The sequence below is a fragment of the Lepidochelys kempii genome, chromosome 10 (genome assembly GCF_965140285.1).
Source record: "Lepidochelys kempii isolate rLepKem1 chromosome 10, rLepKem1.hap1, whole genome shotgun sequence".
NCBI lineage: Eukaryota > Metazoa > Chordata > Testudines > Cheloniidae > Lepidochelys > Lepidochelys kempii.
The window spans coordinates 33,294,762-33,567,633 of NC_136389.1; the positions used below are offsets into that span (position 1 = coordinate 33,294,762).

Consider the following 272,872-nt stretch of genomic DNA (forward strand, 5'->3'; position numbering starts at 1 on the left):
AGGGAAAGTTGAAATGCCCATTGTGATCCTGGGAGACCCTGCCTACCCCTTAATGTTGTGGCTTATGAAGCCATACACGGGGCAACTTGACAGCAGCAAGGAGCTGTTCAACAACAGGCTGAGCAAGCGCAGAATGACTGTTGAGTGTGCTTTTGGCCGTTTAAAGGCTAGCTGGCGCTGCCTCTATGGGAAGCTGCACCTGGCCGAGGACAATATTCCTGTGCTTATAGCCACGTGCTGTACACTCCATAATATTTGTGAAGGCAATGGTGAAAGCTTCACTCAAGGCTGGACCACAGATGCTCAGCGCCTGGAGGCTGAGTTTGAATAGCCAGAGACCAGGGCTATTAGAGGGCGCAGCATGTGGCCATAAGGATCAGAGATACCTTGAAGCAGAAATTTGAAGCTGAAAGCCACTAATATTTGTTGCTATGCTCAGGAATGAAGTGCTTGTAAAGCTAGGAGATGACTGTGATTGGTGCAGACCGTGCTTTGTAGGGCTCTCTTTGCTTTCAATTAATAGAATAGAGATTGCTTTCAAACCCACACAATTCTTTTATTAAAAATCATCAACCAGAGGAGAGAGTCAAACAAACAAACAAAAAAATCAGCAGTGCGGGGGATGGGGGAAGGGAAGGTCCCAAGAGGAGGCGGGGTCCTGGGACGGCTAAAGATTTGTGCACAGCCTGGGATGATATCCAACCTTCTCCTTTGGAGTACAATGCAGCGGGTACTGTACTTCAGCAGGGCCCAATCGCAGAGGGATGGGGGTTGAATGCAGTGGGTAATGGGACTCCACAGTGCTGGACTGTGATGGGGGAGGAGTGGAATGCCACAGGTATAGACTGGAGCCAGGAGGTTGATAAGAGCGTGTTGATGGTGTCTGAGAGGGGGAGTGTGCATGGGAAAGAGTTTTGCGACAGCAGCTGCAGAAGAGGGCGGGTGCAGAACTGCTTACTTTGCAGAGCTAGTATCACCTGGAGCATGTCTGCTTGGCACCCCATAACCTTTAAAAGCATTTTTAACAGTGAGAGTAATTAACCCTTGGAACAATTTACCAAATGCCATGGTGGATTTGCCATCACTGATCATTTTAAAATTCAAGACTGGATGTTTTTCTAAAAGATTTACTCTAGGAGTTATGTTGGGGAAGTTCTATGGCCTATGTTATGTAGGAAATCACCCTAGATCAGGGGTTCCCAAACTTGGTTCTCAGCTTGTTCAGGGTAAGCTTTGTGTAACTGAACATCTGCAGCTGTGGCTGCTCGTGGCTCCCAGTGGCCGCGGTTCACCATTCCCAACCAATGGGAGCTGCGGGAAGCGACACGGGCTGGGCCACCACTTCCCGCAGCTCCCATTGGCCGGGAATGGGAAACCACGGCCACTGGGAGCCACGAGCAGCCGTACCTGCGGACGCTCAGGTAAATAAAGCATCTCGCGGCCCACCAGAGGCTTACCCTGAACATGCCATGAACCAAGTTTGGGAACCCCTACCCTAGATTATCACAATGGTCCCTTCCCGCCTTGGAGTGTGTGAATCCATTAAATGGGTCTGAGGTGTGAACTGCCTAGTATTGTGTCAACTTTGTTAATTACTTTACTGCTAATCAAAGCATATTAGGAAGAAGAAAGGGGATGATAGGGAAGATCTCCACAAAATAGTCAGTGACATTTTGTTTTGGTGCAAGAAGTGGCTGGTGTTTTGGAGAATAGTACCACAATCTACCCCTGACCCATCAATCCAATTGATGGAGCGAAAAGGCCTGACGGGTCAGCTGAGTATCCCCTGTCCAGACGAGGCTCCTCCAGCAGAAGAGACCTGGTCTGCTTTGGTAGTAGGGTGGGGCCAGATGACTTCCTCCCTGACTAGTGACTGCTGCTTCTGCACCTACTGGAGGCTGCCTGAAGACACTGCAATATAAGGGAGCTGCTGGGTTCCTAGTACATTTGAAAATCAGGTTATATATTGAGGAGTCTAGATGTTGACTTTGAAAATATTGGGTTAATATTTATAAGAAACAAACACTCATGCTTCAGGACATAAGGCAACCACTAACTGCCTGGGATGAGGAAACTGCTTCTCCCATAGGCATGTTATTGTATAATTGTCCATTATGCATAATTTACACCTCTCTCTAAAGCATTTGGTACTCACCACTATGGGAAACAGGATATTGGACAGCATAGACTATTGGTTTGATCCAGTACGCCAATTCCTGTGTTCACTAATCTTCATCTTTTATGTTCCCATTTCTGATTTTATTTATATATACACACACACACACACACCAGGTATCACAAGTTGCAGCACAAGCCTGGGGGGTAGCAGCTGGGCAGACATACTTTCTCATTTAGCATTAGGTGAACTGGTCCTTCTCTGAGGAGTGTGAAATGGCCACAGTGGTGAACCCAGAAAAAGATTGGAGGTCAGGATTATGTGGGCTAAGAAATCTCCAGGTGCTTAAATCAGATGTTTTCCCTGCTGGGTTATTTGCACCTGAAAGGAAAAACAACATATAAAAAAACGCTGTCCTGCATACTTTCTCTGCTGTCCTCCATTGTATTTGATTTTCTGCCCTTGGATCTGTGTGTGCAGAATGGCTGGATTTTTGTGTCAGTGAGTGAAGAAGCCCTGTAAATTTCTTAACAAGTATTTCAGATGCTGCAAAAATTGCATCAGCATCTAAAACCCACTTTGAAAGGTTTCTCTTGGATGTGTACTCTTCCTGCTGGGCTGAGATTGGCATTATTCATGGTAGAAATGCACTCCTCCTGCATTCAGAGGCCCCTTACATTTTTCTTACGCCCTCTTGAGTTTAACAGGAGCTATCAGCTGTGGAACGTTTATTGATGGGTCTGTCTGGCTCTCACCTCCTGAGCTATTTTTAACAGCACTTTTCTAATTGCACCTCTTGTGCTTCAGGAAATGATTTTATATCTGCAATCCAGAGCTTTGGAGAGGACGTGCTATAGATTTTGATCTGATGTCCAGACCTGTTAGTGATGTATATTCTGCCATTAGGAAACAGTTTTCATTAGCTCTGTATTAAAATTATATTTCTGTGGCTACTTCTTAGTTCTGCTACTGACTCTGAAGTATGCAGCATGCTCTCTGCCTTGGCTAGAGTGCCCAGTTTTTGGCAAGGAAGGGTTAGTAAGATGAAGTATATAACTGTTGAATCTCCACAGTGACTGAAACACTGTTCCATTAATCGCTTCTGTGGAATCATTAACACCTTCTGAGTCAGTTTTATTGCCAAAATTTGCTCTGCTTCCAAAAATATAATTAATCAGCAATTCTTATTCATCTATAAGTCACTTCTTTATTATTGGTAGACATAGAGCTGGTGTCTTGCTGAGGCCCCAGAGTCCTTGTTTTTTGTTAGACTTAAGTATTTGGCACATGGCTTGGCCAGGATTCTCCTTCAAAACATTCTAGTCACTCAATCACAACCATAGCTTTTAGCCCTTGCTCTTTGTTTCATGCTCAGTCAAATCCACCATAAATCCTGAGTATTTCTGTGGGAGCCAGACATTCATTTTTTGCCATCCAGGCTGGATTGTCAATGCCTTGCACCAGTTCTCCATTTGTTTATACCTGTTTGGTGTAAAATGAAAACTCTCAACTCACACCTGCAGCAGCATTTGACACCCATTTTGCACATGTATAAATGCTAAATCAGGTTTCAGGCAGCAAGGAATCAGGCTCTCAGACTTAATTCAAGGGTTGAGGGATGATGAATCTTTAGCAAAAGAGGTTTTCTTCCAGCTGTTTATTCAAACAATTGAGTCAAGTGGGTGTAAACAAAAAAGAAAATAAAAAAATAATTGTAAATAGCATGAATAAAAATGACCCTCTCTGCCAGGGTCAGATTCTTCTCTGGAATGGTGCAAATTCCTGTGCAGCCACTGAAGGGGGACAACTTACCTACACAAACATCATCGAACTGCTGGCATCAGCTCAGCCTCGATGCAGGCCAGAGTGTGTCCGGGCTGTCCCAAATTACATCCTGGCTGCATTGACCCATTAAGGTCATTGCAGCAATACATAATAGCCAGGGTGTTGGAATGCTCCACCTTCTATAGCGGTGTCAAGGTTCCTCCCCCACTCTGAACTCTAGGGTACAGATGTGGGGACCTGCATGAAAAACCTCCTAAGCTTATCTTTACCAGCTTAGGTCAAAACTTCCCCAAGGTACAAAATATTCCACCCGTTGTCCTTGGACTGGCCGCTACCACCACCAAACTAATACTGGTTACTGGGGAAGAGCTGTTTGGACGCGTCCTTCCCCCAAAAATACTTCCCAAAACCTTGCACCCCACTTCCTGGACAAGGTTTGGTAAAAAGCCTCACCAATTTGCCTAGTTGACTACAGACCCAGACCCTTGGATCTTAAGAACAATGAACAATCCTCCCAACACTTGCACCCCCCCTTTCCTGGGAAATGTTGGATAAAAAGCCTCACCAATTTGCATAGGTGACCACAGACCCAAACCCTTGGATCTGAGAACAATGAAAAAGCATTCAGTTTCTTACAAGAAGACTTTTAATAAAAATAGAAGTAAATAGAAATGAAGAAATCCCCCCTGTAAAATCAGGATGGTAGATATCTTACAGGGTAATTAGATTCAAAAACATAGAGAACCCCTCTAGGCAAAACCTTAAGTTACAAAAAAGATACACAGACAGAAATAGTTATTCTATTCAGCACAATTCTTTTCTCAGCCATTTAAATAAATCATAATCTAACACATACCTAGCTAGATTACTTACTAAAAGTTCTAACAGGTTTCAGAGTAACAGCCGTGTTAGTTTGTATTCGCAAAAAGAAAAGGAGTACTTGTGGCACCTTAGAGACTAACCAATTTATTTGAGCATGAGCTTTCGTGAGCTACAGCTCACTTCATCGGATGCATGCCGTGGAAACTGCAGCAGACTTTATTTATACACAGAGAATATGAAAAAATACGAAAAAAATGAAATATGAAAAAAATGGTAATAGCTATTACCAGCAGGACAGTGGGGTGGGAGGAGGTATTTTTTCATATTCTCTGTGTATAAATAAAGTCTGCTGCAGTTTCCACGGCATGCATCCGATGAAGTGAGCTGTAGCTCACGAAAGCTCATGCTCAAATAAATTGGTTAGTCTCTAAGGTGCCACAAGTACTCCTTTTCTTTTTAAAAGTTCTAAGACTCCATTCCTGGTCTATCCCCCACAAAGACCAGAATATAGACAGACACAGACCCTTTGTTTCTCTCCCTCCTCCCAGCTTTTGAAAGTATCTTGTCTCCTCATTGGTCATTTTGGTCAGGTGCCAGCGAGGTTACCTTTAGCTTCTTAACCCTTTACAGGTGAGAGGAGCTTTCCCCTGGCCAGGAGGGATTTCAAAGGGGTTTACCCTTCCCTTTATATTTATGACAAGCGGTCAATCACTTCCTTTGCCAGATGTCTTCTGAAGTCATTTGACTCTTTGCTTCAATCTCCTTCCTTGCTCGTCTGTCCCATGTACATACCCACCTCCCCATTTGCTTAATGTGAAGTTTTTCTACCAGAATTTCCTATTTACAAGGTGTTTTTAAACTTCCTACAAAGGTAAAAAGGCAAAAACGTTTATCTCCAAACTTGATCGATTGATTTCATTATTATAAAAAACATTAGGAACACGCTGAAGCCTCCTCTTCCCCACAAAAAATAAAAAATGCATTTTCTTAACCTTCCCTCATAAGCACTATTTTCATAAGGCACCACCTTTGTCTCTCCTAAGGTCACTTTGAAGATTTCCACCTATTTTGTTTTTTATTTCATAGCGAATTTAGCAATGGGGAAAGGTGACAGATTGACAGTCCTTGAGTCCTCTATCAACAGAGCAAGTTGAGCAGTAGCAATGCAAATCTTTCCCACATTGCCCCCTGCCACACTGTGCCTCTACACTGACCCAGAGAGGTCACTAGAGAGAGGGAAGGTCATTCTCCAGGGCCTATTTAGTCTTTATCTCTCTGCTGCAACTGCCATCAAATGTGCTGTCTGTGCTGATGGTCAGTTTATTATGTATTTTATGTATTTAGATTTGTAAGAACAGATGCAAAAGAGAACATCTCCCAGTCTGGTTTGTGCAGCACCAAATACCCAGCGAGCAATACCTGAGCCAAGACCAGGCCTGAAGACAGTGTCATCCCACCCCAAGTATTGATGTCCCCAGCATGCATTGTTCTTTCCTCGCAGCCACACACAATGCAGCTGGACACCGAAATAAGGACTCCAAGTTAGGCAACAAAAGTCATTTTCAGGGCAAAATCCCTATCAATCTCTATCCAATGGCTAACGCTAATCCCTCCACATCAACAAAAGGCAACTCACCCTAAACTTGAACTCCCTTTGTTTAAACCTTTCCTAAACTTATGAACTTCTCATGTGTCAAGGAATCCACACACAAGATACCTGCTCAGTGTACACATCCTCCCATAACACTCTTCCCACCTTCTTATGAAACCATTCCCCTCTGACAGGAGAGGAATATAACCCTGTAATTCATGGGGTTCTCATCTCCTACCACATATATTTCCCCTACTCCTCAGCCGCTCTAGTAAAAGACAAGCCCTTCCTTCTCTAATGAGTCTCTCAAATTCACCCTGGGAGCTATTGTCACCCGTCACCATCCAGCCTCCCGCTGTTGGGTCAACCAGGAGAGGGAGCCAGATTCTCTTGCTCTGTCTCATCCTCAGAGAGTAAGATGGCAGTATCACCCTCCCACCCCCCAGACTCTTCCCTTCCCATCCTTACAGCAACATTCTAAGTAAGTGCCCACTCATATCATCCACTCTCCTACTGTGGTGGTTGAGTGTGGGAGAGTTGGGCTCGGCCAGAGCCATTAGATAAAGCTGTTGCCACTGCTCGTCAAGGGCTTGCCCCCTCCACAGCTAGCAGAGCAGGTGCTAGGCATAAACAGACTAAGATTAAGCAATTGCTTAGGGATCCAAGCAGCTCAAGAGGCCCCCCCTATTAATTATTAGTATTTGTTGGCGGGGGGGTATTCCTGCTTAGGGCCACCAATGGGCTCGCACTAGCACTGATGGCTGGTAAGTCTTAGTGGAAGTGGGGCAGGCTGGGACTCTCCCCTCTCTTTCATACAGGCCACCAGTCACCATAGCCCACAATCAATCCCCTGAGATATCCACTGCTTCTGGCAGTATTTCTGTTGTCCTGTTCAGTCCCCTCTCTAACTTTCCAGTAGTTGCTTAACAATGGGAGCCATAGCCCACAGCCCTAACATCTTGTAACATTATTCAACATGGAACGGTTTATTCCAGGAGTTCTCAAACTTTGGCAACCCGAGGACCCATATTTTGATTTAAAATTTTTCATGGACCCCCCCAAATCCCTCGCTCAGCCCCAGCCCCCACCTCAAGGTCCCACCCCTGCTCTACCTCTTCCTGCCCCATCCCTGCACCTCCTCCTCTTCCCTCCCCCTCCCTCAAGCGAGCCCCATCCCCACTCCTTCTCCTCCTTCCCAGCACATCCCACACACCAGGGAAGAGCTGTTCCACAGTGTGCCTGATCAGCGGGCCTGCAGGGCCCCTGGAGTACCCTCGCAGACCCCCAGGCGCCACAGATCCCAGTTTGAGAAATGCTGGTTATTCAAACAAAAGGTATTGTACTGTGTCACTGATCTGCTCTTTATGGCCCCAGAGCATAGCTTTGTGTGAACTGAAGTTCAGTTGTCTCTCCTGCTCTAAACTGGGCACTGTGCTTTTCTGAGAGCCAGTTATGAGGCTCAGGTGATGGTAATAATGAGCAATAGAAAGCCGCCATCTAGTGATTCAGGAGCAAAGCTCTGGGCAATGCAGAAGGCACCAGGGAGTGGGGGTCAGAGCTGGGGTGAGAGATGTAACTCACGTGATGCTGTTCAGGGGGAGGAAGAAGAAAAGCAAGGGAGCATGGCGGCCTGTGAAGTAATGTGGCTGTTTCTGGGCCCTCTTTCTCAAGGGATTTCCTGGAGACTGATACCTGTGCCCAGCTGTTCCTCTGGGTGGGTGGAAAGAATCATGGCATTGGGAGCAGCATTCTTTAATGAGGGTGGGGCAGAAGTGGACAGTGAGTCTGTGTAATCTGCTGATGAAGCACAGTTGTTACAGTCGATTTAAAAAATGTGTGAGTCTCCACAAGGATTTGCACACAGTTGGGGCAATTTTGTCTAATGTAACTTCACTGAAATCAACCAAGTTATGCAAGGGATGAATTTCGCTCTGCCAGGAATTTGGCAGCAGGATGACATGAAATGCAGCTAATACACATCACCAAGAACAGTCTTTGTGTTTGCTGGAGGCACTGAGCTTTAAGGATGCTCTGAAGAAGTAGACTTAGAAGTTATGGTGGATACTCAGTGCAGATCTTCAAATGGTATAAATCATCTTCGCTCCATTGAAGTCAATAGAGCTAGGACAGTTTAAACCAGCAAAGGATCTGTGCCTCAGGAAAGATATGGCTAAAGGCGGAAGCAAAGGGGTAGGTGGGCTGTGATTGAGAATCACTTGGTGGTCGAGCAACATCGACACATCAAAAAGAAAAGGATGACTTGTGGCACCTTAGAGACTAACAAATTTATTTGAGCATAAGCTTTGGTGAGCTGTAGCTCACGAAAGCTTATGCTCAAATAAATTTGTTAGTCTCTAAGGTGCCACAAGTACTCCTTTTCTTTTTGCGGATACAGACTAACACGGCTGCTACTCTGAAACCTGTCAGACACATCAGTGGCCTGCTTTGATTCAAACACACTCTTGTACCCTTGGAAGCTGAAATGTGGATGATTTGGCTTCTGGACAATCTGTCAGGAAATGTAAAATGGAGTTTGCTGATACGGGTGTAACCCAGATGAATGGGTCTGACGAAAAAGGGAGACAAGCTTGTTGCTGGGTAGATGAGAGATAGGAAGACTGCAGTGTGCTCACCACACCAAGGGTGTTGAGCCTTGTGATTGCATGTCTTGCATGTGATGGGGGAGCAGCTCCCTGTACAGGGATCCCTCCCCCTGCAGCTGAGGAACGATGGGTGTAGGAAGCTAGGGAGGGAGAAGGGGCATGATCCCCCAACTCTCTCCCTCTGCCTGAAGGGGGAGCACCGGGTGGTCTATTTAATTTCCCCTGGAGGAGCAGCAGCAGATTCACTTTAGCTGCCCTTTAGGGCAAGGAGGAGCCAAGAGGTGTGTGCAAAATATGTCTCCTTTTTCATCAGGTTTTAGGACAAGAATCATTGCAACAAACAGTTCATCAGGACCTTGGTTCAGGGCTCCCAAACACACAGTCCAAACCCAAGTCTCTGAGCAGGGCCAGACCTAGGCCAAATAGCACCACAGGGTAGGAGCATCTTCGGGATCCCCTCCTCCCCTTTACACAATAAAACAAGATTCACAGTATCACAGCTGGCCATTCTCTCGCCCCCTCCCGCTTTCTCCTCCCCCCACAATATACCTGCAAGGACATAGCTGACTACATTCTAGGAGGTTCAAGGAAAATGTAGTTCTCAGAAAGTCTGGAAGGTTCCTTGAGATTCCACAAAGGTCCAGAACATTCTAGGAGGTTAATGAAAAATGAATCCACATACGGAATATCTGAAACATTTTATTTCAAACATTCTATTTTCCCTTTTGTCGCTAACAGCAAAAACAGCACCCCAAGCCTGGCACCCCCTCAAGCCTGGCACTCCAGGTGGTTGCTTGCCCCTGAATCCAGCCCTGTGTCTGAGTCAGGGTAGGCTTGCCTCCTGGTCCTTCAGAGAGAAACTGCCACACCACCCAGTGCAGCCTGCCTGGCTTGTATTTGCTTCCCCATCCTTGAATTCCTGGCTGTTCTTGTACGTATGGCCATACTTACACAGTGGGGGACTGTCTAGGGAAGCAGTGTCTCTGAAAGAAACTTGGGGTTTCTAGTGGATAATCAGCTGGACATGAGCGCCTGTGCAACACTGGGGCCACAAGGGCGAATGCAATCCTTGGATGCATAAATAGGGGATTATGGAGGAGGAGTAGAGAGGTGTAGAAGGGTGCACTCACCGCAGGCATGGTCCCCCGGGGCTGGGTGCGGCATAGCAGCTCTTTTCTCTCTAGAGCCTCTGGCCGATGGTTGCTCCAGTCCTAGGGTGGTCTGCCTCTTCTTGTGACTCAGTCCGCTGGCCAGATCACGTTTTAGTTTCACCCCTTCGGGGGATGGGGGAGGATAGTAAATCCAACAAATAATAATCTCAATCTTTACATCTGGTCTTTGCCCCAACGCTGAGCCCCATGGTCTTTACCCCCTCTTATGTGAGGGCTCTCAAAAGTCATTATCCCCTTATATGAGAGACCTAGCACCACCTGCCCCAGTAACTGGAAGGGAACCCAGGCCCTTCCATTACATTGGGTTCCAGTCCAGGGACCCTATAACCAGGAGCCAAGGTCTGCTCTATCAGCTACCTTGCTGCTGTCTCCCTGGACTTCTTCCTACCGTAGCTTGTCGGCAAGCCCCTCCCACAGCCACTCCAAGTTAACCTTTTCTTGGGGCTGAGACTTACTTACTTACCCAGGATCCCCCAATAAATCACAATCCAAAAGCATAACCTTAACCCAACTTCTGTCCTCCTCAAACGAGCTTATTTTCTGTCTGAATTTGTCCAGCTTCAGCTTCCAGTCATTGGCACATACCATATCTTTGTCTGCTAAACTGAAGAGCCCGCTATTATATTGTTGTTCCCCATGTAGGTATAGCTAGACTGTGATCAAGTCATCCCTTCACCTTTGTTAAGCTAAATAGATTGAGTTGCTTGAGTCTCTCACTATAGGCATGTTTTCCATTCCTTTAGTCATTCTCATGACTCTGCTCTGATTAGTCTGCAATTTCTCCACATCTTGAACCGTGGACACCAGAACTGGATGGTTTACAGGAGCAAGTGAGCTCAATCAAGGCACCTGGAAAGTGGGCCAGGCCCAATTAAAGATGAAGCCCAGCTGCAGAGGAGGTTGGTTGCTATAAAGAGAGGAAGTCTGGAGCAGAAGGGGGTTGCTGGAAAGAACTATACAGCCATTCTCTTTGTAGTAGAGAATCAAGAGTGAGCAACAGGAGCTGGTGCAAAGAAGGTTGTGATGGAATTAGCCAGAGCTGGGATACCCTGCTGGGTAGAAGGCTTGTGTGGGGCCCTGAGATAAAGGGGAAGAACTGTCTCAACCAGAAGAGAGACAGTGATCCTGAAAGAGCTTGGCAGGAGTAGGGCTTGCAGTGAGTTCGGAGGAGTGGAACACTGAAGGGAGCCTGCCTGTAGACTGTGATGGATTGGGAACACAGGGAAGGGAGGGCAAGATCTGAACTTCCAGGGAGAAAGCTCAGGAACTTGTTCAATAAACACAGAAAAGGAAACCTATGAGGGATGAAAGCCAGAGGTGGTGGTTGTTTTGTTTTGTTTTTTTTTTTAACAGCGAAGGTAATTAATTATTGGAATAACTTGGTGTAGGTGAATTCTGCATCACTGGCAATTTTAAAATCAGGATTGGATTTAAAAAAAAATCTGTTCTGGTTCAAACAGGAATACATTCAAGGAACTCCTGGACCCTTTGTTATGCAGGAAGTCAGACTAGATGATCATAGGAATGATCATGGTCCCTTCTTGCTTTAGATTACATTTGAAGAAATTGGGTTTCATGGACATTGTCACAGCCTGCAACAGCAAACCAGATGTATGTTAGCAAAAGAGAGATGAAAATGTTGATATACCACAGATTTTTTTCTTAAATATGCCATTTTAAAACAATAAATAAGCAAAATTTGAGCATTTTCAATTAAATCTTTACTCACTGATTTAAATGCTATAAAGTTGGTTAAGATACACTGCAGTCTTCAGGTGACACAAGAAGGTGAGATTCCTGGTTTACGTGAAAAACCAAACCTGGTCTTGTGAAGAGGCATTGGATTGGGAATCAGGAGATCAGGCTTCTAATTCTGTGTCTGCCACTAAGCTGCTGTGTGACCTTGGCTGAGTGCCTTCACCTCTCGGCCCCACCCTTTATCTATCTTGTTTGTTTAGAGTGAAAGTTCTCCGAGGTAGGGGCTGTGTGTATAAGCACCTAGCCCAATGGGTCTCTGATCTTGGTTGGGATCTCTAGCTACACCTACAATAGAAATAATGAATAACACAACTTTTTAGAGACAAACAGGCACTACTAGGCTTCATTGCACTGCTTGTCACTAGTCTAAATGGAGCCTTAAGTAGAAGCTAATGAGGTTGTGGACTGTTGCAAAGAATGCCAAGTTCCCATTATGACCTGGTGTGTATGTGTGGTGGTGGTGGTGGGCGGGGGACGACGCGGAGACAGGATTGTGCAACTGTTTGTTACCCAACTCCAAAGCTCTGAGAAATATGAATGTCCCTCATGCAGTAATGGACCACTGAAGTGTTAATACGTATCAGTGGTGATACAGTAATTCTTGCTGATGATTTTGATAGTACTTGTCTGGTGCCAACAATAAAGTTTGTGCGTTGGATTTGTCCCCATTTTTTAAAAGTTAATTTAGTGCTACTGAAAGGTGGCAGCCTATCTGACCTACGAGAGAGAGGTGGAGCCCATGGTGGAAGGTGCCTGACTGACAGACTCCAAGACCCAAGGCCTTTATTAAGTCCTAGAACAGACATTGTAGGTTTCCCCTAAATCAGCTCAGTGATTTACCTATACTGTGACCCAGAGGAGCTCTCTCGCAGGGGTTCAGTCTACGTGGTCCATACAATTTTGGCATCATGATGGAAGTTGCCCTTAGTTTCTCATTAGCCAGTTAATGACAGTTGTGGTGGTGATTTTTATGACAACCCTTTGTCCTCTGTGACAGGCGTCGGTCTTCCCTAGGGGCGATGGAGAGCAATGGTCTCCATGGCAGGCCTTGGCCCCACCTCCCGGGCGTTGGGGAATTAGCAGGAAGGTGTGCCGGCAAGAGTCAGGCGCGCGCGCCCCTCCGGCAGGGGAGCGCCGGCAAGAGTCAGGCGCGCGCGCCCCTCCGGCAGGGGAGCGCCGGCAAGAGTCAGGCGCGCGCGCCCCTCCGGCAGGGGAGCGCCGGCAAGAGTCAGGCGCGCGCGCCCCTCCGGCAGGGGAGCGCCGGGGTGGGGGAAGGCAGGCCCACCCAACTCCACTGCGTTCCAGCCCAGGGTCCTGACAGTGGCGCGAGGCGAAGGTCCCGCCGCTGGGTCAGTGGGGCAATCCGCACCCGCTAACCAAACACACCCACCCCACGGTGTAGTTGGGCCCCTGGGCTACTTCCTACCCCGCCTCTCTCAGGCAGGTCGCTCTGGTCCCTCCATCTCCTCCGGGTAATCCGCTGTGGGCCAGTCCCGCTCCACCCTTGGTATCGGACTCACGCTGGCCCGGGCTACAGTCAGGCCCCTCCAGGTCCTCTGGGTATTCAGCGGCCGGCAGCCCTGGTTGCCACAGGCCTTCCCCCCGGTCAGGCTCCTCCTTGCCCAGGGCTTCGCCTGGGTCAGCAGCAGGATCACGAGGGAGCAGCCAGCAGCCTGTGTCCGTCTCCCTCCCTGGTGCTCTCCTCACTGGGCAGAGGGCCCCACCCTTTGTACTTCCTGTCCCAACCTTCCCCTTCCGGGGATTGGCGGAAGCTTGGCCTGGCTCCGCCAACTCAGGCTCAGAGGGTGGCTCTTTACCCTCTGGTTTGGAGGGGAGCCACCCTGGCTCCCTACATCCTCACATCTATCCCCTTGAAACTGGACAAAGATCATAAGTTCATTTGGAGAGGTTTCAAAGTAAGCAGCCAGGTTTCTGCTGTGGACATTGTCTCCAGCCAGTTCCTGTTCCTCCCCTTTCTCAGAAGGGGTGCCCGATCCCACACCCCTGGTGTGGCTGAGTACCCAGTCCCATGTTTCCACTGTAGAATGCCTGACCTCTAACATTCCACTGAGAACATCAGTGGTGCCAGAGATTCCCACTTAGATTAGCCCTGAATCCTGATATCCCAGTCAGGAGGGAGCAGCTGTAAATAATGAACCATTCGCTGAGGATCTCCTCTTCTTTACATACAGGCAGTGGAAAGCACCAGGCTTTTGCCTTAAGGTCAGTGCATCTTGGCCTCCTTTACTGTGTATTTCACTTCACTATCTGCAATTTTCCACACATTTTTCTACACACACACAAACTCATTTTCCCCTCAGAGGCTGAGTGACTTACCACTGGAGCACTCCCATTCCTTTGATAGTAAGAGTTTTTCTAGTCTATATGGTTACAGGCTGGTTCCTAGAAAGAGGAATTGATGCCACAATTAATAATTACTTGCTTGTTCACTGCTGAATAATTGATATGAAAAATTAATCTCTTGTAAATTTTGCTCTACCAGGTATTTCCTTGCCACTTTGGGATTATCTAGCCATTGTTGATTTTATTAAAAACTGCTAGGATGTGTATGTGTCTTGCAGTTTTATAATTCAAATTAGAGAATCTAAAACTCTACACCTAATCAGATTGCTCAGCTACCCTGACATCTTTCTTAATGCAATGGCACTAGACCTGCTCTATTGTTTCTAGCTGGGTGGGGTTTATTGGGTTTTCAGATTTAATTAATAAAAACAAAACCCACCTCTGTTGGTATTTTGCACAGTTCCCCCCTGCCTGTGTCCCTATCACAGTGGTTTTCAATCTTTTCTTCATTTGTAGACCACTAACAATTTTCAAATGGAGGTGCAGACCCCTTTGGAAATCTTAGACATAGTCTGCAGACCCGCCCAGGAGTCTGCGAACCACAGCTTGAAAACCACTGCCCTATCATAAAGTACTCACTGTGTTTAGATGAAACCAAGAAACATTCCCCTGACCATCCATAATTAGTATCATCTAAACAGCTTGCAAATGCACCTGGTAATTCCAGAAAGAGATGACCAGGAAACAAGCCCTTTATAAATATATCTGAAAACTCATGGACAAGGGGTGAGGTCCCGGAAGACTGGAGCAGGGCAAACATAGTGTCTGTCTTTAAAAAGGTGAACACCAAGGACCTGAGGAATTATAGACCAGTCAGCCTAACTTTGATACCTGGAAAGATACTGGAACAAATTATTAAACAATCAGTTTGTAAGCATCTGGAGGATAAAAGGATTATGAGGAATAGCCAGCATGCATTTGTCAAGCATAACGCCAAACCAATCGAATTTCCTTCTTTGACAGGGTTACTAGCCTAGTAGATGGAGGAAGCAGTGGATGTGATATAACTTGGTTTGAGTAAGGCTTTTGACCCAGGCCCACATGAGATTCTCATAAGCAAACTAGGGAAATGTGGTCTGGATGAAATTACTCTACCGTCTTTCAACTAGTTTTGCACCCACCTTATTCAAAGAGTAGTTATCAATTGTTTGCTGTAAAACTGGGGGATCCATATCTAATAATCCCACAGGAGTCAGCCTGGCTCAAGTACTATTAAATATTTTCATTGATGTCTTGGATAAGGGAGTGGAGAGTACTCTTATAAAATTTGCAGGTGACACCAAATTTGGTGGGGTTGCAAGCAATGTTCCCTCTAATTTTTGACAGGCTGGGTGTGCAAAAAATTTCTTCTGTGCAAATTGTTGTGCGTGTGTTTCTCCATGTGCGCAGGGTTTGGGATCTGTGTGCGTGCACGCATGAGCACAACTTAGAGGGAACAGTGGTTGCAAGCACTTTGGAGGACAGGATTAGAATTCAAAACCACCTTAACAAATTGGCCTGAACTCAACAAGAGGAAATTTACTAAAGTACTAAATGTAGAAGGAAAAATGAAATGCACAACTACAAAATAGGGAATAACTCACTAGGTGGTAGTACTGCTGAAAAGGATTTAGGGCCGGGGTTTACAGTGGATCACAATTTAAATATGAATCAGTACTGTGATGCAGTTGCAAAAAAAGCTAAAATTCTAGGGTGTATGAACAGGAGAGTCATATGCAAGTCCGGGGAGTATAATTGTCTACTTGGCCCTGGTGAAGTCTCAGCTGGGCACTGTGTCTGGCTCTGGGCACCGCACTTTAAGAAAGATGTGGAAAAACTGGTGAGAGTCCAGGGAAAAACAATGAAAACGATAAAATGTTTAGGAACTAAATGACCTAAAAGGAAGGGTTAAAAAACCTGGGCATGCATAGGGGATGTCTCCCCTTTAAATGCTACCGCTGCAATGGCCCCACTGTAGTGCTTTAGTGTAGACATTCACCACAGCAACGGGATGGGGTCTTCCATTGCTGCAGTTAATCCATCTGTCTGAGAGGTGGGAGCTAGGTTGACAAAAGAATCCGGTTGGGATAGCTGCATCCCAAAGAGAGATGGATTTTTCACATCCCTGAGAAATGAGTTATGCCCATGTAAATTTTCAGTGTCGACTGGCCCTTAGTCTTGAGAAAAGACGACGGGGGGGGGGGAGGGGGGGGAGAACGCGCTGCTAAACTCTTCAAACATGTTAAGGGCTATTATAAGGAGGATGGTGATCAGTGGCTTTCTATGTCCACTGAAGGTAGGACAAAAAGTAATGAGCTTAATTTGCAGCAATGGAGATCTAGGTTAGATCCTAGGAAACCAGGAGGATAATTAAGTGGTGGAATAGGAAGGGAGGTTGTGGAATCCCATCACTAAAAGTTTTAAGAACAGGTTGGACAAAGAATTATTGGGGATGGTCCAGGTTTACTTAATCCTGTTTCAGCACATGGGGCTGGACAAGATGATCTCTTTAGGTCCCTTCCAGCCCTACGTTTCTATGATTCTGTGCTTAAACAGCTAGTTCTTTCCTTTCTCTTTACAAATCATCAGGAACTTTGCAACCATAGGGAGTTCAGTTACATTTCATGCACTAGGTACAAGGATTATGGGCTGTGCTCGTGCTCCGTTTGGTGCAGTTGAAGTGGAGGCCATGGCGGCTGCTTCTGCCAGTTTGTAGCTTGCTGCCTGGGGTTCATTAGAACAGCCTGGGATTAACAGAATCCAGCCTGGTCCAGCTGTGTCACCCTCCTGCTTGTGCCAGGTTCTCTACATGGAGAGCATAGCAAATAACTAGCTGTGCTATCACTATGGCAGCCAACATCTCCTCCAGGTCTGGGGGAATCCAGTCACACTGCTAGGGCAGTTTTCCAGCACTGGGATAGGAAGATTTCCCCTAGACAGGGTGGTAATTTCTGTAAAGCAAAGTACAGTGCTTTTTGTGGAACAAAGGCCAAAACCATAACGTAATGAAACTTCTAAACAATCCAGTGCATTGACGCTGCAAGAGGGGTGGGTAGGCCTTGGGTCACAGAGTGGCCTTCCTTTGCTTGGCAGGACAAGGGTTATTTTTCATTACCACCCCCCCAGATTAAGTGGTGAGCACAGCCCATGAGAAGGACCTCCCATTCCTTCCCAGCTAGTTTGCTGGTCTCACTGTTAAGGCTTGTGTGGCCATCTCTTCATTCTTTCCATGCTTTGTCACTTGCATCTAACTTGAATAACTTCACCCCATGAGATCTTCTGCCCCAGCCTGCCACTTGCATCACCTTTCCAGACTGCATATTAAGCGGGTCCCTCTCCGTGTCAGACCCTGTGACTCTGTTTAATGTCCTTTTTTGAATGTTTAAATATGCTTATTCTACAGGGACAGGAGCTGCTTCCATTGCACGGGCACCAAGCCCATACAGAGCAGCAGCACAACTTCCCTACTTTTATGTGAAACTTTCTATATTCCATTAACCTCATCCCCCATTTAAAGAACAGAATTGTAAAGTGAAGCAAGCAAAGGTTAAGAAACCCCAACACTGATGGTGCCCATGAAACCTTAGCCCTGCTCCTTTGAGCACATGCCGGAGATTGTGTTTAATTAGTTTTTTCTGCAGGTGCCCTTGTCTGTCACTTGCTGCGTCTATCAGCCAGGGTTGTGTAGTGAAAAGGGTCAGATCCAGAGCACCAATGCCTCACTCACTTCCAGAAGTTGGTGTTTATTGAATGAGGCTTGTCTTGTGCTTCATCCACTGGACTGAGGTTCATGAAACAGTGGTTTCTATTGTGACCTCAACCAGATTTTCCCTTCACGGCACTGGGAAAGTCACTTAATTCCTGACCTGACAGTGAGGATAAATCATTAATAGCTGTAGGGGGTTGATACACAACAATGCAGAGCATTATAGAAAAGCAACTGAAGGGAAAAACAAAAAAAGCCCATTCAGGGCTGAGCGTGGAAGGTGTGTGGCGGATGAACCATAAAGTCACTGAATTAACAATATGAATAAAGATAAATATTGAACAGTTGCCTCACTGAATACTAACTTGCACACAGAATGAAAAAAGGATTGTAAGGGGAAAAGTAGGATAGTGTAATTAAAGATGACACTATTCACGTGCACAAGGGGCAGACTTAATGGGAAATAAATTTGGAATTTCTTAACTTCTGCCTCCTTCACTTTGCAACCTTTATTTTCTTTGACTATAATGATTTTTATAAGGGATTTCCTTGCCTTTATTTTGTTAAGAAAAATGCCATCATATACAGCTGTAAAGCACCAGATACACAGTCCATGAAATGAAGGAGGTCTAGGCCTTTGCACCGTTTCAGACATTCATTCTATACTATGTGGAAAGGACTCTTGAGCAGATAACTTTTATCAAATATGCAGTTTCACAGATTACAGTGCATAAGCCTGTATGCATTAAACCTGACCTCCTTAACTTTCTTATGTACAGGGGTGTAATGCGAACGGACTACGGAGACGTCCGCGTAGCAGAAATGTCCACTCAATTTACACACTCTGCGTGGACAGGGCCAATGGAGCAGTGACTGGTCACGTACTCTGTTGGACGAAAGCAGTGCCTGTGCACATTTTTAAACACTTATAACTCGGGTAAATCAAACCCAACTCTTTACCAAGCCCACGGAAAGCATGTTTGTGTGGCCTAAGGACCACAGCTCGGCCAGATTTCAAGCATTCATCAGCAGTTCAGAGAGCAACTGCAAAACGTTTGTAGAACTACTTGTTTCCAGACTGCCAATGTTTGGGAATGGCTCAGGAGTTCTGGGTGAAGCTTGCAGAAAAATAAAGGGATTCCTAATGGAAAGCAAGTGCATCAAAAATTTCAAGCAAGGTGAAAATTCGGGAAAGTTAAAAACAAACTGAAGACTTCCTTTTAGAATAGAAATGCCTGGGCAAGCTACTGTAGTCATCACTACCTGCTTCATCTCTAAACCATCCCAGAACGGTATCTATGAGCTATGATTCTACAGCACTGCATTCCAAGTTCTTGTTTTCTATCACGTACAGATTTTTTCTCCCCTCGAGTACCTTCCCTTATCATATCCATCTTGATTATCTCTAGCACGTGATCATGAATATAATGTACACAAGTCACATCAGACAGAGTACAGCCCTCCATCCAGTGGCTGTTTCCAGCTCTGTGTATTTTATACTCTCTTGATTTTGGTACTACAGCTCCAGTTTGATCATTTGAGTGTACTGCCCTCAAACTAACATTGCTATTAGTACATTTCAGGGAAGGGGAAGGCAGAATTGAATCTCACTACTAAATTAGAACTTCCTTACTTCCTACCAGAGGATGGATTGCATGCTGCAGGGCTGCATCAGACCACACACAGGAAGCTATGGTGCAGAATCAGTTGCAGCTCCCATTAAAAGAACATTTCTAGCCCTTCAGATTGCCAAGAAAACCTTCCAAAACAAAGCGAACATGAACTAGTGCAGAGCAATCGTGAATCTGTAAACAGTTTGAAACAATATCTTTCCAAGGGATGAGAGATGCTCTCATTCATCTCAGATGTTGACTCAATCATAATGATGACACCTTAACTGTTAACGTTGCTACTTCTCTGCTGACTTTAGCTGAAACACACAGCACATGTGACTATCCATCCTTGATAGATGGCATGGTGGAGAGAGGGAGGCAAGTGGACCAAGCAGTTGCAAGAGGCGATTCAGAATTAAAGGCCCCTTTCCCTCAAAAATAATTAAGCAATTCCCGTCTGTGACAGGGAAGAAAGATACATCCCTTCTTTGGAGCTAAAAGACCTAACCATCTCAGTGCCAAAAGACTCAAACCTGCCTCCCATGCCCTAGATTTATCAAGGCTTCTACAATGCAATTGTTTATTGCCAGCACAAAACTCTGCAGCACATTCAAATCCAGGGCTTGACAAAACTGAAAAACATTCCAGAACTAAATTTATGCTGAACTTCATGTCAAAATAAGCTCGAGGAAGCCTATACTGACTCTCTTATTCACTTGCAATCAAAGCTCTCTAAAGTGAATAGTGTATAGCAAAGCAGCTGGTACCTTATGATCTAGGATCTATTCCTAGCTCTGCCACTGTCAAAGTGGGACAGCACCTGTTCCCACACCCGTAAAATTCACCCTTTTATCTAAAGCACTCCGAAGTCTCTCTCTAAGAAACACTAAGAACCACATCTAATTTCTGAATTTATTTGAACATGACAGAGAAATTATGTGCCACCGCATTCAGCATGGTTGCAAAGCACATGAGATCAAGAACAGTGACAGTGCGCATTCTAGACTCTCCCTCCCACCCCCACCCCATACGTACGGTATTAGCAGCACTCTCTCAACAGGGATATCAGAACTTAATTACGTTTCTGTTTTCTATCAGGACTTTCTTGCACGCTTTCCACAGCTGGAAGCCAGCTGAACTGCAAGATGAAAGCAGCCCCATCTCCCTCAGGGTTTCGCTTATGCAGCTTTCGAAATAGTGCTAATGAATTTTTAAAATAAAAATTTATATATGTATATACACACACACACTAGCGGAACTCAGTAGTCAGCTAAACCTTAGTTCAGACTCAGCTGATGCTAATGGGCACTAGCCAATTGGAACCATCCTTCAATCCAAGCAGTTTTACCAGCTTTTATTAGAAACACCAGCACATTTCAAGTTTCTTCTTTTTGATCACAAATATAGTATTTTTCTCCTTTTATGTATACAGCATGAGACACAGCATCAGGGCTTTCCATCCTTTTTACAACAATTTCCTTTGGACAAGCTCTGGGTTAGTGTTCAGTGACCTCACCCCAGCCCAGAATTTTGACATCTTGATTGCTGAAGACAGTTGCACGGGAAGGTGAGTCCAAAGATGGTGATGTTGGTACAATAGTTTAGATTTGCAGAAGACGTTAAGCAGAGACCCTCTACAGTTTAAAAAAGATTAAGCAGTGCTGTGGTGCACTACTATTTTCACAGTATGGGGCAAAAAGTTCTTCCACTTCCAGAAGTTAATACATTTGCTTTTTTTCCTTAAAACACTGTCCCAATTAAAAAAACAAAAAATGTAATACTGGAGGAAGTGCTAACTTCATGTAAAAAGCCAAGCAAGCCAGGTGCTCCCAACCAGAGCAACGTCAGACCATGGGTTAGGGGGTATTCTTCTGGATTTGCTGCAAATCCCCTTTGAAGTTCACATAAGCCACATGACTAAAATGTAAGGTGTTGTAATCCTAGGCTAACGGTGGATTTAACTTTCATATCCTAAACCTGGAGAGTTTCCTCAGTTTTCAATTCATAAACGAAGTAATTTATTGGGTGGTGGAGTGTGCCCATGAACATCAGGGCATGACGACAGGATATTAGATGGAACACGTACATGATTAGTTATTTTTATTCCACAGAAAACCCTCAAATCTAGACTTGGAGTTAACAGCAGAAAAATAGTGTTAAAGTCAATAGGTTTATATTATGTTCATCTTTTGCTATAGACTAAATAAATTAGCCTAGAATTAACTCAGTACTCTCTCTCTCCCAATGGTGATCCTTCTCTAAATTCAATGCATTTTAAAAAAGCAACGGCTATTAATAATTTATTCCAGTTAACCCTTTGGGATGAATGCCTGTAAGTATTAAATCTGTGGGAAACAGATTATCTTCCTCTCCCCTTCCCCAAAAGAAACAATCGATAAAGGGTGTGGTAAAACAGACATGCTACTGACAGTATTCCTTTTATCGTGCCTTGCCTATCAATGCCACTGGCTGCTTCTGTGTAATGAGTGAATATTCATAGCCATGTCTTACAAAGAACATGATCCAAAAAATATATAAATAAATAAAAACCTTAAACATTCTTACATGGATTTTAAAGAACAGAATACATGTTAAAAACTTCAGTAATTTATATCAATTTTAAGCAATACTTTATATACAATGGAAAAAAGACATGCATAGTCCAAATACAATGTTGAAAACAGCATTTTCATAACAAAAAACCCCAAACACTAAGTGTTAATACCATGTACATGAATTCAAGAAGGACCACCCTTTTTGTCTGTTGCACACAGTTTATTTAACAATATGATATATAAGTAAGAAATGAGGTTTTTTTTGTTTTTTTACCATTCTATACAGTGATTGAATCTTCGTGGATTTTCTTATTTATAGTAATTATAGAGCTTGCATGATTTACACTAGAATTGCTTTCCTCATTTCAAGTTTCACATAGAAGAAAGAATGAAAGAAAAGAATGTTTCTTCTCTACTGAAATCAGCATGGTCTAAGAGTGATCATCCCTATTTTTTTCCATCTAAAACCAGTTTTATCAGAGAAACAAAGCAACAATTTCTACATCTGCAAGACAAGGATTTTGGCATTAGCCAATGTTTGTGTGTGCAAGAGTCAATTCCTATTTTTTCCAGGGGTAATACTTCAAATGCCTGCAGAGTTCACTATAGAAAAAAATCTTCCCGCAACATGTCAAAGTTATCGGGATACATTATAATGTTGCATTTTTCAGGAAACAGTTTCTGAATATTATTTTTCTTCTCTTCTAAACACAAATGTTTAAAGTCTTGAAAATACAAATAAAAATATGAATATAATGAACTTGTTTTCCCATTAAAAAAAGGTATGAGTCAACAGGAACAAAAAAAATAAAAACCCCAAAAAAACAAAAACAAAAAACCCACAAAAAAAAGAGACCAGATATTTTAACCGCCTGGCTTTAACAAAAAATATATTCTTTGTATTGTTTTTTTAAACAGCAATTCATTCTTCCATGTGTAGGAAGTAGCAGTTCCATCTAGGATTCAAAACAACCTAGATGTCTGAATTCTCAGTACAAAACGTCCAAGAACATGAAAGGAAAAAAAGTGATGCTCCCATAATGCTACAAACCCTCCACAAATTTTTCTAGTGTGTCTCCTGTTGTATCACCAACCAAAGACAATTCGTTAGACAATGCACTCCTGTTAGGGGTGTTTAACTGTGGAAGCATTGCACTCTGTTCTGGGTTGCCCAAGTGTCCCTGATCCATGGAGCTAGCCATAGTAACTGCAAGTCCCGGGTGGGGGGAACCAGTCTGGGGAGAGACATGATGAGGTGACGGTTGGGGCTGTATCCTTGGTGATGGGCTGGAATGTGGTGGTTGGGATTGGGGCCGGGGAGATTGAACAGGTGCTGGAGATCGCACCTGGTTGCTGAGGGATGTGGCAATCTGCTGGCCGGGGAGATGAGATGCCTGTGGTTGTCCTGAGAGCATATGTTGCTGGGGGCTCATGGGATTAGGCTGGCCTGGGGACCCTAGCTGCTGTTTTATCTGTTGCTGTTGCAGAATCCTTTGCTGCAGTGCTTGCTGAATGTTGGAGGTGCCATCTGTCCCCAGGCCAGGTTGGCCCATCTGATTCAGCTGGCCCATCTGAGCCATCTGTCCCATGGACCCCCCTGGTATTGATATATGCTGCTGCATTCGTTGCTGTTGCATGGCTTGAGGATAACCTCCAGGTCCTTGAGGCTGCTGAAACTGATTATGCCCTGCCATCCCTCCTGCCATGCCAGCACCTCCTTGCTGTTGCTGCTGCTGCTGCTGCAGTAATTGCCGCCTCAATATCTCTCTATACTGTGGACTCATGTTTGCCATGCCAGGACTGTGTCCAGGGTTCATAATGTTTATCGCTTGCCCCTGGGGATTCATGCCACCGATTCCCTGCTGCTGAGGAGGAACACTCTGTCTCTGGCCTCCTGCTTGCATTGCACTTAGGGTCTGCAGGCTAGGCTGGGTGTGCATACCTTGCTGCTGCATCCCAGGCTGAGGCTGTATGCCTGCTTGTGGCTGCATCCCAGGCTGGTTTGCCACATATTTGGCTGTTCTCTGCTTTATAAAAGCTGCCATAAGCTGAGGGTTGGATTTGAGGATATTAAGAACCTGCTGTTGCTGCTGTGGAGAGCTGGGTGATTTCAGGGTCCGCAATAGGTCCTGAAGTGCATTCGGTGCAATGCTGCGTGGTGGCTGCTGCACCCCTGGCATTCTTGGCCCAGCTACAGTTTGCTGTGGCGGCATTGGCATAACAGGTCTCGGCATTCCCGGCTGCATTGTTTGCTGCGGTGGCATTGGAGTCGATTGCCATTGTCCAGGTTGCATGTTGGACATTACTGGACCACTTACGGGGCTGGGCCGGGGTACATTCATGCCAACCTGCTGCATCTGGTTCACTGAACCCACTGCTGGGTTTACTATTCCTGGACGGCCAGGGGGTAAACCATTGTTTAGGGGGTTGACCCTGTAGAGTTGCTGCTGCTGCTGGGCAGCTTCTCTCTCAATCTGCCGAGCTGCTTCCACAGCAGCTGGGGGAGGCTGGGCAGGAGGTGTAGGTGCCGCCACCTGGTTTGTAGGTTTTCCTGTTGGAACAGTAGTAGGGGGTTGAGTCCTTGTTGCACTGGGGAAGCCAGCTGGTGACATACTTACAGGGGAGGGCTGGGGCTGAGGAGGCGGCTGCGGTGTTTGTGGCGTACTTGGCTGCTGCGTGGGAGTACCAGGCGTTGCTGAGGTAGGAGAAGGCAAACTTTGCTGAGGCACGTTTCGGGTGTTCATGGTAGCCATCCTTCGGCGCATTAACTGAGCTTGTTGGAGGCGGTGCTGAATCTGCTGCTGCCGAAGCTTGTGTTTAATATTGAGACAGAATGGCACAGGGCATTTGTTCTCTTGGCAGTGTTTGGCATGGTAGCAGCAAAGCGCAATTAGCTGTTTGCACACAGGACAGCCACCGTTTGTCTTGCGCTTGCAGCCCTTGGTATGCTGAACAACCCGTTTCATTTTCTGGCAGGATGGTAATGAGCAGTTTGCATTGCGGCACTGACAGGCATGGACCAGGGACTGGATGCAGCGCTGGATGCTTAGTCGACGCGATTCCTGGGGGCTCTTTGACTGTTGCTCTCCTTGGCTGTTGCTCTCATCATCCAGACCCAGGCCCCATTTAACCATCTTGTGATCGTGGCTCTTAGTGTTGTAGCAGTTAATGCAAAGGTCGTAGTCCTAAAAATAAAGAAAAATCCACTCAGTTCAGCATCTTAATACAGCATAAAGCTCTTGACACTACAAGGGCTAAAAAGGTTATGCCAACGTATTCTTGATGTGAAACTAGGCTTTACTGTTCTGTGGGTTTTTTTTGCAGGGTGGGATCTGTCTTGCTCCACTCAGTGTCAACTAAGGCACATTCTGGAAGGGCCCAACACCCAGTGCTATGCCTGTAGGAACTGGGCCACCTCAAGAGAGGAGATGTTAGGCTCACCCAATATTTAGACGTAACAAATCCTGCATCATGGTAGCAGATTAGACTAGAGGACCCTTGCAGTCCCTTCTAAGCCTATGGTTCTATTTGTGAAAATATTCCAGTTAAGTCACTCAAGAGCAAGTAACCTCTTTAAAAGCTACTCAGATAATATCCCCAGCAACTAATTGCCCTGCCTGCTTCTGTCCTTTTCAGATGCTATTATGAGACAGTAAGTTTCCACCCCATCAGTTACAATTGCCTCACTGGGATAGGACATGACAGAGGAATATCCTTCTAGTAGACAGAGCTAATATTAAGCCCATTAATACTGCAGGAGCCAAAACTGCTCTAATGTGTCAGTGCTGAGCAAGAGGAACTCCAGAAATGGGTATTTTGAAACCCAAGAGGTGCTCCTCTTGAACCTTGACTTTTTCTTTGGGAAGAACAGTCTAACAACACTGCCTGAGAACAGAACTAACCAAAGCCAATACAAAACCAGTTGCTTTTTTTAAGTCTCCACAGATTGCAACCAACTCCATCAGCCTGGTAGGCACCGTTTAGAACAGTGGAACTCACAATACATTGTCTAAACTGTAACTTTAAAAATAATGTAGTAAAAACCTAAAACAACTAGAAAAAGAGAAGGCATTGCAGGGTAAGGAAAAAAAAAGAGTACAGCCAATGGTTTTAAGACTTGCCACTGCAGCAGCTGAACAGGAACGGAGGGGGCTGAGTTTGTAGCACCTTATATAATCTTCGAACTGATTGTTTGGACCTGTGAGGAAGTATGCACATAGCCCCTACTGTCTAAAAGGTTCCAACTTGGTACAGAGGACTCATGAATATTTCCACAAAGGAACATAAGAATTGCCTGAGGTTCATCTAGACCAGTATCCTGTTCAATCTCATGTCAACATAAGCTAACCTCTGGTATAAAAGCGTCCCCCTGGGAATTAATACCAGTGTAACTGCAGCAGTAAAATTATACTGCTAAAATTCCCCTGATAGGCAAGCCCAGAGCTGCTGCCTACTCTGTAGAGATAGCTATCCAGAACAAAAGCCAAAAGCCTTAGCTCCTCTCCTCTGCTTAATTACTAATTAGATCAGTCTCCTGAAGTCCAGCTTAAGAGACTAGCCCAATGAGTCTAAGCCCTGGTCTACACTAGGACTTTAGGTCGAATTTAGCAGCGTTAAATCGATGTAAACCGGCACTCGTCCACACGATGAAGCCCTTTATTTCGACTTACAGGGCTCTTAAAATCGATTTCCTTATTCCACCCCTAACAAGTGGATTAGCGCTTAAATCGGCCTTGCTGGGTCGAATTTGGGGTACTGTGGACACAATTCGACGGTATTGGCCTGCGGGAGCTATCCCAGAGTGCTCCATTGTGACCGCTCTGGACAGCACTCTCAACTCAGATGCACGATTGTCTGCCGTTGCTCTGACGCAGGGAGGGGCGACTGACGACATGGCTTACAGGGTTGGCTTACAGGGAGTTAAAATCAACAAAGGGGGTGGCTTTACCTCAAGGAGTATTTCAGGCAGGACTTCATGGAGGGTTCCAATAAGAAATGGTGCACCTAAGTTATTGTTCTTATTGGAACAAGCAGGTTGGTCTGGCCTCTGATTGATACGTGGCTAGATTTACCTCGCTGCACCTTCTCTGTGAGTGACTGCAGTATGACCTAGAGGAATGAGTCCTCTAGACGGGGGTTGCAAATGAGTACAAAACAAATCTGGTCTATTTCTTGTTTTGATACACTCCATCTATCTTTTACATCGTTGGCTGGCAGCTGACGGTGCAGAAGGACTGCACGCCATCCACATCTCATGGCTGCTCGGCAGAAGATGGTACAAGAGGACTGCTAGCAATCCGTATCGCCTGCCTGATCACCATAAGATGGTTCAATAGGACTGACTGCAGGACTAAAGAGAATGATCTGATCAAGTCACTCCAAATTTAGTCCCTGAGCCCATGTCTGCCCAGGCGCTCCTGATCGACCTCACAGAGGCGACCAGGAGCGTCTCGGACATGAAGATGATGGCTGCCAGTCCTACTGTACCGTCTGCTGCCACAAGGCAAGGGGTTGCTGCTGCTGTGTAGCAATGCAGTACCACGTCTGCCAGCACCCAGGAGACATACGGTGACAGTGAGCTGAGCGGGCTCCATGCTTGCCGTGGTATGGCGTCTGCACGGGTAACTTGGGAAAAAAGGCGCAAAATGATTGTCTGCCCTTTCTTTCACGGAGGGAGGGAGGGAAGGGGGGCCTGACGACATGTACCCAGAACCACCCATGACAATGTTTTAGCCCCATCAGGCATTGGGATCTCAACCCAGAATTCCAGTGGGCAGCGGAGACTGTGGGAACTGTGGGATAGCTACCCACAATGCAACACTCCGGAAGTCGACGCTTGCCTCAGTACTGTGGAAGCACTCTGCCGAGTTAATGCACTTAGAGCATTTTCTGTGGGGACACACACACTCGAATATATAAAACCGATTTCTAAAAAACCAACTTCTATAAATTAGACCTAATTTCGTAGTGTAGACATACCCTAAAGGGTCCTAGATCCTTTAATATCAAATTAAATCTAACTTAGAGTCAGAGTTTAACAGTAAGCCAAATTTACCTTAGATTCAGAAATTGACTGCTTGACTGCTGTATATTTAGCTGCTCCTATAGCAGTTAGACTAAAAATTCGTTACTACGCTAAATCAAAATTTTATCCCCAAAACAAACCTTCATATTGAGGAAGCTAAAGCATAGACTTTACCTGAGAGAACTGAAACTATATGCACACTACAGGGGCCACAGCGGCACAACTGTAGCACTGCAGCTACGCTGCTGTAGCTGGACACTTATCACAGCAACAGAAAGGGTTTTTCCATTGCAGCAATACTCGAGAGGCAACACCTCAACTGACAAAAGAATTCTTCTGTCGACTCTAGCTGCGTCTACAGCAGGGGTTAGGTCATCCTGTGTCATGCACAGCATGAATAATTACTCTGCTATGGCAATTAACCCATGTTGGCAATCCCGAAACCCAGCTCAGAATTAGTTTCTGGATCTATGGGCAGTTCTCAGGACAACATTTAACATGGGTGAGAAGGAGGCACATTTAGAAGGAGAAGAGTGGAAAGAGAAAAAAAGAAGGAGTCAGACACATATGCACATACCTCACAGACTGTACAGTGCCACCTTGTTTCCACATGGTGCTTGCACTCATTGCACGTATAGACAAAACGATCCTGCCCTTGAGTATGTAGTTCTACGAGCATGCACAATGTGGACCACTTGGATCGGCGTAATGAGGAGAACTCCCAGTGCTTATCTCTTGCTAAGGTAAGGAAGGCATCCCGCCCATCCATCAAATCACAGCTAAGTAATGGATCAGGGTCCACAATGGGAGGCAGGGTGTTTATTACAGGTCCAGCATGTAAGTGAATCACAAAGAAGACCTGCAAGTAAATGGGAAAAATGACTAGGGTTATAAAAATAACTCCAAAACATCTTTTAGAAATAAAAGCTTTTAAATAGAGAAACAAAGCCTATACCATACCAGAAATATGGTATGATCTAATTACTTTAGTTGAAGGTAACCTACTTCAATATGTATTGTAAAAGAAAAATAAAAGTCTTATTGCAATCACAAGCATTGCTCCTTCCTGTTTTGACTTAACTATTGTCAAGCCTCATTTTACAAAAATGTTATCTCCTATTTCAGCAGTATTTTTGACTGTACCTCTTTATGCTTTTCCATGGTGGCATAGAGTTTCTGGGACAGATCATTGGACACATTTGGCATGCTAGGTTTCTTTTTGTTAGCTCTACTGATGCTGCTCTTATTCTTGTTGGTTTTTTTATTGTTCTTTTTCTTAGCATTCTTGCTGTCACTCTGGCTCCCCTGCAATAAATATGTTGGAAGGATGTTAAACTTTGTAAAACTCTGTTCCATTTACTATTGTTTCACTCAAGCCCTTTGCTGTCAAGAGTTGAGTTGAGTTGAGACTTCGTTCCAAATTATGTAAACTAGCCACACTACTGCTGGCATATCAAGTCTTCCAGGGGAAATAGGAGGCATGAATTTAAAACTTGTCAGGCAAGGGAAGGAAAACAAATCAATTTTCAAACAATTTACGGTAACATAAATGTGTTTGTAATTTAAATATACATATATTCATTTAAGGATTTGGGATTTTATGTAGTTTTCTTTTCATTATAACTTGTGTGAAAGCTTTGCACACTTCACCTTTCACAGCTTGCCAGCAGTTCTTTACACAGCACCAATATTTTAGGAGTTTAACAAAACTGCCTTGCCCTTGGGATTTCAGATGCTCTTTTGAGCTCTGTCACTTCGAACAGCTTTGTTTCTCTGAAACTCTGTGCGCCCCGAGGCTCAATGTGCAGACAAGGATGAGTGTTCTGGGGGCTTTAAAATTAAGACGACTACATACTTCATTCAGAAAATTTGCTCCTGCGCATGTACAATTCTTTCCAATAGAAGTTTCCTAACAAGGGCATATGCCAGAGCTGCAGTGACACAACAGACCATAATGACTGTGTATTAAATGGTAGAGGCAAGCACATGGACAATAATTTCCTTTTAAAACCCATCAGTATGGATTTTCACAGCTCACTGAGGGATCAATTTACGTATGAACAATAATAATTTTTAAAGCACTTTCTATGCCCATTTACAGGTCAGATTATGATTAGATTGATAAGACCAGGAAAAAAGTTGCCTCTCTTTGGAACTAGATGCCCTTGACAATTATTTTAAAACATGAACACCAAGTCAAAAACCTCCCAAAACACCCCCTCCCCGAGTTGTGATTTCCACAATCCAAAAGCACTCGTGAAAATTCTATGAAATGAAATACACACACTTATATTCTTTGTAAGAAATTTATTCAAACACGAAGGCAAACACTATCTAAACGGAAAAGCTTGCAATTCAGTAAACATAATAAAGTCTCCAGTCTTCTAACAAGTTTAGATACCAATATTATTTTATCAATTCATTCATTTTTTCAGCATCTAACTTGTACTGAAATTTTGACCAAGCCCATGTGTGAATGTATTAAAAACACACACTAGTGCTGCTGAGGGGAGTCAGCCAGAAGTGTAGGTCTTTTCAAAACTGACCATGTTCTGAATTCAACTGTCCTGCATTTCTTTATTTTCCTTCCAAAATTTTAACGCAACAATGATGCAGCCTCCTTTGCAAACATATGCTCAGGGCAGAAATCTAGCCCTTCACTCTTAAATGCTAGGAGAGAAAGGAAAGTCAGGGTTACGTTCTATCAGCCACATTTCAGCCTCTTCTTCCTAGTCTGAGAACAACGTATGACCTCTGTGTATGGGATCAGTCATTAATTCCATAGCTTCCTTAAATAATTTTTTGGTTTTGTCCTTGTGCTGTTCCAGCTCTTTCCTGTCAATTAGACCAAACCAGATTTCCCTCTGAGATGGTGATGGTGTTACCAGTCTGTAATCTGACAAGGCCCTTCAAAACTTCCTTCGATTGCTTTTGTACATTTCATGCCTGTCTACACAGGCCCTTGTTAAGTAACATGCTAGTATTTTTTGATCCAAGTCCTCCTCCTCCTCCTCAGTGCAACTTAACATTTATGTTTGAGTGCAAAGGCATAAAAACAGGGCTTATCTTCAACAGCAACCAAGGACTTCAACAGCAACCAAGTGCAGCTTGGAGCAGAGGAGAAGGTAAAGGTGCCCTTTTGCACTCCCCTCTTTTTGCACCATCCAGGTTCTTCAAGGTGTGTCCCCGTATCAGTGCTCTGCTGTAGGTGTATCTGTGCCCCTGATTCAAGATTTTAGGTAGCAGTGTCTGTTCAGCCTGCACACATGCTCTCCCTCCCTTGTGCTCTGCCACGAGGCTACCTAGCGCTGTGTGGGCAAACCGCTCTCAGTTCCTTCTCTACAACAGAGCTCCCTTTTTGTAAACTCTGAAGTAGAGAGCAAGAGCATGGTTCATGGAGTACCTATAGGAACACACATCTTGAAGCACCATCATTACTGCACAAGGTGCATAACTTCCTCTTTGAGTAGCGTCCCTATGGGTGCTCCACTGTAGGTGAATTCACAGCAATGTCCTCCAAAGAGCGCTGGGGCTTTGGAATGGAGTCTATTATTGATGACGCCATCGAGCTGAAGTTGGCATCAGAAGCTGAGTCTGAAGTAATTACATAGTGGTCCGTGAAAGTATGAGCAGAGGCCCATGTTGCTGCCCTGCAGATTTCTGAGATGGAAATATCTTTAAACAAATGCAACAGAGGTGGAGATGGATCACGTGGAGTGTGTGCAAATTCCTGATGGAGGCAGCAGGTTACAGGCATGACAACAGTTAATGCAATTCGAGACCCATCTGGAAAGCCTTTGAGCTGATTTGAGGAGCCCTTGGATTGGTCTGCAATGGAGAGGAAGAGTTTAGGAGAGTTCCTAAAGCCCTTCGTCGTGTCAAAATAAAATGCTAAGGCTCTCCTAACGTCAAGCATATGTAGTATTGCCTCCCTGTTGTCACGGTGCGGTCTGAGGGGGAAAAAGGTGAGGAACGGGATGAGTTGGTTTATGTGGAAGGATCAGGCCACTGTGGCAAGGAACTTTGGGTGCAGCCTCAGTGATTTTGACTTTAAAGAAGACAGTGAAGGGTGGGTGCACCATCAACACCACTATTTCCCCTATTCGTCACGCCGAGAATAGGGGAATAGTGGCTGAGGCCACTTGAAATGCTGTCTTTATGGACAGGTGCAGAAGACAGCAAGTGGCCGTAAGTTCAAAGGGTGGTCTAGTTAGGGCCTTTAGAACTAGTCTGAGGTCCCAAGTTGGAGTGGAGCGCCTGGTGTGTGGGAAGGGGTTTCCCATGCCCTTGAAGAATCTTCATGTTGTTTGGATTGACAAATACCAAATATCCATCCACCTGCTGGTGGAAGGTTGTTATGGCCACAAGATGTACTTGGAGTTAGCTAAGGCCTGGGCTACACAGGAGGGGGTGGGGATGGTGTTTCAAGCTAAAATACGTTATTCGCGTAGCTGAAGTTGAAGTATCTTAGTTCGAGTTACCTGGCCGTCCTTACGGCAGCGAGTCTCCCCCGTCAACTCCACTGGCATCTCCTGCCGAGCTGGAGTACAGGCGTCAATTCGGGGATCGATTTATCACGTCTTGACGAGACACGATAAATCAATCCCCGATAGATCGATCACTACCCACCGAGCCGGGCCAAGCCGGTGGGTAGTGAAGGCATACCCTAAGAGAGAGACCAGCCCTTTTGAGATCTAGTATATAGTCTAGGATCAAAAGGAGGAAGATGTCAGAGCATCTTGTTTGGAATTGTACCAAATTAGGAATTGTTGCTACTTTGGAGGTACGTGCAACGAGTCATCAATTTCCTACTGTGTAGGATCACGTCCTTCACCTCCTTGGAGAAGCAGCTCTCTCTGTTGGAACCACGAAGGAGCCAAGGTCGGAGCCAGAGGATCTGTAAGTTGGGATTACAGATCTGTTGTTTTGGGAGAGTAGGTGAGGAATGGACTGAAGAGGAATTGGAGGACACATTGCTAGCTGCATCAGGTATGGGTACTATACTTGTCTCAGCCAGGTGGGGAAAATTAGTATAACTTACTTTTTCCTGCCTTATCTTTAATAGGACCTTCGATATAAAAGGGAACGAAGAAAAGGCATAAAACAACTCTCTGCCCCATTGAAGAAGGAAAGCCTCTCCTAGGGACTGCTTCCCCAGTCTGGCTCTGGAGCAGTAGCAGGGACATTTCTTGTTCCGGTCTACTGCTGGGGTTCCCCATCAACTGAATATGTTGTGGACCACTGTTGAGTTAATTTCCCATTTGTATTTGCGTGAGAAATTTTGTCTGAGACTGTCTGCTGTCATAATTTGTACCCCTGGCAGATAAGTGGCTGATATGAGTACATTGTGGGGAATGTACCAGTTCCAGAGTTTTAGTGCTTCCGTGCAAAAGAGAGGGTGACCTGGCGCCTCCCTGACAATTTATGTAAAACATGCATGCTGTGTTGTCTGCCATGATTTTTGTGAGAGTATCCCTGATGAATGGGAGAAAGTGTGCATAGGAATTTCTGACGACTCTTACCTCCAAAAGGTTGATGTGGAGTACAGCTTCCATGAGGGACCATTTGCCCTGAACTCTGCAGATGTTCAGGTGGGTCCCCAGCCTATCAGAGAGGTGTCTGTTGTTAGAATCAGTATTGTTGGGGGTTGCGCGAATAGGATCCGTGCACAGACCTTGGATAGGGCTTTCCACCATTCCAGGGAATGTTTAACCCTGGAGAGTATCACTAGCAGCTTGTTTAGTCTGTCTTTGTTTGGAGTGCAAACAGATCTGAATCATGCCTGTAGACATCTCCCGTGTAGTCGGGCATGAGATGTCACAAATGTGCATGCTGCCATGTGCCCGAGGCAATTTCTGGTTGACATTTGTTGGCTGTCTCTGAGACTGGTCAGGGTGTCGAAACTGTGCTGTGGGGAGAATACTCTCGCTTGCACTGTGTTGAGTTTGGCCCCTATAAACGCCAAACAATGTACTGGAGTCAAGGTCAAGGAGTATGAATGCGGAGTGCAGAGGACTTGTCAGCCAAGAATCTGGAGCTCTCAAAAAGGTGGTCCTCAACCATCATCTGTACTCCTTTGGCAGCCCTGAGAGGTGCAAATATGAAACCCACCTCATTACCACCACCATTAAAACTGAGCAGGCCACTGTATCTGCAACATTCAGTGTGGTCTGTAGTGCTGTTCTCACTACCAGCTGGCCCTCAGGGATGATGGCTTGAAACTGTGCTCGTGCTTCTGGCAAGTGGTAAATAAAGGCACTGAGTTTTCCATAATTCATATGGTCGTACTTTGCCATTAAGGTTTGGCAGTTTGAAATCCTGAATTGCAGAGTTGCTGAGGAGCATGCTTTCCTTCCAAATAAGTCGAGCCTCTTCCAGTCTCTATCCTGTGGCATTGATTTAGTGTGGCATGCTTTCCTCGTGAATTAATGGCATTCACAATAGAGTTAGGTTGATGATGTGTAAAAAAAAAAAAAGACTGCCTCTTTTGGGGGTACGTAGTACTTCTTGTTGGCCCTTTTGTATGTTGGCACAACAGAAATTGGTATCTGCCAGATAATCTTGGCAGGATCTAAAAGTGCCTTGTTACCTGAGAGAGCAATTCTTGAAGAGGAGGTGTGCAATATATCCGGGGGCATCACTGCCTCATCTGGTGAGGAAGAGGAGATATTTGTCATCTAGTTTCCTCTTCTAGTCTGGCCTCCTGGTCCTCGTAAGTGTCCTCCTAAGGTTCTGGGGCTCTGAATATGAGTACATTATGGGGGTGCACCAATTCCAGAGTTTTAATGCTTCTGTGCAAAAGAGGGTGACCTGGCGCCTCCCTATCAATTTATGTAAAACATGCATGCTATGTTTGTGACATTGCACTCCATATGCTTTATGAAAATATGCTTATGAATGTAAATATGATGTAACTGGAATATGCTTCATGCAAAAGGTCTCTTGTAAGGTATCATTACAAAGCTTATATCAGTGGTTCCCAAACTTTAACAACCTTTGAACCCCTTTCACTAAAATGTTGAGTCTTGTGAACCCCCTCCTAAAACTGAGTATTTCCAGGGATTTTCTCCTTTACCTGAGTATAAATTATAAAAGCAGTGATCTTGGAAATATAAAATTTGTTTTTAATAATAAATAGTGTGTAATCATATCATTAATTATTTATCATTACAGTATTTTTATTACATTATGAAAACGGCAACACACTTCCAAGATCTCACTTTCATAGCTTGTATCACTTTGAATAAGCCTGTTATCAGACAAGGCTCCTATGTTTCATCAAGGAGTATCAGATGTGAAACAACATGAAGGTATTTAAGAAGCCAACTGAAAGTGTTCCTCCTACACAAGCATTCAGGTCTTGAGCAGTCCAGGCAAACAACGCGTGATACAACAAAGCTTAAACTTGTTCTTCATAATAATTTTAAAACTATACTAGCTGCCTATTTAATTTTAAAAACAGCAAAAAATATCCACCTCCCTTTCCATTTCTTATAAGGAGTCTTGAAGTTTAAATCTGCTCAGTCTGATAGATATGCTTGCTTTGATCTGCTTAGCTCTTGGAAGTCCAGGGGCTCCATGCTGCCCGGGGTCCGTAGGGACAGCTCTGTCCGCCATTAGGGAATTTTTTCCTGAGAACCCCCTGTAACATTTTGTGAACCTCTAACCCCAGTTTGGGAACCACTGGCTTATAATCTACTGAGTGTGTTCATCCTATTTGTTTGCATGTATTATTTCTATGTCTGGAGTTAGGAGAATCAGATAAACTTGTATTACTGATGTAAACATATTAAGTGGAAGCCATTAAGGGTGCTTCAGAATCAACGAACTGTAAAGGGCTCTGTTTACTTACAAACCTTTCTGTGTATGTGTGGCCAGCCCAGGAAGAATGGAGGCTGGAGTCTCACGGGACATGTGACCATGTCACATGATGCTGGAATCTATCTTAAACCTGGTACTTTTCCATTTAGAAGGAGGGGTAGGGACCCACAGAGACAAAAGATTCCCGCCTTGTGCCAAAGCTATAAAAGGGGTTGGAGCAGGACAAAGGGGCAACCAGTCATGAGAAAACCCCTGCTTACCACCTGAGATGTCTGCTGGAACTAACAAGGACTGTACCGGGGAAAGGATTGGGCCCAGACTAGGAAGGAGTCTGGTCTGTGAAAGAAGCTTACTGAAACATCTCTGAGAGTGAGATATTACCTGTAATCAGTTCTTTGCTTTATTGTGCTTGGTGACTTACTTTGTTCTGTTCTTTATTACTTGAAACCACTTAAATCCTACTTTTTATACTTAATAAAATCACTTTTGTTTATTAATGAACCCAGAGTAAGTGATTAATACCTGGGGGAGCAAACAGCTGTGCATCTCTCTCTATCAGTGTTATAGAGGGAGGACAATTTATGAGTTTACCCTGTATAAGCTTTTACAGAGTAAAAGATTTATTTGGGGTTTGGATCCCATTGGGAACTGGGCATCTAGGTGCTGGAGAGGTAACCTGCTGAGCTGTTTTCGGTTAAAGTATGCAGCTTTGGGGGTGTGACGAGACCCTGAGTCTGTGCTGCAGCAGGCTAGCGTGTCTGTCTCAACAAGGCAGGGCTCGGGAGTCCCAAGCTGGCAGGGAAAACTGGCTCAGAGGTAATTTCAGCACATCACGTGACAGTCCCAAAGGGGTCTCTGTGACTGAACCTGTCACAATGTTGTCTGTCATGATTTTTGTGAGAGTAACCCTGATGAATGGGAGAAAGTGGTTGCACCCAAGGGTAGCCATACCAGGAGTGCTGGGGATCAGAAAGTGGCTGCGAGGGCCCAGTTGTTGTAATGATGGGCCATGGTGTGAGACCAGAAAGAGGTTGTCATCTTGGTCACTGACTCCTTGCTGGAATAGGGTGGGGCTGATAGGGAAGCTAGAGGTAAATGCCCCAGTGTCACTGATGATTCTGGGGACTGGAACACACTCGGTACTGGAGGAAACTACACCATCCAGAATCATGGGCTAAGTCAATGAAAAAAAACTTTAGTAATCTGCAGTACTAACATTTGCATTTCAGTCCCCTATCACTACAAATTGACATGCATAGGCTTGCTATAGAAAGAAGAATTCAGCCTTTAAATAGTGTCTTTCAAAATGCAGATATTTTAAGGTAGCTTGAATTTAGAAATTCAGCGAAGGGGCTGTAAAGCAAACCGGGCAGCCATTGTGCAATCCAAATTAGCTCACAGACATCCCTGGGTTTTAGAAAACATTTTAAAAGAAAGTAGGAATGTTGTCTGTGACCTGGAAGCTTTTACTACTCTATTTAAAAAGTGCCATAGAATTTTTCACTTTTATCTGGAAAGAAGCCAGAAATTTAGCTGATAGGAACTTTGGATTAAAAACTCAACTGAAAGACAAAAAGTATTTTTTTCTCCTAGTTCTGAATTGCAGTATCAATATCGGGTCTGAGCTCTAGCCGAGATTAGCAACTTGGACAACGTCTGATCTGGGGACAAATACTGTGTGCAAAGGTTCACTTACCTCTGTTGTTTCACTAGCTGCTGTACTTTCCTCCTTCTTCCTCTCCTCCTCTTCCTGTTCCAGCTCCTTAATGCTCTCCTCCAGCACATTTGGCCAGAAATCACCTTCAAAGTAAGGCAGCTCCTTGGCACTCGTCAGCCTATCCTCAGTTGCTTGTTTGAAGATGTCCTGTTAAATGTGTCACACAATAGTAAGATTGAATGAAGTACCAAAAAAAAAAAAAAAGCCTGAAGTCAATAGCAGAACCTGAGGCATACCTGCTGCACTCACATGGCTTACAGCTTTTTTTAGTACACTTGAAAAGGAACTGGTTCTACATGGAGGAGTTTACAGTGTATTCTAAAACACTGTCACAAATACAACTGCACAGCTAATGATTATAAAGTTACTAGCAATGTGTATATATGTTTAGTTTCTTGAAAACGAAGTATTTGTATGATCAGAAAAGAACAGATTCTCTAGCAGCCTTCTCTTTCTCCTTTGTAACCCTCAGTGGAATACAACAGGGACCATTACTCAAAGTAGAGTTTTTTGAAAGAAAAAAAGTAACTGGTTATTAGGCTAAACGTTAGCCAAGTGTCCTATACCCCTAGGAAAGAACATCTCTCCTACAAATTTACAAGCTGCACAGCTTTTCCGTTACAAGATAAGCAATGAATGTGACAAGGGCACTACAGAGCTTTTCATTCACTACTCAGCTAAGTTAGCTAATTAAGAGTGAACTGCATAACTTTCCTTAGCATCATACTTCATAAACTCAGTGAGAAAACTCCTTTCAAATGAACTGTGCACCTTTAGCCTGCGATTTTCAATGGATCATAACTGGGTCAAATCAAAACCAATTTTTGCCACCATCCTCCAAAGCACTTTTCCTTGACAAAGGCTATTTCCATGCCAAAATTCAGCTTTCAGCTCCAGGCATTTCAGGACCACTGCTGTTCAAATAGGCCTGATTAAAATATGTATCTATATACTGTACAGCTATCTATCTAGATATTTATTTAATTTTTCACTCTCTAGCCAAACCTGGCTGAATTAGTTTTGCTCAAATGCTCACAAAAAAATTTCCATTAAGGCAGAGACCCAGACTAAAAGGCTGTAACCTCAGAGGTGAAAGTTGCAGAAAACTGTAAGCAAAGGAAGATAGTAGCTAAGAATGTAAATGTTTATAAAACATTAAGCAGAACAGTCACTGCCTCTTCCCTTACATTGAAGAAGTGTAGTAAGTAGCCTAGATATAATGAACACTGTAAAATCAATCCAGCCAGTAAAAGGTATACAAACCTTGTAGTCATGAATGATCCTCTCAGCAAATGCCTTGTCCAACATCTTCTTATACCATTCTTGCAAGCGTTTGGGTTTTGGTATTTTCTGATCAGGGGGATGGCAATGGAAAATATAGTCATCTCCTTCACTTGGGGGACAAGCCCAAATATGACCTGTCACATACCTGCAGGTTACATGCAAAAGCCAATAACATCTCAATTAACACTCAGCATTATAATTAAATTCCTTTGCCTTTTCTATACATAAACCCAACCACATTTACAAATGGACTCAGACTTCTTGCTTCCTTATAAAGATGTTGGAGAGTTTTATGGCAGTAATAGCTTGTGTCTATACAAGGGCCCATGGTCTAATCATGGAACTTAGGCTTTGAATGGGCTATTTAGTACCCAACTCTCTCACCAGTTTAGTGGGTGGAGGGAATGAGATTCTCTCAGTCTAAAAAGGTAAAGAGAAATTAAGGAAAAACATTCCTACTATGGGGAAAACACCACTATACGCTCACTGGTGCAGAAATCCAAACAATTATCTCCACTGTGGGAGAAGAGGTGTCTGTTTCATAAGATTCTTGAGAAGATGGTGGAAGGAAGGTAAGAAATTGTCTTAAACAAATCAAAAGCCCTCCCCACACCCAAAGTAAGAGAGAAGTCTACTCTTTAATTAAAGTTACATAGAGTAACCATACTGTTCACATGACATTGAATTACAGCATCATTTTGCAAAGAATTCAGACAACTTTTGCTTACCCAAGTTTCTTCACATACTCCAGATATCCAATAAGGATTTCATGATAAACGGCAGTTCGGAGGCAGCGGGGTCGGAAGAAATGAATACTATCTAGATACGATATGTACACACGCCTGTGAGGACGAGGGAGAAAACAAAAAAAGAAAATGATTCAAATACAAACCACATTAGCTTTCATAGACTGGTGTTCAGCTTTTACAACAGCCACTGACTTGGTTGCTTTGGGCAGGGACCTGGAAAATAAAGACTGCAGCTGATTTCAAAGAGGAGCACTACTTTTCACTGACCAAAGAGACACGTTAAAGTACATGATGTAAAGTTGCTGAAATAAAAGTGAAATATTGCCAGTGTTTCACCTTTTGGACAACAGACAAAGATATTGAGAGACCAGGGAAAATGCTAGCATGGAAGTAGATAGATTTGAATTTTATGTATTTCCTAACATTTTGACTGTCAATTTTTTTTTTTTTGGTGTGGAAAAGTCTTCACACTTAACTTTATAGTAAGACTGCGTGTGCCACGAATATTTCAGTATGTGGAAGTATGGGTAGCTAGCCTGTATTTAAAGTATTAAAAGGCTCCATGTGCACCAGTCACTGCTGGAGAAATGAAAAAGTACCTGGTATTTGGAGGTGGGCAGTCAGAGCCATACTCCTGTACATGCATGCCAAAGAAGCACACATCCACTCCATCTATCTCCTCGAAAGCAAACAGAGCTTTAGTTCGGTAAGGGAAGGACTCTGACATTTCACCAGAATCCACAAACCTGCAGGAAAGAAAGAAATCTATCAATGGACTCTAAAATTCTATCAAAAAGGAAACAGATCTTTACAACATTTTTTAATTCTTCAGAAATATTTAAGTACCAGTTGTGGCAGAGTACAGAATCATATTAAAATGGCATCATGGCAATGCAAGGCCAGTTTCCATAAAGCTTTGAGACAAAAGTTTTTCCATACAATTAACTTATGATTGAATATGTAAACACAAAGTACAAAATTGTCCAAAGAAACTGCCAGCCTCTAAGTAAACGGTACATTAGTTATAACGCATTGAAGTTACTAACTGAAATGCAGTCAACACTCTGCCGTCTTTGGAGTAAAACTGAAGTACTTTTATGGATAAAGCCTTTCAAAAACTATCCCATTTGTCATGAAATAGCCCATTTACTATAAAAGCATTTCCAGAAGCCAATGTATACAGAAAGGCAACATCATTAATGAAATGTTACTAGAGTAGAACTTTATTAATCTGCACTGTACTAAATTGCACATCCTACAATCTGCACAAAAATAGTGATTTTTTCCTCACCTCTTCTAGATTTAATAGTAATAAAAGACCTCAATGTTGCATAATCTAAGGTCGCATTATTTTTATAAAATACACTACAGAATATAGCGGTGTCATAAGTAAGTTAAAACTTAAAATACAACTCCCAAAATAAATTAAAGTACATTTTATGGTGTATTGACTTCATTATGTTTGTTCACTTGCTTGCCAATTCCCAAACTCTGATAATTTACAAAGCATCTCCAAACCAGTGCAGACTAGTGAGGTTCTACTATACCTAGGTAGGCAAAAAGTTACACAAGAAATATACATCAAAATGCTACCATAATAAAAGAGAGGACTAACCTGGATTTCATTCCTGGTTTTACTTCGACTGTCTTATCTGAACTGGCTACGACTCTGACAAAGACTTCCCCAGCTTCAGGATGATTCTGTCGCCGCAAAAACTTGTTTACTCTATCTTCCAAATGATTTCCTAAACGGGTAGTTTGAAGCCCTAAGGGGGAAAAATATCAAAGACCAAGTAAGTAGTGATAAAAAGTTTGGGGAAACTGAACCATAGTTTAGATTGAATCACAGTGTCAGAAATCTTTCTGACTCACTGCTCCTAGGATGCAGTCATAGTGCTTTCAGTTTTCTTTACTATTGCATGAGAATTAGAGTTACCTTCTACAGCCAAAATAAAAAGTCACCTTCCTAGCGAAAGTTAAATTTACACAACTCTTATAGCCCTGGTCTACACTAGGACTTTAGGTCGAATTTAGCAGCGTTAAATCGATTTAAACCTGCACCCGTCCACACAGTGAAGCCCTTTATTTCGACTTAAAGGGCTCTTAAAATCGATTTCCTTACTCCACCCCTGACAAGTGGATTAGCGCTTAAATCGATGTTCCCGGCTCGAATTTGGGGTACTGTGGACACAATTCGATGGTATTGGCCTCCGGGAGCTATCCCAGAGTGCTCCATTCTGACCGCTCTGGACAGCACTCTCAACTCAGATGCACTGGCCAGGTAGACAGGAAAAGAACTGCAAACTTTTGAATCTCATTTCCTGTTTGGCCAGCGTGGCAAGCTGCAGGTGACCATGCAGAGCTCATCAGCACAGGTGACCATGATGGAGTCCCAGAATCGCAAAAGAGCTCCAGCATGGACCGAACGGGAGGTACGGGATCTGATCGCTGTTTGGGGAGAGGAATCTGTGCTATCAGAACTCCATTCCAGTTTTCGAAATGCCAAAACCTTTGTGAAAATCTCCCAGGGCATGAAGGACAGAGGCCATAACAGGGACCCGAAGCAGTGCCGCGTGAAACTGAAGGAGCTGAGGCAAGCCTACCAGAAAACCAGAGAGGCGAACAGCCGCTCTGGGTCAGAGCCCCAAACATGCCGCTTCTATGATGAGCTGCATGCCATTTTAGGGGGTTCAGCCACCACTACCCCAGCCGTGTTGTTTGACTCCTTCAATGGAGATGGAGGCAATACGGAAGCAGGTTTTGGGGACGAAGAAGATGATGAGGAGGAGGAGGTTGTAGATAGCTCACAGCAAGCAAGCGGAGAAACCGGTTTTCCCAACAGCCAGGAACTGTTTCTCACCCTAGACCTGGAGCCAGTACCCCCCGAACCCACCCAAGGCTGCCTCCTGGACCCAGCAGGCGGAGAAGGGACCTCTGGTGAGTGTACCTTTTAAAATGCTATACATGGTTTAAAAGCAAGCATGTGAAAGGATTACTTTGCCCTGGCATTTGCGGTTCTCCTAGATGTAGTCCTAAAGCCTTTGCAAAAGGTTTCTGGGGAGGGCAGCCTTATTTCGTCCTTCATGGTAGGACACTTTACCACTCCAGGCCAGTAACACGTACTCGGGAATCACTGTAGAACAAAGCATTGCAGTGTATGTTTGCTGGCATTCAACCAAAATCCGTTCTTTCTCTCTCTGTGTTAGCCTCAGGAGAGTGAGATATAATTCATGGTCACCTGGTTGAAATAGAGTGCTTTTCTTCAGGGACACTCAGAGGTGCCCGTTCCTGCTGGGCTGTTTGCCTGTGGCTGAACAGAAATGTTCCCCGCTGTTAGCCACAGGGAGGGGGGAAGGTTGAGGGGGTAGTCACGCGGTGGGAGGAGGCAAAATGCGACCTTGTAACGAAAGCACATGTGCTATGTATGTAATGTTAACAGCAAGGTTTACCCTGAAAGAGTGTAGCGACTGTTTTATAAAATGTGTCTTTTTAAATACCGCTGTCTGTCCCTTTTTTTTTCTCCACCAGCTGCATGTGTTTCAATGATCACAGGATCTTCTCCTTCCCAGAGGCTAGTGAAGCTTAGAAAGAAAAAAAAACGCACTCGCGATGAAATGTTCTCCGAGCTCATGCTGTCCTCCCACACTGACAGAGCACAGACGAATGCGTGGAGGCAAATAATGTCAGAGTGCAGGAAAGCACAAAATGACCGGGAGGAGAGGTGGCGGGCTGAAGAGAGTAAGTGGCGGGCTGAAGACAGGGCTGAAGCTTAAATGTGGCGGCAGCGTGATGAGAGGAGGCAGGATTCAATGCTGAGGCTGCTGCAGGACCAAACCAGTACGCTCCAGTGTATGGTTGAGCTGCAGCAAAGGCAGCTGGAGCACAGACTGCCACTGCTGCCCCTCTGTAACCAACCGCCCTCCTCCCCAAGTTCCATAGCCTCCACACCCAGACGCCCAAGAACGCTGTGGGGGGGCCTCCGGCCAACCAGCCACTCCACCACAGAGGATTGCCCAAAAAAAAGAAGGCTGTCATTCAATAAATTTTAAAGTTGTAAACTTTTAAAGTGCTGTGCTTAAAGTGCTGTGTGGCATTTTCCTTCCCTCCTCCACCACCCCTCCTGGGCTACCTTGGTAGTCATCTCCCTATTTGTGTGATGAATGAATAACGAATGCATGACTGTGAAGCAGCAATGACTTTATTGCCTCTGCAAGCGGTGATTAAAGGGAGGAGGGGAGGGTGGTTAGCTTACAGGGAAGTAGAGTGAACCAAGGGGCGGGGGGTTTCATCAAGGAGAAACAAACAGAACTTTCACACCGTAGCCTGGCCAGTCATGAAATTGGTTTTCAAAGCTTCTCTGATGCGTACCGCACCCTCCTGTGCTCTTCTAACCGCCCTGGTGTCTGGCTGCGCGTAACCAGCAGCTAGGCTGTTTGCCTCAGCCTCCCACCCCGCCATAAACGTCTCCCCCTTACTCTCACAGATATTGTGGAGCACACAGCAAGCAGTAATAACAGTGGGAATATTGGTTTCGCTGAGGTCTAAGCGAGTCAGTAAACTGCGCCAGCGCGCCTTTAAACGTCCAAATGCACATTCTACCACCATTCTGCACTTGCTCAGCCTGTAGTTGAACAGCTCCTGACTACTGTCCAGGCTGCCTGTGTACGGCTTCATGAACCATGGCATTAAGGGGTAGGCTGGGTCCCCAAGGATACATATAGGCATTTCAACATCCCCAACAGTTATTTTCTGGTCTGGGAATAAAGTCCCTTCCTGCAGCTTTTGAAACAGACCAGAGTTCCTGAAGATGCGAGCGTCATGGACCTTTCCCGGCCATCCCACGTTGATGTTGGTGAAACGTCCCTTGTGATCCACCAGAGCTTTCAGCACTATGAAAAAGTACCCCTTGCGGTTTATGTACTCGGCGGCTTGGTGCTCCGGTGCCAAGATAGGGATATGGGTTCCGTCTATAGCCCCACCACAGTTAGGGAATCCCATTGCAGCAAAGCCATCCACTATGACCTGCACATTTCCCAGGGTCACTACCCTTGATATCAGCAGATCTTTGATTGCGTGAGCTACTTGCATAACAGCAGCCCCCACAGTAGATTTGCCCACTCCAAATTGATTCCCAACTGACCGGTAGCTGTCTGGCGTTGCAAGCTTCCACAGGGCTATCGCCACTCGCTTCTCAACTGTGAGGGCTGCTCTCATCCTGGTATTCATGCGCTTCAGGGCAGGGGAAAGCAAGTCACAAAGTTCCATGAAAGTGCCCTTACGCATGCGAAAGTTTCGCAGCCACTGGGAATCGTCCCAGACCTGCAACACTATGCGGTCCCACCAGTCTGTGCTTGTTTCCCGAGCCCAGAATCGGCATTCCACAGCATGAACCTGCCCCATTAGCACCATGATGCATGCATTGTCAGGGCCCATGCTTTCAGAGAAATCTGTGTCCATGTCCTGATCACTCACGGGACCGCGCTGACGTCGCCTCCTCGCCCGGTATCGCGTTGCCATGTTCTGGTGCTGCATATACTGCTGGATAATGCGTGTGGTGTTTAATGTGCTCCTAATTGCCAAAATGAGCTCAGCGGCCTCCATGCTTGCCTTGGTATGGCGTCTGCACAGAAAAAAGGCGCGGAACAATTGTCTGCCGTTGCTCTGACGGAGGGAGGGGCGACTGACGACACGGCTTACAGGGTTGGCTTCAGGGAGCTAAAATCAACAAAGGGTGTGCCTGTACATCAAGGAGTATTTCAGGCAGGACTGCACGGAGGGTTCCAATAAGAAATGGTGCACCTAAGTTATCGTTGTTATTGGAACAAGGAGGTTAGCCTGGCCTCTGATTGATACATGGCTAGATTTACCTCGCTGCACCTTCTCTGTGAGTGACTGCAGTGTGATCTAGACAGGGGAGGAGGCAAATGAGTACAAAACAAATCTGGTCTATTTCTTGTTCTGACCCACTCCATCTATCTTTTACATCTTTGGCTGGCAGCAGACGGTGCAGAAGGACTGCATGCCATCCACATCTCATGGCTGCTTGGCAGAAGATGGTACAGTACGACTGCTAGCCATCTTCATCTCTTGCCTGCCTGGCAGAAGATGGTACAATACGACTGCTAGCAATCCTCATCTCTTGCCTGCCTGGCAGAAGATGGTACAGTACGACTGCTAGCAGTCCGTATCGCCTGCCCGCTCACCATAAGACGGTTCAATAGGACTGACTGCAGGACTAAAGAGAATGACCTGGTCAAGTCACTCCAAATTTAGTCCCTGCGCCCATGTCTGCCCAGGCGCTCCCAGCCGACGTGGCCAGGAGCACCTCGGACACGACGAGGACGACTACCAGTCGTATTGCACCGTCTGCTACCAGAAGGCAATGGGTTGCTGCTACTGTGCAGCAAAGCCGTACCGCGTCTGCCAGCACCCAGGAGACATAGGGTGACGGTTACCTGAGCGGGCTCCATGCTTGCCGTGGTATGGCGTCTGCACAGGTAACTCAGGAAAAAAGGCGCGAAATGATTGTCTGCCCTTGCTTTCACGGGGGGAGGGAGGGAGGGAACGGGGGCCTGACGATATGTACCCAGAACCACCCGCGACAATGTTTTAGCCCCATCAGGCATTGGGATATCAACCCAGAATTCCAATGGGCAGCGGAGACTGCGGGAACTGTGGGATAGCTACCCACAGTGCAACGCTCCGGAAGTCGACGCTTGCCTCGGTACTGTGGAAGCGCTCCGCCGAGTTAATGCACTTAATGCACTTAGAGCATTTTCTGTGGGGACACACACACTCGAATATATAAAACCGATTTCTAAAAAACCGACTTCTATAAATTCGACCTAATTTCGTAGTGTAGACATACCCATAGGCAGGCTAACCACACCACAGTGGAAAAAACACTTTGTAAATGCGCTAACAAAGGAGGCTTTTACGGTAATTTAAAATTTGTAGGAGATTTTTTAAATACTGCAAAATTTTTCTTGTAAGAAAAACACTCATTTGGCTGCTTGACAGAGATTACATCAGTTTATAAATCTGGCTCCCAGCCACACCTTTTGAAGCAAAGTAAGTCAACAGAAATGAAAAGCCTCCTGACTTCAGTGGAGATTTCACTGTTTTTAAAACAGAGGTTTCAGTCTGAGTAATCTACATAATTATAAAAATGTACATATTGAGCTTTAATCGTTATTTGCACAGGCAAAGAAGCCCCTAAAGGTTCAAGTCCACATCCTGTATATCCCTGCTCCACTAATCCCGTTTTTCTTTTTACATAACGTTTAAAAATTATTCATGAAAAAAGTACACTACAGACAAAAAGATACAATTTTTAATACATTCAAAATATAAAGTCTTTCAAAACTCTACTTTTAAAGAAAAATAACCCTTGTCATTTAAATTGTGAAAATGAAAGTACCTTATGTTGTAGGGCTTATTGCTACTGCTTTTTAAATCATTTATACAATTTTACATACAAATTACTACTTGGCAAAATATATTTAATTATTCTAGTCTTACCAGCATATTTCCTCCCTATCTAAAATCAAGGTGGTGGCATAATTCACTTATGCATTCTCATGGTCACCCATTTTACCCTGCTACATTTAATTTACAGTCCCCCGCAGCTACTATTCATCAGTCGTAGGGCTATGTGATTTGTCACAGAGGTCACGGAAATGTGAATTTAAATAAAGTCAGTGAAATCTTGGAAAAATGACTGTAAAAACACATTTGATTAGGCCCCCAGAACAAGTGGTGTTGTGACCTGGACACAAGGTCACAGTGCTACTCATGTTTGGCCTGTCCACCCTTCCATCTCCACCTACAGAGGGGTGGACAAGCCAAATCTGAGTGTACTGCAACCCCGTATGCCAGTTTGCAATGCCTGGAGCTGGGTCCAACTCTGAGGGACAGGTGTCTATGGGATGAGTACAGGGTGGGCTTACTCTCCAATCTCCCCCCACCCCACCTCCTGAAAGGGCCTCATCATTCAACACCCCTATGATACTCATTTATGTAGCAAAAATGACATTAACTGGTGACCCTTTCATTACTTATCTTCTTTTCCCCCCTCACCTCTGCAATGAAATGTACTAAAAATTTCCATGCCAAAACCTTAATCAGTTGCCATCTAGCCAGGAGGCAAGACTGTTGTCTCTTATAACTGACCACCTGGGGTGTTCACATAGTAGTGGAACTGAATACCCACCTGAAGATTACTTTAAAACCCAAGAGTGCACTGACAGTTGTAATGACGCAAAAGACAACACCATTCCTACCTACAGAGCTTACATTCTAAGATTTTATTTCGTATGACAATATATAAAAATATACAATGTATTAAAAATCTCAATATAAAAATTAACCCTAAGCATACCCCTTCCTTAACACCTCGATAATCTAACTCCACAACCTAGTGGAATTCTGTGGTTAGGACATCAGCACAGCACACTCTGGAGTGTCACTACATGGGAGACTGCGTGCTGACTGCAGAGGAACTTGATCAATGGAAAACTGTATCATTTCCACTTTTAACACTAATACGCTGAATGATGACGTGGGACATCCCACACTTCATATTACAGTAGATTGGGCTTTGAAGTTTACACCTGCAGATCATTGTTAAAAGTGGTATTTAATTTTGGCAATGTTTCTATCTTAAGAACATAGAAAAAGGAGCATAGTTCCATTATATGAAACTAGTAATTGCATCCAGCATATTTTTAGCTAGCAGCTGTAATGAATTCTAATGATTTTGTCCTCATTTTAACATCTTTCAGTGGGTAATTCTACCAAGTGATTCCCACTTCCCTTCAAAGTCATTTCATCACTCTGTGCTATTGCACAGTAAGTCATGGAAACTAAGGAGAAGGCCAAATGAACAGATGTATAGAGCAAGAATATAATTATGCTTGCAAGAGATTACCAACATCCATGCCAACCCAAGCATTAACCCTAAAATACAATCCTTAAGAGCCAAGCATTTTGACTGCTCTAAAAATATGTTAATATTCTCTCTTAACAAGCTACTATATTTTTGGCTCTCAGCTGCAGTTCATACAGTTACTATAAAAAGCTACAGAAGGAGTTTTAAACTTATTTTCAAGACAATCCTTACTAAAGCTTGAAAAACATATCTGGCACCTACTACCCTGAGAGCTTGGGCTACCTTTGGGCTAAGTTCCCTCTCAGTCATGTGGCCATGCAGCAGGCTATCACAGGCCAGTCAGGTGGGGAGAGGTGCCCCTCCCCAAGCCCAGCCGGAGCTCTAGGGCTGGGTCATATGCAGTGGAGAGGAATTAAAACCCCGAGCCAAGCAGGGGCGCCCCCTGCCCATTGTGCCGCAGCCAACTCACCTGGTGAGTTTAATGAGCGACTCAGTTAGCGGGAGAGGTGCTTGAGCCTCTGCCCCATGACCCTGCTACGCCCCACAGAATGGAGTGTCACGCTGCCCCAGGCCCCCTGGCACAGACCCCCCACACCACTGCGGGCACCTCCAGCTCCATGGACTGCTGGCAAAGTGGGAAACTTTGCATGGGAAAGGCTCTGTCTTCCGCTCCCTGTGCCCATGGGGGAGGCGCTTGCAGCTGTGTTTGAGCTCTCCAACCCCTTCCCCCAAACTTCGCTGGGCTGGAGGAGTGGAGCTGTGTGTGACCTAGAGCCCAAACCTCCAGCCGGAGCCTTCACTCCCCCCTCCAACTCTTTGCCACAGAGAAGCCAACCAGTCACTGGAAAAAAGCATGCACACTGCTGTTCGGGATCTCCATCTTTTCCTGCTAGTTAGTGTCTGACAAATCTGAAATGCTCAACCTAAAGCAGAAGTGGCACACTCTCTCTCTGGTCTCTTCCTCAGATCCTCCTGTTTGCTGTGATGATGGCACGGGATCTTCATTTCTCTACCTTCTACTAGCCAAATGCCTGCTGTGAGGGAAAGTTGGTCTCTGCTACACGGTCCTTCCCTTAAGTTTTCTAGGTGCTGAATGGGGAAGTGTCCACTCTTCCCTAGTCAGTTTACAAGTCTCCCCACTGCACAGTTCCAGATCCTTCCTCCCTTGCTGGTCATAATTCTCCCAAGTAGCAAACTAAAACTGACCTGAGTCTTGTCAGTTTTTCAGATGACCAAATGATTCTGAACAGGCATAGTGAACACTGACAAGATTGCCAAACTGCAGCAGAGTAAAAACTGACCAGAGCTCTGAGCAGCAACAGAGATACTGGAGCCATCTCTCTACATATTTAGGAAGACGACACTGTAACGGTTAAATTAGATTTATATTTGGAAGTTTATCTTTGCAAACCAGGAATGTTTGAAATTAAAGAAAGAAAAGAAGCTTGGATATTGGAGAAGTTGACAGCAATTGCCCAGAAAAGCTTTCTATGGGAAAATGCATTTTTAAAGCCCTTCTCTTTTACACTATTTGCAAATTTTGTTGTTGAAGCTAGTGGTTCTTAACCTGTGGTCTACCTAGAACTGACTTCTCATCCTTGTTTCTACATCTCTAGAAGGGGCCACTACTAAAACAAATTGGGGGAAGGAGGAGAAAGAAGGGAAGCTGAAGCTGCTCTTAGGAACTGAAGCCACCAGTGTGCTAGGATTGCCAGTCACCTCAGGGGAAGGGAAGGAGGAAACCAGATGGCCAGGCAATATTTACAAGAGAGCAGGGAAAGGAGAGAGGAACAAAACAGTGGGGTGGAGAAGATGAACTGAAGAACAAAATGAAACTGTAAAAATTATTCCCCCCCCCACAAAACTTATATTAAATTAAATGCAAAATAGCTATTAAAATATGATCCATACTCTAAAGGAGTTTGAAAACCTTTGGTTTAAGCAAATATTTGTCATGGAACCAATGCAAAAAACAGCCACAGAGAAGAGACATTATTAACTTAAAAATAAGATTAAATAAAAATTGTATTTTTATATAATAAACTACTACCATCACCGTACAAATTTAATTTGAAGTCTGATTTTACACAGGATTTGTCTTTCTTTACCTACTATTAAAATACCAGCAGTCAGACAATGCCACAAAAATCAAGTAAATCAGGCTGTTTAGGACACTGTGCCTTGGTAACGTAGCATACTATATAGCACATAAAATCAGACATTTATGAGATCTTTTCAGCATGTAGACATATGAAGCTCTGTTTAGGTCTGAGTGGTAAATATAACTTGTAATTCACTACTTTACAAGTTAATGTAGTTTAAATGGTGAACTATAAAGTGTCAAATATCTGTTTAGAAATTCCCAAACATAGGAGTATGTTCCAGATTGAAACCACAATAAAAACCTTTTGAACTGCTAGAACCTGTGACTTCTGAAGAACAAAATACATTCCCCTCTCAATTCCAATCTTTCTTGTTCATTTCTGGTTACTTAGAGCTTGCTTTTCCTTTAATATGTATTTCTTTTCATGCAATCTTTATGTAGTTAATATCCCCAGCCGAGAGACAGGAGAAAAAGTCTGGACCTCATATGTGCTAAGTAACTGTAGAAGTTAGTTATTTTTCACAGTTTAAATTATTCCTTTTTTACATTTTAAATCTAAAGAAATTATTTTCTTTTTCTATTTTAACTTTTTTAAACGGAAAATTCTTTTTAGTTTATTTTTAAGATAGTATTTTCGTTAGATATACTTCCGTGCTCTCTCCCTCTACACTTTTAAGTAATGCTATTGGGAACCCTGGGCCCAATAAAATATGAATGGAAGCATGATGTTTCTTCCTATGCCATCATTGCAGCTTTTGTAGGTATTCAAGGGTGCCAGAACAATTTTTACAGTTGGGGTGCTGATGATGGAAACCATGTATTTGGTGTTTGCTATTACTATTTCAAGCCATGGGGTGAGGCAGCATCCCTAGTTCCAGCCCCACTGGATTCCACACAATATTCTTGCTACTCATTATACTGGCCAGGACCTCTGAAAAGCCACCCACTTGCAGTTGGACTTTCTGTGACAATGCCTCGTATTAAGGACTTAAGTGATGCAAAGAACCTTGCAAGTGCCTCTGTGGTGGGGTTAATTTTATCCTAGTAACAATTCAATAATTAAGGTTTAATTTAGCCCTACTTTCAGTGTACTTCTAACTTTTTATTGGAGCAATAAAAATTTTTTTTTTTTTGCAAATTGGAATGCTTCAAATAGAGTAAAAAATTAAATCAGGAGGAATGTGCAGGATTAAAGATCTTTATATGCCACTTTATAAAAATACCTGTGTTTTATATTGTCCCCTAGCATCTTGCGCTTTTTTGGCCCATGTGTTTTAGGTTATGGTAGGTTTTAAGAATTCTAAACTTCACACACAGATGCAGCTCTTTGTGAATTCATGAATTAGGTATTTTTAATCCTTAGAACACCTTCTACAGACAAGTTATTTAGAAACCTTAACTCTTATGGAGAGTAAGAAGGGATCAAATAAGACAATCCAGTTTCATCTTGCTGGGAGGTGTCATACCTGTTTATTACTATTTTTGATGTCACTGGAGGGCTAAAGAAATCCTCTTGGATCAGAGAAGGAAAGAAAAGGGGCAAATGTGAGGAGGTGAGATGTGAGGACTGAAGAAGGCAATACAGGGAAATTAGGCACAACAAGTGGTAGGAATCAAAGAGAGGAACTTTGGCTTGTCAAAGATGATTAGCCTAACTGCACTTGTCAAACAGAAGAAGAGACTAGTAGAAGGCTTGCTGGGTTGGGGCAAAAGGAGAAGTGTGGGGGAGTCCTCTCACCACTTCAAGATGCACCCTCCCCCCGGAGGCATGCAGGGAGTCCCAGGGAATGAAGCAGTTCCCCTCCAGCGTGGTGCCCAGGAAACTTCAAAAATGTAACAAAAACCAAGGAAAATCCCACTTAAAAAGTTAAGCTGGTAGTAATGCATAGTAACCTAAGGGTAAAAAAACTTACAAGAATATAGTCTCTCACACACACACGTAAAACCCAGGAAACTCAAAGTTATGAATAAACTTAAAAGAAACCAAACATTTCCAAGTACAGAAATGCACTCAGACAATCTTAACTCTGCCTCTGTAGTGATGTCCTGAGGGAGGCGAACGGGAATAAACGCTAAAACAACCTTACCCACCCATAACAGGTTAGTCTCAACAGCAACCACAAACACCAGAATACATTATTCTTAATCTTATAATGGCTGGGGTTTGTACAGTCATAAAATGTCCAGAGACTAAAATTGTGCTTAATAAAATCCGGAGTACACAAACAGAATACTAAAGGCCATCATTCCAAAATAGTCATTATGCGTTGGATTTTCAAAAGCACGCAGCACTGGCTTAACAGCTCCCACTACTGTAAATGGTAAAACTTGCCATTGACTTCAATAAAAGCCGAGTTAGGCCAATGAAAATTTTGAAAATCCCACCCCAGAACTCCATGTGCCACCAATTATAAAAATATCAGTAAATAAGAATTATTGCATCTACTTACACACCTCCCCCAAGACTAGCTCATGAATGTATGGCACATACATGAAAAAAGCGAAAATGAGTGTGCTGACAAAGAACAGTTACAACTTATATACAAAAGTCTGTGCAAGCTGTACAAGTGCATGGTCTTCTCAATCTTTAACATTTCCGCTACCATGGACTGCCTCTACGAACAAAGATAACAGAGGGAAGATGGGAGTACAGTGAGTTGTGATCACCGGATCAATACGCTGGCTTTTACAAACTGAAGAGATGTTCGCTCCAGTCTGTGAATTTCTTAAACCTCTTCAAAAATGTCCTTGATCCAAAAATACCACTTCATACAACGTCGGGTGTTTGCTTACTCTGCAAACCCTTAATTACAAAACTACAGTGTTCAAAATAATGGCCTCAAATATGAAAAGAACAAAGGAGGAAAGTTTGGAGGCTGGCATCACCACAGTGGAATAAGTTAAGGTTGTCTGCATGCCTTTCCATACTTCCCAATGTTTGGATTTGTTTAAATTAACTCTGAATTTCCTAGGTGTCTAATGTTTAATTTGTTTTTCCTCTCTACACGATGAATGCCATATTCTGCAGTGCTGGTCCTTATTGTATATTCAGCACTTGTACTGTACATGGAACTTTTATTGACATCACTTGGTGTTCTGTGCAGTTAACGTGTACACAATCTGCAATAAAGATTAGCACAGCAGATTGAACATTTTGCCCTAAGTGCCTAAAAGCTTTCGTTTTTTAATTAATATTTCAACTACAGCTTGACAAAAATTTGAAATTAGAATGTATTTAAAAAGCTCTAGACATAAAACGTGACAACTAAATATGATGTCTATTAAAACTGAGAATTTCTATTACTTTATACTAATTCAAAAAGCAGAGAGAGCTGTAAAAGGAAACAACTGATCATTTAACATTCCTGAATTACACCGGAAGTGCATGGACTACCACAGTATGAGTCTCCACAACTTATATATTTTAAATCTTGTTGATTGCCAAGCACAGAAATGTCAGACATTTATTTCTGTTTTAAGGCTACATGGAAACTAGTTTAAGTTTAATCAGTCATCTATGTGTTTAGTTTTGAGTTTCTGCTTTATTTTATACCTCAGAATTAGAAATACATATATATGTTGCAAAAAAACCCAACTGCTCAAAATCAGACGTTCAGCTCTCAGCACCATCCAATATAATCACTTCCACTTAACAGTGAATTCTGTGCTGTTCATTGAATTCTGCATACACTAGCCTTTGAGAAATCTCTCACCACTGCACTATCCATGGTGCAACTCCAGGGCACAGGCACTGATGATCGAGACCTGTGAAAAGCAGGTCTACATGACACTGAGTAAAATAACGGCAGCCACTGTTGCACTAGTACTCCTAATATTGCTAGCATTAGTGAAGCTGCACCAGTGGTAGGGGAGATCTCCTCTGCAAGCCTAATATATACTGGGATTTGGAATGGAAGGTACTGGGGCAGGAGCACAGGCAAGATAAAGGTTGAAGAAATTCTAAAATGTATGAACAAAAAAACCACACAAACTTACTCTTAGCACTGAATTTGTTCTCTTTACGTGTTCTACCAGTTTTCTTCAGACAATTGTCACAGACAAAGCTGTAAAACAACAAATTTTTGCTGATAATTTAGTATAAACAGCCCCAGCTAGCTTAATCCACCATTAAACACTTTTAATAGTAGTAGTCAGAAAAAAAATGACTTGCATCCCAAACTACTGTCTCATCATTTAATATGGATTAGGAACAATTTAAGTACATCAAGTTCAGAAAATGTTAGATGCTTTAGAGTTGGTTTACTCATTCCACCAAATGAGTAACTAATACTGCACATTCATTTTATCTTTCTTTTAATATTTATCCCCTACCATTATCCAACTTTTACAAACAGTAAGTAATTCAGAAAGAGGAAACAATGTTTGTGGACAAGTTTCTCCCTACATATTTTAGCTTGAATATGCAAAGGAGCCACTAACAACCAAATTAAAAATTCATTTACAGGTGGTTTGTCTCTTTATATGTGGTCCCTGAAAGAGAATTATTGTGTGTAAATCAACAGCTCAACAGGATCTATACAGGTAAGAGTTTCATTATAATTGCAGAAGAAAGGCTAAAACCCATCTAAGGCTACTTACCCTGAAGGCCAAATAATATCATAATGTAGCACACAAATCTGGTGCATCTTCCGACCACATTCTTTGCAATCAACAAAGCTTGGAAGAAAAAGGGAAAAAAAAAAAAGCTACTTTAATTTCCTAAGAGATAAAGAGTATGAAACGACAAAAACCAGGTCAATGCTTGTTAGGCAGGTAATTCTCCACAGGGCTACCTTTCAACAATAAAACAAGATTATGTGGATGGGTATCAATTAAATATATTTATCTTGCCAGTAACCTCATTAAGGAAAATTTATAGACCAATGAAAAATACTTCCACACCAAAATGGAACTGGATATATTCTGCCATTATATTTAAGATCTAAAAATGTGTATAATACACTTAAGTTAACAAGGAACTGTCAAAATGTTGTGGGCCCAAAAGAGAACGAGAATGGTCCTTTGTCCAAACTCTTACTTTCTAGACCCTTTCCCTGGGTCCTACCGGTCATCCATATTTAAGCTAAATTTCCTATTGACTGCAGTACGGAATTCTGCTTGCAAAAAACAGGTATTCTATGACCTCCATCTATTTAAGTTTTCAACTAACTGTTGCAAACACAGGTTGAGCGAAGTTGCTCAAGCTTACTGTCAACCTAACACGCAGTTCTCAAACTGTGGGTCGGGACCCCAAAGTGGGTTGCAACCCCATTTTAATGAAAAGTTCTCTTGAAGTGCAAAATATTAAAGGCACATTTTACCCCAAATATAATATGTTTAAAAGTTGCCATACAAAGGGCTAAGAACTCTATGTAAAGATTTTGCTACCTATTTGGGTGGAGATGGGGAAGGGGACTGCTCTGGCTATATAGTTTCCCGTTTCTGAAATAATGGCCACAGAAGGAAGTAGTAGCTGTAACAACTACACAGTGATTATCAGAAAGTCATGTTAACTTTTTAATAAAAAAAGACGACCTAATACTTACGGCTCTGGATCTAGTGTATCATTTTTCTTCTTTTCAAACTGATCTTTTGAGATTGTTCTAAAGAGAAAGAGTAAAATGAAATTTTCCTATTGCCAGAATTACATCAGATGAAGCTAAGACCTTATCACGATTACTTGAATTGCAGCAAATGATTGAAATCTCAAGTCTGAAGAAGAAAGCACACCAGGGGAATTCAGTTTTGTTTAGACAAAGCAATTCCACTCATTTTTATTTTAACATGTATTTTTTTCACAGTTAGCAAAACTAGTTAATTGTGTAGTAAGCTAAAAGCACTATGATTACTACACAAATATACTCAATGTAAGATCCAATACAAGATGCAAAAAAACCTAGGAAAATTGCAGTAAGTAAAGAAGCCCTCTCCAAAAATAGCCGGTCTTGACTGTAAGCCTTGTTGCACCTCATTTCAAGCCAGTCTGTCAGGCTGAAAACAAGCTACAGCATTCATTCATGAAATGAGTGCTTCAAGAAGGTAACCGATCAGGCTTTCCAGCAGTATTGCCCTGTTTCACTAGCAGATGCAAATAATCAATGAATCATTAAAATTTGCTTTCTGTTTACACTTTTTAGTGTCTGCTATCTCTGAAATCAACAGTACATGGGCAGCTACCAAGGACTGTGGCAAATAGAAGAAATGAAAACAGAAAATATTGATAATCGTCTGACACTGTAACAACAGTAAGCCACCATATAAACCTTCTCCTAGTAAGAAACTATACACCTTCCCTTAATTTACCCTAAAAGCAGCAAATGGTCAATTTCAGACAACCAAAACAATTCTTTTCCATTATTTTAAATGTAGCATTAAGAAGAATCATGATTACTTACGTTTGTGGCTGGGAAGGGTCATCACCCAGGGTAACATTCTCCCCCTGGATTTCAGTGAAACACTTCTCACAGAAGTGATACCTGTCAGCAAGAAGGCCATATTTGGGTGAACTGGTCCATCATATTACACAGCCACCCAAGCAACGGAGCCATCAATCAGAGCAGGGCAGATCACCACGACGAAAGGGGGGGCGTTGTTGGTTGATTGATGGGTCAGTGTGGACAATGAAAAGGAACAGAGGGAAGGGAAGGGCAGGATTAGAGAACAGGGAAGGGAACAAACAGCACAGACATAAGAGGTAAGATGCAAACACCAAGACAACACAGAGCAGAAAGCCAAGGCAAAGCACAGATTAGCATTCGGTCTCATTTTATACACTACAGGCCATCTGTACTAACAAATAATAGGTTGTCAATCAAATTCAAAATTTTGGAATCATTTATAAGTAGCTGTTAAGTGCTACATTCGTATATCCTTCAAATTTAAGAATTTGGATTTGATTTTCATTTGTTAGAGAAAATGCTGTATAATTTCAGGCATAAGAATTACTGAGTTTCCTTGGAAAAGAACACACTGTCAAAAAGCCTGAAAAATATTTTCACAGAGAGTAACAAAAAAAATGGAAGATATGCCAAAAGCACTCAGTGATGTATTAGTAAAACTGCAAAGGCAGAAATAATCCTAATGTTGAAAAATCTATAAAAATATTACAGATTCAAAAGTTATTTGGTTTATAAAATGAAATGTGACCAACTGCTCAGCTAACTGTATATTACTGCAAATGAAACCAAATCCATACTCTAGACAAACATTTAACAGAAATGCACTTATGGGTCAGAGTTTCCAGCCATTTATACATAAATATAAGTAATATATGTATATATGTGAACAACTTTGTATATATTGCACATACATACAATATATTTAAAGTAGTACATTAAAGATCTGCAATGAAGCTTTGCAAACTGAATGTAAAGCAGGTTGCAATTTTGGGTCACTAGACCAACCGTCAGCCAATCCACGACACTCAGCAAAAACACTGCTGTGATTTAGTAAACCAAGTTGAGTAAATGAGAGGTCTACTTCTTAAAGATACAATCTGCATTTGAAAAAAAAAAATCTAGCTACACAGATTTTTTGTAGCAGATGAACTGGAACCAAAGTTGTCAGAATTGTAAAGAATACAACAGGAAAAAAAAAACAAAAAACCCTAAATGTTTGGAAAGGGTAAGACTTAAAACAGGAACAAAGTTAACAAATATAGGCCACAACCATAGGAAGTAAAACTGGCCACACGGGATCATCAAAGTAAAAAAAGCTGTATGAAGGTTTAAGAGCGAGAAGAGAGTATAAGCAGCAATGGCAGAACAGTGAAATGCAGTTTTAGTACTCAGCACCAGATCTATAGGTAAAAGTGATGAGCATAAAAGGCATCAGAATAGGACTCAGAATGCCACACTGAACCAACAATATATAGGATAGCAATAAATAGGGTTGCTTGCCCCTTCATTCATTCAAATACCTCCCCTCTCCCACTACTGTAATCCAGGTGACAGCTTCCTGATGCTGTATTTTCATGGAGATAGCAAAGTCATTTGCAGGCTCTTACTGAAATGTATTGAGCGGAACTTTCTTCTTGTGACTGGCACTAACCGTTATGTTACTAGTAAGATGTAAATTTTAAAGCATTTGTAAAACAACCCAAATTCAAACAAACTGAACTTAATTCCACAGTGGTGCCCAATAACCATTGGACGCAGCTGAGGAAGGGAGCTGCAAAAGAGCTATTTGAAGGTCCCAAATCTTGGAGCCTACACTTTCTCCCAGAGTTTACCTCAACTAGCTAACATGAGTTAAAACTGCAACTGTCTTGTCCTCACTAGGATTTTATGTGCATTAGTTAACATGAATTACTTTAACACAAGTTAAAAATATGCTTTTTCTCTAAATGAAGGCAGGACTTTGGAGCTGCCAGAATGATGCAGAGGGGGCAGAAGATCTAACTTGTTACCTTTTGGTTGTAGGGGATTGATAATAGACAATAGACATTTTATAAATTAAGCAGAAGAACATTTTGGCAGAGTACTAATTGCACATACCCTACTTCTACTAACTTTGTTTCTGAATTCTGCCTATTTCGGATACTTTGGCCAGAATAAATACTGGTGTGTGTGAGTGTACATATTAACATTTTCTCAGATACAGCAAACTACCTTCTTTTCTTTATAGTAAGGCTGCTCATTTTCAGAGTCAAATTGAACACCTAGGTCAAATAGGTACTGCTATAACTAGAGAAATCAATGGTCATGGCTCCACTGAATTTTTTTGCATTCAAACGGTTTTGGAAATTGTTAATTCTGATATACTTTCAGATTAAGTTTATAGTCTCTGAAAACACTTATGAGACTGAGCAATAAGTAATCATGATCGACCCCTAGATGGCATGTTACTTAAATCAAATAGTAAAGGCAATATTATACAAATTAGTCTCTAGGGCTAGTCGATCCATTATTCATACTGTGACCATTACAGATTCTACTTTGCAAGATGGTGAGCACTCCTGCCCCAATCTAGCAAAGCACTTATGTGCATATGCATGAAGAGAAGCACATGCTGCAGTGTTTTGCTGGATCAGGACCAGAGCTCACAGCCCCCTGCAGAATTAACAACTCACAGGGATTGAGTCCCATGAAATAATTAAAATGAGAAAACAAAAAAACTGAAATACAATACCACCTAAAGGCTCTGAAGGTCTATACAATCAGATCGCCCAGATGATACTCTATTTATAGATATATAATGATGAATACAGAATTGCACAGAAGAAATGAGACTTGCCTGTAGCTTTCAGAGTTTTTCATAACAATTTTGCATGCATGCAGTCAATATTATAAGATTAAAATCTACAGCAACACCACAATACTGTGGTTACTCCAGTCATACAAAAACAACCATGTGGTTCTTGTAACACATTGAAAATGAAAAGCTTTTCAAATGCAGACTGTTTAGATAACTGTGAATCCCTCTTAATAAAGATAGCACTATGTTTCAGTGGCTCAAATCAAGGAAAGGTTCAAACATCTTTGCATACACATCTCTAATGGTTCAAAGTTCCAGACTGAAATTAGATAATTTTCCTTCATATATACTTTAAGTAAATAATTGCCCATTGCAATTGATCGTGTATATAATATCAAGTTTCAAATCTGTATCCAAATATTAAGCATATTTTCCAGAACAATTAATGTATTTCCTTTAGTTTAAAGCTCAAGTTTGAACTAACTAGATGAAGACCAAATTCTCCTATTGATTTATTACTTTTTAGCCATTATTTAACTGAAATGCCTGAGTTTCACAATGCCTGAGCATTCTTTGTCAGGATTTAGTTAATCTGTGATATGCTGGCTTCAGATAACACTGTTATATAATCCCCAATAACGATGTCTACTACACAAGTTGAAAAACAAGGATATGTAGCCTATTGCGGATTTGCTAGACACATACAATTTGTTTCATGCTAATTTACTATTTGGTTAGGTAAAAGCTAGGATTTTGGTAAGGGAATTATACAAGGAAATTGTTTCGTGAATAAGCACAGCAGAATATAGGCTTTCCATAACTTGGTACATAGTTTCTTTTCCTAACAGAATACAAGTAACTGAACTGCTGTTCATTCAACCAGAACACAGTCCCCCGTGGACTGGGACTCTGCAGATCTGGGTTCAAAACACCCTGCTCCGTCACTGAGGGTATGTTTACACTACAATTAGACACCTGCAGCTGGTCTGTGCCAACTGACTAGGGCTTGTGGGGCTCAGGTAAAGGGGCAATTTAACGGCAGCGTAGACTTCCAGACTCCAGGACTCTGCAAGGTGGGAGGATCCCAGAGCTCGGGCGGCAGCCCGAACCCCGGGGCCCAAGTCAGCTGGCACAGAGCAGCCTCAGGTTTTTATTTGCAGTGTAGACCTACCCTGACCCACTGTGTGACTCTGGACAAGTCCCATTCCCTCCCTATGCCTGTTTCCTCTCCCACCGTGTCTTTTTTGTCTATTTAGATTGGAACTTCTTTGGAGGAGAGACCGTCGCTCACTATGCATCTGTTTAATTACTAGTGAAAAGAGACTGCACTATACTTCTTAGTCAACAAATAAAATCTTGCCACCCCACCCCAAATGAAGGTATCCATGCTCTATCAATCCCATATATCTGGCATTCTAACAACTGAATTTGCATTTAAAAGAACAATCCTAGTGATCTATCACCTCTTGAAAAAAAGAAACATTATTTAAAAAGGACATTCAAATATCTGGATGTTTAATCAGAAGGAAATGTCTGATCAGTTTGAAATTCTTATCCCAAGATCTTGTATTTACAGACGAGTTCTCTCCTCTCTTAGCAACTGTGGGAAAAAACACACACACTTTTTAAATCAGTGTGTGTCAGTGCAAAACACCACCAGTTGAGCTGCATGCCTTGCAGTACTTTTATATGTTTTTAAAATTTTGAAATAAAGTCAGAAGAAACAAATCCACATGACCTATCTACAAGGCAAGTCTTCAGGTAAAGTTGCTACACATGAATGATGACTGAACATCATAGGATCAGTAAGGCCCAATCCATAATCTACTTCCCTGTTTTACTAAATTAAAGCTTCTGTGAACAGCTCCTTCACCGTCATAAATCCTTGACATCTGAACCAAATAACTCTTTTATCCCTTATCTTTTTTAAGTGTTTCAGACACATAATCCATTTTTGTTAAAAAAGTAACAAAGTATTTAGTAATAAACTAGTGAATCATTACTGCACACATTTATAATGTGTCCATCATGGAAGGATCTTGTATAATATCATCACCATCTGATACACCTGAGGACATCATATAAACGACTAATACATAAAATGCCCCATAAAAAGATGCCACATTATCCACTCCTCCCTAAGAGTTACATGTCTACACAATGAAAAAAATCAACTGTATTGTATAACCAGGTTACTAAATGAAAGTGCCAGACAGTTAAATATGGTTTGGTGTTTTGAGTGTATTCCGAATTGTGCTACCCTGCAGACTATGAGACAGTAGTGCAATTTAGGAATAAAAATAAAACATAGTTTTGCCCCATCTAGTCTGTAAGACTGAACTGCTTCATCTGTATTGGATGCTACAGTTTTGTAAAGTGCCAACGTGATTTTCTTAGTGCAGAGAGATCAAATTTAAAAGTGGTAGCTGTCAACCTTTACTTCATAACTTAAGTTAAAAGGCAATGTGCAGTACACCTCCAAGTTGGCATGGCTCAAGCTTTGTCAAATCTCTGCCAAGAAAATGTTTCACACTGTAACTTGAAAAATGTCTCCTCCTATAGTTTTTTAGAGCCACAGCTAATTTACATTTAGTAGCCTTTTTTAAAAGAAGCTAAAAGCTAACTTTTCTTTCTTCTTTTAATGGATGTTACTCACTACAGCACTGATGAATTAAAGTACACTAAATAGAAGATGAACTTAATTGCTATAGATGCATTTTCTAAGAGTGGGGGGAGATAAAAATATCAGAAAAATGACAGAGCTGTGTCATTTTGATGTTTAAATTAATTCCAAACATTGTTTAATAAAACAGAACACCAACATGGATGGAATCATATATTCTTCCCTCTATTAACCAGAGGACTAAATTTTAAATAGTAACTTTATTTTTCCTCCCAGCTCCTCATGGGATCCTGGAAGTTATTATGGAAGTCAAACCTATCATGAACTCTCAAACAAAACCTTTTACGTTTCATTTGCATAGTTACTATGAATATGCAATACTACAGCCTCAATTTTGTTTAGATTACGAAGACTTCTTCATGAAACTGAGCTGAATTAAGAAGTTTTGTTTTACTAATAAGTTCTCCAGGTTCTAATTTTGTGCACCAACATATTAAAAATACCAGATGCAATTTAATTGGCGTGATCCACAAAGTCATTTTCTTTCCAACATAAACCTTTAAGTTGATATCTTTCTGACAGTGAGTTGAAGATACGTCTGCACATTTTTATTCAGAACTTTCTCAAGGCAAAAGATATGTTCTCCTGAGTTGCCTTTTTTTTTTTTTAAGTCATGCTTCAGATTTAATGGAAAAATACAAACAACTTTAGTTAAGTGGTGCCGTGTAGAATCTATAAACTGGCAAGCATATAAATACCATGAACTGTAAGCTGCAATGTAAAAAACCAAAGGGTTTATCTGCAAGAGGGTTGCACACAGAAGGACAATCAATAGGCTTATTTTCTGCTGATTTATTAGAGAAATAAAGGAAACGAGACGTTAATCATCATTCTGCTTAGTATGTGCTAGGCTACAAAAAGACAAACTTGTTTTGTCACTCACTGGATCTCGTTTCTTCGACTAATGCAGGAATTTGGGACTTACCTATTCTGGTAACTGTAATAGGCAGCATCACGGGGAATAGTACACAGCTGCTTCCCGTAGCAGCACAAGGTCTGCGGAGAAAACTCATACTGCAAAACAAAGGCGAAAAAACTTTAAAGAGTGTTTTACATTGTGAATATGCAACGTAGTGAACATGCTATAAAAGTATATTGTAATATACTGAGATGTGGTTCTTAGATTCAAGTGGATATGGATTGATGTGGATAGATCCTTAGCTGGAATAAAACAGCTCAGCTCCCTTGACTTCAATGGAGCCAAAATGGCTTACTCCAGCTCAGGATCTGACCCTGTATCTGGATAAGAAGGTGCAAGATATACGGGATTGTGTATAATAGCAAAATATTTCAACACTTCATATTGAAAATGATATCTCCGCCAGTGATAGAAAGAAATTTGGCTAGAATCCTTTAGATATTTTCCACTTCCTTACTATGTTGACATAACAGTCTAATTTTTTCTAACCATTCCAACTAGTAGTTTAATTTTATTCAAAATAAGTATCTAAAGGAGACTTTTTTTTAACCTCCTTTGTCAAACTACTTAGTTTTTCAGCAATAATAAACTTGAAAAATATACCTTGCGTCCACAACAGTATCCAAGTGACTGCATGACAGGGTCAATCTCTTGTTCAAAGACCTCTGCGAGTTTAGTACAAAACTTATAGACCCTGGAAGTCTTGCGATTGTAAAGCCAGGCATTGTTAAACATTAGCCAGACGTCATCCACATACTGCCACGGCTCTTGGTATTGCCCAGTATCCAATTTACGTTTAATGGTGGAAAGGTCCATAGGATTCTTCACAATGTCAAAGTAATCCTTCAAAATACAAGAAATAGCATCCATTATTTTTAAGATGCACTTCTAGTGCCTACTATTTTGAACACATCCAAAAGGATTTAACGTCTCCACGAATGTGTGCAAAACAGTCTATTTTGAGGCTTACCTGGAGTTTAAATGGGGTTTGGGCCTTGTGCAGAATGACCCCCTACACAGAGATGAACCGAACCCATAATGGACATTGGGTAAAATTTTCAAAATTGCCCAAATGACTTCGCATCCAAAGTTTCATTGTAAGACAACAGAACTTGGCTCCTAAGTTACTTAGGTGCTTTTGAAAATTTTATCCATGATCTATAACATTTCTATTGCTTCTTTCAAATGTCTTTACTTGAGTCTTTAAAATTGGAATCCATAGGCCAAGTTAAAGGATGCTTTAAGGAGTTCAAAACAGACCAAGTTTGAGAGAAACTGCTGTGCTTGTTTTGTTAAAGTTGTTCAAACTTTTAATAGCTCTCAAAGGAACTTCGAATTTTGGGAAACAGATTTAAAAACAAAAATATAAAAACCAAGATCCAAAGAAGATCAGTAAGTCACCAAGTTTCACTGTCATAAAAAGCTCAAACTACACTATGGACAAATTCACAAGTCAAGTTCTGTGATGGGTGCTCAGAGTAGCAATATTTGAAGTTATTTTGCTAGTCTTGAACTGATGGGAACCTGCACGCATTCAACACACTGTTTAGTTTCCACCACAGAACCTAAGGCAGCAGAGGATCACATTTTTCCTGTGTTGGTTTACTGTGCAAAACTTGCTCCCCCATGAAATACCCTTATGCCGGCTCCACTTAAACAGAAAACAGAACACTTTGAAGCTTCATCCACCCACATTCAAAGGTGTTTGTTGAATGACCATTATTGACCCTATACTTATTACCTCTTCTTTCAAACATGGCCCTTTCACTTGTTTCTGCGTGGCTGTACTCTAAGAAGTTGATTTTTTATTATATTGCATGAGTTCTTATTTTGTTGTAAGGCATTCTGCAAAGCGTGTAGAGTTACTGGAGGATGCGGAGAAAGTATGTTATTAAAAATCATCATCAGCCTTGTAACAACTGGTCTACATTCCAGATGGCCATCCGATCAGGCCATCATCTACTTAGGCTATGTTTACACTTTAACTGCTACAGGAACACAATTGCACTGATGTAACACTTAATTCTAGACACTCACTAGAGCAACGAGATGGCTCTCCCGTCGCTGCAGTTAATCCACTTACCCGAGAGGCAGTAGCTAGGTCAACAGAAGAATTATTCTGTCGACCTAGCACTGTCTACAACAGGGGTCATATCAGCTTAACTATGTCGCTCAGGGTCTGGATTTTTCACACCACTGAGTGGCATAGCTGGGTCAACCTAACTTTTTAGTGTAGACCTGGCCTCACTCTACAGTACTGGACGGATGCAAAATGCATCTTTTAAGACATGATTTTATGCTACAGTCTTATTCTGTGACTATAAAACACCAAAAATCTTACTGTGCTATAAAATCTGAACACATTCCTAAAATTACTCTGCTATAACTTTCATTTTCCTAGATCCAAATGATGACGGAAGGTCTTCAAAAGAAAAAATAATCAGTGTTTAAAACAGATACCATATATAGGATAATTTTGTTTAAGAAAGAAAGGAAAGGTTACTCACCCTGTGCAGAACTATAGTTCTTTGAGATGTGTGATGGGTGCTCTGCTTCAGGTGTGCGTGCACCTCTTGATCCATTGATTGGCGATTTAGCAGTGTCTGTCCTGCCTGCACGTGTGTTCTACACAACCGTGCGCCACACACAAAGTACATGGGGCTGCATAGGCAAACTGCCCTCTGTTCTTTCTCTATCCAAATGTTCAACAAAGAACAGTCCGAAGCAGAGGGGACGGAGGGTGGGTAGTGGAGCACCCAGAGGGGGACACACCTCAAAGAACCACAGCTACTGCACAGGGTAACTAACACCTTCTTCGAACATTCTTCCTATAGATTTTCCACTTAATCTCAACTATACATACAAAATGATGGGGTCTAAATTAGCTGTTACCCCTCAAGAAATAGATCTTGGAGTCTTTGTGGATAGTTCTCTGAAAACATCCACTCAATGTGCAGTGGCAGTTAAAATAAACCTAACAGAATGTTAGGAACCATTAGGAAAAGGATAATAAGACAGAAAATATCATAATGCCATAATAGAAATCCATGGTATGCTCACACCTTGAATAGTGTCTGGAGTTCTGGTTGCCCCATCTCAAAAGAGATACGTCAACCAAAAAGGACTAACTTCTTCTGGCCTTTTTCATAGGGGGCAGATCTCGAGTAATGCTGTTTGCCCACTTATTTACTGCATTCACCACCAGAGAATTAAGTACAGGGTCCAAAAACAAAAATTCTGAGTCTCTAGGAGCAACATAGTATTTCTTACCCACCAATTTACAAGTTGTTGGGATAGTGGCAGGAGTGCGTGTCACATTCTTTGTTGGATCCAGGAGCGTTTCATTAATGGATAGTGCTACTCAGGTGAGTGTTGCCAAATGCAAAATGTCCAGCAACTTGTGTTGAGAGTCTTTGACCTCAAGAGGCATCTGAAGGGTGTCAGCCACCCTCTTCACAAGGTCCCTGAATTGTTGAAAATCGTTGGCCATTAGTGGTGGTGGCGGTGACATAACTGCCTCATCCAGATAGGAGGATAAAATAGGAGTTTATGGGCGGTCTCCTTATCAACCCTCGTCTCCTGTTCTTTAAATGTCTCCTTATGTTGGGGGTTTAGTAGATGGAACTATGCAACCCTACCCCCCCACCCCCAGAGCAACAGAGCCGGAGCTATCGCAAATTGCTGCTGACACAACCCAGGGATCCCAGTATAGTAACTGGGGGGCCCCATACCAGAGAGTAGATGGTGCCCAGGACTGATCCCACCTTCCCTGTCATGGATGAGGATACAGGTTCCTGTACGGATGCTGAGTGGAACCCTACACTGACAGGGGAGACTGACAATGTCTAACTTCATCTTCCTCAATTTCCTTCAATGGTGGGACATCAGCAGAAAAAGGTGGAGAGTCTTGTGGTACTGGGAAACCATGTTAATCTGGAGACCGGGATCTTGGTACCAAGTTGTTTGGTACCCAGAACTAGTGGAGACTCTGGCTCATCTAAAACAGACAAGTTCCTGGAGTAAATGCCTGTGGTACTGAGTGGATCGATACTCTGCAGCAGCTGAGGTGGACGGTACTGTCAATTTGGAACACGGTGCTGAAGCCGAAAGCGTCTGGTGCTTTGATTAGCCCAGTACTGATGAAATGGTAAGTCTGACAGACAGTGCCATTCTAAAGGAGTGTGCATCCTAGGCTTCACCTCCCTGTTCTTCACAGATGGTACTGGGGGGCCTGCCAGAGCCATGCTTCTCCAAAGTACTCTAGGATCTCCCGGTCCCACCAGTACTGGCGGAAGAGCCTTTTGCCTCCGCGGTACCAAGCCAAGGGGTCCTTCAGCACCACAGACTTAGCATGCAATTGGGGCCTTTGGGAGCTGGCTCCCTTGCGGTGGGAGACTGAGCTCCTCTTCTTTGGAGCCTTTCAAGTCCTCCAAAGTTTTCCCCTTCTTAGGGGAGAGGCACTGGATCTGTCTGGAAACAGACGTACATGGGGAGGGGGGAAATATGTGTCTCCTGACATGACTTGAAAGCAGGTGGAAGGGAGGGAATGCTCCATCATCAGAAGTCATAGTTTGGTCTCTCAATTCTTTCATACTCTAGACTTGAGAGCTAAGCAAAAGTTACACTTTTGCTAGAAACGGAACTCTCCCAAGCAGCAGATGCACTTAGGGTGACAGTTGCTGACCGGCATAGACAAGAGAGGTAGTATTTGAAAAAGGGAGAGGAAAATGTCAATCCTCTCATCATCTAACTAATTCTATACTAAAGGAAGTAAGACTAACTGGAAACACTAAACTTACTGAAAGAACAACTGTAGAACATGCTGAAGAATGGATGAGGCAGACACGCTAGAGCTCCATCTCGGCTCAAGGCGGTAAAGAAGGAACTGAGGACGGTTCATCTGTGTAGCCCTATATATCCTCGATGGGTAGCCCGAGATTGTATAGAGTGCAGGTGGGGGCCAAACATATACTGCTAATGGAATGTCTCCAATCAAGGGGCTTGAGAGGCCCATCTGCACCTGAAGTGGAGCACCCATAAGGTCACTACTCGAAGAAGAGCAACTTCTACATTCTGGTTCCTATGGAAATTCAGACATTCATTCTTAACTCTTAATTGGAACTCAAGGAGAGAAATCTTTAAGGGCACACAGCTGATGTTCCCCTGGCCATATACAACTTGAACAAGCACAAAGATATTAGGCCAAATAAGTTTACAAAAATAAGAATTATGAAATATCATACATGCATATATACATATACCACATAGGCTTTTAATGCTAACTCACTGGAATCCCTAGGAGCTGAGGATCCACAGGCTGTCTGAAAGGAAGGGACTCTGGGTCCTGCCGGTACAATGCTTCAAGTGTAGGCATGAGAGCCTGGCGCAGCTCTTCAGGTTTAAAGACTGTTTTAAAAGAAACAACAACCCCAAACACAGTTAAAATACAAAGAAAAGAATTTCCCTCAGATATTAAAACTGCTCTATTCTATATGCTTTAAGACAGAATTTTGTCATTATCAAATAATTTCTCATCTCCAAACAACCAGGTTCATTATTCCTAATGTGGGTTTTTCATTCTGCTGTGCAGATCGGAGGCAGAACTAGATCTGAGTCACCAGGACAGTTTGGCTCTGCCTTTATGGAAACCTTGCCAGAGAGTATTTCCAGAATTTCAACGTATTTATTAACTTCATGACTGCAGATTAACAATCCTACCCTGTGAAAGGTATCTTTCTACTGGGCAGAGAAGGCAATTTGGCCATAACTGATTAACAAAACAATAACTTTAATGAGGAATGGAATAGAGCACCTGGCTAGTCAAAGAAAAGATAATCAGTTAAGAACAATTCCCCCCGCTCACACAGCAAATACAGCCATGTCTGTTACCCCTACTGAGATTTTTAGAGCAAAGAAAACTGCAGGGAAGGACCAAAATCTGCAGAAAACTATGTCCAAGTTGTACTGTCTATAACATGGACAAATGACCAGATGGCTTGATAAGTGGCAAAAGAATTTTCTGATCAGAATTTAGAAACAGTCCTGGTCTGATGGGCTATAACTGATTTTGGAACACTGATACACTTTCCTGATCCACAGTTTCAGTCACCCAGAAACAGATTACTCTGATGCCTTGTTTTGCTCTCAGCAGTGGATTGACAGGAGAAGAAAGGAGATTTTCTGAAAAACCCTGAAATAATTATGGTGTGCTCTTTGCACATCCAAAATATACCAGACTTTATTTTGGATGAACATAGCCTTGACAAAAAGGGGGGAGGAAGGGAGGGAGGACTTCCTCCTGAGAGCAGTGAAAAACATGTGTTAACCTTAGGAATGAATGTTGGGTGTAGGAAAACCACCACTCAGTTTAAAAATCTGCATTGCTGAGAGGATGAAGACTTTTGGTGAAGAGGTCCAAGAGAAAGTTTTGTTAAGGCACTCAAATCCGGGTGGAGAGTTCAGGGGATTACTCCATACTGCCTTCTAAGGCTTATTAATTTTTGTCCTCAGAAATTGCCTGACATGGAGAGGAGATTAGTCTTGGTTTGTTCACACCTGAAATATTTGATATTGTCAAAGTATGCCGGCACAGAGTGTTGGCCTTCAGACCTAGAGACAAGGAGCTTGACATTACTGTAATTTATACTGCAAAGTGGCATCAAGTGCTGTCATTGTGATTTGACAGAACCTGACCCCATCTTGACACTGGTACCAATGACTAAACACAATGTAGGGAAACAGAGAATTGGGCCCAAGCTCTCCTGTACGAAATTGGGAATTTGGCCTTGGTATGCTTGGCTCTGTGCCATGTACTGAATTTCCCCTATATTGTCTTAAGAGATTATAAACTCTTTGGGACAGGGAATCATTCTTTCTGCATTTCTGTACACTGCCTAGCACAATGGGTGAGCACCACCTGAAACCAAATTAAAACAAATCCCAATTGGTAGATTTCTTTCTGAAGAGCCGGAATGTGTTTATAACCACAGACTGGAGTAACTATTTTTTTAATTGCTGCCTCTTAATATCCAAGTGGATTAATGGGGCCCAGATTCTGGTAAAATCTGGTGGTAAAAGGAACCTTCAAGTAAATGCGTCTCTCCTGGGGGACTGTGAAGAAAAGAAGCAGAGGTAGAAGGGAGGATTATTGAGATGAAGTCTGCATAACATGGCCACCAAGGTCGGAGAGGTGCCACTAATAAAATGGAGGACTTTCTCAGTCAGATCTCATCTGTTCTGAAGATCAGAGATGCTGAAGGACAGATAGGAGCTCTTTTAAACAGGCTTTGGAAACTGTGTCTAAGGCAAGCGCATGTCTGGAAAAGAACAGCATGCCTTCGGTATTTTGTTTGGATGTAAAAAGTTTCAACTACTGCCATTCTTGACTAGTAGAGACTCCATTCCATCTCCTTCCTACTCAGCCAGCTAAACACAGGGTGAACTCCCTCTAGGTATTAAGAATTCCTTTATTCTTGCAAATGGATTTGTAATCCCTACCTTGTTGCTTTGGAGAGGGAAACGATTTCTTTACTGATAACGTTGACAAGAAGCTTCCAGAAAAGCTTTCCGCAAGAATATTTGGAACCTGACACCAGATGTTTAACTTGTAAATCTGTTTTTCGTTATCTTAACTAATGGTGCCTTTCTGCCCATTGCAACTGTCTTCAGAATTGAAATGAATCCAGAAAGAAGTCTTAAATAACTGCTGCTGTTGAAGAAATCTCTGAAACACTGATTTACGTTCCCTGGATTGTTTTTGGCACTTCCTCCTGAAAATTGTCAGCCAAGGCAAAAATAATTCATGCAAAGCAGGTGGAAGCTGTGGACACTTGGGCTGCAGCCAACACCTTGCAGACCTCATGGAGCGCTGATTCCATTCTCCTAGTCATGGGTATCATATGCAGGAATTCGCCTTCCGAAGGGACCCACGTTTTCTTGAGAACTTTTGAGATTGCTTAGAAAGCCTTTTATGAAGAAACTCCCACTTACATTTTGTGGTATTCTCCAAGGAACGAACGAAATGGGATCTGGAATTTCTTTCTAGAGGGAAAGAGAAAGTACCTCCTACTGGCTGTGCAGTCTTGGTGGTATGGCTTGGATACTTTGGAATTTAATGGTTCTGGATTATTCCATTTAATAGGTTTTTAAGGCCAAAAGAGATAATAATCTAGCCTGACCCTCTGCATAACAGGACGCAGAATTTCCCCTGCATCAAGCCCACTAACCTGTGGCTAAGCTAGAGTATATCATTTAGAAAAATATCCAGTCTTTAAAAGACTAAAAGAGATGGAGAACTTACCACATCCCTTGCTATGGTCTTTAATCTTTAATTACCCTCCCTGTTAAAATCTGCATCTTATTTTCAGTCTGATTTATTTATTTATTTTTTTAAAATTAAACTTCAGCTTCCAGCCACTGGATCTTGTTACACCTTTCCCTGCAAAATATATAGGCAACTGATCATTTCACAATTTAGCCTTCCAAGTTTTAGGAGGAAAAAAACCTCTTTAGTTTCATCTTCAGAATCCCTGGCCTCTGAAATGTATGAAAAATATGGAGAAAAGTGCTTGTGGACAGGGGATTTCGTCTTTTTTTCCTGCGCTGTTCAGATTCCCCCAGAGGGGAAAAAACTCCTTTTATAGGGTTCTCCTTTTTGAGAAACAATGGTCTGGGTTTTCCTTTTCAGGAAAGAAGTTCTGTGAATATGGGCAAGATGAACAGAAGCTAGCGCTAAACCACCATATACCCCATTTTGTCTTGGCATGTGATGGCTGAAAGAAACATGACCTTTGCCTGTATCATCATCATCCATTATCTGTTAAGTACTAACATTATACCATAAATTGCTTTAGAGGGAGTCCTGGTTGAAGTCATTAAGGGGAAAACTCTAGAGAAGATGAGAGCAGCATCCTTGAAATTACTGAAGACAATACTTTTGGTTCTCTTTTTACTTGTAATCTTTTCAGTAGAGGATCCTGTTGGATGGGGAAAGAAATCAACTTAGCTTGGAGGCTTCTGAATGCTGAAAAGAAGTGCTCCTTCAAGTCTACCTTGGAAGGTTCCAGGGAGAGATAGCAAGCAGTCCTGAATTAATAAACACTCCAAACTGTCCTTGCTTTGTGAAGGAAGGGGGTGGAGGGAGAAGAGACGGGGACAGGAAAAAGCTCAGCCTGCCAAAGGAAAAAAAGGTTCCCTTCCATGGTGTATCTGAAAGAGGGCAGAACCTCATTTTCAGGGAAAATGGATAAGGGATAAGTTGCCCTCATTTGGAATGCAGCCTTTGCAAAGAGCCTGCAAAATAACTTTTGGTCATTTTATAATGAAAGCTGTTTTTAGTCACTCCTAACCTTCCTGAAGTCCCACTACTTGGGCTGAATTTTTCCATGCTTGGTCTCTGACCAAAGATAGACTTTTGGCATCTGAACAGATCTTCAAAAGACAAGGAGAACGAAGTTCCTTTTCATTTTTTTTTTATAGAAATTTCATAAAAGCAGTTACATTAAGAGAGCATTACAGTTGCATGCTTCAGAATTTAATTAGGAAATGCCATATTTTTCTACAATTATAGGTCTTGTAGTACTGTGTACCAGCATGCATTCTAACCAATCCATGAAAGTCATTTTAAGTGAAAAGTGCACAATAAGCCACGGCTTAATGCAGACTAACCATTAACAGAGTAATGGTTAAAGTGTACTGGCTTATATAAATCATTTACATTTCCAGTTAAGGGAAGCTTTGCTGCCATTTGAAAAGAAATTGTATAATACGTGGTTAGGACTAAGTTATTAAAATACTTGTGAGAGAGAAGACATTACAGAATTTCTCAATAAAGATATTCTAGACCATTCTGACAACGAAATTTGTGTTACTATATCTTGTAATAGTTTTTGTAAGGTTTTAGGGAAAAAATTTATATGTTGTGTTTGGGAAATAACGTTACACTGAAATTATAGACTATATCATAATGTATATACATGGTGGCCAGTGGGAAGGTTTTGCATACAATCTCAACTTTGGTATTTCTTCAGAGTGCTTTGCTTAACCTTCATTTTGTATTTATATGGAATTACATTATTAAGCCAAGAAGCATGGAAGAATAAAATACAATTAAGTGCATATACCAAAATGTTATATATTATCTTACCACCCTATCTGTTTTGCCACCTGTCTACTTATTTTTTTATTAACAATACAAACAGGAAATCAAGTGACAACATTGTAGCTACAATCAGTGAAGCTTCTTTAATTGGGTGCAGAAGTTTCTGTTGAGACTCTCTCTTTCCCTCCCTTATAATCAAATTACTAAACATTCTCTACAGTAACTTGGACTGCAGCAATTATGTACCAGAAATTCCAGTAATAAAACATTTCTATTAGTAGCTAGCACTTGGCAATATATAACTATGAATTGTAGCGTGAGTGTCTAACTACTGGTAATGAGCAATTAAGGTTCATAATGTTGCTTTAACAAATATTTGAAAAGGTTCATGATTGCAGTGTGCAGAATAATCCACTTATGCTACTCATCCAGGTAGACTAATCAAATTACACATGTACAGACTAATCTGAGTGGATTACACTGTAATTTGCCTGAGTGATGGGAGATAATTTCTCTCTCATAATTAAATTCATTACTACTACAGTGGGATTTTCCTTCTTGCCATCAGTCCACAGAAGATATATCCATCACTGAGATAGGGCTTAACTTGGCCACTCTTGAAACCCTGCCAGTTCTGTTTGGCCTCCATGGAGGATCACACACTCTGAATTAGCTTCCCTACTTCCACAAAGCCATGAGGTTTTCTCTTCAAAACAGGCTTAAAACTTTTACATTTAACTTTTATTGCTGCTTTTTTGAGCATAATTAGGTGGTATTTTTTCTGGCTCAAAGGATGGGTTTTTCTACACCAGAGCCTGCAACAGCATTCACTTGAAGAAGTGGAGAACAAACCACTGAAGAAGAATCATGGCTGTAAATACCTGTTACTTACCTGTAATTGGAGGTTCTTCGAGATGAGTGGTCCCTATCTATATTCCACTGAGGGTAACACGCGTACTCCACGTGTCCGGAGCTGGAGATATTGAAAGTAGTTGTGTCCGCTGGTCCATGCATGCACCTTTACTCCGCCTCACGGTTTTGTCCCAGGAGGCGATAAAGGGCAGGGCGGACCAACCATGCCCTCAGTTCCTTCACCACCACAATTCAAGACAGATCCACAGCATAAGGGAAGGAGGGTGATATTGGAATACAAATAGGGACCATACATCTCGAAGACCCTGCAGTTACAGATAAGTAACCACCTCTTCTTTTTTGAGTAATGGTCCATACTGTATTCCACTGAGGGTGATTAATAAGCAGTCCCAAGTTATGAGGAGGGGTGTGTGAGGAGATAACGCAACCATTGACTGGACAACAGCTCTGTGAAATGGGGCATTCATCGCAGAATCTTGTTCCAACGCCTAATGTGAAGCGAAAGTAAGTACCCAACTCCAGGTGGCCGCCTTACATATGTCCATAAGCAGCGTATCTTGAAGCAAGCTGTAATTGATGCTTACGCTCTTGTGGAGTGAGGTCACGCCAAGGGGTGGAGACAGTCCCAAAAATCAATAGCAGAGCATAATGCACCCCAAAACCCACTTAGAAATCCTCTGAGTGGATATCACCTATCTCTTAATCCTCTCTGTTATAACGATAAACAGTCGAGGGGTCTTCCTGAATGATCTCATTCTCTGCAGGTAGAAGGCCATGGCCCTGCGCACGCTGAGGTAGTGAAGACGCACTCCCTTGCCAAGGCACAAGGCTTTGGGAAGAAAAGCAGCTAAGTGTATTGGCTGATTAAGGTAAAAGCGGGATACAATCTTTGGCAGAAATGTGGGGTGCATACTCAAAGAAACCTCGTTATATGGAATGTGGTAAAATGGGGGTCCACTAACATGGCCCCAGTTTGCTTACCCGTCTCACAAAAGTAATAGCAACCAAGAAGGCAACCTACGTGGAAAGGAGAGACAAAGCCATGAGGCTGAAGGTTCAAAGTGCGAATTGATTAAGGTCAAAAGGACGCGGTTGAGGTCCCATTGTGGGGCCAATAGGTTGAATGGATGGATAGGTCTAAAGGAGTCCCTTCCAAAACCCGCTAGTCAATAGATGCATAAATACAGAGTGTCCTTCCATGGGGGGTGGAAAGCACTAACAGTTGCCATGTGCACCTTGATGGAATTAAGAGAAAGGTCTGATGCATTCAGGGACAGAAGGTAGTCCAAAATAAGGGGAATATTCACATTCTCAAGGGCTTGGCCACTCTGTTGGACCAGGAAGTGAAATATTTCCACTTAGCTTGATAGAAATGCCTCGCGGACTCTTTCCTGCTACTTGAGAGGATGTCTTGTACTGCCAACGAACACTCCCATTCTAGCAAAGATGCCCATCCAAAAACCAAGCTCTGAAGTGAGGTGTCTGTGGATTAGGATGTCTGATCTTGCTGCTGTATTGCGTGAGCAGTTCTGGGAATGCTGGCAGTGGAAGTGGGGGGACACACTGACATGCAGAGAAGGAGGGGAAACCAGTACTGGCAGAGCCAAAATGGGGCAATTAGAATAACTGTGGCCCTCTCCCACCCGATCTTATGGGGGACACACGCCAGTAGCGGGGGAAAAGCTAGTCTGCCTGGTCCGACCAGCAGATGATATGGGGATCTCCCTGGGAATGGGCACAGAGGCCTTCTCTGGAGCAATACTGGATGCATTTGTTGTTGACAGGGGAGGCAAAGAGGCCTGTGGTTGGAGTCCCTCATTGGGTGAAAATGTCACTGACTACGGCGTCGTGGAGTTCTCATTCAGGGTCAGCCACGAACTGCCTGTTCAGAGAATCTGCAATCACGTTCTCAGTCCCCGGAAGATTGCCCACTAAATCCTGTTGTCAGTGGCCTATGCACCAATCCCACAGAGTAATCGTTTCTCCACAAAGCGCTAGCGACCGCTAGCCCCTTTGTTTGTTGGTGTAATAAACAGTTGTGGTGTTGTCTGATATGGTGAGCATGTGACAGGAAAAAACGAATGGGAGAAATGCGCAACATGTCCTCTGCACCGCCCGAAGTTCCAGAATGTTGATGTGCAACTGGGAGTCCTGAGTGCAAGTGCCCTGTGTCATATACTCGCCCATGTGGGCACCCCAGCTAGCAAATGACACGTATCCATGATGATTGTCATGCTTGGAGAGAATGGGAGGAAGGGCATCCTAGTGCTTATCTGACCTGGGTCTGTCCACCAGTGGAGGGAGGAGAGAACCTTGGATGGGACTGTTAGGGTGAGGTCCATGGTTTGGTGTGTGGGAGAACAGGATCTCTGGAGCCACAGCTGCAGGCAGCAAAAGCAAAGACGAGCAAAGGCGGTGATGTACGGACAGGCTGCCATGTGACCAAGGAGGGACAGGAAAGTTCTGAATGGAGCAGGATGGGTGGCTATCACTTTAGGAATCAACTCTTGAATTATCTGGAACCTGTCCTCCAGTAGGTAGGCTCATGCTGAGACTGCATCGATGCATGCCCCAATGAATTCTAGGGACTGTATCGGATCCAAAGTTGATTTTTCTATGTTTATGCTCACCCCACAGGGAGAAGAGGAGTAGAAGCAGCATGAAGGTCAAGGCTTGAGCCTTCCCTTTGGATCGCGTTGCTAGCAGCCAGTCATCGAGGTATGGGAAATATAAGAACTCCCTGACACCAGAGGTGGGCCGCCACCACACAGAAAGCTTTGGTGAATACCCAGGGAGCAGTAGTGAGTTCAAATGGTAGAATTCGGAATTGGAAATGTCAAGGGCCTACCCTGAATCTCAAAAACCTTCTGTGGGCAGAATGGAGGTCTATGTGAAAATAGGCTTCCTGCACAGTGAGAACCACATGCCTCTTTCCAGTGAAGGTATGATGGTCTCTAAAGGTGACCATACAAAACTTTGGCTTGCGTATGAAGTAACTGAGATGATGGAGGTATAAGATTGGTCACCAGCCGCCCTTTTTTTGGGTACTAGAAAATAGGCGGAATAAAACCCTGCACCCTAATAGGATGTACAAACAGGATCTATTGCTCCCCTTTACAGTACAGTGGCCACTGTGCGTGAAGAGATATATGCCACATCCACCACGGCCTGGAGTATTATCCTTGCGACCAGTTTGCCTTTCTCCAAGATAGTCAGGAAGGAGGAACGATTCTGTTGGGGAAGCTTGTCTGCAAAGTCCGCCAACAAGCCATAAGTCATATTTAGCTAATAGTGCCAGGTAGTTACAAATGCAAAATTGGAAGGCCAGCCAAGAAAAAACCTTGCGACCCAGAATGTCCTGTCACTTATCCTCTTCATCTGCTGGGGTGGAGCGTAGGTGTTGCTGCCTGGCCCCCTTTGTCGCTGCCTGTATCATGAGGGAATTAGGTGTGTGTGTGGGGAAAACTAACTCAGACCCCTTCGCTGGTACATATTACCTCTTTCTTCCCCCTTGGGGTGGGTGTGCAAATGACTACAGTGCGTAAAACAGTTCAGGCCGGCTGAAGCACGGCATCGTTGATTACTAGGGTCACTCTGGTTGGTACCGAGGCATGCAAGATGTCAAGAAGCTGATGTTGTTTGTCCTGCACTTCCTCCAGTGGAATGTGGCGAGCATCAGCCACCCTGCGTAACAGTTCTTTGAACTGATGGTAATCATCCAGAGGCGATGATGGAGCTGATGACACCACAGCATCTGGGGATCATGAATTGAATCACTCAGTTTCCAGCGGTGCGGTCAGAGCCAGGCTAAGCGGTTCATCCTCCAACACTGGTTCTGAACACCTACTCGATGATGGTCAAAGAGAGGAGACGGGGCACTCCTTTCATGCTGAATGGGAAGGCTCTGAAGGTGAATACTGAGGCCAGGACACCCAGTAGGGCCCAGAAGGAGGATCCTTAATTTGCTGTGGTGGGCCCTGAGGAGTGGGGTACCAGGGGCTCCTTTGCTAGGGAAAGGGAAGGTACTGTCAATGAGACATCAGAGTCTTTGGATAGTTGTATCAACAGTATGGGAAGGGTGGACCTGTGCTCCGTCCGAGCCTCTGATGCCAAGAAGTCAGAGCCTGGTTCTAATGGCAGCATCATGGGAACCACATGAGCTGGAAGAGAGCAGGCAAGAATATTAGCTGAAGGAGGTAAGTCCAAGGTGGAAGAGCACCCCCACCGCACGAGGTGACTAGCGTGCAAGCCGTGGAGACCTCACCTTCTCCAAAGCAAAGAGTTCACAAGGCTCAGGCACAGCCTCAAACCTGCCTGGTGTCAATGGCATGCGCACCGCAGTCTGAACAAGAGCTGGGGCCGGAATGGAAGCCTGCCTCGGAACCAAAGGTTCCCTTGTCTTTGGCAGTGCAGAACTGGAAGGTGTATCTCACTCAGTGGACAGAACCAGCAGATCTTGTGGTCTATGTGGCTTCTTGTCATGCTTGTGCACCTTGGAATGCGCAGTTTCTCCATGGCTGGAACTCATGGAAGGTGCAACATCCTTCTTCAGCCTAGAGGAAGACTTACTACCATGCTTATGCGCATGCTTCCTTGCCTTACGATTAGGCCCTGGCACGGGGTTTATAGCACTGGTATCAGGGGAACCGGACTGGGTCTTTGTGGTAGGAGGCACACACCTGGATTGCTCAGGCCGATGTATGGGGGGGAGCGGGGGGAAGGAGTGTTCCCAGCCTGGATCCAACTGTGGCCTCATGGCAATTGCCATGAGGTGCTTCTTGAGGCAGACAGCCCAATCTTCCCAGGTATGGCTTGGGAAGGAGAGGCAGATACTGCATCTGGATGAAATGTGGGCTTCTCCCAAGCAGTAAAGGCAGCGCTTGTGCTCACTGCTGATTGAGAACGAGCGAGGGCAGGAGATGCAGATCTTCGGCACAATTCAGTATTCAGGTGCTGGGGGGAAGGGGAGGAGGAAGGGAGAGAGGCAGGAAACCAGGAAAAATGTAGTCCCCAAAATTCCTTAATCCTAAAACTTATAGTAAAAAGCAATAAAAACTATATACACGAATAAAACAAATATTTTTTCTGTGTTTTAAGTAAATGTGTCACAAGGGACAAGACAACAACAGAAGCTCCAACTCAAACCATGTGGTAGCGAGAAGGAACTAAGGGCACAGTTGGTTTGCCCCGCCCATTATTGCCTTGGACGAAACCATAAGGTGGAGCAAAAGCACATGTATGGACCAATGGACACTATTACTTTCAAAATCTCTGGCTCCAGATGCATGGTGCATGTGTATAACCCTCAGTGGAATACAATAGGGACCATCACTCAAAAAACTTCCTTATTTTACTTCTTAGAAACCAAACACCCAATGCATGCAAAGACAGGCTTTTTGAAAAAACAAAACAAAACAAAACCCAAAGCTTTATCTAAGGGGAACAGTAATTCCTAAAATCTGTAATATTACTTTTCCCTTTCAAAATAGGCAAAAGAGGAAAATATAGCATATAGGTACGAACAATCAACGTTCAAACAAACCATATCCAAAACACTAATTCTGTAGACTGACTTGATCAGAATGGTGGTTACCATCGTGGAAACTTCTGTGGAACAGGCTTTGGGCCAGTACACTTTTAAAGCGATGGCAGTCTCAAGGGAGCTGCACTGGGTTTTTTTCCTTTTAAAAGTTTTAGAGCCAGTATACCAGTCTAACTGTAAAAAATTTAAATTCAGGAACTGAGTTCAGTCCCTAATTCTCAGGCCAACAAGGGCTAATGACAATATGGATGCTGCGCACACAGCCTCTGGAGGGAAAGGGGCGTATCCCGTGATTCACCAGTAATCCTTCTGGCTAAATCAAGGAGACGTTATGGAGGGAGCTACTTTCAAATTGCCTTCTGTCTGCAGGATGTCACCACAACAAGAGGTCTTGGACAGCAGGGATGAAGTGAAAACAGAACCTGGAAAGAATTCACAGGACTTAGAGGACCTCTGTAAGAAAATGTTCTACGTGAATTCAGTCCTCATGAAATAGCACTGGCCAAAGTCAGATACATGCATACAACACCACCTATGTAATTTCCCTACAATTCACCTCAGTCCTGAACTGAAACCAATCCCTTACTACCCTGGCTTTGGCCCTTCTGCATAGAGACTGGCTATGGTGAAAAAGCCAAACTAAGATGTCATCATTGACAGTAACGTTAAGTGCAAATCAGAAGGACATCAACACCTTACTTTTCACTTGTGATCCAAGGAAAGATAAGAATGCTGCTTGGAAAAAGGGTAGCACGTTAACTCATTGTCTCAGCCCCCAATTTGTGGTGTTAGTGCATACGTACAAACAGAGGGACCTCCTGGCTGGCTTAAAGATTGCAGGAGACAGAAAACCAAGAAAAATTATAGCAAGGACTCCCATTTCTATATACGTACTCTTTTTACGGGGCTGAGATGGTGATGTAGATTGTGAAGTGGTGCCATTAGTGCCACTCTCCTCTTCCTCTTTAGGCTCTACCTTGATATCAACTTTCTTTTCTTCTACCTCCATTGGCTCCTGTTTTGACTCTGCCACATCTATTTCTTCTTTCACTTGGCAAGATCCTTGTAAATCCTCCTCCATCTTAAGAAAGAAAGAGATGAGATTAAACTACACCTATAACGTCTCAAACTACAAATTCTATCAGTTTGGAGTATCAGTAGCCCGATATACAATAAAGCACCAGACACAGGGCTTCCACCAGAGTGAAAACCAGAGTTTTCCATTAACTAATATTTTCTCGTCAGCTTGGCTCACTGATTCACACTCATCTTATTTTAGCTCCTATATATTATTGCTCTAATTAACTGTGAAGGAATTTCACTTACCTCAGTCTTAGGTTCCACTTGTGTTTCACAAGGCTCTGGCTCAGTTTCTTCATTTTTAACCTCTGGTTTGCTTTCTAGCATTGGTGCATCAGGTCCCAGCTGCTGGGAGTTGATATCGGCACTCGCAACTGAGCCTGGGGTTGGCACCCTGTTATCAATACTAGCTGCTGCCTGGGATAGCTGATGTAAAAAGGTACAAAAATCAAAACATTGAGGAAATATATAGAAATATTCATTTGTCTTGCTAAGAGGAATAGTACAAAATCATACACAAAAGGATCATCTGAAATAATACCACTCTTGATGTGGAAAAATTGGAAAATGTCCAGCGGAGGGCAACAAAAATGATTAGGGGACTGGAACACATGACTTATGAGGAGAGGCTGAGGGAACTGGGATTTTTAGTCTGCAGAAGAGAAGAATGAGGGGGGATTTGATAGCTGCTTTTAACTACCTGAAAGGGGGTTCCAGAAAGGATGGAGCTAGACTGTTCTCAGTGGTAGCAGATGACAGAACAAGGAGCAATGATCTCAAGTTGAAGTGTGGGAGGTTTAGGTTGGATAGTAGGAAAAACTTTTCCACTAGGAAGGTGGTGAAGCACTAGAATGCGTTACCTAGGGAGGTGGTGGAATCTCCTTCCTTAGAGGTTTTTAAGGTCAGGCTTGACAAAGCCCTGGCTGGGATGATTTAGTTGGGGATTGGTCCTGCTTAGAGCAGGGGGTTGGACTAGATGACCTCCTGACGTCCCTTCCAACCCCGATATTCTATGAAAACCAAACTCTGGATACCAAAACACAGATCTCCAGTTATACAGAGGTAAAGACAGGAATGAGTTTATCATCTGATGCATTAGCATCTTCTGTTGATAAAGCAACTGTACGGTGGATAGTACACACTGATTACCATGCAGTCTCTTTCTACCCATCTTTAAAAACCATGTGTGAATTTAATGATCATGAAGGTGAAAGACTAATGATCCTGACTAGAGCCAAACATAGCACAGGCAGATTATTTACAAGTTTCCCACGCACAGCTGTAGAAACATTCTGTAGTATTTTTAATCCTAGTATTGGAAATCACTAACTAAATTGACTGCTGAGAACATTTGGATGAATGCATTTTGTTTGCATATGGATCTAAATAAATACCTATTCTAAAATATATCTTCCACAATCAAACAAGCTACTGTTGCTATGCCATAAGGATCCTGCAATCTGTAATTCTATGGCACAGTACTATACAGGGGAAAGTTCCTTGTTGAATGTTTAGGCTTCTGTTGCATTTGGACCAAATAAACCAGCTGATACTTACTGGAGTGCCAGGAGGTTGTGCCTGCACAGATGTTGGTTGTTGCTGAGATGGTTGTGGGGTTGGCACAGACTGGGGTTGTATTGGAGTCTGAGGTTGTGGTGTAACTTGAGCCTGTGCTGCAGTTTGTCCTGTAGGTGTACTCTGTGTCTGTGTTGCATTTGGAACAGAGCCAGGTGTTGGTGTAGGAGTCTGTCCTGAAGATGAGACTGGTGTGGATGGCTGAGTAGGTGCTGCTGGCTGAGGAGGAGTCATTCCAGGTGGGGTTTGGTGTTGGATAGGTGGCTTGCCAGCTGCATTGGATACAGGAGGTGCAGTCTGATGTAGAGGTGGCTGGGTCGCTGGTGGACATGATATCTGACCACTCTGTGGTCCTAGCATATTCATGGAGTTCGGAATAGCAGCACTGGGAACCTGCCCCTGCTATAAAGAGAGAGTTCTTAATGTATTCATGCTGCTCCAAAATTGAGTCATATTTACTTGGACATTATAAGAGCATTAAATGCCTTACAAGAGTAGCAGTTTAGATCACCATACATTTTTCATAATTTATTTATTTACAGCAACCGTGTTTATTATCTCAAATGCACAGGTTCTGACCACATAAAATCACCAATAATTTTCGATAGCTTTTTGCTCCTTTTATATTGTTCTGCTAGCATAAAGGAGATGGAACCCAGATAGCACTCCCCATAGGCAGCCATTCAAGAGCTAAGTTGTGCCATGGGCTGGGTAGGGGTAAGGATTCAGAGGACACAAAGTGGCTGAAAGCTCCCCACAACCTAGGCTGCACCTACTGAGCTACATTGCTCAGGAAGGCATCTCAGAATTCTTTCCCTTGTGTTTACTATACACAATACACTTGACCATGTAACAGTTTTTACCCTGACTTGACTATTTTGGATATTCAAAAAGGTTGTGGATCCACATTTCTGAGTCCAGCAACATTATAAAATTGAAATAGTATAATACAAATGACATGGTGCATGTGCATATGTTTTAAGGTCATATATTTTACTAAATGCTGCATCAGACAAACTAGAATGGGTGGAGGGAGAATCAGGGACAGCAGACCATATTAATACAGTAACTCCTCACTTAAAGTTGTCCCGGTTAACGTTGTTACTGTTACGTTACCGAAGGTTGTGAACTCAATCCTTGAGGGGGTCATTTAGGGATGTGGGGCAAAAATTGGGGATTGGTCCTGCTTTGAGCAGCTAGATGGACTAGATGACTTCCTGAGGTCCCTTCCAACCCTGATATTCTAGGAACTGATCTATGAATTAGGGAACATGCTCGTTTAAAGTTGTGAAATGCTCCCTTCTAACTCATTTGGCAGCCACCTGCTTTGTCCACTGCTTGCAGGAAGAGCAGCCGGTGGAGGCTTGGAACCAGAGTGGACCAGCAGCCCAGCTATCAGCTCCCCACTCCCCTAAGTTCCCTGTGCAACAGCTGCCCAGCAGGGTATCAATTGCCAGGAGTTCAGCTGTCCCTCCCGCCACTGCCCTGAGCTGCTCCTGCCCTTTGCCTTGGACCTGCTCCTCAAGACTCCTGCTTGCTGTATGGAGAGGAGGGGAAAAAGAGGGGGGCTAATGTCAGGGTGTCCCCCTCCCCCTGCACCCCGCTTACCCTATCTTCCATAGGGCAGGGGACACACACACAACGGGCAGCACCTGCAGCCCAGTCTCAGCTTGCTGATCTAATTAACAAGGCAGTGTACTTCTGACTTCACTCTCCATACTTAAAGGGGAAATGCGCACATCTCTCTCTCACACACACACACACATTGTGTGTCTCTGTCTGCCCTCCCTCATTTCCTGCTGTGAGAGAGTTAACCCTTGAGGACTCAGCCAATTGCTAGCTCACGAAAGCTTATAGTCTCTAAGGTGCCACAAGTACTCCTTTTCATTTAGCAGTAAGGCATTCCCTAGGAAATATCCCACCCTCTGACTCCTCAACCAAGCTTCTCAATCATCATCACTGTGTACCAGTATTAAATTGTTTGTTTAAAACGTGTGTGTGTGTGTGTGTGTGTGTGTGTACACAAAAATTTCCCTGGAACCTAACCCCCTCATTTACATTAACTGTTATAGGGAAATTGGATTCGCTTAACATTGTTTTATTTCAAGTCGCATTTTTCAGGAACATAACTACAATGTTAAGTGAGGAGTTACTGTATGCCTTCATCTGATTTCTATTTAAAACCTTCATACAAGTATTTTTAAGTATTTGTATAAATCTAAATAAATCAATAAAGAAATATGAATGAATTATAGGTAGTAAAATGTCAAGTGTTAAAATGCTTTTATATTGCCTTATAAATATTTTGTTGAGGGATACTGTTTTTCTATCCATCATGTATTCAAGACTTTCTCCAGGAGGGCAGATGTTTCTATTTTTTAAAAAGCCACATGCAGAAGTGTTCAGCTATTAAACAAATAATTTGACTGAACTACTGTAATAACATGGAAGACAACTGGTGATAGACAACAGCTTCCAATTCAGATGTAACTAGTTTAAAAACAAAAGAAACCCAAAAAACTAAGAGGGCTGCTTTGATTACATACTTTCTTGCAGTCCATAATTTAAAATAAATAGCTACTAAAGTCTGCATACAAAGAAAAAATAGGAGCATATGGATGACTCAGATACAATGGGGGAACACTGAAAATAGCTTAATCATGCATCATAAATTAACTTTTCCTGCTATTCCCCCCTAAAAGTCTCCATAAGATTATGTGAATTACAGAATTCACATCTGGGGGTGGTGGTGGGGATTTTTTTCCTAAACTAATACACCCAGAGTTTATGTAGCAGCTCATGGAAATACTTGGAATGCAGAAAGAGAAAGTGAAAGACAGGAGAGTCTCTGAGAAGCTGATTAAATTGGAGGGGTATAATGAACACTGGATATACAAATATAATGCAAACTATGCAAAGAAGTGAGATTTTAAAAGGAAATTAGACATGGGCAGTTCGTGAACTGCCGGCTGGTGGAGGCTAGCGCACAGCCCTGCCCCTTCCGCCTGAGGCCCCAGCCCTTCCGTGCCCCCTACCAGAGCCCCCCACTGCAGCTGCCAGCCGATGTCCCAGGCTAGAGCCCCCAGCCCCAGAGGGCAGGTGGCATGGCCCCGACCCCAGAGCACTGAGAGGGAGGGCAGCGCGGCCTGAACCAGGGAGATTGAAGTTGCGCTGAGTAGAAGCAGGAGGGGTGGGGGGTTGTTGGGGGCTGAGCGTGGCCGCCCATGAAATTAGATTAAGATAATCCATACTTCAGAAAATGAATTCTACCTGTGAAACGCCTGTCTGGGTTGTTGATTGACCCATGCCTACATTGTTCACATTCAGAGCTCCACTTGATGATGGGAACTGATTCTGAGGGAGGAACTGGCTTTGGGTAGGAGCCTGACCCATCATAGTACTGGAATGTGCTCCCATCATGTTTTGTGGCTGAGGCATTCGGGAAGGAGACATTGCCATCTAATATTTAAAAACAAAAATATCAGTTATTAAAGAAATTAATTGGGTAGAAATAAAGGAAAAACCAAACTGATAATTAGCCATAAGGTCTGAGAAAAAATACTGACCTCATAAATCAAAGGGAGTTTTGGACACATGTATGATGTCAGCATTGCCTCACAACATTCAATGAGCTACTCAAAGTGAAAAAAATACTAAAGCTATATTTAGAACGCTAAGTTCTTTGGGCTAATATAGAAAAGTAATATGCTGGAACTCTTAAAATATATTTTAATTTTCTGAAAAAAATGAAATCAAGTTTTTAAGTGGTACCAGGGATTTATACACTGGATGGCTACAGTACTTGGAAGCACCAAGCTTCTTTCTCCCAGAAGACACGAGTTACTGTTATACCTCTGATGTCCGCCTCCCACCCTAAGTATTTATGTTCTGTATGTCAAATTTAAACGTTGAAAACAAATAAACAAGTCAGTAAAAAAACTGTATGATAGCAAAGATGAAAGATAAATTTCCCTGAAGCTAATTAGCATGAAATTCAAATAGACGAGCAGACTCGTGAGTTTTCCACATTAATAGGAATATGTTTTTTCTCAAAGCATCTTTATTATAAAAACTGAGGAAATTCTTAAGTGGAATTAAACTATAAGAAGAACTTAAGGAAAGCAAATACAAACCGCTGGAACAGAGCTCATGTTGTTCATTTGTACAGGATGGTTCATTGGAGAAGCTGCACGGGGTCCCATGGGTGCCTGTGGCATCTGCACATTTCCTATGGACATGGGGTTAAACTGATTCATTCCTGCAAAATGCACCCCCAAAACAGCTCATTAGGAACAAGTCATCAAGCACTTACATGTACTACAGTTACCAGCCTACAGTATCATAATTCAAATCAGTTATGGTAAAAAGCATTACCCACACACACTGCCAGAGAGCAAGTGAGGTGTGTAATTCTATGCAATTGATTACAATTTTGCCTCAAGCTGTCAGAAGAGCAATAACCATTCTTCACATTAAAAAAGTCAACGTTGTTCCTTCCTGCAAAATGGTCACTAACAGAGACATGCTGGACAGGGACAAATGTTTAGGGAAAACCAACACTGAAACTTGTTTTAAACAACCGCTCAAGGGGCAAACAAATGGAGGTGATGCTCTTTAAAAGAAAAGTAGTACTATACTCAATACTTTTAGGAAAATTTGCAGGGGAGGGGTACATAAGACAGGAGTTGTATAAAAAGGGTGATCTCTTATTCAAGTTTTACTGTAAGTAATTCTCAAAGTAAATTATATAAAGGGCACACTGAAGGCAAGCACACTGCCCCAAATCAAAGTATAAACCAAAACAATACCACAACTAGCAACTACCAAAACAAAGGTAGCAGTTCCCTCTCCCCACCATCCTCCTCCTCAAAAATACACCCCACAAACCATGCATTGGTAAAGGCATACATTTATCATAGGCTCAATATTTACAGATATACATGTGCCTGTTCAAAGAACTTTTCTTTTCCTACCCAAAATAAATAAAATGTTAGATGTGTCATTAAACAGAGAGCGCCATATCATAGCTCCAAAGGGTTGCAATACAGGTTTCAGCTTACTAGATTCCATAACAAACATTAATTCATGAAGCAGATAACTTCTACTACTACTTAGGACTACTACTTAGGAAGATGAAACATCTCAACTTTCAGTACTTTTCAGGAAAAAGCAGCTGGAGCAAGGCTACTGCATTCCTCTAGCATTAACAAATTAATAATGAGAAAATTCCCAGTTTACAAGTATCTTCTGGGCCAACAGGATTATCTGACAAAGAAGCACTGAAAACGAAAATGGTTTAACACATTTCACACTGATAGATAAAATAAGTGAGGGTACTGCTGATTCCCTTCCTTTCTCACAGGTGCTAAATTACTCTCTAACCTGATTATCCCTGTTGTGGAGAAACTATTGGACACATCTTGTTAGCCCTTGAGATACCACTGTGATAAAGCCTGGTAAAGTGTGTGATGCTGGCAGACCAGATGCCAGCTCATGCCAAGGCCCCTAAGACTCACTGAACACTGACAAATGCACAGCTGGAAACCAGTCTGGCTTACCTGTGTTTTAGTATTTTTAAAATAGGTATTAGAATTTAAGAATGTGTTTGTGTTTAGACTTTGTGGAATGATTGTAGGATCCTGCATGTATTAATCCTACTTATATCTGTATCCCGTGTTACAAGTTAATGTTTATATATTTGCTTTGTTACTATGAAAGTGTTTGCTTAGACTTCAGAGTGGTAGCCGTGTTAGTCTTCATCAGCAAAAAGAATGAGTACTTATGGCACCTTAGAGACTAACCAATTTATTTGGGCATAAGCTTCCGTGGGCTAAAACCCACTTCATCGGATGCATGCAGTGGAAAATACAGTAGGAAGATTATATAACACACACACACACACACACACAGAGAACATGAAAAAATGGGTGTTGCTATACCAACTCTAACGAGACTAATTAATTAAGGTGGGCTATTATCAGCAGGAGAAAAAAAACTTTTGTAGTGATAATCAGGATGGCCCATTTCAAACAGTTGACAAGAAGGTGTGAGTAACAGTAGGGGGAAAAATTAGCATAGAGAAATAGTTTTTAGTTTGTGTAATGACTCATCTACTCCCAGTCTTTATTCAAGTCTAATTTAATGGTGTCCAGTTTGCAAATTAATTCCAGTTCTGCAGTTGCTCGTTGGAGTCTGTTTTTAAAGGTTTTTTTGTTGAAGAATTGCGACTTTTAGGTCTGTAACTGAGTGTCCAGGGAGGCTGAAGTGTTATCCGACTGGTTTTTGAATGTTCTAATTCTTGACGTCTGATTTGCGTCCACTTGTTCTTATGTGTAGAGTCTGTCCGGTTTGGCCAATGTACATGGCAGAGAGGCATTGCTGGCACATGATGGCATATATCACATTGGTAGATGTGCAGGTGAACGAGCCCTTGATGGTGTGGCTGATGTAATTAGGTCCTATGGTGGTGTCCCTTGAATAGATATGTGGACAGAGTTGGCAACGGACTTTGTTGCAAGGATAGGTTCCTGGGTTAGTGTTTTTGTTGTGTGATCCATTGGTGATCTTCCAGAAAACACCATTCTGGCCACTATGGATGTAGAAGCCCTTGACACCAACATTCCACACAAAGATGGATTACAAGCCATCAGGAACAGTATCCCCGATAATGTCACGGCAAACCTGGTGGCTGAACTTTGTGACTTTGTCCTCACCCACAACTATTTCACATTTGAGGAAAACATATACCTTCCAAGTCATTGGAACTGCTAGGCTATCCGCATGGCCCCACAGTATGTCAACATTTTTGTGGCTGACTTAGAACAATGCATTACATTTGTCATTACACAAACTAAAAACTATTTCCCCATGCTAATTTTTCCCCCTACTGTTACTCACACCTTCTTGTCAACTGTTTGAAATGGGCCATCCTGATTATCAGTATAAAAGTTTTTTTTCTCCTGCTGATAATAGCCCACCTTAATTGATTAGTCTCGTTAGAGTTGGTATAGCAACACCCATTTTTTCATGCTCTCTCTCTATCTATATATCTATCTCTTCTTACTGTATTTTCCACTGCATGCATCCGATGAAGTGGGTTTTGGCCCACGAAAGTTTATGCCCAAATAAATTGGTTAGTCTCTAAGGTGCCACAAGTACTCCTCGTTCTTTTTACTAAAACTGTAAATTCCCCACAGTCAGGGGAGAAGCATTACCAGGTGTGAAATCCTAGTTTACCACAAGAGGTGCTATCTTCTCCCCAACAAAAGAAGGTCTACAGACATCAGATGAGCCATTGTGAACAAAAGACTGTTGACTGCTTCCCCCACAAACCTGTGTCCCATCACAGCTTGAATGCTGGTGAAAGGGAATAAAGATACTTGTTAAGGAGACCCTAGTACCTTTTTGCTCTCTGGATTCTGAGGGCAAAGATTCCTAAATATGAGCAAGAGATCCCCAAGCTGCTAGGCTTGGGTTAGACCTAAAGGACGTAACAGCTTGCTTATTAACGAAGCTTCTATTACTTTTTTAACTTAAGATTGTATCTCATTTGTGTGTGTGTTTATCTGCTTTAATCTTATAAATAATTCATTTCTCCTCTTAGTTAATAAACCTTTTTGTTTGTTACAGGACTGGGTGGCTACAAGCTCTGTCTTTGGTATGAGATCTGAATACAACTGACTTGGGGTAAATGACTGATCCTTTGGGACAGCAAATAATCTGAATATTATTGTGATTTTTGGTGTAAAGTGACCATCTATCAAAAAGCCAAGCTTGCCTGGGTGGCAAGATAGAATGCAATACCTAGAGACTATCCATGACTCCATGGTAGGATTGTTACAGTGTGTTAGGAGTTGACAATTGATACTGGTTTGGTGAAATCTAATGATAGAATATACAACCAGTTTGGGGTTTTCATCCTGCTTCTTGACAGTCTGCCCTGAGGTCGACACTCATGGTTGTGAGTCACTCCTGACAGCATAACAAGTATAATGGTGAATACGAATAATAAAAGAAGGAGAGAGTCACACACACCCTTCCCCCTCAAGTTATAAACAATATGAAAGGAAAACAGAAGAAAAGCAACCTAGAGAAGCTATGTTTTGAATCAACAAAGCAATGTACAGAAGGAAAAAGTTAAATACCTTGAGAGACCTGCATACGACTCATAGGCACATTTGGCATGGACATAGGCCCATCTGTAACAGAATCAAAAGAATGGTCAAAGAAAAAAAAAATTTTTTTTAAATTAAGAAATAGTATACAATGACACTTCAGCCAACCACGATACTGCATAGCAGAAGTATTTAAATTCAATAAACGAAATGTAAAAAACTGTCCCACTCTCTTCTTCCATCTCCCCTGCCCCATCTCATCTAATCCATACTTACTGGAAGGTCTCAAGGGCTGTGCCTGGCCCATGGCAGCAGCCACCTGTGGGATACCAGGTGGCTGAGCCCCTGGGGTCTGTAAGGCTGGCTGGTTACCCAAGATCCCTTGTTTATGTAAACGAGACCTCCGTTTCTCTTCGAGCTCCTTTTGTATTTTATAGATTTTCTCTGCTAATAAATGATAGTATTCGTCCTATAAAGGAGAAAGATAATATTCAGTATTACAAAAAAATACAAAAATACAGAGGTAAAACTAATTCACCTGAATCGTGTGTCATTTACATTCTCTTGCAGATAAAGAGCTGCCTATTTGAAGAAGAATTACATTTCTTGTCACAACTGTTATATGGAGATGAGACTCCTTGTAATTCTTAAGTGGAGAGTAACAGTGAAGCTTTTGGAAAAAAACACAGGAAGGGAAGTTTACTTTACAGACTGACTGTCCATCTTGGCTGTCTTCCAAAGAATAGGCTTTTCTAAATCATCACGCATAAGTTTTTATGAAAGGGACTGTTGTAGGATGCCTGCTACTTTCTGGCAGAGAAATCAATATGAAGATACAATTTACTCTCCAGTGGGACATTTTTTATCCTTATTTATAAGTTGGTATTTTCTTAACACACCTAGCCACCAATCCAGAGTCAATAATGAAAGGAGCTGCTCACCTGCAGTTCTGCAGGAGAAAGGCAGGTGTTCTAAACTGGTAGCTTAGTCTGTTATGAAAAGATCAAGTTACAAGTAAAGAATAAAACTGCCTTTTTCATATACACAACTAATCTACCAATCCAGAGTCACTACTGTGAAGCATAAGACAGACATGGGAAGAGAGAGAATTTAAAGAACTAGTGAGAAACAGCAGCCTAGAGGATCAAACTGAACACTGCATCTGCAGATGAGGAAACATCCATTTTGTTAAGGGTGTCAAATGAGTCAACAAATGAACACATTACGACCCTGCTTGTAACATCAGATGATTCTGTGTTCCTTGCAGTCTATGCAGCCGTCATGCATCCGTGAACATAATGCTTATGGTTCCTGGAAAGATTTTTTGGGGGATTTTTTGCATGCTTATGATATGGTTGCTCTCACCTACTGTGAAATACTGCACTTCAGAGGTTCCATTTCTTTTTTTTCCGCTTAGTATTAAGAATGATTGACTAACTTGCAGAACTGCCTGTGTTCTGTGAAAACAAAACTAACACCCTGCACCTTTCTAGGGAACAGAGAAGAGCCTTCAGGCAAAAAGATGGAAGGGCTCTCATGATTCAACTAAAATAGAGATTTCATTTTTGCCATAAATTGTGATGTTATTCAAAGGCCCATCTTGTACCAACTGAAATGGTAACGTGGTTATTCGATGGGGATTATCCAAAATTAAGTGTGGATGACTGTCTTGAGTCTATGCCTCTCTGCGATGCCTTAGAGAATCTCTTCCACTTCATCAAGTAGGTTTCCCTGATCAAAGATTCCTTGCTTTCAACAGAATCTACTGTACTTCTTTCAGAGGAACAGCCGTGTTAGTCTGTATTCGCAAAAAGAAAAGGAGTACTTGTGGCACCTTAGAGACTAACCAATTTATTTGAGCATGAGCTTTCGTGAGCTACAGCTCACTTCATCAGATGTTTACCGTGGAAACTGCAGCAGACTTTATATACACACAGAAATCATGAAACAATACCTCCTCCCACCCCACTGTCCTGCTGGACAATGTATACCTTCAGATCAGCGGCACTGCTATGGGTACCCGCATGGCCCCACAGTATGCCAACATTTTTATGGCTGATTTAGAACAACGCTTCCTCAGCTCTCGTCCCCTAAAGCCCCTACTCTACTTGCGCTATATTGATGACATCTTCATCATCTGGACCCATGGAAAAGAAGCCCTTGACGAATTCCACCATGATTTCAACAATTTCCATCCCACCACCAACCTCAGCCTGGTCCAGTCCACACAAGAGATCCACTTCCTGGACACTACAGTGCTAATAAACAATGGCCACATAAACACCACCCTATACCGTAAACCTACTGACCGCTATTCCTACCTGCATGCCTCCAGCTTTCACCCTGACCACACCACACGATCCATCGTCTACAGCCAAGCTCTGCGATACAACCGCATTTGCTCCAACCCCTCAGACAGAGACAAACACCTACAAGATCTCTGTCAAGCTTTCTTACAACTACAATACCCACCTGCAGAAGTAAAGAAACAGATTGATAGAGCCAGAAGAGTTCCCAGAAGTTACCTACTACAGGACAGGCCTAACAAAGAAAATAACAGAACGCCACTAGCCGTCACCTTCAGCCCCCAACTAAAACCCCTCCAACGCATTATTAAGGATCTACAACCTATCCTAAAGGATGACCCAACACTCTCACAAGTCTTGGGAGACAGGCCAGTCCTTGCCTACAGACAGCCCCGCAACCTGAAGCAAATACTCACCAACAACCACATACCACACAACAGAACCACTAACCCAGGAACTTATCCTTGCAACAAAGCCCGTTGCCAATTGTGCCCACATATCTATTCAGGGGACACCATCACAGGGCCTAATAACATCAGCCACACTATCAGAGGCTCGTTCACCTGCACATCCACCAATGTGATCTATGCCATCATGTGCCAGCAATGCCCCTCTGCCATGTACATTGGTCAAACTGGACAGTCTCTACGTAAAAGAATAAATGGACACAAATCAGATGTCAAGAATTATAACATTCATAAACCAGTCGGAGAACACTTCAATCTCTCTGGTCACGCAATCACAGACATGAAGGTCGCTATCTTAAAACAAAAAAACTTCAAATCCAGACTCCAGCGAGAAACTGCTGAATTGGAATTCATTTGCAAATTGGATACTATTAATTTAGGCTTAAATAGAGACTGGGAGTGGCTAAGTCATTATGCAAGGTAGCCTGTTTCCTCTTGTTTTTTCCTACCCCCCCCCCCCCAGATGTTCTGGTTTAACTTGGATTTAAACCTGGAGAATGGTCAGTTTAGATGAGCTATTACCAGCAGGAGAGTGAGTTTGTGTGTGTATGGGGGTGGGGGGGATGTGAGAAAACCTTGATCTATGCAGGAAATAGCCCGACTTGATTATGTAAAGAGTTGTCACTTTGGATGGGCTAGCACCAGCAGGAGAGTGAATTTGTGTGGGGGGGTGGAGGGTGAGAAAACCTGGATTTGTGCTGGAAATGTCCCACCTGTTGATCACTTTAGATAAGCTATTACCAGCAGGACAGTGGGGTGGGAGGAGGTATTGTTTCATGATTTCTGTGTGTATATAAAGTCTGCTGCAGTTTCCACGGTAAACATCTGATGAAGTGAGCTGTAGCTCACGAAAGCTCATGCTCAAATAAATTGGTTAGTCTCTAAGGTGCCACAAGTACTCCTTTTCTTTTTACTGTACTTCTGTGCCCCAACAACCCAGATGCTAAGTGACGAGACTGAAAGATTTCTAATCCAGGTGCAAAATTCTGCCCTGATTCACAGAAAAGAAGTCTGGTAAACTGGGAAGCAAGTTTTCTGGTTCTGACATCAGTTCCAGGACACTGGGGAACTGAAACTGCCAGTGTGCAAGCTGGGGGCATTTAACAGCATGTTAGGCCTATCCTGACTTTCCAGATAGCCCTCACAATTACTGAGAATGGAGAGAATTCACAAAAACATTCTGGACTCCAATCCAGGAGAAAAGTGTCATTCAGAGATGATGGATCCTGCCCACCCTAGAACAGAACCAGACATTTCGCATTTTCATTGATGACAGAACTATCTAAAAGGGGTATGCCCTTTTACACAAAAGAGAATGCAGGAATGAATTCTTGAGAGCCTATTAGGGCTGCCGAGTGTACCTTCAGCTCAAAGTCTGCTAACTCATTATCCTCTCCCGGCAGACAGAGCGCCACAGGAGAATTTGGTGGTGAATGCTCAACTTCAAAACTCAAGACAGCTTCTTGTCAAGGCTGCTGAGCCATAAGTCCTCCATGCTGGTTAGTGTAATACAGAACTGTGGCTTGGGCAGGTTTAATTAAAGAGTAAGCTTTTTGGGGAAAAGACCATCTTTCTGCTTTATACTTTTTTACATTACCACAACACAATTAATGAATAAATAATAACTTGGAACTGGTAAGAGGGAGAAAGCCTCACAGGCTAGATGAATAATTCTTAGACTCATCTGATATGTATCATCGAGCCCTATGGAGCCCACAAGCCTTGAAGAGTGTCGTTATCAAGATGGACATGCCAGCCCATTCAAAAGATGGCTGAATATTACTACCGATATTATTGGTATTCAAGAAGCAGTGACTGGGGCCCCCCTGTTCTAGTCACAGTACAGAGTAAGATCACTCTTACATGAAAGAGCTTACATTCTAAATAGAGAAGACAAAAAGGGTGCAAGAAAGGGATATAACACATAAGCAGAGTGAACAGAGTATTGGTTTGCAGATATCCATATTAGCTTCATGATTTATTTTTAGGATTGTCGATTAATCGCAGTTAACTTGTGTAATTAACTCAAAAAATGAATTGCGATTTAAAAAAATTGATCGCGATTAATTGCACTCTTAAACAATAGAATACAAACTGAAATTATTTAAATATTTGTGATGTTTTTCTACATTTTCAAATATATTTCAATTAAAACACAGAATACAAAGTGTACAGTGCTCACTTTATATTTTTTATTACAAATATTTGCACTGTAAAAATGTTTAAAGAAATTGTATTTTTCAATTCACCTCATACAAGTACTGTAGTGCAATTTCTTTATCATGAAAGTGCAACTTACAAATGTATTTTTTTGTTCCATAACTGCACTTAAAAACAAAACAATGTAAAACTTTAGAGCCTACAAGTCCACTCAGTCCTACTTCTTGTTCAGCCAATTGCTAAGAGAAACAAGTTTGTTTACATTTACGGGAGATAAGGCTGCCCACTTCTTAATTACAATGTCACCTGAAAGTGAGAACAGGCATTCGCATGGCACTGTTGTAGCTGGCGTTGCAAGATATGTGTGTGCCAGATGCGCTAAAGATTCATATGCCTCTTCATGCTTCGGCCATCATTCCAGAGGACATGCTTCCATGCTGATGATGCTTGTTAAAAAAATAACGCGTTAATTAAATTTGTGACTGAACTCCTTGGGGGAGAATTGTATGTCTCCTGCTCTATTTTACCCACATTCTGCCATATATTTCATGTTATAGCTGTCTCGGATGATGACCCAGCACATGTTCATTTTAAGAACACTTTCACTGAAAATTTGAAAAAATGCAAAGAAGATACCAATGTGAAATTTCTAAAGATAGCTACAGCACTGGACCCAAGGTTTAAGACTCTGAAGTGCCTTCCAAAACCTGACAGGGATGAAGTGTGGAGCATGTTTTCAGAAGTCTTAAAAGAGCAACATTCTGATGCAGAAACTACAGAGCCCAAACCACCAAAAAAGAAAATCAACCTTCTACTGGTGGCATCTGACTCAGATGATGAAAATGAACATGCATTGGTCCTCACTGCTTTGGATTGTTATTGAGCAGAACCCGTCATCAGCATGGATGTATAACTCCTGGAATGGTGGTTGAAGCATCAGGGGACATATGAATCTTTAGCACATCTGACATGTAGTGGCTACAACAGTGCCATGCAAACACCTGTTCTCACTTTCAGGTGACATTGTAAACAAGAAGCAGGCAGCATTATCTCCTGCAAATGTAAATAAACTTGTTTGTCTGAGTGATTGGCTGAACAAAAAGTAGGACCGAGTGGACTTGTAGGCTCTAAAGTTTTATACTGTTTTATTTTTGAATGCAGGATTTTTTTGTACATAATTCTACATTTGTAAGTTCAACTTTCATGATAAAGAGACTGCTCTACAGTACTTGTACTAGGGAACTGAAAAATACTATTTCTTTTGTTGTTTACAGTGCAAACATTTGTAATACAAATAAAGTGAGCACTATACACTCTGTATTCTGTGTTGTAATTAAAATCAATATATTGGAAAATGTAGAAAACATCCAAAATATTTAAATAAATGGTATTCTATTATTGTTTAATAGCGCAATATTTTTTTTAAATCACAATTCATCACAATTAATTTTTTTAATCACTTGACAGCCCTATTTATTCTGTATATTTTAAAATTTTGGGTGCATTTTTGCTTATTTTATTTTTGTTATATATGTACACAGTCGCCAACTTCTCATGGCACTGGTGGGTGCTCACGCCCCCCCCCCATTCCAACCCCTTCCCCCAAAGTCCCCGCCCCCTCCCTGCCCCTATTGGACCCCTCCCCAAATCCCCACCCCGGCCCCGCCTCCTCCCCTGAGCACACCAAGTTCCCCCTCCTCCCTCCCAGATGTTTTGCAGCAGCAAGCACTGGGAGGGAGGGGCGAAAAGTGGGCACGCAGCGCACTCGCGGAGGTGGGGCGGGGGGGGTGTCGGTGCCTATGTATATGAAAGAGCATGTGAGAAGGGGAAAGGCAGAAAGGGATTAACTAGAAAGAGAAACAAAGGAAAGGGGGGAGGGGAAAAAGCATGAAAGGTACGTGAAGGGAGGATGAAAGGAAATGACTGAAGGAAGGAACTTGAGCAGTCAAGTCAGCCAGCAGAGGGAAAAGAATGCTTAGAGTCACTGTAAAATGCAGAGTGTGATCACATCAATATCAAAAAGTATGTTTAATCTGTTTCTGAACTTAGGCCTACAATCTTGAGTCTCAGGCTGGCTCTGCCCTGGCAGCTTCTCCTTTCCCAGCTCCATATGGAGGTGGGAGATGTGGGGCTACATGAGGTATAACACCCCCCAAAGGGCGTTAGGGGTCTTCAAGACACAGTTTGGGTACAGAGTGTACATGGAAGGGGAGCGGGTTGCATCAGTTTGCAAAGGAGGTAACAAGGAAACTCCCTGATAAGGATATTCCTCCACAGTCCTCCACAGCAGCAAGTTTTGACTCCTCTTGAGCTATCCATATGTCAGGATAAGGATGATATAATTTTTTGCAGACAGCCCTACACAGATCTCAGACACAGACTGACATACAATATCACCTAGATGCAAAAAGGTATGAGGCCCAACTGCCACAAGGAAGAATTATATGCTTCGCCAACATTGTGATCTCAGATAATACTCATGGTATGGAATCTGTCCTTTGGAGAGAGGACCTTAAAGGATTCTCCCGGGGCTCCAATTAACTCCGTCTCTCATGGGTTGAAAGTAAATCTTATAGTCTATGAGAAGTCACAGGGACTGGAAGATTTTCTGAATCGGCAAAAGCTTTTTTGATAAGCCAAACATCTAAATAAGGGTAGTCTTAAATATCTGAAGCAAACAGCCACCACAGGCAGAGATTTGTGGCTTTCTACAGAAATCAAAGTAACACAAACAATACTGCTGTGGGTAGTGGTAGTGGTTCCCCCAATCTTCCTTCCCTCTAAATCTGTAGATTCTTCCCAGGAGCTGGATGGACCGAGAAGGGGAAGTGGGCATCCTTCAAGTAGAGAACCTCAAATCAATCTTATGGACTTAAAGGTATAATAGAGACTAATGTCAACACATGGAACTTCAGTTTGTGGAATATTTTACCTCAGGTCCATTATGGGAGGTAGAATCATTTTGCTCTTTTGGGTATCAAAAAATAACTAGTGTAAAGCCCTTTTCCCCCCAATATGGGTGAGGGACCAACTCTATGATTCCAATTTGGAGAAGTAAGAAGAGTGCCCCATAGCACTTTCATTATAACAATTCCTGAAAAAGAATGTGTGGCAGAGAAGATGGGGGTCTAATGCCAGAGTGGAATAGGATGGCAAGATCTGTTCTTAGGACCCCACCACATTATTCTACTTCTGTTGTCCCGGAGTGGGATTGATGGTCCTCAAAGGAGAAAGGTAAAAATCCATAAGCAGGACTATAGAGAAGTCCATTTTTTTTTTTTACTGGAACTAAATGCAGCAGATGAACTCCCCAATGGGACCTCTGGTAAGAATGCTTGGACCACTACCTGAAAAAAAGAGTGTATCCGAGTCGACATCTGGCCCAAAGGTTGGGAAGAGATGAGTGGATTTCTTTTGTCTTATTGACAGAGTGTAGAGACTGTTAGGGGGCTTATTCTTTCACCCACTTACTTCCCTGGCTTTACTATATAGTCTGCAGTCAATCAGGTGTGTGGGTGGAGGAAATGGGAACAGGGAATAGGGGTGGGGAAACTGGAATCATGTTTTGCTAAAGGGGGAAATGGGAACAGGGACACAGGTAAGCCTCTGAGGTGTCAGAGCTGGGAAGGGGGACACTAAGGAAGGAAACTGGAATCATGCTTGCTGGAAGTTCACCCCAATAAACATCGAATTGTTTGGACCTTTGGACTTCGGGTATTGTTGCTCTCTGTTCGTGCAAGAAGGACCAGGGACTTAAGTGGGTGAAGGAATAAGCCCCCTAACACAGACCAAGAGATCTGAGGTTTGCCTGGGAATCCTTCGTCTTCTGTCTCTATACTAAAAGACATCAGGATTCTCAAATGGAAAGTCTTCCATTTGTGTCTGACCAGTGGCTCTTTAGCTAAGAGCATCACAATCCTGCCATCACACTGATCTGGCAGAAGCATTAAATGGATGTCCACAGTGTGTTTGGACACCATCTGCCACAAGACTTATACTGCATCTTGTTAGTGACTAGGATGTGGGCAGCCATGCCTAGTGGTTAGAGCAGGAGTCGGTAGCCGGGAATTGGAGCCCAGAATCACACCTGGAGTCAGAGGCCAGGCACCAGAACCAAGGGTCAGAGCCCATCAGAAGTCCGAGTACAGTGTACCTGAAGCGAGGCAAGGCTGGGACAAGGCAGGAAAAACACTGGGAACAAGCACGCACAAGAGCTACTGAAGCTGTGGGCAAATGCTCTGAGCAGCCAGTGCCCTTCTGCTGCTGGTGGTCTTAAGAGCATGTCTGTTGATGCCCTCAGCCAACTGGGTTGTTTGGATCCAGTGGCACTCAAACTGGCTAGTAACAGGTAACCAGGCTAACAGGTAACCAGACTAGCTGCAGGTCATCAGCAGGGAGCTGATCCAAGAAGTGCATCATTTCATCCCAGACAGGGAGCCCGTACTTTGCTATTACTGCCTGGAAGCTGGCAATCCTCACCTGGAGTGTGGTTGAGGAATATCACACACACACACACAGGTCATGTCCCAGGAGAACCAGCTGCTTAGCATCTTTCTTCTTAGGCATGGGCTTAGGGACTTCAGTCTGGTAAGATTTTTCATTGATGGTTACCATTGCTGGACACATTTATGCTGCTTTGGCAGGCTTGAAGAAGTGGCTTTCACCCCATGCCCAATATTGAAACCAGATGCTCAGTACCTCAGTCGACCAGACTTTGAACCGATAAAAATCTGGATAGTTGCCTCTAACTACTAGTGGTGGGGGAATTCAGAGAAAGTGAGGAAGACTGAGTACCAGTCCTTGTTATGACCTTCTTCCAGGCACCACAGATAAGTATTGGTAACTGATATCACAGCATCTTATGAAGCACACAGATTAAAGCTAGCTTTCTTAGCCACCTCAGCCATGATGGTGATTGAGTCAATGCTCCCGCAGAAATCCTAATAAGGCTGCAAACAGGGGAAGGGTAAGCAGCCTAACAGGGCTAGGATCCAGCAGAACGATGTCTTCAATGGCATGGACAGAGAAAAGCCTTTAAAAGTGTTCTTTAAAATTACTATTTACAAGTAAGAGAGATCAAACGAAAGGGGAAAGGAAGGACAAAGCCAGCCACGGAACCATCAAGGATGCTGGGCTGCGCACTCCAAGCACAATGCACTTTCAAGCAGTCAGAAGAAACTGAAGTGCAGTTGGGCCTACCGCCAAAAATTAAAGTAGGGGGAGTGATCCCAGCAGACATGGCTTGTGGAAGCTTCTGAACTAGTTTGCTAGAGGGAGACATCCAAAGAGCGAGGATCCATTTCCACAATTCTTGAAAGAAAATACTGGAACATTTTAGCACTACTTTGAGATATACAGGAAGTTCCTATGCACTTACATTTATTTAGAGCACTGGTTCTCAATCTTTTTGGGCTCAGAACCCATTTGTAAATGTTTATGGCCTGTCACAACCTAGTAAATAGTCTGCGGGTAGAGGTCCTGGGGCAGAGCCGTAAGTTGACATTTTAGCTGCTGGGGCAAGTAAGCATAGTTGTGCTCCCTACCAGAGGAGGAACATGGTGGTGGGGTCACATGATCCCGATTTTTTGGTTGCATCCCTACAACCCAGACAGGATCGGTGGCTCATTGAGATGAGTCAGGGGGTGGAGGTAGCACTTCCTCCCCAAGCCCTGCCGTATGGGGCTGGCCTAAGCCACCCCTGGGGCTTTGTTGTCCCACCCACCTCGCCCTGGTTATAACCATGCCCGTGGGTGGTTTTGGTAAGATCCTGCCCCCGGCGGGGGGAGGGGGCGGGGGGATTGAGTCCTGCCCAGAACTCACCCCACAAAGTGGTGGCTCCTATGCTGTGGGGCTGGCTGGGCTTGGCTCTCTGCTTGGGGTGTTGCAACCTTCAGGGTTGCGGTGCTGCTCAGGTTTGGCCCTGCCCCTTGACTGGACCAAACCTATGTGAGTGGAGCTGTCACCTGGCTCATGGGGTTGCAGCGCCACTCATTCAAATTTGGCCTACCTGGACTCCCATCATCATGATGGCTGGGACAAACCTGAGTGGTGCTGGGACCTCAGAGGTTGCAATGCCTGGCACAGGGAAGTGAGCCCAGCTAGCTCTGTGGGATAGGAGCCACAGGAGCTGTCACGTGACCCCTTGAAACATTCCGGCAACCTAATTTTGGGTCCCCACCCATAGGTTGAGAAACCCTGATTTAGTGGGCCTGCTTCCTCTCCGCAGATAGGAAGATACTCCCAGTAGTGATCTGGTTTGGTGGATGAATGGGGTATGACAATTGGGACTGCAAAAACCACCTACGCAGTTGAATTTGTTACGTTTTCTGCTACAAAACAAGGTAATATACACTGAAAGCACTGGGAGATTTTCTGCCATGTAGTGAAATGAAAAGAAAGGTTTTTAGCAGGTTTCATTGTACGTGTCAGTTTTAAAATATGAACAGTTCACTAAAGTGTAGTGAATGCCTGCAATGAGTAACATACCCTACTGTTAGCAGATTCATACATATCCCCTTCCACTTTCCTGGCATAAGCCACCAAGTTCTCCATGCGGCGATCCTTCAGTGCTGCTGGGTCAGGGGTGGGAAAGATGGCTTGGACACTACACGGAAAAAAATATATATAATCCATCTCTTTAAATGTACATTTAGAATTCTTTACAATTGTTAAAGTTTGTATACACATAACATATATTAACACTATTTAAGAGAGAGAGAACCACTGTCCAACCATTCCCCCACAATTATTTAAGTGAATTTAGTAATGGTGAAATGTATTTAGACTGTCAATGCAAGTGAATGAAGTCCTTTATTTACAAAACAGGTACAGCAAGGGCGGAGGCAATGCATGTTTGCCAGCACTATCCTCAGAACCTGAAACCTGAGCTGGAGAGATAATAGGGTTAAGAAGGTAGCTCAGTCTCTAAGGCCATCTGCTGAGATTTCCTGCAGGGCACCAATCAGTGCAAACTGTGATGGTGGTTTTTACAGTGTGTACATTTCCCCGACAAGAACTGAACCAAGACTACCAAATCATGTAGGTCTTCAACTATCAGGTGCTCACTTTTCAGTTCCTATAATAATCCCATTACCAATCTTTTGAGCCACCGAGTCCCAAGATACGGATACATCAAATTGCATTACTTAGTGATATTTCAATTGGTTACATCAAAATCCACCGATTCGGTTCCCACAATTTCCCAACTCAGACACTTCCATACAGCAAGTCACTAAATCAAGGAATGTAAATATTTAGGAAAAAGTCTCCCATTATGGTAAATACTTACAGTTTATGGACTAAGTGATTGCGTAGGTCTTGAGTGACATGTTCATGCCATGCTTTTCTTACCCCCGTACTGGAAGGAGGTGCAGCTGTTGGCAACGAGCTGAGGTTTCCAACATTGCCAGAATTTGTGCCATCATTCATTAGTGGACTGAAATGGAAGACGAACAAGGGAATGTTATAGCGTGGAACACAATTGCCCATTTCATATATGAAACAGAAGAATTATTTTTAAAACAATTTTCTTCACTGATAGCTACAGTTACAAAGATTTTAAAATGAAACTGTGAAGCCATCAAACTGCAATATAAAAAGGAACAAAATCATGGAATTTGACAGCAGAAAAGGAAACTGCTACCACTCCAGAGGTTTCACTGATGCTACTCGCCATTGGCAAGAGGCTCATTAATTTAATTCTTTTAAAACTGCTTAGGTGTTGTGAGATACTGGAACAAAGATGAAGGGACAGGCAATCTATGAGACACAGAATCACAACTGTTAAGTATACAGAACAAGTACACAAAAGAATAAAATATTCTACTTTTGGAAATGCATTTCCAAGTCAAAAGTGTGAAGAAAAATTGTGTTGGGAGGTGTGCAGGTTTGAAATGGCAATGGGGGTGGGAGAGTGTGTGGCCAAAGAGTAGCATTCATTGTTACAACAGAAGATACAATGGCGATACAATCATATTGCAGAATGCATATTCTTCATTTAAAAACTTACACTCCATGCAAACAAATCTTTAACTTAGCAAGAATATAAAACGTGTGCATTACTTCGTTGTCCCCAGGGATGTTGGAAGAGCAGTTTCTGAGATTAGACTAGCTTGCTGATCTGTTGTTATCCCTCCTGCTGAAAGGTTCATCTGGTTAGCTCCTTTGGGAAAAAAATGAAACAGAACTGGTATAGAAGGTTGCTTAGGTATACGTCAGAGTTTTGATAATAGATGTCAATTAAATGGCACTTTGGTCTTAGTTAAGAAACGAGAAATAAACATTTTTGTTACATCGGGTAAACACGTGTTCATGAACATCTAATTCTTGTGGCGTGTTTCCTTAAATAAACTACTCATAGATGGAAATTACAAATCCTATAATTTTTGGCACACCTGTTTTCATTATAAAAACTGACAGTTCAAATTCTAAACTCATGAGATCGGAGATGAGCTTACATAACCACAAGAGAGAACATAAGAGTACTGACAATTTATCCATCATATTAACTTAGTCTATCCAGTATCTGCTGAAGTGGAACAATCTTAAAATGAGTTATTTTCATGCTTTATTAAACAAGATAAAGTCCATAAGGAATTATGCCTAAATACAAACAGCACTGTGAGCAACAACAAAATCTGAGAGATGTTTAACTGCTAATCATACTTTTCCAAAAGTAGCTATCATTAGCTATATCTGGCATAAACGGAACCTCCTAATTTTCTAACAGATTGAACGAAACTATGCTTAAAGATAAAACTTTGTTTCATTACTCAGTCTAAACAAAAAACTCTTTATCTATATGCAATCATATCGGTATGCCTGAACTTTCCTCATTTTCTGGATTAGGCTGCAATTAAATTTATTATTACAGAACACATTTCTACTGCTATTTTCTTCACCTACCTAATGGATTTATGGTCCTCATTTGCTGGTGAGCTTGAGGCTGTGCAGGTTGTTGGCCTTGTACCTGTGGCTGCAACTGCGTCTGTGGCTGGTTGCCATACGGCAGTCCAAGAGCAGCATAGGCTCGCTGCATGGAGCTGGGATCAATCGGATTAGGATTACTTAATGAAGGAGTAGTCTGTTGGCCTGTTCCAACAGAGCCAATAGAATTCTGCATTCCACCAGCTGGAGACCCTAGAAGGGCTAAAAAGGAGGTGGAGTGGGGGGGGGGGGGTTGGTTAAGGAGGTAAGAGGAAAAAGTCAAAATGAGATTGATACAGTAATAGAAGGCATCTTTTATGCAAGTAAATGAAACATGCAACATTATATATTTAATTTTAGGTCAAATACTTGGGCTTCCCTGTCATCTGAAGAGCAAAACTAGAGAAACACAAGCTTCAATCCTACACCATATGAGCCTCTCTTGCCTTGAAGTACTGATTTTACGTTCAAGACCAAACCAGCTGCCTAATGCATGTACAGTCAAAGGAGAGGAGAGAGAAACTTCAAGCAGAAAAGCACATAATTATTATAATTCTTAAAAAAAAAAAAAATCTACTGGCCCATTTCTTGGGTTAGAGCCAGTGTAAAGATGTCAATTGTGCTGGCAACCTAGCTTCTCGGTGTATCTGACAGAGTTATTCACTTTCCTTTCAAATGGATTCTTAAAGGAGACACAGGATTTGAGGGCAAATTCCATCTTGTACACCTTCCTGAATGACCTTGGGATTGTTATAGAAGCATGTAGATCAGCACAATTCATCTTGACTATCTTTATGATAGAAAGGTGAACTGGAAGGGAGCCATCTCTGGAGCCTCCTGCAGGAAAAATATCATGGGTCTCTCACTCCCCATTATGGTAAGTTTGAGTGCCTCAGTCACGTGGGAAACTAGGTAAGCCCACTCCTCTAGACAGGGGCATTTGGGTGACTTAGATCTGGAGGATCTTCTTCCAGACCTCCTCTGTCCACTTTCCCTTCATCTTCTGAAAAGGCCTGTCTGGCCACTTTTTTTTTTTGGGGGGGGGGGGGGGGGGGAAGGGGGGGAAGACAACACACGACTCTTCCAGAAGAGAGTCCTTTTCTTACCTCTTCCCCAAAAGGCCTGTACCCTGGCATTACCAATTTTCTCCACCTGGAGAGGCAAGCAAACTGTGTCACAAGTCGGGTGGAGTCCAGCTCCCTTTAAAGGGCCCAGATATTAAGTGACATCAGTTTTTTGAAGACTCTGTAGGCCTGCCTCAAAAATTCAACATCGAACCTGAGGCAGCAGCTGGAAGAGGAGTCAATCCCTTCATGTCCACAGTTCTGAGCTTCTAGGAACCGGATTGTGAGGCTGACAGGATATGTGAAGATGCCTCATCTTCGGCCCTGGGGGCTGGGAAGCATAAATCGTATCAAAGTGTGCAGAGTGTCTTTAGGATCAAAAAACCTAACACTTCCAGACCCAGACTCAGCTGAGTGCGACCAGGATCTCACACTGGATTCCGCTGGCATTTCTGCTCAAGGCAGATACTCACATGGCTTCCTCTAAGAAGCTTAGTCTGAGTCAGCTCTCCTGGGTGTAACAGATCTGAGTAGAAATGGATTTATGAATTGAGCACCAATCTGAAAGGTACCAGTCTCTTAAACCAATGACACATCCTATGTGGTTCTCCATGACAGATGTTAAACTCTCACATGAGGGGCGCTGTTTGAAGCCCACTGTCTTACTTTCTGCTGCTACAGGAGCACCCACATCAGCGCTGAGGGAACTCAATGGAGCCTAAAGAAAATTTAAACACCCAACAGAGGAAAACTAACACTGTTTTTAATAACAATTAACTATTTTACTGAAAAAGCAAAGCTTTCCCAAGGGGAAGAAAAGAAGAGGACTAACAGTGAAGCAATGGACATCATTTCTAGATTGTTGCTAATGATGGTCAAGAGGAAGAGAGTGGTAGTTGGGGTTATAGCCCTTTATATGTCCTGAGATAGTGGGACCACGCATGCAGTTTCGAAGGACAGTACTTCAAAAGTTCCAAGCTTATGTGCATGCTTATCAAAGCAGGTAAAACTTGAAGCAATAGTGTTCTTTTTCTTCATTTAAAAAGAATACTTCCACCCTATGTCCATGACACTTGCTCACAGTCCAAGTCTCCTCCTGGCTTCCAGTCCCAGTCTTCGTCCCTAAGCAGATCCAGCTTGTCCTCCCCACCACCTGGCTTCCAGACCCATAGTCCTTGCCCAACCAGTCCCATTCTCCACCCCCAGCTCTTAGTCCCAGCTTCATGCCCAAGCAATCCCAGACTACTCCTCATCCCTCCACTACATCCTCCCCACCAACTTCCAGTCACAGTTTCTCTCCCCGAACTCCAGTCCCACCCTTCTCTCCCTCACCCTCACTTTTGTCTCCTTTTCAGTTGAATCGGACTATTTCCTCCTCAGACATGATGCTTAGGTGCCAGCATGGGATCATTAAGAGTATAGGAAATACAGATTCTCTGCTCTCAGTTCTCGTGCCCAGCCCCACCCTGGCCCAGAGAAACTGGGAGCATTCATTACAGGGTAAGTCTTCTTGTCCCCGCAGCCCTTGGCTGCGGCATGTGAAGTTGCTGTATGAGGATGACATTTGTGAATGCCAATCACATGTAGGAGCTGTGAGGGGATGAAGAGTGCTCAGTTGCTCTGTAGTGATGGCGTATGCGAGGTTGGGCAGCACTAGGAGTAGTGAGAGGCTCATGTAGGCTTAGTGAGTACAGAATCTTGAGATTTAACTGCTAAAAATCAAAGAAGTCTCTGCTGAGACTGTGAATTGCAATTTTTCATAGGTTCGTAAACTAGTCCAAATTTGCAAGGGACAGAAGTCATCTTTTTGACATCTCCTTGCCAAATTAAGTCCCTACTTCAAAGCATTGGGGGCACCAGACATGTCCAAAGGTCAAGATTTTTGTTTTTTGTTTTTTAAATATGGGCACAGCAATGCATTTTCCCCTACCTTCATTCTTGGACATTTCTTAACCATTTAATCTGAAATTTTCCAAAAAGAGTTCAAGCTGATGGCAGACACTTGGCATGGAAAACTTTAGTCCAAATGGATAAAAGTTTTTCAAGGTATAAGCAACTGAAAACAGGATCTTATAAGAGGAAGTGTTATACAACCTTAATAATAGGTGGTGCTACCTCTAATAATAAAAATAAGTACTTAAGATTACATTTATATCAAGGATGTAGCTGAGATCAGACACATACATTCCTTGTAGAAAATCCAAACACTCAGAGACTTAAGTAAAATACCCTAAAAAGATATAGTTCAACACCACTCATTTGATAAGCATGTGAGGCACTGGATTCTTGCCACAATGCAGAGGGCTCCAGAAATGAAAAAGTTTACACGTGCACAGGTGTAAATATTTTAGAAAAATCTGCTACAGTGGATCTTGAAGATCTTGGCAACTGGGTTGGAGGCTAGGTAGATGCATTTGTCCCAGGAGTGAGAAAGGTTAATGAAATGGAGTGGCTGGCTGGAACATGAGTTACTACAGGGTATAAGAAGATTTCAGAACCTTGGGGATTGGCAAGTGTGAGGTGGTTGTTACTGGGGGGGGGGGGGGGGGCGGCCTTCCACCAGATCTTCCTACGTTTTGTGCTCTTTCCCCGAAGCTGCCCCTTCCTTATCTTTAAAAGATAGCTCTGAAGACCAACATGCATCTGTGCTGTATCTTTATATAGCACCTCTGCTTCAGAATGACCCTCTAGAACTCAAAGGGAGTTTGCAGTGTTCCAGATACCAGTGAGGAGCGACTGATCTAGCATGCTCCAAAATTTGGAAAGCATTAGAAACATTGGGAAGCACAGACTCAACAATTCAGAAGGTGGAGCCACATAAAAGCCCAGCACAGATGCAACAGAGATTCAAAGTTCAAATTTTAAGATAGGCAATGGAAGAGGGCTACAGATTCTAGTGCTCTCATGGCTTGCCAGATGGCTATCCTGAAACATTATCCTGTTTGCATCACAACTTGATAGAGAAGTAAATGTTACTGCTCTTTCCATTCCTTTCTTTTTCATTTTTTTCCCATCATTTTCTGCCATGGACATTTTTAACAATTATGGGAAATGTTACAAGCCATCACATTTAAAAGCAAGCATAATTTAATTTGGGATGTTGTGAACCAGCACACCAATGTTTGTTTACATCCTCATGTGTCATGTTGCTAATGTGCCAATTTTCAGATGCACCCCATTAATGTAATATTAGAATTCAGGTAAATTAAGAGGGCCTAAAGCGTGAGACAGGTGCACCTTAGTGTTCTCAATCAAAATAAATAAAATGTAAATGTTCACAAACTTAATTTTCTTATGCTTAGTACAAGCCATGAGAAGCCATCCATACATGCATTTCAGATTAAAGAATTTTGCACATCAGGGCACTGCTAGGCAGTACGTGCTAATGGTCAGTAGTGCTGAATTGAGGAAAAGAAAGGTGGGATTTGAGATTTGCATTGCCTTCCCCTTCCAAGAAAAGATGGCAAATTCTGCAGTTACCCTCCATCTTTCTGTTGCATCCAAGCCAAAACATCTTACTCAGAGATCTAACAACAAAGACTGCTTTTTACATAAAATTTATTTTAATTCAAGTGCTTTTACTGGTTTCATAAATCATACAAATGACAAAACAATGAACGTATGAACAATGCAAAGCCAAGTGTTCTGCAATGACTTAAATTAGAAGATCACCATAACAACACCTGCATTACGACTGCTAGAAACTCTGTAGTTAACAACTTGAGAGCAAATGCACCGAATGGATTTCTCACCGGAACTGATCAGACATTAAAGCTGCTATTTTTTAAAATTAAAACTACCAGCAAATGTCTCAAAAATCAGTTATTACAGAAATTAATCACTAGCAATTAGCCATGCCTAAAAGAAAGGGAGACCAGGGAGGAGATTGATAAAACAAGTAAAAGTCAGCATAAAGGGGCTATTTATATTCTTCAAAACTCGTTAATTTAGATTATCTATTCATAAGAATGACCATACTGGGTCAGACCAATCATCCATCTCGCCCACTAACCAGTCTGCCAACAGTGACCAATACCAGGTGCTTCAGAGGGAATGAACAGAACAGGCAATTATTGAGTGATCCACACCTTGTCATCCACTCCAAACTTCTGGCAGTCAGGGGCTAGGGACACCCAGAGCACAGTGTTGCATCCACAACCATCTTGGCTAATAGCCATTGATCTATCGATCCTTCTTGACCTTATCTTTTTACTAGCTCTTTTTGAACCCTGTTATTATTTTAGCCTTCACAACAACCCCTGGCAACAAGTTCTACAGGTTGACTATGCATTGTGAAAAGAAGTATTTCCTTTTGTTTTAAACCTGCTGCCTATTAATTTCATTGGGTGACCCCGGCTTCTTGGTTTATATGAAGGGGTAAATAACACTTCCCTATTCACTTTCTCCACCCTACTCATGGTTTTATAGACCTCAATCATACCTCCCCCCCCTTAGTCTCCTCTTTTCCAAGCTGAATAGTCCCAGCCTTTTTAACCTCTCCAGCTGTTCCAATCCCCTCATCATTTTTGTTGCCATTCTCTGTATCTTTTCCCAATTCTAATATATCTTTGAGATGAGGTGACCAGAACTATATGCAATATTCAAGATGTGGGAATACCATGGATTTATATGGTGACATTATGATATTTTCTCTCTTATTATCTATCCCTTTCCTAATGGTTCCTAATATTCTGTTAGCTTGTTTGACTGCTGCTGCACATAGAACAGACGTGTTATTCACAATCACACCAAGAACTTTTTCTTGAGCGTATTACATTGTCCAATGGGCACTATTTTGCATTTATCAATATTGAATTTCATCTGCCAGTTTGTTGCCCAGTCACCCAGTTGTGTGAGATCCCTTTGTAACTCTTCGCAGTCTGCTTTGGACTTAACTATCTTGAGTAATTTTGTATCATCTGCAAACTTTGCCACCTCACTATTCACCTCTTTTTCCAGATCATTTATGAATATGTTGAACAGCACTAGCCCCACTACAGATTCCTGGGGGACCCCACTATTTACCTCTCTCCATTCTAAAAACTATTTATTCCTACACTTTGCATCCTATCTTTTAACCAGTTATGATCCATGAGAGGTCCTTCCCCATTGTCCCATGTCTGCTTACTTTGCTTAAGGGCCTTCGGTGAGGGATCTTGTCAAAGGCTTTCTGAAAGTCCAAGTACAATATATCCACTGAATCACCCTTGTCCACAGGTTTGTTGACCCCTTCAAAGAATTCTAATAGATTTGTGAGGCATGATTTCCCTTTACAAAAGCCATGTTGACTCTTCCCCAACAAATTGTGTTAAATCTTTGTGCCCGATCATTCCGTTCTTTACTGTAGTTTCAACCAATTTGCCTCGTACTGAAGTTCGGCTTACCAGCACATAATTGCTAGGATTGCCTTTGGAGCCTTTTAAAAAAATTGGTGACACATTAGCTATTCTCCACTTATCTGATACCAGAGGCTGATTTAAGTGATAGGTTACATACCACAGTTGTTAGTTCTGCAATTTCATATTTGAGCTACTTTAGAACTCTTGGGTGAATGCCATCTGGTCCTGGTGACTTACTACTGTTTAATTTATCAATATGTTCCAAATCTGAATCACTTGCGCAGGAATTTTTCAACCTAAGCTAACCTAACCATAAGAAAATGGTAGAATCACGTTTTTGGTAGCTTCTTTCCAGTCTTAACTCCCTTTGTCTTTGGTGAAACTCTTCCACCTCTTTCTTACATGGCTTATTAGCTTGCCTCACTTTCCTTGTGGTCTCAGCCTAAACCAGAAGTAGAACTCTTTCAGAACACAACTACTCAAATTTGCAGTTCTGCCCTGACCCTCAGTTATTTCCCACCACCTCCCCCGATGACTTAAGACTTTTCTTTTATCTCCTTTTCAAATTTACTTTTGTGTGATATCATTTAACAGACTGTAGCATCCACACTGTTAGATCTTCTGTCTCAGTTTATTTTTATCCTGCCCAGCAATCCTTTAAAACCCACCAATATAATTTCAACAATTATCTACTTCGAGGACAAAAGAACACAAATGGACCAGAAGTTGAAAAAATAAATATTACCTAACTGTAATATTAAGCTATTATGCTGGAGTTCACAAGAAGGCTTACTAGAATTTCAGCCATTCATTCCTTTTCTTTAGGGTTAAATATACAGTGCAATGCAGTTCTACTTATTCTTACAATTAATCACTGGAACACATGCATCACATCTTCCTCTCCACAAACCTGTTTCCATTTATGCAAATTTGTTTGTCCTACATTGATCAATGGCACCCTTGGTTAAGAACCAGACTTGAAATTATTTCTGATATTATGAAAGATAGGAAAGAATCTTAAATCTTCTCTAGAGCCATCTGTGGGCAAATAACGAATTGCACAATTTATGGGTATAATAACTAGACCCACTAATAATTTGACTGACCTATCTTAATACAAAATGACAGCTAGAAATTGTCCTGTCTTGGCAAAATGGATGTTGTCTTTCTGGACTGGGAATTTCCCTTTGTCATGAATCAGGTATTAAAAGTAATAATTTGAATATAATGATCAAAAAAGGGGACTGCCCAAATGTATTTTTTTATAACAGAATACCATATACAGCAAATGAGTTTATCAAACCACTATAATTCAAAGTCCTTCATAGTACTGTATATTTGATTCAGTTTGTTTTACCTATGTTATTCTAATGTTTGTACAGTAGCTGATAAGTAGAAATGATCACTTACGTTGTTGGTTTCTTTTGTCACTGGCATTTTTCAAAGGGAGGCACACAGGACAATCATGCCGAGTACAATTCTTCCAGTGAGAGATGATTTGTCGTGAAGATGCACAATGAGCAACTATCAAAAAAGTGAAGCAATAAAATTTAGGTTTAAGTCTGGTTTTATGGCTTTGAATAAACTCATTCCATTTCCATTATCCTCAATTTTCTTTACTAAAGAGTGCTACAAACACCAAAATCTCAAATACAACTAAACAAAATGTCAGGACTTGACAAATAATGACCATCTCTTTCTCTGGAGAGTACATTAATAAAGATGCTGCTCTGACATGAAGGAACTAGTTCAACAACAATCTAATGGCTTTCACATGCTAAGCTAGTAGAGATAAGGTATGCTGCACATGTGACATGCTTGATCTGTGATGGGAGAAGTGAAACATGCTACTCTTTCAGGAGTAAAACAGTATTAATAGTGACCTTGAAAGATTAAATATTTTATTCTTTCTGCTAAGAACAACTGTATGATGGTGGTAATAAGTGGAAGGGAAAAAAGGCAAAAAGGTGTAGCAGCTATTTAAAGAAAGGAACTTTTATGCCGGGGAAAAAGTCACTGTCAGCTGGCAAAAAACAGGAGAGAAAAAAACTCACTGGAGAGTAGTAAAGAACTCGTCTATTGACCTTCTGGCAATTTGTTCTTACCTTGACAGGCTTTCCCAGCTTGACAATGTGTCATGTGATTGAGGACGTTCTTCATGGTTCGACAGTGTGGGAGAGCACAGGCTCGCACCTCTCCATTTGCTTGCTCTCGTCTCTGACATTTGTGGGCATGAAGCAGTAGAACCAATTGCTGCTGTATCAGTTTGCGTTTCTCAGGATCTGCTGTTGGTCCAGCTGCCATTGCTTGTGTTGGTACAATTCCCACCTGCTGTACCTGGGTTTGCATCTGTGGCTATGAAAAAACATTTTGTTTTCATGTGTTATCGAGTAAATTCCACATAAATGTAACTGAGAACAGCATTAATATGTAAGATATTGAAACAGTGTCACCTGTTTTAATCTTATAGTCATAATCTTAAGAATTAAAAGTAGTTTGAAAATCACAACACAATTCACAAACTATTCTGGTGTGACAGGCGATAAGTACCTAAAACCAACATTTATAAATACCTAAACATGTCAGTATTTAATTCTTAGGGATGAGAGTTTCTCTCTCTAGAGCAGGGGTTCCCAAACTTGTTCCGCCGCTTGTGCTGGGAAAGCCCCTGCTGGGCTGGGCCGGGCAGGTTTGTTTACCTGCCGCGTCCGCAGGTTTGGCCCATCGCCGCTCCCAGTGGCCGCGGTTTGCTGCTCTAGGCCAATGGGAGCTGCTGGAAGCGGCGGTCAGTATGTCCCTCGGCCCACACTGCTTCCAGCAGCTCCCACTGGCCTGGAGCAGCGAACCGCGGCCACTGGGAGTGGCAATGGGCCAAACCTGCGAACATAGCAGGTAAACAAACTGGCCCAGCCTGCCAGGGCCTTTTCCTGCACAAGTGGCGGAACAAGTTGGGGAACCACCACTCTAGACTGATTCTCAGGAAGTCTGCCTTCACTTCTTGGAAGGAAAACTTTTTCTTTTTTTTTTTTTTTTTTCTGTTAAAGAGAAAGATCCCTTAGGAACTTTCTGTTGAATAAAGGAAGATTTTAGCAAGATTTTAATAAAGGGTATCAAAAATATGACCAATTTATTCAACGGCCATCTTGATTTCAATGACAGAAGAGTGTGCTCAGCACCTGGAAACCAGACAGTTATTTAAGAGTCTAAATATAGATTTAGTCACCCATTTTCAAAAGTCATAGATTATTCCTATCTTGATAACAGATTTAGCCAATCTGGAAAAGGATGCTGTTGCTAGATTCTTTATAGTGAAAAGTATTTCTGCTTCTACTGTTAAAATTTTGGTGCCTTCATCTTCAGCGGGGACAGCATCCTGTATCTACTTTCAAACTGGCAATCTTAGTATCTAATAAAAAGAACGAGGAGTACTTGTGGCATCTTAGAGACTAACAAATTTATTTGGGCATAAGCTTTTGTGGGCTAAACCCACTTCATCAGGTTTAGATCACGAAAGCTTATACCCAAATAAATTTGTTAGTCTCTAAAATACCACAAGTACTCCTCCTTCTTTTTGCTGATACAGACTAACACGACTACCACTCTGAAACTTATTAGTATCTAATGGCATTACAAATGTACAGGAGGCCATGTGGCTAAAGAAAAACAGACCCACACTGTTGCTCAAGGTCTGTGAGTGTCTTATCAAACCGTTCATGGCATGGAATCACTGTCTGCAGGGAGACAGGAACTTGCTGCAGTCGAATCCACAGTCACCACTATAAACTCTATGAGCTACATGGGAGTCAGAATAGACTTTTCCATTTATACCCAGATTCCAAGGATGCCAAGAAGTGGAGCAAGGATAAGGTTGCCAACTAAACTTCCAGCTGGCTTCTGCCTGTTTGAAGCCAGTGGTCCAAGTGCAGGAAGATGGTGTAGCCATTTTATCTCATGTGTGCTACTAACACTAAGACAACAACATTCGTGAAGACCCTGGATGCTGTTGCCAGCCTGAACTGAAGTACTTTGAACTGGCAGTGTTCTTGTCCTACCAGAAACCTCAGGAATCTTTTGAGGGATAGGTAAGTGGGTCCATTTGACAGTAACCATTTTTCATGTCAAGAGCTGCAAACTATGTGTCCTTCTCCAAGGAGAATTACTGATGCCAGTATAACCATGCAGAATTTTAGTTTGAGAACAAAAATTATGTCAAGAATAGGCCTCCATCCTCCCTTTTTCTTGGGAGCTATGAAATAGAGTAAAACCCTTCCCCTTGATGCTGATATGGCACTTCCTCTATAGCTCCTAATTCAAGGAAAAATTATATCTCCTGCTAAAGGGTCTCCTCATGAGACTGGTCCCTGAAGAGAGACAGGGAAGGTGTTTTTGGAGGAGGTGGGTAAACAAACTTGATTGTGTAGCCAAACTGAATGGTATCTAGGACTCACAGGTCCACTGTTATAGCCCTCCAGTTAAGGGCAATGTATGCTACACAGCCACCAAAGTGGACTCCAGAAACAGGTGGGAATGGCCTCATAAGGTTGCAACTCTCCAGCAGCCCATCAAAAATAGCTTTTAGCAGGTGGATGAGGTTGGGTGGCTAGTTCGGCACACCTTGTCATCTGCACTTTGACGCTTGTGTGGTGGTTCATATTCTCAATGGTGATAGAAAGGCTGTGAAAGGAGTCTTTGCTTATACACCTGTTTATGATGCTGCTTCTTTGGGGCTCATGAATGCCCAGGAAGAGGAGGGCTGTCCTGGAGTCTTTAAGTGAGTACAAAGACTTGTCTGTTTTCTTACTGAAAAGACCAGTTTAATGAAATGGCAAGTCCTCAATGGTGTTCTGAATCTCCCTGGGGAACCCCAAAGAGTGAAATCACAACACACTACATTACTACTGTGGTATCAGCCGCGTTCACAGCTAAAATCTTATTGCAAGCTGCATAAAGACTGCCTTCCTTAACAAGGGTTTGGAATTGGGCCATGGCCCCTTCTGGGGGAGTGTGTCTTTGAACTCCAGGAACTTCAAGTCGTCATAAAGTCATATTTTGCAAATAGGGACTGGTAGTTAGAGATCCTGAGAACCGGATGCTAGTGGATGTGTATACCTTCCTCCTCAGAAGATCCAGGCGTTTCACTCCCTTGTCCACAGGGATGGCTTTAGGCTGTTGCTACCTGGATTCTTCTGTGGCTGCTTGTACTATTAGGGAGTTGGGGGCAGGGAAGGTGAACAAGAGTTCTTCCCCTTTTGCAGGCACAAAAGTAATGTTTCTCAGCCCTTTTAAGGGTAGAGGTACGTTACCAGGGTATGCTATACCACTCTATAATTGCCTACGAGAGGGACAACGTGACACTTGGTAGAGTGCACAGATCCAAGCTGTGATGCATAAAGATTCCAAGGACTCAAATAGGGCCTGTATGAAGGCTTGAATACTGGTTTGGTGTGAGGGAAGGCACTAGGCACCTGTGATCCCTTGGAAAGTGATCCTGCTTGCATGGAGGATGGGTCCAGGAAACTCTCAAAACCCTGTCTAGACTAACCTCTCTGGGAGATGGTAGTTTGTCCTACCTAGTTTGTCAGCCAACAAGAAGGCTGGATCTGACTCCATCAGAGGTACTACTGGTGCCAGTGGAAGGAAACTTTGCCTCATGGATGGAGAAGGGGAATAAATTCTTTCTGAGATGGTATCCCCTTCTGGCATTAAAATGTCCCTCTGAAGTACCAGGCCTAAAAACAGTAGAGAGTCAGGGTCTGGAAGGTTGAAAATATCCTCTGAGTAGCATTTGTCTCAGTATGTCCTGGAGTACAAGGGGTCCCAGTTATTGGTTCTGTTTGATACAGTGCCTCAATAGACTTAGTGGTTGGCAGAGCCTACCATTGGACAAAGAGTGCTGTCTGCTGCTCTTGGTCCATACCGGAGGATGTTGGCGGCTTGTGAGAGGCCACGGTCGCCACTACTGTCAACAGTGGTGGTAGTTCCATTGGAGCCTTGCTCCTGCATGCATTCCCTTCATGGTCAGGAGGCTTAGGGAGACTTAAGTCCTTGGGACCTGCATGTGAAGACTCAACTGACTTGGAAGGGCTCGGAAAGGATCCTTTCTCTTGGAAACAGACTTAGAGAGGAATTTGTTTTTATATTGGTCACATTGCCGCTTTACTCTTATGAGAAGCCCAAGATAACGGGTAGATTTATCTGATCCGGCCTCTGCTCCAGAACTCATGCTTGGAGGTACACTGCGTGAGGACTGTAGCTGTCGTATAGGGGCATCTCGCTGGCATGGACCTGACTGGGGTCTCATGGCTTTCTCCAGGAGGTAACTCCTCAGTCAGAGCTCTCGTCCCTCTCAGGTCCGAGGTGGGAAGGAGTGAAAGATACTCCACTTAGCGGAGATATGCACCTCCCCAAAGCAGTAAAGGCAGTCCTGGTGGTAGTCACTGACTGAGAAGGAGCAAGAACACGAGACGGTTTTTAAATCATCTGATTCTGGGTAAAGTCCTACTCTCTAAAGGGAAGACAGAGAGGGTCCCTGAGGTGGGGAAAAACAAAGCAACACTATTAGAATACTACAAAAACACTAACAAATTATATACAATTATATTTAGAGAGATTAAGACAATGCGAGAATAGCTCCGGGCTGAGGATTCAGACTCAGGCACACAGCAGTGAAAAGGAACTGGAGAGATGGTCGATCCACACCTTCCCTTATACCCTCAGTGCTGAGCACAAGGAAATCCAACATGCAGGTGTGGACCAATGGATACTACTTGCAAGATTTTCTGGTCTTAGGTGCATGGTGCACATGCATATCCATTTGTGGAATACACACTGGGACTAGCACTCCAAGGAAATTCCACGTTTCCCTCCCTACTCCTACTTGATATTCCCATTTGTACACCTAAGAATCACATTAGTCCTCTTAGTCACAACTTTCCATTGGCGGCTTTTGTTCAGTTGGTTATGATAGTCAGGGTTACACATTGCTTAATTTCATTGCATGACAGAAAACTGAATTACTGGGAAGATATTTTGTTAAATTATATCTCCCTTAAAATACTACTAAAAATTGAGCTGAGCCGCATAAAGTTTTTGTAGACATTATTTGAGCTCTTTATATACTCCTCTACAGGCAGAGTCAAAGCCTCTCAACATCATTTCTTCTATCAAAATCACTACATTATGCAAAACCAAGAGAATCAACTGAGTTTACTGAGAGTGAGCATAGAAGAACACGCAAGATCAAATGCTGAGATTCAGCAGACTAAGTTTGCCATAAAGCATTCTGACAAACTGTTAAGTCAGACGGAGAAGAGCTGCTCCAATTCACGTTAGAGAAAACAACTGAGAAAGATGAGGACTGGATGGTTATATTAGCTTCTTAAGTAATATTCTTGAACTCCATCTGCTGGTCAGAAGAGTAATTGTAAAATCTAAATTTGTATTTCCAATGTACAGTAGCCAAACCCTTGGGCACATCAATCATTGTCTAAACAGTCCACTGAGAACACTATAGATGCATCTGTGCTTTCCTTGAAGAAAATACTCTTAAGCCTTGATTCATGCAGAAATGGATGCACTAAAAAAATTGGGTCAACCTAATAGAAAAAACTTAAAAAGGCACTCTCTCACTCAGTCTCATAGCCTATGTGCCGCATGCACTGGGGTTTACAAAAGAGTCTGACAAATAAAGGGTGGTCACAAAAACTCTTGTAGCTTAGTTGCACAGTGCCGTGAATGCTACAACGTGCAGAATGTTGCTTAATTCCTTCATTTAATAATATAGGGTGGTATCACACCTCAATATCCCCCCCCCCCCCAAAAAAAAGAGTCTGATGCTTGATCCACCCTTACAACTCTAAAACAAGACAGACTAAAATCATGCTAAATCTCAAAGGTCTATCAGCATGATTGCAGCATCCTTTGAAGTTGAGGGAATCTCCTTTCTTCCATAAAAAGAAAAGGAGTATTTGTGGCACCTTAGAGGCTAACAAATTTATTAGAGCATAAGCTTTCGTGAGCTACAGCTGACTTCATTGGATGCATATATTTTTTCCACTGTATGTATCCGATGAAGTGAACTGTAGCTCACGAAAGCTTATGCGCTAATAAATTTGTTAGTCTCTACGGTGCCACAGGTACTCCTTTTCTTTTTACGGATAAAGACTAACACGGCTGCTACTCTGACTCCTTTCTTCCAGTAACCATTCAACACAGAAATCCCTGTACTGAAAGCAATACTTTCTGTGACAGTCATGAGACGTTTCACGCTCTCCTTCTAGGGCTCTGGGTACTCTGAGATAGCTCTCACTGCTGGAACATCCTTCCACTGGAGGGAAGAAGCGTTGTATAACTTCTCAGCATGGTGTGCTGAGAAGTTATACAACGCTTATATCAGTTAATTACAGCTGGTTATTCCCCCCAACATTTCTGAAAAAGAGCTCTTAAGGAGATACTTTTTGTTCCTTACATGCAAATTGATATTTTCATAATATACATCTCTAGCAATCCAGTGCCTTTATTGAGAACAATGGATGTAGCTCCCATATCCACTACTCAGATAATGTTTGGACCCACGAAGAAAAAAAGTTCCTTAGATTGTCCTGATGCTAAGACTCTGTGCCTAGACCCTTTTACCCTAAGGCTGACCATTTAAAATGCAAAGGGTCTCCTCCTTGTTACCTCTTTGGTACTGAAAGGAGTTAACCTTGATAAAGTTTGCTTTCTTCCTCAAGTGGCTTCACCCTGTTAGAATATAGATATTCAGGCCTGTCTGTAAAGGCCTATACTCTACGAATTTAGGTGTATTCTTATCACTTGGCTAGTTAGAGGTATAAAAGAAAGAATCAAAATCACTGTCTGCTAGTGTAAGGTCCTTCTCTTACTGTGACAGTCTGAGGCCCTGTTCTTAGGCTAAGGCCTTTGGCTAAGCAACAGAGGCAGCCATAAGCTGGGAAGCGGCTAGTCACATCCTCACATTCCAAACTAGTCACATTGGAATAAAGGTGCTATTGGGCTGTTAGGAATACAATCCTGCCCTGATAGTGCCTATCGCCTCCAGAGAAAGGGAAGTGCCTAGAAGATGTAAAAGGAAACTTAGTTTAATAGCATCCTGTCTGGCAAGAACTCACTTATCAATAGCTGGGATGTGAAATCCTCACTTCTGTATTGTTTTGTCATTATAGTTCCCACTTTGCCATTCAGAGAAACAGCCGTGTTAGTCTGTATTCGCAAAAAGAAAAGGAGTACTTGTGGCACCTTAGAGACTAACCAATTTATTTGAGCATAAGCTTTCGTGAGCTACAGCTCACTTCATCAGATGCATACCGTGCAATGAACTAGAGTGTAGTGTGTTGCAAACATGGGGATAGAACTCCAGGTAGCTTCCTTGCAGCAGGACGTCAGATACAAGCTGCTTCCACCTCATGCCTGCTTGCATGGAATGAGTTGTGACAGCCACAGGGGAAGGAATTTTTGCTATCTTGTAGAACTCCAAGATGCATCCCGAAACCCACTTAGAAATCTCTGGGAGATTCTGGCTTGCCCATGCCATCTCTTTGCTATGGCAATAAAAAGTTTCAAGTAATTTCCTAATAAGTTTGGTTCATTTCAGGGCATACCAGACATCAAGGGAGGATGGTCTCTTCTCTTCAGAAGTGTGGGGTTTTGGGAACAATACAGGTAAGTATCATTTCATTGGAGGTGAAACTCAAACAATCTTGGGGAGAAATCCAGGATGCAGTTGGAGAGAAATCTTTTCTTTGTGAAACACTGTATAAGGAGGACCTGCCATGATGGCTCCAACCTCACTGACCCTCCTAGCAGAAAGGATAGCCACAAAAAGCCACCCTCATAGACAGGTGGGTCCTGGCACATGTTGCCATGGGTTCAAAGGGTGGACCTGAGAGAGTGTTCACAGGACAAGGTTAAAGGTCCCACTGATGTGTTAAGCACTAGTGAGAAGGTCCTGATCAGGCCTTTCATAAATTGTGCTGAAGCAGGGTGAGTAAAGATGGACCATCCTTCCACTGGAGGGAGGAAGACACTAATCACTGCTATGTGTACTTGCTGAGAACTGATAGTGATCCCTGAAGTCCTCAGGGACAAGAGATAGTTTAGGACAACTGGGATGCTTAAGGTATCTACAGACGGTTGGTGCAGTTGAGTCCAGACCAATAAAAGTCTCTCCATTTGGCCAGGTAGCAGGTTCTAGTAGAATCCTTTCTACTTTGGTGAAGGATCTCCTCAACAGGGGCCAAGCATGAGAATTCTATTTCCAACGCCCATCCAAACACCAAGCCATGAGGTGGAGTGAGGAATTTTAATGCTTGCTTAATTTCCCCCCCCATCCTGGATTAGGAGATCAGGGAATGAGCAGACTCTGACTGGTGGGTGGGTGGGCAGGCAGACGTCTTTAGAAGTTCCATGAACCAGAGCTGTCTGGGCCAGTAGGCTGCTAGGAGAATGATACCAGTTCTGTCGTGACATATCCTCCCCATAACTTGCAGAAGTAGGGAAATGGGAGGAAAGGCATATCTGAGGCCATTTGTCCAAGGCAACAGAAGAGCATTGCCTTGGGAGTCACAATCCATGGCACCTCTGGAACAAAATAGGGGGAGCTTTCTGTTAGTTTGGAATGCAAATATTGGAGTACCCCACCGGGTAAGTATTTCACTTATGATTGTCATGAACCTCCCACTCACAGTCTGCCAAGAAGCTTCTGCTTAGTCTGTCTGTAAGGGAGTTGTGAATACTGGGGATATAGGCGGCCTGTATCATGACGTGCTTTCTGACGCACCAGTTCCAAAGTCTGACAGCTTCCAGGCAGAAGAAATGAGATTTTGCTCCTCCCTGTTCATTGACATAGACCACCATGGTGATACTGTCCAACATTATCCGTAAATGGAATACGAGTATGAGTGGAAGGGAGGCTTTGCACGCAAGGCAGACTGCCCTCATTTCTAGTATGTTTATATGTAGCCTGTTCTCTCGTGAGGTCCAGGTACCCTGACCAATGTGGTTGTACAGGTGAGCATCCCACCACAGGAGGAAGGCATCTGTCACAATGGTGGCTGTGGGAGGGCTGAAGGGAACTCACACCACGACCAACAAATGAGGGAGGTGATAACTCTGGTGGGAACAGTCACCTTGGAATTGATGTGGTCCTCGTTCAGTTGGCAGATTGAATGGAGCCAAGCTTGCAGACACCACAAGTAGAGTCTGACAAACAGCGTCATGTAAGTGCATTTGGCCTTGAGCCTAACAGTGAAAGATACCTGTGCACTGTAGTTTGTGGTCTGCTGGTAATGCATGAAATCACTTTGGTTATTTTATGAATCCTGTCTGTGGGGAGATATGCTCTTGCAGAAACTGAGCCCAATGTTGCCCCCATTAAATTTATTGTTCTTGTGGGTAACAAAATGGACTTTTCTTTATTTATGTAAACATTTATGGCTGCTAGAAGTTGTACGAGAAGACCTGACCCCCGAACAAGAGCGGCCTACCAGGAGTCAGTCATCTAGGTATGGAAACAATGTATAGCCCTGGTACTTCAACTGGGCTGCTACCACAGAGAAAACAATCGTAAATGTTCTGGGTGCTGCAGTGAGCCAAAAGGGGAGGGCCTGAAACTGTTCCTGGCCAACCGTAAAACGCAGGAACTCTCTGTGTGATGGGTTACGGTCCACATGGAAATACATGTCCTATGTGTCAAGAGCTGTGAACCACATCCTTTTCTGAAGGGAAGAGTTTATCAATGCCAATATAACCAGAATTTCAGCTTTCAAATAAAGATGTTGAATTGCCAAAGGTCAGGATGAGTCTCCCCCTCAGTCTTCTTTAGAAATTGAAAATACTGGGAGTAGATCCCCGTCCCATGATGAGGTGGGATGTGCTCTATTGCCACTCGGTGCAAAAGGGATTCTACCTCATGCTGAAAAATCACCTCATGAGAGTGGTCCCCAATGTAGGACCAGGAAGGGAGTTTGAGAGGCAGGAAGGAGAGAAACTATGGAGTATCCCTGATGGATAATCTCCAGAACCCAACTGTCCGTAGAAGTGTTTAGATTCTATAGCATTAAACTGCAGTTTCAAAAAGGAATTATGCAGCTGTGCAAATGGCTTCATAATAGAATTATACACAGGGTCCTGACTTTACCAGGTGGCAACAAGCCCCTTTATATAAACACACCACCAAAATATAGATGATTTTTAAGACAACGCACGCAAGAGATGAAGGAGCAGTCCTCCGACAACTGGATGGGACTAAGCCTGGAAGTTTATGAGATTTATATTCTCTCCTTCCCCTTTATGCTTCCTTTCAGACACAGCCTGAAGTGAGGATTCCTGAAATTCCTGCTAGATTTAAGAGAGTTATCTGAAAGACAAGGGTGGTATCTGTGCATCAATACTTCTGCTAAAGAATGGCAATGTTTCTAGTGTCAACCAACAGTAAGTAATTTGCATCTCACTGAGAGGCATTATCAATTTCTATAGTAACTGCTATCATGTTTAAGAGCATAAAACATAACTAAATTTGTAGTTTCCATAGAAACTATACAAGCAGTTCAATTAAATTATTCCTAATACATTGAGGGATCTTCAAGTGGTGATATTTTAATTTTACTTTGTGAAGCTGCAGCAAGCACAGAAAATATCAAATGAAATTGGCCAAGTTTGCAATACTCTAAACATCCACAATTTCCAAAGTAAATTATATTTTTAAAAAGTATACTAACAAGAACTATTCTCACAATTAACTTGCACTAACTAGAAGTCATTTGTTTTGCACAGCAGAAACAAGAGAGCATTCAATAGTGTGCTTCCCATATCAGAGCCAAAATGATACCAGATACTATTCACTCTATCAGCAAACAGTCCACTTTGTATATAAAACAAAACTTCTAACTGTTTTAGGAATTTACACACACTCGTAGTGGTGTAGATAGAGCTTACATAACACAGCATTTCCTGCATCTATTCTGGGACTTAGTGTACAAGGTTAAAACCAAATACAACCCTTTATGACAAACAATGGAGTATACCTTGAGAATTAATTTACTGCACAACTGTGTACACACAAACTTTGTCTATATTATTAGAAAATTTACCCATTGCCGAAAATGCGGATCAGGTGAACCCGTGCGAAGTTGAAATGGCAAGTGCAGACAGGATCAAAGTGAAACATTACTGAATTTAGAAACCATGGCTGAACCTTGCAACCATTTATTGCTTCAATATTCTAAAAGGTGACCAAAACCACAGTGTAATTCTAAAAATCTGTATGAAAGGGCATTTCATTTTATTATGGCATTTTTAAAACACAATTTTCATTTAAAATACAATACAGTGGTCAAAATGCACTTGCTCTCAGTCTTTTATCAAGACTGTGGATGGAAGTGGCATCTCTTACTAACAGTGAGATGACAATAAGCACAGTTAGATAAATTTAAGCACAATAGGGCACTTTAACTTTGCAGTAATAAATATGAACACACAGTTTATGAAGTAACAATACGACAACCTAAGATACTGGACCTTACTATAAGTTCACCACCAATATGAACAAGTTTTTGTTACCAAACTCAGGGGTTCTCAAACTTCATTGCACCGTGACCCCCTACTGACAGTAAAAATTACTACATGACCCCAGGAGGGGGGGGACCAAAGCTGGAGCCTGCCCAAGCCCCACTGCCAGGGGCAGAAGGGGGGTTGGCAAAGCTGAGGCACAAGGGCTTCAGCCCCAAGCAAGGGGGCCTGAAACCTGAGTCCCAACACGCAGGGTTGAAACCCTCAAACTTCGGCCTCAGGTGGTGGGGCTTGGCCTTCGGTTTCAGCCCTGGGTCACAGCAAGTATTAGCCAGCCCTGGCAACCCCATTAAAATGGGATCACGATCCACTTTGAGGTCCCAATCCATAGTCTGAGAACCACTGAAACTTATTCTAGAAGCAGCCTTATGATTACATACCACATAGTATAAAGAACTGAATTGGCTGACTTTTCTTATAACCTTAAGGATGACTTCATTTATAAAGTGCAACAAAATTTTCAGTAATCATTTTAGGAGAAACTGTTGTAATTGATGGTTTCTCCTTTCACTTTTGAGTTCCAAAATTGTATGCAAAAAGCTCCTCCTCCTTTCTAATCAGCTGTGCCTTCATTCAGTGATGCCACAATCCAGTGTTGCCTTTTAGCAGCATTCTAACACAGCTAGAAAAAATTAGGAAGGAACTGATTATTTTGGTAAAGAAGCTTTTTCTTAAAGGTGATCTGCAAAAGAAAAATGAACACTGATGTAGAGGGAGATTGTCAAATGGAAAATCACATTTCCAGTTGAAAATTTTGTAGCAATATTTTTATAAAGAATCCCTAAGATGAAAGGAAAATATCTTCTCTTTATTTCAGTTTGCTTGGTGCATTTGACAGCATCTAGTGAATTCAGTTTCACTGTTCCTTTGAGTGTACAAACCTACCCCAGACTCTATAGACTCAATTACAGCAGAAGCAGAGGTGAAAGTGTAACAGACTGAAGAGGCAGCAGGTGGTAGTGTGCACAAAAAGAAAAGGAAAGGTGAAGGCTTGAGCATGCTCGGTGATGTTGCTCTCAAGTACACTCAATTCTGAACATCAGCAGGGAACAGACACCCCTCCCCCCTTAATTTTAGTTTTAATAATGCAGAGCTTATTGTTTAGGGGTACTCAAAGAAAATATTTTTAAAAAAATGGAAATTCGTAGTGTCTCCTTTTAAGGACAGAACTTTTTGCTAAATGCTCCTGGTAACCAATAATGGGTGTTACTGAGCACAGAAATAAGTTTTATATAAGCTTCTAAATCCCCCCCACCTGCCTTCCTGATTATTTCTCAGTTTACTAGAGATGTGACAGAATGCAATACTGTCTCAGAGGAATCCACGCAATTCTTAGTGTCTGAGATACCAGAGAACAATGAATTCTGGGATATCTTCAGTGAAACAAAAAGAACCAATTTCTGAGGTGAAAAACAATTGGGAGGGTGGATGCTAGTTACATAAGACTAGCCAAACTGGGTCAGACCAACGGTCCATCAAGCCCAGTACCCTGTTAAACTTACTTCAATCTTTCATGCTCACCACGGGCTGGATAGTGGGCACACTTTGCATATTTGGGGCTTACTTCATTTTTGTTTTACAATTCACCTTTAATATTTTGCTGACCAATACTATTGAGGAAAGAAATCAGATTAATGAGTTTTCAATATCATTCATTAAAATCTAAACTAGTATGATGTGAACTCAGTTTTTACTAGATATAACTTTATACATGGGGATTTGGAATATATTTTGAAGGTGCATAACAAGGAAGGGGGAAATGACATAGAAGTTAAATACAACTTACCATATTTGGCACACTGGTAACTGAAGTACTCTTGATGTCAGTAGAAAAGGGAGGCAAATTATTTGCCATGCCTGGCTTGTTTGGTAACTGAGGGTTCACGCCTGTAGCTCCCATCTGCTGCCCTCCAGCTTGACTAAAGGGCTGCCCAAAGGGACTAGTGTTACCTGTCATTCCCATCTAGAATAGAAACAAACATATTACTATTAACTTTCACTTATCTACAAACATTTTTAAGATAAAAGTAGATGTAAGCATCCATCTTCATATTCTTTGATCCACGTGGCTAGAAAACCCTTTCCCAGACATTGAGGGGTCACTCATCATTCATTTCAAAAACTTATCTGATCAGGCAATAAAATTTGGACACCTGGTTTTATCCATATGCCTCGTGCGTCAACCTTATTTGTTGCAGTCCAATTTATAAAAGCACGATAAAACTCTGAAGAAGGAAAAGATTTACTCTTTCCAATGATGCACTCATGAAACAGACCCCAAAAGCAGATAACTTTTTTGTGTGCGCTCTTTTGTGCAGGAGATGCAACTCTATATACAAATTGCATATGGGGAAATAAAGGACTATCTAGTAATTTTTTATTTGTTTAATTATTTGTTTAAACATTTTGAAATATTACCAAAAAAACCTACTTTACATCAGATATGGCATACTAACCCAACAAGAAATTCTGGGTATAAGTTTATATAAGCAAGCAATTTATGAGATATTTTATTGATAGTCATAAATAACATTTTTAAAGGTTAAGAATTTGTCTTCCAAACAAGGATGAAATGGGGATGGAAGATGGGAGGGGCTTGATTATGAAGTGTGGAGATTGCTTATTTTCTCTTCTTGCATTTATAGCAGCCAAGTTTAATATGACTGTATTCTTTTATATAACATTGGCAAAATCATATAAGGACTAGGAGGATTTCTACTGCAGTACAGGAAGGAATGGTTAGGTTCATCCAAGGGGAATAAAACAAGAACTATAAAAATGAAACAGAAAAAAAGCGAAGTAGAATGTGTTTATTTAGATTAATACAAAAATTAAAAAGGACACCTGTCTCAGCTTCTTTGCACCCTTCCATAAATTAAAAAAAAAAAACAAATTTAACCAGCAGAACACAAAACTCCCCTTGAATGAGTAACAAACATTGTCTATTCATAAGATCTATTTGCCTGTGGAAGCGTCTCCTAAGAGAAGTGGTGGAAGCTCTATCACTGGAGTCATTCAGAACTACACTGGAGAAAACCACTTAAATATACTGTAGGAATTTATTTCTTTGGCAGGGGAAGAGCAAGATAATTTATCCCCTCTTTTCTATTACTACCTTTATAAAGCCCATGACAGCAAATCCCAGTGTGACAAGTCAAGAAAATAACTCTTATTATCAGGGGGAGGAATTCTATACACATCCCCATCGTCACTCTTCAAAAGTCTTACATATGTGTAAATTCAAACATTTGAAGAGTCCATATTTTAAGTATTTAACAACCTCCAGTTTCCCTTTCCACTCATCTCACTTGCCCGTGTGTCCCACACACATTCTAGTGTTCCCATGCCCTGGTTCTTTACCCTCCTACAGAGTCACCTCTGGCAATAGGAGGAAAAAGTGAGGGAAGGCTTTAAAGGGAGAAAGTTATCCCCCTTTAGGGTCAGGTCAGCTTTCTGCCTTTCCCAGTGGATGCTACTGAGCAGGACTCCCTCCCTCTCTTTCCCTCTAGCACTGCTGAATATGCTCAAAACTAGAGACAGGATGTAAATGCTAGGTGTTCTGTACTTAGTAACTGGATGACAAATTAAGCAGATCACTGACTCAGCTTTGCAATTCTCCATGCATACCTTACTGTCAATTAGGGGAAGGGAGTAAAACAGTCACCTGTGAAGTGCTCAGCATGGACAGAGCTATTGGGCAGGAAGTCTTGCAAGCCTTTTCCACCTCTGAGTTGCTGTATTAGTACAGTTGATTGGCTAGGGGGCTAGGCCAGAGGAGAGCAAGAGCTGCCTGTTTAGCATGTGGCCCAGAACCAATCAAAAAGGCATAGTCTCCCTGCCTGGGAAAAACTGTGTTTGGGCTTACAAGTGTAAGTCCCCTGACTGTGAATCAGTACAGGTGAGGAAGCGATGTTAGAGCTGGTTATGGCTCCCTGATTCTGTGGGGTGGTCAACACTGGCCCTGGCCTCAGTGAGGTTTAGAGTCAATGTGGGGCTCCTCTAAGTTACACCACAGGCAAAGGGTCCATTAAGCCTCTCTCAATTCTGCAACACTACTTGCTTTGATGTGGCTGGCAAAGGAAATATTCATAGGAGCTTATGCCAGCACAGAGCTCCCACCATACTGAATTCCCTGCTGGTCATTTGCGACCAGATTCCAGCCCTTTTGCACTATACAGAGTGGTCAGATCTCATCTGAAGGAAATCTATCACAGTTCGGAATCTTCTCTTACCTGGAGAAAAGTAAAGGGAACTAGTTTATTAGAACAAGAGAATTCCTTGAAAAAGGACCTTACATGGAACTGGTGAAAAAAACATTGACTCTCCTCTGAGGCAAAAAACAGTGGGGTTAGTTCAGAGAACAACCCAGATGGAGAAGTAATTACAGCATAAAATAAATAAAAAGGAGACACTCAGTCTACAATTCAACTTTACAGGACAAGAACACACATTACTTTTATCCAGAGCACTAGATCCAACACAGACTTTCCTAGCAAGCCATACAGTCACCAGAGTGAACACCAAGCATTCAGATCAAAACACTCTAAAAGTTAAGATTGCTTCAGGAACATTAACTCAGCCATATTATACATAAAATGCTCCTCCAAAACAAGCTAAACTAGAAGTACGTTAAGGTTGCAAAGTCAAGCACTCAAATTAGGAAATGGCATATTTAAGGCTCTCTTCAGCCTTAATTTGTTCCCCTTGTGCATATGCATTATGATACAGTCTTTAATTACATGATTACACACAATTTTTTTCAGCAGGAAAAAACTGCCAGCAGAGAGAGTTTTGAGAATAGAGGACAGTCTCCCTGCCCTCAGTTCTGGTGCCCTGTGCCACAGCAGCCAAAGGGAGTAATTGAAGGGAAAGTACTAATTAGCCCCTGCAGCCCCAGGATAGAGTATGCTCAGTCCCTCTATGGGGTTGGAGGCAGGAGACATGTACATTTCAGTAGCCATATAGGAGCTGTGAACGAACACAGCCTGCTCACTACAGACAGACAATCTTCAGAGAAATTAGGTGCCAAACTCTAAAAGACTTATCTTTCATAACTGTTGCTCATGTCCATTCCATTGTAGTTGTGTGTGCTCGCCACATTCACCGGTACCAGAAGTTTTTCCCTCAGTAGCATCTGTAGGGGACCAGCTCTGGTGCCCTCTGGAGTGGCACGCATGTGCGCCAGTATAAGGGTGCCGCCAGCTCCTCCTCCCTCAGTTCCTTCCTGCCAGAAACTCCAACAGAGGGGAAGGACGGTGGGTCATGGAATGAACACGAGCAACATATCTCGAACAACAACAGTTAAGAAAGGTAACTGTCTTTTCTTCTTCGAGTGCTTGCTCATGTCCATTCCATCGTAGGTGACTCCCAAGCAGTACCTCCAGAGGTGGGTAGGAGTTCATGGACATGTCAATTACAACACAGCTCTGCCAAATCCAGCATCATCCCTGGCTTGCTGGGTGATGGCATAATGTATCGTGAACTTGAGTACTGAAGACCACATCTTGGCCCTGCAGATGTCCTGGACTGGGACATGCGCCAGGAAGGCAGCCGAAGACACCTGAGCACTAGTCAAGTGAGCCATCAGTATCGGTGGAGGCACAGCCTGCTCCAACTTGTAATGAGTATGGACACAGGTGGTGATCCAATTCGAAATCCTCTGAGAGGACACCGGAAGGCCCTGCATCCTGTCACCTATCGCGATAAAGATCTGAGCTGATCTGTGGAAGGGCTTAGTGTGCTCCCGGTAGAATGCCAGGGTGCGCCTGACATCTAGAGTGTGCAGCCGCCTCTCACCATTGATCGTGTGAGGCTTTGGACAGAACGCCAGGAGGAAGAGATCCTGGTTGACATGGAAGTGCAACACCACCTTTGGCAGGCGGGCTGGATGGGGCTGCAGCTAGACCCATGACCTTGTAGAATCCTGGGTACGGGTGCGCCAAAATAAGGGCTTTAATTTTGGAGACACATCTCGCCAACGTAATAGCTACAAGGAATACAACCTTCCACGACAAGTGGGAAAGGGAACAAGAAGCCAAAAGCTCAAAGGGCAGGTCCATGAGCCCGGAGAGGACCAGGTTGAGGTCCCATTGGAGGACCAGGTCCCAGACCAGTGGAAAGAGTCTTTCAAGGCCGTTCAGGAACCTAATCGTCATGTCGTATGAGAATACCGATCTACTCTGGAGGCAAGGGTGGAAAGATGATCTAGCCACCAGGTGAACCTTGACTGAAGAGAAGGCGAGGCCCTGGTGCTTTAAGTGAAGCAGATAATTCAGAACAGACTGCAGAGATGACTGGGTCGGGGAGATACTCTGCTCTGCTGCCCAGTATGAGAAACATTTCCACTTTGCCAGGTAAATTGCTCTGATGGAGGGCACTAGGAGGGCTCACTGGAGAAAGCTTGTTCCCCTGGATTCAGCCACGCAGCATCCAAGCTGTGAGGTGGAGTGAGGTTCGGTTGCAGCAGCCGACCACGATCCTACGAGAGTAGGTCTGGGCGGCTGGGAAGTGCCCATGGGGCTGCTACGGCCAGGTCCATGGGCATCCCGAACCAATGTTGGCGAGGCCATGCTGGGGCAATCATAATGACCTTGTCCTTCTTGATCTTTAAGAGGAGATTTCTGATGAGTGGGATTGGCGGGAAGATGTACATCAGGTCTCCTGACAAAAGCATTGCAGGGTGCAGAACTGATGACACCACTGCCTGGTGGTGAACAGGTCCACTCAGGGAACTCCCCACTTCTGGAAGAGCATCTTGACAACCTCCAAGTGGAAGGACCACTTGTGGTGAGAGGAGGACCTGCTGAGGTCATCCACTAGCGTGTTCTGGACACCAAGGAGGTGCAAGGCTTCTAGGTGGATTGCATGTCGGATGCAGAAGTCCACAGGTGAAGGGTTTCCTGGCATAAAGCCGACGAACAAGCTCCCCGCGCCTGCTGACAGAGCATGGAGGCCATGTTGTTCATCAGCACTTGCACTACCCAACTGGATAGGTGAGGAAATAACACCGCGCAAGCCAGACTGATGGCTCTGAGCTCCCTGATGTTTATGTAAAGTGTGAGCTCCTCTCTTGACCATAGCCCCTGCGTTCGCAGTGTACCAAGATGCGCTACTCAGCTGAGGTACGATGCATCTGATATCAGGGAGACCGTAGGTCATGGGCTCGCAAATGGCACACCTTCCAACATTGGTGCCAGGTCAGACCACCGTTGCAGGGAAGTACGTACCCGTGGCAGGATCATGAGGAGCTTGTCCAGGTGATGCCTGGCTGGAGAATAGACCAACACCAGCCACATCTGGAGGGGGTATAGTCTGAGTCTCATGTACCAAACCACGTACGTGCATGTGGGCCATGCGCCCCAATAATTTGAGGCAGTGGTAAGCGGGTGGCCACAACTTTGGCAATCAGATCTGACATTGCCCTGAACCTGACCTCTGGAAGGAAGGCTCTGGCTCAGGTAGAGTTAAGGACTGCATTGATATTCGACATTGGTGAGGCCTCATCTGGAGTACTGTGTCCAGTTTTGGGCCCCACACTTCAAGAAGGGTGTGGATAAATTGGAGAGAGTCCAGCGAAGGGCAACAAAAATGATTAGGGGACTGGAACACATGAGTTATGAGGAGAGGCTGAGGGAGCTGGGATTGTTTAGCCTGCAGAAGAGAAGAATGAGGGGGGATTTGATAGCTGCTTTCAACTACCTGAAAGGGGGTTCCAAAGAGGGGATGGCTCTAGACTGTTCTCAATGGTAGCAGATGACAGAACGAGGAGTAATGGTCTCAAGTTGCAGTGGGGGAGGTTTAGATTGGATATTAGGAAAAACTTTTTCACTAAGAGGGTGGTGAAACACTGGAATGCGTTACCTAGGGAGGTGGTAGAATCTCCTTCCTTAGAGGTTTTTAAGGTCAGGCTTGACAAAGCCCTGGCTGGGATGATTTAACTGGGAATTGGTCCTGCTTCGAGCAGGGGGTTGGACTAGATGACCTTCTGGGGTCCCTTCCAACCCTGATATTCTATGATTCTATGATAAACTCTATCCTTTGAACCGGAACCAATGTTGACATTTGTTTGTTTATCAACAGGCCTAGAGCTTGACAAGTGGCTTGCAACGTCTCGATGCTGTGCTGGGCCTGGACCTGGACCAGCCCTTGATGAGCCAGTCGTCGAGGTAGGAATAGATCTGGATACCCCGACATCTGAGGTAGGCTGCCACCACCGACATGCACTTTGTAAACACCCTTGGCGCCGTTGCTAGGCCAAAAGGGGAGCACTGTGAATTGGTAGAGGGTGGTCCCAACTACGAAACGTAGGAATCCTCTGTGTCCATGAAAGATTGATATGTGAAAGTAAGCATCTTTCAGATTGAGGGCAGCGTACCAGTCTCCCAGATCCAGATCCAGGGAAGGAATGATGGAAGCCATGGAGACCATGCGGAACCTCAACTTCTTGAGATACTTGTTGAGGTTCCGCAGGTCGAGGATGGGATGTAGCCCCCATTAGCCTTTGGGATAAAAAAAACCAAACAGGAGTAAAATCCTTTCCCCCTCAAGTGGAGAGAGACTTCCTCCACAGTTCCCACTCGCAGAAGGCCCTACAGCTCCTGAGCGAGCAGATGCTCTTGAGAAGAGCCCCTGAAGAGGGAAGGGGGTGGGGGCAGTGGAAGGGAGGAGTAGAAATAAACTGGAGGGTATACCCCCCTGCTACTGTGCTGAGGACCCACTGGTTTGATGTTATAGAGTCCAAGGAAGGGAGACAAATGGTGGGAAAAAAACAGGGATGCTGGATCCAAATCACAGGCTGGAAAGTCACCCTTGAGCGCACCCTCAAAATGCCTGCTCATTACCCCGTTGGTTGCAGGTAGAGTTTGAGCAAGCTGTTGGTCTTGCCGGTGCTTGTAGCTCCTGCCCTTTTTGTGGAAAGGCTCTGAGGTTGGCCCCCGAACCTGTGGAAGTGCTGTGGCTGGAACTGCTTTTTCTCACAGAAGCTGGTGTGTAAAGGCCCAGCAAGCACAAGATCACCCTAGAATCTTTCAGGCCATGTAACTTGCTGTCTGTTCCATGAAAAGAGAGGTCCTGGATGGACTGCTGAACCTCCACCAACAGGCCAGAAGACTGCAACGAGGACACACAAATCATGGCAAGGGCCGAAGCCATGGTCCGGGCTGCAGAGTCCGCCGCATCTGAGGACACTTGAAGGGATGCCCTGGCCACAGCTCTGCCCTCACCCAGAATCTCCTTCCTGGGCTCCTCTGCCAGCAAGTCCACAAACTTGGCCATGGACTGCCAAATGTTAAAATTGTAGCGGCCAAGTAGCGCCTGATGGTAGCCCACTCTTAACTGGAGGCTGGACCATCGTATATATTTTTCTGCCAAAGAAATCGAGCCTCTTCGCCTCCTTATTCTTAGGGATCGATCCCAGTTGGCCTTGTCTATCATGCTCATTGGCTGCTGATATCACCAGTGAGCTAGGAGTGGTGTGTATATAGGTATTCAAATCCCTTAGCAGGGATGTAATACTTCCTCTCCGACTGCTTGGAAATAGGAGGCAGTGAAGAGGGAGCTTGCCACAAAGGTTTTGATCAGCTTTACCACTCCCTTATGGATGGGCAATGGCACCCCAGAGGGGGCTGCTGCAATTAAATCATCAAACAGGGAGTCGGAGGGCTCTGCCAAGTCCTCTAACTCCAGGTTCAATACAACCCTCTTAAGAAGCTTCTGGTGGGCTTTTATATCCTCCTAGGGGACCGCATGGGAAGGTCCCGCTATCGCCTCATCTGAGGATGAGGAGGCGGGTAATAGCGGGTCTGCCAACTCCGTGGCCTCCACCCAGGGAGCCCAGTCAGGGCTGGCTGACTCTGGGGACCTTAGTCTAACTCTGCTTCCGAGTCCGGGGTGGTGGGAGACTGTTGCTGACTATTTCCCAGATGCCCCTGAGACCGATCAATGTCCCTGTGATGATTGGGGAAACCCCCAGGTGTTCCATAGCTGCCAAAAAGCCGGCCATTGACCATGTGGCAGTAAAACCTATAAAACTGTGGAAAAAAAAATCAAATGTCTAGTATGCAGCTTGGTCACAGACAATGCTGCAAATGTATCCAAGATGAGAAGAAACTATTTACAAGGGAGTGAAGAGAGTCCCAAGATAACATACGGTTGTAGTGCTCATTTGATGCACCTCCTAGCAAAGACTTCCATATTCCAGAAATAAAGGCTAAAGTTGAAACTGCAAAATACTTCCATAACAACCGCTTTGCAGCAGCTGCTCTGAAAAAAATGGGAGAAACCAAGCTAACTCTCCCAGAAGACATGCGACGAAACTCAGTAGTGGACTGTTTTGAGCACTATATCAAGAACTGGCCTAATCTGATGACAATTTGTGAACAAAATCGTGAAAAAATAGATGGCACTATCAGAGCCAAAGTTCTCAACATTGGGCTTAAGAGAAATGTTGAACACATGCAGAGTGCCCTGAAGCCTATTTCTGTAGCCTTGAACAAAATGCAGGGAAATAGCTCTTTTATTGCCGATACTGTTGAAATTTGGAAGGAACTGAGTGAGATCTTAAAAAGAGAAATATGGAATGACAGAGTTAAATTACAAGCATTAAAAAAACGAATGGGACAAGCACTATCTCCAGCTCATTTTCTTGCAAATATTCTCAATACTCGGTATCAGGGTCAAACCTTAGGTTCTGAAGAAGAGGAGTTGGCTATGACATGGACATCCAGCAATCATCCCTCCATAATGCCACCTATAATAAACTTCAGAGATAAGGGTGAACCATGCAAGAAATATATGTTTGCTGATGAGGTTTTAAAGAAAGTCACACCAGTGAACTGGTGGAAGTCACTTAAGCACTTGGATTCAGAGACTGTTGAAGTGATCGTTTCACTTTTAACAGCAGTGTAGAAAGGTTTTGGGGGAAAAATATTGTTTTGCCTATGTTTAAAAAATATCTTACAGTAGTTACATTTGAGAAGCTCTAATGGCTCCATGTTTTGGAGCAGTGACTTGAAGTTTGACAGGAGTATTGGTTTTATGTCAAAGATGTGCCTTTTGCTGTGCCTCTGAAACGTCACCCAAAGTTGGCCAGGTTCAGGGTGGATTTAAATCGCTAGTCAAGAAGACTCAATTTAATCATGGATTTCTACATAAAAGTGCATTCTTGTTGGTATAACCTTAATACATAGTCTTCACAACTCTCAGATGTAGGTTTTATTTTTAGAAGGTACACACTGTACATTTTTAAGTAGTTTTACAGCTGTATGAGAAAATGAATGATTGGTTATTTCAATTACCTTTGGGTCTTCTGCCGGTGTAGAAAGAATATTTTCTTCCTTTAGACTAATCCATTCAAATTGAGAAATCGTTTGGGACCTGAAAAAGCAGGAAAGCTTGTTTTTCTTTTCCAGATTATGAACAAACAGGACAATGAAGGTGAAGATGACTGAGTTAGCTGCAGAAGCCAATATTTTAAGTTTCTCATGTTGACCTGGGCTGACAGTCTAGTAAATAGATAAATGAAATATTTAAAAAAAAAATTTAGTTGAAAATTATTTTAACAAAAACAAACCTGACTTTAATAAACTTGAATGTTTAACTAATTCAAAAATTCATATGCTTTTTTAAAATATTATGTTTGCTGTTGAAGAAAATAATCCAGAATATATAATGTTTTTAGTTAAATAAAGTAATTTAAATGTCTGTCTGGTGATGATCTCCTCCTAATACAGCATGGCAAGAAAATTCTCCAAATATTAATGATTAACCTGTTGAATTGGAGATATTTATGAAGTCATTGGGAGGTGAACTATCTGCTTCAATTACCTTTGGTAACTGAAATAACCAATCATTCATTTTCTCATACAGCTGTAAAACTACTTAAAAATGTACAGTGTGTACCTTCTAAAAATAAAACCTACATCTGAGAGTTGTGAAGACTATGTATTAAGGTTATACCAACAAGAATGCACTTTTATGTAGAAATCCATGATTAAATTGAGTCTTCTTGACTAGCGATTTAAATCCACCCTGAACCTGGCCAACTTTGGGTGAAGTTTCAGAGGCACAGCAAAAGGCACATCTTTGACATAAAACCAATACTCCTGTCAAATTTCAAGTCACTGCTCCAAAACATGGAGCCATTAGAGCTTCTCAAATGTAACTACTGTAAGATATTTTTTAAACATAGGCAAAACAATATTTTTCCCCAAAAACCTTTTTCAGAAATGGCAATCTGTTTTAGCTGAAAACTTTTTTTAAAAGACCTGTCTCAGGCAGAAACCTAGCATAGAAAATGTCAGCTCAAGTAGTTTAAGTCTGGCCAAGTTATAAGCAAATGAAAAAAACTATTTTAAAATGGGAAGTGTTGTCCTATTAACCAATATATAGTGCCACTTGCACCACCTATAATTTCCAATTCTTCTGTCCTTTACAATGTGAAGCTTACCATGTCATGTTACAGGTATAAACTTGCCAAATCCAACACTGCTGGAGCAAACTTTACTTTTAGGATTTCTTAACCTGCATACCATACTTGGTATCATATCAGTTACTTTTGCACTTTGACTTTAGTTATCATTGCTTCAAAATTAAAACAAAATGTTTTACTACCATGCAGAAAATAGCCTTTCAAACTATGAGGAAGATAACAATTAGTTATAAAGGGACAAAATTTTCAATTCCCTTATTACCTGCCTTCCACCTAAACAAAACGTCAAATTGTGCATTAACAGATATGTATTAATGTATCTTAGAACAAAGAAAATCATTACTCCGCCTGGGACTAGTAAGACGCACAACATTCTCTATAACACTGAAAGCTAATGTTATGAGAATTGGCTTAAAATGTTTATTTAAACTGCTATTAAAATTTAAAAACTACTATAAGATTTAATTTTTATGGTGGAAGTTCTTCAAAGGTAATATGAAAATACCAAAAAACAACTCAGAAGAGGTGAAAATTCCTTTCCCCCTCTTATGTTTCAGTCTAAAAGTCATGTTTTTCCTTACCAGAATAAAAACAGAGAATACAAAATAAAGCCAAAGTTGGGAAAGGGACCATCTGCAAGAATAGTTTGTCAGGAATATCTAATTGTATCTTATTGTCTATAGTCTTATCACAAAATAATTGTACGATTATTTTTTTTAGTCAAACCCTCACAAAGAATACATATTAGCAACTATATTATGATTTCTAGAGACAAAAGAATGCACCTAATATAATTCAATTTTTATTTATTTATTTTTTGCATTTTACCATCATGTTTAAAAACTAATTTCAAATAAAGAAAGGGAAGACCAGAACGGTGTTTCAGTGGCAGAGCAACCTGGTGCCAGACAGCAGGTCAGAATCAGAGTGAATCTTCAAGAGTCAGCAATGCTGCAGAGGCAGTACTCTCGGTCCAAAAAGAAGTGCAGTTCATAACATTCCTACAGCAACTTCTCCAGCAACTACAGAATGAGATCAACTGCTTTGGAGAGAACCAGTTTCAGTTTTTCTTGGCCAAGCAGGTAACACCAATATGAACGAGAAAGATGAAAAAAGCAATGAAGGCAGGAACCTAGAGGACCCACCTAAGGCCAAGCACTTTCACACACCAAAAATATCCAGAGTCAGATGGGGTAATTCTACGCATCCTAATTACGTATCTGAAGATTTTAAAGTAGTTTACCATTTCAAGAAGTGTGTCAATTAATCCTGGCTTGTTAAATCTCAAAACAAGTTTGCAAATTTATTCAGAATCTAAAATGCAAAATCTCTGCAGTATTTTTGCTTATTATTCAGACTGAGAAACCAACAGCTTTAAAGTAAATGAAACCCAGACTGTTCCAATTCAGCACTACACTTCCTCAACCCACATACCTGTGAGCAACAAAAAATAACCACCATTCTGAACAGATCTGCATTCTCATATTTCTCAATAAAATTCTGGAAAGTTAGTGGTTCAGAAGAATTACACTTTCTAATCACAGATCACCAAATACATGAAAAAAGTAGTAATATAGTTTTTCACTAGGTACGGCAATGGTATATACATTGCAATGTGAAACTCTCGGTCCAAACATGAAGAACTGAGTTTTTCAAGGAGTTTGGTGAGTTTGCCTCGCAAAAGGCACCAATATCCACGATTAACAGGCAGAGGCCTTCACTGGATTTACCACCTGGGTGTACAGTTCTGCTTCACAGGTTATGGCTCCTCGAGCTTCAATCTGGTTTCCATTCACCCTTCTCTACCTGAAACTGCCTGCACTAAGGTCATCCAAAAATCCCTCAAACCGGATTCTCTTTACTCAGTGCTGTGGACCATCCCCTTTTTCTTGAGATCCTCCCTTTCTTGCACTTTGCAATTCTATCATATCCTTGTACCGTAATCCTTTTTCAGTCTCCTTTCTTGACTCTATGTCTCCCTTCTGGCCCCATCAGTCTCGGAGTTCCATCCTAAATCCCCTCCTCACTCCATTCTTTGTGTGGCCTGTCTCATCTACTCCTATCTTTGTTAAAACAAATCCTCTATCACTCCTAGTCATCTGCATCACTTCACATCTACTGCTGCATCACTACCAGTTTGCATTCATAATGGTTGTCCCATTGCTTGGTCAAACTCAGTGAGCCAAACTCATGGATGGTGTAAATTATACAAATGTAAAAGTTACCAAGACCAGGGATGTAAGTGCCTAGAAGGAATGCTGTGCATGCTGTTGCAATTTACTGGTAGGTTAGTATGTATCTTAAAGTACAGCTTACTGTAAAAATAACCTGCAGAAAAAGTGTCACCATCTTACTCAAGAGATTTGTTCTTTTTTTTATATTCAGGGTCTGAGCTTCTGAATTACTGAGAAAAACAAGTTTAGTAATGTATAATTCTGCAGTGCCAGCCAGATTCCATTCCATGTGTATCAACAAAACTGTTCACTAAATTCATTTTTTGCCAGTTACACCTGTGGAAACCCAATGAAGATGCACAGGTATCACTACAGGCATCATCTGACTACCAGAATCTTTACTACCAAGGATGGTGGGTGCGAAGTAGAGAACCCAGAATGACTGATTCCAGGGACCGTGCAGGGCTCTCAGTTAGAAAAACATCTTTTTTACATTCATATTTGTTTTGTGCTAGGTCACCTACCATGCATCAATACATTAAGGATTAGTCTCCGGACACCAGTGGGCAGTTGGCATGGTATGAAAATTATGACCAATACAGAGCCTATTTTATGTCCCAGAGCACTAACGAATACCCCGTTGGGTTTGATATAAGTAGACTGGTACACTTTAGGCACACATTAGATGCTAAGAGATTAATATGGTTTGGTGTGTCAAAATACTTCTTGAACCACTATGGAAAAGGGGGAAAAGAGAAGTGGGCTTGAGGGGGAAAAAGATAAATGGACTATGCTTGTCTCAGCAAGACTGAAAGCTCCTCTTTCACTGGGCTGACATATCCAAACTCTCACCAAGTCCAACTTCTCCATTTTCTATTAACTGCTAAAACTCTATTCCATATCTTGGCTTTCAACTCACCTCTACTACTATAATCACTTCCACCCTGGCCAACCTCTCTCTTTCTGATCTTTCCCTTCTATCCAAAACCCTGCAGCAGGCAGAAACAATCACCTCTTGGTTCATTACAACCATGAAACTCTCCTCCTCAGTCCATTCCCTGACTTCCTTTCTGGATCCAGAGCTTTGTCAAGCTCTTTACATCAGTTTTTAGGCGCTTTACAGCGTTACCCTGTACTCTATCGCAGACCACTTCCTTCTACACTAGGGGTCTCAAAGTCCCGGCCCGCAGGCCATCTGCAGCCCAAGAACCTCTCCACTGTGGCCCGCGGAAATTTTTTAAAAAAAGTTCTTTCATCAGGCCCTCATGGCTGCTGGCTGAAGGGGGGGGGTCGGAGGGGAGTGGGCAAGAAAGATTCATATGCCCCTCCCACCAATGTTGCTCCATCCTGCTGCTCTTGGGACCCTCCCAGGGGTTGCACTCGTCAACGTGTCACTCACCTTGGGCAGCTCAGCTCCCTGCAAGCAGTTGCCGATCCCTGCTGTTGCCAGAGACCCATGCAGCCACACTGCCAGCTGTCTGCTGCAGGCGCTGCCCCCTGCAGCTCCCATTGGCTGGGGGAGAGGGACAGATATACCATCACTAGTCACCGGGCAGAGTCAGCCATGGAGGCAACGTCACTAGTCGCAGGGCAGAGTCAGCCATGGAGGCAGAAAGCCAAGGGAGTGAGGGAAAAGGCTGGGAAACGGGCTGGGATGTGGCGTGAACACCATCTTCAGTGACATTATTGGCCTGCTGGGAGGATTTGAGGAATGGCACTGGCCCTAAGGTAAATTGAATTTGAGACTCCAGTTCTACACCCGAAGAGTGGTTGACAACTTGGTCAATCTGAGCTGTTTTAATTCCATGGCCACATTCATCCTGTTACATTATATCTGATTATAGATAAAAGCAGAATGGTATCTGACACCAACAAATGCAGTCTTCTCTGATTGAATTTAGAGCAGTAACACTCACCAAACCACCAGAGATGTTGGAAGTCTTCATCATAGGACTTGTATTTAGACCTATGTTCCTCTTGGTTGGTGAAGACCAGGACAGAAGAATTTTACTTTAGAAAAAAGAACTACACAAACATGAGGAAGCTAGTTATATGGAAATTAAAAGGTTCAGTCCCAAAAGAGAAATGCTTGCAAGCTGTATGGAAACTTCTGAAAAACACTATAATAGAGGTTTAAATTAAATGTAAACCCAAAATAAACAAACAAATATAGTAAGAGGACCTAAGTGCCTGCATGGCTAAATAAGGAAGTCAAAGAAGCGTTTAGAGGTAAAAGGGCAACCTTTCAAAAACTGGAAGTAAAATCCTATTGAGGAAAACGAAAAGAAGCATAAACTCTGGCAAGTCAACTATAATTAGGCAGGGCAAAAAAGAATTTGAAGAGCAACTAGCCAAACAGCAAAAAAAATTTAAAGTATAGCAGAAGCAGGAAGCCTGCTAAACAGTAGGGCAACTAGACAATTGAAATGCTAAAGAGGCACTCAGGAAAGTTAAATCCACTGCAGAGAAACTAAATTCTTTGCATCAGTCTTCACTGCAAAGGATGTGAGGGAGATTCCCACACCTGAGCCATTCTTTTCAGGTGACAAATCTGAGGAACTGTCCCAAACTGAGGCATCATTAGAGGAGGTTTAGGGACAAATTAAATAGTAATAAACCACCAGGACCAGATGGTATTCATCCAAGAGTTCTAAGGGATCTTATATGAAACTGCAGAACTATTAACTGTGGTATGTAACCTATCACTTCCATCAGCTTCTGTACCAGATGACAGGAGAATAGATAATGTGATGCCAATTTTTTTAAAAGGCTCCAGAGGTGATCCCAGCAACTACAGGTGGGTACGCCCGACTTTAGTACAGGCAAACTGGTTGAAACTATAGTAAAGACAGAATTATCATAGACAGAGACAAACACAATTTGTTTGGGGAAGAGTCAACATGGCTTTCTAAAGGGAAATCATGCCTCAAAAATCTATTAGAATTCTTTGAGAGGGTAAACAAACGTGGACAAGGATGATCCCATGGGTATAGCATACCTGGACTTTCAGAAAGCCTTTGACAGACCCTCACCAAAGACTCTTAGCCAAAGTAAGCAATCATGGGATAAGAGGGAAGGTCTTCTCATGAATTAGTAACTGGTTTAAGTGTAATAATAATGGTCAGTTTTCAGAATGGAGAGGAGAAATAGTGGTGTCCCCCAGGAGACTATACTGGGACCAATGCTGTTCAACATATTCATAAATGATCTGAAAAAGGGGGTAAACAGTGAGATTGTGAAATCTGCAGATGATACAAAATTACTCAAGATAGTTAAGTCCAAACCACACTGCCAAGAGCTACAAAGGGACTGCACTTTTATAAGACTACCTGAACTCAAATTTTGGAGTTTATATTTTGGTTAACGATTCTATCTCATTCATGGAAACTGAATACAAAATATAGTATATGCAAGATTAAAATATTCATGTGCAAAATAGCATGGCTTGCAGGTCTGATCAAAAAGTCTTAAGAACAGCATTAAGATGTTTAATTTGTAGAAAATACAACCTCTGAAAATAGAAACTTTGCAGCAGCTCCAAGTATTTAGCTAAGATTAATCCATGTGTTCTAATCAGCCTCAAATTTCTCTTTTATGATTATTAGGTCAAAGCAGAAAATTAATTCTTGTTCATTTGAATATAGCCATTGTTCCAGTACATACACAAATACAGAATGAAATTGTATACAAGAAATAGAAACAGAAAGTTTCAACATATACATTTTTCTCTCAAGTTTTAGTCTGAAGAAAACCCAATTATTTTTCAAGAATTTTTCAATAAATCCAAGTTTAGGACAAAATACTGTTAATGTCTTCTCAAGATATTAGTACAATTTATTTTGACAATAAGATTATGTCAGTGATGCAAATAAAAAATTCAAGCTTCCAAGCATACTTATTTCTTCTTCTCCCAATCATTTTCTAGACACCTGTACTAAAATCAGTTCAGCAGTTTTATGTCCAAACTGTGGTTAAATCATAGGATATAGGAATAGTGAGGACAGTTGTCCTACAGAATCTAAGACCAATGGGCTCCCTCACCAGACTGTGAAAGAACCAATGACATAACCAAGATTCTTTCAGGCCCCTGCTTCAGGGCAGTTTATTATTCAAACAAACACAAAATAAAGCTACTCCCCTAAGCAAAAACAGGTTACAGGGGGCCAGAGGCCTTTCTTCTTGCATCTCTTCTCCCTGGAGAAAAGGCCAGATTGAATTTAAAAAAAAAATCAAATTTTAAATAAAAAAATAGATGCATTTATTGAAATACAAGTTTAAAAATAAACCTATTTAAAATTAAATATGATATTATGGCAATTTTAAATTAAAATATATTAAGCAGTACATGTTTGCTGCCCAAATTTTAAAGAAAGTCAAACCACTGAACTAGCAAGTCACTCGCTAAGCTCTTGGAACCAGAGTTTGCTGAAGTGCTAAAACAGATATTGATAGCAGTAGCCTCTTCTGCAGGTGCAGAGAGAATATTTTTATTTCAGTTATTCAACTAATTCAGTTCAACGACTAGTTGATTCAAAGTTAAGAAACCCACTTGCATGTTGAAAAAGCAGGAAAAGCTTGTTTTCCTCTTCTAATTAGGTGTGAGGATGAGCTCTAATAGCTCTAAAGTCCTGAACAGGATGACCAGAAACTATCAGTTCAATTAGTTCATTACAGATAATACTTCCTTTAATACATCAGTTAGTTTTAGATGAAAAATATGATAAACTTTAACGTATCCAGTACGTTTAAGATGTTTTTAGTTAATAAAACTAAGTAGATCTTGACACAAATTCCAACTAAAAAATTCTCATAAGAATCACACCATTTTCTAACAATAAAAAGAGTAAAAATTAAGAACCTGAATAAAGGTGCATTAAGCTATATATGCTTAAATAAATGTGTATGCATATTGTATAGCCTCCTGATTAGCAAATCTAGTGTAAAAGGTTATGTATAGTTACACATCAACATGTGCTAATAGTTACCAGTGAGAATCAACCTTTTTAATAATAATAAATAATAATAATAATAATAAAAAAACTACTAAAAAGTACAAAAGAAAACGAGATTAAAATTGATGATTTAATGAACTTCACACTGAAAAGGGCATGCACTTTCCTTTAAATCAATACTAAATTATGTGACCCCTCAACTCTTTTTTTTTTTGGCTGTTTCACTCTATATCACACACTCCCATTTCTGTCCAAGATGGGGTCCAAAACACACTCTGTCCAACAAGCTTCACCTTTCCTGGGAGAAGAAATCCACATTTACCTGTGGTGTACTGTGAAAACACAGGGATGCAGAGCCAGACACCAGCATGTCAGCCTGGCACTAGCTTCCTTCTCAGACTAAAACCATTTCAGAGGGGTGTGGTTGATTATCAGAGTAAAAGGTGCTCCAACGATGTAATACTGCAAGGCCCTGACTGCCCATTTTACCACTAAACACTCTCTTAACCACTGAGCAACTGTCTTTTCCAGGAAGGAGTTAACACTAGATGTTTTTGCCTTCATCTAGGACCTGTGACAGAATGGCCTCAAGCCTCTGCTCAGGGCACATGTACACTACAGCCCTATGTTAGGTTGACCTACAGCCACTGCTGTAATTACTGCACTGGCTGATGTCCACGCTACCCTCCTTCCAGACACCTGTGCTTCTCGGCTCTTTGAGCAGGGAGTCTGCAGGCAGCAGCCTAGCTAGGAGTAGGGAGCCCATGGCAGCCGGGCTCTAGCTGCCTGGCTTTCTTGTCAATGTCACAGTTCCAGGATGGAGCTGTGAAATTGACAAGACAGTCAACAGCCAATGTAAGTAATGAAGTGTCTACACAGACACTGCATTACCTTAACTACACAGACATAAGTCCTATGCCTCTTGTGGAAGTTGAGTTATTAGGTCAGTGTAGTAGGACACTTACATCAGTGGGACAAGGCTGTAGTGTGTACACTGACATAATTAGGTTGATGTAAGCCACCTTATTTGACCTAACTCTGTAGTGTAGACCAGGCCTCAAGAGGCATTCGTCTGTAGGATAAATTCACATTCTGAGTTTAAGGCCAGATGGGACCATTAGATCATCTAATCTATCACAAGCCCTTTTTACCAATGAACACTCTCTTAACCACCGAGCAACTGTCCACTCCAGGAAGGAGTATCCATGAAAGTATCCTGTCATGATGTGCAGAAATCAAGAGCTGCAGAATCCGTTCACTGCAGAGGATCCATCTGATCTCCCCCAAAATGATCTGCATAAGCTGGAGACCAATGTACCTTGCAGGGTGCCTTTGTGTGCAGGAAGTCCATTAAGCGAGCAGTTACTGTGGAAAACTTGGCCAAGTGGCTGTAATACCCTCCTAAGCAAAGGAAAGATTTCACTTGTTTCACAGTGAGGACTGGAGATTCCAGCAGGGACTGCCCTTTATGGGCAGACATTGATTCGAGCTAAGACCCTCTCCTGGGTCTTCTCTCCCCCTAAATGGCCTGCCCATAGTACACCATGTACTAGGTACAATACCTTTCTCTGGTATGGTTTGGGGACAAGGATGAATTTGTCATATTCCTCTCTGACTATCCTGGACCACTCACCAGGATGTCCCCCTTGTGCTCAAAGTGGGGGGTGTATTGAGAATTCCATTCAGCACGGACAGTACCCCATTCACCCCAGCCAGTCCCCACAGCCACCTGAACACTGCACCATCCCTCTCACTTTGAATAAAATCAGGCCTGCTAGCTATGGACTAAGCACCTGCCCTGAGTAGGGACCTGAGAAGTCCAACCCTTAAAAGGGCACCCCAAAGGGTCCAGATTACATAACACTTCTGTGACTTTCCCAACTCTTTTCCCTGGGGCCTCTTGGTCTCCCAAGAGCCTCCCTCCTAGCACAAAGAGGATCCCTTTGAAACTTGGGCCAGAGACTGCAAAGTTCAGGACCAGAAAAGAGAAATCTCTCTTCTGACCAATTCACCCCTAGAGCGTTGACACCTATCTCTGGGTCTATCCCAACTGCTTCTCTTAAGAAAGTGGTTATGGGGCACCACACCCAGCCCAAGACCACTGGGTTGGCTACAATGTCTACCATGGCTATTCTCATTTCTGTATTCCGGCCTCCCACAGACGACCTACCCTTGGTCATGATATAGGACAAGATGCTCCCCTTGATGCAGCCTACATATAGCCAAAGAGGTTATCAGCTGTTCCTCCACAAACACCTCTGTTCCCATCACTATGACTGGAACTTCATAACTGTGTGGATCACCTTGGGTTTCAGAGAATCACACATTTGGGCATAATTACATTCCATACCGGGGCAATACTGGTACTCACAGCCTTCCTGCCCACAGAGGAAGCAAATTAGGGGACTACCCAATCATGGAGGCCCCCCCTTCTCTTTGACAGGAACGCTCTCACCATAGGTCCCTCTTCTCCAGTCTTTAAGCCAGGCCTAACACTGAGGTCTATCTTGGGTCTCAATCAGGCCCTGTGGACCAGAAGAACCCTTCCTGGTGGGAGCCTTGTAATCCCAGGGCACCCCCATAAAACCAGCCACCACTGATCCTGCTCAGAAATCTTTCAATAGTCCTGCAGTCCAGTTCTGCCTCCAGCAAATTCTCCATGAGGCACACCGCCACCTCATTCAGGCATGATGGCAGACCCACTCTTTGGGCCCTGCCGGTAAGAGCTGAAAAACTGCTTCAGTGCCATCAACTCCTTGATTTCCTCTGGGGATCATATATCCAGCTTTAGCCACTAACAGCTAAAATCCAACAGCTCACAGCAAAGATTCTGGGACAAACTGTTCCCGTCTTAACCACCACAGAAGTCCTTTCTTGATTTCAGCTCTCCATAGTCCTTTGCTGAGATCCTATCCATAGCACAATATGCCTGGAACATCCCCCGATGGTTCACAACTCTTGGGCCCATCAGTAGACAGCTGACACCAGTTCACAGATCTTCTAGAAGGCATCTAGATTGTCCTCTGGCTCCATATTAGTGAGAAATCCCCCACCACCCCACCGAAGGGTAACCTAGGCATCACACCAAAATTATGAGTCCTAGTCATCCTGATCCAGTAGCTGAAGTAACTGCTGCTTGCTTTCCTGTTGCTGTTGGAACTTATGTTGCTGCAATTATAACCATTGTTGCTGCAGCTGCTGGTACTGTTGCTGTTGCTGTGCCAAGAGCTGCTAATGATCGTGTTCCCCCAGACATATCAATAGCACTTCAGGATCCCTTTAAAAAAGGGAAGAAGGAGGATCCTGGGAACTACAGGCCAGTCAGCCTCACCTCAGTCCCTGGAAAAATCATGGAGCAGGTCCTCAAAGAATCAATCCTGAAGCACTTGCATGAAAGGAAAGTGATCAGGAACAGCCAGCATGGATTCACCAAGGGAAGGTCATGCCTGACTAATCTAATCGCCTTTTATGATGAGATTACTGGTTCTGTGGATGAAGGGAAAGCAGTGGATGTATTGTTTCTTGACTTTAGCAAAGCTTTTGACACGGTCTCCCACAGTATTCTTGTCAGCAAGTTAAAGAAGTATGGGCTGGATGAATGCATTATAAGGTGGGTAGAAAGGTGGCTAGATTGTCGGGCTCAATGGGTAGTGATCAATGGCTCCATATCTAGTTGGCAGCCGGTATCAAGTGCAGTGCCCCAAGGGTCGGTCCTGGGGCCGGTTTTGTTCAATATCTTCATAAATGATCTGGAGGATGGTGTAGATTGCACTCTCAGCAAATTTGCGGATGATACTAAACTGGGAGGAGTGGTAGATACGCTGGAGGGGAGGGATAGGATACAGAAGGACCTAGACAAATTGGAGGACTGGGCCAAAAGAAATCTGATGAGGTTCAATAAGGATAAGTGCAGGGTCCTGCACTTAGGACGGAAGAATCCAATGCACGGCTACAGACTAGGGACCGAATGGCTAGGCAGCAGCTCTGCGGAAAAGGACCTAGGGGTGACAGTGGACGAGAAGCTGGATATGAGTCAGCAGTGTGCCCTTGTTGCCAAGAAGGCCAATGGCATTTTGGGATGTATAAGTAGGGGCATAGCGAGCAGATCGAGGGACGTGATCGTCCCCCTCTATTCAACATTGGTGAGGCCTCATCTGGAGTACTGGGTCCAGTTTTGGGCCCCACACTACAAGAAGGATGTGGATAAATTGGAGAGAGTCCAGCAAAGGGCAACAAAAATGATTAGGGGTCTAGAACACATGAGTTATGAGGAGAGGCTGAGGGAGCTGGGATTGTTTAGCCTGCAGAAGAGAAGAATGAGGGGGGATTTGATAGCTGCTTTCAACTACCTGAAAGGGGGTTCCAAAGAGGATGGCTCTAGACTGTTCTCAATGGTAGCAGATGACAGAACGAGGAGTAATGGTCTCAAGTTGCAGTGGGGGAGGTTTAGATTGGATATTAGGAAAAACTTTTTCACTAAGAGGGTGGTGAAACACTGGAATGTGTTACCTAGGGAGGTGGTAGAATCTCCTTCCTTAGAAGTTTTTAAGGTCAGGCTTGACAAAGCCCTGGCTGGGATGATTTAACTGGGAATTGGTCCTGCTTCAAGCAGGGGGGTTGGACTAGATGACCTTCTGGGGTCCCTTCCAACCCTGATATTCCATGATTCTATGATTCTATGATCCATTTCTACCTTCAGGCTGTGGCAACTACCCACATTCTCCATCACAGATATGTTAAGTGAGCTCCCTCACTAGCCCAGGAAAGGAACAGTGTCATGCCCATGTCTTCTTCAGGCCTGTGCCTCAGGGCAGAGTTTATTATTCGAACACAAAACTCAAAAGTAACACAGAATTAAGCTATTCCCCTGATCAAAACAGATTGCAGGGGCCCCAGAGCCCTTTCCCTTTCCAACTCTCCCTGACTGAAAAGATGGCACACTCCTTCCTTTAAACCCTTGCTGAATCATGTTACAGGCAGGCAGCCCTTAGCCCTTCACCCTGGTCACACTATTATAATTAAACCTGCAAACACAGGGCTCCTATTCTTGTAATAAATAACATAGGAGTTTCATCCAGTACTAGTCTGTGTACAGTGCTTAGCATAAAGAGGACCCGAACTAGTCTAGATCTCTAGGAGCTACCATAATACATACAACAGTAATATTAAGTTACATTTCAGAGTAGCAGCCATGTTAGTCTGTATTCGCAAAAATAAAAGGAGTACTTATGGCCATTCCGATGAAGTGAGCTGTAGCTCACGAAAGCTTATGCTCAAATAAATTTGTTAGTCTCTAAGGTGCCACAAGTACTCTTTTTATTTTTGCTAATACTAAGTCAGGATTTTCTTAAATTAAATATGGATCTCATTTAATTATATGAAAGACTTAGTATTTTGCATACGAGTTTTAGAAATGGTTTGATGAGGAAACTTGACATTTCTTGATTCAAAACTTGTAATCCACCTGTTTTGTACCTATTACTTTCTCCAGTCTATAAAGTATTTTCTAACACCATTACCAACACTTCTTAGTGATTAAAAAAATATATTATCTGTTACTAATAGTCTTAAGAAATAGTGTTTGGCTACTTTAGATGTAAGGATCCTTTATACCTCATGCTGATGGCTTTAAAGCATTTAATCATTTTTAATAACCAATACGATAGGTGAACATTTGAATTTGATGCAAATGAAATTTGGAGGAGTTTTACCTTAAAAGAAGCCTCCATGGGTATTAGTATGGCACCCTCATGCGCTAATCCATTTTGTGGGTTATTTAGAGATTTTTCTTTTTTGTTTATATTAGTGGACCATACCACAGCCTTCTCTTGTGTATCCTGTAACCTGTGTGGTGATGTCTTGTAAAAAGAAAAGGAGTACTTGTGGCACCTTAGAGACTAACCAATTTATTTGAGCATAATCTTTCGTGAGCTACAGCTCACTTCATCGGATGCATACTGTGGAAAGTGTAGATCTTTTTATACACACAAAGCATGAAAAAAATACCTCCTCCCACCCCACTCTCCTGCTGCTAATAGCTTATCTAAAGTGATCACTCTCCTTACAATGTGCATGATAATCAAGGTGGGCCATTTACAGCACAAATCCAGGGTTTAACAAGAATGTCGGGGGGGGGGGGGGGGGGGGAAAACAAGGGGAAATAGGTTACCTTGCATAATGACTTAGTCACTCCCAGTCTCTATTCAAGCCTAAGTTAATTGTATCCAACCTACATGCCTCCAGCTTTCACCCTGACCACATCACATTGTCTACAGCCAAGCTCTGCGATACAACTGCATTTGTTCCAACCCCTCAGACAGAGACAAACACCTACAAGATCTCTATCAAGCATTCTTACAACTACAATACCCACCTGCGGAAGTGAAGAAACAGATTGATAGAGCCAGAAGAGTTCCCAGAAGTCACCTACTACAGGACAGGCCTAACAAAGAAAATAACAGAACGCCACTAGCCGTCACCTTCAGCCCCCAACTAAAACCCCTCCAATGCATTATTAAGGATCTACAACCTATCCTGAAGGATGACCCAACACTCTCACAAACCTTGGGAGACAGGCCAGTCCTTGCCTACAGACAGCCCCCCAACCTGAAGCAAATACTCACCAGCAACCACATACCACACAATAGAACCACTAACCCAGGAACCTATCCTTGCAACAAAGCCCGTTGCCAACTGTGCCCACATCTCTATTCAGGGGACACCATCACAGGGCCTAATAACATCAGCCACACTATCAGAGGCTCGTTCACCTGCACATCCACCAATGTGATATATGCCATCATGTGCCAGCAATGCCCCTCTGCCATGTACATTGGTCAAACTGGACAGTCTCTACGTAAAAGAATAAATGGACACAAATCAGATGTCAAGAATTATAACATTCATAAACCAGTTGGAGAACACTTCAATCTCCCTGGTCACGCGATTACAGACATGAAAGTTGTGACATTACAACAAAAAAACTTCAAATCCAGACTCCAGCGAGAAACTGTTGAATTGGAATTCATTTGCAAATTGGATACAATTAACTTAGGCTTGAATAGAGACTGAGAGTGGCTAAGTCATTATGCAAGGTAACCTATTTCGCCTTGTTTTTTCCTAACCCCGTTCTTGTTAAACCCTGGATTTGTGCTGGAAATGGCCCACCTTGATTATCATACACATTGTAAGGAGGGTGGTCACTTTAGGTAAGCTGTTACCCGCAGGAGTGGGTCTTTGTGTGTGTGTGTGGGGGGGGGGGGTGAGAAAACCTGGATTTGTGCTGGAAATGGCCCAACTTGATTATCACACACATTGTAAGGAGAGTGATCACTTTAGATAAGCTATTACCAGCAGGAGAGTGGGGTGAGAGGAGGTATTTTTTCATGCTTTGTGTGCATAAAAGATCTTTTACACTTTCCACAGTATGCATCCGATGAAGTGAGCTGTAGCTCACGAAAGCTCATGCTCAAATAAATTCGTTAGTCTCTAAGGTGCCACAAGTACTCCTTTTCTTTTTACAAGACATCACCACACAGGTTACTCAAAATGGCCACATCACACAAAACTAGTACCCTGCTGTCACTATAGCCATCCCTAATCAGAAACACCAAAAAATATTACACTAAATGTATAACGTACAAGTTTATTAATGTGAATACTTTTTTAAAAATGGTCTTATAACAAAAGCACATGTATCTTTTGAAGACACAAACTACAGACAATACTTTTTTTTTTTTACATTCTATGCAAATATTTGAAAAGCAATAATGACAATGTAACAATCCATAAGGAGCTGATAAGAGACCTACTCTGAGGCTTTTCAAAAGCTGCTGCATTGATGGTCTTGTTTAAAATGAACACTGAAAATGAAACAAACTGTCAGAGCAAACTAGTTACACTTGCTGAGGATTGCTCGTAACAGCTTACACAGTTACATCATGGCATCATGTACAAACATTTTAACCTAGGGCCCACATTTTAATGGTAAGGAAGCAGTTATGACCTACCTTCTGGCTCCTCTCTCTTTTTTAGAGCATAAAAGCTGCACTTGTGCTAGCACTTATGATTTTGTTTGGTTGATTTGTTTTGGGGGAGGGGGAATGGACAGGTGGAAGGGGGAGTTAGTACCTCGAGTGTTATTCTTGTTATAGTGGAAATACTTGGTCCAAGAAGAAGGATTTGCAACATTTCCAAAAGACGACCAGACTCCAGATTTTCCTAATCTCCTCTAAAACTTTATTCCATAGCCAGAGCCTTTTAACCAAGAATGCTCAGCTCTCATGTGCTTCATCCGTGGTACTGTGATATGCACTATCCAAGGGGAGCTACTAAAGCCATTTTACAGTAAAGAATGTGGTTCTTATTTAATAGCAACTTCAAACATTTAAATAAACACTCCAAAATAGAAAAATCACAGTGATGGCTGCTAAGCATCTACTTTATCTTAACTTCACTTTGTAACTTTAGTATATATAGAATGCATATTCAGAAAAGTGGCATATATGACTCTTTGGAGGTACTACTATGTAGATGACATTGCCTTCGAGGCAAATGTATAAATATAGACAGTGCAAAGAATATTTAAATTGCTACCTGTTCAAGCATTACAATTCTACAAAGTATTTCAGATCTTCACGCTCTTCAGAACATAAGAAATATTGCACACCCACAGCAGTGAGAATGGTTTTTGTAAGCTAGAGTAGCATTTCATATGTCATTTTTTTCATCTCAAGAATTTCAAAAGGAGGAATTTGTTTTGGCTGAAAGGAGGAGGAAAGAAAAAAGAAAATTCATCCAACATTCATGAAAACCTGGCAAACGTACGGTTCTCACAATAGTCAAAACTCCCTGTCAACACCAACCAGACAAAGAATTGAGATTTGCTAACCATATCAACCTATAAAGGATCATTATTTCCTCAGGGCAACTCCCTGAGAGGCAAGGGAAGAAAAGGTTCATGACAGTTTTAGCATTAATCTTTTCCTTACAGTGTTGAACAGTAAAAATCCAACAATTATGTTACTCTAGACCAGAGGAGTTCAGATTTTTTTTTTTTTAAGAGCAAGGTTTTCTTTTTAAAATTTATGTTTTCCTATTTAAAGTTGTCAAATTTTTTATTTTTTTTAAATGAAAAATTTAGCCTGCTGGTTGTTCCTTAGAGTATTTCTTCTATTTCCCATTTTTCATTTCACCAATATATAACCTCTTATTGGTCATCTTAATTACACGGGATTATTTTCAAAACTAGAATGTTTTCCAATTTTTGAAATAAAAATTCCAATTAAATTCTCAAAAATAGTCACACCGAAAATTCAGAAGACAGAAACAAGACTGTTAAAATACATATGGGACAGTGCTTTTGAATTTGTTGAAACATTTCTGTTGAATCTACTCCTCCCCTCCACCCCACACACAGCCCATTTTAGTCAGCTCTACTGTAGCGCACTATACACAGTGGTTTTGAAACTTTAATCTATGGTCAAATATCTTTGCTTTCCAAGGAACTGAGCCACTAGCATTCAACCTATATACCATTATGTTGGCTGCCTTGACATCTCTTCAAACCTGTTTCTAATTACACCATTCTGTACAGGTTCACACTTCGTTGCCAACTATCAGAAACAAAACAATCTTTGAGGAAGCAGAAATCTTTCAAGATCCTAAAAAGTCTTGGCAGCAAAGTGCTACTGTATAACAGAATTTATAAGTGATTATACTTTATTAGAAAAATGATAAAGTTACTTGTTCCTGACATTCAGCTACCCATGCACTTCCTAATTTCTACTGATTGACATTTAAATTCGTATGCGTTCCCCCTCCTCAGCATCTCATTCATACCACTAAAAGGTAAAAAAAAATTAGAAGCTGAACAGCAGCAGAAAGGTATTCAGGAATACTGACTGGTAAGCCTGAAAATCAGAACTACACTTCTCCCACATGTGGGGACTATTTAAGATCAAAGAACTTGGGAACCACATTTATATTCATATTTCTACTAATAGTGCAAAAAAATTACAAGTATACAAAACCAACCCAATCTGATTTGCAATTAGTGACAAAGCTCTCACTTGTGAATGATTCACATTAAACTACTGCAGTTTCCAGTAGACCAGCAGTTCTCCACCCGGGGTCCCCTGGGGGGCCGTGAGCAGGTTACAGGGGGGTCCACCAAGCAGGGCCAGTGTTAGGGCGGAAAGCCGAAGCCCCACTGCCTGGGACTGAAGCCCAGGGCCCCAAGTCCCACTACCCAGGGCCAGCCGAAGCTTGAGCAACCCCTACAGTAGACTACCATTTAAAGTGTAGTTCTACTTTGAAAGAGAGACTCTAAAAAGGTCATTTTTTGGTTTACTATCTGACTTCCAGATTAAGTGTACTCAGTTTACAAACAAGATAGGTTTGCTAACTGTCAGCACTGCAAAATCAATCTACACTCAGTCAAGAGGGTTTATTCTCTCTCATGTATTACTTCTAACAAACACTACACAAGCCAAACTGTACTTAGACACACCTGTGCAAACTATTACATTAAGCCCTGGTCTATACTATGAGTTTAGGTCGAATTTAGCAGCGTTAGATTGATTTAACCCTGCATCCGTCCACACGACAAAACCATTTTTGTTGACTTAATGGGCTCTTAAAATCTATTTCTGTATTCCTCCCCGATGAAGGGATTAGCTCTGAAATACACATCACCTGGTCAAATTTGGGGTAGTGTGGACGCAATTCGATGGTACTGGCCTCCGGGACCTATCCCAGAGTGCTCCATTGTGACCACTCTGGACAGCACTCTCAACTCGGATGCACTGACCAGATAGACAGCAAAAGCCCCGCAAACTTTTGAATTTCATTTCCTGTTTGGCCACCATGGCAAGCTGATCAGCACAGGTGACTGTGCAGATCTCATCAGCAGAGATGACCATGGAGTCCCAGAATTGCAAAAGAGCTCCAGCATGGACAGAACGGGAGGTACTGGATCTGATCGCTGTACGGGGAGACAAACCCGTGCAATCAGAATTCCATTCCAAAAGACAAAATGCCAAAATATTTGCAAAAATCTCCAAGGGCATGAAGGACAAAGACTACAACAGGGACCCATAGCAGTGCCGCGTGAAACTTAAGGAGCTCAGGCAAGTCTCCCAAAAAACCAAAGAGGAAAATGCCTGCTCAGGGTCAGAGCCCCAGACATGCCGCTTCTATGATGAGCTGCATGCAATTCTAGGGGATGTCCCTACAACTACCCCAAACCTGTACATGGACTCCTGCAAGGGAGTCTCACACAACAGGGATAAGGATTTTGGGGACTAGGAAAATGATGATGGCGGGAGGTTGAAGATAGTGCACACCAGGCAAGCGGAGAAACCGTTCTCCCTGACAGCCAGGAACTGTTCATCACCCTGGAGTCAATACCCTCGCAACCTGGGCTCCCGAACCTTGAAGGTGGAGAAGTCACCTCTGGTGAGTGTACCTTTGTAAATATAATACACGGTTTAAAAGCAAGCGTATTTAATGATTAATTTGCTCTGAAGACTTGGGATGCATTCGTGTCCAGTACAGCTACTGGAAAAGTCTGTTAACGCGTCTGGGGATAGAGTGGAAATCCTCCAGAGATATCTCAATGAAGCTCTCCTGGAGGTACTCCCAAAGCCTTTGCAAAAGGTTTCTGGGGAGAGCAGCCTTATTGCATCCTCCATGGTAGGACACTTTACCACACCAGGCCGGTAGCATGTAGTCTGGAATCACTACATAAGAAAGCATGGCAGCGTGTGGTCCTGGTGTTCGCTGGCATTCAAGCAACATCCGTTCTTTATCTCTCTGTGTTATCCTCAGGAGAGTGATATCATTCATGGTTACCTGGTTGAAATAGGGGAATTTTATTAAGGGGACGTTCAGAGGTGGCCGTTCCTGCTGGGCTGTTTGCCTGTGGCTGAAAAGAAATCATCCCTGCTGTTAGCCACGCGGTGTGGGGAGGGGTGAAGTGATCATCCCAGAGAATTGGGTGTCTGTGGGGGAGGTTTAGTTGGGTTTGTGCTGCACGTTAACCCGAAAAAATCAGCCCGTCCTTTTAAATGGCCAATGTGTCTTTTTCAGTTTTACTCTGCCTTTTTTTCCTCCCGCAGCTGCAAATGTTTCAACGCTGCCACTAGCATCTCCGTCCCAGAGGCTAGCGCAGATTAGAAGGTGAAAAAAAACGCACTCACGATGAAATGTTCTCCGAGTTCATGCAGTTCACCCGCACTGAAAGAGCCCAGCAGAATGCATGGAGGCAGACAATGGCAGAGTCCAGGAAAGCACAAAATGAACGCGAAGACAGGAGGGACGCGCAAGAGGATAGATAGCTGGAGCAACAGGACAGGTGGCGGCAGCATGATGAGAAGCAGCAGGATGCAATGCTGAGACTACTGGAAGATCAAACTGATATGCTCCATCATATGGTTGAGGTGCAGGAAAGGCACAGATTGCCACTGCAACCCCTGTGTAATCAACCGCCCTCCTCCCCAAGTTCCATAGCCTCCTCACCCAGATGCCCAAGAACGCGGTGGAGGGGGCTCCGGGCACCCAACCACTCCACCTTAGAGGGCTGCCCAAGCAACAGAAGGCTGGCATTCCATAAGTTTTGAAGTGCAGTGTGGCACTGTCCTTCCCTCCTCCCCCACCCCTTCCGGGCTACCTTGGCAGTTATCCCCTTATTTGTGTGACGAATTAATAAAGGCATGAATTTGAAACAATAACTTTATTGCCTCTGCAAGCAGCGATCGAAGGGGGGAGGGCAGGGGAGGGCAGTCAGCTTACAGGGAAGTAGAGCGAACCAAGGGGGCAGGTTTTCATCAAGGAGAAACAAACAGAACTGTCACACTGTAGCCTGGTCAGCCATGAAACTGGTTTTCAAAGCTTCTCTGATGTGCAGTGCGCCCTGCTTTGGTCTTCTAATCACCCTGGTGTCTGACTGCGCATAATCAGCCGCCAGGCGATTTCCCTCAACTTCCCACCCCGCCATAAACGTCTCCCCCTTACTCTCACAGATATTGGAGCACACAGCAAACAGTAATAACAATGGGAATATTGCAAAAAGAAAAGGAGTACTAGTGGCACCTTAGAGACTTACCAATTTATTTGAGCATAAGCTTTCGTGAGCTACAGCTCACTTCATCGGATGCATATGGAATATTGGTTTCGCTGAGGTCTAACCGTCAGTAAACTGCACCAGCGTGCTTTTAAACGTCCAAATGCACATTCTACCCCCATTCTGCACTTGCTCAGCCTGTGGCTGAACAGCTCCTGACTACTGTCCAGGGTGCCTATGTATGGCTTCATGAGCCATGGCATTAAGGGGTAGGCTGGGTCCCCAAGGAAAACCATAGGCATTTCAACAGACCAGAAAATTACTGTTGGGGATGGAAAGTAAGTCCCTTGCTACAGCTCTTCAGACAGATCAGAGTTCCCAAAGATGTGAGCATCATGTACCTTTCCCAGCCATCCCACATTGGTGTTGGTGAAACGTCCCTTGTGATCCACCAGTGCTTACAGCATCATTGAAAAGTACCCCTTTCGGTTTATGTACTGGCTGCCTTGGTGCTCCAGTCCCACGATAAGGATATGGGTTCCGTCTATGGCCCCACCACAGTTAGGGAATCCCATTGCAGCAAAGCCATCCACTATGACCTGCACACTTCCCAGAGTCACTGCCCTTGATAGTAGCAGCTCAGTGACTGCGTTGGCTACTTGGATCACAGCCGCCTCCACAGTAGATTTGCCCACTCCAAATTGAATCCCGACTGACCGGTAGCTGTCTGGTGTTGCAAGCTTCCACAGGGCTATCGCCACTCGCTTCTCAACTGTGAGGGCTGCTCTCATCTTGGTATTCTTGCGCCTCAGGGCAGGGGAAAGCAAGTCACAAAATTCCATGAATGTGCCCTTACGCATGGGAAAGTTTCGCAGCCATTGGGAATCATCCCAGACCTGTAACACTATGCAGTCACACTAGTCTGTGCTTGTTTCCCGGGCCCAGAATTGGCATTCCACAGCATGAACCTGCCCCATTACCACCATGATGTTCAAACTGCCAGGGCCCGTGCTTTGAGAGAAGTCTGCGTCCATGTCCTCCTCACTCTAGTCACCGTGCTGCTGTCGCCTCCTTGCCTGCTTTTGCAGGTTCTGATTCTGCATATACTGCATGATAATGCACAAGGTGTTTACAATGCTCCTAAGTGCCGCGGTGATCTGAGCGGGCTCCATGCTTGCCGTGGTATGGCATCTGCAGGAGAGCAGAGTTGCAGGGGAAGTGGTGGTTGGATGACCAGTTTTGCAGACCTACTGCACCGTCTGCTGCCAGGACACAACAGCTGAGCGGGCTGCACACTTGCCGTGGTATGGCGAGACAAGAGCAGGAGAGCAGAGTTGCACCGGGAGCGGCGGACGACGACAGTCATATGGAGGACCTGCGAGAGCACCAGAAGAGAAGAGTGCCAGAGGAAGCGGTGGCTGGAAGACCAGTTTTTCCAACCTACTGCACCATCTGCTGCAAGAGCAGGAGAGCAGAGTGGCAGCAGAAGTGGTCGTTTGAGGACGACGGTTAGCAGTCCTACTGCACCATCTGCCGAAAGCAGTATGGTGCCCGCACGGAAAAAAGGCAAGAAACAATGGTCTGCCGTTGCTTTCACGGAAGGAGGGGCAACTGACGACATGTACCCCCAACCACCCACGACAATGTTTTTGCACCATCAGGCATTGGGAGCTCAACCCAGAATTCCAATGGGCGGCGGAGACTGCGGGAACTGTGGGATAGCTACCCACAGTTCAATGCTCCAAAAGTCAACACTAGCCTCAGTACTGTGGATGCACTCCACCGACCTAATGCGCTTAGTGGGAACACACACAATCAACTGTATAAAATAGCTTTCTAAAAAATTGACTTCTATAAATTCGACCTAATTTCGTAGTATAGACATACCCTTGGTTTACACGGAGTTTGCAAAATGACTGAATTAGAACAATCTGATCTTTTTACTGATTTCAGTTTATAGTGCTGAAAATGAGTCTTGCACTGTGTCATAAAAGGTCAGTGGTGGAGCTGGTTCACTCTGAATCAACTGTATCCATTCTATATCGTAAAAGATTTGGAAATGGTTGCAGTCATAACTTTTTGTGTAAAATGGGAAACTAAATGACTCTTAGCATTTCTAAATGTTAATGAAGAGTCAGATCAGTGTTATCCACATATATCTATAAAATGAACATGAAAGGATTATACATAATTTGTTAATTTCTAAGAAATGCCACTTTGAAAAAATATTCTCATCATATTCTCCAAAAACCAAAATGGTGGATCAGTATTCCTTCATAGGGCCTAGAGGTTCCAGATCAATCTAGTTAAACAAAGCCTTAATAAGTGTTTTGAAAACTTTTCTCAGAATGCTGTATTTCCTAGCCTACAGCCCAGACTAACTGAGGTTCTTGGATAATAATCCAAACCAGAGTGCTCCAGAGTCTGCCCATGTACTAAACTAGATTCTGCTCTTTTTAGTGCCTATGAGACACCAAGCAATCTAATGGTCAACAACATTAGAACACAAATCTTGTTTCAACAAAATATCGAAGCATTTGCTTAATTTTAAACATATACTTAAATCCATCCCTACCCTATTCAGCAAGGCACTAAAGGAACAGGATTACACATGTGCCAAAGTTAAACGCATACCTAAGTGCTTTGCTGAATTGTGGCCACAATGCATAAAAACTCTTCACATAACCCATTGCAAATCTACTAGACAGCAGGCCATGTATTACATCACATATTTATATGTATATAGGTTATTAGAGAAATTATTTAACTTCTATACTTAAATAAATAAATAGCTAAACTAAGTAGGCAAAGATTTTATATTCACCCAAATAAGAGGCTAGATCTTCAGCTAGTGTAAATTGGCATAATCCATTGATTTCAATAGGGTACGCTGATTCACGCCAGCTGAGAATCTGGCTGAGCATGTTAAAACTTAAAAGTTATCTTTAGCACTGGTTATTCCAGCCACCACCTCTTTCAGGATAAGGTTTTTTATGTTTTTACCTTTAGATTATGTACTCAGTTACCACCACTACTGTCTTCAGTGGGTATGCACAAGCATAACTGGAATTTAGTAAACAATTCTGTGGCACAAAAAATAGGTATCCAGCTCACTGTCTTTCAGCTATGTTGGTTCCCAAAAGAGTAACAGGCAAAAAAGTACTAAAAACTCATTTGACACTAAAAGTCACCTAATCTTATTAGTATCTACAGGAAACAGATCTGTGGAGTAAGAACTGATCATTCTTATATGACATTTCAGAGTAGAATTTCACTTTAAAATGTTTTAGCTCCATTACAACATCACCCAATCAATTCTGATGTCTTGTGTGTTTCTGTATGCTTAAATTCTGCATGTAAGTACACTAAACACAAAAATACTTCTCCACTACAATAAGTTCTTAATGAGGGTGTCCTAATTTGACTTTTGCCCCAATTAATAAGAATTAAAGATTAACAGATAACAGGACACTTTCAGCAGAGAGATGTAGAGTTTTGGCAAACCTGTAATGTTATTAAACTGTTCTGTGGAGTTGAGAAGAGGTACTATTTGCACTGGGATAGGAACTGAGCCTGCTCCTTATCCCTGACAGAAGTAGGGTAGCTTAGACACCCTGTTTGGCAGTTCAGTACATACAGGGCTGGTCTTCACAGCAGATTTAACTCAGGCTCAACCATGGGTTTTGCCCATAACATGCTCCATGTTTGCACATGCACCCTGCACCCCTCCTGCACTCCCTGCCCTGAGCCCCTGCCGCACCCCACACCCCTCCTGCACCCCTTGGGGGCAGGGAGGGGGGTGGAGTTGGGGTGGGGACTTCGGGGAAGGGATTGGAATGGGGGCAGGGAAGGGGTGGGAAGAGGAGGGGCAGGGGCAGCACCTCATGGAAGGGGTGGAGTGGGGGCGGGACCAAGGGCAGCGGGGGGCCGGGGGGAGCCAGTGATGCAGCCCTCGGGCCAATGCATTAGTCCTCATGTGGCCCTCGCGGTCATTTGAGTTTGAGACCCCTAGTCTACGTCTTATTTACCAAAAACGATAAATAGGAAGTAACCATTCTATTTCTGCGCCTCTGTACATCAATTTTAAAAGGTTGGATTGGTTATTCCTCCTTAGTAGACACTAAGAACACAATTTTGGTGCATTTGAAGATTACTTCCCTGCTCAGCACTCCTCCCCCACCGTCCTTCAGTCCACACTCTTTGAAACTCTTTCCCGACTACAATATGCACTTAAGAGTAACAAATTTTAAAATCCAACAAAACTGAACTCATGCACCACAGGGTGAACTGACTGACATCAGCTATACCAACATAATCATGATTTAAATCAATCAGTGAGCAGAAAACCTTGATTTAAATAATTGATTTTAATCTCATTTAACATAAAAACTTCAGTTATTTTCCAAAAGAAAGGTTCACTCTCATTGGCTACTAGATGCATCCAATGAAGTGAGCTGTAGCTCACGAAAGCTTATGCTCAAATAAATTGGTTAGTCTCTAAGGTGCCACAAGTACTCCTTTTCTTTTTGCGAATACAGACTAACACAGCTGCTACTCTGAAACCAATGAAACATGTTGATCTGCAACTAACAACAACCTTTTCACCACGTTAGGTACTTTTTGCTAACCAGAAGGATGCAGTACATTTATTTAAGCAATTTTATAGCTCAGCACACTCATTTATTCAGATTCTGAGTTTAAAAAAATAATTCATATTAGAAAATGGTGGGTGATACATTTAAGATTGCAAAATGATTTTTCTTTTAAACTCCGATATGATATGAAACTCATTTGGAGAAAAATTTGGAATTGATGAAAAGCAAGCCCAAACTGTAGATAACAGCAAAATGAGGGACTGGTCTGGTCATTATGGGCCAGATTTTCCCCAGTATTTTGGTACCTAAATACCTTTGAAAATCTGGCCCTATGTCCTTTGTGTTTTAGAATTAGTAGATATCCCGACTCACCTAATTTTGAATCATAGATTTGAAGAAACAAGCTTTCCTGATTTTTCAACTATTAATCACTTTCTCAACTTTGAGTGAAAATAGTCCAAATGAAGAAAACATTCTCTGTACCTGCTAGCTAAACTGAAACTAAAATTAAAGCAAAAGCTTTTGTGTAAGACAGAAACTGAAAGTACTTACACATTTGGAAAAATGTAAATAACCGCCACTTCCTCCACTCTAAAGACCAAAAATAATAGATACTTAACACAGTCCATGACGTTGTGGCATTTATAAAGTCTGACTAGACCTCATAAGTTAAAGATGTTTTCCCCCTTGTTCCCTATATAGTTAAAAAGCAGCATCTTTTAACTCATTAAAATTTGAAGAGGGCTGACTGGTGCAGTAAAATTTATATACATGATTTTAATAAATTACACTAAATTTGGGCCTTAACACAGGCTCTCAATTTCAAATTAAATTTTCAACAGCTTTTTTTATTTAAAAAAATATTAAAATTTTAAATATATATTTGATTTTTATCCACCTTGATATACCATGACTTAAAACTGAATTAGCTTATGATAAGTGTCTCAATAAATAAGGGGTAGGATTATTTTGAATTGGTACAGAGAAAACAGAAATCCAATCGCGTTACATTTCTCTTTCTGCACCTTTAGACCAATTTTGATCTCAACTGACCAATGCCTCAGACAAAAACATAAAGAAGGAAAGGGAAAAAAAAAAATAAAATAAAATAAAAAAAAAATCAAACAACCTTGCTTGTGCTGCAACCCATAGATTTCTTCATCCAAATATCTATTTTGCTGAAGCAATGTATATCTAGATCTGGCATGTTACATTGGAAAACTAAACTGTTAACCATATGAGCTCTTCTGGTGACCATCAACGCCTAAATCAGGGTTAACTTGAAAGTGAATTGGGCAGTATTCCTTTAGAGTGTTTAGGATATTGATCCAGGAGGATGTTTGCATTTTTAGGATTATAATAGGGGTGTATATTGTTTTTTAAAGAAAGATTTTTGCTGTAACCTTTGTCAGCTTCCTCAGGTAGTTATTGATGACAAAAATAAATTTAAAAATATGAATGGGAAGAGTGCTGGTTTATAAATTCACAGATTTTAAGGCCAGGCCATACAATTTCATCCACCTACTCCTTGTACTGAGCCCAAACACTTATGTTTGACTAAACCATACCTTCTAGAAAGGCATCGAGTCTTACTGGGAAAAGCATCTTGAAAAACTGACAGAAGCTGCAACTTCACCTCAGTTTAAAAAAAAAAGTATTGAGTGTGCCTTCAATCTTATGGACCTCTAGAAAGCTCCAAAGGAACAGCCCCCATGGAAAGCTCCATAGGAACAACCCTCCTAGTTGTCCACCATCAGCATGTGTCCCTAGTTAAATAATATGCCTCCTTCAGAGAGGTGGAGAAAAATGTGGTTCCTTTTACAGAATTCCAAGCTGCTGATTGGAGAACTCTGGTAGAAGTCTGTCCAGCCCACGCTTATGCTGCTCCTCACCTGCCACGAGACTAGCCAGCATGCGCTTCTCAGTTTCTTCTCTACCGCAAAGTCAAATACTAGAACTTCGAAGTAGATGGAGGAGGGTGGGTCATAGAGCACCCATAGACACACATCTTGAAGAACCATCACCACTGCGCAAGGTGAGTAACTTCCTCTTCTTCAAGCAGTGTCCCTATGGGTGTTCCACTGTTGGTGACTCCAGAGCACTACCCACCACTGGAGGCTGGAACTTCAGAGTCAAGTCTGATAAAGATGATAGTACTATGGCACCATATTTGGAGTCTGCAGCCAAATCCCCCAGGGTGGCATAGTGTTCTGCAAAGGTATGAGCAGATGCCCAGGTAGCTGCTCTGCAGATTTCTGATATAGGGATTCTCTTGGAGAAGGTGGCGGAAGAGGGGATCAATCTCATAGAATGCATACATACTGAAGATGAGAGTGCTACATTATGCAATTAGTAACATATTTAATACAGCTGTAGACCCACTTAGAGAGTCTTTGAGTTGAGATCACTAGATCTTTTGAACTATCTGCAATGGAGAGGAAAAGTCTCAGATTTCCTGAAAGCCCTTGTCCTGTCCAAATAGAAGACAAGGTTCTTCTCACATCAAGCGTATGGCTTCCCTGTTATCCCCATTGGCTTTGGGATAAAAGGCTGGAAGCTAAATAAGCTGATTCATGTGAAATGCAGAAGTCACCTTGGGAGTGAACATCGGATGTGGTGTAAGTGTGTCCTTGACAGGGAAGAACAAAGAAAAGGGGGATACTCCATCAAAGCCGTTATATCTCCCCTATATTTCTGGCAGAGGTGATAGCAATGAGGAACACCGTCTTCATGGAAAGGTGAGTTAGTGAACAAGCGGCAGTCTAATAAGTCCTTTTAATACTAGATTGAGATACCACTGGGGAGTGGGAAGCCTGAGCTGTGGGAAGAGGTTTGCTATGCCCTTAAGAAACCTCCCCAGCTATAGATGAAACATGGGGAAGGCTATTTAAAGGGCTCTTCAGGTGGAGACTACACAGGCCAGGGAGGGAAGAGTCCCCTCTTTAATGAGCTCTCTTCCAGTCCACTAAGTATTTTGAGGGCACTGCTCCATCCACTACAACTAAAATATTCTGGACTGGCCCTGAGTTTGTCTGAGATGCAGAAAAGAATCTTGTGGAACTAGGGGAACCTGATGACTTTCCTAGTTGTAGATGGTATAAACTTGGCCCTGATCATAGCTTGCTTTACTCTAGAAAGGCCCATTTAAAGTCCAGGTACAGAAAGAAAACAAGGGTGAAGAAGTCTTTGTGTCTTCTTTAGTTTAAGACTATGAGGAAGGGTTTTATTTTTAAGGCAAACTGAATAATCGAGCAGCTCAGTGTCTGCACTGTAGGAGACAAGGAAGTGAGCAGGCTGCCATGCTTCTTGAGGCATTTCCCTTCTCGGGACAAGGTCTGAGTAGACAAGGAAGGTTTCTGAGACAGCAAGCTATTTGAAGAAATTCAAAGGCGCTAGGATGACTGAGAGCTGGGTCTGCTGAAAATCTTACTGGGAGACAGGTAGAATACTGTCCAAGTCTTCTATGAGGGCTCAGAACCCTAAGCAATTTGCCATGGCCAGCTTGAGAGGCAGATCCTCATCTAAGACCAAGAGGCTGTTTAAATGATAGACAACCTCAAGCTCTACGGCTGTTGAAAGCCAGCACTGTGTGCCCAGGGAGAGAACCCCAAGATGACCTCACAGAAGAAGCAACAGTGTTGCACATGGGGCAAAAGGAACATGCCACAAAAGGTGAGGAAGGAGGGAAGGAGTCTCAGACCTTGGGCATTTCCTTCATTTTTGATCAATCAATTATTCTGATCCTTGGGTCTTGAATACATTCAACTATTTTATAAAGCCAGCAGGAGAAACTGGCTGAGTAAACTCAGGTGCTGCTCCAAAAAACTATATAGGGGCAGGAGAGGGTAGGCACGTGCAACAGCTGAAAACACAGTTTAGCAACAGAAGACCCTTTAAATCCAAGCTCTGAGCCCTGTTTTAAGCCTCCATTAGAACTAGAGTAAGGGCTGAGGAGGTGCAAAGAGCATTCTGTGAAACATGAGGACTACTTGTTGCTAGGTGATATTATATAAGGACCCTTCTTGATTAATGCAATTTACTATCCAACATAAGCAAGTCTGTCTCATTTTAGCAGAGCCCACTGGATATCTGAACAGATGGACTATCCTATGAATTTTCTCATCTTTGGATCATTTAGGTGTAAAACTGCCCACCTCACAAAGGGAAGAGTTGCTAGTATCTGATGTGATTGCTGGGTTTTCCTTGGCAAGGTCACCTTTTAAGAAGCTGTTTAGCTCCAGGCATCTTGCAAAAGTTCACATACACTGTGAAGAAGGAAGTCTGGAATACAGAGATTCCAGACAGATGAAATAGATGTACCCAATGATCTGTCAACTGGAAAGACTGAGGGTGTGTGTGTCTGAGGGGGTCTGTGCAAGGAGGTTTCAGGGTTTGTTCTAAGATAAAATGATAGACTTTTGCTAGTAGCTTAGAAAAGTAGGCCAAGTCCTTAGAATTAAATTTGACTCTAGATGTCAAGGCTCTGTAAACCCTGGAGGAATAGAAAAATTAGGGATGGAGAAGAGGAAGTGTCCCTATAGGTGCATCTGTACCTCTAATCAGAAAATTTAGGTAGCAGTGTCCATTCGGCCTGCACATGCACTCTCCCTCATGGTCTGCCTCGAGGCTATCTAGCACTGCCTTCAGCTCCTTTGCTTCCACAGAGACCCTTGTCAAGAACTCCAAAGCAGTTGGAGGGGGGGGCAGGTTGTGGAGCATTTATAAGGTGACAGATCTTGAAGAGCCATCATTACTGCACAAGGTGAGTAACTTCTTTAAGTAATGTCCCTGTGGCAGCTCCATTGCAGGTGACGTCACCGCAGTATCCTCCATGGAGGGCTAGAACTTTGGAATGGAGTCAATTATTGACGATAACACTGTAGAACCACAGACTGCATCAGAGGCTGAGTCACAGGTAATCGCATAGTAATCCGCAAGAGTATGGGCACAAGCCCAGGTTGCTGCCCTGCAGTTTTCATGGGGACATCTAACATCGAAAGTTAAAGTTTAACATTGCAAAGTGGAAACAGATCCTGTGGAGTATGTGAGGATTCCTGACGGGGGCAGGAGGTTCTAAACATGGTAATGGTGGTTAATCCAACTAGAGAACCATTTGGAAAGTCAGTGGGGTGATATTGTGGAGCCCTTGGATTTCTCCACAAATGAAAAGAAAAGTTTGGGAGATTTCCTAAAGTCCTTAGTCCTGTCCAAGTAGAATGCTAGGGCCCTCCTAACATCCAGCATATGTAATGTGGCCTCCCTATTGGCACGATGCAGTTTTGGAAAAAATACAGGGACGTGAATTAGCTAGGTTAAATGGAAAGATGAGGTTACCCGGAGGAGGAACTTGAGGTGTGGCCTCAAGGTGACTTTGTCCTTAAAGAAGACCATGAATAGCAGGTGCACCATCAACGCCACCCTCTCCCCTATCCTTCGAGCTAAGTAATGCCACCAGAAATGCCATCTTCATGGATAGGTGTAACAGGGAGCGGTAAGTGGCAAAGAGATCTATTGTCAGGGTCCCCTATAGGTTAAATGTCATGAAGCATTGCAGGATTCGTTTCCCATTCGTGATCGTGGGAGAAGTTCTGACTGTCAGTTTTCACATTCTGTATCCCTGGCAGGCAAGTGGCTGACATGAACATACTGTGGCAGATGCACCAATTCCAAAGTTTTATCGCTTCCACACAAAGAGGGTGATTTGGCGCCTCCTTGGTGATTTATGTAAAACATGTAGGTTATACTGTCTGTCATGACTTTTGTGAGAGTATCCCTGATGAATGGGAAAGACTATGTGCAGCCGTTTCTGACAGCTCTTCGTTCCAAGAAGTTGATATGGAGGACTGCTTCTGAGAGAGACCACTTGCCCTGGACTTCGTGGTCGTTTAAGAGGGGCTCCCCAACCTATCAGGGAGATGTCTATTGTTAGGGTTAGCATTGGTGGGGGTTATATGAACAGAATACAAACGTGGACACTGGAAGACTGCTTCCACCAATCTAGGGTGTTTGACCCTGGAGAGCATCGACAGCGGCTTCTCCAGTCCGTTTCTGCTCGGGGAGCAGACAGATCTGTGCCACATCTACAAACATTTCATGAACAACCAGGTGTGTGGAGTCACAAAAGTGCACACTGCCACGTGTTCAAGAAGTTGCAGACAATTCCCGGCCAATGTTTGTGGGCTGGCTCGGACTGTCTCTGAGACTCATGAGAGGGGCGAATCTCTGTGGAGAGAGAAATGCTCTTGCCTGTACTGCATCGAGCTCGACCCCAAAGAACTCCAGGTGTACTGGGGGTGAAGATCAATTTCTAGGTATTGACCTGTAGGCCATTATGCAATTATGCACATAGTTGTCTGGGTGGCTTACAAGGCATCCTCAAACAAAGGAGCCTGGAGGAGGCAGTCGTCCAGGTATGGATAGATAATACCCAATGTCCGCAGTTGTGCAGCTATGATGGAGACAACCTTGGAGAATACCCTGGGTGCGGACGAGAGGCCAAATGGGAGCAGTCTATACTGATAATGGTCCTGCCCAAAAGAAACTGGAGGAACCTCCCGTGAGATGGCCAGATTGAAATGTAGAAGAAGACTGAGGGCCAAAACCCAATCTCCTTGCTCCGGAGTTCGAATAATGGCTACTCACGTGACCTTCTTGAAATTTGGAGCCTTCGTTTATTTGTTCAATGCCCTCAGATCTAATATGGGTCTCCAACATCCCGTCACCTGGGAGGATTGGGAAATCTAGACAAACAGGGACTGGTTCTATGGCCCCTAGGCATAGCAGATCTATTTTCTGATGAAGCAGACTCAAGTTAAAAGGGTCCCTCAAGAGGGATAGGGATAGAAGATGGGTTTGGGGGAGGGACATGAGGTGGATGGCGTAACCCTTTGAAATAATCTCCAAGACCCATTTGTCAAAGGTGATGTTCTCCCAACTCTGTGGAAGAGGGTCAGGCAACTTCCAAAGGGACATGGAAGGTCCATAGATAGCAGCAGCCATTGTTGCAAGGGACAGTTGTTCAGGGCCTCAACTAAAGCATCAAAACTGATATTTAGAGGATGAGGGTTGAGAACTGGAAGGCTGACTGCTTCCTCTTGCATCCTGGGTCTTACGCTGTGACTTGTAATACTACTTCGACAGTGGGAACTAAGGTGTTTGGGATCTGTGAGGTGGTTGTTAGCCATATTTTCTCTTCTGTCCCACTGTGTAGATTCCCAGGGAGCAGAGCATGGCCCTGAAATCCTTTAACTTGTGAAGTGACACATCTATCTTATTGGCAAAGAGTTTGGGCACTTCAAGCAAGAGGTTCTTGACCATCACCTGCACTTCCTTCAGCAACCTGGAGAGGTGTAGCCAGAATGCCTGTCATTACCACTGCCATCAAGACCGAGCAGGCTGCCATATCTGCAGCATCCAGGGCCTTCTGTAGCATTATTCTAGCTACTAACTGACCCGCTTTAACAATGGTCTGATATTCTTCCTTTTGCACCTCTGGCAAGCAGTCAATAAACGCGATGAGTTTCTCATAATTTACATATTCCTTCTTAGCCATTATGGCTTGTAGTTCAGCACCCTGAATTGCATGGTCACCGACACGTATGTCTTCTTCCCAAACAGGTCTAGCCTCTTCCAGTCTATCATATGGAGTTGATTTGGCATGATGATGTTTTCCCTGTGCATTAACTGCATCCAAAACAATACAGTTAGGTTGAGGGTGCGTAGAGAGGAAGTCTGCCTCTTTAGCGGGGACACAGTACTTCTTGTCAGCTCTTGCACATTGGTGCAATGGAAGCTGGTTTCTGCCAGATGACCGTGGCAGGATCCAGGAGCACCTTGTTAAGCGTGTGGAATATCTACCACCTTGTGGTGTGTGTCTGTCACCACCTGTAGGGGAATTTGAAACTCATCTACCACCCTCTTAGTAAGGTCCTGAAAGAGCCTCAAGTCATCAGCTAGTGATTGAGGGGGCATCACAGCCTCATCTGGTGACGATGAAGTTTGCTGGTGGGGTAGTCTCCACTTCAAAAAGTCTGGCCTCCTGTCCTTCAAAAGTTTCTTCCTCAGGCTCTGGGCCCCTGGACACTAAAGCTGTAGTGACCGCCTGATGGATTCTTTATGATAGACAATGGATGCTCGCAAGGTTTAAATCTGTAATCATCCATGGATTCCAGTACAGCCACAAGGCAGGTCGGGGGGGTGGGGGAGAAGGAGGGAGAGGATGGGTAGCAGTGGTGCTAATGAAGGTTGGCATAAGGGTGCGGTTGGTGAGGTCCCTGATGTTGCAATGATGGGACATTGTGAGAAACCAGGGAAAGGAGGGCAGTGACCAGGATGACAGATTCCTCACTGGAGAAGGGTGGTGCTGACCAGGGCACTGTGGGTAAATGGCCCAGTATCAACGGTAATTTAGGGGACCTAGACATGCTTGGTACCAGGGCTCTGGTACCAAGTAGTGGTGATTCTGGTTCTTTTGTTCTTGAGGGACCTGTCAGTCACTGAACTTTTGCCATACTGTTGATACACTTGGTACAGTCGAGGAGTGTTGATGTCAACTCGTTGGTACCATAAGTTGTTTATGGGATGAATATTAGGATGAGGGGTGTTTTGCCACACTCATTGCCAAGGATGGTTTTGTCTGAGCTCATCTTTTAGAGACGGTTCGGTCTCTGTCTATCTCTGGGAGGTGGTGACACTGCCTCCGCACCTGTGCCCATCAGGTACTTAGATAGTTCCCTGATATTTCTGGGTACTGTGCTTCAGAGCTGTCAGTACTGAGATGGCCAAGCACGCCAGGGATCCCCTCTGGCTGGCCAAGGACTCAAGTTTGAGGGGTTGGAGCCCTTTTTCCAGAGGCTTTGCAGTGGTGGGGGGGGGGGGCGGAGATCAGCCAACTTCTTTCACAATTCTACCCTCTGGATGTTGAAGGCTCTGTGGACAATCTTCGTCCTGGAGAACTGGGTTCAGTCAGCAGCTGAAGAGCACGCTCCATGAGGAGACGTTTAACTTGAGCTCCCAGTTCTTATGAGATCTCACCTTTAGCTTCTGGCAGAAAGAATGTGCGTGTCCACCAGACACAATGAAAGTGTCTGTTCGTTATTGGGATTGCCTCATTGCAAGAGAGGCACTTCTTGAAGCCAAGGGAACCAGGCATTCCCCTCCTGGGGTAATCACTCCCAAAAAGGCAGGGAAACGTGAAAGGTGTGGTTTTTGATTTTTTATTTAAAGAACTGAAAAACTTAATTCAACTACTAAATCCCCATAGAAGGTGATCCCCCCGAACAAGGGCAGGAAACATGAAAGAAATTCTTTTTTAAAATGAAAATGGAAAGTCTAAGAACATTTACTGCTTCTACTAAACACTTACTGCCAAGAAGGAAGGGCTTACTCTGTTCCTGGCCAAAGGCGGCCAAGAAAGAACTGAGGGTGGTTCGCCTGCGCAGTACTAGATAGCCTTGAGGCAGATCACAAGGGAGGGAGAGTGCATGTGTGGGCTGAACAGACACAGTTATCTAAATTCTCCGATTAGATACACCTACAGTATGGAGCACCCACATGGACACTACTCGAAGAAGAACACTAGTTAATCTAGGTCATTCCACAAGATTGTCTGACAAGACTACGACAAGATTGTTCCTTACTATATATTTACAGTATCGTGTTTTGTCTATTTTAAAGTAGTCCAAGTGATAATGCTTTATCTCCCAGCCTAACAGATCTCAATGTGAGGAAATTTTTCCTGCTGTTCAACACATTAGCTCTAGTTGTATCTAAATATTTAATCTTGGTGCTGATACTCTTCCAGTATATTGATTGCTGGGTGTTAAAACTGTTTAGCCATTCTCTGCACATCTTGCCTATATTTGTCCCATGTAAGTAAATCCCTTTGCAACTGTGTAGGCATTTTTGTTGCTCTTCTCCATATCCTTTTAATTTGTCTACATCTTCCTGACACTGAATAGCCAAGGAGTGAAGAGCATGAAAAAAATGTTCTTTTCTCAAAAGGTCTGGAAGCCTACTGTCAGATCACTCACCATGCACCTTTCTAGTACTGACCCAAAGGCAAGCTTTATCCTCCAAGATCTTAGGAGAATTCAGGACACATTAATGCGGATGGATAGGACGAGCATGATCCCAAGGGCACAGTGATGTAGATCAATGTAAATGCCAATCCAACTCCCACTTCCCTTTAGAATAAGCTTCAAAACAGTTCACAGGCGCACTTTATACCTCTCTCAAATTTTCCCCTCTACCATTGAGGAAAAAACCCTGGGAAAAAGAAAAACCAAAAAAGCTCCACTAACATGGGATGAACTCTGTGACTGACACCAGTGAGAAAAAAAATGGAAAGAGAGGTGGTCAGAGCAGAGCAACCCTGAAAGGCCCTCTAAACTAAAAGCTGAGGAGCAAGAAAACGATTACTTCCCTGTGTGGTAACTGCTCTTTGAGATGTGTTGTGCACATATACATTCAAGTGGAGATTTATGTGCACCCAATGAACTCAAGTTGGAGACTTTTGCAGCAGTACCACTAGGACACAAATGCATCCTTGTGCAGTGAGCAGAGGCCATAAAGGGGCATGACTACTGCCTCCTTGTTTCTTCACACAGACATCTAATACCTGAACTACAGAGATGGTGGGTTGGTTGTACAATGTATGCATGCACGCACAGAAAAATCAAAGAACAGTAGTTATGGAACAGGAAAGAAGCCATCTTCAATCCTTCAAGTGATTGTGCACATATACATTCCAGTGAAGGTGACTCATCAGCTATTCCCTTACAGGTGACGAAACTTTGGATTACACGGAGAGAGACTGTAGCACTGACTTGCCAAAATGGCATTGCCCAAGAAAGCTTGAGCGATAACTGTGTCTGGAGAAGGTTTGTACCAATGATCACACTGCTGCCTTGCAAACGTCCACATCAGTATGTTACTCAAGAAGGCTGACGAACTGGAATGAGCCCTTGTAGAATGGGCCGTTATTCTAGAAGGAGGAATAACATTTGCTAGATTATAACAGAGTTTGGTAAAAGTCAGAAATGCAGCGATATACATGCTGGTCTGTAACCAGTTCCCCTTTACTACTTTCAATAAAGAGCAGTACCATCTACTGGTAGTGCGCATTCCCTACTATGAATCAAAGATACTTTCTGTGGCCAGGATTGAAGGCAGCATACCAATCCTTCTTCACTATGGATGGGATAATAGATGCAAGGGTAACCATTTTGAACTTGATTTTCTTGATGAATATGTTCAGCTTTCTTATATCTAGGAGGGGCCAAAGACAGCCTCCCTTTTGGGGAATCAGGAAATAGCGGGAATAAAATCCTTTCCCTCTGTGTTGGTAAGTAACTTCTGCTATTGCTCTCTGATTAAAGAGAGACTAGAAGTCTTAAAATTAATACAGCCTTGTGAAATGGGTCCCAGAAAAGGGATGGGAAGCAGGTTTTGGGAAGGGGACAGAAGCAAACTAGATAACATTTCCCTCCTGCACAGCGCTGCGATCCCAACTGTGGAAAAGGACTGCCGCCCTTGCACTGTAAAAAAAAGACAGAGGACTTCAAAAGATTCCCATATAACTCTTCATGCTCAGGGTTTTTATACCCTAGCGACGAAGACGACAAACAGCATAGACCTTGCTACTACTCGAGACTTCAGGATGTCTCTAGATGGAGATCTAAACTTCCTATCAGCTCTGTCCACAGCAGGCCCTTCTAGATCTTGGCTTCATTAGGGTCATCTTGTCATCACAGTTGTGGACAGCATACAGACTGTAAACCATCTTTAAAAAAAAAAATTGACATCTCCCTTCATCCCCCAAATAGATTCAATCTATTTCCCTAAGTTAAGTATCCTCACACCTTCTTGTCAACTGTCTAAATGGGCCATCTTGATTATCACTACAAAAGTTTTTCTCCTGCTAACAGCTCATCTTAACTAATTAGCCTCTTACAGTTTGTACTGAAACTTCCAACTTCTCTGTATATATTGGAAAGATCATGAAAGATCATGCTCTAATAAATTTGTTAGTCTCTAAGGTGCCACAAGTACTCCTGTTCTTTTTGTGGATACAGACTAACACGGCTGCTACTCTGACACCTATATACCAAATGAGAATCTCTCTTTCTAAACTGGCTAACCAAGGCTCACAAGTGACAGGAAGCTCCAACTCCCAGCACAGGCGGTAAGAAGGAACAGAGAGGGAGGCAACAGCTACATCACTTTTGTGTCCCCTGCTCTGTGCATGAGGAGGGCAGGAGCATATGTGCAAACCAGCGGTACTCTTGGCAAAAGTCTCCAACTTGATTGTACTGGGTACACATATGCCTACAGTGGAATGTATAGATTCACAATCACTCAAAGGAGAACCATCAGTTCTGAATTAGTATACTTAGGATACAGAAACAGCTTAGTATGTTTTATTGTCTTAATAAATGAACAATTGAAGACTAAAATGGATAATAAATAAATAAATAAAGTGAATAATAAAGAGGAAGGTTAATTAAAATGTCTCACTTATATCAAGTGACAAATGAGTTCCACAGGCTAGTTGTGCAATGCATGAAATTGCTTTTTTCAATTTTGCTGTAGTTCTCCTAGTTCTTTTCTTTCAAGGGTACAAGTATTAGTGCCTGATTTACCTTCACTGTAACACTGTATTATACACTTTTATCCTGTCCTCTCTGGCTAACAGACCCAATCTTTACACTCCCCATATGGAAACGTTTCTGTGCCTCTAATTGTTCTCGCCATGCATCTCTAAATTCACTCTCTGCCATACCTATTTGAGACAGGGTGATCAGAACTGAACACAGTATTTATTCTATGTGAGGGCATACCACTAATTTATATAATGGGATTATATTTTCAGTATTATTTTCCATTTCCTTATGCAACCTAACATTTACTTTTCTTTTCTAAAACTAAAGCACAATTAGGTCCAAGTCTTTTTCACAGAATCACAGAGTTTAAGGCCAGAAGGAACCACCGCATTATGTAGTCTGACCTCCCATGTAGCACAGGCCCCCAATACCTCGCAGCACCTACACCCTAAATCCAACAACCAAAATTAGACCAAAGTCTTAGAGCCCATAAGAAGCTACACTATTATGTGCAACAGAGGGGACCAAGGCCCCCGAGGGACCAAGGTGCACCAGTGCCGAAGGCCCCCACAATGGCAGAGAAATTATTAAGATACACCCAGATAACCCTGGCAAGTGACCCACAACTACATGCTGCAGAGGAAAGCAACCCCCTCCCCAAGGTCACTGCTAATTAAAATTCCTTCCTGACTTCACATATTGCAATCAGTCAGATCCTGAGCACATAAAAATCAGCCAGGCAAGCACCAGAGAGAATGCTCAGTGCCACCTATGAGTCCTTGCCTTCCCCTCCAAAGTCCCCTCCATCGTGGCCTTCTCTATGCTTTCAGAGGAAGGGGTTAAAAAAAACAAAAAACCAACACTAGAATACTATTTATTCCCCTTGGGGAGGGGCGGTTGATCTCTTTCTGACCCCTGCAGGAAACTGGCTGAAACCCTGAAGCATGAGCTTTTAGGAATATAGGACATAAGCCAGAAGTGAATCCAAAGCTGTTGAGCCCCTCCCCCAACCATCACAAGTAAGCTGGCGTACAACCACAGTACATTTGTCCAGCTTTTCTTAAAACTAAATAAGTTGTTTGCCCCCACAATTCCTATTGGCATGCTATTCCAGAACCCGTCCCCTCTGATGGCCTCCTTCTAATTTCCAGACTGAATTTGTTCATGGCTAATTTATAACCACTTGTGCTTGTACCAACATTGTCTTTAGTTTAATAGCTCATCACCCTCCCTAGTGCTTACCCCCTAATGTATTTATCCAGAGAAGTCATATAATCTCTCAGCCTTTTTTTTGCTGCACTAAGCAAACCACACTCTTCCACATACTCTGTTTAGAACTCAACGCATTGCGAGATCAGGGCCACAGACCGAAAGGCCTCTTCAACAGAGAGCTTGTCTTCCTGAGTGTTTGAAATATATGTCATTGATAAGTTCTTTAAAAAAAAAATTGCATCACAGAATAAAAAAGCAGAAGTCACATGACCTCCATTCAGCTTGATAAGTGATTCTTACTCAAAACTGCTAAAATTAACTCCAGGGCAGAGGGCCCAAGTAAGGACCTCTGGCCCAAGTAAGGACCTCTGCCCCAAAGTCCATTTCATCTTAAGTGCATACAATCAAGTTATAACCTACATAACACAGCTGTGTAGAAGCTAAAGAAACCTGCTCCAATGGGTTACTTTTTAAAAAATCAAGTATCGGGGATAGCCGTGTTAGTCTGTATCCACAAAAACAACAAGGAGTCTGGTGGCCGGACTCCTTGTTGTTTTTAAAAAACAGAAATAAGCCAAATAATTAGATATTTTCATTCCATTTCCACACATTTCAGAGAAAAACAAATCTAGTACAAGAAAATAATCACCTACCCCTTTCCCTACTTACTTCCCAATAACCATTCTTCTCCTGTAACTATAGCAGTCAATCGCTATACAAAGAGCATCTAAATGTTTAGGTTCATAGACTGACGATAAGTATGCTCAGCTTTACATCATGCTGCCAATCTGTTTAGACCTTTAAGCTTCCCTTCGTTAAAATAAAGAAAATCATCCCCCAATGGGGATGAGCAGAATTTGTGCCCCAACTTCTGTCAGCAACGAACCAACAAATTTAACACACTGCAGCCAAGAGTGATACTAAAATGGTCCCCAACCCTCAGACAGGGTCCAGGGAAATTCCTTACTAGAAAGCTCTGCACTCCCAGCTGTTGAAGAAGTGAAGTGGCTGGTAGACTACACTTCACACAGAAAATATGCTCTTCCCCTGTCAGGTTTAGCCTAGTGGCCTATGTGAAATAAACAGTCTTCATAACAGAACCCAAAGAGATATGTAGCCACATCACCAAACTACTCAATGCATTCTTGTTTGCAGTTTCAGCAGAAGCGTAAAGAACTGAGTGGTAATGGAAACTGAACCTGACTTTTTGTGTTCAGTGGCTAAATAGGATGTCAGTGTCCAATACTACCACATGACTTTTACACTTTTCCAATATCTCAAATTTGTAACTACAGCAACAATACACAAAAGTGGGGTCCCTGAGATTCCAATATGAAAAGAGACTCTGACAATAGCAGTTTTGCTTAACTTGTGAAACATGACTTTTCCCCACCCACTAGTAAGAGATGTGTTATAGACCAGATCGATAAATGCAATAAATACAAAAACTCTGACTCTGCTCTTCAGCTGTGTGTGTGGGTGGGGGGGGGGGGGGGAAGAGGGGCGCTATAAATGGGTGACTTGCCACTCACACACTTGTACTGTCTCTGACAGTCTCATAGCCCTCTGACAGACAGGTGTCTACATCACAAAAACAGTCACTATAATTCTGCTAATTGGTACCCGTCTTTAAGCAAAGAAGCCAAAGACTTCAATGGGATCATACTGACATGGCAGTATGGAGAAGCGTGTATTGCCTCTGCCTATTCTGTAATTTTTCTGTAAACAGGTACATATCTTCAAGCCTCTCAGTCTAGCACCTTTTATCAGTACTAAATGTGCTTAGCTTGAAATAAACACTTTTTCTGTTTGCTAGAGTAAAGCATACAGAAATGGTCAGTAAACCATTTTTTTTTCTTTTTTGGGCCACTGAATTCTTCTCTTCCAATAACTTACTAGCAAGATTTTGTCCTAGTTTTAGCCTTCTTCAAAGAGATTCTAAACAGCCATTTTCATTTATGATGATAATAAAAGCAGTGCTTTCATTGTGTCTCATTTTCAGGACATCCTAATGCCTGAAACGGATAAGTGCAGAATTCACAAAGCAAATTTTTCCTCTTTTCTTTTTCTTACTACACACAATGGAACGCAATAAGAGAATCAGAGTTGAATCAGAATTTTTTTTAAACAGTGAAACATTCATTGCTGAAAAGACTTGATACACAGTATTTATAGTCTTAGGCTAATTTTAAAATGAAACTTCAAAACCCAATTTTCTTTAAATTACACATATCCTATTGTAAGCATGAAACCTTTAAAATTTTCACATGATAAATAGATTACTTAAGCAGGACCAAAGTTTCCTCTTCCGCTCAGAAATGTGATCTGTTTGGGATCTTTAGCACACAGTCAGTTAAATTACACTCATCACTACTAAAAGTCTAGTATCTTAGTTTTACATGAACCAGGGATATCTAATTTACACCTAATAAAAACTGAAAACAAATACTTTCAAGACGCCTGAATTTTTATCAGTTACTAAAATCAATTTCTCAGATACCTGGAGGAAAAACATGAATCTAGACAGATAGAATTTATAAAGTTATATGTACATACTTTTGTCATTGCTCCCGTCTGTGCTGTGTTCAGGCCTGCATGACCAGCCATCTGTGGTGACACTTGAGTTAAAGTCTCTGCCAGCACACTGCCTGCATTCCCTTGCATGGAAGGGGCAGAATATTGCATTCCTGCTCCCCTTCCTCTTCCAGCTGCCCCAAGAGATCCATTCATTACCTGCCCTTGTCCTTGCTGAGGCTGATTCATTAAATTGTGGCCAGAGTTACTGTTGAGAAGGCCCTGGTGAGTCTGACTGAAATTAGCATTCATACATATCCCAGGTCCAGTCTGTGATGTTGCAGGGCTGCTTGTCACCATCCCCACTTGCTTTTGTGCTTGAGAGTTCAGTGCTTGTGATGCAGGTGTGGTAGGTCCAGAGGTGCTGGCTGCCTGCTTTGCCAGGTTTGAAGCAGAAGTGTCTCCCTGGTTTAAAGGGCTCTTACCCATAGCACCCAGATTACTAATGTTAGCACTGTTCGGCTGCCCTTGGACTTGGCTACCAACTCCTTGCTGGACAGGGCTATTTGAGTTCACATTTCCAATCCCAGGATTTAGGGTAGAGCTACCGCTTCCCCTTAGAAGTTCAGAAAGTTGTTTGTGTTTGGAAGCTGCATCTGGAACAAGATTTCCACTGCTATTTAGAAGGCTTAACTCTCCATTGGGGATCAGCTCATCAGGAAGATCATTTTCCAAGTCAAACAGAGATCCAAAATCTACAAGTTAAACAGAAATTTATATAAGACACCAAATACACTGAACAGGCAAAGCAACTATAGTCTATTTGTTCATATAGCTTTATTTTAACCATAACAAGAGACGTTATATGTTAACACAAATCCAAAAATGTATGCCTTATTTTACTACTAATATTTACTTATTAATATCCATCAATATCTCCACAGGGAAAGAGTGACTGCAGATGCAGCAGTAATTATAGATTGTTTTTATACAGAAAGTGCATCTCCACTGAAATGTACGCAAAGTACAACTCTGTAAAGCAGATTAAGTGGAAGTACTCCCCACTTAAATGTACATATTTGTCCTAAGCTTTTGCTGTTGTTGTTTTCAAAACATCAGTTATGACTTCACTATAGCATCAAACAAAAGAAAATAGGTTTAACAATGTTAGCGTCCTCAAACATTTGCAAATTCAGCAGGGAACAGGAGATAACTGGCAAACTAAACTACTCTTCATATAAGTCTTCCCTTTATTCAAGTCTCCATACTAAGCAAGTCACTTCCTAATACACCTGACCCTCCCCCCCCATAAAAAAAAATCGATCAATATATAAAATCACTTCTACAGTTAGGCCAGTGAAGTATATTACAATATAAATGCTATTCCATCTCTCACATTCTGAGCACAGCACTGTCCTACAATACGGCTCTCAGATTAAGAACTCGAATTCATTAAGATTATGTGGAGATTTCATGTGGAGATATCCAAGGCTGAAGGAAGCTACACAGTTTCAGAGGATTGCTGTTAAACCCTTGGGGAGGAACAGATGGCTCTGTCACAGGGAGGACACCGGCAGCTGGTTACTTCTGACAGCAGGCAGTGCTCCACCAATACTCCCAACCCACCCACCATGGTGATGGAAAACAGGTATGGTGCCCTGACAATGAGGAACCACCCACGAAGGTGGAGGAGGAGAAGCCATCTACCCCCAAGGCTGGGAAGATCGCAGCCACCACTCCCAAGAGGAAATATATGATAGTGATGACTGGTGACTCTTTTTTGAGAGGCCCCCAGCTGTTGTCCTGACATGACATGTCCTGACATGGAGGTAAGCTGCCTGCCAGGGGCCCATATCGGAGACGTTACAGAGGGATTGTTGAGGATCATCCAGCCCTCTGACTACTACCCCACGCTACTCATCCATGTGGGCACTAAAGATACTGCGAAGTATGACCCTACTGCGAGGTATAAATTAGTAGGGGAAGCAAAAGTGGATGGGAACCTGGGAGGCAGTGACCATGAGATGGTCGAGTTCAGGATCCTGACCAAAGGAAGAAAGGAGAGCAGCGAAATACAGATCCTGGATTTCAGAAAAGCAGACTTTCACTCCCTCAGGGAACTGATGGGCAGGATCCTCTGGGAGAACAACATGAGGGGGAAAGGAGTCCAGAAGAGCTGGCTGTATTTTAAAGAATCCTTATTTAGGTTGCAGGAACAAACCATCCCGATATGTAGAAAGAACAGGAAATATGGCAGGCGACCATCTTGGCTTAACAGAGAAATCCTTGCTGATCTTGAACACAAAAAAGAAGCTTACAAGAAGTGGAAGATTGGACAAATGACCAGGGAGGAGTATAAAAATATTGCTCAGGCATGCAGGAATGAAATCAGGAAGGCCAAATCACAATTGGAGTTGCAGCTAGCAAGAGATGTTAAGAGTAACAAGAAGGGTTTCTTCAGGTATGTTAGCAACAAGAAGAAAGTCAAGGAAAGAGTTGGCCCCTTGCTGAATGAGGAAGGCAACCTAGTGACAGAGGATGTGGAAAAAGCTAATGTACTCAATGCTTTTTTTGCCTCTACCTTCACGAACAAGATCAGCTCCCAGACTACTGCACTGGGCAGCACAGCATGGGGAGGAGGTGACCAGCCCTCTGTGAAGAAAGAAGTGGTTCAGGAGTATTTAGAAAAGCTGGGATGAGTATAAGACCACAGAGCCGGATGCGCTGCATCCGAGGGTGCTAAAGGAGTTGGCATATGTGATTGAAGAGCCATTGGTCATTATCTTTGAAAACTCATGGCAATCGGGGGAGGTCCCAGATGACTGAAAAAAGGCTAATGTAGCACCCATCTTTAAAAAAGGGAAGGAGGAGGATCTGGGAAACTACAGGCCAGTCAGCCTCACCTCAATCCCTGGAAAAATCATGGAGCAGGTCCTCTAGTAATCAATTTTGAAGCAGTTCAAGGAAAGGAAAGTGATCTGGAACAGTTAGCATGGATTCACCATGGGCAAGTCATGCCTGACTAACTTGACTGCCTTCTATGAGGAGATAACTGTAGCCCCTTGGGGGGGGGGGGCTGCTAGCCCGCTCCCCAGAGGGGGGGAGTGAGGGACCACAGCTGTGGACATCATCAAAAAAAAATATAAAAAAATTATGAGATAACTGGCTCTGGATGAGGGGAAAGCAGTGGACATGTTATTCCTTGACTTTAGCAAAGCTTTTGATAGTATTCTTGTCAGCAAGTTAAAGAAGTATGAGCTAGATGAATGGACTATAAGGTGGATAGAAAGCTGGCTAGACTATCGGGCTGAACAGGTAGTGATCAATGGCTCCATGTCTAGTTAGCAGCTGGTATCAAACAGTGTGCCCCAGGGTCGGTCCTGGGGCCGGTTTTGTTCAACATCTTCATTAACGATCAGGGGGATGGTGTGGATTGCACTCTCAGCAAGTTTGCAGATGACACTAAACTGGGAGGAGTGGTAGATAGGCTGGAGGGTAGGGGCAGGATACAGAGGGACCTAGACAAATTAGAGGATTGGGCCAAAAGAAATCTGATGAGGTTCAACAAGGACAAGGGCAGAGTCCTACACTTAGGATGGAAGAATCCCATGCACTGCTACAGACTAGGGACCAAGTGACTAGGCAGCAGTTCTGCAGAAAAGGACCTAGGGGTGACAGTGGATGAGAAGTTGGATATGAGTCAACAGTGTGCCCTTGTTGCCAAGAAGGCAAACAGCATTTTGGGCTGTATAAGTAGGAGCACTGCCAGCAGATCAAGGGACATGATCATTCCCCTCTATTCGACATTGATGACACCTCATCTGTAGTACTGTGACCAGTTTTGGGCCCCACACTACAAGAAGGATGTAGTAAAATTGGAGAGTGTCCAGCAGAGGGCAATAAAAATGGTTAGGGGGCTGGAGCACATGACTTATGAGGAGAGGCTGAGGGAACTGGGATTATTTAGTCTGCAGAAGAGACAAATGGGAGGGGGGGGGCGATTTTAAGATATATTATAGCTCCAAGATATCTCATCATGGAATAGAGATTAGAAATTTGAATTCTATAGTATGAGACAACATATTCATATAATGTTTACGAAAAGTTTTGTAAATGAGTTCGAATAGTTCCAATCTTATGGGGGGTCCATGGGCTTTTGTATAGATTATTTAGGTTAAACTTTCTATCTACCCAATGGGATTCAGTGCTCAGTCTAGAAGATACCATCAGAGATGTTTAGTTTTGCAGTTCTCAAACAGTGTATCTGTGTCTCCAGAGATGACATGCTTGTTAACAGCAAAAATGTTTTAAAATAAATATACAGAGGTAAGAAATAAGAGACCTCAACCCTATTGTCCCTCTGAAAATTTATGTATAGAATCAATCCCTTACCTCTCTCTAAAAGTGCAAAATTTCAAAAGTTCAATGATAGAAGATTGTTGGGGGTGGAATAGATCCGAACAAGGAGAAGAAGTCTGGAGATAAATGTGAGACGGGAGGGACAGACAGTAGAAACAGAAGTGAAACTGTTTGAGCAGCATTTTCCAGAAGTCTTGAGGTCTTTCTGAGTATAGCCTTCATTGATTTGAGATCTACCATACCATTCTCTCACTAGAAGGGAAAACCTCTAATGGCAGCAAGCCGTAAAGAGAGACCCAGTTTGGGAATATTTTAAATGAAGTTCCTCTACCTGTGAGTAAAACAGGCATGCATGCAAAATGCAAACAGTGCAACAAAGAAATGCAAGGCCTGGTTGCCCGAATGAAACATCATCATGAGAAGTGTTCCTTCTCAAGAGGAAGCTGCGTTGAAGATGATGAAAGGAACATGTCTGAACATGCAGGATCTTCAGGTTGGTAAACTTTTATTTTACACTTCTTTCTTAAGGACTGCCTGTCTTCCTTCTTGACTATTCTTGAATTTTCATGTTTGAGGAAAAAATATAGTTGTCATTCTATGGTACTATCACTTTAGATGCAATTGTGATAAAAAATAAATAGCTGAAATAGGCAGATCTTCCTTTTACAATTTCACCTTTAAAGTAGTACGGAGTGTCAGTTAACGCAATGAGTAATACCCTAAATAAGCAGTATGGTAATAATAATTAACTAACTGCACTGACTTATTTTGTTTAGGAGAATCCATCCTCTGAAGATTATCCACCTTCAAGATCACTATCATTTTGTATAGTTTCAGAGTTATCTGCCAATGATAGCGTTTCAATCACATCATGTATGTCACATAGCCACAGTATATCACCTCTAGCAAAACGAAAAAACAATTCTCCATCATCCAGACACAACCATAAAATAAGTCTGTGATAAGAACCAGCAGATTACCACAGAAGAAGGGAATTCCTAACAGAAACAACTGATACATCAGGAAATGGACACATAGCAGAATACTTACAAGTAGCAGCAATAAAAGCTATATCAAACTGTGGGGAAAAAATTCAAATGTCTAGTACACAGCTTTGTCACAGACAATGCTGCAAATGTATCCAAGACGAGAAGAACCTATTTACAAGGGAGTGAAGAGAGTCCCAAGCTAACAACATACGGTTGCAGTGCTCATTTAATGCACCTCCTAGCCAAAGACTTCAGTGTTCCAGAAATAAAGGCTAATGTTGTTGAAATTGCAGAATTCTTCCGTAACAACTGCTTTGCAGCAGCTGCTCTGAAAAAAGTGGAAAGAACGAAGCTAACTCTCCCACAAGATATGCGATGGAATTCAGTAGTGGACTGTTTTGAGCACTGTATCAAGAACTGGCCTAATCCGATGACAAGTTTGTGAACAAAATCATAAAAAAAACAGATGGCACTGTCACAGCCAAAGTTCTCAACATTGGGCTTAAGAGAAATGTTGAACACATGCCGAGTACTCTGAAGCCTATTTCTGTAGGCTTGAACAAAATGCAGGGAAATACACCTCTACGCCAATAGAACGCGGTCCTCAGGAGACTAAAAAAAATCTCAAAGCATTATAGGTGAGACCGTGTTGTATCAAACTTGCTTTGGCACCCCCCGTTCCTTGTTTCCTCACTGCCCCCTCCAGAGACCCCCATCCCTAATCACCCCCAGAACCCCACCCCCTATCCAACCCCCCTGTTCCCTGTCCCCTGACTGCTTCGACCCCTATCCACACCCCTCGCCCCGACAGGCATTCACCCGCAATGGCGGGAAGCGGAGCAATGCGGCCCCAGCCCACTTCACTCCGCCACCTCCCAGCCATGGCACTCCATTTCCTGCCACCGGTGAGTGCAGGGAGGTTGGGGAAAGGACGCCCCCTGCACTCACTTGCGGCAGGAAGCGGAGAGATGCGGCCACAGCCTACTCCGCTTTCCTTGCCCCAGCCCCAGCCATGTCGCTGTGGGCAGGGTTGGGGAAAGGTCCCGCACTCACCTGCGGCGGGAAGCAGAGCACCGCGGCTGGGAGCTGGTGGAGTGGAGTGGAGTGGGCTGGGGCCAGGCTGCTCCGCTTCCACCACTGCCGGTGAGTGCGGGGGGATCCCTTCCCCCAAGCCCCCTCCCGCGAGCGACACGGCTGGGGCTGGGGCCGGGGCAAGGGATGCGGAGCTAATCCTTCGGGCCACTCTGGGACTGCGGGGCCCCCAAATGTGCCCCCCGCACAGCTCCTGCCTCCCAGACCCTGGTGGAGGGGAGCCCCTGAACGCCCCCGAGACCCTCTGCCCCTTATCCAACCCCTCAGCCCCGGCCCAGCCTGGCCCCCTTAACACGCTGCTCAGAGCAGCGTGTCGGAGCTTTACCAGGTTATATGTGCGCCCGCGTTATATCGGACCGCGTTATATCGGGGTAGAGGTGTAGATGTTTTATTGCTGACACTGTTGAAATTTGAAAGGAACTGAGTGACATCTTAAAAAGAGAAATATGCAATGACAAGAGTTAAATTAGAAGCATTAAAAAAAATGAATGGGACAAGCACAATCTCCAACTCATTTTCTTGCAAAAATTCTCAATACTCCATATCAAGGTCAAACCTTAAGTGCTGAAGAAGAGGAGTTGGCTATGACATGGACATCCAGCAATCATCCCTCCATAATGCCAACTATAATAAACTTCAGCGCTAAGGGTGAACCATGCAAATAAACTGATTAGTCTCTAAGGTGCCACAAGCACTCCTTTTCTTTTTGCGAATACAGACTAACACGGCTGTTACTCTGAAACAAGAAATATATGTTTGCTGATGAGGTTTTAAAGAAAGTCACACCAGTGAACTGGTGGAAGTCACTTAAGCACTTGGATTTAGAGACTGCTGAAGTGATCATCTCACTTTTAACAGCAGTAGCTTCTTCTGCCGATGTAGAAAGAATATTTTCTTCCTTTGGACTAATTCATTCCACATTGAGAAATCATTTGGGACCCGAAAAAGCAGGAAAGCTTTTTTTTCCTTCTCCAGATTACAAACAGGAAAATGAAGGTGAAGACCACTGAGTTAGCTGCAGAAGCCAATATTTTAAGTTTCTCATGCTGACCTGGCTGACGCAGTCAATTTAATTTTTGTTTTTATTATTTCATTTAACTATTTTAGTTAACAATTTTAACAAAAACAAACCTGATTTTAAAAAACTTGAATGTTTACCTAAATTCAAAAATTCATATGCTTGTTTTGTTAAATTATTATGTTTGCTGTTGAAGAAAAGAAATCCAGAATACATAATGTTTTCTTTTAGTTAAATAAAACAATTTAAATGTCTGTCTGGTGATGTTCTCCTCCTAATACAGCACGGCAAGAAAATCCTCCAAATATTTATGATTAACCTGTTGAATTGGAGATAGTTCACCTCCCAATGACTTCATAAATATCTGTTTCAATTGCCTTTAGTAAATGAAGTTACCAAACAATCATTCATTTTTTGATATAGCTGTAAAACTAGTCTGAAATGTTTAAATCAAATCCATCCTGTTTTAAATAACTAACAGAATCATCCAAAACACAGGACTTGGTGGTAACGGGGGACTTCAACTACACAGACATCTGTTGGGAAAACAACACAGCAGGGCACAGATTATCCTACATGTTCTTGGAATGTATTGGAGACATTTTCTAATTTCAGAAGGCGGAGAAAGCTACTAGGAGAGAGGCTGTTCTAAATTTGATTTAGAAAAATAGGGAGGAACTGGTTGAGAATTTGAAAGTGGAAGGCAGCTTGGTGAAAGTGATCATGAAATGATAAAAGGCAGAACAGCAAAATAAAAATAATGGATTTCAAGAAGGCAGACGTTAGCAAACTCAGGGAGTTTGTAGGTAAGATCCCATGGGAAGCAAATCTAAGGGGAAAAACAATTGAAGACAGGTGGCAGTTTTTTAAAGAGACATTATTAAAGGCACAAGGAAAGGGCACTGCATAGGAAAGATAGGAAGTATGGCAAGAGACCACCCTGGCTTAACCAAGAGATCTTCAATGATCTAAAAGTCAAAAAAAAAAAGAGTCCTACAAAAAGTGGAAACCTAGGTCAAATTACAAAGAATGAATATAAGCAAATAACGCAAGGATGGGGAGAGACATTAGAAAGGCCAAGGCACGAAATGAGATCAAACTAGCTAGAGACATAAAGGATAACAAGAAAACAGTCTACAAAATACATTAGAAGCAAGAGGAAGAGCAAGGACAGAGTAGGCCCCTTACTCAATGGGGGGGACGGGGACACAACAGAAAATGTGGAACTAGCAGAGGTGCTGAGTGACTCATTTGTTTCAGTTTTCACTTGGAAGGTTAGTGGTGATTGGACGTCTAACATAGTGAATACCAGTGAAAATGATATAGGATCAGAAGAGGCTAAAATAGGGAAAAAACAAGGTAAAAATTACTTAAACAGATTAGATGTTTTCAAGTCACCAAGGCCTGATGAAATACATCCTAGAATAATCAAGGAGCTGACTGAGGAGATAATTGAGCCATTAGTGATTATCTTTGAAAAGTCATGGAAGACTGGAGAGATTCCAGAAGACTGGAAAGGCCAAATATAGTGCCCATCTACAAAAAGGATGTCAGTACAACCCAGGGAATTACAGACCAGTCAGGTTAACTTCTGTATCTGGAAAGATAATGGAGCAAATAATTAAGCAATCAATTTGCAAACATATAGAAGATAATAAGGTGATAAGTAACAGTCAGCATGAATTTGTCAAGAACAAACTGTGTCAAACCAACCTGATAGCTTACTTTGACAGGGTAACAAGCCTTGTGGATGGGGTGGGGGGAGGGGTAGACATGGTATATCTTGACTTTAAAGCTTTTGATACTGTCTCACATGACATTCTCATAAACTAGGGAAATGCAACCTAGATGGAGCTACTATAAGGTGGGTGTAAAACTGGTTGGAAAACCGTTCCCAGAGAGTAGTTATCAGTGGTTCACAGTCATGCTGGAAGGACATAACGAGTGAGGTCCCACAGGGATCAGTTCTGGATCCAGTTTTGTTCAGTTTATCTTCATCAATTATTTAGATAATGGCATAGAGAGTACACTTATAAAGTTTGTGGACCAAACTGGGAGGAGTGGTATACGCTTTAGAGGATAGGATTAAAATTCAAAATGATTTGGACAAACTGGAGAAACGGTCTGAAGTAAATAGGATGAAATTCAGTAAGGACAAATGCAAAGTACTCCATTCAGGAAGAGCAATCAGCGGCACACATACAAAATGGGAAATGACGGCCTACGAAGAAGTACAGCGGAATGCGATCTGGGGGTCATAGTGGACCACAAGCTAAATATGAGTCAACAGTGTAATGGTGTTGCAAAAAAGCAAACATCATTCTGGGATGTATTAGCAGGAGTGTTGAAAGCAAGACACAAAAAGGAATTCTTCTGCTCTATTCTGCGCTGATTAAGCCTCAACTGGAGTATTATGTCCATTCTGGGTGCCACATTTCAGGAAAGATGTGGACAAATTGGAGAGAGTCCAGAGAAGAGCAAAAAAAATGATTAAAGGTCTAGAAAACATGACTTATGAGGGAAGATTGAAAAAACTGGGTTTGTTTAGTCTGGAGAAGAGAAGACTAAGAGGGGACATGATAACAGTTTTCAAGTACATAAAAGGTTGTTACAAGGAGGAGGGAGAAAAACTGTTTTCCTTAACTACTGAGGATAGGACACGAAGCAATGGGCTTAAATTGCAGCAAGGGAGGTTTAAGTTGGACATTAGGAAAAATGTCCTGTCAGGATGGCTAAGCACTGGAATAAATTGCCTAGAGAGGTTGTGGAACCTCCATCATTGGAGATTTTTAAGAGCAGGTTAGACAAACACTGTCAGGGATGGTCTAGATAATACAGTAACTCCTCACTTAAAGTCGTCCCAGTTAACAATGTTATGTTGCTGGTCAATTAGGGAACACGCTTATTTAAAGTTGTGCAATGCTCCCTTACAACACTGTTTGGCAGCCGCCTGCTTTGTCCACTGCTTGCAGGAAGAGCAGCCTGTTGCAGCTAGCTGGTGGGGGCTTGGAACCAGGGTGGACCAGCAGCCCCCCAGCAGCTCCCCGCTCCCTTAAGTTCCCTTTGCGGAAGCTGGTCAGCAGGCTACCAACTGCCAGCAGTTCAGCTGTCCCTCCCCCCCACTGCCATGTGCTGCTCCTGCCCTCTGCCTTAGAGCTGCTCCTAGGAGCCTCCTGCTTGCTTTGCAGGGGAGAGGGGAAGAGGGGGACTAATGTCAGGGTGTCCCCCTCCCCCCTACTCCTGCCCTCCACTTACCCCTTCTCCATATAGAGCGGGGGGAGACACAAGAGGGCTCAGGATAGAGAGAGCTGGCAGCAACTGCTGTCTCAACTTCCTGATCTTTTTAAATGTACTTAAAATGTGGTGTCAGTGTATTCACAGGAGAGATGCACATCTCCCTCTCTCTCTCTCACACACACACACACAGGGTGTGTGTTTCTGTCTCCCCTCCCTCCATTCGTGCTGCCTTGTAGAGTGTGAGGCTACATTAACAACGTGTTAACCCTTGAGGGCTCAGCCGAATGCTAGTTCATCATTTAGCAGTAAGGCATTCCCTGGGAAATATCCTACCCTCTAACTTCACCAGCTCAACCAAGCTTCACAATCATCATTGCGGTGTACAGTATTAAATTGTTTGTTTAAAACTTATACTCTGTGTGTGTGTGTACATATGCATAAACATACACACATTATATATATTAGCTTTTTGTCTGGTGAAAAATATTTCCCGGGAACCTAACCTCCCCCACCCCCATTTACACTAATTCTTATGGGGAAATTGGATTCGCTTAACATCGTTTTGCTTAAAGTCGTATTTTTCAGGAACATAACTATAACGTTAAGCAAGGAGTTAATGTACTTATTCCTGCCATGAGTGCAGGGGACTGGACTAGATGAGCTGTCAAGGTCCCCTCCAGTCCTATCATTCTATGTCCTAACTTTAAAAGATATTAAATAACTAGAGTATGAGAAGGATGAATCATGCCAAAAACATTATACAGAAGAACTACGTTATTTTCCTCATAATAGTATTTTCAATGTTAATGTGCTAATACCTTCAAAAATACCCACTAATTCAGCTTTTTATTTAAATGGCCGTAAGAACATTCCTGCTGATAGTGACATTATTATAAAAAGTAATAATAAATGGGGACAACCTCTCCCACTCCACAAATTGTAAAACAATTCCTATCTTGCTTGAAGAGTGATTTCACAATTCGAAAAGGGCTTTCATTGGTCAGCCATTTCACTTTCATATCAAACCATAGTTATTTTTTAAATTATTAAACCACCATAATCATGTACTGATTTAGGTATTTTGAATAAATGAGCAGTTGACTTTGTATCTGTCCAACATTACTAAGAGCTGAAAATGCACCTTTGTCACTTGAAGGGAAATTTGTCCATAACTTTAATTTATGTATCTTTATTATTTAAATGTCTATACACAGTTCTAGATGCTTACAAATTGTAAAATAAACCACTCTGATGTCTATACACATTAGAATACTAGCTGCATAAAAAATTGACCTATGCCAGTAAGCTTATTTACACACAAAAGAATTCGTTATGCAATCGTTAAGGTTGCTACACAAGTGACATAACCCCAAAAGGAAGTGGAAAAATACATCAAAGACTAATAGTACATACCCTCTATTCCCCCACCCACTTTACCACTACCACACACAACAATCTTTACCTTAACTCCACTCCCCTTCCCCAGATTACCACCCTCCCTTCTGCACACACTTCTTTACCAAAATGGCCCCTTCCCAATACTATTAGTTGTGAATATTAACAGACAGGTTTTAATTAAATGAAACATTTTAGCACAGGTCATATGTATCCATCAGGTCAGCAGTTTGTCATTGAGGGAGATGCACATAATTCATATTTTAGAACAGTGGTTTTCAAACTGTGGTCAATGGACCCCTGGGGGTCCACAGACTATGTCTAAGATTTCCAAAGGGTTATGCACCTCCATTCAGAAATTTTTACAGGTCCACAAATGAAAAAAAGTTGAAAACCATGTTTTAGAACAAACCCTGTATTGTATAACTTATCTGGGCTACAAAAAAAAAAAAAAAAAAAGAGGCAGTCATTAAAACAGATGGAGTTTAGAACCAGAAGGGACCATTAGATCATGTAGTCAAACCTCCTATACATCAGACACCATTATATTTCACAGTTACCCATATACTAAGCCCAATAATTTGTGTTTAATTGGCTAAAACATGTCTTCCACAAAGGTATCCAGCCTTGGTTTGAAGATATCAAGAGATAGAGAGTCTGTCACTTATCTTAGTAATTTGTTCCAGTGGTTAATCATTCACTGTTAAAAACAAGGGCCTTACTTCTAGTTTAAATTGGTCTGGCTTCTGCTTCCAGCCATTACTCTGCTAGAGTCAAGAACCTGTTAGTATCTGGTATTTTCTCTCTGTGAAGGTACTTATACATGTGAGCCAGCTAGGGTCTAGCTGCGTCTCAGACTTCAGCTGAACACTCTGAAAGCAGTGACAAGGAAATAAGTATGTAAAATTAGTGAATACTGTTGTATACTCTAACTGTAACACTATCAACTTTCCATTTAGCGGATTTTTTGTTCAAACCCTAATTACTACATTGAATTTGTTAACTTCTCTTACCAATACAGCGAAAATTACTTATTTTTCTTTCCTACAAGAGATCATTGTATACCTTAAGCTGTTGTCTTCAGTTCACATTTAATCTTTTCCTTCTCTCCCCTACATGACCTCTTTGTATTTCTCTTCTACACCGTTCTGCCTCTACTTTGTTTCTTCTCCCCCCAGATTTCTCTTTATATTTCTCTTTTCTAAATTATTCCATCATCTCTCCATGTCCCACCAGCCCCAGTGAACTACTGTAGCGCTTAACTTTCAGTGCTACTCATTGCTTTCCCAAGCAGCAAAGTTAAATCGTTAGTTAGTTTTCATTATTGCTGTTCAAAACCTTATTTGCAACAGCAAGACTGACAAGACTCTATAGTTAATTTTGATTCTGCTGAAGCTTGGTCAAGCTCTGAATAGCAGTAAACATAAGAATGGCCATACTGGGTTAGGCCAATGGTCCATCTACCCCACTGTCCTGTCCTCCAACAGAGGCCAATGCTTCAGAAGAAATAAACAGAACAGGGCTATTATCGAATGATCCATCTCCAGTCATCCAAACCCAGTTTCCAACAGTCGGAGATTTAGGGACACCCAGAGAATGAAGTTGCATCCCTCATCATCTTGGCTAACAGCCACTCATGGACCCATCCTCTATGAACTTATCTAATTTTTTATTTTTAACCCCATTATATTTTTGGCCTTCACAGATCCCCTGAAAGTGAGTTCCATAGGTTGACTATGCATTGGGTGAAGGAGTATTTCCTTTTGTTGTTGTTTTTTTAAAATTGCTGCCTTTTAATTTCATCAGGTAACACATGAACCAAGTGTTACCCAATGAAAATATAATTTTCACTTCCTTATTTGCTTTCTCCACACCATTAATGATTTTATAGACCTCTGTCATATTCCTCCCCTTAGTAGTCTCTTTTCTAAGATGAACAGTTGCAGTCTTTTAAATCTCTCCTCATATAGAAGTTGTTCCATACCCATAATCATTTTTGTTGCCCTTCTCTGTACTTTTTCCAATTCTAATGAAGCCATCTGTCTGCAGACACAGGAAGACAATAATGCATGTTTACTCCTGGCCCATCTTTGAAGCTTACCATCAAAACCGTAAGGGCTAAAAGTTTTTTTTTTCCTAACGAAAACGTAGATGCTGAAAAGGATAACAGCAGTTGCCCAAGCAAACTTCCCAAATGTCAGAGAAGTATAGATTTTTTTAAAGCCCTGCTCATAAAATTGCTCACACGAAACACTTGAGGAATAAAGAGAGAAATAAAAAGGAGATGAAAACAGAAGGAGAATGGGGAAAGAAAATAAGATGCTGTTTTGGCTTTTACTTTCACTTTATTTGAAAAATAATGAGGCAGGGAAAAAAAAGGGAACAGTCACTGCCACCAACCATGGTTAGGGCTAAGATTTTGTCATGGATATTTTTAGTAAAAGTCAGGGACAGGTCACTGGCAACAAAGAAAAATTCGCAGAAGCCCATGATCTGTCCCTGACTTTTACTAAAAATATCCATGATAAACTGGGAAGGGACTGGGGCAGCTGCGGGTGACTGAGAGCTCAGGGGCCCCCACCACCCATGAGGGCTCAGAGCTCCTGGGGCCCTCTGTGGCAGAAGAAAGCTGCCAGGATCCCACTGCCCCCCGTGGCAGTAGAGGGCTGCGGGGGTACCCCTGCTGCCGCCATGGTGGGAAGCTCCAGTTGTCCCTCTACCCCAGGGCAGCGAGCTGCCAGGGTCCCCCTGCCACTGCTGCAGTGGCCTGGGAGCTGCCGGGGTCCACCTGCCGCCCATGGTGGCTGGGAGCTGCTGCCTCAGGCAGTGGGGTACCTCACAGCTCACTACTGCAGCAGGAGGCAACAGGATCCTGCAGCTCCCAGCCTCAGAGGCTGAAGTCACGGATTGGGTGACTTCCAGTAACAAAGTCATAGCCTTAACCATGGTCTTCAGCAAGTCGAGTGAGGCCAAAATTTTCTTGGGTGCCAAAAAGCTAGACACCCAAATATATACTTAGACAACTAAATACATGACTTAGTTTTCAATGGTGCTGAGCATCGGCAATTCCCATTTATTTAGGTGCCTATATATGGGCTTAAGTGTACCTGTAGACATCCAAATTTGGAAGTTTTAGCTACTAACTTCTCTGTAACTCAGGCCTTCTCTACACTGAAAAAACTACACATAACTATGTTGGTCAGAAGAGTGAAAAAACAGTATTACTGACCAGCATAGCTATGTTGACACATCTTCCAGTGTAGATACAGCGATGCTGACAGAAGATGGCTTCTATCAACTCAGCTAACTTCATTTGGAGAAAGAAAAGGAGTACTTGTGGCACCTTAGAGACTAACCAATTTATTTGAGCATAAGCTTTCGTGAGCTACAGCTCACTTCATCGGATGCAAGCTTATGCTCAAATAAATTGGTTAGTCTCTAAGGTGCCATAAGTACTCCTTTTCTTTTTGCGAATACAGACTAACACGGCTGTTACTCTGAAACCTTTCATTTGGAGAAGTGGTGTTCCTACACCAGACAGAAAAAAAAGCTGTGTGTCAGTGTAGGCTGTATTCACACTTCAGGTCTACAACAGCATAGCTATGCCAGTACAGTCCATGTAGTACAGACATATCCAGTTTCTCCATTCACAAAATGAGGAAAATGATGCTTTGCAAAGCTCTGATTCCAACAGATGGAAAGCATACCATAAGTACCCGAAGCTTCATCTTCCCTGCTCACTGTGCATGCTCTTGGGAGACCTGAGAGCCAAGTACTCACACACCATAGGGACTGGAAGAAGTTTTATAAACATAATACAAAAGATAAGAAAATGCAACAGAAGACGTCCACTGAACACCTAAAAAGATATTATCCATTCCTAATGCCCTGCAAAATGAGACAAATCTATTCTAAACAATAGAATGTTCATGCCTTATTATCAAAAGTAAGCACATAAGAAAAAAACAGCATAAAGCTTAACACCGTGGATCTGTAAACATTCAGTATTCAAATCCCATTAAGATAATGATTCCATTTCCTGTTTTTATATTTCAGTCGCTGGTGTTGTGTTCACTAAAAAACCCATCAACATACAAGATCCATTTTAAAACAGTTATAATAAAATGCAATAGAACACACAAGTTTGCATATGCACTTTTGCTACAAATCCACAAAGGCAAGTGATTCTCTCAGCAGCTATAAAAAAAATACTTCTTGCCAAAATGACTAAGTGACCCAATTCTCATGTTAAATGAACACACTCACACCCCTTACCCCCCCACACACACACACAAAAAAAAAATCTAAACTCAAACATAATTACTTACATTCAAACTTTTCTGTTAGTTTCTATGTCTGTCATTTTCAAATCCAAGGAGTGTCAGCAGTTAAGAGTATGTCTACACTACGGAATAAAGTCGAATTTATAGAAGGCGTTTTTTTAGAAATCGGTTTTATATATTCGAGTGTGTGTGTCCCCACAGAAAATGCTCTAAATGCATTAAGTGCATTAACTCGGCGGAGTGCTTCCACAGTACGGAGGCTAGAGTCGACTTCCAGAGCGTTGCACTGTGGATAGCTATCCCACAGTTCCCGCAGTCTCCGCTGCCCATTGGAATTCTGGGTTGAGATCCCAATGCCTGATGGGGCTAAAACATTGTCATGGGTGGTTCTGGGTACATATCGTCAGGCCCCCGTTCCCTCCCTCCCTCCGTGAAAGCAAAGGCAGACAATCATTTCGCGCCTTTTTTCCTGAGTTACCTGTGCAGACACCATACCACGGCAAGTATGGAGCCCGCTCAGGTAACCGTCACCCTATGTCTCCTGGGTGCTGGCAGATGGGGTACGGCTTTGCTACACAGTAGCAGCAACCCCTTGCCTTGTGGCAGCAGAGGGTGCAATATGACTGGTAGCCGTCATTGTCATGTCCGAGGTACTCCTGGCCACGTCGGCTGGGAGCGCCTGGACAGACATGGGCGCAGGGACTTAATTTAGAGTGACTTGACCAGGTCATTCTCTTTAGTCCTGCAGTCAGTCCTATTGAACCGTCTTCTGCCGGGCAGGCAAGAGATGAGGATGGCTAGCAGTCGTACTGTACCATCTTCTGCCAGGCAGGCAAGAGATGAGGATGGCTAGCAGTCGTACTGTACCATCTTCTGCCAAGCAGCCATGAGATGTCGATGGCATGCAGTCCTTCTGCACCGTCTGCTGCCAGCCAAAGATGTAAAAGATAGATGGAGTGGGTCAGAACAAGAAATAGACCAGATTTGTTTTGTACTCATTTGCCTCCTCCCCTGTCTAGGGGACTAATTCCTCTAGGTCACACTGCAGTCACTCACAGAGGAGGTGCAGCGACGTAAATCTAGCCATGTATCAAACAGAGGCCAGGCTAACCTCCTTGTTCCAATAAGAACAATAACTTAGGTGCACCATTTCTTATTGGAACCCTCCGTGAAGTCCTGCCTGAAATACTCCTTGATGTAAAGACACCCCCTTTGTTGATTTTAGCTCCCTGAAGCCAACCCTGTAAGCCGTGTCGTCAGTCGCCCCTCCCTCCGTCAGAGCAACGGCAGACAATCGTTCCGCGCCTTTTTTCTGTGCAGATGCCATACCAAGGCAAGCATGGAAGCCGCTCAACTCACTTTGGCAATTAGGAGCACATTAAACACCACACGCATTATCCAGCAGTATATGCAGCACCGGAACCTGGCAAAGCAAAACCGGGCGAGGAGGCGACGTCAGCGCGGTCACGTGAGTGATCAGGACATGGACACAGATTTCTCTGAAAGCATGGGTCCTGACAATGCATGCATCATGGTGCTAATGGGGCAGGTTCATGCAGTGGAACGCCGATTCTGCGCTCGGGAAACAAGCACAGACTGGTGGGACCGCATAGTGTTGCGGGTCTGGGACGATTCCCAGTGGCTGCGAAACTTTCGCATGCGTAAGGGCACTTTCATGGAACTTTGTGACTTGCTTTCCCCTGCCCTGAGGCACAAGAATACCAAGATGAGAGCAGCCCTCACAGTTGAGAAGCGAGTGGCGATAGCCCTGTGGAAGCTTGCAACACCAGACAGTTACCGGTCAGTTGGGAATCAATTTGGAGTGGGCAAATCTACTGTGGGGGCTGCTGTGATGCAAGTAGCCCACGCAATCGAAGATCTGCTGATATCAAGGGTAGTGACCCTGGGAAATGTGCAGGTCATAGTGGATGGCTTTGCTGCAATGGGATTCCCTAACTGCAGTGGGGCCATAGACGGAACCCATATCCCTAGCTTGGCACCGGAGCACCAAGCCGCCGAGTACATAAACCGCAAGGGGTACTTTTCCATAGTGCTGAAAGCTCTGGTGGATCACAAGGGACGTTTCACCAACATCAACGTGGGATGGCCGGGAAAGGTACATGACGCTCGCATCTTCAGGAACTCTGGTCTGTTTCAAAAGCTGCAGGAAGGGACTTTATTCCCAGACCAGAAAATAACTGTTGGGGATGTTGAAATGCCTATATGTATCCTTGGGGACCCAGCCTACCCCTTAATGCCATGGCTCATGAAGCCGTACACAGGCAGCCTGGACAGTAGTCAGGAGCTGTTCAACTACAGGCTGAGCAAGTGCAGAATGGTGGTAGAATGTGCATTTGGACGTTTAAAGGCACGCTGGCGCAGTTTACTGACTCGCTTAGACCTCAGCGAAACCAATATTCCCACTGTTATTACTGCTTGCTGTGTGCTCCACAATATCTGTGAGAGTAAGGGGGAGACGTTTATGGCGGGGTGGGAGGTTGAGGCAAATCGCCTGGCTGCTGCTTACGCGCAGCCAGACACCAGGGCGGTTAGAAGAGCACAGGAGGGCGCGGTACGCATCAGAGAAGCTTTGAAAACCAGTTTCATGACTGGCCAGGCTACGGTGTGAAAGTTCTGTTTGTTTCTCCTTGATGAAACCCCCCGCCCCTTGGTTCACTCTACTTCCCTGTAAGCTAACCACCCGCCCCTCCTCCCTTCAATCACCGCTTGCAGGGGCAATAAAGTCATTGTTGCTTCACATTCATGCATTCTTTATTCATTCATCACACAAACAGGGGGATGACTACCAAGGTAGCCCAGGAGGGGTGGTGGAGGAGGGAAGGAAAATGCCACACAGCACTTTAAGCACAGCACTTTAAAAGTTTACAACTTTAAAATTTATTGAATGACAGCCTTCTTTTTTTTGGGCAATCCTCTGTGGTGGAGTGGCTGGTTGGCCGGAGGCCCCCCCACCACGTTCTTGAGCGTCTGGGTGTGGAAGCTATGGAACTTGGGGAGGAGGGCGGTTGGTTACAGAGGGGCAGCAGTGGCAGTCTGTGCTCCAGCTGCCTTTGCTGCAGCTCAACCATACACTGGAGCATACTGGTTTGGTCCTCCAGCAGCCTCAGCATTGAATCCTGCCTCCTCTCATCACGCTGCCGCCACATTTGAACTTCAGCCCTCTCTTCAGCCCGCCACCTCTCCTCCCGGTCATTTTGTGCTTTCCTGCACTCTGACATTATTTGCCTCCATGCATTCGTCTGTGCTCTGTCAGTGTGGGAGGACAGCATGAGCTCGGAGAACATTTCATCGCAAGTGCGTTTTTTTTTCTTTCTAAGCTTCACTAGCCTCTGGGAAGGAGAAGATCCTGTGATCATTGAAACACATGCAGCTGGTGGAGAAAAAAAAAGGGACAGCGGTATTTAAAAAGACATTTTATAAAACAGTGGCTACACTCTTTCAGGGTAATCCTTGCTGTTAACATTACATACATAGCACATGTGCTTTCGTTACAAGGTCGCATTTTGCCTCCCCCCACCGCGTGGCTACCCCCTCAACCTTCCCCCCTCCCTGTGGCTAACAGCGGGGAACATTTCTGATTAGCCACAGTCAAACAGCCCAGCAGGAATGGGCTCCTCTGAGTGTGCCCTGAAGAAAAGCACTCTATTTCAACCAGGTGATCATGAATTATATCTTACTCTCCTGAGGATAAAACAAAGAGATAAAGAACGGATGTTGTTTGAATGCCAGCAAACATACACTGCAATGCTTTGTTCTACAATGATTCCCGAGTACGTGTTACTGGCCTGGAGTGGTAAAGTGTCCTACCATGAAGGACGCAATAAGGCTGCCCTCCCCAGAAACCTTTTGCAAAGGCTTTAGGAGTACATCTAGGAGAACCGCGAATGCCAGGGCAAAGTAATCCTTTCACATGCTTGCTTTTAAACCATGTATAGTATTTTAAAAGGTACACTCACCAGAGGTCCCTTCTCCGCCTGCTGGGTCCAGGAGGCAGCCTTGGGTGGGTTCGGGGGGTACTGGCTCTAGGTCCAGGGTGAGAAACAGTTCCTGGCTGTCGGGAAAACCGATTTCTCCGCTTGCTTGCTGTGAGCTATCTACAACCTCATCATCATCATCATCTTCTTCGTCCCCAAAACCTGCTTCCATATTGCCTCCATCTCCATTGAAGGAGTCAAACAACATGGCTGGGGTAGTGGTGGCTGAACCTCCTAAAATGGCATGCAGCTCATCATAGAAGCGGCATGTTTGGGGCTCTGACCCGGAGCGGCCTTTCGTCTCTCTGGTTTTCTGGTAGGCTTGCCTCAGCTCCTTCAGTTTCACGCGGCACTGCTTCGGGTCCCTGTTATGGCCTCTGTCCTTCATGCCCTGGGAGATTTTCACAAAGGTTTTGGCATTTCGAAAACTGGAACCGAGTTCTGATAGCACAGATTCCTCTCCCCATACAGCGATCAGATCCCGTACCTCCCGTTTGGTCCATGCTGGAGCTCTTTTGCGATTCTGGGACTCCACCATGGTCACCTCTGCTGATGAGCTCTGCATGGTCACCTGCAGCTTGCCACGCTGGCCAAACAGGAAATGAGATTTAAAAGTTTGCGGTTCTTTTCCTGTCTACCTGGCCAGTGCATCTGAGTTGAGAGTGCTGTCCAGAGCGGTCACAATGGAGCACTCTGGGATAGCTCCCGGAGGCCAATACCATCGAATTGTGTCCACAGTACCCCAAATTCGAGCCGGCAAGGTCGATTTAAGCGCTAATCCACTTGTCAGGGGTGGAGTAAGGAAATCGATTTTAAGAGCCCTTTAAGTTGAAATAAAGGGCTTCATTGTGTGGACGGGTGCAGGTTTACATCGATTTAACGCTGCTAAATTCGACCTAAAGTCCTAGTGTAGACCAGGGCTAGGAGACTAAAGTAAAACTTCTTTATTCTGAATCCAAAAAGTGCAGGTCTTCACATCATAGTCAGTTAGTCTGAGTGATCAGCATCCAGGTCTGAACACCTGCATCAGCCTGGCTGGGTATGAACAGCCACCCTGCAAAAACCTACCCAAGTTACTGTGTCCTCACTGGTGCTGCACTCTCCCTTGTATATTGTTAGGCTTTCTGCGGGCATCCCACTGTTCTCTGGGCTGCAGTAAGCTCTATGGTTCTTTCCCAATGAATTGTGGGATATTCTGTCTGCCTTCTGGGCACAGAGGGAAATGTTGGAAGGCACTGAAGCAATATCTACAACCAACTGATTGAGCCTGTGTGCTCTCGTCAAAGCAGGGAAGTTACCAGCTTCAGTGAAAGCAGAACCCAGACTCTAACCCACAACCTCAACTGTACCAGCTAGCCCAGTTTTCAAACTTTCAAGCATCTCTTAACTCAGATGAGTGACTTGTGTGTTGATGGGAGAGTAGTAAGCGCCAACACCCAAGTAAGAGCCCATGCTAACTCTGCAGTGAAGACATACCAGAAGAGAAATCAGTGTTGCCAACTCTTTCAATTTTAATCACAAGTGTCACAATATTTGGTGTTTTTCTTAAGAGACCCAGCCCTTACTGGAATGTGATTCAGTGAGAATCTCAGCTTTCATATGCAGAAAGTTTCTATCCCTTCATTGCAAAGAACAGTTTACAAATGTAGCCCAAGTGCACCCTTCAGACTCAAAATCCAATTTGTAAAATCTCAGGATTTTTAAGCCCATCTCATGATTTTGGTGGATACCACTAGAATCTCATTTTTGAGGAACCACACATTTTTATGATGAATCCAAAACCTTCTGATCACCAAAAGAAAAGCATCCTACATCTAGCGTACATAACCACAAAGACATATCAGTGATTGCTATCAACACTTAATATTTTCAATAGCAACCTATAATGAACCTCATATTTGGATTTGGAGATAGAAACTTGGTAGTAAGTAGTTTCTTTGCAACCCTGACATTTTATAAAGTAGCGTCTTTCTAGATGAAGGGATGGTCTACACTGGGATCTTACATTAGCACAACTACATCTCTCAAGGATGTGAAAAATCCACACCCCGAGAGACACAGCTATATCCACCTAACCCCAGGAGAAGACAGTGCTTGGTCGACAGAAGAATTGTACCACCTCTTGAGGAGGTGGATTATCTATGCTAACAGGAGAACCCTTCCCCCTGGTATAGGCAGTGTCTACAATGAAATACTAGAGCAGCGCAGCTGTCACATATTCAGTGAAGACATATTCTAAGCTACAGAGAATTTATACAAACACTTTCTAAAGCAAATTATTTTATCTTTTGTATTTTTTTAATTTAACTTTATAAAAGTTAAATGTACAACAGTTTTTAGGTTTTAGAAAAATTGATTGAAACAACCTTTTAAATTCAAATTGTAATCTAGTCAGAAAAAGCAGCTAAGTAATAAATCAATATCCAGACAGAATATGATGGCCACATCTCTGTTTCTGCATGTTAATGTTTAGTTAATTATTTGGGGCTGTTTTATGAGGTCAGTTTAAAATTAACATTCTTGTCATTTGTGTAACCAAACTTAGGTACTGAAAATAATCCAACTACCTTACATTCAGAAAGAATTAACTTCAGTGTTTGGAGAATCTTATTTCCCTCCAATCCCAATAATCAGTAAGGTTTGCTTTTTCTTTTTACAAAGACACCAGTTTCATTTTTTAAGTTTACTCCATTGCATACTTACTGAAAACAAAAATGTTCCTTCCTTGTTACGGAAATAGGGACTGCTGATCCTCCAGTTCAGTCACTAGGAAGCAGCAGAGCTGTCGTGAAGGTGGCACAGGCTGGCTCCTGTCTCACTAACTCCCTGTCTCAAATACAGTACTCTCAAAGCTAAAACCCATACTAAGATTATGGTAAATGTAAGCAAAGTGTCTCATAAGAGTAACAACCCTAGAAAGATAAATGTAAACAAAGTACAGATAAAATCCTTGGCTTCGGGGAGTGTTGGTGGAACAGACTAGTCTAAGGAAACTAAGGTAAGGAAAGTTTCTCAGGTTAGTGTCTCCTATCCTTCACAGGTGGGATATAGTGAGCAGTGCTGACAGGACTAGTGGGGCTAGGGGAAAGACCATCTTTGGGCTTGGCTACACTTACATTTTAAAGCGCTCTAACTTGTTGGCTCAGGGGCGTGAAAAATCACCCCCCTGAGCACAGCAGGTTAGAGCGCTTTAAAGCGCTAGTGTAAACAGGCTCCCAACGCTTGGAGCCAATCCCCTTGTGGAGGTGGATTACCAGGAGTGCTAGGAAAGCACTCTCCCAGCGCTCACACATGACCACACTCGCACTTCAAAGCGCTCCCGCAACATTACTTTGAAGTTTCCAGGTAGCCATGCCCCTTGATAGAGATTAAGGTACTTCATACATCTAGGTCAGCATTTCTTAAACTGAGATTGTGCCTCTAAGGGGCAACAGACAATGCTAAATTTGCCAAAAACCCAACAGTTACTAAGTTCTAAGGGAAAGTAAAATGAGGAAAGTAGAAGCTCTGCTCCCTCATTCTGCTATGCTGCCCCCAATGGCACTTAGTGTCCCCCCTCCCTTTAAAAAAAAAACAAAACAAAAAAACCCCCCACACTCTGCTCCCGGAAAGTATGCTCAAAAATGGAAAAAAGAGTGAACTACTTTGGACCATCTGCACCTCATCCCACCCCCATCAAATCACTCAAATGGCTTCACGCCATTTTATAATTATGCGTTCTTGAAGCAGAACAATGCAGGAGGGAGGGACAGAAGGGAGGGGGCAAGAAGCTGAAGCACTCTGTGGGGGAGTTCTAGGTTGGATATTAGAAAAACTATTTCACTAGGAAGTTGGTGAAGCACTGGAATAGGCTACTTAAGGAGGTGGTAGAATCTCCATCCTTAGAGGTTTTTAAGGCCCGGTTTGACAAAACCCCGGCTGGGATGATTTAGTTGGGGTTGGTCCTGCTTTGAGCAGGGGGTTGGACTAGGTGACCTCCTGAGGTCTCTTCCAACCCTAATCTTCTATGATTGAATGATTCACTCCACTCAATATCCATCCAAGGCACCTCAACCCTAATCCAACAAAGGATTCTGGGATTGGGGTTAAAGCAATAAAACTGTAGCTGGTTTTAGAATGGACAAAGTCTGGAAAACTCATGATCTATTTCATGCCTGGGGTAAATCTTGTAATCTTGGATCTGATGGCTGTTGCAGAGACAAAGCTTCCACAATGTACATTAGCCTTGTGGAGAAAGTAGTAAATAGTGTATGGAATCCTCATGCATCAGATTTTTGGATGGCTGCACCTGAGAAGTTCTCTAATCTAGTTCCATTTTTTTTTGGTATCCTTTCTGAGAAAAAAGGAGCTATCATACTTTATTGTACTTTTTTCTCCATTCTTGGATGGCCTCTTCAGCAGCTTGGATACTTACTCTGCCATTTTCTTCTCAAAGAGAGAATCAACAGCATTTAGAAAGGACACATTTTCCCTTGTATGAATACTTACTACTATTATCAGATCATTTCTTATGTTCAATCAATCATCATCCAATAATATCACTGTTGATTCTTTAGCTCTTGTTTATTTTTTCATGTTTTTCCATATGCGGTATTCAGTGGATATACAATCTTAGATCTTCCTGGAAGATTATATTCTGGGCATAATACTTCAACTGTTTTTTTTTGTTTTGTTTTTTGTATTGTTCATTTGATGCTATTTAGCATAACAGGCAGGTGAAACTACCAAAATCAGGGTGGGACATTTCAGATTATATGGCATAACCTTCAATTGATCTGTGTCAATGTTGGGTTTCCAAGATGAACAGAAACCCACTAACCATGCTGCTCTCTCCAGTCTGTCCCATTCCCATCCCCTCTAGGCTTCCAGACAGTTTAATAAAACTGTCTTATTGTTTCATAACAGGCATAAGCACACTTAGGTCCTCAACACTTTTTAGAACAGTTAAAATTTAATTCACAAAAATATTAGAGCCTATTTTGAGTATCAAAATTATATAACAGATACACATATATACTATATTCATTTAAATGAGTACAATAGATGTTCAAAGAAAACAAACAAATTAAAAAACCAACTGATTTGATTTTTTCCTGAAAAACACATGGCTTTTCTACAGCAGAATATTAATCTTTTCCAACTGTTGGGATACACCTAGTTGATGGATTTTTTTCTTGAAAAAACAAGGTAAAAATGACTGCATCCAAAAGTACTTATCTTGAAAACAGAGTCTCATAAGCCACAGCCCACATAACAGAATAGGTGATTGGATAACTATCCAGACTCCTTTGCACTTGAACTTCTGAACACCTTTCTTGAATTGGGGATTAGGAGGAAAGACAAAATCTGGTTTGTCCATTTCTGAACCAGTGCATCAGTTACCAAGGCTCTCTTCTATGGTTACCCTAAAGAAATAAAACTGATGCCATGAATAGGTCCATCCTTCCAAAAGGATCCAGACAGAGCAGGACCATGAGCACAGAACAGTTCCCCCACTCAATATAATAGAGAGGGTGACTTTGAACTTTGGGCAGGGATGGTCTCCTTTCATTCTGCCATTTTCTCTTCTAGCAGCACAGTGGTGTCCTAGACAAGAGGAACAGCACTCAGACCTTTGGATAAAAGTGGAGATATGTAGTATAAATGGTCAGAGATAAAAAGGACACTGCCAACTCAAAATGGAGTCAACCTCAAAATGTGAGTTAAATGTAGTTTCAGGGCCAACATTTTCCTATTTGTCTAATTTGTTGCCCTGTCCCTGTGTGCAAAACCCAAACAAAGGAGGAACTGACTGACTTCTCAAATATTGAAACTGATTACACAAAGTAAAGTAATTGAAAGATTTAGATAAATGCTTTTTCTATAGTCTTTCAATTACAGTATAAAGGGTCACATTTGCTATTTCAAAAATTTACATGTACTAGTCTGAGGTTTAATACCACCAGTCAGGGTTAAAAAAATCATTCACTCCAGTAGCCACATCCGATGAAGTGAGCTGCTGTAGCTCACGAAAGCTTATGCTCAAATAAATTTGTTAGTCTCTAAGGTGCCACAAGTACTCCTTTTCTTTTTGCGAACACAGATTAACACAGCTGCTACTCTGAAACATCCCAAATAATACAATTGGGGTATACTATATTTAAACTCTAACGAGGCAGTCAACTTTCTATTTAATCTTTCTTTAACATAACTTTCTAAAAGTCTATTGCTTTTTTCCACATCTTCTTACCCTTTTGGCTTCACACCTCTGTAATGTATCTTTTCCCCGAATGGTCTTCAATGTATTTCCTCTTTCCCTTCTCACCCTCTATGTCCCGTATCTCAGACTGTCTCATCTCCCCAAAATGTCTACTAGATTTTTCTAACCTCTCTCTCCTCCCAGGCTCCCCTTAACACACTCACAGTTAACAGCCAGAAGTAAAAATGAGGGTAACACCCAAGTGAGAAACCAACCTCCCCCTACCTCGGGCTGCCGGAAAGAAGACAGCAGTGGAATTCCTATCAAGATGCTTGCCATAGACTCTTCTTTGGAGTAAGGAGTAATCATCTTTCAAATCAACCTCTGGTTAGGTGTCTCAATTGGATACTCCACAAAACTTTATCTAACAGCTAAAAGGTAAAAGCAGCACGCCTGTTCTGCTTCCCTCTGACACCAAAGAGCCTCCTGCTGCTGAGGGATATGCAGTCTCCACAGCTCCATCCCTTCTTTGGCTGCTTCTTGAGGAGTATCTTCACTACTCAGATCTCAGTCCCTCTGCTCCAGTGAGTAAATCCAGATCCTCCCTCTGCTATTGCTCATATTTCAAAAGCAGCAGCAAAACTGATGTGATTTTTGTCACATCAAGCTGCCCGCTGGATTCTGAAAAGCTACAGCCAAAAAACATGTCAGATTTTTTATTTGCTGTAGCTTGCAAAACTCTGAACAGCAGCAAGGCCACTGAAGCTATCCATCCACTGACCAGGAAGACACGCTATTTGTTCCAAACATAGTGTAAGATTATCTTTACAGCCATAAAAACTAGAAATTTCAGGGGTTTAAAATGAAATCTTAAAATTTGGCACCCACCTAGGAAAGCTTCCTGTCTCACCATACCGACACAGTGAATGCATTTTTTCAGCCTTGCTTGTAACAGGTAAAACATTTTCACACGTATATAATTTAAGTCTATTCTGTTCCTCTAAAAAGGTGGAATGATGAGAAAAGAATGCTTAAAATTAAAAGCTGGCTCTTACTGAAAGGAGCATGAAATGCACAAACTGTATGGAACAGAAAGTCAACAGGCAAGTCCCTTTGGTTTGGCCTCCATAAACTAACAGCTCTGCAGCCTCCACATAGTGCAGTGAAGGAGAGACAACCCACCTCTGATGAATGAACAGATACTAACTCAAGGGGAGGAAATTCTCTTGCCAGGCAAATATTTGTAGTGCTGCATAACTGTAAAATTACTGTCAAATGTCAGACATGTAGCACAATAGGTACTGTTTATTTTGTTTTTAAATTAGCTTCAGATTATTTTTTCAGCAACTGGCAATATTAAAGGGGTGAAAAGTCTACCTGCTCATATCTCCTTTTGAATCACAAAAGCTCCTAAAGCATTTCTTTCAGTTCAAGGAAATGTGGGGTTTACATTCCTTCATCTAAAAGGAAGCATCAATTTAATGCAACTATACCCTCATTATATATATATTATATTCTGAAACTCTCTCCCACGAAGTGTCTTCTTAATATAGATATACAATACACATATTTAGATGTAATTTAATCATTGTTACCTTAACCTACTATAAAGAATAATTTAAGCAACATTATAAACGAGCAAACCCATGACACATTGTAAAAATTAACAATGAAACAAAACTTACGTTCTTTACTGTTCCTTTATGCTGTATAAATGTGGCCTCAATGTTGTATTTTTATGTTAAATTCTAAATCCCTGAAGCACACTTTTTTCTTTGCTTGGCAATTTAGCTTTGAGAGCCTGTGCAAAAGTGTACAGCACTGAAGCATATACCAAATATACATAAGGAAGAGATCACATGCCCACGGGAGACTCGGAAACAATGGATTTTATACACTTTACTGTAAGAAACCTTCAGCTTTCAACGTGCTGCATAAAAATACCAACATCATCATACCAGAATGATAGTCAACCCTGTGTAAAGCACTATGGTCCTGAACCTGCAAGAAGCCAAGTAGTCTCAATTCCCATTGACGTCAATGAGCTGAAGCTAGTCAGCACCATCAAGCTGGTCAACCCTTCATTGGCTCTTATCCTGTATAACCATACAAAGATTCTGTATATCTTTGAACTGCATCTCTAAAATTTAGAAAAAAAGACTTAAGACTGTTGCTACTACAAAACAGATTCAAATTCAATATCTACAAGATCCAAGCTTTGTATTAACTTATGGCTTTCTCCCAGAAGAGTACACAAAGGCAGAAACTATACAGAGAGGAAGTAAACACACACCAATTTATCATTATGAATAAGGGTAACTCCAGAAATAGTGAGATGCCTGCTTATATATGGCAGAAAAATGCATCCTGACCTAGGATGCTCCAACTTCCTTCTCACTGCACAAGAGAAGGCTGCTGCCTCAAAATGTTGCACCAAATAAGCTTTTAACAACAGACAAGAACTAAATTACTTCTACCTGTGATTGGTGGGGATGAGGTCTTTCACCTCTCAGACAGAACAGTTCATTTTGCTATATCAGACTTACTCTGGGAGTTCTCACCAGGTCATACTTGATACTATGCTTATACACCTGTTATTTTATTATACAAATACTGAAAAGTTATTGCACTTAAAGCGTACGTTGTATTTATTAAGTGGTTTAAATTTTTAAACTTATTTTTCTCTTGTGTGGCAAAGGAGAAGGTAAATGCAAGATGAAGTGGAGTAGTGACAGACTGCATGAATTACATCTGGTTCAGAATTTAATATTTAGTAATTTGCAGCAATAATCAAGATGACAGTTCTCTTCTGGTTGCCACACTGTTTTTGCACAGTCTATGATGCTTGCAACGTGCATGAATTAACAGAAGTTTTTCAAATTGAAAGTGTAAACCACGTAAAGAAGAATATGTCAGATTCCTAAACTGTCCCAGTTATTTCACTGTACATGGCCATAACCTGAATTTCTTCTGCTGATGTTTCATAAAAACAAAATTCTGCTTATGTAGCAAGATTTTTGTATGCGTCTTTCTTCACATTTTATTATTAGAGACAATTGCATCAAAACAAGATCACTGTTTAATAGTTCATCTCTTATGACCGCTTATTCTTCATCTGAAGTCATAACATTCTGTTTGGTACATCACATTGATTGCTGTGGAAATAACTGTGATGGTATGGACACAGGGTTATGACCAAGTCAGGAAACTACAGCAGGAATAGAAATTGAATCACCTCTACAAAGAAAACTTCAAGAATTACCCTAACAGATAGCAGGAGACCTCAAAGGTGCAGCAAAGCGTGCCCCCTCATGCACACCTCCTAGATTCCTGTCTTATGTTCTGCAGAGGATTACACATGGGTAATGGGTCTGTTCCACAACACAGCACAGGGCAGAATTTATCCTGAAATTTATAAAGCCATAAAAAAAATGCACCCATTGATAAACTTCTGGGCACATGTACAATTAGAATTCAAAATATAATTTTTGACAAATTAACACTGCAAAGCACAAAATACCTCCCATGTGAATTTCCATGCAAGATCAGACCTGTAATTCATTTAGCATCCTACCTCTGACACAGGTTATCATCATATGCTTTAGAGGACAATGCAAGAAACCCATAATGGATAATTTTGGAATAAGATGCCAAGGGGAATTTCTCTTCTGAACATCATGCTGTTAGTATGTTTTTCTTATATCCCAAAGCATACGTTTTTATCTCATTTATATATTTTTATCCTATCTAGTGTAACTGTGCGTTCTCATCCAAACACATAATCCATTTTTGAATCCTACCAAGCTCTTGGTCTGAATTACATCTTATGGCACTGAATTATATAGGTCCATAGGGAAGACACTTTGTGATGTGATAAAATCATAAAAAACTCAGCTCAGTACACTTACACGTCTCCTTTCATGATTCTCTCCCCTGCTCCCCACCACTATACATACACCTGGCCAGCCTTAAGAACCAATATACCTGCAAAAGACTGAGTTGTATTTTTCTCACTATAACCACATTTTATGCTCTAAGTGCCTTGGAAAAAGTTTGCAGGATAATGGAATGCAATGTGCTGCAAATAAATGTAATACATTCCATAGAACAATTTAAAAAACACAATATAAAGCATTTGTTCTTCATCTGTATCTTTTTTCCAAGTATCATTTCTTTCATAATTTTTTCTCAGCAGAATTCAAATTTACTAACTACTGTTGGGATTGTACATGAATGTAAATCCAATAAAAAGTCTTCTGGTATACAAGTGACCTTTTGTGTTTGCACATTTGATCATACAGGCAATAAGTTTCATGGAAGCAAATTTTATTAGCTGGGCATAACAGTTAATGCTTTAAAACGAAAAAACTGAAATGTTCACATGGCACACAAATGGAGATAGGTTTAAACCACTTTGTAAAGTCATATGAATTCACAATTAGATACATGAATATTTACTCCCATTGTCTGTCAATTTAAATAGAAGGTATTATCTTTAATATTTCAGGGCCGTAAAATCTGGATGATTTTTATTAAACTAACTTCTTTTAAACTGAAAGAAATGATACCTGAAGTGCATAACCATATTTCTTGGGTATAGTGCAGAAAAAAGGTCAAAGTAAAATGAGTATACATGTATAGTTTAACTTCTTAAAACTGTTTTAGTTAAAAATATAGTGAGTAAGAAATACAGCTAACAATTTTTAAATTATGCAGATTAATTCATATCAAGGTAAATTTTTTCTATTTTAAATAATTCAAAATATTTTAAAATATTTATGTTTAAAACATACACTGGACAGTCATAAACTTCATTAATTGTCACAACTACTTGTACAGATGTTTAAGAAACAGACATGCTAATTAATCAATCAGTACACAATTTGAAGTTGCAAAAAACACCAGGCAACTCAATGTTAAAACTGCAGCTTAACAACTCAGCCACCCTAACTTCCCTAAATCATGTGAGTGTACAATTTTATAAACATTTAAAATTGTAAAGACTATAAAATAAAACAATTTGAATGACTACCACTGTTAGTTCTTGAAAATAATATATTTCTACAGCACCAAAAGTTTGCAAGGCATTTAACAAATACAGATGCATTCCCTTGTTTGCACCATAGCATACAGTAGTAAAAATCACAGCAGCCACATTATATTGGCTCCTTTAGGTATCTTAAAGGATGCCCATTTTGCTACATCTTTAGATAAAATGCTACTAATTAATATATCATCAGTTCCCACACAGCATGCATTGGCTCCAGAGACGTTAATTTAAAAATCTGGATGGTCTACTGTACATCATGACAAAATGTGAATACTGACAACAAACTAAATGATTATGGCCCTTAAAGATTAAAATTACCAGTTACCATAAACCTATTTTACATTAAATATTTTTATAAAGAGGCTGCAACTTAGCTGTTATGAAATAAATACGAGATGAAACAAGAGTTAAATGCTTAAAGTTGTGCAACAAGAAAGTCACTTAGTATTTAAGAAAGAAATAATTATACAGAAACAAAACACATTGATCCTTCCTCCTGGTTAGGTTGATAAATGAAAACCCTTTCCCATGGATATTTTACTCATTAGCTTAGTTATGTGGGTGAAACTGGTCAACTAGTGGGCAGCTAGCTGTATTCCCAGTAACTAGCTTTGATTAGTGTACAGTGTTGCTGTTGTAAGAACACAAGCACCTTAGTAATCCAACTAAAATACTGACTTATGACATATACACTGTATTAATTCTATCAATATACCTTGATTTTCTACTGCTAATAAAATGCTAAATGAAAGTGTAATTTAAAAATGTACAGAACTATGACATTAACAAAAAAGTTCATAAGCCTTCTAACTAACTTCAATCACGCAAACATTACTCCAATACACCAAGGAACATTTGCCTCAAACAATTCTTACATCACCCTAGAACAAATGGAAAGAACCAAAATTCTGCATATTCTAATCTCAAGGAAAACTGTTTCTACAAGAAAGATTGAAGTTAACAGGTAATATTTACCCAGAAAATGGGTTGCTTAAATCTACTAACTGCTACAGAAAGCAGCATGTGAAAGGGAAACAAGGAAGAACTTAGCTATAATTAATGGTATTTTCATCAAACGTTTAGTCCAATGGGACTACTCACAATACTAAAAGCAAGCATGTCTGTAAGCATTTGCAGGACTGAGGCTTTATTCATCATTCAATAGCAGAACATAACAGCCTGCTGATTTTGAGGGCACATCACTCAAACCTATCAACCGGAGCAACTGGTCAAAGGCAATTTTCATGGTTGTAATGCAACTTTGTTATTAAACCAACAGGCAAGAAAATCCCATTTTAAGTTCAGAGTTTTGAGTAATATTTTACATAAGAACCCTAACAATTTGTATTGCCTACTAGTAGTGGCAACAAATATAAAAACATTCAATTGGAAAAAGCACTTTCAATATACTTAAGATCAACAACAAAACCAATGCTACCTGCAACTTTTTTAATCTTAATTTTTATCTTTAAAGTTATTTTAGACATTGTGCCTAGTGAGATATTCCTACTTGTCAGACCTGTAGTACTTGCTCTGACACTGTCATTTTTCTATTGACCAAGGACCTAACTCCACAAACACTTTTGCACATGCTTAAGGTTATCTACTGGAGTGATTCCCTTGAGTTCACGGAGACTACCCATATGCATAAGTAAGTTTGCAAAACTGGGACATTCTCTCTCTTTAAAATTAAAACATCCAAAATTATTACCTTCAAAATCTTTTACCTACCATTGTTAAAAACCTAAAGTGACTATATGAAAGATCAGAAAAAATTATTTCAATTTTTTTAGTTTACATGGTGCATTTCACAGCAATGGGTATTGTCATTCACTGTCAACTCCAGTCAGTTCCAAAAAAGAGTTAAAATGGCTAAGTACTACACCTGACCTAGAGTTCTTTTGCCAATTTTTGTACATTTTCTTTTTCAGGTGTTCCTCTGCTCCCCACCTGTTATGAGAAAGACTCAGAGAAACAGTAAGGATGGCTGTAAGACAACCTACTGTCAAATTTACACCACATTAATGTGTAAACATTACAACACTACTTGGGGTGTTTTCATATATACAAGATAATGTACCATACAACTGAAATGCTTAACAAAATATGCACTTTTTTTTTTTTAAGGAAAATTGCTCAGAGCAGACTGAGTCAACCATTTACTAAACCCAGTTTTTAGTTAAGAACAGGGTTGTGATAATACATTCAAGGATGAAACTGGATGCACACACAAAAGTGCACAAAAGAAATGCATGTGTACTGCACAGAATTATATTTTAAGGGAGGAAATTTGACAGCTCATAAAATACGCTGATCCAGTGTGTTTAAAAACGACATCATATGCTCTGAAAAAAACACTATTGTCCAAAGCCAAAACTTTTGAAAGTAGTTACTGTGAAAGAAAAACACCTACTTCTCTGAACCACTTCACACTGATTCCCACATATTTACACAGCATTTCTGAACAGATAGGAGCTATTCCAGCACACTGGGTAACTATGCGGTTTTGACAAAGTTATACATGCACAGACTGCAGGAATAAATCTCTCTGAACACACGTTTTCCTGAGAAACCAAAAAAGCCTTTGAAGATGTTGCCTCAGTCCGAAAAAAATATAGAAATTTTAAAGTTCTGGTTGGCTCCATCGTTAACTTACACTTGTTTACCAGGCACAAACAAGCGCAAGGTGAGTCTGAAACAATCCCCTTTGCTTCCCTCAGGTCTTACTACGCCCTAGAGCCCTTCACTGTTTACAGATCTGTGGTTACGGGCTGAAGTTACACACAGGGTCCGACCCAGTGGCCATGGACCCAGCTGGAAGAGCCCCGGGAGTCAGGTGCAGGCGGTAGACCTCCGGCAGGGCAGGCTCCGTCGGCTGGCAGGGACCCCGCTAGGTGCGAGTCACCCCGGACAGCGAGGGGCTACCGGCCGGTTCCGCGGGGAAGCTCGTTTCTCCCGATCTCCTAGGCGAGAAGCCGCCCCCATAAAGCCGCCCCCTGCCCGGTTCCGAGGGAGGGGAGCTGCGAGCTCCGGGTCCGGGCTGCCCGCCTCCGGCCCCCTCACCTGTGCTGTCGCTGGCGGAGAAGCCCGGCGAGTTGAGCTTGGCTCGCTTGGGGTTGGGCGGCCCGTCCAGTAAGTTCTCCGCCATGGTAGCCGGCTCGGCGGTCACAGCTCCAGCCCCGCGCCGCCCGCCGGGGCCGCCCGGATCCTGCGCTCCCGGCCTCGGGCAGCCGCCAGCAGAGACTCCGCGCGGAGCGCCCAGGAAAACTCGGCCGAGCAACAGCGCCGCTTAGTGCTCGGCCGGCGGCGGCCCCCGCTGCCCCATGCCCGGGCCGGGCCGCCGCCGCAGCAGGCCGCAGGGAGGAGGGCTCGGGACGGGGTGGGGAGAGAGCCCAGCGCCCCCGCCCTGCCTGGCTCGCTCCTCCCGGCCGCTCCCCCTCCCTGCCGAGCGAGGAGGTGCCCGGATGGCGGCTCAGTCAGTCACTCAGGGAGCATAGCGCCCCCCCACCCCGCTCCTCCGCGCCCCGTCCCGTCCCGTCCCCTCCCCTCCGAGCGGGGGACTCGCCCCGGCCCCGCGCCGGGCCCTCACTCGGCCCCTCGACCCCCGCCCGCCCAGGAGCAGCCGCCACCGCCGGCAAGAAAAACAATGAGCGCAGCGCGGCGGCCGCGGCGGCCACTGCTCTCGTTCCCGGCGGCGGCGGCGCCCGGCTCGCCCCCCGGCTGACGCTGCCCCGCTGGCCGAGCCCGTCTGCCCCTCCGCGGCGCTCCGTGCGGCTGCCCGTGCTCCGGCGGGCGGCCCCGCTGCCCTGGCCCGGCCCGGCCCGGCCCCGCTCCCGCCCGCGCCGCGCTCCGGCTCCGCGACAAGATGGCGGCTGTTGATTCCTCAATTAAAAAAAAAAGTTTTTTTTTCTCTTCTCTTTTCCAGGGACCATGGGGGCGGGGCGGGGGCGGAGCCTGCGTTCTGCGTCACCGCGCACAGGCACGCCCCTCCTCGCCGCACCCGTAAAGACACGAGCGGTGCCGGAAAGAGGCGAACTGAGCCTGAGTTGCCAAGAGGCTCCTAGCTGTGGGAGGAAAGGATGCAAATATATGTAAATAAACACGTAAATTAACCCCTCCCCTCTGGTCCTACTAAATTATCCAGGGACCTATCCCCTGGAGCCACATAGGATGGGCACCTCTGCTGTCCCACTGGTGCAACAGCACCTGCCAAGCATATGCACCCCTCAAACACTACCTCCCTGCACTGGCCCCTGACCCTGTGCTGTGTGCCCGCCTTCTATAGGACCACTGCAACAGGGGGAAGCACCCCATTGTCTCCTCTTCCAGCCTGCCACCCGTGTGTCCCCATAGGGGCAGTGCATACTCTCCCCCTGCCAACCCAGGCCCACAGACCCATAGCTCTGGTACAACAGAGTGCAACACCCACCAACTTTTACAGAGAGCATCAAGCTAGACTTTTGTTGCCTTGGAAGACCTGGAGTACAGCCCTCTGCTCCATGCTGCTCACCTATAATACTGGTGCAATAGGCCGCAACACTGCTTCCCCATTGCCCTGTCTGCCCATACCCTTCACATGCTGCTTCCCTGTAGAGCCAAATCTCTTGCCCGCAGGCTGCCTCCCCGTAGCACCCACACCCCATCTCACTGGTGTGACACGATGCACCATGCTGCCTACCCATAGCACCCAAACCTCTTAGCAACATTCACCCATACCCCCTTCCACCTCATAATGCCCCTCCCATATCCCCCATACTGTTTTCTCCATAATGCCCACCTCATGCAGCCTCTCTGTAGTGTCCATACCTTCCCACAGCACCAGCCTGTGCCCACTTCATGCCTTCCCCATGGTGTCCACCCACCGCTCCCGTGCTGCCTCCCTATGGTACCTAAATGTCTATGTGATGCTCTCTATCCTCACACACCCAATTCCTGCAACACCCCAACCTTCACACAACACTTGCCCACATATCTATCATGCTGCTTCGCTGCAGTTCTTGCACAACCACCTTTTCAGCCTCATGCTGCCATCCCACAGCATGTGCACACCCCAGACAGTCTCCCCACAACATCAATCTACCTGTGCACCCCCTTGCTGCTCCATGCAATGTGTGCACATCCATCACATCGCCTCTGCATATTACTGGGATTATTTCAACTGGAAAAGAAAAGTTAAAGAGACTTAATTGAGGTACTCCACTTACAACGTTGAGGGTTAGAAAAAATTATCAATCCCTCTTTTTATGATGTCTCATAATATGACATTAATGGCAGGAAAATTTAAAACCAAATAAAAAAAGCCATTTTTGCACAGTGTGTAATTTGCCTGTGAAAATTGCTTCCGGAGGGGATCAGAAAGTTAAATACTACAGCTAGATTTAAAAAGCAGCTGGATAATTTTAAGGCCAAAAATAATATTTTTGTATGATAAATTATGTATAAGACAGGATTAATAAGGTCTCATGCTTTGGGGTGTAAAATCATCACCACAAAGGTCGAAGCAGTTTTACTGCAAATGTTCACTATTGTACATTTGGCCAGATGCATCATAATTTGTTTACATTTTGTTCCTCTTTGTCTGAACTATCAAGTATTAACCATAGCTGGGATGCACCAATCCAGACTTGATGTATCAATGGTCTGTACTAGTGTTACAAATCTTAAATTCCTAACATCTAGCATAATGCAACTAGCCAAGTGTTCAAGGTTGTATGAATTGGGGAAGAAATCTAATTGATCCTCTCAAATTATCAATTTATTCTCTGAAGCATGAGATTGGATTACTTTTATTTAGGCCCCAATCCTGCAAGAATTTACATCCCGTAAGTCTTTGTAGCATTGGTCCCTTAGTTTGCAGAGCTACAGATGTTTTTGTTAGTCATAAAATTAATAGGCTTTTATAAAAAAGACCATCCACATTATGCACATTGATTACCTCCTACAAGACTGAATTCCATTGGTTGGCTAATGATGTGTAAAATAGCATTTTATGTGTTCTACACTTATATTTTAATTATATTTTACATTATTCTGGATATTTGATATTTAAGTTTTCTTAAACCAGCTGGAGGTAAAGCAGTTAGTGAGGAAAGAGCCCTCATTTCTCCCTCAACTTCCCTTCCCCCCACACAAATCAACCATTAAAATCTTCCCCATGCCTTATGTTCCAGAGCTGTCCGGGGAATGGCCAGAGTTCAGTTCAGTTCTCTCATTCATATGGTCTGAAGAAAGAGTGAGGAGGAGGCCTTGACAAATACTTGTACTGCCCCTCTTTCCCTAAAACCCATGTTTATTTAATTTCCATAAATATGTCTAATAAATCAGTTCTTGTGATGGGGTCTACAGGCCCCACACTGAACCAGGGCTGGGAGTGGAGCATTAGTGAGCTAGGGAGGCCCTGTCCCTCAACAGATACTGGCATGTTCCCAGTAGAAGAACAGTTAAAAGGACACTGGTAGCTCTGGGAAAGGGGATGAATGATGCATGTAGCACCAGGAAACAAGGCTGATGCTGAGAATTGTGTCAGGAATGGCAACAAGTTTGTGAAGGCTGCTCTAGCTGACCCCCTTTAGGAGCTGAAAGCCCTAAAAGAGATTAACAGATTTATTTGGGCATAAGTTTTTGTGGGTAAAAAACCCCACTTCTTCAGATGCATGGAGTGAAAATTACAGATACAGGCATAAATATACTGGCACATGAAGAGAAGAGAGTTACCTTACAAGTGGAGAACCAGTGTTGAAAAGGCCAATTCAGTCAGGGTGGATGTGGTCCACTCCCAATAATTAATGAGGAGGCGTCAATACCAAGAGAGGGAAAATTGCTTTTGTAGTGAGCCAGCCACTCCCAGTCCCTATTCAAGCCCAAATTAAGGGTGTTAAGTTTGCAAATGAATTGTAGCTCTGCATTTTCTCTTTGAAATCTGTTTTTGAAGTTTTTTGATTGAAGGATGGCTACTTTTAAATCTGTTATTGAATGTCCAGGGAGATTGAAGTGTTCTCCTACTGGCTTTTGTATGTTACCATTCCTGATGTCTGATTTGTGTCCATTTATTCTTTTACGTAGAGACTGTCCAGTTTGGCCAACGTTCATGGCAGAGGGGCATTGCTGGCACATGATGGCATATATCACATTAGTAGATGTGTAGGTGAATGAGCCCCTAATGAACCACATCAGCCACAGCATCAGGGTGACAAAAATGGAACCAGATTACAAACCTGAAGCCTTCCTGGTGACATTCAAGAGAGTCACTAGGGCAACCTGTTGGACAGCGGAGAGCTGGGTGGTCCTGGTTGCTCCATACTTAACAGGGACAGTGCAGGCCATATACTGGAGCCTAGAAACAGTAGCTGCACAGGGTTATTCCCTACTCAAGACAGCCATCCTGGATGCTTTTGGCATCTCCAACGAGGCTCACCACCCGAGATTTCAATGAGACACATTTGCTCCTGGTGTCAGACCTAGGGCATTGGTACAGACCTTAAAGGAACACTTCTGGCAGTGGCTCCAGCCCAAGGAAAAGACAGCAATACAGATGGTGGGGAAGATCATATTAGAGCAATTCCTCCAGATCCTCCCATCTGGAGGTGAGTAATACAATATCAACTGGAGACCCTGTTGGAAGCAGTGATGTTGACTGAGAACTATTTGCTGATCGCCAGGCCTGCCTGCAAAACACCAGAAGGGGACCCAACTCAACGCTGGCCAACTCAGGTGACTGGGGCGGGGGAGAGCAAGGAGGGGAAGCACAAGAGGATCCTGGCTGCCACTCCAAAGGGGATGGGACCAACTGAGCAGAGACTGACCACAGGAGTTTATCCATGGAGAGAGAGGCCAGGAGGGCAGTTCCAGTGTGACCTGATGGCCCCCACATGGGAACACCATTCGGGGGCGGAGCCCAAACAGTTGAAGCACCTTCCCAGTCAGGCAACTGCTTCACCTGCGGTCAACTGGATCATTTTCAATGAGATTGCCCATATATGGACTGTAACTACAGACAGGTCTGGACAGTGGAATCCAGAACCCAGAAGAGGGGTTCGGAGAAACTGGTGGTTCCGGTACAGTGTAATGGAGTCAGGGTCCAAGGCTTAGGAGACCTGGGCTATAGTCAGACAATGATCAGAGAACACCTGGCCGCGGTCATGGAGAATCTTTGGCCACCGTATACCTTCAGTGCATACATGGGGATGTGCATCCATTGGGATGTACATCCATACCCATAAGGCAAGTCCAGTTATCAGTGGTGCAAGTAGGGCGGTACAGTCCAGTATGCTGTACCGGTAAGATATTTATAGCCTGTACACTGTACCGGAAAGTCACAGGAGGAACAGAATGTGGGGCCACCAGGCAGCCCCACTTCGGCAGCTCCTCCAGCACAGCTGTACTTCCCCCAGCCCTTGCACACAGCTGCGTCTAGGATCTCCTGTCTGGGGTCTGTAGGCAGCCCGCTGGAGGACAGGGCTGGGGGCAGTACCGGTACAGCCGCACTAGAGGAGCTGCTGGCATGGGACGCCCATTGGACCCAAGTTTTCCTTTCGCCGCTGAGGTTCTGGAGAGCCCTGTGGTTCAGAAGTCTCCGGCGCAGCAGGAGGAGGACACAGCCCCCTCCTTCCCCCCGGGTAATGTGGGATGGATCATGGGGAGGGGAGGAGGAGAGCACAGGATCCCAGGCTCGGGGCGGGGTTACGTAAGGAGTCATGTGGGGAGGTCACGTGCCCCCCGTTTAGCTGGTGCAGCGCACCGGTAAAAAATGAATTCTACTTGCACCACTGCCAGTTATCGATACAGAACTGCTCGGATACTACTTGCATAGGAGTGGCCCCGAACTTAGCTTACCCCATGATAGTCGGTGAGACTGGAAGTTCTTCTGGGAACTGCTTGGATTAGGACAAGCGGTGTCCCTAGAGGGGAAAGAGGGAGGAGCAGAAGACACAATGAGAGGCCCAAGTGGAGGACATTATGGGCAGGAAAAAATACTGAAAAAAGGTATCCACAAGGAAGTGCAGGACTATTGTGCTTCATGCCCCAAATGTCAGTCTGCAAGGCCAAAAAAGGTCCCTACGGCCTCTCTAGTACCCTTTCCCATGGAAGCGACCCCATTCAAAAGGGTAGGGATTGATTAATAGGGATTGACTAAAAGCACAGGAGGGCACCAGTATATCTTAGTGACCAATGAACTATACTACATGCTACTCTGAGTCAATACCCCTCCATTCTACAAAGGTGGCAGCCATCACCACTGAATTGATGAAAGTATTCGCCCGGGTGGAGATTCCTAAAGAAATATCACTGACCAGGGAACCAATTTTATGTCACAGCTAATGAAGGAGCTATGCAATTTGCTAAAGATAAATTAATTTTCTTAGGGCTTTCACCATGCACAGACCGACAGGCTGGTGAAGCATTTTAATAAAACTTTGTAAAAGATGCTAAAGAAGTTTGTGGCCTCCTATCTTTGTTACTGGGATCAACTCCAACCTCCCATCCTTTCTGTTCTCCATCTGGGAAGTTCCCCAAGCTTCTATGGGATTTCTCCCATTTGAGTTACTATATGGGCAACAACCCCTGGGAATATTGGATCTGATTTGCAAAACATTGGAGCAATAGGAGTCACAGTCCATTAACTTTGAGCAGATTATGGAGCAAAGACATGAGGTATCTGAAGAGAAAAGCTCAGACTTGCAGATGGAAGCAGGACTGAGGAATTCTGTGGGGAGACTGGGTGAGGAAAGTGGTCAGTGGAAGCATGTGACTAAAAGAACGAGGCAGAGGAAAAGACGGGCTAGTGAAGGAGAAACAGAGCTCAAGAACAGGTTTGCAGAGTTGGAAAATGAAGAAGGGGCTCAGCAGGTAGTCACTGAAGGTGGGAGGACAAGGAAGAAGAGAAGAGTGGCTAGTCATATAGGAAAAGGGGAAGAGTTAATGGAGACTACACCAAATATAAGCCTCAGGAGGATACAGGATGGGTTGAAGAGGATTACAAGGGAGAATAGGAATGGAAAGAACTTGCAGCCAGAGGGAACAGGGGATAGACTGGAGAATAGCACTGTCACCAGGAAAAGGCAGGTCTATGTGATCGGGGACTCTTTACTGAGAAGAATAGACAGGCCTGTAACCAGAGCTGATCCAGAAAATAGAAGGGTATGCTGTCTTCCAGATGCTAAGATATGGGACGTAGACCTGAGGTTGAAAAGGATCCTAAAGGGAAAGGGAAAGAATCCCCTAATTATCGTTCATGTGGGAACAAATGATACGGCTAGATTCTCGCTGGAAAGTATTAAGGGAGACTATGCTAGGCTGGGGAAGACACTTAAGGAAATCGAGGCTCAGGTAATCTTTAGTGGGATTCTGCCTGTTCCTTGAGAAGGGCAACAAAGGTGTGACAAGATTATGACTATCGACAGATGGCTTAGGCAGTGGTGCTACAAGGAGGGCTTTGGGATGTATGGCCACTGGGAGGCGTTCATGGACAGAGGACAGTTCTCTCACGATGGACTTCATCTGAGTAGGGAAGGAAATAGACTTCTAGGATGGAGGCTGGCACAACTGATTAAGAGAGCTTTAAACTAGGAATTTGGGGGAGATGGTTGGGAGATGTCCAGGTAATCTCCACGCCGGATTTTAGCATTGAGAGGGAAGAAAACGAAGTAAGAAAGGATACAGCCATGGGTAGGAGAATGTATATAAGGAGGAAGGGCAGTGTGGATACCAGTCTAATAGGTCATACTGGCTGTAGAATGACCGCGCCTAATCGGGTACAGAATGTGAGCGAGGCCAAACAGCAAAAATTAAGATGTTTGTACAGCAATGCGAGGAGCCTAGGTAACAAAATGGAGGAACTAGAGCTACTGGTGCAGGAAGTGAATCCAGATATTATAGGGATAACAGAGACCTGGTGGAATAGTCGTCATGACTGGAGTACAGGTATTGAAGGGTCTGTGCTGTTTAGGAAAGACCGAAACAAAGGTAAAGGTGGTGGAGTAGCATCGTATATCAATGATGAGGTAGACTGTAAAGAAATAAGAAGCGATGGAATGGATAAGACAGAGTCCATCTGGGCAAAAATTATATTGGGGAAGAAAACTAATAGAGCCTCCCCTGGGATCGTGCTTGGGGTGTGCTATAGACTGCCGGGACCTAATCTGGATATGGATAGAGCCCTTTTTAATGTTTTTAATAAAGTAAATACTAATGGAAACTGCGTGATCATGGGAGACTTTAACTTCCCAGATATAGACTGGAGGACGAGTGCTAGTAATAATAATAGGGCTCAGATTTTCCTGGATGCGATAGCTGATGGATTCCTTCACCAAGTAGTTGCTGAACCGACTAGAGGGGATGCCATTTTAGATTTGGTTTTGGAGAGTAGTGAGGACCTCATAGAAGAAATAGTTGTAGGGGATAATCTTGGTTCAAGTGATCATGAGCTAATTCAGTTCAAACTGAACGGAAGGATTAACAAAAATAAACCTGCAACTAGGGTTTTTGATTTCAAAAGGGCTGACTTTCAAAAATTAAGGAAATTAGTTAGGGAAGTGGATTGGACTGAAGAACTTATGGATCTAAAGGTAGAGGAGGCCTGGGATTACTTTAAATCAAAGCTGCAGAAGCCATTAGAAGCCTGCATCCCAAGAAAGGGGAAAAAATTCATAGGCAAGAGTTGTAGACCAAGCTGGATGAGCAAGCATCTCAGAGAGGTGATTAAGAAAAAGCAGAAAGCATACAGGGAGTGGAAGATGGGAGGGATCAGCAAGGAAAGCTACCTTATTGAGGTCAGAACATGTATGGATGAAGTGAAACAGGCTAAAAGTCAAGTAGAGTTGGACCTTGCAAAGGGAATTAAAACCAATAGTAAAAGGTTCGATAGACATATAAATAAGAAGAAAACAAAGAAGAAGTGGGACCGCTAAACACTGAGGATGGAGTGGAGGTCAAGGATAAGCTAGGCATGGCCCAATATCTAAACAAATACTTTGCCTCAGTCTTTAATAAGGCTAAAGAGGATCTTAGGGATAATGGTGGCATGACAAATGGGAATGAGGATATGGAGGTAGATATTACTATATCTGCGGTAGAAGCGAAACTCAAACAACTTAATGGGACTAAAGCGGGGGGCCCAGATAATCTTCATCCAAGAATATTAAAGGAATTGGCACCCGAAATTGCAACCCCATTAGCAAGAATTTTTAATGAATCTGTAAACTCAGGGGTTGTACCATATGATTGGAGAATTGCTAACATAGTTCCTATTTTTAAGAAAGGGAAAAAAAGTGATCCAGGTAACTACAAGCCTGTTAGTTTGATATCTGTAGTATGCAAGGTCTTGGAAAAAATTTTGAAGGAGAAAGTAGTTAAGGATATTGAAGTCAATGGTAAATGGGACAAAATACAACATGGTTTTACAAATGGTAGATCATGCCAAACCAACCTGATCTCCTTCTTTGAGAAAGGTTTCAGAGTAGCAGCCGTGTTAGTCTGTATTCGCAAAAAGAAAAGTATTCATGTAGCTCACGAAAGCTTATGCTCAAATAAATTTGTTAGTCTCTAAGGTGCCATAAATACTCCTTTTCTTTTTTCTTTGAGAAAGTAACAGATTTTTTAGACAAAGGAAACGCAGTGGATCTACAAAAAGAAAAGGAGTACTTGTGGCACCTTAGAGACTAACCAATTTATTTGAGCATGAGCTTTCGTGAGCTACAGCTCACTTCATCGGATGCATACCGTGGAAACTGCAGCAGACTTTATATATATACACAGAGAATATGAAACAATACCTCCTCCCACCCCACTGTCCTGCTGGTAATAGCTTATCTAAAGTGATCATCAGGTGGGCCATTTCCAGCACAAATCCAGGTTTTCTCACCCTCCACCCCCCCACACAAATTCACTCTCCTGCTGGTGATAGCCCATCCAAAGTGACAAAGTAAATCTAATTTACCTAGATTTCAGTAAGGCGTTTGATACCGTGCCACATGGGGAATTATTAGTTAAATTGGAGAAGATGGGGATCAATATGAAAATTGAAACGTGGATAAGAAATTGGTTAAAGGGGAGACTACAGTGGGTCCTACTGAAAGGTGAACTGTCAGGCCGGAGGGAGGTTACCAGTGGAGTTCCTCAAGGATCAGTTTTGAGACCAATCTTATTTAATCTTTTTATTACTGACCTCGGCACAAAAAGTGGGAGTGTGCTAATAAAGTTTGAGGATGATACAAAGCTGGGAGGTATTGCCAATTTAGAGAAGCACCGGGATCATACAGGAGGATCTGGATGACCTTGCAAACTGGAGTAATAGGAATAGGATGAAATTTAATAGTGAGAAGTGTAAGGGTATGCATTTAGGGATTAATAACAAGAATTTTAATTATAAGCTGGGGATGCATCAATTAGAAGTAACGGAGGAGGAGAAGGATCTTGGAGTATTGGTTGATCACAGGATGACTATGAGCCGCCAACGTGATATGGCCGTGAAAAAAGCTAATGCAGTCTTGGGATGCATCAGGAGAGGTAATTCCAGTAGAGATAAGGAGGTTTTAGTACCGTTATACAAGGTACTGGTGAGACCTCACCTGGAATACTGTGTGCAGTTCTGGTCTCCCATCTTTAAGAAGGATGAATTGAAACTGGAACATGTACAGAGAAGGGCTACTAGGATGATCCGAGGAATGGAAAACTTGTCTTATGAAAGGAGACTCAAGGAGCTTGGCTTGTTTAGCCTAACTAAAAGAAGGTTGAGGGGAGATATGATTGCTCTCTATAAATATATTGGAAGGATAAATACCAGATTGGGAAAGGAATTATTTAAGCTCAGTACCAGTGTGGACACAAGAACAAATGGATATAAACTGGTCATTGGGAAGTTTAGACTTGAAATTAGACGAAGGTTTCTAACCATCAGAGGAGTGAAATTTTGGAATAGCCTTCCAAGGGAAGCAGTGGGGGCAAAAGATCTATCTGGCTTTAAGATTAAACTCGATAAGTTTATGGAGGAGATGGTATGATGGGATAACATGATTTTGGTAATTAATCCATCTTTAAATATTCATGGTAAATAGGCCTGATGGGATGTTAGACGGGGTGGGATCTGAGTTACTCAGGGAAAAATTTTCTGTAGTATCTGGCTGGTGAATCTTGCCCATATGCTCAGGGTTTAGCTGATCGCCATATTTGGGGTCGAGAAGGAATTTTCCTCCAGGGCAGATTGGAAGAGGCCCTGGAGGTTTTTTGCCTTCCTATGTAGCATGGGGCACGGGTCACTTGCTGGAGGATTCTCTGCTCCTTGAAGTCTTTAAACCACGATTTAAGGACTTCAATAGCTCAGACATAGAGAGGTTTTTCGCACAAGCGGGTGGGTGAGATTCTGTGGCCTGTGTTGTGCAGGAGGTTGGACTAGATGATCATAATGGTCCCTTCTGACCTTAGTATCTATGAATCTATGAAACTCAGTGCAGTATGTAATACAATTAAGAGGAAAGCTAACATCCTTGAGTGAGTTTTCAAAGGAGAACTTGTTGAAGGTGCAACATGACCAGAAGTATCATCATAATAAGGGTGCCCATATCAGAGGACTCCTACTGGGAGACTGAGTGTCACTTATGCTATGGCGATTCTATCAATTAGGGAAGGCTTGCGACCCAAACAGGAACAGAAGATACACAAACGCATCAGCTTGTTCCCCTTCATGTTTTCAGAGGCACCATGCTAGGACGCACCCAGTGTTCCTCATATAGAGACTGAACCCTTCCAGAAAGTGCATGAAAGTATGAGACCATTACCCATAAAAATATGGGAGACTGTGCAACAAGAGCTACAAAACATGTTGGCCCTGAGGGTCATTGAGGAGTCACGTAGTGAGTGGTGAAGTCCGATAGTGTTCATGCCCATATGGGATGACTCAACACGGTTCTGCATAGACTTTTGAAAAGTGAATGCAATATCCAAATTAGATGGCTTTCCCATGCAGCAAATGGATGAATTACTGGAGTGGCTGGGACTTGTCACATACATATCCACCTTCAGCCTAACCAAGGGGTATTGGCAGATTCCCCTTGCCTCTGAATTTAGGTAGAAGATGGCCTACTATGTGCCTCTGAGCTTATTCCAGTTTAGAACTATGCCCTCTGGTCTGCATGGGGTTGTGGTTATGTTCCAGGGTGTTTGTGACGGAATGCACTCCTGTATTCACACCCTACACACTATTTTAATAATCTTTGTACAAGGCATGTCTTGTGAGGTATCATAACTTGCTGATCAGTAACATCATGGTATAATGCGTGTAGCAACATTAAGTGTAAAGTTATGAACATAAGCTGAAATCATGACTGATGTGTGTTTCCCAGATAAGTCTGGGGAGAGGCTAAACCAGTTTCTCAAAGACAAAAGGCAAGCTGACACCCCAGCCAGCTGTCAACAAAGCTGATGAGCCGTCATTTATCAAGAGGCCATTCTTTGGCAAGAAAGTGGGGGAAAGGTCAAAGAGATCTGCATCTTAGCAGAAAAACAGCACTAGGTCTCCTTCCTCCACCAGACCCCATGTCTCTTGGTTCTGAGCTGGAAATGCTTTTCAAAGACGGACTGAAACTATAAAAAAGAGGGACAAACACTCCAAGAGATCTCTCCTCTCTTTTCCTGTCCATCTCACTCTTTGCACCTGAGAAGACAAAAGAAGCAACCGTTGGACTCTGGGGGAGTCTGACCTGAAGAGTTTGGTCAGTAATACTTTTGGAAGCACGTGGTGAGAAACTTTGCTTTAAATCTAATATTGTTTTAGTTAGGGACTAGGAAGCATTTTACCTTTATTTTTCTTGTAACTATTTCTGACTCCTATGCCTCATTGCTTGTACTCACTTAAAATCTCTCTCTTTGTAGTTAATAAACTTGTTTTTATCTAATCCAGAGTGTTTAAGTTAAAATGTCTGGGTAACTCCATTTAAGGTGGTAAACTATTGTATTATTCCCTTAAAGGACTAACTGACTTAGTATATTTGGACTATCCAGGAGAGGCTGGGCAGTAGAAGACACACATTTCTGCGGGAAAACCCAGTACTGGGAGTGTGCTGGGGTCACCCTGCAGTATAACTAAGGCTGCTGAGACCCAGAGTGTAATCCAAGTGTGGCTGGCAGGCTGCAGCTACACACAGACACTCAGGGTGTGACTTGCATGCTAGAAGGCTCTTTGTGAGCAACCTAGGTGGGAGATACTATCAGCAAGGCACTCAAGGTTGCAGGGCAAGGGTGACGCAGCCCCTGACTGGTCTAGATTGGACCCCAGTGTGTCACAGTATTGCACCCACATAGTCAGTATGGAGCTGTATATCAATGAGATCATCATCTACAGCAGGACCTGGGACGACCACATAAACACCTCACAGCGGCCCTACAGGCACTCTAAGAGACCAAGCTGACAGCTAAGCAGGTGAAATGTCAATTAGACAACTGGGAAGTGAACTATCTGGGATACATGGTGGGTGGGGGACAGTTAACATCCATTAGATGGCAAAGTAAAAGCCTTGGCAGAATGCCTGATCCTCTCTACGAAGAAACACGTAGGTCACCTCCTGGGGCTAGTGAGATACAGTAGGCGGTTCACACCCAGCTTTGCCATGACAGCCGTACACTTAACAGGCCCAGTAAACGATGCCTCAGAGAGGAAGATCCAGTGGACCAAGGCCTGCAACAAGGCCTCCAGGGTATTAAAAAAGGCTGGTCAAGAACGTGTTTTATTTCACTCTGATGTTTCAAAACCTTTTATTTTACAGATACATTGGACATCGGAGTTGGAGCTGCACTGTGGCAGGAAGTGTGGAGAGAGGAGCATCCTACCCTATATCTTAGCAGGAAGTTGTTTCCCTAAAAAGTCACATCTGTGGTGATTGAGAAGGAGGCTTTCGTGGTTAAAGGGGCTGTGGAGGCCTTACATTACTACCTGTGGGCCGACCATTCCAGCTAGTGATGGCTCACGTGCCCCTCCGATGGCTACCATCCAGGAAGGACCACCATGCCTGAGTCATGCGGCGATATTTGTCCCTGCAACGATATTGCTTTGAAGTACAGCATCAAGCCAGTAAAGATAATAAAAATGCAGACTTATTTTTATGGGACAAGTCTGGAGGGGAGGGGTTACTGTGACACAAGCAGACTTGGTGATGCCGAATTCGATGGGGAAGGTGTGTGAGGGGGCCTACAAACCCCACACTGAAGCAGGGCTGGGAGTACAGCACTACTCGACTAGGGAGGCCCCACCTCTCAACAGGTGCAGGGCACGTTCCCAATAGAAGAACAGTTTAAAAGGACACTGGTAGCCCAAGAAAAGTGGGAAATGAGCTGCATGTGGCACCAGGAGGGAAGGCTGATGCCGAGAGTTGTGTCAGGAGTGGCAACAGCTTTGCACAGGCTGTTCTGGCAGCAGGGACTTGGATTTCTCCACTCTCCACCCTTTGGGAGCTTAAAGTCCGAAAAGAGATTGATTGATTGATTGATTGATTGAACAAACTTAGAGACTGAGGAGAGTCTGCTAAGCCAGTGACCATGTCCCAAATTGAGGAGCACCAGACTGGTAGGAAGTGACCCAGGGAAAACATAATTTGGGTAACTCAGTAACTGGGCTGGGGACCAACTGGCTAAGCAGCAGTTCTGCAGAAAAGGACCCGGGGATTACAGTGGATGAGAAGCTGGATATGAGTCAGCAGTTTGCCCTTGTTGCCAAGAAGGCCAACAGCATATTGGGCTGTATTAGTAGGAGCATTGCCAGCAGATCGAGGGAAGTGATTATTCCCCTCTATTCAGCACTGGTGAGGCCACACCTGGAGTATTGCGTCCAGTTTTGGTCCCCTGACTCCAGAAAAGATGTGGACAAATTGGACAGAGTCCAGCGGAGGGCAACGAAAATGATTAGGGGGCTGGGTCACATGACTTACTAGGAGAAGCTGAGGGAACTGGGGTTATTTACTCTGCAGAAGAGAAGAATGAGGGGGGATTTGATAACTGCCTTCAACTACCTGAAGGGGGGTTCCAAAGAGGATGGAGCTAGGCTGTTCTCAGTGGTGTCAGATGACAGAACAAGAAGCAATGGTCTCAAGTTGCAGTGGGAGAGGTCTAGCCTGGATATCAGGAAACACTATTTCACTAGGAGGGTGGTGAAGCACTGGAATGGGTTATCTAGGGAGGTGGTGGAATCTCTATCCTTGGAGGTTTTTAAGGCCCGGCCTGACAAAGCTCTGGCTGGGATGATTTAGTTGGGGATTGGTCCTGCTTTGAGCAGGGAGATGGACTAGATGACCTCCTGAGGTCTCTATTCTATGATTCTATGTTGGACCCTAGGTCAGGACCTGGTGGAGTGGGTGGGCCAGCTCCCCCTGCCTTGCCTCCCCCGCAGCTCCTATGTAGTGACAGAAGCTCCTGGGAACAATGAGTGTGATGGGATCCCCCCAAGGGGATCCTGGGACTGTGGGACCGCTGTGCCCCCTGAACTCTCTCCAGCCTAGGTTTTTTCTCACACTGCCTTGCTAGAGACTAGCAACAAATGCCTCCAGGTGCTGCTATCATTCAGCACAACAGCACGTGGAGCCCGACACCCGGCTATATTGCATGAATGCTCCCAGAGCCACTCATAAATCATAGGGAAAGGCACCAGCCAAATCCCCCCAGCTCCCAGCACTGTACCTTAGGAATATACCGTGTTGCACTGCTCAAGATGAGCAGTGCAAATTTATTAATTGCTTCACCAGCCTTTGCAAAATGTGCAGATTTGCCACACACTTCAGGCAAACTCACTGCCAAAGATAAACAGTTAAACAAATATGATTATAAGTGATAGGCCAAAAGTCAGAGTTGGTTATGAACATAAAATAAAATATAAGCACAAAATCTAAACTCTCAACCCTATTAGACCAGGCAACATCTAGATTAAGCAGTTTTCCTCATCCCACTGGATATTGCAGTTCATAGTACACAGATTTCACCCTTGAAATCTTGGCCAGCCTCCTCTGTTGAAGTCTCAAGTCTTCAGTGTCCTTGTTGCTTATTGCATAGGTGGGGGCCAGAGAAAGGCCAAGCATGGGCCCCCCCTGTGTTCTGTTTTATACCCTCAGTCCTATGTGCTTGTAGAACACAAGTCTAGGCATATCTCGTGGGCAGTGCTGAGTCCCCAGGCAAGTCTGGGCAATTCCCCTGATGTGGCCTCATGCAGGTGTGTCATTGAATTGTAGCTCCCTTGCTGGACAATGGCTGTTGATGGGTTGTTTGACACCCCGCCCGGATGTTGGTTACTTTCCTTGCTGTTGTCTCTCTGGGGCTAATATCTGGCTCATTCCCCAACTTACAGCATGTTATAGTGACAACCATACAATACAATTCTCATAACTTCATATGCATGAATTATATAAATATATGGATGGAAAAATGACTTTCAGCAGATCATAACCTTTCCCTTGATACCTCACATAGCCTGCTTTATACGCAAGATCACAATCATATACAAATGAGGAATATGGGGTTCACAGGGCACTCCCCCAAGGTACAGGATGTCACAGAGAGCATGTGGGGTGATGGAGGATGCAGCTGGCCGCTCCTCTGGGATGAGCAGGCTGGCAGAAACCATAAAGCCACAACCTGACCACTACACCAGCTGGTTATCCAACCTTCCTGCTACAGTTCTGCTCATGATCAACTCAGCACTTACATCCAAGCAATTCTGCTTCCCACTGCCCAAATCCAGTCAGTCAGTTCTGCCCCCACCCTTTTTCAGGGCTCCTCTGCTGCTTCCCAACTTTGCTCTCTGTAGGAAAGTACTTATTGCTTATGAAGGCCAATTTACCTGGCCAGTCTGAAGTTTCACAGTTTTTATATCTTTGAGTTATCCCCTGGGAAAATGTACATGTTCACACTATTCCAAAATGGCAGAAGGGATTTTGCTCACAATTTGCTTCTAAATCACCTTCCAGCAGAAAGCAAGCATGGAAACTTTCAGCTAAAAAAGGGGAAATGTTCAGAAAGTTATTCAATTGTTAGAACAATCATAGATTGTTATTTAATATTGATATTGCGATAGCACACAGGTCAGGTGCCTGTATAAATGTGTTTGAGGATACAGGCTCTGCCAGAAAGAATTTACAATTTAAGCTATCACAAACCATTCGGTAGCCTTCGGGAGAGCAGTCCCTATAATAATCTTAATACTGTGACACAAATCCACAAAAAGAAGAAATGGATAGTTCAGACCAGGGGCGGAGATGGGGGGGGCCTGAAGGGGAGTTTCCCCCCACCCCCAAACTGTATACATTGATTTATTTTTCAGTCGTTTACTATTCAGATTTAAAAAAAAAAAAAGTTCCACCCACCTGCGATTCCAGACCTCTCTAAACCCAAGAAAAGCTAAAATGGACATTGGGAATAGTTTTGTGAAAGTGACAGTTGAACCACTGGTGGCTGATTTACAGCAGGATTTTACACCTCCAGGCCAGGCCCTGCCACCATCTTCCTCGGTTTTGGATCTTGAATCTTTGGGTGCAGTGAGCACAGGTTCTCTCAGCACAGATACTACTAAAGATGGTATGAGAAGCGTAACTGTCCCTACAGATCTTGGAGAAAAAAGCAATGGGCCTAATCAACCACATCTGCCTGATTTTAACTGTTCTTTTTCAGTTCTCCATTACAACAAATTTCCTTGGGTTGAATATTCTGTTCAACAAAATGCTGTATTCTGCTTTCCCTGCCGTCACATCTACTCTGAAACAGGCTATGTGGATGGTTCATTTATCAAAAAAGATGTGCAGGATTGGAAGAAAATCTCTGAAAAATTATCTAAACATGCTGTTTCCCAGGTTCATGTGAAAAGTATGGAAAAGTGGCAATGCTTCAAACATAGCAAAGAAACTGGATCAGTAGCAGTCAAGCTTTCGGCAAGCCATAAAAGTACCGTTGAGAGAAACCAGTATTACCTTACTAAGGTTTGTGATATTGTCAAGTTACGTTCGAAAATTGGTTTACTGTTTCAAGGGCATGATGAGGGAAAGGACTCTAAATTGAAAGGGAATTTCCATGAAGTTTGAGATTTCTTTTCAAAGCTTGATAAAACTTTCAAGAAAATGCAGGCAAGTTATTTTAATTACACACACCCTGAATTTGAAAACGAAGTGCTGCAGATTTGTGCAGATTTGGTTTGCAAAGAAATTGTATAGGCAGGGAATAAGACCGTTCTCCCCCATCCCCCGCCCCCACCCCCATAATTACAGATGAAGCCGGGTTAGTTAAGACAGAAGATCTTTCAGTTTGCGTCAGATACACAGAAAACCTAGAGACTAAAGAAAGGTTCCTGTGCTTTTATCAATTGTTCATCTTCCTAAAATGCAAATAGCATCTTACCATAAAGACAGCTTTGGAGAATGTGCCAATGGTTTCTCAATCTTATAACAGTGATTCTGTGATGTCAAGACACATAGCTGGAATTCAGCAGCAAATGAAAAAAGATGGATCTGCTTGTAACGTATCTACATTGCGTGGCACACAAAGCCAACCTCGTCCTCATGGAGTGCTGAAAAGTAAGTCATAGTGCTGGGGCCTTTTTAAATGTACTTGAGCAATTGTATCCAGTCTTTGTGGAGCCAAACAATCACCAGAGTTTTCTCGACATGCACACTGCTCCAGGTCTTAAACATTAAGAGATCATGCAGCCCAGTGATATGTGTTGGGCATGTAAGTGGAGAAGTGTGTTTGCAGTAAAAACACAATACACTGCCATCATGCAGTGTCTACAAGATCTGAGCGAACAAGGCAAAAAGAGGTCTGTGGGAGCCAACAGCCTTTATCATCACATGCCTGGAGTTTAATTTATTGCATGCTTGCTTATCTTTCAACATATTACGAAAGTTCATGTCGCTCACAAAGGACTTCAAGGCATTGATGCCTATCAGAGAGAAAATGAAAGGGTACTTTGAGAAACTCAGAAGTGAAGGAGGCTGGAATGAAATGTGGAAAGAAATGACAGAATACTGTCCAGACCATAATAGTGCAGTGCCAGATGAAGACACACTTCACTCGTCAAAAAGCAAAAGTAGTAAAAGCCTGGGCAGCTCTTAGGGACTTTATTGTCCCAATAACTTTGGGTCAAAGAGAGCATGTAGAAGAGGCAATAAATGCACGTGAAACGCCGAAAACTGTAACTGCACCTGAAAAAAACAGGTGGCATCAGCAGTTGTACCTTCCTGTTTTGGATGCCATAACTGCAGTTAGAGAGACGATTCTCAAAAGAATCAAAGGAAATTCCTGAAGTGCGTGACACAGTGTTTAAGGTGGGAGAAAAATGGCATTCATCCACTCTTGCAGAAATATGCAGACCCACTCAACATAAATCCTCACCTTGCAGCTGGAGAAATGGACATTCTTACAACTACGGAATCTCCGGTTACCTGTCAAAGACTTCAGGAAGAAATGTCTCAGATTATGTACCCAAAACTATTACCAACTCATTCAGTTAGCTCTCACATTGCCAGTCGGGATGGCCACATCGGAATGAAGCTTTTCTGCAATGAGACAGATTAGAAAGTGATTTCATTCAACCATGAGAGAAGGAAGATTTTTTTCACTGGCTCTTCACATAGAAGCCAATTTAACTGCAAAGCTGATTCCAGAAAACATTGTGGACATTTATGCCAACCGAAGGGAAATATGATTGCATCCACATTAAGGTAAATACAGTATTTCTATATTAAAACAATGTTTATGTATCTCTAAAACCAGGGAGACATGATTCATCGTTACATGAAATTGCTCATTTCTGTTTATTCAAGCATTTGTTTTTATGATAATATTGATTTTTAAGTGGTAACTGGTAAACGTCAAATAATTAAGTTGAAACAAAAAATTAAGGGTGATTAAATAATGAATGTAAACTGTGACTTCAGGTACACTGTAATTTAAGTACCATTAACAATCGGTAAATCCAGAAATTGGACCTATACCTATTATTGATGGTATTAAGCCCTCCACCCTTCCAAATATAGAAATCAAACTGTGTCTATGGTTCAGACAGAAATTTATCATGTGTCTTCCAATAGCAAGACATCAAGGTTTGTAATAAGTAAGCCATTAGGGTGGTCTTCTGGGAAAGAGAATTGTTCTGTGTCTGCAATGAATTTCTTATGTGGAAAAATCTTCATCCTGTTCATAATTTAATTCTACAACAGAAAGGGCATCAAAGAAATTTATTTCATCCTCCCATGTCCTCTCTGCTCCCCAGCTTCTACCTTCTCTTCTTCTTGTTATTATCATCAAGGGCCATCTCCTCAGAGCCAAATCAACACAATATGACATAGCCCAGGGAACAGCTACAACCAGGAGTGGATTTTCTCTCCAGGGATGCTTTGACAGACTGGGAGTTATGTAAATCAAATAGAAGTAACTGTAGTGAGGATTTGGATTTCATCCATTTTTGTTAGAGTTTGACCAAGAGGGAAGGGTTCAAAGTATTTTGCTGCTCTCAGGCCCTCCATGTGGAAAATGGGTGTTAGCTTGTAAGCCAGGCCTGTGTATAAGCTGTTTCTGGTTTTTAAGATATGTTTTCTCTGAAATGCTTTTCTCCTGAATAAATAGTACTTTTTCTTGTGAGAGCGGGCTAGTCACTGGTTAACTGTGCCATTACCCCTTAGGTAACAGGATGGCAGGAGCTGAAGTAAATTCAGACTTGCTAAATGAATTTGCAGGAGGAATTCTAGCCCCATCTAGAGGGAGAGTAATACAGGACACCTAAGAAAGGTGACAGCTTGAGGCTTGAGACCTAAGTGGGGTGGCCTCAGTTGGTATGTCTAATCTGCTCTCTGGGAACTCTTCTGGCTCAGAAGTCTCCTACTACAGGACAGGCCTAACAAAGAAAATAACAGAACGCCACTAGCCATCACCTTCAGCCCCCAACTAAAACCCCTCCAACGCATTATTAAGGATCTACAACCTATCCTGAAGGATGACCCAACACTCTCACAAACCTTGGGAGACAGGCCAGTCCTTGCCTACAGACAGCCCCCCAACCTGAAGCAAATACTCACCAACAACCACATACCACACAACAGAACCACTAACCCAGGAACCTATCCTTGCAACAAAGCCCGTTGCCAACTGTGCCCACATCTCTATTCAGGGGACACCATCACAGGGCCTAATAACATCAGCCACACTATCAGAGGCTCGTTCACCTGCACATCCACCAATGTGATATATGCCATCATGTGCCAGCAATGCCCCTCTGCCATGTACATTGGTCAAACTGGACAGTCTCTACGTAAAAGAATAAATGGACACAAATCAGATGTCAAGAATTATAACATTCATAAACCAGTTGGAGAACACTTCAATCTCCCTGGTCACGCGATTACAGACATGAAAGTTGTGACATTACAACAAAAAAACTTCAAATCCAGACTCCAGCGAGAAACTGTTGAATTGGAATTCATTTGCAAATTGGATACAATTAACTTAGGCTTGAATAGAGACTGGGAGTGGCTAAGTCATTATGCAAGGTAACCTATTTCGCCTTGTTTTTTCCTACCCCCCCCAGACGTTCTTGTTAAACCCTGGATTTGTGCTGTAAATGGCCCACCTTGATTATCATACACATTGTAAGGAGAGTGGTCACTTTAGATAAGCTATTACCAGCAGGAGAGTGGGTTTGTGTGTGTGTGTGGGGAGAGTGTGTGAGAAAACCTGGATTTGTGCTGGAAATGGCCCAACTTGATTATCATACACATTGTAAGGAGAGTGATCACTTTAGATAAGCTATTAGCAGCAGGAGAGTGGGGTGGGAGGAGGTATTTTTTCATGTTTTGTGTGTATATAAAAAGATCTTCTACACTTTCCTCAGTATGCATCCAATGAAGTGAGCTGTAGCTCAGGAAAGCTTATGCTCAAATAAATTGGTTAGTCTCTAAGGTGCCACAAGTACTCCTTTTCTTTTTGCGAATACAGACTAACACGGCTGTTACTCTGAAACCTGTCTTTAAAAATATGTTGAGATCAAAATGGGGTGTTCAAACAGGGAAACCACAATTTTGTAGAAAACTGAACAATAAGCAACAAAATTGTTTAAAAACCTGTTATTATTGGATTTTAAAACAAAATAGTTGTCCGGCTTTGCACACTACCTTATGTGTTCTATTTTTTTAGTGCAAAATCTGAATATCTGTGCTGTGTAAATGAAGACCCAACCCTATTCTCTGCCAATTAGAAAAGAATCAAATATTTAGGGTTATCATATTTCCCAAAAGGGAAACAAGACACCGCAAGGGGCTAGCCTGAGGCCCCTCCCACACATTGGGGGCTGGCCCAAGCCCTCCCCCACCCCATGTAGGGCTGGCGTCGCTGCTCACCCAACCACTGACTGCACCCCCGCGCGAGACTGCAGCTGGCGGTCACTACTCGCTCAAGCCCTGCCTGTCCCCCACCCAAACCCTGCTCCTCCCCTCGCAGGGCTAGCATCACAGTTCACCCCCTCCCCGTATGTTCCTCCACACCCCACTTTTTTGATGAAAGTGGGCATTTGTCCCATTTGTTCTTTCCAACTGATCAAGTTGGCAAGAGCAAACAGGACAAATGCCCACCTTTGCTAAATAACATGATCATATAATGCAGCTCTTCATTCATTTCTTTCGATGGCAGTGCCTGTTGACTCAGTGGGTAGCAGTAAAATTCAGAGTGACTTCTCTCACTCTAACGACAACTCCACTTCACTTACCTGTCATAGCAGCCGCTCCATCAGTACATATCGCAACACATTTGCTCCGGTGAGTTGGAGGTAATGAAATAATTCAATAACTGAAAGATCTCAGCACCAGTTGTTCAGATTGGTAACTCTGCAGAATAAAAGTTCTTCTGTCAGTTTGTTTTTGAGTATAAACTGCACATAAATCATGAGCTGTTTGCTACATCAGTGATTTCATCGAGCTGCAATGCAAAATAACTGGCATCACCAATCGTATCGATGAACTGATCTTTCGTTCTTGTTTTCCTTGCAGCTTCTTCACCTAGAACCTCTCAACACATATCTTGCATGGAAGGTAAAATCAAATCCTCTCTGATAGATGAGTGAGGTTTGCAATTCTCAGTACAACCAAGTGGGATGCTTTTAAGCTCTTTTCTATTTGCATTGTGGTTTTCTCCAGTACTGATCTCTGTTTACTCAGTTCTTTTCTTTTTTCAATCACAAAAAACTCGAGTGGTTTATTCTGCAATGTACAGTGTTTTTTGCTTCTGGTGATGCTCAAGTTTTGATGGCTTCAAACACTCATTCTCTAATGTTTCGCAGCATAGAACACATGGGTACTCAGCCAATCCAGTAAAGGAGAATCCAAATTTCAACTATGTGTCATCATATTTTCTTACCACTTTCTTCATTTTTTTGGCTGGATCATTTCATGCTGCTGTAGATGGTTTGGGATGCTCCCCTTACTTCTGCACTGCTGCTAGTGGTAGCACTGCCTTCAGAGCTGAGTGCCCAGCCAGCAGCTGCTGCTGCTTTCAGGCCACCCAGGCCGGGCTGCAAAGGAAGGAGTTTCTGAGCCCAAGGGCTCCTCCAGCCCTACACCCCGACCACGATGCGTGTGGGAAGGGGGGACATAGGGGCTGGCCTGCTGGCTCTGCAGGGGTGAGTCCTGTTGCCTGCACCTTCCCAACAGGCTGGCAGCTCCGAGCAGCATTGCCCACCCCCTGCCTGGCTGGCCAGGGGCTCCAGCCCTGAGCTCACGCCTCACCCCGACAGCCATGAATCATGGGGTTCAGCGGCTCAGAATGGGAAGAGCCACGAATGCTCCAGCCTCCTCCAGCTGCCCTGGGAACCGCTGCTGCCTCTAGGGGCCAGCCCCTTCTCCTTGCCCTCTGCCCACCACCCAGTGGCTCTGCTGTGCCCTCTGTCACCTGCAAGGGGTACTGGGCTCCTCTGGCCCTGAGTGGGGGCCATGGTTGGCTGCCACTCTGCCAACACATACAGTTTTTCTGGGGAGCAACACCCCCCCCCAAACTCTGCCCATGGCAGAGCACCTGGGACTGTGTCACAGATCACCTTTGGGTCATGGCTTAGTTTGGGAACCTCTGGGTTTGGGGAACCTGGACCTGCCCACTCCACCAGGTTCCAGCCCAGGGGCCCTCTTGAGCACCATAAGGTAGGTGTCCACTACCTGCGGTTCAGCTAACACTCTCCCCTGGGCCTCTTCCTACCATTCTACCCTTCCCCTTAGGGCGCAGTGCAGCTGGTGGTTGTCCCTGGCAACCTGGCCCATGGGTCTCAGCAGGGTGGGCAGTCTCGACTTCGTGCAGCAGAACTCCCCTCAGAAATGCCTTCCTGGTGTATTCTCTCTGCCCACCACCTGCTGTGCCGAAGAAATAACCTTTTGAGTTCTGCCTCCAACTGGAGCATGCCCAGCAGGCCTGTCTACTTCATGGGCCCAGAGTAGTTCCTGCACCCTTACCTCTCCCCTGTGTGGTTTATCCACCCCCCTCACACCACCTCAAGTTGTCTGTTCTCTTACAGTCCCCTGCCTAGGGAGGAGTACTCATTTGTCTGTGATGACCTCAGAAAGCTCTTATTTCCTAAGAGATTCCACTTATTTGCCACCTGGGATAATTACTCACCTGTAATTCTGCTTCACACTGTAGCACAAGTGTAATCCACTCGACCGCTGAGGAACAGGAACAAGATTATTGCCAAAGCAAAATGATTTTTCATCTACTAGTGAAGACGCCAGGGCATACCAACAACAGTCACCAACTAGCGGGTGAATATGCAGACAAAACCACAGTGACTTTCTACACTTTGAGGAAAAGCATTGTATGTTTAGAGCTGGCCAGCTTAATCACAGGTCCTTAAAAAAAATCATTTCTCAGCACGAGAGCTGGGAACACTGAATACCCTTTGCCTCCATCCAATGAAGGCATCAGTGTTGTAAAATGTATGATTTGCCTTTACATGAAAATACATGGGAAAGTCTGGGCTATATGCACAATGACGATCTCTCACCTCACTTTAATGAGTGACACAATACACCACACCAACAAGTCAGCCAGATACAGTCAGCTCTGAGGACTGAAGCCTCACAAACTCCATGCCTCATTTCTGGTTCTAAAGATCATGAAGTGGTCAAGCACTGCCCGTGCAAAGGGTTGGGTTAGACAAAGGCATTGCTGCAGCTTCATGCACCAAGACACCTCAATGGTGAAAACTGTACGCTAGGCTGAGTCTCACGCTTTATAGCTTCTGTCAGTCAAGCTCATTTCACACACCAGGGCTCTTGTCCCCTCCCACAAGTTCCCTGCATGTTCCCCCACTTCCTCCTTTGCAACATGCCAGGGGCTCTGAGTGTCCTCCATGTTCTCTCCCCATGCCAGAGTCACTTGTTACTCCCCTTTCCCTCCTTCTCCCCATACTGGGGCTTTGTGTATTCCCCTATCCCTTGGTTTCACATTCTCTTCCCGCAAGCCAGGGACTTTGTGAACCCCATTTTGCACTTCCTTCCAGTATCATCTTTCTTCTTTCTGTCTAGGAGATGAGTCATTCATGGTGTCAACATGTTAAACCCTCTGAGGGGGAGGGACAGAGCTGAGGGTGTTGCTATGATGGAAGTCATTAGTGGCTGCCATCAAGTGGTCCTTTGTTCTATAGTCAATTACCGAGGTGTTTGAAGCTGTGGTCTGCTTAAACAAACACCAGGACCTGCATTTGTCCCCATCTTCCCCCTTCCAGTTTCCCAATTTCCCCCAAAATCAATAGGATTCTGCCCAGTGGTGCCTAGAATGTTCACTGAATTTTTGGAATTGATTGGATGTGGCATTCAGAAGTTATTGCATTACATCCAAACAAACAGAGAAATATCACGCCGAGTACTGTAACAGCTCAGAAAAAAAAAACATGGAAAAAATCTGCTATGGATTCAAAAGTATTTGTTTCAAATTAAACATTAAAGTTTCAAACATTAAAAATCAAGAGTTAGGCCCCTAAAATCAGGACTGGCATAGAAATTGAGAGATGAAAAAAACCCCCAAAACTCTGGAGCTCTTTTTAATTAATTTCTCGTTTTTTAACCTTTAGCATGCACAGAGTTCATGGTTTCAAACTTTTTCAACACCAAGAGCTAGACATTTACTGGGGCTTTAAAAAAAACACACAGCAAAATATTGTGAGAATTGGCAACACTGCAATCCATGAACAATAATATAGTTCATGTCAGAATTTCCGAAGCAATGTTTTCTTAAATGTTGACCAAACTAAAACAAGTAAAAAGTGACACCCGCCCCAAAAAGTCACACAGATCCCATCTAAGAAGAATGATAAAATCTCTGCTTAAAACTAGACATTAACAAACACGTTATATCGCAGCATGGACTATTCCTGGACTGGATACCACTTTCCGTGTTTGCAACAGAGAAAGAGAAAATCTCAGAAACTGGTGAAAAGTGAATACGTTACCCGAAAGCACCTCAGTATTCACACCCTCCACAGTACTGTAATAATCTTTGTACAAAGCATGCCTTGTCAAGTACTATTTGAAAACTAATAACTCATTGGTGAAATGTATGTAGTAACATTATATGTAAAGTTATGAAATCCCCGTCTGATGTTCTTAACATATATTAAAATCCACACAGTCCTGCCCAGACAGAAGTATCACAAAGAAATGTGTTTACCACAATTTACATATAAGTAGTAAACAGGGTCCTCAAGACAGCAGGGAGAAGGGAGGGCAGGAGACAAAGCAAATTTGCATTTCAGCAACCATGGGTGAGAAGAAAGAACATGGAGCCTCCTTTACCGCCAGACTCCATGTTGCCTTCTTTACTGTTTAAATAAACTTTGCTTTGAGGTGTAACCCTCAGAAGAATCCACTTCAGTAAATTAACTGGACTATAAAAGAAAGAGGCAGAAAATGCCAAGTGCACTCTCTCGCTCTCTCACACCTAGGAAGACAAAGGAACCAGCCTTTTGAGTTTGGGAGGGATCCTGACAAACATTTGCTCAGCAATGCTGCTGGGAATGTGTGATAAGGATTTTACCTTGAACCAAGTCTAGTTTAAGTTTTAGCTACTAGAAAGTGTTTTATCTTTATTTCTCTTGTAACCATTTCTGACTTTAACACTGGATATTGAGTTAATTTTAAACCTATCCCTATGTAGTCAAATAAACTTGTCTCATTTTTAATCTGAACCAATCCAGTGCTGTGTTTAAACAGAACTGTTTGGTGACTCCAGTTACAGTAGCCAACTGTTGAATATTGACCCTTTACAGGGGAAATGGGCCTTTAATATCTGAACTGCCCAGGAAAGGGCTGGCTGGTGCAGAATCTGTTTTGGGGAAAATCCAGGACTGGGAGTATGTTGGGGTCACCCTGCAGGTAGTAACCCAGGTTGGTGGATGACAATGTGTGACTGGAGTGTTGCTGGCAGGCTGCTAGGGTCAGAGCTGCTGGATGAGGGCTGCAGATACACACAGACACTTAAGGTGTGACCTGCATGCTATTTGGCTATTTGTGTGTGGCTGCACTGTATGTGGCGACATAACCCCTCACTGGTCTGGACTGCACCCTCTGGAATGTGACAGTTACCAAAGTCGACAAACAGCAGCAGCACAAAGACTACAAAAAAAAAATCACATAGGTGAGCATATACGATGACTGTTGAAACCCAGCAGAGAGCTCATGAATCCAAATGTAACCAATGTTGCCCTGTGTTATCTTTTGAAAATATTCCCCCGAACGCCATTCAGAATGACATCTTTTGGCAACAACAAACAGAAATGGCAGATGGTGACAAAATCTGGCAAACACACACTATAGGGAAAAACTTCTCAGAACGCAACACACTCCCTCATTTATACTAATCACCGCCTGTGAGCAACCTGCATCGTTATGCCAGACAAAAGTGGAAATGAAGCATGTCACATTACATCTGTAACAGACAAGGATAAGAAACTCAGTGGTGCTACACACAGTCAATCCATCTAACGGAAATTCATTCCACAATGCCCACTGCTATCACCCTGAATTTCCGAAAAACACCAAAGCCTGTCTAAAGACACTCCCACAGTGGTGTATGCATCCACCCCTTCTTCTTCAGCATACCAGTCTTAAAATATACTATATCCCACAATATATACAAAATCCAACTTTCTCACTGGCCAAAAAAAATAAATAGAAAAAGTTATATCAAGCTATATCATGGGCTGTCTGGCTCCTTTAAGGGGAGTCAGGGCCCAGTTTACCTGTGACAGACTTCTTTAAGGAGAACGAGCCCCTCTCAGCCCACCTGTAGTAATTAACTGCCTAGGTGACTGGTTGGCAGCTAACTGGCTAACAAGTACGGGACCTGATAAAAGACTACCAGAGGTTGGTTAGAGAGAGGAGGTGCCTAAGCAGAGGAGCTCTGAGGGAACAGAGCAGGAGAACTCAGAGAGAAAGGTATTTAGGGAGGGACCTTCCAGATAGCTGCAGGAGGCCCAGCCTGCGAGGAGCTGCCTGCTGCTGCTGCTGGGAGAAGAGCTGCAGTCGGCGGGAAGGCCCTGCAGGGGCTCTGGCTCCAGGAAGGAATCAACACTGAGAATGCCTTGTAGGTAATGGGCCTGACATGCGACTTACAAACACAAGTGGGACTGATGAAGTCAGGCAGAGTCTGCTCCGCTGCTAAGATGGTGAAGGTTTTCCTTGTGTTTCTGTTGAACTTTCAGTTAATAAATCAGACCCTCAGAAGGGGGTGCTGGGTGATACATAAAAGCCTTGGTGAACTTACTGATGACCCAACTGGGGACATTAAGGCAGGGCACAGCTGCAGAGTCGATGTGGTGAGCGGGGATAGCACATGCACAGTTACACATGGCATAGCTAGCAGGATCCCAAGATCCTCCTCTCATCAAGGAGGGATGAAGACTTTTACAGGGGTCTATGCTATCCTTGGCTGTGAGATGTCTGACCTCCCAGACTGGCTGATGGAGCAACAGTCATGACTCCAGGAGTTCCAGTCCCAGGTTTGGCAGAGGGTCCAGGAGCCGCAGCAGCGACTGGACAGGCCCAGCCATCACAGACACCGAAAGAGAAGGAGACATGGTCCTGACAATTGGGGGTGCATTCTGTGGTCCCCAGAGTAGGTAAACTGGGTCTGCCCCTAGAGAAAAAGAGACTACTGGGATAGCTGGGTGAGACAGAGTACTGAGACACTTGGGGAGGTCTGGACTATTACGAATACTGAGACTCAGACAGCTTCAGAAACTGAACAAAGGCCTGAGGGGACACAGTTTTGAGCCTGGAAGAGTGACAACCCAGGGTAACTTGTTTCAAGTGTGGGGAAAAGGAGCTGGTGAAAAGGTGCTGTCCTACAAGAACTTTGGGTTTCAGACAGAGGGGACGGCACTCAGGGAAGTTAGAGTTTGTAGAGTTGGGAAAACCTTGGGTAGCCAAGGAAGCTTCAGGGGGTTCAGACTTCTCTCCGTTTACCAGGGATACCTTGACTTTGTCCTCAGTCTCAGAGCATGAGGGTTTTGGGAGCTGGGGTAGCTTGCTACCGGAGCCTGAAAGGAATCTGTTAGAGAAGAGTCCATTCAGCTGCTGTGAAGGACAGCAGGGTTCCAGGGCTGGGGGCCAGGGAAAAGAACAAACATGATTCAGAAGTCCTGGGAAACGTGTGACACAAGGTCTGATGGTGTTGTGGAGCACTCATGCAATTTGCAGGCCCAGATGGAGTCTTACTGACAAACTCTCTGAGCAACAGGAGCAAACCCAGTGAGTAGCAGACAGGGAGAAGGAACCAGTTGCAGAGAAGGAGAGAAATCATTTGGTTGTGTTTAAGATGAGAGAATGAATCAACATGCTAGGAAAGGAACACCATGTTCTTCAGAGGAAAACCCCTCTTAGCCTCCAAGAAACCCAGCGGTTGATGATGAAGCTCTAGCACCTATGTAAGTAGATGATGGCTGAGATGGTTCAAATTCAGGAGAAACTTGCAGCTGCTAAATGTGCCAAGTGCCAGGCACCACATGACAGGAATTAACTGACAGTTAGGAACAGCCAGTACCCATGGTCAAGGAGCCCCGCCCTAGAGGAAAAGCAATGGCTGGAAACCCGAATAGTCCAGCTGGAGGAGGAGCAGAGCAACATCAAGACAGTGAACAGTTGGTTCAAGAAAGCAACTCTGTAGGTCAGCCAAGTAAATACCAACTTGAAGGCCAAGTTGCAGAACATGCAGAGCACAGTGGCATCCAAGTACGAGTCTTTCATCTCTGTCTTGGAAGTGAGGATAACATGGCTGAAGAGCAGCTGGATTCTGAGTCCAAGATGCACCAGACTGCCTACCACCAGGCAGCCAAGGTACAAAAGGAGCTATTCAAGGGAAAAGTTGCCCAGGAGACTAAACTGAAAAGCCTACAGCTTGTGAATGGGGCACTCCAGAAAGAGCTGCAGGCTATGAATTGTGCTGCTGGAAAACCAGGAGACTCACAAACCTGCAGCGCAGTTTAGAAGAAAGAAACCCAAAAAGTATGAAACTCAGGTGGAAAAGGACACAGGTCCTGGAACAAGTCCAGAAGTTGGAAAGACTGAAGATGATGGCTCAGGAGAGGGCAGTGGTGAGTGACGAAGGCATTAGTACGTGTGATAAGATGGACAGCAATGCAATAACTCACTAGGAGTGATGCCTGAGGTGTCCTGGAAGGCTTTTCCAGGGGAGGAATGGATCACTCATCAAAGGACCAGGTGTTGACAAGCACAAATACACAGGTGGTGTCTATAATAGCAGCTGCAGTAATGATGGTGGCCACCCAGCAAACCCATCCTCTAATAAACTAAAAAGAGCTAGAAGAAAAGGTTAATGCAGCTGAGAGGATCACGGCTGAAGTCCTTGCACAACTGCATGCCTTACATGCCCAAAAGGAAGAGGCTTTGGATGAGCTAGGAGAGATGCACTTCTCAAGGGACCATATCTTGGCTCCAGCCATGACACAGGAGTAGGAGTTGGCCCACCTGAAATTAAAAGAAGAAAACAATGACCAATAGCACTTGTGGTTGGAGAAGGACTTGGGAGAGCTCCGTGAGGAAATCCCCTGGCAGTGCCAGAGCATCAATGCCTGGGGTGAGAAGGTGGAAGTGCTGAAAGCTGAGATGGCAGCCCTGAAGAGAGGGTCAAGCCTAGGGAATTTCTGAGGTAGTGCTCCACCCTGCTGAAGGGAAAAGCCACTAAGTTAGCGATGTAGAAACACACATCCAGGAGGAAGCTGAAATAAAAAACAAAGAGACAAGGGTGTTCTCCCCTGCTGGAGGCCCAGAGATAGCAGCCCTAACCAAGGTAGGGCTAAAACCAAGTCCATCCTAAAGGAACAGATGACCCCACAAGGGGAGGAGAATAAAGTTTGTTCCTCACCTCATAACATCACATACAAAGTAGTGTGGGTGCAAGAAGATCAGAAATGGGCTTTCAAGCCCTTTGCTGAAGACTGCAGGCAAAAATGCACAGTCAGCAGTGATTAGAAATCCTAACAGGGAATTAGTCTGGACCAAAGATGACCTTAGCTCCACAGGTTGTGTAGATGTGAGCTGCAGTCGGCAGGAAGGCCCTGGCTCCCAGAAAGGAATCAAGGTCAAGAGTTCCTTGTAGGTAAAGGGCCTGACAAGCGGTGGGACAGACGTCCGAGGTGGGACAGATGAACTCAGGCAGAGTCTGCCCTCCTGCTAAGATGCCAGGCTGAAGGTTTTCCTTGTGTTTCTATTGAACTTTCTGTTAATAAAATCAGACCCTCAGAAGGTGGCCCTAGTGGACACATAAAAGCCTCGGTGAACTTACTGACAACCCAACTGGGGACATGAAGGCAGAGCACATCCAAAGCACTGCAGCTGGTGGTACAGGTAATGTGTGTGGAGGGCGTGCACCTTTTACATCGACTTCTTTTTTGACTATAGTTTCATTTAATTTGAACCGAATCAGCTCGTGATGACTCGATTCAAAATTGTCTCCTATGACCAGCTCTTCTCTGATATCCTCACTATTTACTAAAAACCAAGTCTAACACAGCATCACCTGTGATCGATTTCTTCATCAAAATCCCTGAACCAATCAGCTATCATATCCAGAAATCACTGGGCTTTACCATTATTAGTAGCAAAAAGAAAAGGAGGACTTGTGGCACCTTAGAGACGAACCAATTTATCTGAGCATGAGCTTTCGTGAGCTACAGCTCACTTCATCGGATGCATACTGTGGAAAGTGTAGAAGATCTTTTATACACACAAAGCATGAAAAAATGGGTGTTATCACACACACTGTAAGGAGAGTGATCACTTAAGACGAGCTATTACCAGCAGGAAAGCGGGGGGGGAAGGGGGAAGAAAACCTTTTGTAGGGATAATCAAGGCGGGCCATTTCCAGCAGTTAACAAGAACGCCTGAGGAACAGTGGGGAGTGTGTGTGTGGGGGGAATAAACATGGGGACACTGCCACTGGAGAGGTTTTTAACCACACAGGGACAACGTTCATTGTGATCAGGAATATCTCTTCCAAGAGCTCTCTCCATAGCGGAAACTACTACATCCTTACCTGGGGACCTCAAAATGCCATGGTATCCCACAGGGGCATCTACTGAGCTCCCCCAAGGAGAGTATCGCAAGGGTCAGTCGTAGAATCATTAGGGTTGGAAGGGCTCTCTAATACTTTATCTAGCATGTCTGTCTATCCAGTTCCCATCACCAGAGAAACTAAAGGCTAATCTTCACTTCATGGTTAGCTTGAGCTAGAACTAAAATTTCCCCCCCAACTTAGACTGTAAGCCTCTTGGGGTAGGGACTGTTTTTCTGTTCTGTGTCTGTACAGCGCCTGACACAATGGGGTCCTGGTCCATAACTAGGGCTCCTAGGTGCTATCACAATACAGGTAATAAATAGTAATAACCTGACTCCTGTCCACACATACAAATTTCTAGATCAAGTTAAGTGGTGCTCTTAATTCTAGCTAGCTGGCCCAGCAAGAGGTGGGGGGGGGGGGGTGAAGCTTGAATGCTGCTGACGCTGGAGATAGTAATGCAGTGGGGATGCAGCAGTTTGAGTTACAGCAACACAGGAGCTACACAGAGTGATGGGTTAGCAGCTGAAGTGTGGCCTTTCTCACTCCAACTCGAGTGCAGTAATGCCCGTGTACTAACCTGAGCTACCTGATGCAATGAAGACAAGCCCTAAGTGCTTCTCTGAAACATGGCAGGACTGAGTTTATTATTCCTACCCAATCCCAGACAAATGGGTTTAGTCCAATCTTGATTGTTTCCAGGAATGGTGATTACTTAGCCTCACTTGGTTGCATTTTCTATTGCCTATCTAGCCTTGGAGCCAAATATAAACCAACGTGACTGCACTGCAGACAAATGCAGGGCTGGCTTTGACTCCTGAGCTGTAATTTTTTCCTAATATTTGAAATGAAAATACCTCTGTAGCAGGCTAAGCTGATTACTAACATTTTGTATCCTAACAAAAATAAAAAAATGGTCCCTGTGTGATGTTATTGACTTGAACTGGGACCATATAGATCATTGTTGCAACCAAGGTCCTGTAGTAGCACCAAATCCTATATAAAGGGGGTCAAATGAGGTGTCTAAGACAAGGTTATGGTTTGCTGGTTATGATTATGCTATCTGTATATGTGTATCATTTTTATAGTTGAAGTTATGAATATTGGCTCTATACTGTCTGTATTTCAAACTTATGCTATGATTCCGGGTGACACCCCAGACAAGTTGGTGTCCACTCTGCCTAGCCTGCTTGATGGCCCATTAAGGACCATCAGCTAGACAACTGACCCATTGAGAGAAGGCAGACACGCCTTGGGACTCAGCAAGGTATGTAGGGACATGCCTGTGGACAGAACTCTGAGGTTTTTCCAGGCTGTGTGATGGACAGCTTGTCTTTGGAACAAAGAAAGACAGACCACATGGCAAGAGAATATAACAAGCTGCTGCAGCTCCTCCATCTGGTCTTCAATTCTGCTTCATACCTCTGGAGGGACTTGGCTACACTGAAGCTTTGAACCAAGGACTGAAAGACCCATCCCAGCTGTGGATGTTCTCCAGAGACTTGATTTGAACCTGCAGTTTATTCCATCACTGCTGCAAGCCTGAACCAAGAACTTTGCCATGACTGTATATAATTGATTCCATTTAACCAATTCTAGCTCTCATCTATATTTCTTTCCTTTTATGAATAAACCTTTAGATTTTAGATTCTAAAGGATTGGCAATAGCGTGATTTGTGGGTAAGATCTGATTTGTATATTGACCTAGGTCTGGGGCTTGGTCCTTTGGGATTGAAAGAACCTTTTTTTCTTTTACTGGGGTATCGGTTTCCATAACCATTTGTCCCCATAATGAATGGCACTGTTGGGGATACTGGGAAACTGGAGTGTCCAAGGGAATTGCTTGTGTGACTTGTGGCTAGCCAGTGGGGTAAAACCAAAGTCTTCTCTGTTTGGCTGGATTGGTTTGCCTTGGTGTGCTTAGCCCTGGTCTACACTAGGACTTTAGGTCGAATTTAGCAACGTTAAATCGATTTAAACCTGCACCCGTCCACACAGTGAAGCCCTTTATTTCGACTTAAAGGGCTCTTAAAATCGATTTCCTTACTCCACCCCTGACAAGTGGATTAGCGCTTAAATCGACGTTCCCGGCTCGAATTTGGGGTACTGTGGACACAATTCGATGGTATTGGCCTCCGGGAGCTATCCCAGAGTGCTCCATTCTGACCGCTCTGGACAGCACTCTCAACTCAGATGCACTGGCCAGGTAGACAGGAAAAGAACCGCAAACTTTTGAATCTCATTTCCTGTTTGGCCAGCGTGGCAAGCTGCAGGTGACCATGCAGAGCTCATCAGCACAGGTGACCATGATGGAGTCCCAGAATCGCAAAAGAGCTCCAGCATGGACCGAACGGGAGGTACGGGATCTGATCGCTGTTTGGGGAGAGGAATCCGTGCTATCAGAACTCCGTTCCAGTTTTCGAAATGCCAAAACCTTTGTGAAAATCTCCCAGGGCATGAAGGACAGAGGCCATAACAGGGACCCGAAGCAGTGCCGCGTGAAACTGAAGGAGCTGAGGCAAGCCTACCAGAAAACCAGAGAGGCGAACAGCCACTCTGGGTCAGAGCCCCAAACATGCCGCTTCTATGATGAGCTGCATGCCATTTTAGGGGGTTCAGCCACCACTACCCCAGCCGTGTTGTTTGACTCCTTCAATGGAGATGGAGGCAATACGGAAGCAGGTTTTGGGGACGAAGAAGATGATGATGAGGAGGAGGTTGTAGATAGCTCACAGCAAGCAAGCGGAGAAACCGGTTTTCTCGACAGCCAGGAACTGTTTCTCACCCTAGACCTGGAGCCAGTACCCCCCGAACCCACCCAAGGCTGCCTCCTGGACCCAGCAGGCGGAGAAGGGACCTCTGGTGAGTGTACCTTTTAAAATGCTATACATGGTTTAAAAGCAAGCATGTGAAAGGATTACTTTGCCCTGGCATTTGCGGTTCTCCTAGATGTAGTCCTAAAGCCTTTGCAAAAGGTTTCTGGGGAGGGCAGCCTTATTTCGTCCTTCATGGTAGGACACTTTACCACTCCAGGCCAGTAACACGTACTCGGGAATCACTGTAGAACAAAGCATTGCAGTGTATGTTTGCTGGCATTCAACCAAAATCCGTTCTTTATCTCTCTGTGTTATCCTCAGGAGAGTGAGATATAATTCATGGTCACCTGGTTGAAATAGAGTGCTTTTCTTCAGGGACACTCAGAGGTGCCCGTTCCTGCTGGGCTGTTTGCCTGTGGCTGAACAGAAATGTTCCCCGCTGTTAGCCACAGGGAGGGGGGAAGGTTGAGGGGGTAGTCACGCGGTGGGAGGAGGCAAAATGCGACCTTGTAACGAAAGCACATGTGCTATGTATGTAATGTTAACAGCAAGGTTTACCCTGAAAGAGTGTAGCGACTGTTTTATAAAATGTGTCTTTTTAAATACCGCTGTCCCTTTTTTTTTCTCCACCAGCTGCATGTGTTTCAATGATCACAGGATCTTCTCCTTCCCAGAGGCTAGTGAAGCTTAGAAAGAAAAAAAAACGCACTCGCGATGAAATGTTCTTCGAGCTCATGCTGTCCTCCCACACTGACAGAGCACAGACGAATGCGTGGAGGCAAATAATGTCAGAGTGCAGGAAAGCACAAAATGACCGGGAGGAGAGGTGGAGGGCTGAAGAGAGTAAGTGGCGGGCTGAAGAGAGTAAGTGGCGGGCTGAAGACAGGGCTGAAGCTCAAATGTGGCGGCAGCGTGATGAGAGGAGGCAGGATTCAATGCTGAGGCTGCTGCAGGACCAAACCAGAATGCTCCAGTGTATGGTTGAGCTGCAGCAAAGGCAGCTGGAGCACAGACTGCCACTGCTGCCCCTCTGTAACCAACCGCCCTCCTCCCCAAGTTCCATAGCCTCCACACCCAGACGCCCAAGAACGCGGTGGGGGGGCCTCCGGCCAACCAGCCACTCCACCACAGAGGATTGCCCAAAAAAAAGAAGGCTGTCATTCAATAAATTTTAAAGTTGTAAACTTTTAAAGTGCTGTGCTTAAAGTGCTGTGTGGCATTTTCCTTCCCTCCTCCACCACCCCTCCTGGGCTACCTTGGTAGTCATCTCCCTATTTGTGTGATGAATGAATAACAAATGCATGACTGTGAAGCAGCAATGACTTTATTGCCTCTGCAAGCGGTGATTAAAGGGAGGAGGGGAGGGTGGTTAGCTTACAGGGAAGTAGAGTGAACCAAGGGGCGGGGGGCTTCATCAAGGAGAAACAAACAGAACTTTCACACCGTAGCCTGGCCAGTCATGAAACTGGTTTTCAAAGCTTCTCTGATGCGTACCGCGCCCTCCTGTGCTCTTCTAACCGCCCTGGTGTCTGGCTGCGCGTAACCAGCAGCTAGGCGATTTGCCTCAGCCTCCCACCCCGCCATAAACGTCTCCCCCTTACTCTCACAGATATTGTGGAGCACACAGCAAGCAGTAATAACAGTGGGAATATAGGTTTCGCTGAGGTCTAAGCGAGTCAGTAAACTGCGCCAGCGCGCCTTTAAACGTCCAAATGCACATTCTACCACCATTCTGCACTTGCTCAGCCTGTAGTTGAACAGCTCCTGACTACTGTCCAGGCTGCCTGTGTACGGCTTCATGAGCCATGGCATTAAGGGGTAGGCTGGGTCCCCAAGGATACATATAGGCATTTCAACATCCCCAACAGTTATTTTCTGGTCTGGGAATAAAGTTCCTTCCTGCAGCTTTTGAAACAGACCAGAGTTCCTGAAGATGCGAGCGTCATGGACCTTTCCCGGCCATCCCACGTTGATGTTGGTGAAACGTCCCTTGTGATCCACCAGAGCTTGCAGCACTATCGAAAAGTACCCCTTGCGGTTTATGTACTCGGCGGCTTGGTGCTCCGGTGCCAAGATAGGGATATGGGTTCCGTCTATAGCCCCACCACAGTTAGGGAATCCCACTGCAGCAAAGCCATCCACTATGACCTGCACATTTCCCAGGGTCACTACCCTTGATATCAGCAGATCTTTGATTGCGTGAGCTACTTGCATAACAGCAGCCCCCACAGTAGATTTGCCCACTCCAAATTGATTCCCAACTGACCGGTAGCTGTCTGGCGTTGCAAGCTTCCACAGGGCTATCGCCACTCGCTTCTCAACTGTGAGGGCTGCTCTCATCCTGGTATTCATGCGCTTCAGGGCAGGGGAAAGCAAGTCACAAAGTTCCATGAAAGTGCCCTTACGCATGCGAAAGTTTCGCAGCCACTGGGAATCGTCCCAGACCTGCAACACTATGCGGTCCCACCAGTCTGTGCTTGTTTCCCGAGCCCAGAATCGGCATTCCACAGCATGAACCTGCCCTATTAGCACCATGATGCATGCATTGTCAGGGCCCATGCTTTCAGAGAAATCTGTGTCCATGTCCTGATCACTCACGGGACCGCGCTGACGTCGCCTCCTCGCCCGGTATCGCGTTGCCATGTTCTGGTGCTGCATATACTGCTGGATAATGCGTGTGGTGGTTGATGTGCTCCTAATTGCCAAAATGAGCTCAGCGGCCTCCATGCTTGCCTTGGTATGGCGTCCGCACAGAAAAAAGGCGCGGAACGATTGTCTGCCGTTGCTCTGACGGAGGGAGGGGCGACTGACGACACGGCTTACAGGGTTGGCTTCAGGGAGCTAAAATCAACGAAGGGTGTGCCTGTACATCAAGGAGTATTTCAGGCAGGACTGCACGGAGGGTTCCAATAAGAAATGGTGCACCTAAGTTATCGTTGTTATTGGAACAAGGAGGTTAGCCTGGCCTCTGATTGATACATGGCTAGATTTACCTCGCTGCACCTTCTCTGTGAGTGACTGCAGTGTGATCTAGACAGGGGAGGAGGAAAATGAGTACAAAACAAATCTGGTCTATTTCTTGTTCTGACCCACTCCATCTATCTTTTACATCTTTGGCTGGCAGCAGACGGTGCAGAAGGACTGCATGCCATCCACATCTCATGGCTGCTTGGCAGAAGATGGTACAGTACGACTGCTAGCCATCTTCATCTCTTGCCTGCCTGGCAGAAGATGGTACAATACGACTGCTAGCAATCCTCATCTCTTGCCTGCCTGGCAGAAGATGGTACAGTACGACTGCTAGCAGTCTGTATCGCCTGCCCGCTCACCATAAGACGGTTCAATAGGACTGACTGCAGGACTAAAGAGAATGACCTGCTCAAGTCACTCCAAATTTAGTCCCTGCGCCCATGTCTGCCCAGGCGCTCCTGATCGACCTCACAGAGGCGACCAGGAGCACCTCAGACATGACGATGACGGCTACCAGTCGTACTGTACCGTCTGCTGCCACAAGGCAAGGGGTTGCTGCTACTGTGTAGCAATGCCGTACCGCGTCTGCCAGCACCCAGGAGACATAGGGTGACGGTTACCTGAGCGGGCTCCATGCTTGCCGTGGTATGGCGTCTGCACAGGTAACTCAGGAAAAAAGGCGCGAAATGATTGTCTGCCCTTGCTTTCATGGGGGGAGGGAGGGAACGGGGGCCTGACGATATGTACCCAGAACCACCCGCGACAATGTTTTAGCCCCATCAGGCATTGGGATATCAACCCAGAATTCCAATGGGCAGCGGAGACTGCGGGAACTGTGGGATAGCTACCCACAGTGCAATGCTCCGGAAGTCGACGCTTGCCTCGGTACTGTGGAAGCGCTCCGCCGAGTTAATGCACTTAATGCACTTAGAGCATTTTCTGTGGGGACACACACACTCGAATATATAAAACCGATTTCAAAAAAACCGACTTCTATAAATTCAACCTAATTTCGTAGTGTAGACATACCCTTAGAAACCCCAGTCTTGGGCTGTAACTGCCCTGCTTGAAGCAACTGGTCCTGAATTGGCACTCTCAGTTGGGTCCCGCCAGAACCAGCCTCGTTACAGTAAAGACAAGCTGTCCATCACAGGGCCTGGAAAAACCTCAGAGTTCTGTCCATAGGCATGTCCCTGCATACCTTGCTGAGTCCCAAGGCGTGTCTGCCTTCTCTCAATGGGTCAATTGTATGGTGGATGGTCCTTAATGGGCCATCAAGCAGGCTAGGCAGAACGGACACCAACTTGTCTGGGGTGTCACCCAGAAGCATAGCATAAGTTTGAAATACAGACAGTATAGAGCCAATATTCATAACTTCAACTATAAAAATGATACACATATACAGATATCATAATCATAACCAACAAACCATAACCTTGTCTTAGACACCTCATTTGACCCCCTTTATATAAGATTTGGTGCCACTACAGGACCTTGGTTGCAACAATGATCTATATGGTCCCAGTTCAAGTCAATAACGTCACACCCTGGTTCTCTCATTTTTAAATATTTGGCTGAATAATGTAAGCAGGAGACTAGAACTACCTAGATAGCTTCAAACCCCAGTATGGAAGAATGAAGGGCTAACATAAAAACTGAGTGCCATGTAGTTTCCTGTGTGTGGTGGATCTTTCAAATGACACCTGAACACCCAAGCTCCAGTCTGTTCTGCATGGACATTAAAAATCCCACTGCACTTTTCGTAAGAGCAAGAGTTTGGCCGAAATGTCTGGGACCAGGGTGACAGGTGAGAACCCTAGAAAATCTGGCAAATTTACTGTATATCATGTCCAGTTCCCTTAATCCTGCCCCTGGCACTGACTCTCTATGGCACTGGACAACTCTCTTAGAGTCCCAGTCCCACTCCCACTAAAGTCAATAGCAAAACTTCCATTGATCTCACTGGGAGCAGGGTTGGGTCCTTTATCTATCTAGGCTTCTGGTTACCCATCTAGTAAAATTGAGACAAACCATAATGACTTGCTGACAAAACTATTATTCCAGGTATAGCTCTGTGATAGATACAAACACGAAGGTCCATGTGCCAAGCATGTGACTCAGTGGGAATTCTCAAAGCTATCCAAGTTTGAGAGATATCAGGGGGTACATGCTGCCCCTGCCGCCAGGACGGAGCAGTGCCTTTTCTGAGTGGAAGGCAGTGGGTGTGAAAGAATGCCAACATGTGAATGTAGCTCTGCAGGGAACGATTGATCATAGCTGATACCACTCTCTCCTGGACAGAGTAGATTTAGTTGCTGGCAGGGACTGGGGATGCAAGGAAGGTACTCCTAGCTGGCTGCTGGGTCTCAAGCAAGACTTCAGCCCAAGTTAAGGGTAAAACTGAACATGCTGGGACTGTGGGAAAGTGGCCCAGGGAAGAGTAGCAGCAACAAGTTAGTTAAAGGGATGCAGCAGCTGGCTGCCATTTGTAGAGTCCCTGGGTTGGGACCTGGTATAGTGGGCGGGCCCAGATCCCGCACCACCAGCTGCAGGCAAAGTGGCTGAGTGCACTGAGAAGGGAGTTTCCATAGGGAAAGGGCTGAAGACCCTGAAGGGGTCAATATGTATTGAAATATAATACCACAGAAGGGGGATGAACTGAACTGAATGAGCGACTCAGCTGGTGTCAGTCAAAGCTCACTACAGATTGAAGAGTCTCTAGGGAGGAAGCCCCAGGGGCACTGCTCCATTCCAGAGCGAGGACTATTTGAGAACTAGTCCAGGGAGGGCTGCTGAAGACCAAGGCAGGTACTGGGATAGGCCCTGTTGGACTGATTTCCCCGGAAGGGATCTATTTTGTTTCATACAGGGACTGTGTGAGACTTGGCTGGAGGACTGAGTCACTGAAAGCCCACCTGAAAAGAAGAAGTGCCAGCAGAGAGCACCGCAAAAGCAGAGAGAGAACAGGCACACGCACACCTGTTAGGGGGCGCTCACATGAGGTGAGCGGCCCCTGCTAGAGTGTCCCTTGCAGCCCTGGAGTCCCTTTCCCATTCCTGGCCCTTCCATCTTCTCCTACTTCTTGCCAGTAGGATCCTGTACAAACACTCTATTTAGCCATGTTAGTTTACTTCTTGCCTTCTCTTGTCTCCCAATATCTGGGACTCAGTAACGGTACCATATGTGTCAGTCTATAGATGTTAATTTCCTCACTTTTGACTTTAGGACATTTTTTTTTTACTAGTTTTTTGTTTTTTTAAAATCCCCATTCTATAGTTTAGTGTCCAAATACTAAGTGTTAGTAAGATCCCTCTCAAGGATGTTGAACTTCACTATATTGTGGCCGCTGTTACACAATGCTCAAAAGCTATAGTTACTATTTGAATCAACTCCTGTGGGTTACATGGGATTATGTCAAGAATAGCTTGTCATCTTGTCTGTTGTTCCAACTAGTTGTTCCAAAAAACCCCAATTGTTTAAAGTGTTGAGAAATTGCCTCTCTAAACCTTGCCCTGCTGTAATATTTATCCATTATATATTCAGATGGTCAAAGTCATCCACTATTATCAGGTTACTAGACAGTTGTTTCTTTGACCTCTCCAATACTGGATGATCAGTATCTTTTTTTCCTGACCATGTAGCATAAGCCTACCAAAACATTTGCATTCTTTATACGAACCTAATATTTTCTTTAAAAATCTTCATCATTCAACTGTTAATGCTGCTAATTTTTTATGAATAAAGTCAGCTGTGTTACCGTAGCCTCACCTATTTAATGCACAGAATAACTGTACTGCACGAGACCAACACTAGGTGGAGATACAGGTCTGAACATTCTCTGTGCCTCTGCTCTGGCGGATGAACTGGAACGCTGCTTCTAAGAGTAAAAAGAAAAGGAGTACTTGTGGCACCTTAGAGACTAACCAATTTATTTGAGCATAAGCTTTCGTGAGCTACAGCTCACTTCATCGGAAGCTTATGCTCAAATAAATTGGTTAGTCTCTAAGGTGCCACAAGTACTCCTTTTCTTTTTGCGAATACAGACTAACACGGCTGTTACTCTGAAACCTGCTTCTAAGAGTGGGTCACATAGCTCAGCTACTCTCCCTCACCCATCCCTGCTTTACTTTGGTTGGGATCTGTGATTCTCTGTGGATCCAAATCTATTTTTCTCTCCAACTGCCTATGTAGTATTTCTCAACATGGAGGAGCGAAGGCCCAGACGATTAAATATGCTCCAAAGGGACAAAGCTTTCACTTAATAATTTTAAATACTTGCTTTTGCTTTGCAGGTTTTCTCCTGACACCCTCCCACTTATTCCTTCAATTCAGATCTCCCTTCACTACCACCTCTATTGTAATTGTCAGAGGCAAGCTCTGAACAGCCTGAAACAACAAGAGTTGTGAGGGCACCACCCCCTGCATCAGATATAAAAGAAACAGATGCCCTGTGGTGGGGTGGATTAACCCTGCATCGGTGAGGCGAGGGTTAAGGAGCTGCACTGGACACAGGAAGCCATGCGCCCTTGCTCCTGCTGGGCAGTGCAGGGAGCATTCAAAAGGAAACTGCTCAGCTCAGTCTGGGCTGACCAGGGAGGAGAGCAGTTGGGTGCACCAGCCTCCTGCAGAGACATTGCCAGAACTTCAAGCAGATGGGACCAGGTCTCAAAGTCAAGCTGCTGTAGGCCCTTTAATGGCGGGAGCCGAAGGTGATGACTTGCTGCCACCTGGGGAAGGTGTTCCAGAGACGGACCTGAGAGGGATCCCAAGCAGACCCATGCCACTGACGGAGAGACAGAAACAAGGGTAGGAAGTGACCCAGGGAGCTAGAGTAAGGGTACCAGGCTGTTGGCCACTTATATGGACTACTGTTCTGAAGGGCCCTGGGCTGGAACTCAGTGGAGTTGGGTGGGCCCGAGTTGCCCTCCCCTCCCCCCTTTTTGTCTGCAGACAGTAGTTGCAAAGTGGCCCTGGACTCTCGCCGTTTGGGTTACATAGCTCCAAGTGTCGCCACTAGGTGGTACTGCTGGCCTTGGGCATTCGAACAGCCATCCCCATACAGCTGCACTGAAAATGTCACTAGTACCTTTAAACAAACCACTTCAGAGAGAGGGAAACCATACATTCCATTCCTATTTCATATGATGCAAATATTGCCCAAGAACCAGAAATGGACAATGCCTACAACTCTGAATGAAATCATTCTCTCTCACGCTGTGCCAGTGATATACCTCAGCAGAAAAGCACTTCTCTCAGCCAGCTCATCCCCCTGCCCCCCCGAGACTCCCCTGTACTGGAACCTCTGTAACACACATGTGGAAGTAATAGGAGAACTTAGATTCATAGGCTCAGACATCAAAAACAAGAGACTGTCAGATTTTGATACCTCATTAAGTAACTAATGTACAGGCCCTTAGGGTGGTGTCGCATGTTTTTGCTACATATAATATCTTCCAGGTTAATGTCCCTATGAAGGAGGTATAAATTAGCACCATTTCACAGATGAGGAAACCAAAGCAAAGGGTTAAGTGACTGGACAAAGGCCAGAGAGGGGAATCCGTGTCAGAGCTAGGGTGCAGGAACTCATGCTCATAGTCCAATATCTAGCCCACTACACAAGGCTGCTGCTTATGCTATTGAGCTCGCCACACTTGTGGCAGAGACCCCTTCAGCTGCTCAGCAGAGAAGCCAACCAACTGGCAGCTGGACAGGCAGGACTATGACCATTACCAGGGCACTAGCGTTCATATGCATCCTATCAGATGTCCCAACACATAAATGCTAACCTACACAGAAGTCACTCATACTTGATCCAAGAACTGACACAAGACTATGACCAGAGACAGTCCTGGGTAGTCCAAGCCAAGAATAGCAGAAGCATGTATGGCCGGCTTAGGTGCCATGAACAGGCCCAATTTAAGACAAGACATGCCTGAACAAGTAACTGCTGAACAAGCCTGAACAAGTAATTGCTGAAACAACTAAGTATTCTGAATATGTTTATAGTAAGTAAGGGAGGCAGAAACTAACTATTGTGGGTATGTTTATAGTTAACAAAGGAAGCAGAAACACTCTGAACTGAAAAAAGAAAAGGAGGACTCGTGGCACCTCAGAGACTAACAAATTTATTTGAGCATAAGCTTTTGTGAGCTACAGCCCACTTCATTGGATGCATTCACGAAAGCTTATGTTCAAATAAATTTGTTAGTCTCTAAGGTGCCACAAGTACTCCTTTTCTTTTTGCGAATACAGACTAACATGGCTGCTACTTTGAAACCACTCTTAACTGATAAGCTTGCCTTACGCAATCTGCAAAGTAATTGGTCTTCACAAGCAAGAAGTCAAGATGTTAGTAGCTAGAAAAGATGTATATGAACTCGTTGAACTGTGTGGTGTGTGACATGATTTGGAATTGTGGTGTCACCCATATCTAAACCCCCTGCATCTGGGCCTGGCTACCGTGGGCAAAGAGCTGTTACGTGCCTAATAAAGTAATCTGCATGATAAACTGGAGTCTTGGATCCCAGCAAACTGGATGAAATGTTCTCCCAGACTTGGACAGGGTGTTCTGGGTAAGCCAAGTGGAAAGGTCTCAGAGGGAATCCCAACAAAACATACCTGCTGACCTCAACTCCTGTGGGGAGGGGGGAAGGGTATAAGTTGAGAAGTGATCTCTCAGGTAGCAGACATCCATCAGGTAGAGAAAGCTCAGGTGTATGCTCATAATGGCCTACCATGAGGTAAGCAGCTAAAGCTCCTAGGTAGTGCTGAAGAGTATTGCTAAGTACACAGGAAAACATTACATTAGCCTGGAGGTCAGAGATGTGGATGAACCTTGGAAGGCCTGCATTAGAGAGGAGCAGGCATAACTGCTTGGACATCAGTGGCTGGAGAAAGGCCCAACAGCCAACTTCCCCTACCTGAGTGATGATGGAGCCAATAAGACCCTGGGCTGTGAGACATTTTGGGGAAAACTAGGCAAATAGCCTTGAGAGACGGTGCAGACATCACCTCTGCTCATCACCCCTAATTTTGGGCACTAGGTGACCCTGCCACTGCCCCTGAGAGAAGAAGGATGGTGGGTACTGAACTGAACTCTGACTGGATGAAGAGATCACACTGAAATCCAGGAGTCAGCAGCCTCAGGCCCTGCTCTGGAGTGAATGGATCCTGGGATCCCACCTTGAGAAGGTGACAGCTAGAGGCCTGAGACATGAGTGGAGGCCCCTCAAAGGAGTCAGAAGAGAGTCAGAAGTAATTACTTCAGGAACTGTGACAGAACCCTATGTTAAAAATTCACTACCCTTCCGTTAAGATGTACTCCAGCAAAACTATGAAGAATTTCACTTGATATTCCTAAGGTTTTGATTGAGTTTTTAAATGTCAAGAGAGAGAACTTTCAGGGTGCCTTCATACATCATGACAATAAAAAGTGTGCAAGTCTAATTTAATAGATGGTGGAGATGAACGAGGCAGTTGTTATACGCTGTCTGTGGACTCAGGAAGATGACACTGGATCAGTTTTTACTTGGTTCATGTTTTCAGGGTTTCTTTTCTTTGCAATAAGAAGGAGCACAATGTTGCAGCACGAGGGCCTGTATTTTTTTTTGCTACGGAAATAAGTGGAACAAAATGGGAAATTTCATGGAGCAACATCTCATTTCAGAAATATGGCCTGTATCAATCAAACAATGTTTTTGCATTTTCTACAGACATTTCACTACTGATCTAAATAGAAAATATTTCCTTTCAATTTTCAACTTTACTGTACTAATCACAATGCTTTCTATAGATGGCGGGGGGTGGTGGTGGTGTCAATTTCCTTTTCTTTTAAATTCAACCTCCCCACATTTCTGAATGGTATAGTCCTCCCTCAAGAAACTAAAACAAGGAGACTTTCATAGATTTCAAGGGCAGAAGAGACCATTGTGATCATCTAGTCTGACCTGTATATCACAGACCATAGGACTTCCCCAAAATAATTCCTAGAGCAGATCTTTTAGAAAAGCATCTAGTTTTGATTTTAAAATTGTCAGTGAGGGAGAATCCACAATGACCCTTTGCAAGTTGTTCCAATGGTTCATTATCCTTGCTGTTAAAAATGTATGCCTTATTTCCAGTCTGAATTTGTCTAGCTTCAACTTCCAGCCATTGGATCTTCTTATATCTTTCCCTGTTAGATTAAGATCCCATTACTAAATATTTGTTCCCTATGTAGGTACTTACAGACTATAATCAAGTCATCCCTTAACCTTCTCTTTAAGATAAACAGTCTGAGCTCCTAGAGTTTGTTATAAGGCAGGATTTCTAATCCTTTAATCATTCTCATGGCTCTTCTCTGAATCCTCTCCAATTTATCAACATCCTTCTTGAATTGCGGACACCAGAACTGGACAGAATATTTCAGCAGAGGTCATGGAAGTGCCAAATACAGAGGAAAAATAACCTGACTACTCCTACTCAAGATTCCTCTGTTTGTACATCCAAGGATTGCATCAGCTCTTTTGGCGAGCTTAGGCAGCTCTCTGCCTAGCATACTGGCTTTTGTGGATTCCATTCTCAGGCACCACTCTCTCCGCATGAACTGTATAGTGAGTCTAGGCACCTAACCCAGGGTTTGTGGATTCCATCGGATGTCCAGACACTTAACAATTAGCCCCAGTCTACCCTAAAAAATTACTCCTGTATAACTACGTCGCTCCGGGTTGTGAATAATCCACACTCTGGAGTGATATAGTTATACTGACCTAAGCACCAGTGTAGAAAGCAGTATGTCATCAGGAGAGCTTCTCCCACTGAGATAGCTACTGCCTCTCATGAAAGTGGAGTAATTAAGCCAACAGGAGAGCTCTCTCCTATTGGCTTACAGTGTCTTCACCAGAGGTGGTACAGTGGTGAAACTGCATTGGTGCATCTGTGCCGAAATTTGTAGTGTAGACCTGCCCTTAGAGTTGCAATGCCCAAGTCCCATTGTGGATCTGGGCCTACGCAGCTTGCCCCAGGTCACATAAGAAGGCTGTGGTGAAACAAGGAATTGAACTCAGATCTCCCAAGTCTTAAGCTACTATCTTAGCCACTGGAACATTCTCCTCCTACTAGGCCACAGTCAGCAAGGGTTTTTTCTTCATTTCATGTCCCTCCAAAATAAGGTTTTTCCACTTAACTTCTCAGCAATTAACTGGATTTAACACAGTAAAAAATACAAAAAAAAATATTTATAAATAAAAATACATTCTCCCAGAGACTTTTACAATTTTAAAATACATCTGGGGACTTAACTACTTGAAAGTGTCAAACTTTAAAGAGATGTGTGAAAGGGCTACTGCAGCATCTTATTGACTGGGTGCTTCATTGTCAGATGGGAGTGGGGGCTTCCATATTTTCATATTCTGGCTTTTGAGAGGCCACCTTGCCTTTTTCTCTTCATTTAACCACGAGCAAGTCTTAGCTGAAGGGAGCTGGAAGTCTGGGTCAGTTATTTTCAGACTGGGTGAATGAGACCCACAAGCTCCACTTCATGCTGCAGCAAATGACAACTGGAAACTGTGGTATGTACCTGACAGTAACCGTGGTTCTTTGAGTTCTGTAGTTCACATGCATTCAACTTCTGGTGTGTATACACCCCATACGTGCAAGATCAGATTCCTTTGGCCAACAGTGTCTATTGGGGCTCCACCCTGACTGCCTCCCTTCCTGAGGTCATAAAGGGAGGAGCAGGCTCAACTGCTCTTCAATTCCTTTTCCACTATAGAACACAGGTGGTAGACCTGACCACTGAGAGCAGCAGGGGGAAGAGAGGAAAGACTATAGTGCAATCATAAATAGCACATATATAGTAAGCACTTTACACCTGAGGGTCTCAAGGTGGTTAATAATGATAGGAAAGTGCCCCAGTTTAGTACAGATAGGATCTTATTTAGGTTAGGACCCTGAGTGCTGCCTCTAATTGGTTCTTCCCCATTTGTCTCTAATAATCAGGTCTAAGGCATGACTAACTTGTAGGTACATGCAGAAGTCCTGAGAAGGTAGATGAAATTTAATTCGGAGCTGTTCAAAGCTCAGTAGAGCGATGTCCTGGAAATATCTCCAGCTGTCAACAACTCTTTGACATCCTCTCTCTCAAACTTAGTGTCCTGGAGGAAAACTTGGTAACTTGTGTGTCTGGTAAGTCAATGAGAATACTGGCAGTATACCAAGGCACTGTCCTGTCCATGTTTGCAGAGTGGTTCCTAAGATAGGATGCTGTCTGATCTCCTGTGGGAGTAATGTGTCTTTGCCACAAAACATGTTGGGAAGAATAAAGAAGAACAATATGTTGCTTGCTCCAGTGCTTTGCCATGTGGGGCTCTTGTTTTGAGTTTCTCCAAAATGTAACCTGTTCCAAAGGTTCTAGAGCTGTCCAGCTCTAGAATTTCTACCTGGGGAGTACAGCAACTCCTACGATTTGCTTTTTTTGAAGTCTCTACAAGTTGAATTCTTGGTCACTCTTCATGCTGAGGAAAATGAATATATATTCTGTCTAGGTTTTTTAAAAAATATATATCCAAGTAGATAAAGGTTATGATTTGTAGAAAGTACAATACTTGGGGAAGGATATTTGTTTTGATCAAATTGACTTGGCCAAACACAGATAAGGGTGAAATAAGCCATCTTTGAGTCTCGGTGTAAAGTATTCTATCATTGCAGTAGTGCTTCTGTGTAAGGTTTGGTTCACTTAAAGCAGGAATTCAGCCTCTCTATTTTGTATGATGAATACAGTGTATCTTTAGAGTACAATCTGTGGGTCAAAACTGAATTCTTTGGGGACATTCAAGCAAATCTGCTCCTCAGTCTGAGTTACGTTTAATTAAAAATGGGACACTGAAGAACAAAAGGTCCCGTGCTTCTCCTTTTGCTAACAATGTCTGGGTTTTTCAATCTATCACAGCTTTCACATGGTTAAACATATTGAAGAACTTGGGTTGTAATTAAATGAAGTTACTTTTCCCCCACCGTATTCACAATTTTCCATTACTCAACATGGCCAGTAGTTCCCATCACTTGCAATGGGAGTGAAGCCACCCTCCTCCTTCCTTCAGCAGCTAAGGAAACACAAACACAGTCTCCCTCCAAATATAATGCAAAACCTTATTTATAACCTCAATAGATGCCCACAAGCAGGCACCACACCTATGTTGTGCACATCTGTCAATGCAGCATGTTTGCTAATGTGCTGAGGTTGTAATTAAGGTTTGTGTTTTACTGGAAGGGAGACTAATGTGTAGTGTATTTCCCTAACAGCTGGAAGCAGTAGGAGGTTCCTTGGGAAGATGCAGAGTCCATCAGCATCACTGGAAACATGTTGTGTGGGCATTTGGGTACAGCTGAGAGGCGCCTGGCACTTGGCTGTACCTTGCTGTGTGGGGTTTGCACCAGGGAAATGTCATACAACCAAGTTTTATTTATGGGACAATAGGTTATAGATTTAGGGATCCACAAGCATGGAAAATGCTTGGATGGACTACCTCTGATTGGGTCATATTGACACGGAAACCACATAGGTCTATGACTTCGTTAAGGCCTCAGATTGAGGTTTGTGTTTCAACTGAGGCAGGATGTCATCTGTGAAAGACCAATGTTATATTCTTTATCCTGGATTGACTCCTGAGTCTCTCTGGAGGATCTCTGGTAGCTATTGCAAGGAGGTCAATACAAAGAGCAAACTAGAAATGTCACAAAATATACCTTTCTTCTGTGCCGCTCTTAAGGAGAATGTCTCCGATCGAGAGCCATTTAAATAGAGGAATGACCATCGATAACCGTAGAATAGTTAATGGAAGTTACAAAGATATGTCCAGAATTAAACATCTCCAGTATAAGAGCATTTCACAAAACCCTACAGAATGGCCCCTTTGCACCTAACTCTAGAGGAAAGCTGCTTTTATTCATTTGTTTACTGCAAAAAAGATGCTGGTCTTCATCAAATATTATGATTTGTGACTTTTCATGGGATCAAGCTAGGGATTAGGGGTATGGAATGGATGCCAAATGAGGAGAGAATAATAAAATGGGACTTTTAAGTTTGGAAAAGAGACAACTAAGGGGGATATGATAGAGGTTTATAAAATCATTACTGGTGTGGAGAAAGTAAATAAGGAAGTGTTATTTACTCCTTCTCATAACACAAGAACTAGGGTCACCAAATGAAATTAATAGGCCGCAGGTTTAAAACAAACAAAAGGAAGTATTTTTTTTACACAACACACAGTCAACCTGTGGAACTCCTTGCCAGAGGATGTTGTGAAGGCCAAGACTATAAAAGGGTTCAAAAAAGAACTAGGTAAGTTCATGGAGGATAGGTCCATCAATGGCTATTAGCCAGGATGGGCAGGGATGGTGTCCCTAGCTTCTGTTTGCCAGAAGCTGAGAGTGGGAGACAGGGGATGGATTACTTGATGATTACCTGTTCTGTTCATTCCCTCTGGGTCACCTGGCATTGGCCACTGTCTGAAGACAGGATACTGGGCTAGATGGACCGTTGGTCGGACCCAGTATGGCCGTTCTTTTGTTCAAGCTGGACTGGTTAATGTGAATTTGCTGTGACAGGGTCAGGCTATGTCTTCATTGCAGAGTTAACTTGAGCTGTCTGCACTTGAGTTAATGTCTAGTTCGAGTGAGAGCAGCCATGCTGTGAAATAAGTCTCCAGCTGCATAGAGTGGTTGGGTGACAGTTGACAAGCCGTGCTAGCTGGAGCTGGCCAACTTGAGCTAAAAGCATCACGACACTCAAGTTAAGGTTTGTGTCTATAGACGGACTTGAGTTAGGGGCAAGATTCACAGACTTTAAGGCCAGAGAGGGATGGAGAGTTGGGTGTCTCAAGCACTACAAGCTCCAGAACTTGCTGGTGACACACTCTGCTGGCTGTAGAGATTTGGAAGCTCCCTTGTGTTCTGAACATTGTCTTTTGAGATCTCTGCTTCAACCTGCACCTTTTTCATCTTTAGAAAACTGTAGGCTATTTAGGTTCTCCAAAAAACTTTGTATTTGTGTTGTAGTAGGAGCTCCTCAAATGAATAGTTTTTTGGTAGAACTTAAACAATAGATTTTTTTAACCAGGTCTTTTATTTTCTTCCATTAAAATTGCAGATATAACTGCTGGGGCATTCACAGGACACAATCTTTGAAAATACATAGAAGACTTTATTTCAACATTTAAAAATTGGCTCCAATTATTGAATCCAGCTGAACTTTGTCACCTTTGCACTCTTTGATTCTTGTGTAGGTGCAAGTTAGAATAGCCCTGAGGCTGCTCTAATTTACATCTGTTGATAATGGGCCCTTCTGAAGGGCTGCTATGCCTGTCATGGACCACGGGAGTGCAGCCTCTTTTCTTCACTCATGGCTATAATCAGGGGAAAGATAGAGCTGGCTATGTGGGCTTTACTCAGACTTGGAATTTCCCTGAACACTAAAGTCTCCTCTAGGATATAATTAATGTATGTAAGAATGGAATATCTGATAAACAAAGCTGATATAAATTCATCAGGAGGGGTATATATATCAATCAAATAGTAATGTTTCTGCCAGACAGCAAGAAATCACCTGTAATGAATGAGCTAACACAAAGGCTAAGCTTTCATGTATTAATGTAGCTGCCCTCCTTTCAGCAGTGTTATATGCAACAACTACTTGTTTCCTGTCTTTCCCCACCACCATGTCCTTTTTCAGTGCACAACAATTTCTGAATGATGGCAATATTCAACTTCTCTATCTTTTAGGTTTTATCTAGTGTCTAATGCTCTTATTATTCCATGTTCAGAATTTTAAAGAATGCAGAGGAGATAAGGTGGGGGATTGTATTTTGCTTAAGGAATCCTTGTCTAAGCCAGTTCTGGGCAAACGTGCTTCCCAGGTGCCTTGCACTGGTGAAACATGGGGGAACCAGTATGTTTCCAAGAGAACAATAAAAGGAAGCTTCTAAATTTAACAACATTCTTAAACATACTAACCACACTACCTACAGTACCCTGCTGTGAGCTATGGGTATCCTGGGGGCGTTTTATATTGATTTAAATGGGAACAAGATCAGAGTCCAAATGCGTGGTCTGTTATGAAATGGTCATGTTTAAAGACAGAACAAAGATTCAGTCATTTAAACTGATCACAGAACCAATGTTATTAACCATACAGCATACATTCCTCACCATTCCACTCTGAGAATAATGAAACAAAGTTGTGTTGCTAATAGAAAGCTAATTCTTCCTCTGACCACTGCAGCTGGCTGTATTTCAAGGAATCCCTGTTGAGGTTACAGGGACAAACCATCCCGATGAGTCGAAAGAATAGTAAATATGGCAGGCGACCAGCTTGGCTTAATGGTGAAATCCTAGTGGATCTTAAACATAAAAAAGAAGCTTACAAGAAGTGGAAGGTTGGACATATGACCAGGGAAGAGTATAAAAATATTGCTCGGGCATGTAGGAATGATATCAGGAGGGCCAAATCGCACCTGGAGCTGCAGCTAGCAAGAGATGTCAAGAGTAACAAGAAGGGTTTCTTCATGTATGTTGGCAACAAGAAGAAAGCCAAGGAAACTGTGGGCCCCTTATTGAATGAGGGAGGCAACCTAGTGACAGAGGATGTGGAAAAAGCTAATGTACTCAATGCTTTTTTTGCCTCTGTCTTCACTAACAAGGTCAGCTCCTAGACTGCTGCGCTGGGCATCACAAAATGGGGAAGAGATGACCAGCCCTCTGTGGAGATAGAGGTGGTTAGGGACTATTTAGAAAAGCTGGATGTGCACAAGTCCATGGGGCCGGACGAGTTGCACCTGAGAGTGCTGAAGGAATTGGCGGCTGTGATTGCAGAGCCATTGGCCATTATCTTTGAAAACTCGTGGCGAACGGGGGAAGACCCGGATGACTGGAAAAAGGCTAATGTAGTGCCAATCTTTAAAAAAGGGAAGAAGGAGGATCCTGGAAACTACAGGCCAGTCAGCCTCACCTCAGTCCCTGGAAAAATCATGGAGCAGGTCCTCAAAGAATCAATCCTGAAGCACTTGCATGAGAGGAAAGTGATCAGGAACAGCCAGCATGGATTCACCAAGGGAAGGTCATGCCTGACTAATCTAATCGCCTTTTATGATGAGATTACTGGTTCTGTGGATGAAGGGAAAGCAGTGGATGTATTGTTTCTTGACTTTAGCAAAGCTTTTGACACGGTCTCCCACAGTATTCTTGTCAGCAAGTTAAGGAAGTATGGGCTGGATGAATGCACTATAAGGTGGGTAGAAAGCTGGCTAGATTGTCGGGCTCAACGGGTAGTGATCAATGGCTCCATGTCTAGTTGGCAGCCGGTGTCAAGTGGAGTGCCCCAGGGGTTGGTCCTGGGGCTGGTTTTGTTCAATATCTTCATAAATGATCTGGAGGATGGTGTAGATTGCACTCTCAGCAAATTTGCGGATGATACTAAACTGGGAGGAGTGGTAGATACGCTGGAGGGGAGGGATAGGATACAGAAGGACCTAGACAAATTGGAGGACTGGGCCAAAAGAAATCTGATGAGGTTCAATAAGGATAAGTGCAGGGTCCTGCACTTAGGACGGAAGAATCCAATGCACCACTACAGACTAGGGGCTGAATGGCTAGGCAGCAGTTCTGCGGAAAAGGACCTAGGGGTGACAGTGGATGAGAAGCTGGATATGAGTCAGCAGTGTGCCCTTGTTGCCAAGAAGGCCAATGGCATTTTGGGATGTATAAGTAAGGGCATAGCGAGCAGATCGAGGGACGTGATCGTTCCCCTCTATTCGACATTGGTGAGGCCTCATCTGGAGTACTGTGTCCAGTTTTGGGCCCCACACTACAAGAAGGATGTGGATAAATTGGAGAGAATCCAGCGAAGGGCAACAAAAATGATTAGGGGTCTAGAACACATGACTTATGAGGAGAGGCTGAGGGAGCTGGGATTGTTTAGTCTGCAGAAGAGAAGAATGAGGGGGGATTTGATAGCTGCTTTCAACTACCTGAAAGGGGGTTCCAAAGAGGATGGCTCTAGACTGTTCTCAATGGTAGCAGATGACAGAACGAGGAGTAATGGTCTCAAGTTGCAGTGGGGGAGGTTTAGATTGGATATTAGGAAAAACTTTTTCACTATGAGGGTGGTGAAACACTGGAATGCGTTACCTAGGGAGGTGGTAGAATCTCCTTCCTTAGAGGTTTTTAAGATCAGGCTTGACAAAGCCCTGGCTGGGATGATTTAACTGGGAATTGGTCCTGCTTCGAGCAGGGGGTTGGACTAGATGACCTTCTGGGGTCCCTTCCAACCCTGATATTCTATGATTCTATGATCTCTTTTATACCCCCCAATTATATGACAAGGAGAGGGAACTTTTCAAGTGCTACAAAATTTTCTTATTGTCTTTAATATTAAGTAAAATTCACTCTAGTCATGAAACAATAAAGTAAAATATGCTCTTGAATGAAAGCAGGAACGCTGAGCTTACCTCTGTTTATCAGTCTTAATTAATTTATAAGGATCAATACCTGGGAAACTAGGACCACACGGACAGTAAAGGGTTATGGGAATGGTCTGGGGTCAATCTATATGTAAGTGGTATATTAGGTATTTGCCATTAATTAGCATATTGTCTGTAGACTAAATGGAAATCAAATACTGCTCTAATCCAGTAGCTCAGAGGGTAAGTTGCCGTAACATTATTACAGGAGCTGTTCCCTGTCAGTTACCATATAAACAATGAAGTCGAGTGTAAAGATGTGCCTGGATCCGACTGTCTGCAGGGATTGGACCCAGGCCCTCTAGCTCTAAAAGTATGAGCCTCTATTGCCCGAGTTACTGGATCAGGTCTGTTAGCTCAGAGACTGCAGCAGACTCATAAACCTGTGTTCCAGCCACTAGAGGGGGAAAATGCTGCAGTGCTAGTGTGGATTACACAAGCACATCTCCAAGTGATTTCCTTGCTAGACTGAGCGCAGTTCTTCCTCCTTTTAGTAGTGCAGAGAATCCTGGGAAATTACAATGTTCTCTGTTTCGTGTTAGTCTGTATCCGCAAAAAGAACTCTGTGTTCTCTGTGTCAGTAAACTGGAGTTCCCTTTCTCATGGCAGCCTGTATAATGAGTTGCTTTCCATTAAGATTATATAAGCAGACAATTGCACTCCAGGGGGCAAAGGCCATTCCTGGTGTCTGCAAATGACATCTGTGGGGCTGCATTTTTAATTTTTTCTCTCTCTTACCAACAGATCCAGTAGTTCAGGGATCAATTCAGAGGCAATGGACTGGGGTTCTTTGCTCCTTCTGGCCGACCCAGGAGTCACATATTGAGCGGATAGTGTCTGTTTTTGGTATCTTCAGGTTTATCCTTGAAGACTCTCTTTTACAGGCACTGCAGACAGGGCTGGTTGTTCATTCTGATTCAGATGCTGTTCTGGGTCTCACTGCCGTTGGCTGAGTTTGGAGTTCATCTGCCCGGTCAGTCAGTTGGTCTAAGGAGGGCTGCTAAGACATTATCATCTCTGAAAGCTCCTCATCCACCACTGTTGGATATTGGAGGCTAGGTTTTGCAGACTTCACCATCCTTACTGCCTTCCTGACCCACTCCCCACTCTTTGAGAGTACATTGGCACTGGAGCTGGAGGTATAATTTCTAGCTTAAGGAGACATATCTGCGCTAGCTCTGATCAAGCTACTGTACTAAAAATAGAAGAGAAGCCGTGATGTCATATGCAGCAGGAAGGGCTAGCCAACCCAAGTATGATCTGTCCCAGACTGTAGGTACCTAATGAGTCCCTTCCATTGCTTGTGCCATGGCAGCTATTCTTGTTATTTTTAGCACACTAGCTTGATCAGGGATAGAGCAGATATGTCTACTTGAGCCGGAAATTATGCCTTTCAGCTCCAGTATAGACATACTCTTGGAGTCAAGATATTAAATTTAACATGGCTGCTTGTCTTAGTGTATCTCCTGGGAAGCATATGCAAGACAGATAGATGTTACATTTACAAGATAATTAAAAATATTAATAGATTTCATTTGTATCTACTTTTTAAATTCCCATAAAATTCCTAGAAAGCTGTGAAATTAGAATTGCTGCTTGATACAAAAGAACAACTACATTTAGTTGCCAAAACCATGATTAACTAGTCTGAACAAAAGCATGCTAAAATCACTACCAGGCTCTTCCCACACAGACAGGGGCCCTTGTGCTATTGGAGCACATTACACTGAATTATTCAGCAGGCCCCTTCTCCCACAGTTAATGTGGGAAATCGGCACTGAATTATATCTAACAAACTGGGGATTCAATGTCAACGGTAACTGAATAGAAACCACTCCAGGGCCTTCAACTGGACTGAAATACATATGAAGTTGCACCACAAGAAGCTCAACCATATGAACAGTCAGTGCACGGCAAGCTGGGGTGTAACTCTACTTCGCAATAGGCCTGCTGCACACTAAATGTCCGTGTGTTCCCTGCTGCTGTACACTAAAAGTCCCACACTGTGCTTTGATCCACCTTGCTTGGAAATGGGAGTAGGTCAACATCAGGGTGGACTCGATTTAATCATGGATTTCTACATAAAAGTGCATTCTTGTTAGTTGTTATAACCTTAATACATATTCTTCACAACTCAGAGACAGATGTAGATTTCATTTTTAGAAGGTACACACTATACATTTTTAAGTGATTTATTTTGAAAACTTTTCAGATTAGTTTTACAGCTATATCAGAAAATGAATGATTGTTTGATTATTTCATTTACCAAATGTAACTGAAACAGATATTTATGAAGTCATTGGGAGGTGAACTATCTCCAATTCAACAGGATAATCATTAGTATATTTGGAGGATTTTCTTGCCATACTGTATTAGGAGGAGAACATCACCAGACAGACATTTACTATTGTTTTATTTAACTAAAACAACGTTATGTATTCTGGATTTTTTTCTTCAACAGCAAACATATAATATTTTAACAAAACAAGCATATGAATTTTTGAATTTAGTTAGGTTTCAGAGTAGCAGCCGTGTTAGTCTGTATTCTCAAAAAGAAAAGGAGTACTAGCGGCACCTTAGACACTAAAATTTATTTGAGCATAAGCTTTCGTGAGCTACAGCTCACTTCATTGGATGCATTCATCTTATGCTCAAATAAATCTGTTAGTCTCTAAGGTGCCACAAGTACTCCTTTTCTTTTTGTGAATTTAGTTAAACATTCAAGTTCTTTAAAATCAGGTTTATTTTTGTTAAAATTGTTTTTAACTAAAATAGTTAAATGAAATATTTAAAAAACAAAACAAAAATTAAATAGACTGTCAGCCAGGTCAACTTGAGAAACTTAAAATATTGGCTTCTTCAGTCGTCTTTACCTTCATTTTCTTGTTTGTTCATAATCTGGAAAAGAAAAACAAGCTTTCCTGCTTTTTCAGTTCCCAAACAATTTCTCAATTTGGAACGAATTAGTCCAAAGGAAGAAAATATTCTTTCTAAACCGGCAGAAGAATCTACTTCTGTTAAAAGTGAGATTATCACTTCAAAAGTCTCTGAATCCAAGTGCTTAAGTGACTTCCACCAGTTCACTGGTGTGACTTTCTTTAAAACATCATCAGCAAACATATATTTCTTGAATGGTTCACCCTTAGGTCTGAAGTTTATTACAGTTGGCATTATGGAGAGACTGCAGGATGTCCATGTCATAGCCAGCTCCTCTTCTTCAGAACTTAAGGTTTGACCGTGGTACAGAGTACTGAGAATATTTGCAAAAAATGAGCTGGAGAGAGTGCTTGTCCCATTCATTTTTTTAATGCTTGTAATTTAACTCTGTCATTGCATATTTCTCTTTTTAAGATCTCACTCAGTTCCTTCCAAATTTCAACAGCATCCGCAATAAAACAGCTATTTCCCTGCATTTTGTTCAGGGCTACAGAAACAGGCTTCAGGGTATTCAGCATGTGTTCAACATTTCTCTTAAGCCCAATGTTGAGAACTTTGGCTCTGATAGTGCCATCTATTTTTTCACGATTTTGTTCACAAACTGTCATCAGATTAGGCCAGTTCTTGATATAGTGCTCAAAACAGTTCCATCACACATCTTGTGGGAGAGTTAGTTTAGTTCCTCCCACTTTTTTCAGAGCAGCTGCTGCAAAGTGGTTGTTACAGAAGTATTTTACAATTTCAACAACATTAGCCTTTATTTCTGGAACACTGAAGTCTTTGGCTAAGAGGTTTCAGAGTAGCAGTCGTGTTAGTCTGTATCCACAAAAAGAACAGGGGTACTTGTGGCACCTTAGAGACTAACAAATTTATTTGAGCATAAGCTTTCATGGGCTACAGCCCACTTCATCAGATGCATAGAATGGAACATATAGTAAGAAGATATATATACATACAGAGGACATGAAAAGGTGGAAGTTGCCATACCAACTCTAAGAGGCTAATTAATTAAGATGAGCTATTATAGCAGGAGAAAAAAGACTTTTGTAGTGATAATCAAGATGGCCCATTTCAGACAGTTGACAAGGTGTGAGGATACTTAAAATGGGGAAATAGATTCAATTTGTGTAATGACCCAGCTACTCCCAGTCTCTATTCAAGCCCAAGTTAATGGTATCTAGTTTGCAAATTAATTCCAGTTCAGCAGTTTCTCACTGGAGTCTGTTTTTGAAGCTTTTCTGTTGCAAAATTGCCACATTTAAGTCTGTTACTGAGTGACCAGAGAGGTTGAAGTGTTCTTGAATGTTATGATTCCTGATGTCAGATTTGTGTCCATTTATTCTTTTGCAATACAGACTGTCCAGTTTGGCCAGTGTACATGGCAGAGGGGCATTGATGGCACATGATGGCATATATCACATTGGTAGATGTGCAGGTGAACGAGCCCCTGATGGCGTGGCTAATGTGATTAGGTCCTATGATGGTGTCCCCTGAATAGATATGTGGACACAGTTGGCATCGGGCTTTGTTGCAAGGATAGGTTCCTGGGTTAGTGTTTTTGTTGTGTGGTTGCTGGTGAGTATTTGCTTCAGGTTGGAGGGCTGTCTGTAAGCGAGGACTGGTCTGTCTCCCAAGATCTGTGAGAGTGAGGGATCGTCTTTCAGGATAGGTTGTAGATCTTTGATGATGCTCTGGAGAGGTTTTAGTTGAGACTGAAGGTGATGGCTAGTGGCGTTCTGTTATTTTCTTTGTTGGGCCTGTCCTGTAGTGGGTGACTTCTAGGTACCCTTCTGCCTCTGTCAATCTGTTTTTTCACTTCAGCAGGTGAGTATTGTAATTGTAAGAACGCTTGATAGAGATCTTGTAGGTGTTTGTCTCTGTCTGAGGGATTGGCGCAAATGCGGTTGTATCTTAGAGCTTGGCTGTAGACAATGGATCGTGTGGTGTGTCCTGGATGGAAGCTGGAGGCATGTAGGTAAGTATAGCAGTCAGTAGGTTTCTGGTATAAGGTGGTGTTTATGTGACCATCGCTTATTAGCACAGTAGTGTCCAGGAAATGGACCGCTTGTGTGGATTGGTCCAGGCTGAGGTTGATGGTGGGATGGAAATTGTTGAAATCATGGTGGAATTCCTCAAGGGCTTCTTTTCCATGGGTCCAGATGATGAAGATGTCATCAATGTAGTGCAAGTAGAGTACGGGCATTAGGGGATGAGAGCTAAGGAAGTGTTGTTCTAAGTCAGCCATAAAAATGTTGGCATACTGTGGGTACCCACAGCAGTGCCACTGGCTAGGAGGTGCATCAAATGAGCACTGCAACCGTATGTTGTTAGCTTGGAACTCTCTTCAGTCTCTTGTAAATAGTTTCTTCTCATCTTGGATACA

The 272,872-nt window shown here is 43.2% G+C and overlaps 2 protein-coding genes and 1 long non-coding RNA gene across 10 annotated transcripts; 1 reads left to right on the forward strand and 2 right to left on the reverse strand.

Annotated features, from left to right (window-relative positions):
* Positions 1–21,503: 21,503 nt before the first annotated feature.
* On the reverse strand, positions 21,504–213,217 carry CREBBP (CREB binding lysine acetyltransferase). 8 transcript variants are annotated; one of them, XM_073362774.2, is made up of 31 exons: positions 212,778–213,217; positions 178,161–178,873; positions 126,366–126,542; positions 113,101–113,350; positions 112,406–112,519; positions 104,572–104,805; positions 103,729–103,828; positions 102,956–103,102; positions 102,154–102,271; positions 91,011–91,203; positions 90,765–90,818; positions 86,754–86,878; positions 85,891–86,079; positions 82,603–83,022; positions 81,292–81,471; positions 80,860–81,046; positions 68,739–68,857; positions 64,055–64,294; positions 63,458–63,546; positions 57,050–57,160; positions 56,201–56,257; positions 55,254–55,331; positions 54,651–54,718; positions 41,276–41,426; positions 40,260–40,406; positions 39,640–39,753; positions 38,891–39,056; positions 37,607–37,774; positions 29,233–29,394; positions 28,667–28,948; positions 21,504–25,249 (listed from the first exon to the last, which is right to left on the reverse strand). In XM_073362774.2, the coding sequence occupies exons 1-31, from the start codon at positions 212,860–212,862 to the stop codon at positions 23,108–23,110; spliced, it is 7,380 nt and encodes a 2,459-aa protein (XP_073218875.1). In that variant the 5' UTR covers positions 212,863–213,217; the 3' UTR covers positions 21,504–23,107. The 8 variants fall into 8 exon arrangements, with proteins under 8 accessions (XP_073218875.1, XP_073218877.1, XP_073218873.1 ...); XM_073362776.2 differs by having other exon boundaries at positions 86,754–86,848; positions 104,572–104,814; XM_073362772.2 differs by having other exon boundaries at positions 104,572–104,814.
* LOC140918422 (uncharacterized) lies at positions 196,820–207,920 on the reverse strand. The gene is made up of 2 exons (XM_073362781.2): positions 198,469–207,920; positions 196,820–197,882 (listed from the first exon to the last, which is right to left on the reverse strand). The coding sequence occupies exons 1-2, from the start codon at positions 199,049–199,051 to the stop codon at positions 197,383–197,385; spliced, it is 1,083 nt and encodes a 360-aa protein (XP_073218882.1). The 5' UTR covers positions 199,052–207,920; the 3' UTR covers positions 196,820–197,382.
* On the forward strand, positions 213,032–218,609 carry LOC140918423 (uncharacterized). Its single transcript, XR_012161183.2, has 2 exons — positions 213,032–213,805; positions 216,777–218,609. It is a non-coding gene; the product is annotated as an uncharacterized LOC140918423 (long non-coding RNA).
* The last annotated feature ends 54,263 nt before the right edge of the window (positions 218,610–272,872 follow it).

Coding starts and splice junctions, on each gene's coding strand:
- CREBBP (XM_073362772.2), bottom strand. CDS start 212,862: ATGGCGGAGAACTTACTGGACGGGCCGCCCAACCCCAAGCGAGCCAAG. Junction 86,080..86,753: donor ACATGAGCTCTGTTCCAGCG/GTTTGTATTTGC, acceptor TTTAAATATTAG/ATGGCAATGTCTCCTTCCCG. Junction 54,719..55,253: donor GATATTATTTGGCCTTCAGG/GTAAGTAGCCTT, acceptor GTTGTTTTACAG/CTTTGTCTGTGACAATTGTC.
- LOC140918422 (XM_073362781.2), bottom strand. CDS start 199,051: ATGCAGAGCTCATCAGCAGAGGTGACCATGGTGGAGTCCCAGAATCGC. Junction 197,883..198,468: donor AGGCGGAGAAGGGACCTCTG/GTGAGTGTACCT, acceptor TTTCTCCACCAG/CTGCATGTGTTTCAATGATC.